The sequence below is a fragment of the Mauremys mutica genome, chromosome 4 (genome assembly GCF_020497125.1).
Source record: "Mauremys mutica isolate MM-2020 ecotype Southern chromosome 4, ASM2049712v1, whole genome shotgun sequence".
In the NCBI taxonomy this organism is placed as follows: Eukaryota; Metazoa; Chordata; order Testudines; family Geoemydidae; genus Mauremys; species Mauremys mutica.
The window spans coordinates 27,806,306-28,070,324 of NC_059075.1; the positions used below are offsets into that span (position 1 = coordinate 27,806,306).

Below are 264,019 nucleotides of genomic sequence, written 5' to 3' on the forward strand. Positions count from 1 at the left end.
ACCAACATCAGTGGCAGCTTTGTGGCGATTTGAAGGTTGTTGCTCTCTTGCTTGGTCTGCAGACTGGATACACAAAGTACTGCTGTTTTCTCTGCGAATGGGATAGTCGTGCAAGAGATTCCCACTACATCAAGAAAGATTGGCCACTCCGACAGTCATTGGAGCCTGGGAGGAAAAGTGTTCAGCATCCACCACTTGTTGAATCAAGGAAGATTTTGTTACCACCCTTACACATCAAGCTGGGTCTGATGAAGAACTTTGCCAAGGCCATTGACAAAACACAAGCAGCTTTCAAGTACCTCCATGGAAAATTTCCAAGGTTAAGTGAAGCTAAGATAAAGGAAGGTGTCTTTGTTGGTCCTCAGATTCGTGAACTTCTTCGAGATGATGCATTTGACCATGCATTGCATGGCAAGGAAAAGACGGCATGGAAAGCCTTCCAGTTAGTGGCAATAAATTTTCTCGGAAACAACAAGGCAGACAACTACAGGTTGTTGGTGGAAAACCTCCTCAAGGCATACAAAAGCCTTGGTTGCAACATGTCACTAAAGATACATTTTTTGCACTCTCATCTAGATTTTTTTCCACCGAACTGCGGAGCAGTGAGCGACGAGCACGGCGAGCGATTTCACCAGGACATTGCAACAATGGAGAAACGCTATCAGGGCAAATGGAACCCATCAATGCTTGCAGACTATTGCTGGACAGTGACAAGAGATGCTCCATTTAATGAATACAAGAGACAAGCCAAGAAGCGCTGAGTAGACACTGAATAGGACTAAACTATGTACATAATAGTTTTTTGCCTTTTGTTTCATAATACATTTTATTTATATAACCCTTTTGCTGATTTTTAAAGTGTTACATAAACAGGACAGGTGAAATATTATCATGTAAAGCAACCATAAACACATGAAAAGACCTAGGTTTACAATTTATGATTAAAACTCTACTATCTACACAATATACATAGACATAAAATGTAAAAACTTAAATATCTTAGAAACAGTAGCCAATCAGTTGTTTTAATTGTCGTATTTGAATTCAGCACATCAAAATACATAATAAATAGCACATTTTATCTCTGATGCAGACGACTTCTCAAAAATTGTAGACCAGTGTAATTGGTACCTATATAAGACAAAGCCCCAAATATCGGGACTGGCCCTATAAAATCAGGACATCTGGATCTGGTCACCCTAGCTGGGGAGCACGTCTCTCCCCCAGGCTGGCAGTGATCCATCTCATCCAGGGGGAGTTGCACAGGGCAGGATGAGCTGCTGTGGCTCCATGGGTGCCCCGTCCCTGAGATCAGATGCTGTGCTAACTTCACCATGGTCTGTTGGGCTGGCGGTGGTGCCCATTGGTGTGTGATCAAACCTGAGGGTTTGCTGCTGCTGTTGCCACTCTGCACCCCAAGAGGTGGATTTTGGGGTCCTGCAGTTTTCCACCTATCTCCTCCTGTACTGCAGCTGTTGGACCAGCAGGCTGGGGGGTGAGCCAAGCATGAAAGCAGTACTGTGTTGCCATTTAGATTGTCATTTAACAAATTTGTTTGCCAAAAATGCTTGCTAACAATCCTGAATTCAATTTCAATATTTTTTTTTTAAAATCAATCTCTTAGCCAAAAACAGAAAATTAAGTTGTTGACAATTATTTGTGACAAGTTTGATATGGGGAAGGGAGTGAGCCAGTTTTCATCAGAGAAACAAAAAATGTTGACTGACTTTCCTATAGCCCTGTTACTGCTAAATAGAGCCCTCCAACAACTGATGCCCCATTTCCACCCGGGTCCCAGCCGCCAGCCCCACTCAGCACCCACTGCTGGCCTGGAGATCCCCAAGGAACCCCAGGCTGGCAGCGGGCTGAGCAGGCTGGCGGCTGATACCCTGGCTGAGCCACTCAACCCGCTGTTGGCCTGGGGTTCCATTCACTCAGCTGGAAGTGGGCTGATCAGGACTAGATTCAACAAAATAGGAAAACAAGAGCAACTAATGAAAAAGTGCAAGAACCTAGAGCAGTGGTCCCCAACCTTTTAAATCTGGCGGGTGCCAGAGGAAGGACCATGGCGGTGGACGAGCATCCGCCTAAATGCCGCTGAAATTCGGCGGCATTTCAACGGCGACACCTCTGGATGATGCCGCTTGTTGGCGGCAAGTGGCATCATCCAGAGGTGTCGCCACCGAAATGCCGCCGAATTTTGGTGGCATTTCCACGGATGCTCGTCCGCTGGCCAGTACGCAGGTGCACTGAGAGGCCCCTGCGGGCGCCATAGCACCCACGGGCACCATGTTGGGGACCCCTGACCTAGAGAGCCTCCTGAAGCATGGCGATCATTTTGATTTAAATGGACTTGAACTGTATGAAGAATTGAGTACACTGTCATTAATGTTGCCACATGCAAAACTGATGATGAACATTGCACAGTTTATTCATACCAGCAAACTTGTTGACATACATCCTAATGTGTACATTGCCACTCGTATTCTACTGATAATTCCTATAACAGTAGCATCAAGAGAACAGAGTTTCTCAAAACTAAAGCTCATTAAAAACTATCTCCGCTCTACAAGGAGTCAGGAACACTTGACTGGTCTTGCTAGACTTGCAATCAAACAAGACATCACTTTGTCTTTGTCATACGATGACATTATTACTGATTTTGCAGCCAAAAAACCCCAGAAAGATTGCTTTTAAATAAAAACAAATCCTTGTTTCAATACCTCTTCATATAAATTTCCAATAAAATGTTGACAAATTAAAAAATTATATTATTTGTATCATTCTGTCAAATCAGAATTTTTTCTATAGTGCTACTTCTTTAGTGCTAGTCCATCAGCATTACAGTGTGCTTAATTAAGTTAAACTGGTTTTAATAATATGCATGTGGCAAGTTTTCCAATAGTGTAAGCTTATCTTTGTGTGGCTAAGAACAAGACAGGCACAGGGGCACCAGTTTAATAATCCCGCCGAGGGCACCATAAATCCTAAGCACGGCCCTGATGGCAGAAGTGCAGGGGAGTGGGGGAGCCTTTTGCAGTGTGCTGGAACTTTACTGCCAAGGGCCAGCAAACCAGTCCAGAGGTTTGTGGGCCCAGAATCTCAAAGGTATTTAGGTGCCTATTTCCCATTGAAATCCCTGAGGATTAGTTGTCTAAATACCTTCCAGGGACTGTGATGTGAAGTTGAGTAATTCTGATTCTGTGCAGCAGCAACCAGTGATACACATCCCTGCTAGCCAATATGTTTTATTTAGTTATAGATGTAGATAATAGTGTATAAGCTACATGCAATATATACTTTTTTATTAAATCCAGCACACCTAAAAGCAAGTTCAGGGCTCAATGCAGTCACTTTGGCTATACCTTTTTAATGGATTGCAGAAATGTTGTAGTGGATGTGTCCAAGCAATGGAAAGTTTAGATCTAACATTAAAACAAAACAAACAAACAAACCAAAAAACCCTCATCTGTTTAGATTTGCCCCAATGTTTCTTTTAGGAAATGCACCCTCACTTAAACCTTACTAATGATTGTAATACAGAGTTCTATGTATTCATTTGATTTTTGTTCAATTATGTTATGAGGATACAGAAAAGCTTTAACCTGAGACAGAATGGGAATTGCTTGATACAATGTGTTTTTTAATGATTCTAGCTAAATACTCTGATGCTACAGGTCAAATTGTAGGATGTTTCTTGTTGCCTGTGCTCCTTTATTTGGTTATGTAAACAAAGACTACCTTAGTGCTGGAAAATCAAAACATCTTGGTCTTTCTGTTTTTATATAAATACATATATGCAGTAGGGGCAGAAGCATAATAGATTTGTTTGCAGGGTAAATAATTTATCTTGATCAAATGCATATGGCAACTTGATTGAGAATGGAAGTGAACATCACAACAGTTTGTGTTTTTCAGTTTCTTAGTTCTTACTTTGAATGAGCTTTGGTTGTTTTGATATTGTTTTTGTGACAAACTAGAATTGTTTTTCCTATTGGTTTATATGATGAAGTGTGAAACTATTGGCCTATCTTATGGGCAGTAATTCAAGAGGAGAGATAGCCTTGTGGTTAAGGAACTGGTCTGGGACTGAAAGCCTGAGTCCAATTTCCAGGTCTGCTGCAGATTGCTTGTGTAGTCTTAATGGAGCTATTTCCAAGTATAAAGCAACATTGCCAACTTTCATGATTTTATCACGAGTCTCATACTTGGTGACTTTCATAAAGCCCGTGTTCCTGAAGTCATGTGATTACATCAGACTCCTGCCTTTTTATAAAGTAAGTTTCTAGCCCTCATGATTGCAGAGAAAAACACGAAAATGTGGAGCCTCAAGATTAAAAAAACAGAAGGGAATTAGAACATTTATTAAGCCAGTCTTGTGACTTTATGGAGACCAGAGTAATGCTTTTTGAATTTTCGAGCTTGACCATACTGGTTTAGCATATAACTCTTTATAAGACTGGAGATTTAGCTCTGCCTCAATTTTCCATTTGCATAATGAGGATGCTGTCTCCTTTTGGCTGTCTTGTCTGTTTAGATTATAAACTCTGTGGGGCAAGGACCATCTGCTACTGTGTTTGTACAGCACCTAGCACAATCACGTCCAATTCTCAGTTTGAGCCAGGAGGTGCTACTATAATATAAACAATACTCATGGATATTAAAATAGAAGCTGCTGTTCTTATTTCTGAGATGGAATTGATTACCCTTGTGACAGCAGTGTGTGTAGTCCTAGATGAATCTGTAATTGTTTTGTAAGGTCACCATTTGCTTCTCAAAAGCGGTGTATGAAAAAGGTATTAAGAGAAAACAGCCTGCTCTGTTAAGTGCATCCTTCCAACACTTATGCTGCTTTTAAAGTAATACACAGCTCTTGGATGTGCACAGTGCAGGATTAAAATAACCGAGTTTAAAAGGCAAGACCCTTCAGAGTCAAACAACCTACCTGCTGTGCGTAGGGCCTTATGATGGTTGGAACTAGGTTACCACAAACCTCATTTACCTCTCCCTGTAATGCCCTGCCCATTGCAGAGGCGACTCGAGCTTTAATCAAATCTTTCTCCCTCTTAACTCAGCTTCTCCTTCTGCTTGATCCCAGGATGAAGTCATAATCCTGCGTGTGTATGACATAGCAAGCTGTTGCGTTGGAAAGGAGCTGGGGGGATCATCGCACACACGCCGCGGGATTGAGGAGGAGGAGATGGGCAGCGACGAGGCAGAGAAGCCATGCTTACTAGGCAAACGGATTTTGCGGCTCGTCGCCCAAAAGTGCCAAGGCAGTTGTGAAAGCGGGAGCTGGCTTTCTGATGTGAGTGGGACGCCGCTCAAAGCTGCTCCCTGGCTCTGGAGGCCGGCGCCCCGCACAGAGCCCGTCCGTTGCATAAGCCCCCTGATGAGGTTACATAACGGGCTGCCGCGGGCTGCGCGGCTCCGTGCCCCCCGGTTACAAGCCTGGCAAGGGGCGGCGGGTGCTTGATGGGCTGAGCTGCAGCCTCCCCTGGAGCGGGCGGGGGGGGACGGGACAGGCGGGCCGGAAGGATTGTTTGCAACCCAACTGGAGACGATCCAGAGCAGCCGCCTGCGGAGTGCAGCCACCCAGCCGGGCATCCGTGGGCAGGGCACGGCTCGCCATTGCGCTCGCCTCCCCCGCTTGCATGTGGCGGGGACGGGCTGTGTCAGGCCGATCGGGGACGGGACAGAGAGGGAGGGGCCTCAGCAAACGCCATTCAAACTCCGCAGGCGCCACTGCCGCAGCCGCCTGCTCCCGGGTTCCTCCTGCTGAGGCTCGTCCCGAGCAGCCCCCCCGCCACCCATGCCCCTGCTGGGTAAGTGACCCCTTTCGGGCGCTCCGGGTCAGGGCCGGGGACGGGGGGCGCAAGCCCTGCGGGGTGCCCTGGGGGAGGGCAGAGCGCTGCGCTTCGGCAGGGCACTTTCACATTCGCTGCTGAACGCCCAGAAGGGGCCGCCGAGCCCTCCGGGTCCCAGCCTGGCCCAGGCCGTGGCAGGCGGGATCCGCGCGCTGACAAGCGGAGAGGAGAGTTGGCACGTTGTGCCCCCCCTTCTGCTGGAAACAAACTTTTTCTAGGCAGCGTAGGGAGTGCGGGGGGGGGAAGGGTGCTGCACCCCCAGGCTTGAAGTAGTAATAACAGCCCAAGTACATGGTGTCCGCCTTCAGCGCCCCCACTATAAAAATTGTTCCAGCACCACTGCAGGGCTTGGGGAAATGAGTGAGTGGCGCTCAGCCTGAGAGGGGAAGCCACCAAGTTGGGTGGCAGCAGAGCTTAACGCTTTCCTGCCCCTGGCGTGTCCCTGGCACCAGCTGGTGCAGTGGTTCTCAGCCAGGGGTACGGGTATGCCTGGGAGTACTGAGAGGTCCTCCAGGGGGTACATCAACTCAGCTGGAGATTTGCCTAGCTTTACAACAGGCGACTTAAAAAGCACTTAGCAAAGTCAGTGCAAAAACTACCATTTCATACGGACAATGACTTGCTTTTACTGCTCTGTACACTTTACACTGCAGTGTGAATTCAATATTTATATTCCAATTGAATTATTTTACAATTATATGGTAAAAATAAGACAGCAAGCAGTTTTTCAGTACGCTGTAACACTTTTGTGATTTTATGTCTGATTTTGTAAGCAAGTAGTTTTTAAGTGAGTTGAAACTTGGGGGTGCACAACACAAATCAGACTCTGAAAGGGGCACAGTCGTCTGGAAAGGCTGAGAACCACTTAACTGGTGGGTTTGCCCTGCGCTTGAATCCTGTGGGTGCTAATATTATTCCTGAGGCTCCATTCAGTGTTTTATCCCGCACCTGCACTCTGTTGTGTTCAGCAGGTCTCTCTGTCAGTCAGCAGGAACGGGGGAGGGAGAGGAGCAGTGCACTGGCATTCTGGTATTCCACACGGACATGTAGTATAATGTATTTATAGTTAACCCAAGCAGCCCTGCGGGTGGTGTGAGAGCTACTATGGTACAGCCCTTAATGGTAGTATTCATTTTAACATCCGCTCCCCCCTCCTGCCCAAACACGTGGTAGGGTCAGTGTATAGTGAAACTGAGAACTATACTAGGCTAGTAGGGAGTTCCCTTGAAAAATTCCAATCTGTTTGGAGTTGCAACATGAGCACAAAATGAAAACATCTTTAATTGGTATTGCATAAACTACAAAGAGCTGGAGATGTTCAGGGGCCCGATCCTGCAAACAGTTCCATGTGTACAGGCCCCTTGTGGCCAAGTAGAGCAGCAGTGTCATTTCAGAAAAATTCTGTGGGGCTCCAAGTTGTATCCGCGTATAGAACATTATATCTGATTATATAGCCTGCAGGGGTCGGGGGAGAAGAAGTGGTGCATATAGACCAGTGGCAGGCAACCTGTGGCCCATGGGCTGCATGCAGTAATCCATTTGCAGGCCGCGAGACAGTGTTTACATTGATGATCCGCAGGCATGGCCGCCTGCAGCTCCCAGTGGCTGCGGTTTGCCGTTTCCGGCCAGTGAGAGCTGCGGGAAGAGGCACAGGCCACAGGGATGTGCTGGCCGATGCTTCCTGCAGCTCCCATTGGCTGGGAACGGCGAACCGCAGCCACTGGGAGCTGCAGGCGGTCGTGCCTGCCGATGGGCATGTAAACACTGTCTCGTGGCCCGCCAGCGGATTACCCTGACGGGCTGCATGTGGGCCGCAGGCTGCCCACCACTGCTAAAGACCTATGAAAAAGAGGGGGGGGAGTGGCAAACAAAGCGCGTGGGGTGGGGGCAGCTGTCTTCTTTCCCCATAGCAAACGGTGCCTTTGAAGTGGAGCACTAAGGATTCTGCACCAGGGAAAGGGTTTGTGTGGCTCTCTTTGCAGGCTCAGGCTCTGTGTTTGTGATACCTAGAACCACAAGTCCAGATTCCATCACCCTTAATTCTTCTTCACTAGATAAATTGAGCACCAGGCAGTTTTCCATGTCTGGCTCTGTTGGATGAAAATGTAAAAACAAAGTCCTGTCTGGTAGACACTGTGGATGTTAACACTATGGGAGGCGGTGTGGCCTAGTGGATAGAGCTGGGAGACCTAGGTTCTAGTCTCAGCTCTGCCACTGGTTTACTGGGAAACCTTGGGCAAATCACCTCACCTCTCTGTGCCTCATCTGTAAAATGAGGATAATGATTGTGACCTTTGTAAAGCACTGTGAGACCTACCAATGAAGAGTGCTACCCAAGAGAGAGGTATTATTACTCAGTGTTCAGACAGTCACGAAGGTGAGTACAATATAAATAACTACATAGACATCAGCGACCCCGTGGCACTTTTGTAGGTGCCTGGGTGAACTGTCCCCTGCCTCCACTGTTGTATAAAGTTATAATCCTGGGAGAGCTCTTTACGCCCTTAAAACCAGCTATCACCTTTTGCTATTGCTTTTGTATTAAAGACACAGTGTAAATAAATGTAAAGTAACAATGGAATGAAAATGGGAGTTTGCCCTGGAAACTCTGGTGCAGTTTAATGATAGTGTCCCATTTTGTGCTCTGATAGAATGAAATCTCATTTAAAATGAAAGACGTGGCTGGGGGTGGGAGGAAAAAGGGGAGGCAGACATCTGCAGTTTGGTCCTTTACAACTTGGAATCAACAGCCTAAATCTCTGACATCAATGTGTAATTTGCTCTTTATTATCCCATTACATTGTGAACAAGTCTTGACTCATAGCCCTCAAGGGTTAATGTAAAAGGCACATTTCCCTGTGTGTAATTACTTGGCCATCACGGCTCATCCAAGGCCACATAGCAAGGCTGTGTAATTACAGCTTGGCACACAGTACTCCAGTGTTGTAGATGTGTTGCTGGCATACTCTGTTCAGGGAATCCTGCCCACGCTGTTTGACTGGCAGTTGCAAGGGCCCGTAAAAATGAAGAATAAACAATCATCGTTCCAGAAGGGGAGTTGCTTCCACCAAAGGGGCAGGGAAGGGAAACTCTTTGAGATTGTCAGTTGGGTGAGTGACTGGGGCAAAGGAACCACAGAGACAATTAAAATGTGTTTCCTGTTGTTTGGCTTCAGCTCCATAAAGCCCACCCTTAAATCACCATGCTCTCCCTTGCTATATATTGTACTCCAACAACGAACGTTGTTTTCAGGGGTTGTAATTGTACTAAGCTATGGAACAACAGTCCACGAAATCAATGTGTCAGAAATGGAACCTCCCATCTTCGCTGCTGTGCTCACTCCTGTTCCTTCCCCTCTTATCTCTGTCCCATTTGGCAACTGCACTATCCACCTTGTGGCGCAGGCTCACAGGCTTGTGTGAGCCTCTTCCTCTCTTCTCTCCTGGTGTCCAAACTCTTGTTAAATCCAGCGGCTTAGCATGTGTGTGTGAGGAAAGCTAAAACTTGAGCCCTACCACCCAGGGCAGGGGGGCGCGGAGGGGGCGCAAAGCTGAAACCCAATGGCTTCAGCTCCAGGCAGGGAGCCTGTAACCTGAGCCCTGCCAGCAAGGGCTGAAGCTTTGGCGCCAGGCAGTGGAGCTTGGGCTTGGGCTTTGGCCCTGGGTAGTGGGGTTCAGGCTTTAGCTTCTGCCACAGGTGGTGAGGCTCAGACTTTGGCTCTGGCTCTGGCTCCTAGCCCCAGCAAGTCTATCACCAGCCCTGGTGACCCCATTAAAACAGGGTCACAAGCCACGTTGGGCTACTGACCCACAGTTTGATCATCATCATCATCATGTTCCTATTATGCCTCTGGTGTTTAGGGTAGTAATGAAGCTCCTCCACTCCTGTCTGTTTCTGGCAAGTCTTTCAATGGTCCCCAGCTGTGCCCCAGGTTTTTCAGCTCAGCTTCCACAGCTCTTCGCTATGTTTTTTTCGGGTGGCCTCGTTTTTGCTTCCTTCAGGTGTCCATCTTATTGCTACTCTGGTGATGGAATCAGTTTCCATCCGAAGCACATGACGGATCCATCTCCAGCGCCCCCTGGCAATGCTGGTGCTCAGGTCCTCTTGGCTGCACTGTGTCAATAGATCTTGGTTTGAGATTGTTCTGGGCCAAAATATACGGAGGATTTTTCCAAGGCAGGTTGTATGGAATGAAGACAGTTTGGACATGTCATACTTTCTCATGCCCCAGCATTCTGCACTATAAAGTAGTGTTGAAAGTATGCAGCTCTGATAAATCTTGAGTTTGGTTTTGGTGTTGTATTTTGATGATTTCCAGACTGTATTTAAGCTCCTGAAGGTGTTTCTGGCTTTCTTGATTTTGTTTCGGATGTCCTGGCTTGTTCCACCGTCCTGACTGATGGTGCTGTCCAAATATGTGAATGTATCTACTGGTGATGGTGAGGCAATATTAAAGGTCATGATATCTGTCTTACTGTGGTTGATTTTCAGTCCAATTTGCTGTCTGAATACGTTGAGTCTAGTTGTTTTTTCTTGTATATGGTGTTGGGTATGTGATAGGAGAGCGACATCATCTGCAAAGTCCAGGTCTTCAAGGGATGAGAAGAGTGTCCATTTAATGCCTTGTGGCATGTTTTCTGTTGCACGCTGCATTACCCAGTCAATGGCAATATTGAAGATGATTGCAGACATGACACACCCCTGATGTACTCCTGTTTTGACTTCAAAACTGAGCTCACTGTGATCAACACTGCATGTAAAGTTGAAATAGAAGCTTTTGATTACGTTGATTGTACGAAAAGGAATTCCATATGCCCGCAGAATGCGCCATAGGCTGGTTCTGTGAATGCTATCAAACGCCTTCTCAAAGTCTATGAAATTTATGCAGAGTTGCCATTGCCATTCTAAGCACTGTTCTGTTACGTTTTGTAGAGTGAAGACAGGGCTCTCATTAGGCATATGCAGAACATGCAGCTGCGTAGGGCACCACATAATTTGGGGCACCAAATTTCGTGGTGCCCAAGGCAGCTGCATGCTGCGTATGCGGTGCTGGCTCCAGCGGCCATCCCCATCCCCCAGCCAGCGCCCTGCTCCACCCCCGTCCTGCCCCCATTTGACCCCTTCTCCCAAGCACTCCCCACCTCTGCTCTGCCCCCACCACGCCCCCATTCCACCCCTTCCTTCAAGCCCCCTCCCCCGCAGTGACGTGGCCCGCAGGATTAGTGGGGTACTGAAGCCGGCAGAAGGGATCGGGCCCACCCCCGCACTCACCAGTGGCAGCAGAAAGCAGAGCAACCTGGCCCCAGCCCGCTCCGCTCCATCAGCTCCCAGCCGCGTTGCTCCACTTCCCCCCACCGCCACTGGGGGTGGGCCTGACCCCTTCCTCCAAGCCCCCTCCCCCAAGCGACAGGGCTGGGAGCTGGGAGAGTGGAGCGGTCTGGGGCCGGGTTGCTCTGCTTCCCACTGCCGCCGATGAGGGCGGGGGGGATGGGGCAGGCCCGACTCCTGCTGCTGGCGCCAGACCACCTGCTAATCCCCAGTGCTGTCCTGGGTCTCCCTGCCCCGCTGCTGCCCCCCACATCTCCTGCCCCTGCGGCCCTGCAGCCCTTGAGTGCAGTCCCTTCCGCCCCCCTCGGAGGGGCCAGCCAGCCAGCGGAGCGCACCTTCCTCCCCCCTCCGCAGACGGGGGTGCAAGTGCTTGGGCTGCGTAGGGCACCACCATAGGTAGGGACGGCCCTAAGTGAAGATCTGGTCTGTGCATCCACACCATTTCCGAAAACCAGCTTGCTCTTTTCTCAGAACGCTATCAACTGCCTCTGATATATGGTGGACTATGATCTTACACAATACTTTCCTTGGGACAGATAAAAGTGTGATAAAAGAGAACCCCGGAAAAACCTGTCTTCTGCTCCTGCAGCTGTGAGCGTATCTCCCCCAACGTCTTCCTTAAGATTCTTCCCTGGCTCCTTGTTTTCTCTCAGTTGAGAGTCCATGCTCTCACTTCCAAGACTCTGCACATCCATGCTGTAAAGGGGGAATACACAAAGCTGCAGCATTGCGTCAGTTTCCCCTAGCCCCTTGTTTTCTGTTGACTCCCCTGTTCCCAAATGCCTGTTTTCTGTTTATGGTTTCTGTCTCCATTAGGACTTCTTTCAGCAAAATTTTACTCATGCAAGTAGCCCTTAGTCACATGAGTAGTCCCACTGAAGTCTGTTGGAATTATTCACATATGTAAGGGTTACTCAAATGAGTAAGGGTTGCAGGATTGTCTTTAAAGCAAGGCTGTCTTCTCATTTGCCTCTAAATCATCATGTCCTCCATATGGTGCTAAATAAATAATGAAAAAATAATACAAATAGCACCACATTCCATTGAGATCCATTTGCTGTTACTCCTTGGGACATTACTTCTAGCTCCGTGTATGTTGCAAGCTGTTCGAAAATCTTTGTACATGGTAATTCCTTGCTGGTTACGGAATGTAAAAAAGAAATAATAAAAGGCATCAATTGTTTTTCAGTGTTTTTTGAAAGGGTCTCAAATCTGTGGGCAGTGGACGTGCACAAATGCAGAATCTCTTGTTGCCAAGGATGTGAGCCAAGTGGGTTTTGAGGGAAAATGTAACCAGTTACGGCCCCTAGCAACTTGATCTCTACAGAAGGCATAACTCTGAGTGAGTCACATGAACATTATTGTTTACAAATGAGTTATGATGAAGCAGACTCTGTCAAAGCTGATAGTCCTTCTATGAAAATACATAACAATATTCTCCTCTTTAGATCATTGCTCTCCTCTAATCCTGTGCTCCCACTTTCTTCGTGGACCCAATCCTGAGAAGTGCTGAGTGCTCTCAGCTCCTGTTAGCATTTGGCACCTCGCGAGGTCAGGCAGTGTGCTCCTCTGCTCCCATCTTCTCCTCCTCCACCTTTTCCTTCGGGCTCTGTGCCCCTGCTGCTCTCCCCTTGGAGCAGTCTCCCACAACCCACATGCTGAGCTCTCTCCCTCTCCTTTAGAGCCTTCCTGAAAGGCTTCTCCTTTTGAATAGCCTTCCTTTGCATGACCTTCATCTCCTGATCTCACTGACAACATCTCTGACCCTTATGTGCAAACCATTGTCTGGTGCATCACATAGGTCTTTTACAGTGTTAGCTCCCCAAGGCAAGTGTTAGCTCCCCAAGGTCTTCTGTGTCCTTCAAGTGCTTGATTTGTATGGCACAATGGGGCCCTGAGCTCTGTTGGGGTCTTTAGTTAAGACAGTTGGTCTCTTTGTTAAGGCTGTTGTGTTGGATATATTTATGGCCAGTTCTTTGTTTATGTGTATGTTGTAAATTTAAATTTATGGGATGGGAGCACTGGATAGATGCCCGTAAATATGTTTAAAAATTTTAAGAAAATAAATAGTACAAAAAATTAGTAATAAAAAAATATGGGGCTGTTAGCTTTGACAATGTTCCCTTTAACTGAGAGACGGAGCGAACTGCGGTTTGTTGCAAAAATATTTAGAACAGTTACTGTTGTGGTGCAAACCAGCAGCAGGTTGGGAATAGTAATGGTATTCAAAAGCTGTTACCATTTGATGGCTGTTTGGTGGTTTATGTGAAACAAATATCATGGTCTCATCCAGTTCCCATTAGGGAGATTACAAAAACCACGGTCCTTATTGGCATCCGCATTGGCAGCCCAGACATTGAGACCAAAAATGTAATTGGCTACAGATATTGAGTTACCTTCTCATATCTAGAGGTAGCTCCTCCAGCATTGAGACACTTTGGGGAGTAGCTTGCTTGGGTAGTGCCCATGCTGTACCTGGAACACTCCATTTTCCAAGTGTGCCAGTCCAGTACCAAATAGAGCATCAAATGAGTTCAGAACACTGCAAGAGGTTAGCTTTCAGGTATATAAAGCCAGTGCAAACAGTAAATATACTAGATTTGTTAATCATTGTGCTTGGCTGTGGTTGACTCATGGATTTAGCAAGGTGGGGCGAGCCATTGCTTTTTATGTTTTGTGCCTGCGCTATTCACTGACAACCAAGACTCTTGAAACAATGACGGATTAAATCGAGTTACTCCCAGGATGACATTAGCCTTATTACAATGAAATGATTCATTGTGATGTCAGCTGCGGAACTTTCAACTTCTGCTGAATTAAGGAGCCCTGCCTTACTAAATGACAGGAGCCTCTTGTCCAGTCCAGTCTGTATAATGCAAACGTAGAAGCTGGGACTGTTTGTAAGCCTTAGGAGGGTCATGCCAGGCTGTGATTTGTGTGTGTGTGCATGCACGTGCCTTCAGTTAATAAACAATCTTCGATGGCCTGTGCTTTCTGTGTAGAAATAAATTTGGGCAGACATCTTAATTGCACTGCAAGAAAAAAAGGCGGTGATTTCTCAAGAAGGCACGGCCCTATCTGGTGCTCTTTAGGTTGTTTGGTATTAGACTACTTAATTCCTTGTGGTTTTGATGTTTTATTTATATATCACCATTGGTGTCCATCCTACTTTACTGCCAAAAGGAGACCAGGGGCTTGACACAAAATGCACTGAACTCCACAGCACTCTTTCCTTTGACTTCACTGGGGTTGGGATCAGGTGTCAGGCCCTAACCCCGGGCCACATCCAAATTGCACAGATAACATACTGGGGAAAGTGGAAAGGAAGGGAGACGGGAAACAAGGAAACCAGGTAGGCCAACATTCATTCCGAATTCAGATAAGTGGGGGGTGGTTCTGTGTTTTCCTGGTTTGTTTGTATGTATGTATTTATTACAAGTTGACGTAACAGTTAGAACTGCAATATGCAGTAAGGCACTTACGACTCAAAATGTTCTGAAATGTGGTCATGCTATCAGTGGCACTGACCTGTAAGTGGTTATTCATACCTTTTAAAGTTGCATGGGCACTATTTATTTTTTTGTGCATAATGCCTGTCAACGGAGAATCCCAGAAACAATTGAGATATTGGGCCATAATCTGCTCCCATGAAAATCAGTGGTAAAAAATGCACTGGCTTTAATGGGAGAAGAATCAGATCCATGAATGTTTCAAACATCCTTGGGAGGTAGATAAATATAATTATATCTCTATTACAGTTCAGGAAACAAAGGCATATGGGGACCAAGTGATTTACCCAAGGGTACGTCTTCACTACCCGCCGGATCGGCGGGTAGCAATCGAATTCTCGGAGTTTGATGTATCGCGTCTCATCAAGACACGATATATCGAACTCCGAACGCGCTCCCGTCGACTCCGGAACTCCACCACCGCAAACGGCGGTGGCGGAGTCGACGGGGGAGCCGCGGACGTCGATCCCGACCCCCCCCCCAGTGTAGACCAGGCCCAAGTGCCACAGTGGTTGAGTGACAGTCAGGAATAGAACTGCTGATCCAGAGTCCAAGCATCCACTGAACACATTCTCTCCTATTTATTACTTTGGTGCAATAGTGTCTTGTGGTTTTCGTGAATGTCATGCTTCATGGTTCTAAATGGCAGAAGACTCAGGACAACGCTAACTCTGAGAGAACTAGAGCCTTCTTGAAAATCCTTTTATTTATCTAATAAATATTGACCTGATTCTACACTTGTTTATTTAAGTAAAATTCCCATTGAAGTTTTGTGAGTTTTGCCTGAGTAGGCAGTATATTGTTTGCAGTGTTGTAGCTTTGTTGGTCCAAGGATATGAGAGAGACAAGGTGGGGGATGTAATAACTTTTATTGGTCCAATATCCTCACCTACCTTGTTTCTAAGGAGTACATTGTCAACTCCTTTTGTGAAGTGAAACAACCTTGAAACAATTTATAGGTGGGCGATTGTTAAGGGAGGAAGGATGGCCATGTGGTTAAGGCACTGGACTGGGATCAAAGAGAGCTGGGTCCATATTTCAAGCTCTGCTACAGACTAATACCTGATGTGTTTCGAGTTTGGCACCCTAAATCACAGGTCACTGTTGGAAACCACGGCCTTAATTTCCTTTGTGCCTCTCTCCAAAATGAGTATGCTCATCCTTTCCTAATGGACAAGGGTGTTGTGAGGCAAGAGACATTCATGAATGTGGGGCACTGAGATAATCTGATGAGCACTGTAGAGAAGCCTGTAAGTAGGTAAATAAGCTAGCACATGGGCTGGAATGACAGCAGCAAGAAGAAAATTAAATTGTGACTCAAGAGCTAGGATAATTTTTAAATTGTAATGTAGCCTCTGTTTGTTATGTGGATCAGTGGTGTCTGATTTAAGGAATCAGACACCAGGTTTTTTTACTGTTATAATAATGAAGAAATTGTAGGAGACTAGAGGGTATTGTGTTTTAGACTAAAAAACAATTTTACAGAACTAATCAGCATTTTATAATGCTAACACATGCACCGAATCTTTGGATGTCTGCAGCAAAGATATCTGTATTAGGCAGCCATTGGGGACTGGATGGCTTGGCAATAATGGGGTATAGAGCCTTTTACCTCTGGGTAATTGGCTTGAATCCATACTGGGTCAGCAGTGACAGAAAGCCATTACCATCTGATGACTGTATGGTGACTTATGTGAAATGAGTTGGTCTCAGTCCAGTTCCCAATGGACTCCTATATAGACTGTAACCAAAATCCTGACTGATTTAGAACAATGCTTCCTCAGCTCTCGTCTCTTAGTGCCCCTACTCTAATTGCACTACACTGATGACATCTTCATCAACTGGACCCATGGGAAGGAGGCCCTTGAGGAATTCCACCAGGATTTCAACGATTTCCACCCTGCCATCAACCGCAGCCTGGACCAGTCCATACAAGAGATCCACTTCCTGGACACTACAGTGCAAATAAGCAATGGTCACATAAAAACCACCCTATACTGGAAACCTACTGACCGCTCCACTTACCTACATGCCTCCAGCTTTCACCCAGATCACATCACATGATCCATTGTCTACAGCCAAGCCCCAAGATACAACTGCATTTGCTCCAATCCCTCAGACAGAGACAAACACCTACAGGATCTCTATCAAGCATTCTTAAAACTACAATATCCTCCTGCAGAAGTGAAGAAACAGATTGACAGAGGGATACCCAGAAGTCACCTACTACAGGACAGGCCCAACAAAGAAAGTAACAGAACACCACTAACCATCATCTACAGCCCCCAACTAAAATCTCTCCAGCGCATCATCAAGGATCTACAACCTATCCTGAAGGATGATCCCTCACTCTCACAGAGCTTGGGAGACAGGCCAGTCCTCACTTACAGACAGCCCCCCAATCTGAAGCAAATATTCACCAGCAATTATACACCACAAAACAAAAATACTAACCCAGGAACCAATCCCTGCAACAAACCCTGTTGCCAACTCTGTCCACATATTTATTCAAGGGACACCATCACAGGACCTAACCACATCAGCCACACCATCAGGGGCTCGTTCACCTGCATATCTACCAATGTGATATATGCCATCATGTGCCAGCAATGCCCCTCTGCCATGTACATTGGCCAAACCGGACAGTCTCTATGCAAAAGAATAAATGGACACAAATCAGACATCAAGAATTGTAACATTCAAAAACCAGTAGGAGAGCACTTCAGTCTCCCTGGACACGCAATAACCGACTTAAAAGTGGCCGTACTTCAACAAAAAAAAACCCTCAAAAACAGACTTCAATGAGAAACTGCAGAACTGGAATTAATTTGCAAACTTGACACCATCAAATTAGGCCTGAATAAAGACTGGGAGTGGCTGGGTCACTACAAAAAGTAATTTTCCTTCTGTTGATATTCACCCCTTCTTGTCAATTGTTGGGAATAGGCTACATCCACCCTGTTTGAATTAGCCTCGTTAGCACTGACCCCCGTCCCCCACTTGGTAAGGCAACTCCCATCTTTTCATGTGCTGTAATATATATACCTGCCTACTGTATTTTTCACTCCATGCATCTGTTGAAGTGGGTTTTAGCCCACGAAAGCTTATGCCCAAATAAATGTGTTAGTCTCTAAGGTGCCACAAAGAGGCCTCATTGTTTTTGCAAAATCGTATTGGCAGTCTCAGCAGAGAGGCAAAGGGCAGAATCTGTTTGGAGACTGACTTATCCTGTTGTCCTTTCAAGACACGTTAATGGCAGGGCAGTGTGAGGAAATTTGCCCATGCTATACATATTCTGTGGATGAACAGAAGAAACCAACCTCTGGAGCTGTCAGTTCAGTGTCTTCCCTGAGCAATAAATTATCTGTAATTGTACTGACTGACTTTCCTTAATGCAAACATTCTCATCTCATGGCTGCACTTCAGTCTCTGCGGGAATGTGGTAGGTGGCTACATTTCTGGTAGACAGCAATGCTTGACAAATGTAGATGATGTTTCTTATGTAAGTCAGCAAGAATGTTCTATAGTTCAGGTAGTAAACACAAGGGTTTTGGCATTTGGTTTGTAGGTAGAATATGTAGCACATCAGGCTGGCTCAGTAAATGTATCAGAGGCTTCATTCTTAGTTTCAATCTCCTGCTCAGAAGGAAAGAACCCAAGGGGAACTATAATTGTTGACTTGTAAGACAGTAGAAATCATGGGTGATATCCTGGCCCTATGGAAGTCAGTGGCCAAACCCCTGTTGATTTCAGTGGAGCCAGGATTTCACCCCATACTTTCAGATTAAAGGTCAAAAGAGCTCTATTAATTTTTGTGCCGAGGGTATAAAAAGTGCTTCACATACAGGTGACGTAGAACGCTGTTGGGTAGATAAGATCTTCAGCCTTACATGCTCCAGAATGAAAGAAATAGATGTGGATTTAGCATCAAAGCTTTAAATCCCATTGTGCTTTAGACCCACTTTGTCCACTAGAGAGACATTTTTAACAGCACTTTCAGTGCAGAATTAACTCCTTTTCCCATCTTTCCAGGTTGCCAAATGGGCTTGTGAATCTGGCTAGCAAAACATGGGAAACTTGCTTCTCCAAAAGCCTTGAAGATTGAAGGCAAAGTGCCCAAGATCAGTCTGTTCCTTGAAAATTATTATTTGTTACACCAGCAGGGTGGGAGCCCCATTGTGATGATAGGCAATGCACAAAGCATAAAAAATGATGTGGACCCTGTCTTGGGATGCATATAATCTAATTTAAGACTAAAATCAACAAGTTCATGGTTAGTGAGATAAAGCACAGGAGGGGAAAGAGAATGAGTGTAATTGTAATGAGAGTGCCTGTTAACATAGGTTAATTATGTGCTCAATGCAGAGCTCTCAAATTACTTATGCCTGGCAGCCCCCTTGTCTGCTTTTCCTAGAAATACCTTGGCACTTCCTCACATGCCACTCCTTATGCTTATGGAAGATACTTCTCATCCCAATTTGCAAAGCCACCATCTTCTCTTTGAAATCCCTCCTTAAAATCTTCCTTTCCATCGGGCATTGATTATGTTGGTGGCCACCTGGGACAAATGAGATGCCATGGTCACAAAGACACAAACACCCTTCCCTTTAGTGTTGCCTGGTCTTCCTACCTCAATTGTCTGTTTATTCACCTGTTGTGTGCTGTGAGAATCCTAGATTTTGTGAGTTCTCTGGGCCAGGGACTGTCTGTGAGTTCTTCGTTTGTACAGAGCCTGGTATAATGGCACCCTGATGCCTAACTGGGAATCTTACTGTAGTAGTAGTATAAATAATAGCTGGATGATTAAATATAAATATGTAAATTACTAAATATCAGCAGACCCACTGTTTTAAACAGGGATAGGTTGACTTTAAAGCTGCCTGCGGTTGTTGGGTAGTTGACTTGTTGCTTGTCAGAGCTTGAGTGACGCCCTTTCCCCACGCAGTAATACGGATAGTGGATTCCTTCAGCACTCTAGAAGAAATTCCTTTGACATCGATCCGTTGATCGGCATTTACACCATACTCATCACTGTGGTGTCTAGTGGCCCTACGCTGAATGGTCGCTTAGCCACTTTTTTGCCCCGTGAAACAACCATTTCTACAGAGTCAAAAGGCTTCTGCATTCCCTCCCCAACGGGGGGTTTCTAGTTCTTTATCAGAGCTCTGAAGAAATTTTATCACGCTTTGAACCCTACAATTCTTGTGGCTCTGATGCGTCTCAGCCACCTTGTGGCCCAGGAGAACTAAACTGTTTTAGGAACGCATCAACCTTGTCCCCTAAGTACTGGAGGTCAAGCAACATGAGATCTCTTGTCCCCCCGGTAGCCCATAGACTGGGAATCAAACCCATGCAGCAGTGTGTAGTTGCAGATTATTACCTTGCAACTAAGCCAGTCTGCCCAGGGCATCATTTAAGTACGGTAGATTAAACAGTGAGCCAAAATAATCCTTTAAGTAACTCCATTGGCTTCAGTGTTTAATGACCTGTGTTTCCTTTGCAGCATGTGGACTGTGGGCTTATTTGAAAACATCTAACCAGTTTTATTTATAGGAATACTTGAATTCATGTTTGAACACAGAATGTGTAGATTCAAAAGTTACCATTTACACTGCTGCCTTTCACCCAGCTGCAACACTGATGGGTTTGAAAGTGCTAACAAGAAAAAAAAATGCTGCTCAAACCTTCGTTTAACCTAAGCCTGAAAACAGCTTCCTTCAAACTGAAGGGATGGGAACTTTATTAATGGAGAAGTCAGGCTTTGGGGGCACATGCAGAAAGTGAAGCATTGTTATGAAACATCATTATCAGTTTACGATCAGCTTTGGGACTGAGGGGAATTGTGCTCATAAATGGTAATTTGGGATTTATTAAAATATAAATACACCTCTACCCCGATATAATGCTGTCCTCGGGAGCCAAAAAATCTTACCACATTATAGGTGAAACTGCATTATATCAAACTTGCTTTGATCCGCTGGAGTGTGCAGCCCCGCCCCCCCGGAGCACTGCTTTACCACGTTATATTTTAATTCATGTTATATCGTGTCGTGTTATATCGGGTTAGAAGTATATTACATTTCAGTGCTCACTCACTGAAAGTTTTCTGGGGAATTGGCAGATTTCTGCCTGTTAGTTTGATTCTTATGTTATCAATAATGGACTCGGTCCATCCTAAATTGCCTTAGTGGCTGTTGAGCTCCATGAGTCTTCTAGGATAGTCATCAACAGAGGCTGCTTCTCATTGTGAGGGAGTATCTCCCCTGTAGAAGAAGCTGCACAATGTTGCTGTTATTTATTTTCATCACCATAGTGCTTCATAGCCCTAGCCATAGACAGTGTGCTAGGTGCTGTGCAAACAGCACAAAGACAGTCCATGCCCCAAAGCACTTACAATCTAAGTAAATGTGGATTTCAGTCTTATGTGGCTGCCCAAGCTTGCTTCCTTCCTAGGGAGTACGTTCTTAGCCCAAATGCTATAGGGCTGTAGCAAATTTCCCAGCTGCGGAGAGCAGACAGGACAGAGAGGAGGCTCACCTGTGAACATTCTAACCTCTGCCCCTGAGGCAGCTTGGCAGTCCCAAGGTATGAAGCTGGTTTCTTTTTGGATAGATGGGCCTGCACCTCAGCACAGCAAGAAAGTTTCATTACATTTCCATCTGCATAGAGCCCTGTACTAAGAGAGCTTCTGTCATAGTAGGGATTGTGTAATCATAGTCTTGAAAGTAAGAGGGATCTTGATCTATCTGCTATTCTGAAAGTGAATTATTTTCCTTTTTGGAACATAGAAGCAGTAAACTCCTATGATGCTTCTCTCTGATGTTCACACCTTCCTGTCCCTGGTTTGCTTTTTCAAGCTGTGGCCAAATTCTGCCCTGAGCTATACTCTCAGTTGCTGACACTGGGGTTGCACACTTGTAGCTGAGAGGAGAATTTGGTCCTTAGCTTCTAGCTTATCTTTATCTGTTTCTTTTGCTAACAGTCTCCGAGGGGGTGTAGCAGGGCACTGCAGGGCCCTCTTGGCTCCTGCTCCTGCCATGCTGAGGGTATGGCTACACTTACAAATCTGCAGCGCTGGTCGTCCAGCTGTGCAGGGCCAGCGCTGGTGTGTGGCCACACTCACAACTACCAGCGCTGGTGTGTGGCTACATTTGCAGCATTTGCAGCGCTGTTGGGAGTGATGCATTATGGGCAGCTATCCCAGCATTCAAGTGGCAGCAACGGTGCTTTTCAAAAGAGGGGGGTGGGGTGGGGCGTAGTGTGACAGGGAGCGGGGGTTGAGAGAGAGAGTGGATTTTTGGAGCCAACACTGTGTGTTAGCTTCCTGACTTGAAAAATCAGAACATGTTCCCGATCCCTTACCCTTAACTCTTAACTGCAAACAGCCTGCAGCCAACACGACTCCCTTTCTCCCCTCTGCCCCCGCTGTTTCTGTCAAGCAAACACTCACTCCCTGCCTGCCTCATTATCTCATTTGATTGTTTACAGATTGATCACAGCAAACAGGAGCTGTGTTTGTAGATAAACAGCTCCGGGATCAACGGATCAACCGAGCTACGGAGCTCGGAGTTCACAACAAAACAAAGAGAGGCTGCATAACAAAACAAAGAGAGTAATTTATAAAAGCATTCTGGGATACATCCTTATACCCTGGAGGCCAATCACAGCGCTTGTGTGTGGCCACACTTGATGACCAGCGCTGCAGCACCAGCGCTGGAATCCTTATTCCCCATGCCGAGTGAGGTGTACGGCCAGCGCTGCAGCCAGGGAGTTGCAGCGCTGGAAGTGCCCTGCAGGTGTGGCCACTTACTAATTGCAGCACTGGTGGAGGCTTTCCAGCGCTGCAAATCGCCAGTGTAGCCAGACCCTGGAGTTTAGTAACCACTGGTGCCATTTATTTATGGGTTGTGCTCCCACCACCTTTTCACTATACACAGCTTGGGTGCTAGTGTCTGCCCCCAGGAGGGCTGAGGAAGAGCTATCACTCTGCTCCCTTTGGCTTCCTTCCTCCCAGCCTTTTCGATAACCCCAGGCTAATTGGGCTGGCAGCTGTCTCCCATTCCCCAATTATGCGCAGGTTTTCTCTAGCCAGCTCCAATTTACTTCCCTTAATGGGAGTTGGTGTGACATGGGGCTGAGTCAGCAGTTCTTGCCCAGCACTCTGTTACAGGGGGTCTTCTAGGGGCTAAGTTAGTACACAATTTCTCTTTACAGTGTTCCTCTTTTCTCCCTCCTTTGCTTTTACATTTCCTGGACCTAATTCTCCACTCACTTAAATGGGTGCAAAACTGATGTGAGAGGAGGATCAGACCTGACTTTTTCCTCTTCTCCATCCCCATGTTTTCTCTACCTTTCCAGTCATCATTTCCTCTTTCATTCATCTTAACCCTAGAAATCTGGCCAAGTATAGTGCAAATTAAGACGACGTGAGTCAGGTTCTGCTTTCATTTACACTAGTCCAAATCCACAAAGATTCCATTGACTTCTGTGGAGTTACTCTGCATTTACACTGGTGTGAGTGAGAGTGCAATCTGGCTATGCCTTGGAGCAGATAAACTGGATTCAGCATGCACTGATGGTGGAAGTGTAAACTACACCCAGTGTAGCAGTGGTGCAATCCTGCAGGTTTGACTTGCTAGCAAGCCTAACAGTAACAATGGCTCAAGACATCAGAACTGAGTTGGGAAAACACTGCATTTTATTTTCCAACGGTTCCAGGAAGTCAGGAGACAGACAACACCTAATGAGTTTGAGCATCAGAAAAGTGTGATGCATGAAACACAGATTCCGTTTGGGAGATCCCTGGCCAAACAGCAATAGCACTGGTGTTGATTGAAGAAGTTGGCTAAATTCTGCCCTATTTTCCTGGGATTGTAGAGCTGTAACTGATTCACAGTCAGCTAATATGTCAATCAGATTCTTCTCGGCAGTACAAGGAAGAAAAATCTACTGCCAGGAAAGTGCAGAAGAAACAGAAAAATACTTAAGACAGGCAAACAAAAGTTACGTCTGTGTCCAAGATTATATCAATGATTTCTGAAGGCTCGGCTCTAATTTGTACCCATGCTGCACTTTTGCTTCTTACTGTTTTTAGTAATTCCTGTTCTACAAACATCTGTCAGACATAATAATTTCAAACATTAATCCCTACAGGAGTTAACCAGCTAGTTAGTTGGTGACCTGAACTCTAGAGAGTTTCCTGGGGATTATCTCTATTTAAATAAATCTTATTCACCTTTTAAACAGTGGCATCATGCTGTGTGCTGTCCTTTCTTTGGTCAGATTGATCTCTAGTCTGGCTTCTCATCTCCCATCCATGCCCATTTAGTAAGAGGAAATCCTATTCTCTCACTATCATGACTAAAAAGAAACCCATCTCTTTTTCTTCGTACTCAGATGTCCTAATTTATTTCACCATGCTGCACTGATATCACAACTCCTAACAAAGTAAATCCTTAGGCTGGGTTGTGATTGGAGCCCTGGAAACCAATGGGGAATGGTGGTGAAATCAGAACAGAATTTTGTCTGTAATTTTTCCAGAATCCCTAAGATTCAATCAGATTTTTGTGGGATTTTCTTTGTTATCCACATGATCCTTCTACATTTACCACTTGATACTAACATAAGACACAAAGAGAGTCTTTAAAAGTATTAATGAGTTGGTGCTAGCCTCCAGTAGCGAGGCTGAGAGTTGCAGAGTAGAAGCAGCCAGCAGGAGTCAATAGGGAGTGCTGCTGAACAGCCAGAAGAGGTAATGATTCAGGAAGACACGACATAGCAACACTACAGACTTAAAACAGTAGCTGTGACTGAAATTACTGGGGATTGAGTTTTAAAACCTAGGACAGTCCTGGCCAACTCAGGACTCCTGAAAGCTGTGGATAATTTTCCTTAGGTTTGTTATGTAGTCTGACCTTAAAGTCACAAGATCTTTATAATTCCAGGTGGACAGAACTAAGGGATGGGTTTGTGTCTGCAAAATGAAAACCAGAAGTTCAGATCCAGGCCCCGTTTGATCTGAGATCTAAAGATGAGGAAGTTTGTATAAATAGTTCTGGCTTTGACACGCCTCTTCTACTGACCTTCATGCAGGTGATATGCAGGCAAACCTTACCGCTTTCTTTCTAGATTAGATTTCTAGATTTGCTGGGACGTTGTTAGTGTATTTCACAAGGAAAATGTCAATGAACTAGTGTAACTCTATAGTAAACACTAGCTTTTTCCAATTTAACAGACAATACACAACACCTCCTATGGATAGTGCCACTAGTTCAGTATTATCAGACCATTGTGCAAGATATGGCCCTATGTGTATAGAGCAAGTTAGAAGGTTAAGGAAACTTAATAACACTTGCAAATATAGAACATAATTTGACTATAGCTTCACCATTTGCATTTAGTGAGCCCTGTGCAGGAAGTGTCTGTCACAGGCTCTGTTCCACTTCAGTTTAGCAGCAGTACTGCCCCACAGACACGATATTCAAATTTTCCTTCTTAAAGGTGATGTTTACCTATTTTCTAGGTCAGTGTTTCTCAGTTTGTGGTGTGCATATCTTGGATGGGTTGCCAGGGCACAACTGCTGGATCACACTCTGTGGGTTGGCAGTGGTGGGGAATAGTTGATACAACACAAAACTCTTTTGAAAAAAAACCACACAAGTTACCTATGTTCACATTAATGACACATGGTGTTCTAACAGGCTTTGTGTTTGTGCTTTGAGATTACTGGTGAAAGACTATTACTTCTTTAGGGTGAGAGTTCAGATTGTTGTGTTGTGGTGGGAATATACATTACTGTAATAAAGAAAAAAATATTTTGGTGGGATATACAAGATCTGTGATATTCTTAACTATCCATGTCCTTACTTTTAAGTGCTTGAGATTTGTGAATGATGTGACTTTATCATCACTCAGCAACTGTAATTGTTTTTTGAATATACAAACGTGTGTATAGATATATCTATATCTAGATGGACCCTCAGCTGGTGTCAATTGTTACAGCTCCATTGACTTCAATGGACCTGACAATTAACTGCTGAGGATCTGCCTCATAATATTTAGCACAGGGTTTTCGAAGGAGCCTAAGGAAATTAGGCACGAAGGCCGAGATCTTCAGAGGTATTTAGTACTCCTAATTCCCATTAATTTCAGCTTTGATTTCAATGGGAGTTAAGGCATCTAAATGTGAGGATTTGGGCTCTAACACTCATTGAAATTCAATGGGATTTGAGCATCTAACAGTTAGATTCTAACTCCTTTAGGTGCCATGACTGAAAATCCCAGGTATAGTTATTAACATGTAAGTTATTACATTTCCGAAAGGTTAGCAAAGTTGAATTCCACTGCAGTAGGAAGTGTTAAATGTTTGCTTTACTTTCATTGCTCAGCAGCAGCAATCTGTGATCACAGTTCCAGTTTAAAATAGCTCCAAGAACATGGAAAGGGACTGCTGACACAAAACTTCAGGGTCAGTCCTGCTGCTACTGAAATCAATGGCAAACCAACAGTGACTTCAATGGGATCAGGATTGGATCCTTTGTTAGGTTTACAACCCTAGTTAATGCTCTACTGAAAAAGATAGTGCTGCTTCTCATATAGAAGGTGTTCACTGGTTGTAAATGTATCAGATTACACAGTAAGAGAACTTTGTGTTGGGGTTACAGCCTCTTAGCGGACCTGAGCACAACAGCAAACTCCAACGGCTAATAGGAATAGTCTTTGGGATTGAAAGCATATGCTTGCTTTGTTACTGACCCACAGTGCCTGGCATATAGGCACGGTGGGAGGGTGACTAAGCTATGGAAACCGCTAGAGTTCAGGCAAAAATGAGTCACAGGAAGGCAGCCTATTTTACTCAATTCCAGAAATGTTCTCAACCGTTCAAAATTAATTTAGATGCTATTTACGGTTTGCAGTGGACTATTCAGTTCCCGAAGAAAGAGCTTGGGGGTAAGGTTGCTGTCGGCTTCGATGATTTACTGCACCTGGGATGTAGGCAAGGCTTAGCTTACTCTAGAGTTCGGGTTTGTTTGAACACAGAGCGATGTCATTTTTGCAACAGAAAGCCCTGGCATCAGTTCAATGCAGATATTGTTATGAATAATGTCTAAATTATTGGATTATCTACACGCAACTTTACTTACCCTGGATTATGTGCTCTTGAGAGGGTTCCAATGTTTTAGGCCCTGGAGCAGTTATATGCTATTCTTAAAAAAACGTCAGTGGGTGGTGTAAATAAAATCGTGTTCATGTATTTATGATCATGAGCTTTGATCCTCTAGAGATCACACAATTATTTTAAGCATTGAATGCTGTGTTTAGAATAGGGCTGTGTTTGCAAACTCCCTCTTCCATAGGACAGTCATTCTCACAGACTTAAATTTTAATTTTAGCTTAAAAATAATTAAAAACCTAACAATGGCAAACTTTGCCAGTTTCATGTCCATGAAGATGAAGGGTTTTTTAAGATTTGCAAAAATTAGGACTTCCATTTTTTTCTCAAGTTTTTGTTTTTTAAAGGGGGAAAGGGCATTGGTACCCTATTAAGGATCAGGTCTGACATATTAGGTCTGAACACTCGTTTAGTAGTTGTAAATGTTCATATTTCTAATATATACTTGAAGGTTACCTACAAGGGCCACTGCTTTCAGAGTTGTGTGCTGAGTGCTCCCCGTCACCTGTCGGAGATAGGCAGTTAGCATATCAGGTTCAAAGTCAGTTCTTTTAAAAAGATGGGTCTGAAGCAAAAAGTCCCAGTTCCAAACACTCAGACATTGAGAACATTTGGATCGGATAAGGTGGCTTCAGGCGTATTTCTAGATTCTGAAATGTCTAGCCCCTCCTATGGATGGAGTGGTTCTGGCTCCAAGTGAGGGCTGGCTCCAGACCCCAGCACACCAAGCGCGCGCTTGGGGCGGCGTCCCGCGGGAGGGCGGCAGGCGGCTCCGGTGGATCTCCTGCAGATGTGCCTGCAGAGGGTCCGCTGGTCCCGCGGCTTCGGTGGAGCATCCGCAGGCACGCCTGCGGGAGGTCCACTGGAGCCACGGGACCAGCAGACCCTACGCAGGCACGTCTGCTGGAGGTCCACCGGAGCCGCGGGACCGGCGACCGCCAGAGCGCCCCCCGCGGCATGCCGCCCTGCTTGGGGCGGCGCAAATCCTAGAGCCGCCCCTGCTCCAAGTGAGGAGGATGAGCTGTGAGACGCGTATTAGAATCGTCAGGGCATGTTCACAGCAATATATGTGTCTGTGTAAGCCTTGTTGCCCCTTCCTCTGTCCATCATTTCTTATCCCCATACTTACAGGCACTTTATTTTGCTGCTTTCACTTGTTCAGTCTGGTCTGGTAGTTGGACTATAAGCTGCTCAGGGCAGGGGGTTTATCATATTTGTTCCCTAAAGCGTCCAGGCTCATTGTAGGGTGCTGTGTAAGTTATTCTCTTTGTACAGGGTCTAGCACAATGGAGGCCTGGGATACTAGGCGTTACTGCAGTACGAATAATAAATACTAATACATTAATCATAAGAGTTACTCTCATCCAGTCAGAGGACAGAAACCGTGATTACCATATTACCTTTGGGTCTAATTAAAACTAATCAGCACAACTGGAGTATTGGGTGTTCCCAATGAACTGTTAGAACAATCTGCTGAGCAAGAATAATTTGCAGAATTTATTTGGAAAATCATTTTGAATAGCACACATATGCAAGAAAATCATAGATTGTTCACATGCAAGGTGTGACCAGCAAAAGGAGTGAAATTGATCAGATACGTTATCACTAAAAATTGTTCACACGGCAGCAGTTCCAGTCCCAGCCAAGACCGAGACGCTGTAGAACTTTATTGGTCAGTATTATCAGAACCCTTGCATGGCACCCAGATGTGAACTGGGGGGACCTGCAATCTTTAGCAGACAGGTGGGATTTAATTAATTACATAAATCCCAGCCCCTGGGGCTATGATTCTAATGTGCTTGGCTTGCAGTGCTTTTCCCTTGGCTGACTGATGTTGTATCTCTTATTTTAGGGAGCTGAGCAGAAATTGGAAATCTAGTCCGGACAGTTTCACCAGGAGGGGTTCCAAGTTCACAATCTGAAGGTTGCAGGTAGGCTACTAGTTACCTTTTACTAGTTACTAGTAGGCTACTAGTTACCTTTTACTGGCAATTGCAGAAGGAGAAGATGCACTTCATTCTGAGGATTTCCTACTAGCATATTAGAGGAATGATGGTCCAGGGATGAGAGCACTAGTCTAGGACTTGGGAGATCTGGCTGCAACTCCCAGTTCTGCTACAGACTTGCTGTGTGATTTGGGCCAGTCACCTAGCCTTTCTGTGCCTCCGTTCTGTTGCGTTGTAAGCTGTAGGCACTCCAGCTTCTTTGAGTATTGACTGTCTGTTTATTCAGGCAACAAGTATATAACTTTGCAATAGCTCCACAGACCCCCAGTTCCAGCAGTTTCCAGCAACGCACCTACCACAACCTGAAACAGCCACACATTTCGTTATCTGACTATCTGCCTGCTCCCCCTGGCGGCTGTTTGTTATACATATTATAACAAGTTCCCCATCTGCTGAATGGAGATGATAGCACTGCCTTACCTCACTGGGATGTTGTGAGAATATCTGCCTTAAAGATTGTGAGGGACTCAGATCCTATGATGATGGGGGCCATATAAATACCTAAGATAGATATTGTACAGTGTTTCACTGGTCATAAAAATAAATTAGAAGTGCTCTTACTTACCCCGGCATTTTACTAATCTGGCTGAATTACAGCAGGATAATGTCTACTAGAGCGAGGTGGCAGAATACAGAGGAGTGGGAGATTTTGCAATTAAAAGGAAAATCATTTTCTTTTTTTCCCCCTCAAAATGTCAAAATTTTAAAAACTTCCATCCAGTTCTGCTGGCTGCCACCCCTGAAGTGAAAAAGGGAGTAACCCTGGAGCTCAGCTCCTGATTTATTTACAAGTCCAGCTTCCTTTTAGAGGAGAATTATTGGTCCACACTTCTGCAAATAGCTTCTTAGAACTGGAAGTTATGGAAGTGTAAAAGTAGGTTTATAAAGTGAGGGGATATTATATAAGAACGGCCATACTGGGTCAGACTAAAGGTTCACCTAACTCAGTATCCTGTCTTCCAATAGTGGCCAATGCCAAGTACCCCAGAGGGAATGAACAGAACAGGTAATCATCAAATGATCTATTCCTTGTCACCCATTTCCAGCTTCTGGTAAAACCGAGGCTAGGAATACCATCCCTGCCCATCCTGGCTAATAGCCATTGATGGACCAATCCTCCATGAATTTATCTAGTTCTTTTTTGAACCCTATTATAGTCTTGGCCTTCACAACATCCTCTGGCAAAGAGTTCCACAGATTGACTGTGCGTTGTGTGAAGAAATACTTCCTTTTGTTTGTTTTAAACTTTCTGCCTATTCATTTCATTTGGTGACCCCTAGTTCTTGTGTTATGAGAAGGAGTAAGTAACACTTCCTTATCTACTTTCTCCACACCAGTCATGATTTTATAGGCCTTTATCAGATCCCCCCTTAGTTGTCTCTTTTCCAAACTGAAAAGTCCCAATCTTATTAATTACATTTATATTTTATTCCCACTGGAGTTTAAAGGCTTGTCTACACTTAAAACACAACAGTGGCACAGCTGCAGCACTTGAGTGTAGCTGCTACCTATGACAACAAGAGGGGGTCAGTTAGATAATCCACCTTCCTGAGATGCAGTAGCTAGGTTGATGGAAAAATTCCTCCATTGTGACCTCGTACTGTCTACACGGGGACTTTGGTCACCTTAACTATGCCACTCAGGGGTGTGGCTTTTTCACACCCTTGACGGATGTAGTTAAACTGACCTTATTTTCTAGTGTAGACCAAGCCTAAAACAGATCTGTGTGCTGGAAAGAATTAGCTTCACTACGAGCTGGTGAACAGATCCAACAAACTGTGTTATCATTCTGATGTTCAATGACACGTGGTAGGTGTCAGTTAAGCCGAAAAGTAGCTGTTGTGATCACGTGGTGGCAGTTGGGTTTGTCAAGTAGCTATGGGTTTCCCTTGAGAATGGGTATTGTTTGGAAATGAGAGGAAAGGAAATGGCAGCGCTGCAAGTAAATGCTCTACACCCTGCCACCCGTGTGACAACCACTTGGCTATAGCCATTAACTTTAAGCAGGAAATGGAAGTGATTGTTCCAAGAACACCCAGCATGTGTTTATTCTTCAGTACATTAGTTTGGACAAACAATTCCTGATGGTCATAAACGTTCCCCACAAATAGTACAGGAAAAATTGCCTTGGAAGATGTTCAAGGTGCTAGGGTTAATGTCCTGAACCCCCAAAAATGGTTAAGCTGCAGATTCCTGGGGATACAGCTAATGCTTACTAGAATTTCAAGAGTTTCTCCACTTACTCAAATTGGACCAAATTTAGCTCTGCTGTGAGTATGATTCCCACTGAAGTAATCTAGACCCTTATCTAGGGATGTATGTGCTAATCGTAGCATGACTGAGAGCTGTAGAATTATTAGTATGCCAAGAACTCTCAGCTTTGGAATCGTGGAGATTGATGTGTTGCTTCTACAGTAGTATATGCTAATTCCATCTCCACTTTGAAAGACTTGTGCTCCTATACAACTGTCTCTCTTTCTCAGAACTCTCCTTACACTATCCAGGGCAGCTGAGCAGTTATTAAATTACCCCAGGACCCAAGTACCAAACAGTTCCCAGAACCACAATAGCTTCCACACTTGTGCGTTTGTATAAAATTTGACACACTGCAGTGTTTTAAAAACACTTCTCATGTGCAAACCCAGAACCCTAATCTCTTCCAAATGGAAAGAGTTATGAAAAGCCTGAAGTATTTCAATAATTGGAAAATACTGTCCCCAATGGCGAGTGATTTAACTTTCCTGGAGCACTTTTCTTTCCCCCTCTCTTTATTTCTCAGAGAGCTTGGTTCTGGAAGTGAGTCAAGTAGTACATGAGCACAGGAATTCAAGACATACTGAAACCATTTAAAAGCCAGTGCACTATAAATGTTTGGTTTAAAAGTATGTTTAAGAAAGGGATCGATTGTGAAAAATGTGTTACATTAGGAAAAGCAGAATGGCTTTGCAGGGAGAAAAAATGTGTATTGAGAAACTTGGAAAAATAATGATAATATTGCCAAAAATACATTGCACTTAAAGAGTGACTTTGAAGGATCTCAGTAGTGCTTTACAAACACTAACTAATGAAACCTCACAATACCCGATGAGGGCTGTTAAACCTATTTGAAAGGTAGTTAAACTGGATGCATAAATTTAACCAAAAAAAAGTACTTTAGGAAATTCAGAGAACGCGATGCAGATAGAGGGCCAGATCCTCTGGTACATGGAAGCTGGTTACATAGAAATGTAGGGCTGGAAGGGGTTTGAGAGGTCATCTTGTCCACTCCCCTGTTCTGAGACAGAACCAGGTATGCCCACGCCAATCTTGGTGGGTGCTGCTCTGACCCTAAACCCAGCTGAGCCTGCCACTGAATCCCTGAGACAAGGGATTATTCAGGTGATGTACAACAGCTTCTACACCAGCACCATTCTGGTGGTTGTGCAGGGGTATGGCCAGGGAAATACGAGCACAGCCAGGCATCCCTATGCCCCATGATCTTCTGTGGTCAGAATGGTGCCTCTGGCTGCTCTAACTTATACAAGGGACTAGACTGACAGCCCGGTAGGTCCATGGTCATGTGGGTGCACGTGTGTGATTAAGCTCCCTTTGCATCCTTTGTCCTGAGCTGTGCTGAGCAGAACTTAGCCACAGCTCAGTATCTGGGTCAGTATTTTATTGGTAAAATCAGGGTTGTTTCTGACCTGATCCCTGTTTATTTAAGTGGCTTTTTGGAGGGGAAGAAAAGAGGTCAGAGCTGTGGGGAGGGGCGAGGTAGGAATGGGAAAAGTGGATCAGCTAAATGGGTCTGGTTTTGGCCCATCTCTAATATTTTCCACTTACCAAATTACTCAAACTCAGCCCTCAAATACTTTTTATAACCCCTGGATATATTTGAGGAGCTGGCCCGCGTTAGACTACCTCTCTCTCAGTATCTTGGAATGTTCTCTCTTTTGCCTGTACTGTCCCACAGGGGGTGACTGCTTTGTTCAGTGCTTTGTTTGTTTACACCTTTATTTCTTATGATTAATTATTACTCACATATGGTGTCACAGATTTCTTCATTATCAATGTGCATTATAAATTAATACATAAATAAAGTAGAATCTTTATACAAAAACAGTTCCAAGAGTCACCTCTATAGATCTCAGGTGGGAGGCTGTTCCAGCCACACCAGACCCAAGTGTCTGTAGGACTGTGCCTCTGGCTCATCCCTCAAACTAAACTACACAGAGTAGGATGAGCAGTGCCTCAGTCCTCAGTGAAGCCCACAAGTCCTCCTTCATGTGTGGCTGGATGATTTGGACAACTCATAGAAGACATATAAGATGGGACCATTTGTTGTCCAGCCTTGCTGCCAAATATTTCTTAAACTGTTTCTGCGAGAGCTAGGTTTGATTTTCCAAGCCAGAGTTCTCAGTTGGCCTGCACCTTGAGAATGAGTTCACTCCTGGTTCTGTCATAGGAGGGTTTGTGCAACCTTGGACTACCCATTTCCTTTCCTAGAGGCTTCCTAGGCAGGCCAAATCCTTCCCACACGCAATCCTTCCATCGCCCCCGCTGAACCTTGTCTGCTAGGTATGTCAGCTTGTCAAACCGGGCCCAGTAGAAGTGAGAGCGTAGCAGCCCAACCCGCCCACGTCTCCTGCTTCATTGTGGGGCGTGGATCCAGCTGCCACAACTACCCAGGGTATACGTGGCTCAGGCTGGCTGGGAAATGGAGGGAGTCAGTGTCTCCCCTGGGCAGCCTTTGCCTTTGTGGGCTCTTATGAAACCCTGGCCTGTGCCCTCCACCAGGAGAACCCGCAGTGGAGTGTGTAGCAGTATTACTCCCTTGCCTAGGGAGAATCCCCTCTCCAGCACAGTTACCCCCATGGGCACAGAGGAAAGCACATTTGGCCCCTGATTCAGGGTGATGCTGCAGCTGTGACAAGCGTGTGAGAATGCGCATGCCCTGCCACCACAGTGAGAGGAACAGCAACAGGCTAGGGAAAAGCTAGGGTTGGGGTGGGGGTGTGTAGTGGAAGTGGGGGAGGGGGCATAAACAGATCACTCTCCTTTCTCCCCCCCCGCCCAGTGGTTATGATCAGGGTGTCTTCTAATTTCAAGATGTAATCAGAAATCCTGGGCTGGATTCACCAAGGGCCATACTCTGCCTCCCCTTGCTCACGTTGCGCAGTACTGGACTGTGTGGGAGCAGTCCCATGGAAATCAGTGGGAACGCTTCCAGAGCAAAGTCCTACTTGATCAGAATAACAGTGGCAAAAATGGGACCTCAGGAATTATCTCTAGACCTTTAAAGAAAGACAGTCAGTTGTGGAGAACAAATAGGTGTAACGTTTTTATTAAGGAGAAACTGACTGCCAGGCATTGGCTTGATCCAAAACCCATTGAACACCAGGAGACTCTTTATATTGACTTTGGATCTGGTCCACAAAACCTTTTATCTATAAGTCCCCAGTTCAAATCCACCCAAAGTGCATAGGCACTGAAAGATGGTCCCATCTGATGACTGACAGTGATCTGTGTTAGCTGTCTCAGCCCGGTTCCTGCAGGAATGGGGTCCGTATCTCAAAACCATCACCACAACTTGCTCTGATTATCAGCCTCCTTAGAAGTTTCAGCAGAGTGGATTAACTGCAAGGTGCTGAGTATTTTGGTTTGCTCTGGCCAACTTCATTGAGACAATTCATGTTTAAGGTTATGCACACACTCAAGTGCTTGGCTAGGCCAGGGCCAGGTGCTCACTACCTTGCAGGGCTGAGCCCTAAATGGGCTTAAAGAGAGTCATGTTGAGAATGGACGTATTTAGATTCCCGCTGCCTGTGCTGTGCATGTTCTGGGAAAATACGAAGGACGTTAGTGTCCAGTCTGGTACATTTCACATGCATCAAATTAACCTAATTTGGTTTTCAAATAAATGCAGTGACTCTTAGCCCTTTGAATGTCAGCCCAAATCAAAGAGCTTAAAGGAGTGTCCCAACTTCATCTCGTTCCCTTGTATCCTTTCATTTTAGAAGCTCGGAGTTTGAGCTTTTACTCCATACTCACCTCTGTTGAGTCTCATGGAGATTTAGGACTACTGTGGGTTGTGGATTTTGATGCCATTAATCAAAAAGAGATCAGTAACGTTATCTTCCTCTTTTCCCTGCTCCTTAAGACTGTGAGAGACGTTCCTGAGGAGAGAAATTGTTTTTAATTCCTCATTTCTTTATCTTTTTAGTTTCCTCTAATGCAATGACTCAGCAGCCCCAGGATGAATTTGACACAAGTGTGGAGAATGCAGAAGCCTGGATGAAAGCCATCCAGGAGAGACTGCGGATCAATGACAACACCGAGGGACCTCGGTCTGCCCTGGAAGCCAGGCTAAGAGAGACTGAGGTAGGGGCAGACTGATATTCCTTTCTGAGAGACATATTCACAAGTGGCATTGGCACTGCAGGGACTGCCAGGGGTCATGGAGAAGTTGCCATTAGGAGACGATCAAGGTGGGATAGGGCATGAAAATAGCCCCACTAGCTGTAAGGTTGCTCCCATTTGGGCAGGATCACTTCAGCATTCTCTCCAGTTTCTTCTTTTGCAAGCTGCGTATTGCTGCCATAGAAAAAGGGAATAGAATGGGGGTGTGCGGGGAGGTTTGCATCCTGCTGTTAGATTAGATGCTCCCAGACTTTTCATGTGTATTTGGAAGACTAAGAGCAATCCTGATTTACCAAACTATCTCCGCTGCTGTACCCAGCACTCATTCATTTGTGCATGCTAAAGTGGAAGTTTAATTGCTTTTCGCAATCACAAGACTGGGGTTTGCAACCACCCAATGCAGTTCAGGAAATGATGCTACCAGATGAGACCAGTAGCCCATCACATCCCACGTCTCTGACAGGGGACAATACCCCAGAATTTGATAATGCCACAGTCAACCATTTTGTATGTTCAGCCACTGCCAGCTGAAAACCAAACATCACATAGCTAGGCAAATCTCTGGCCTTTATGAGGCAAGGTCAGACAGCTGCATACTTGCAATTTTTTAATCAGAATAGGAGGATGGGGCAGAAAGTTAACAAGTGTTGAAGAGAGTGAGTGAGGTTTTAAGTGCCCCAGACACATTGTTATGACTAGAAATGTTTTGATGATAAGAGATAATGAGTAGTTTTGCTCAAATTAGGAGAATTGGTGACCCACTAGGAGTCACTATAGGTTGTGTGCTTTGTTTGAAGTTTAGCTATAGAAAGATTAGGTGAAGCTTTCTTTTGGACATGGATCTGACAGCTAAGTTCCCCTGCGGCTAGCTGGAAGGCGGGGCCCCCTGGGAGGCTGATCACTGATTCCTCAAAACCATTTCTTAACTGTAGGTAAATATACCGTATATACTCGTACATAAGCTGAATTTTTTAGTAAAAAAGGGAAGCACCCGAGAAGGGGGTTGGCTTATGAACGGGTATAGAGAGGGAGAGGTGGGACACAGCCCCTCCCCCCAACAAAGGGGGCAAGGAGAGGCAGCGCAGCCAGCAGAGACAGAAGGGAAGAGGTGGGGCCAGAGTCTCTCCACTTCTGGCCAGGCTGCTCTCCCCCCAGTCTCCTAAGCAGCTCCAGCTCCAGGGCTGGCAGGCTGCAGCGGTGCCGCTTGGCCCCACCCCCCAGAGCAGGCTGTGTCTGTGCCGCCTGGCCCGCCGGAGCACACTGCAGCTGTGCCGCCCAGTCTGGCCCGCCAGAGCGGGCTGTGGCCGTGCTGCCCAGCCTGCCTGGCCCTCCCCAGATAAGGTGGGAAGGGATGGGATGGGGAGAGTGTGGGGGTCCCAGGCTAGGGACAGGGTCACGTGGGGGGTGGTCACAGGGGTTACTCCCCTGACTCCCAGCTTCTCCCCCACAAAAAATTTCCCCACCAGTTGCTGTCCCGGCCCATCAGGGTAAGCAGGTGGCGCGCCGGGACACTTTGTTTACTTAGGTTTACCTCCGTGCCTGCGGACGCTGGAGGTAAACAAACCATCTCGGCCCACCAGCAGCTTATCCTGATGGCCCGGGAGCCAAAGTTTGCTGACCCCTGAATTATAGGGTCCGCTTATGAACGGGTTATAAAATTTTTCCATTTTTACTTATCTATCTTGGGGGGAAGGGGTCGGCTTATAAACGAACCGTCTTATGATCGAGTATATACGGCACTTGTTTTGAAATGCTCTAGCCTGACTGCGACTCTGTGTGTGTGTGCGCGTGTGCGCGCACACGTGCCGACAAATGGATGCGCTGTGCCACCCATTGATTTATTCCTCACCCTGCCTGTAGAGAGACAGTAAGTTACCACTGCTTTGGGTTCTGAGAATCGCTGGATATCACCAGATGCTATCGAGAAAGGTACTGGAATCCCAGGGATGGACAGTTAGGGAATAATCTGTCTGTAGGACAAGTTTCTTCCTAAACCCTGTCAGTTAGTGGGTTTATAGCTCTCATCCTTTTAATGGAACTGTGAATCTGTGCATTATCTACAAAGATAATATTTTGTATGATCCTGTTAATCTCTTGGCAAATGATCTGGTGGCAAATGAATTATGCCTTGTGTGTTTAAAAAATAGTGTTTACTTTTATCCATTTTATTTGTGTTTCCTTTCAATTTCATTCGATGTCCCTTGTTTTTGTACACTGAGAAAACTGGTTGCTCCTATCTACCCCAGCTGTACCATTCATTATTCTAGTGGGGCAGTAGGTTGAGACTAGTATCACTGCATCCTTCCCCAGGGCACCCTCAGGCTGGGCCTTTACACTCGCTTGGGCCTCTGCTCTGAGACGCCTGACTGTTCCGCTGTGCCAGTCCAGTCATAAGAGGTACTCAGTGTACAAAAACGTGTTTTCTCTGGCTGAGCCCTGAGCAGGCTGGTCCTTTCAGGGTTGCAATGAACCCTGCTCCTTTCAGCGTTGCAAAAAGAATGAACACAAATGGATTGTCCCACTGGTGTGGTAAGGCTCTTTCTTCTGAAGGCTTCTGTAAATCTCCTGTGGCCCCAGCGAGGCTCACAGGCTAACATGGAAGAACAGTCCCAGCAAATGTGGGTCAGCATCGAGTCGTCCCTTCCATCAGGGAGTGGCTGTTAGGCTGCACTGATCTGAGGAGTTCCCACCAGGTCTGCTCTGCCACTAGCTGTGCTGTGTTTTACCTTTTTACAATCCTCCCTTCAAGTCTGACATCTCTCACAATAGCTCATTAACCCTGTGTTCCCCAGTGTGGGGTTTGTATACCCCATCGCACTAGCTTATTTTCTATACATCTCTCATATTTCCCTGTGATAGGCCTGTTCTCTAAATGAAACCGCCTTCTCAGTTTCTCTTCAGATGAACATCTTTCTGTGCATCTAGTCATGTTTGCCCCCACCTTTGAACCCCCTCTGTTTTTGAGATGGGATGACTAGCGCTGAAAAATGGCACTCCTGGTGGGGTGGTTTATATAATGACATTACAGTATTTTCAGGACCGTTTTCTCAAATGGGGTTCATTGTGGGTTGGAGCATGTACCAGGCCTAGCATAGAGACTCATCCGCGAGCTGGTGGTGATGGGCCGACTTGCATAGCAGTCACAAAGGCTGGAAGTTCCTATTTCATTTTGGATTGTGGATTTGTTTCTGCTTTCGGATGATCACAGCCCTTACCTTTTGCATAAGGAATGTTGATACACACAACATTGTAATGCATTCAGAGAATTCAGGAAAGTCAGTGCTGTGGGAGGCAGTTTATCAAGGGGTTCTGTCAACATTACAGATCACAAGAATGAAGATTATGTGGTTTGTGATGATCTTACCTGGGCTGATATAAAGCTGATGCCTTTGTTGGACTTTGGAACAGGGTCATAATGCATAGAAAATCCTTGTTATAGTAGCTTTTTGAATCTGGATATTGGAAATCCATCATTATTATTAAACAAAAAGCAGTGGCTCTTCATTAGTTCTACCTTTCTTTCCCCTCTTCCTCCTCTGCCACCCAGCTGATGTCTCCTTCTGGCCTGCTCATTCTTTCACTCATTACCTTTTTTTAAATAAAAACATCCGTTCCAAGTGCCTCTTTCCCAATTGGCTTGCATTTATTCAGGCTTCCTCACTATGATTTATTTTCGGTTCATTTGCTAATGAAAATGCCAGCCAAAGAAAACAATCGTTAAAAATAATGCCAGCTCCAACCACGGCTTTCTCAGTCGTGGGCTCATTTGCTTTCATGTCACTTCGAGCAGGAATAAGACTGAAGCCTGGACTAAGTTTTGGTTTTGAATCTTTCTATTGGTTGCTGGGTGTGGTTTATATTTTCCCCTGTGCTCTGTTTTTGTTTTTTTTTGGTGTTTTTACAAGTAAATAATCAAATGATGTATTTATGGGTAATAAGGCAAATCACTCTTGACAAATCACTTAGGCCTAAATTTTTAAAAGTGACCTCAGATTTTGAGTGTCTCAACATTTTCCTTTTGGCACCCCTTCCCCCAGCTTGAATGAGCGTGGTTTCCCAGAACTGTGCAGAGGAACAGCAGGGAAAGGAAGTCTAGTGGTCTGCGTGATAGTGGGAAGGTGATGCTGGAAGGCTGACAACACTATTAGGGCAGAATTAAGGTGGTGTGTGTGGTGTGGGGTGTTTGTACTAGGGGTTAGGTTTGCCTCTGGGTGGAAGAGTAGAAGATACACAGTGTTAGATGGCTTAATTTTCATTTCCTTGCTTGTAGGTTTTGTGTTAGGTATGCATGTATGTGCCAGAGCCTTAACTGATACACAACATGTTTTTGGGTAGAAATAGAATTTAATAGCAGAGATATAATTCTCTAATCTTTTTATAGGGTGGCTCAAAGTGTGTCTTCTGTGATTTGCAACAAACTGCTTTTTTTGTGCAGCTCCCATGGCATGTTCTGGTACAACTTACAATACTGGCTTTGCTCAGTGTTTCCCATGAATAGTGTCTCCTCTGCACTTATTCCAGGAAAGTGAATTAGACGTCATGTGCTTATGTAGTGCAATAGATCTGTAGCAGTAGTGGAGACACGCTAGTACAGGCAAGTCCTATAGAACTTAATAGGCACAAACCCAACAGGGCTGTGTAGAAATTACCGTGAAAACCTACAAAAGTTACCCGAAAATGATCTACCCTTCTGTTGGTGGTGGTAACTATTTTACAACAGGGATATATTTCTCTATTAATTAAATCCTGTAAGAATACTGAAAAAAACAGTAGGAAAGTTCTTATTTCTATCAAATTTTGTAGGAGTTTTCCAGCAGGGGTGTAGTGATTTCCATATAAAAACAAAGTTCTAATTCAATAACTACACTGGCAGGCTCTCTCTCTCTCTCTCTTTTTTTTTTTTTAATGTTTTCAGTTATGTGTTTTCTAATAGAAAATTTGTGCGTTGGAGCCAGAAGGTCGATTGAAAATGGATTTGGTCCTGATGAAAGCAGATGCCCTTCTTCGCTGCATCAGCGAGGAGGAAAAGCATGAGATACTATCCAAACTGAAAGACATTAAAGCCATGTGGGAAGAAACAGCCATCTACATTACTCATTGCCACAGGTAGGACACATGCTGTTTCCACAAAGACTGTATTTGACATATTGGGTCAGACTGTGGCTTGTCTAATGCTCTCAGACAATGCTGCCTTAGTCCTTGCTCTGGCTATCTGTATTGTGGTGGGGAGAGAGGAGCCTTCACTGGGTTCCCATCCATATGTTGGAAAGGAGCAAAGAGTAGGTGGAACCTTGGCTCTGCATCTACCCACAATATGCCAGTCCAGTGACCTGAGAAATAATCTTTGCCAGACACAGGGCTAGCACAGGGTACTTCTTCCCACAGCCAGGGGGAGCTGGGCAGTGGATTGTGACACTCAGGTCAATGAAGCTAGGCTGATTTATCCTGTCTGAGAATCTGATTCTTCATTGCCAACATTTTTTAAAGCATCTTAAACTCCCCACCCTCTTCACTGGTCCTGGGAGAACCTCATGTATCTTGTTTCTCACTTTCCCCAACAGCCGTATCGAATGGGTGTGGCTGCACTGGAGTGAATACTTGAAAGCCCAGGATGAGTTTTACGCCTGGATTCATAACATGAAGGTTACCTTGGAGCCTGACATAGAGCTGCAGCTCGGTTTAAAGGAGAAGCAATGGCAGCTGAGCCACTCCCAGGTTCTGCTGAACGATGTCCTAAATCAGTCAGTCCTGCTGGAAAGGCTGCTGGAGGAAGCTGCTTCCTTGTTTAACAGGATAGGTGACCCGAGTGTCGATGAGGATGTCCAGAAGAAGATGAAGGTGGAATATGAGGAAATAAAGGCAGAAGCTCAGGTAAAACGCAACTATAAAAGAGAGGAGGGTTTAGGATGCTCACCGGTTACTAGCCTGTATTATTTACTGTTAGTGTTTCTGATATGAGAGCTAGGAGTTCCCAATATGGTTCATGGGGAAAGAATGTATCGATAGTGCAAAGAAGATTTGAGTGTTCTTAACAGGGCAAGATTAATACGAACAATCCCAAAGCAAATGCTTCCCTGCCCTTTGGTAAATCAAAGATCTCAGTGTGATCTTGATGCAAAATAATCCATCCAAGGAGATGAGGAAGCATCCCAATTCCACACCCTCATTAGAGGCTATAACACAAATCCCTAGATCAAGAATCACACACCATAATCCCAGAGTTGGCAAGCAGTTAATGCTTTTCCAACACAAAGAATAGGCAGCCAAAAGTAATAGCTAAAAAATGTTCAATAGATGCTAATTCATTTTCCAGTCTGCACCTGCCCTCAATCCCAGAGGTACAGTGGTCATTAGACAAGAGGGTGGCCAACATTATAATTCACCTTTTCATGTCCATGACTCACTTTGATAGTTGGTCTGGGTGAAGGTTTGAGATGAGACAATACCCTTCACTTCCACAGCCAGTGGGAAGGATCTGGCTACGAGACAAGGATTTGCCTTTGGTGGGTAGGAGAGGCTTACACGTAGGGATGCTCAAGACACTAAAGCAATGAGAGTAGATCAAGGACATATCTAGGGTATATCCAGCCACCTGTACAGTAGCTTTTGTACATCAGTGGCTTTGGATTTGCCTTGGGGAAGAACAGGCATTCCAGTGTCTGGTAACTGACTAATCCAAACTAGTGTTAATAAAACTGAACTCCGTTACATGGGCTCTGTCATCTGCCTGTACAACCATGACACCTGCTCTTCTTCCCCACTTCTCCACCCAGACCCAGGATTGGGTGGGCCTGGTGATTGGTGGACACTCTCATCCCAAGAAATCATCGTCCAAGGGGAGCACAGAGTCTCATGGGGGGGGCAATGTGGGGAAGTTGTGGTTCTGTGGGAAACAGAAGCCTCGAGTCTCCAGGGCTAGAATCTTGAGTTACTTTTTCATTTAAAATATTTTAAAAAATATAAACCCCTATTCTGTGCCTGCAGCTGCTGAAGTCACACTTCCTAGCCATAAATACATCTAAAGAAACATTTAATCCAAGTCAGGTTGCAGAGTAAATCCATTCATTAAAAACACCCCTTTTTGCTCCTGGCAATTCAACTCTTGGGATTGTAAATTTCACCAGATTCCCAATTTAAATGTTTCATGACTTCTCTCTAAACAAGGGTTTGTCCTTTATCCATGAACAGCTAATATTTGTGTTGTGCAGTTTGATATTTGGACTAGCTAGTTCCCTCAAAGAAATTATCTGAATACAGAGAGCCTGAGTCAGATCTCTTAGGCTAGTTTTACACCAGCATAGATTTACACTGATTGTTGCTGCTGTGAGCTCAGAATCAGGCCCAGTGTATTTAGGTAAAATACATGCTGATGTCTCCAGATAACTGAGGCTCTAGAAAAGGCAGTTGAAACAGCTACAAATGCCACCTTGCGCCGGAAGAGAAAGTGAAACAATCCAGTTGAAAAATCTCTGGAGGCTGCGGGTGGAAGGGGTGGTGGAAAACATTCGTTTTCATGACTGAAATAAATGGGGGACTCATTGGCTGATTCTAAGATTAGAGGCAGCTTGGGAGTCTTGCCAGGTAGTGAATAATGTTAGCTGAAGGAACCTTGCTACCTCTCACAATGGGAGGGAGGACTGAATGAAAGAGATCCCGTAATCTGAGTTGTCTCAGCCCCTCTCGTGATCGGGGGCCAGACTATGAGTAAATTGCAAATGACAGCTGAATTCCAAAGTTGGCTACAGGAGACAGCTTGCTGGTACTTGTAAATTTCACTAGTACTCAAGAAGCTCTTTTAGATCTCGTGCAGTTGTCCATTTCTGTCACAGGCTGAGCAAGTGAATTCCATTTCTCAAATGGTTTATCTGTGATATTGCTTCTCTGGTGAGTTAACATATTTTCTTGCTGCCACTGAGTATCCTTCTCACTCCCAAACTGAAAATTATATTCACCGGAATGTCTTTTAATTACAGTTGTTGTAACATTTTTACACACAGCAGCCAAGTCCCTCCCCCGCTCCACATGTCTCTTCCACCCCCTCTGCCCTCCTCCCCCCCCCCAAAGTTATTGGTACTAACCAAGAATGTAATCTAAATATAAATAATCACTGAGAGATCCTGTCTTTCTTGTTTAACCAGAACAGTAGTGAAGTAAAGTTTCAACACTTATTCAATCTAGGCTGGTGCAAAACACAAATATTTTGATTCCCGTTGGTTCTCTTAAATTAAACCTACAGGTTCTTGGCTCCGTCTTTCATTCTACTCTCAGACAATCCCATGTGAGTTAAGGGGAGAGAGTGGCAGAGGGTGGCTTGAAGTCATTTTTGGCGCCTTCCCAATTCTGGGCTGCTCCAGGGGCTGAAACAACCTCTAGCGAAATTTAGGCACCCCTAAGTTATGGCATCCTCTGCAGAGCTCAGATTGGCCATGGTAGCATGTTGTACAGCTCTGCCCCAATACATTCTCTTCTGTCTCCAACCCCACAACTGCCCTCACACACCTCCTGTACCAATGCTTGCAGGGAGCCAGCAGAGGCCCCACACAGTGCCTGCACCAGGAATTCTCCCTCAGTTGTTTGCTGGCTACTTATAGCCTCTGTTTGCTGCTCTGACTCAGGTTTGAGCCCAAGCCCCACTTCTGTCCACACACACATCAGTCTGACTTGGGTCAGCAAGCACTCAGGACCCGGGTCCTAGGATCCCGCTAAGGGAGTGGGTCAAAGCCTGATTCCCACTGTGATTCAGGTCCAAGCCCTGTCATTTTTCAGTGCGGACCCAGGTCAAGCTGCAGACCTAGGTCAAGCTGCAGACCTAGTCAGAAGGTCTGCATAATGCTGTATGGACGTGTTAGCACAGCTCTGAGACATGAGTCCCGCAATTGTAAAGCAAGGTTTACAATGCAGTGTGAACATTCAAACTCTGATTTGGAAACACCAAGTCTATAAGCCTGGGTCCCGCAGACCTGGGCTAAGTGTGCAGTGTAGACATACCCATAGAGGCCAGAGAATGGGGTAGACCTTCATGCTTTATCTCTTGGGTAACGATGCACCAAAAGCATGTCCTGAACCTGAAACCAAAAACCTGCATATATTCTTCACAATGTCATCTCTTAGTATTCCCCATCTCAGCCTGCTTGGGATCTGTTATTTTCTTGTCAGTACAAACGTTCCTCCTCATGCCACATCTTGGCTGGTAGATGTTCTCTGATTATTCAAGTGCTTCTGCAGAAGGCAAGAGTTAATGCTCCTTTTGTGTTGCTTCTCAGTGAAAAGAATAATTAGTTGACTGACAGAGCAAATGGCAGCGTCTTTCTCTTCATTAAAAGTTGCACTCAGAGGCAGCTCCTTCTAGCAGTCTGGCAGGTTTTCAGCCTGCCCTTGGTTAGCTTTTCATATGATAGCTTAGCACAATGTTGCGTCTGTTCAAATGTGTGTAATTTATCACATGACCTGATTGATCGCAACATTTTCAGTAGTAATCTCCAAGCCTTGGACTGCTTCATTTTGGTTGAACAGCTTGTCCCAGGCAGAAGTTAAGCTACTTCTCAGTTTAAGCTGTGCATCTCCTCCTTAATCAGCCTTTGTAATTTTACTGTAAGATGCTGGAGCACATTTTCACCATAATTCTGTTTATCAATCAGATTTGAATCCTGCCACTTGGGAGTTTTTACAGTTTGCACTTCCTGCCCTAGTGTATTTATGTCTTCAGTTCACTTTCTCTGCCAAGGGATCTGGCCCACTATGTGCAAGGCTTGATTTGAGGTCTATGATCCCTCACACTAGGCTAGGCCAGGCCCAGATCACACGCTTTGCTACAGAGCTCCCTAGCCTGCAAGTAGGATCAGGAACGTGCCCTGAAATTTAAAGGACAGATTCCCATTTCAACAGAGTTTTCAATACTCCACGTAATTGAGATCAGAATTTTGCCTTCTGACTGCAAAGACTGTCACCGTGGGGCAGATTCTCCAGTGCAGTGTAGCTGCTTTGCATTGCACCACTGTCACGGTCTGGCCCTAAAGCAAGAGGGACTGGCTCTGGAGGATCATCCTAGCACAAGGGTGATCCTCTGGTGTCTGGAGCTGACATATGGCCTCATGCATTTCTCTGCCTCTGCGCTGCTGGCATGGCTGGAGGAGAGGTGACATGGCCAGAATGCTCCTATACCATGGTGTCTTCAGACTGCTGGAGTTGTTTGCAGAGGACACAAGATAGAGGTACCCTCAGACTATTCCAACTTGATGCAGGGTCTGCACAGAGCAGCTCCAGGGTCAGGGGAGAGCAGATGGGAGCTTTGAGTCACTTTTCCCCCTAGACCAGTGACCTGACCTCTGTGTAGATCAGCCAGATCCCAGGATCCAGTCCTGTCTCTGGCCCCTGCATAGGGGCATAAGATGTGTGTGGAGAGACGTCTCCTTGCAGCCTGCCCCTAGTTTGTGCCAGGCCCTATATATTGTGCCAATGAAAGCAAAGTCTTTGGAGGTTACCATAGATGCTAAAAATATTGCAGAGTTTCTAATGTGCAATTATAGCAGTTTCTTTACATCTTGTTTAAATGGCAAGTGCTGTGAAATAATTGACATGCCTCAGGCATGATCAGACAGAGTAATCCTATACTTTTTGCCAGCATGGAGGCTGTCGCTGTAGCTTGTAGGCTGACCCCATATATTGTCTCTGTTTCAAAGCAAAGTTGGGAAAGGATAATACTGCTTTTTAATGAAAAATACGAAGCTTTGGAAAAGGGAGGCTTGGCACTGACCTCACAGGACCTTGCTATCTTTTGTTCTCTGAATAAATGTTGAGATGCTACAGCACAGCCGAGACCCGGAGAAAGCTTTACATATTTTTGTCTTCATACTGGAGATGAGGTGTGAATTCCTGAAAAGGTTGAATGACATGAGGGTGAAAGGAAGTGGGCTCTGTTTTCCTAGTTAAAAATGCAACCTGTGAAGAGACAGGTAAGCTCTTGCCCTCACCATTTTGGACGTTTCTTGTTACAGTGCAGAGTGAAATTGCTTGAAAAGATAACAAAGGAACATGAGCAATACAAGACCAACGTCGACCAATTTCAATCGTGGCTGAATGGTGTGACTGAAAGATTGAACTGCTGCGTCGGAGAAACAACAAAGTCTCCAGCAGACAATGGGCTAAAGACATTGCAGGTTCTTTATGATACAGTTCTAGTAGAGGGAGGGAGAGCACTGTTAAGAAATGCATTCTCCTCAGCTGAATCCCTTCTCGTGTATATTCCCCAAATCATACAAGTATTCAACAGAAGAGTGTATTCCTAAGATCTGTGTGGCTCTAAGAGTATGCTGTGGGCCTAGAATTCAAGCACTGCAAGTTCAAATCTGGCTCTGGGGAGAAATCTGAAGGGGGGAGGCATATTATCAGAGGGGGATATTTAAAACAAATTCTGGTGTAGTGGCTAAAGAAGGGGTCCTGAATCAGGAGTTGTCCAGGTCTGCCACTTTCTCTCTGTGATGTCATTAACAGCCCATTGCCAGCTCTCCCAATTTTATCATGAGTCTCATGCTATTTGACATTTTTCTTAAAGCTCCAGTTCCTAGAGTCATGTGATTACATGAGAATCTGAGCTTTCATTTAAAAAAAAAAAAAGAAATGTAAGTTTCTAGCCTTCCTGGTTACAGAGAGAAGCATATAAACATGATCTGAATGTAGCACAGAGGCTCAAAGGCCAGAAGGCAAATAAAAACAGCCCTGACCTTTATTATTTTTTAAAATCTAATGATTTAAGCCAATCTCATGATTTCGAGTGGGCCTGACTCATGATTTTTGAACGCTTGGGGTTGGTGACGCTGTTAACAGCACCATTTTTCACAAGTGGTCTCCAATTTTGAGTGCCTTTAGTTTGGGCTACTAAACTTTAGACACCTCTGTGGCCTGAGTATCCGTGCTGCCAGATACATGTGGCTCCTGTTGACTTCCACTGGCACTGTGGATGCTGAGCACTTTTGAAAATCAGGCCCAACAGTTTTAAAAGATTCCTCTAGTTCTTGGGAAGCCATGCTCCTGCTGTTATATTATCTAAATCATAAGGCTACACATTTAAAATAAGTATATCAAATCTGGCAGTTGGCCACTTCATAAGTGACATGTCTTGAAACAACAATTGGAGAAGAAAATAAATACACAGATAAAAGTAAATATTATCAGGTGTCATTTCCCCACCACCTCCACCCCACCCCGCCCCGCCCCACCGTTCTTTCCACTTAACCCTTTCTGATTCCCTTCTTTCTTCAGAACATTGCCAAAGATGTTAAGCGTGGTGAAAAGAAATTGAAATGCCTGGAAGTTGAGTCTACAGGGGTGATCCAGAACACCTCACCCCTGGGAGCTGGGAAGATGAAGGATGAATTGGAGGAGCTGAGGAAAGCCCTGGAGAAGTTGAAACTAATATGTGGTGAGGAAGAGGAGAGAATGCATAAGATCCTTAAGTCAGAAAGTGCCTATCAGTCCCAAGCCAGACAGTTGGAAGCAGAGGTCCGGGAATTCAGAAAGATGCTACAGAGACTAGAAGATGACCTGGAGTCGGGGGAGAAGCCGAAGAGTGAAGAGGACTTAGTAGCTCTGTGGAGAAAATACATCGTAAGTTGTTGTATTTTGTATGCCTAAAAACAACAAGTGAGAAGTGTGGTAAACACATTGACAAAACTGAAGGTACATGACAACCCTTGATCATACAGATACTAGTCCTGTCACAATGTCCTGTCACTACAGGAAAGTGCTCAGATACTATGGGGCTGAGGACGGTATAAGAATGTATGTGGAATCGAATAAGGAAAAATGTGAATAGGGAGAAAAGAACCAACAATTTTATAGTCTCTGCCTCACACTATCTGTTCTCAGCTTCTCCTTAGGTACAGCAAATAATGTTGTTTGTTCCTGCTTATATGGGGTTGTGTCTTTCTCTGCAAGTAGTCCCATTAAAATAAAGTGCGTACTGGTGGGCGTGTGCACGCACACTTATAATTTCAGGTTTCAGGTTGTAGAACTCCCATGTTAAAAAAATCAAACTTCTCTAAACATGAGATGGCATAAGAAGAGGGTCTTTTGTAGATAGAGTATTTAAAATCACACATCATTAACTTCCTGTTAACACAGGGTTTCTCAAACAGGGGTTGCCACTTGTGTAGGGAAAGCCCCTGGCGGGCCGGGCCAGTGTGTTTACCTGCCCCGTCCGCAGGTCCAGCCGATTGTGGCTCCCACTGGCCGTGGATCGCTGCTCCAGGCCAATGGGAGCTGCAGCGCGGGGTGGGAGTGGGCGCGAGGTGGGAGCGGGGGGAGCTTTCCTGGCCGGCTCAGCCAGCCAGGCGATCAGGCTGGCCACTGGAGCAGCATACAGCTGCGTAGGGCACCAAGAAATTTGGTGCCCCAAATTTCCTGGTGCCCTATGCAGCTGCGTAGTTTGTGTATGGCTAAGGATGGCTGTGGTTTACAGTTTGATTCACTGGCTCTCAGCACCCCCACTGTAAAAATTGTTCCAGCACCCCTGCCCATATTACTTTGTTGACCAGTCATACCGTTCAAATACAGATTTTACAGATCCAGACTAACACGGCTACCCCTCTGATACTTGACAGTTCAAATAGTGAATTCTGCATATAAAATACTCACAGAGCACTTGCTGTGAACAGTTTACAAAACTCCCATAGGCACAAAGGTGTTTTTAAAAATTAGTCATTTAACTATAACAAACAACATGGACATTTATGAAAATCCTGATCGGTTCATGGACAGTTTGAGGACAGAAAAAAGGGCCCAATTTGACACACACATGTCTTATGGCAAATAGTTTGACCATCTCTAGATTCAGCATCGTCTATACATTTCATGTTCCAGGTTTTGTGCTCATAATGCAAACTGATCATTATTTTTATGATTAAGGCAACAAGAGCTGCGCTTGCAGCAGAAGAGTCAAAGGTTGACAGACTGAAGGCTCAGCTTAAGGAATTGTTCCGGTTTTCACAGAATGTACAACCACTCTCTGACGGCGTTGTAACCGCAATACGGGAATATCAAAGGTATTGATCAGTGGGGAATGGGGGTGGGGTGGGCTAGCAGTTTGCCATAAAACTTCACTGGGGACCGAATGGCTCCAAGGATCAACAGGGGCCCATGCAAAAAGTGCAAGTTAGACTGACCTTAGGTGGCAGAGTCACAAAGGATTTTGGGGGTTTTCTTTTGTTTTTCTTTTTTACTGGTGATAGCCACATCCCACAGTTCAGTTAACCTTGCTGCCTTGGGACAAGTTCCTGGAACCTTGCTGAGAAGCATTGACTCAAGAGAAGTCCCAGAAGAACTGAACTCCCATTTAGGCACCAAAATAAATGGCCAGATTTTCAGAGGAGCTCAGTCCATTGTGCGTTGGCCTCATTTGGCATTCTGGCTAGAAGTGTTGCAACAGGAGCTGCTGCATGGCTGAATACTTCCATAAATCTGGCCCTAGTACTGAGTGCTAGAAAATCTCTTTCTTAGGGCCCAAGCCTGCTTCCATTGAGGTGAGTAGGAGTTTTGCCTCTGACCTCAATGGGAGCGAGATCATGCATTTACGTGTTAAAAAATAGCAAAGGAAACTGATCTTTGTGGCTTCTCTGATGTAGTGGGAAGGTTTGACTGTGTGTACAGTGTATTCTCAGCCTCCATAATGGTTTAGAACACAAATTCCTTATCTCCTGCTCTGGGATCCCTCTCTTGCTGCACTATGTATAGTCTGGATGAAATACTTGGTTTGACGGCTTGTTTTAGCATTGTAGAATCAATATTTTTATTTTTTGATTGCTTTTCATATTCAACTAAAAATTAGACTGGGAACTGTTGTTGTAAACAGTTTGGCTGAATAACTGCAGAGTGCACATGGCCTTTTTCTGGGAGGTTTGTTTTGATGAATCATTCCCCTCCCAGTTATCTGGCAGGGATTACTCCAGCTTCTCCTGACTACCTACCTCCTGTTTCCTGCTTCCATTTTCGGGCTGGAAACATTACAAATCTAGCCTCTCCCTGTGCTTTAGCACTTCCGCTTCCAGGCTGTCTGGAATCAGGAAGTTCAGAGGCTGCAGTTAGCAAACTTCAAGAAAGGATCAGTCTGGGAAGGGAAAAAGAAGGTCAGTTTATTTTTATTGTATCTAAACTGGTTTTCCTATCCCTAGAGCAGCCTGTGCTGGCAAATGGAAAAAGATTGGAGGAATAAAATTGATGCAGAAAAGCAAGCAATTCAAATTTAAAAAATGAAACAAACTGGGGTTTATTTTCCACTGAAGAACAACTATGGGAGACTTAAACTTACCTCTGATCAGAGATCAGTGGCTGTTCAATGAGTTGCCAGCTTTTCCCATAACTCCTGCTTCTTTGAAAGGTGTGGCAAAGTCACAGGCTGCTGCTGGCAGAGGCTGTAGAGTGAATGGCAAGGGAAGTAAGAACAGAGATTTCCGTCTGAGGATTTCAGGGCCTCAAGGCAGGGCCGCCCGGGGGCGGGGCAAGAGGGGCAATTTGCCCTGGGCCCCGCAGGGGCCCCCATGAGAATATAGTATTCTCTAGTATTGCAACTTTTTTTTATGGAACGGGCCCCCGAAATTGCTTTGCCCCAGGCCCCCTGAATCCTCTGGGCAGCCCTGCCTCAAAGCTAAGCTCATTGCAAACACCCCTGTGACATGTAGGTAGCTAGTATTATCTCCATTTCACAAAGGGGGAAGTAGATGCAGAAAAGTGCAATTAGCCAAGATTGCATTGGAAGTCTGTGGCATAACTAGGAGTTGAATTCTAGTCTCTTGATTCTCATTCCTGTGTCTTAACAAGACAATGTTTCCTTTTATGCGTAAACTTTATACTGCAGGCTGCTCCTGACTTCAGGATCCAAGGTCAGGAAAGCTTAGGGAAGTAGGAGGTAGCGGTAGGGGATCTGCCACTGGGAAGGGAACTGAATAAGTTACTCTCACAGTCCCACAGCATTTAGGACCAGCTTTCATACTGGGAACCTGGATATTTAAACCATATATTAGTTTAATGAGTGTTTTAATTTATCCACTGATTTTACTTGACACACTCAAGTTTAAGAAATTTAGAATGAAAGACCAGGAAAATTTATTTGTGTCCCTTTTATTCTGGGCAATTTTGGGTTATCAAACATTTATTTTGTGTGTGTAAAGATTAAAAAAATTTTTAAAAATGGACCAAAACTCTCTCTTCACCTTTTTATGTATAAATGCTAAAGGGGGGTGCAGCTAAACGCTAGGCCTCTTAGATGTACGTACATGGCTTGTTTCTCCCATCCACCAGCCACGTTGTTCCTTTGATCTTACTTGGTGGATAATACTGAAGGTAACAAACAGAACACAATGAGATTGTTTGGCATTGGAACTGCCAGGCCAGATTTCATCCCTGGTACATCTCCACAGATTTCAGTGGAGTTGGAGCAGAGATGAATGTGTCCCTCCAGATCTAAGCAGGGTTTGTTGGATATCTGACTGGCAGAAGCAGCTGCCTAGTAAAGAGTGGACAAAGCCAAGAGTACACAAGGAGAAAACCGAGGTTCTTTGTGTTGGGTGGAGCAGGCACACGAGGATTGTGCTATTTTGTCCCTCAGTGAATTGCACATTTAGCTAAAGATTTCACTTTAATCATTCTCTCCATGGTCTGCTTATTCTTGCAGGGTCAAGGGAAAGACGTTTAAAATGAGCACTGGGACTGAAACTGAGCTCAGGCAGAGTTTTCAGAATCCACTGCGAGAGTTCCAGCTGTGGAAGCCATCAGCTCAGAGACTTCTGGACTCCACTGCTAACGTTGCTGAGCCCTCCCTGACACATGCTTTTTTACTTCAGATTGAGGTAGAGAGTTGCAGCTAAGTTAGGAAGCCAGTATCTTGTTCGCACGGCACAAGCTGTAGTGACACGTGCACAAATGCAGCTGTCTGATGGCAACAACTGAGAATGTTTTCCAGTTCCTGTAGGAAATAACACACTGCTGAAACTCAGGCCTACATCTTCACTCATTGTAACAAAATCACATCATTTGGAGCATTCTATTTAATGAGCTAGAGTTGCCAGTTGAGTAAGGAATGTTATATAAGAGCCTTATTATTGCCTTTGTCAGTAACCCCAAATCCATCTGGGTTGGAAATCTGAGGACTCCATTAATACTTTTCTAATAATATAGTTTAGAGATGAAGGTGCATAATTGCTGCATGCACCCATGAAATGAGTAGTGATGGCGAAACCCTCACTCCTTGGATCTCTGGAATAAATGCTTTTATAAACAGGGATCAAACCGAACCGTAACTCTGATAAGACAGTTTCATCTCAGGCACCATGTAGCTGAGTAGGCTTCCTTCATGCAGGCCAGCAAACCAGAGAAAAGAAGCAGTCCGGTTTATATAAAAGAAATATTGTGAGCAGAGTTGACTCGTTCCTGATGCAGTTTGTGGTATAGCAGCCTGAGTCATACGTTATACCAGGACTGGAGTAGGCCCACAGAGCCCTGCAGTGTTGCCCACAGCTTCCTCCTTTTAAGAGTGTAGACGACAGATCCTGGCAAGCAATGCTTCACCTTGATGTGAGCAGCCAGGCTTCATGCTGAGTCGTTGGGCCTCATCTCCAAATTAGGGATGAAGGTGACTGCAATTGGCTCCCTTTATTTTAAAAAATGAGTGCTGCCCTGAGGGTTCTGGCAAGTTGGCTCTCGGCTGGGCACACTGTGGGTGCTTTGTGGTATAGCAGGTATGCTCAAGATACTGTTGTCCTACAGTCATGGCCTTGCTGTTTTTCTGTGCATTTGCCACCTGATCCGCTCATGTAGCCCTTGGTGTTACGATTTCACTAGAAGAATTGTTCTCCTGTAGGCATGCCTGGCTCAGAGCTCCCAATTCAAGGAGCAGTTGATGATGTTACAGCTGAAGAAGGATTTGCTAAGCAGTATCTTTGGTGAGGAGAGAGCGAAGTCTCTCCTAGTGGAAGTAACCGATACAGCAAAGGAGAGAGAAATTCTACACAAAAGTCTGCTGCAAAGGAAAAGCAGACTGCAGGTGAGCAGTTAATATTAAATTCACTCCAAGGCCTGCTTACTATTTAATATCCATGCCAAAGATTGTGATTAATCTTTTATTAATCCAGATTTGTATAAATAATTCACTAATACTAATCAACTGTGTCTGATGCATTTTGTAGATTAATAGAAACATGGATTATTGTGCAGGGAAGCTGCTTATTTGCTCAGAGTGTCAAGTAGACTCTCACAAAATAATATAATTGTAGTGGCCTGCTAAACCCAGGGTTGTGAGTTCAATCCTTGAGAGGGCCATTTAGGGAACTGGGGTAAAAATCTGTTTGGGGATTGGTCCTGCTTTGAGCAGGGGGTTGGACTAGATGATCTTCTGAGATCCTTTCCAACCCTAATCTTCTATGATTCTATATCAAGTGTTCTTTTTGCTCTTTCTGCCTAGAATTTGGTAACTCAACATAAAGACTTTGATGCAGGCTTTGTGCCTCTGCAGAAGAAGTTATCTGCTATCAGAGCCAAAGTAGATCTAGAGAATGAACCACAACCTGACCTTTTAGGTAAAGAAACACGACTCCAGAGACTACAGGTATGTTACAATGATGGTTATCTATGCTACCTGCATGTTAATCACGTTCACGTTGGCAGATGGCCTGACTGATTTATTTTCCTTCTAGGCAAAATGTGTAATTTATTAATGTCAGAAGTACCGGGGGGCGGTGAGGAGAAGCCCTTCTTTGCTCGACTTGTCACACAAGTCTGAATCTAGATTATCTGATTCTAGAAAAATGTTTTTTCTATGATAAATTTATACAGCCTGGTTCTGATCTCACAGTGGTGAGAATCGGGGTTGGGAATTGGGATATTTCCTGTAGTGCAAAGAGAAACGAGCAACACAGCTGGGTCAACCTAACTTTTTAGTGTAGACCTGGCCTTGGTGACAGCAAAATCAGGTCCTTAAATTGCTGCTATTTTGATGCTATTGCACCATTTGTGGTGCTTTAATTAGCCTAGTAGCAGCAAGCATGCTATCACTTGGCTTCTTTGTAATCAGCTGCTAATGTATCAGAATGCCTGCTGGCTTCTTTTGTAAATTTTCAGTTCTAGGCATCAAAAACTAAAATGCTTAAAATGAGTTATTTTTCTTTAATACATCTCATGCTGTCAAATAGAACCAACTGCAGAATCAACGTTCTGACCTGTCTTGTAGGGCCAAATCATGTTCAGTATGGAAGTAGCCAATGTACAGTATTCCTTTTTCTCTACAGATGATCCAAGAAGAGTTGGCAGAGTTTATAGTTCAAATGGAAGAGCTGGAGAATCTAGTTCAATCTAATCCCACCCACAGGCATAAAATGAACCAGCTTTCATCTGACTATCAGACACTGAAGAGATCTCTGGAGGTAACTCATCATTTAGTGAAGAATTTAAAGTGACAACTGCGAAAATTATCCTTTCACATTATCATAATGTCTGCTTTCAACCGCTGACATTTTCCGCTAGTGGAAGGCAGGGGCTGAGTTCTTATGGCCTTGATAAATCTTTAAACATTCCCCAGTTTTCTCTGTTTTAATCTTCCTCACCCTACATTGTGGCCATCATCCTACCAACTGAGGCTACACTTAGATGTTGAACTGGTATAAATATTTTGGGTGTGGGAGCAGGGAATTTTTACCTATATAGTTAAAAAAGTTCCAACCCCTACAGTGGATGCAAAGCACCTTTATACCAGTATATTTCCCTTTCTGTATGGGAATAAGCACCTTTATACCAATATAACTGTGTCCACACTAGTGAGGGTTGTATGACTTTAACTACACCAATATAGTTAAACAATACAACTTTTGTGTTCAGACAAGTCGTGAGGAGTGGATAGACTCCCTTTTAGAGCCTATAAACACTACTACGTGTTGGTTTGGAAAGTGTGAGGCTCCCTACTCTGTGGGGCTGAATCCATTGCTGAGTGTCCAGATCTTTTTGGCTTGGGCTCGTGCAATGTTCTTGGGATTTGCTGCATAGGCCATTTAGTACTGGGTCATCTGGAAGGTTTATCGCAGGCTTTGTAAGACCTAAAAGTTAATGGACCAAATCCACAGCAGTTACCTCAAGGGCTGATTTGACCTAGGTCAGGGGTTCTCATCCTTTTTCTTGCTGAGGCCCCTCTCAGCATGCTATAAAAACGCCAGGGCCCAGCGGGGGAGGAGAGGGGAGCGCTGGGCTCCAGGCCAGGGAGGGGACCCCTTGGGCATAGGGATACTGTTACTTCTATTTTGTGGGGGGGCTGGTGGGGCTTGAGCCAGCTCTGCACAGCAGGGTCCAGGGAGGGAGCGCCACCTCCACCCACTGACTCACTCAGGAAGCCACCAGCCTGTCTGGGCTGTGGAGGGATGTAACTAAAAAATATAACTCAAAGGGGGACTCAGTTCAAAACATTGGAAAACCACTCAGGGTGCAGGGAAGGAGTAGCAAGGGGCTGTGTGCAGGCAGGGGGGTAGCTCACAGTGCAGGGAGGGGGGTAGCTGGGGCTGTATGCGGGCAAAGGGGTAGCTCAGGGTGCCGGCAGGGGGTAGCTAGGGGCTGTGTGCAGGGAGGTGGGTAGCTCAGGGTGCAGGGCAGGGGGTAGTTAAGGGCTGTGTACGGGCAGGGGGGCTCTCAGTGCAGCTCCCAGCTTCAGGGCGGGGCATTGGGGCTCCCGGCTTCAGCCCCCTGCTTCTCCTGGCTTGGTGAGGGGTGGAGAGGTTTGCTGGCTTCAGCCCCGCGCCGCTCCTGGTAGAGGGGTGGAGCACCAGTTTTAGTCCCACGCCACTCCCGTCTTAAGCACTGGGGCTTGGGGCACCAGGTTTCAGCCGTGGGGCTCCGCGGCCCCCCTGAAAGGGCTCATGGTCCCCAGGGGGTTGCGGATCCCCAGCTGAGAACTGCTGACCTAAAGTACTTTGTTGCTTGTAAAGACAGCTATAAAAATCTTCCCTCCCAAAACAAACTGAGATCATGTAAACTTCTCTTGGTTTGCTGTCACTAAATAATTATCCGTAATAAAATTTGACTCTAATATGCTAGAGAATTCTAGTTTTTAATCACAAATAGTAAACAAATATATCACACAAATAGTATTTTTCCAGGTAAAAGTACCACATGGCAGATCTCTTTTTATTATATCTTGTGTGATTTTGCATGCAAAGAGGAGAGGAGGAAGTACTTAGTTCAGATACTAAAATACAAGATTTTTCACTTTGAGTCATCTGTAAAGAAGGAAACTATTCTAATACATAATGCCCCACCATGTGGCTAAGCTCAGATCTGCAGGAGCTTGTAGATATCCAGTTAGGAGGTGCATTCCATGTCATGGTACTAAACAGCTAGGAGTTCCTGCCTTTCATCCTTATTTTTATTTCATCTCTTTGTGTTTCTATAGCACCCGTCGCCATAATCTCTCTTGTGAAGCCTGCTGTCTCTTTGTGTTCTATCACTGATGTGTTTTGGTCATTCCTGGTATTTTTAGATCATCCTGGCGCGGACTGAGAAGCACGTTCGGGAGCATTGGGCGTTCAATAACAAACTATCAGACCTTCAGCGATGGATCACAATGACTGAACAGAAGTTGGAATCCTATCAGGATGCCAGTGGGGAAAGGAACACGGAGAGCAGAGTCGCAGACCTGGAGGTGAGGATCACATCTTGGCGTATGATGTCATCATCCGTTTGCTTTTTGTGATCGATGCGGCAGGTAGATGTTCAGGAGAAGTGGTGTGTTTCCCTGGGCTCCATTTCCATTTGCCGTGTAAACGGGTGGACAGAGGATTCCTACTGCCTAACTGGACTGCTCTATGATGAGTGCATGATGATCTGGGGGTGGTCAGGGCGAAAGAAGCACCAAGCTTCTGTTGAAATGTCTGCAGCATCATTAAAGGAAAATCCAGTCTTGAAAGTGAATTCCTCCTGGCAGGATGGTTTCTCCAGACACACAGAAGTGTAGCATTAAATGGTGCATTATTCTATTGGTTTATCCTACGTTGCATTTATTTGTGTCAAAGGGAAAATGTCTCCGTTCCCACAGTTGCTCAGTTTTCCCTCCATGGAAGTACTTTGGGGTCAGATTCACTCATAGTGGTGATTTACTCTTCCTGTGCCAGCCTGGGCTGATTGGCCCTGGAGCGGGAAGCAGCAGTTTTAATTTCCATTGGGAGCTCCTGAGAAGCCCCACAGTGTTACCCTGCAGCAGGGACGTACTAGCTACACCCCTTCCCTAATCCCATGCTACCCACTTCTTGGGCTTTGCTGGATTCCTCCAGGAACCCCTAGCAGATCTTGCAGCTGGGGGCCCGTAACTAGTGTAGTGCCAAGAGAAACGAGCATGATCCTGAGCTGAACGTAGCCCTTCATTTGACACAGGTACCATGCATTGTGGTAAAGCTTCAGCAATAGCAGCGACACCTGAAAGTGACTGTGAGTGCTGTGAATTTCAGGGGCTGCTAGCTGAATTCCCAGGTAAAGAGATCCAGTTGCATCTTGTTGGGGCTCATGGCCAGCTGGTGATTGAGAGTTCTTCCCCAGAGGGAGCAGCACATGTCCATACTGAAATGAACCAGCTGACGGAATCTTTGAGATCACTCAAAAAAATGACAATCAGGTAAGCGTTCATATGTGTCTTTCCCATGTCCCTTTGAGGGGGATTCTCTCTGCTGCTCTATAACCAGCCCTGCAAATGCTAAGCCTAAAGGAGTATTGAAAGTTAGGGGCTGTGATTGATTCTCTTTTGACTGCAGTGGAATTATTCCTGATTTACGCTGGTGTAAGAAGATGGAGACTCAGGCCAGCTGTGTCTATGCCCTGCACAGTACCTCTTCTGAGACTTCAGCCAGGATATTGCGGTCTGTGAGCAGACACTGTACCTGGCAAATCTCCCTTAGGCCTGAGCCAATGGGAGCTTTGCAGTACTTGAGTCAGGAAATAAGGCTTTGGATGAGAATGTTGCAGATGTGAACAGAGAGAAAAGTCTGGATCTTGGAGAGGTTATGGAGGAGGAAGGGGAGGCAAGACTTGGATATTGCCTGCATGTTGGGGGCTAGGGAGAGAGCAGAGTCGGAGGTGCCTCTGGGCTTAGCGACCTGAGGGGCTGAGAGGGTGACATTGTTAGTGATGGCAGAGAAGAGGCCTTAGGCGGGGGGAGTTGAGATGCTCACCCAAGCACGGTGATAACGTGTCTAGGTTAGTTATCATGATCCGCCACCCCAAACTGACACAGTCTCCACCTCCTATGTATCCTGCAAGCATTAGTAGGAGATAATGAGACTCTGAGCTGTGCCTCTTGCAGCCACAGCAAACCAGCTGTAATGTGGGTGACAGTTTCACACAGTTTTGTGTTAAAACCTCATTAGATTTCAGAGCATGGCTCCCAAGAATAAACAATTCAAATTAAAGCCATTCAGAAACAAGCCAAGCCAAACACACACACACAGAGCTCACTCTTTAATTAGGTCTTGCCGGCAGCTACGTGTCACTTTGGAAGACATTCTTACCCCTGCCATTACCAGATGCCTTGGCTGTTACCTGTCAAGGAATGCTTCTTAATTAGAACCACACATTTCCTCTCCATCTCTGCTGTGAGCTCCTGGATTCTTTTACAAGTGGTTTGTCTGGATTACCACGTGCTTGGGAGGAGTTCTCCGGCTCTCGTGATTTCTGTGGGTGTCCTGGATTTTGTTGAGAAATACACGAAGAAATAACAGGTTGGTCACCTGCTTCTGATGATTATTTTTTTTAAGAGCACTCTCAATTATTTTCATTTTGGAATTTGCTCCCTCAAATGAGACAAAAGTGCTTCTATCCATTAATGCCAATTTCTAGTTTATTTTCCATTCTGCATAAAAAGCTCTTTCACATGGTACTTAACCTCACATTAGATTTGTGATGGGTTGGACCCCCCCTTCTGGGATGCCATCTGATGTAATGGGATTTCACTGAGCCTGCCTGCTCCGCTAGCCTGGGCTCCCTCTCCCTGTTTTGCTGAATTAGGCTCTCTAGCAGCACACGCAGACGCATAGGTAGGGACGCACCAGCTATAAAGTCACACAGAGGCTGCAAACAGCTCTCTATGAGAAGACTCAGCTAGGAAATCGCCCAGCACTCAAGTACAGCTCCTCTCTGGAAAGTCTCCCCAAAATAATATTGTCTTGCGCTGTAGAGTAATCTATACAACGTAAGCTCATAAATTCGCCCCCTCCCTCAATGTGGAGGAAGATATGCACAACTTCTCCCCTCCTCCCCCGCCACCCAGTTAGAAATTGTGCAAACTGGGTTTAATAATAAACAAAAATAAGATAATTAACTATAAAAGGAAGATGTTAAGTGATTATAAGGGCTAGCAAACAGAACAAGGCAGATAACTAAGCAAATAAAACAAAACATACTAAGCTTAAGATCTTAGAGAGACTGGTTTCAAGAAATAATTTCTCACCCTAAATGTTGTTTTAGGCAAGTTGCAGAGTTTCTGTAGCTTAGAGTTCCAGTTATTTCTCTTTACAGACTAGACTCCTGACTTAGTCTGGACTCAGCTCTTGCCTTTCCCACTGTTCAGTTCCTTTGTCTCTTCAGGTACTTTCAGCTGCCTTTCTTCTTGGGCAGAAGGCAGTGGAGAAGAGTCTTGTTTGCCCTTACTGCCCAGCCTTAAATGAAATTTACATACAGCGGGAATCTTTTGTTTCCCACTCTTGACTTCCTCCTCCTTTTAGTGGAAAATTACTAGAAATCCAAGAGGTACCAGCTGACAGGGCAACTGACCTAGCAGTGTCAGCCTCTCAGGAAGGAGAGAGATTAGTTTTCAAAGTCTTATTGTTTCTTCTTAATGACCCATCAAGGCTGATGGCCTGTTGTCTGGTGGGTGTGCCCTAAATACACACACAGTTGTAATTGTTACATAATCAATATTCCTAACTTTAGATACAGAAATGATACATGCATACAAATTGGATAATCACATTCAGTAAATCATAACCTTTCTGATGATACCTTACAAGACCCATCTTGCATAAAATATATCTGTTATGCCATAAGCATATTTCCATAAAGAATATGGGGTGTAATGTCACAAGCTCCCTCTGGCTTTCACTCAGCCCTGACCTAGAACTCCAAGCTTGTCTCTCCCTTCCCACCAAACACTCTTGGCTCTGCCAGTGCTACTGTCTGACACCCCCTTTGTTTCCTTCTCCTTTTTCTACCTTCATGCCTTCTTTCACGCTTCTCCTTCCCTCCTCCCTGCAACCCTTTAACCTGGCTACCACCACTTCCTCATTCAGATCCCACGTCTGCTGTGGCACCTCTGAGAATTAAGCTAATACAAATTATATTAAGAAATCCACATTTAGCAAAACCACCGAGATGTATCTGTGACCCTTTCCCTACCGCTCCCCTTACTCCATTTTTGTTTACGACCATCACTGCTTGTGTTATGTCCACACTGAGAGTGGGCTCCCTTCAGGCCATGGGCTGTGAAGTTATCTGTTTGAGTGCAGTTAGTGCATTTGTCCGGCTGGCTGCTCAATGAATAAAATAACCCACCAATAACAATGACTAGCGTTCCTGCCACTATGCTCTCCTGTAACTGCCATGCCTCTTCTGCAGTGCAATCCCATCCCTCGGTCCATTGTATTCCCCTGTTTTAAAGCACATTTCTTCTCTCATAGGCTGGATCATCTTCCCAGACTCATCAACCCTTTTGGCTTACTCTGAAGCCTCTAATAATAAACTAATTATCTTCAAGTCCTGCCTGCTACTGCTCCAGAGTAAGGCTTGCTAAAATCTCTAACTACTGCTGACTCACTAGGGGGCTCAGTGCAACCCTCCCTTGATGTTCTGAGGCATTTCTTTCATTCATCATTTTTCAGGCTGTTGCATGTTCTTCTCTTGTCCAAACTTCTGTTAGCTGCTTTAGCCTCTCCCCCACCCCCCCTCACTTTTTTTAAAATGAGCTGTTCTGTTATTGGTATGTCTTCACTGCAGAGGTAACTAGTGGTTTGCACTTGAGTTATTTCTCTCATGTTCGCCTAGCTCAAGTGAGAGCAGCTGCATTGCAAAATAACACTTGAGTTTCTGTGTCTGCACTGGACTCACTTGTGTAGCACTGAGACTTCGTAGGACACGTCCCATGGTCACGCTGGGAATTGTTTCGCCGTGTATTGTGAGAGAGAGGGCCATAGCTATGCTGCTGTAGCAGCTGTAGTGTAGACATGGCCTTAGACCTTGTCTACACTTACATTTTATAGTGCTCGAACTTGCTGGCTCAGGGGGGTGAAAAATCACCCCCCTGAGCGCAGCAAGTTTGAGTGCCTTAAAGCACTAGTGTGGACAGGCTCCAAGTGCTGGGAGCTGTGCTCCCAGCGCTTGGCGCTAATCCCCTCATGAAGGTGGATTACCAGCAGCGCTGGGAGAGCTGTGTCCCAGCGCTCACGCATGACCACACTCACAGTTCAAAGCGCTGCCGCAGGAGCGCTCCCACTGTAGCGCTTTGAAGTTTCTAGTGTAGACGCAGCCTCAGCATTTCTGTGCCTCATTCCCGAACTGTAAAATGGGGATAATAATCCCTACCTCACAAGGATGCTGTGAGGCTAAATTCATCATAGCTGGTGAGTCAGTCAGGTATTCCCCTGATGGGAGTTGTATAAGCAGCTTAGTTAGAGCACTCTGCCTGCACCATGCTCCCAGTCCCTGAGGCCTGGGAATGAAGGATATGTTTGGGAGCCAAACGCTGACCCCCTGGTAGCATTTCATTATCCGCAGTTTGCTAACTGGAGACCTTGAAAATAAAATGACAGCATCAGTGGGCATAACTTACATATTCTAGCCATGTTAATTATGTGAGCTTTCTGGATGTACGTAAATACAGCACTATATTTAACATATAGGCAATACCAGCAGACTTTGATATTAACTGTTTAGAATATTTTAGATTGTCAAAACATAGTTGTGCACCAAGAAACACTCCTGATATGGATCCTTAGATTCAGGACAGGATACTTAAAGAGGCAGAGCCTAAAATTACAGATGGACCTGAACCAAACCCCAAGAGCCAAGAGCTCCCAAACTGAGAAAGTTTGGATCCAGCTCAGGCCCATCTCTGTGTGGTAGGGGCAAATGAGGAATGGAAGGGCTAAAGGGATGCCAGCAACTTTTTTAAAAAAATCACCCTCTTTTCCAAAAATATTGTACTGATAGTCATTTTAGGTGTTAACTGTAACTCAGACAATAGAGGGAAAGGTTTCTCATGTTGTTTACTATATATATTTTGACAGTACTTTGTTTGTGGTTAATTTCACTGGTTCCCATGTGTAGTATTTCCACACTATGGTAATGGAGAGAAAATATTTTTTAAATATGAAAATGTGATTGTAAAACCCACAAAATCTGGCAGAGAAACTCAAGCTCAGAACCTGAAACTACCTTTAACTTTCCTTTTTCAAAGAGCCTAGATTTCAAGTTGACAGTATCCCTTTCAGGGACTAGCCCATAGTCATGCAGGAACTCTGTGGTAGACAGGAATAGAACCCAGATCAGGTGACTCCTGCTGTTGTGCCTTAACCACAAGACCATCCTTCTCTTCTGAAAGTACATCAACTGTACTTTTCCAAGGAGCCACTTCTGGAGTTGGCTCTTAATGTTTTGCAACGTTCTAAGCAGAGCTAATATTCTTTCCTACCTATCTATACTCATTGTATTTATAGCAGCATTCACTATAGTACCTGGTGCTGTTCAGATTTGCTGGTCCCTGCTGTACTTCTAACAAAGTGCTGTGCATGCGCATGTACCCATATTCACACAAAAATAACCTGCACCAACTTGTACGCTGTGGAGCTACATTTATATGATTAGGGTTACTGGTGATGCTCCAGTGATTACTCGCTACCAGAAAAGCCTCTTGGTGCCCTAATCAGCCAGACATGACCCCAGTAGAGGGAGGAGTCACCAGAACTGCTACATGGGACAGTAGTGGGAGGCATCCAAGTTTGAGTCCCGTGCTTTTTCATTTGCTTTCCAGGGGCTTGAAGCAGTGTAGAGACAGGGGGATCACGATGGTGCAAGGAGGGAGCATGTCAAGGACATCAACAGACCGGCTGAAGTATTAAAGCCTATCAGTGGTGTTGCTTGTGCAGAGAAGAGTGTTGTTCTGATAACTTTCCTTAAAGAGCTACGAGTCAGCGCTAGCACTGAGTACTACTAATACTGTGTGACCCTGCTGATTTGTTACTTGTTCTTACTTTATTAATAGTAAGGAGATAGTAAGGAAATAATAATATTTTTAAGCATAGGTATGTTGGTTTGGTTCCCCACCCCTTCCCCCCATTCCATGAATGTATCAGTTGTCAGATGCATCACTGCATTGACTTCTCTGATTTTGTATTTTCAAGCCTCCTCAGCAGCATTCAGCCAAATACAACAGTGGTTGATACGGGGAAGAATATAACCGTCATGGGTAAGACACTGATGACTGGGTTGGCCTTCGGCTCTTCAGAGGTAACTCTCAAGCACTCCCAGGTGAGAGAAGTAATCTGTATCAGCGTTCCTTAATAACTTTACAAAGCCCATTTCCCCTTGGCTCTGTCTGATACCATATGTAAAACTCTCCAATTTGCAAAGTTCAGCAAACATCTGAAAGGTGGGGATCAAGGCTCTGAGCCTCACTGGGTCATTAGAAAGCACATCTGACATCTTCAATTTGCAAAGGCTGATGTAGGAGCATAGCTTCATGACTCCCATACAAATCAGTGGAAGTCACTCAGACAAACTCCCATGTACTGTTGGATATGAAACGGTATGTGTTATAGTAGAAACCCTTGTAAATAGTACCATTATGCCAGGCAGGGAGTTAGGGAAAAAACCACCTGGAATCTTCTGTGTTTTGCTAAATTCCTCATTCCACTGTCAAATTTTAGTAGAGCAAACCCAGTGCCAGATTCTCAGATGGTGTAAATCAGCATAGCTCCAGTGCAGATGGTTTACACCAGCTGAGGACCTGGCCCTCCATCTCCTTCCTGTGACCAGTTAATTATAACATGAATCACAGATGGATGGTGCCTCCTGCTCCATTTCCAATTATTTTGTCCTTCTACATACATAACTCCTATGAAAATCATAGGGGATTTTGTCTACATAGGAAATCCAGACCTAAAGTTCTTCCTTATATTGGGAGCCTGTGGGACTTGAGACTTCAGTGGAAGGTGAGGGTCCTCAGCACCTCTCATGAGGTACTCAGCACTTGGTAGAATTGGCTTCAGTTGAGATGAGACAGGAGAGACCAGACCTGGACCCTGGTGATGGCCCACTGGAGTCAATGGGAGTTCAGCAGGAACATGACTGGCTGTTGGTGACTGAAGGCAGTAATAATAATGTGTGTTTCCTTTTTTATAAATTCCTTTTTGGGTTTTGTTCTGTGACTCAGGTGAATGTGAGCATAGAGGAAGAAAACAGTCACCTCCTTAAACTCATGAAGGACTTTGAACAGTGGTTACATGTAGAAAATGACAAACTGAGCAAGATTCTTGTCATGAAACCCTCCAGTTTTGAAGAAGTTAAAGCAATACACAGCAAGCTGAAGGTTGGTTTTCAAACACTAATTTTCGGAGTGTAGGGAATTATGTTGGGAGATGAACATAAGAATGGCCATCCTGGGTCATACCAGTGATCTATCTAGCCCAGTATCCTGTCTTCTCACAGGGGCCAGTGCCAGATTGTTCAGAGGGAATGAACAGAACGGGGCAATTAACAAGCGATCCATCCCCTGTCGTCCAGTACCAACTTCTGGCAATCAGAGGTTTAGGGACACGTGCAGCATGGGATTGCATCCCTGCATATCTTAGCTAATGGGCATTAATGGACCTGTCCTCCATGAACTTACCTAATTCTTTTTTGAATCCAGTTATACATTTGACCTTCACAACATCCTCTGGCAGCAAGTTCCACAGGTTGACTGTGTGTTGTGTGAAGAACTACTTCCTTATGTTTGTTTTAAACCTGCTGTCTATTAATTTAATTGGGTGATCCCTAGTTCTTGTGTTATATGAAGGGGTAAATAACACTTCCCTATTCACTTTCACCACACATTCGTGATTTTACAGACCTCTATCATATCCTCCCTCACCTCAGTCATCTCTTTTCTAAGCTGAGCAGTCCCAGTCTTTTTAATCTCTCCTCATATGGAATTTGTTCCATACCCCTAATCACTTTTGTTGCCCTTCTCTGTATTTTGTTCCAATTCTAATACCTTTTCTGAGATGGGGCAACCAGAACTGCATGCAGTATTCAAGGGGTGGTCGTACCATGAATTTATACAGTGGCATTTATACATTGAGTGGATGTTTTCAGAGAACTATCTACAGTGACTCCAGGATCTCTCTCTTGAGTGGTAGCAACTAATTTAGACACCATCATTTTATATGTGTAGTTGGGATTATTTTTTCCAATGTTCATTACGTTGCACTTGTCAGCACTGAATTTCATCTTTCTATTTTGTTGCCCAGTCTAGTGAGATCCCTTTGTAACTCTTCACAGTCAGCTAACCTCTTACTGGTTTTTTTTATTTGGGGTTTACATGCAGTTTGAGCCTCTATTATGGTGTTTTAAAATAGTTTCCATGCATCTTGCAGGCATTTCACTCTTGTGAATGTTCCTTTTAATTTCCATTTAACTAGCTTCCTTTTTTTTGTGTAGTTCCTCTTTTTGAAGTTAAATGCTACTGTGATAGGTTTCTTTGGTATCTACATATACCACAACCACCACTCCTCCCCAGCACTGTGGGGGGGTCATGTGGGGGGTGGTCACAGGGGTTACTCCCCTGACTCCCAGCTTCTCCCCCTAAAAAAATTTCCCCACCAGTTGCTGTCCCAGCCCATCAAGGTAAGCAGCTGGCATGCCGGGACACATTGTTTACTTAGGTTTACCTCTGTGCCTGCGGATGTTGGAGGTAAACAAATCATCTCAGCCTGCCAGTGGCTTATCCTGATGGCCTGGGAGCCAAAGTTGGCTGACCCCTGAATTATAGGGTTGGCTTATGAATGGGTTATAAAAATTTTCCATTTTGACGTATCCATCTTGGGGGGAGGGGTCGGCTTATAAACAAATCGGCTTATGATTGAGTATATACGGCATGTATGTTTCTAATAGCTGAATCCCTGGTTACTATTATCTGTTTGTGCCTTATCATTGGGATTATAGGGGTATAATAGGGGTATCCTCAGTGCAAGAGGATACCGTGATATCATCTGGAGGGAGGGTCCCAACTACGGTATCTTTTCCCTCCATTCCAGCTTGATGTTCTTCTTTCCCAAGACTTTCATCCTCCTCCACAGTACAGAGGCTGAAATGTGGCCAGGAGCCTTTCCAAATTATTTAAAAGCTAAAATCAGCATCCAGGGCCATATCACATCTCCCTGCTATAGAACTCACAGGAGAGGTGGGTGTCCTGGGAAGCACTGGAGTTTTCCACAAATATTCCACTCCTTGAGGGGAGATCTGTAAGAGCCCCTATGCTGCCATGGAAAGTGGAGAGTCGTACTACAGCATTTGTGTATGTCACAAACAGCTTTGTTTGGCACAGATATTCTAACATTTCTGGCTAAAAATCTGTCTTTTATTTTTTTATCCTTAGCATTTTAATACTTATAACCAATACAATAAAATCCATCAATAGTTACAACTATTAAAGCAAACCTAACAATAAAAATCCTCAATTTAGAGAAATCCTGCAGCTGGAGACCACCCTAGATGCATATATGATAGCAAAATAAAACTAAATGCATAAACATAATAAATTTAGAGTTCCCACCAACTGGATACAACGCTAATATCCTTTAAAATAACTAAATCTCTTGTGTTGGCAAGGCAGTGATTCCTTTAAATGCCATGTTGCTAATGAGCTTGTCTTTCCCTGAAGGAGCTGCAGTCTCGTGTTCCTGAGGGGCAATGTCTTTTCGAAGATCTCCGTAGTCTTCAGACAGTTGACGGGACCTCTGAAGATGTGGAGGACCTGCGTTATCAATGGATGCTCTACAAATCTAAACTCAAAGACTCCAGCAGCTCGTTGGTAGGTGAACAGGCAGCAGAGTTGTTAGTATTAAAGACACTGTAGTACTTTTCCAAGATTCTTTTAAGTAACCACTGCTTTTTGACAAATATGGTCCCAATCCAGCAAGGACATAAACATATGCTTAACTTTAAGCATATAAGTAATCCCATTGAAGTCAATTGAATATATTTAAATTGTGACATGGTCAGGCCAGATGGCTACAAGAGAGTGGTCGAAGGTAGATACATTAGCTCCAGGTTAAACAGGTCCCTTTTCCCTGGGAAGATAACAGGGACTATTCCAGAACACTCAGGAACTTTCTAGAACTAATTAAGGCAGGCAGGCTAATTAGGACACATGTAGCCAATTGGGAAGTTACTACAATTAATTAAGGCTAATCAGGACACCTGGTATACAAAGTCTCTCACTCCAGCTGGTGTGTGCATAAGGAGCTGGGAGTGAGAGGATGTGCTGCTGGAGGACTGAGGAGTACAAACATTAACAGACATCAGGAGGAAGGTCCTGTGGTGAGGACAAAGAAGGTGTTGGGAGGAGGCCATGGGGAAGTAGCCCAGGGAATTGTAGCTGTCGTGTAGCTGTTCCAGAAGGCACTCTAGACAGCTGCAGTCCACAGGGACCTGGGCTGGAGCCCGGGGTAGAGGGCGGGCCCAGGTTCCCCCCAAAACCTCCCAACTCCTGATCCAACACAGGAAGATCTCTGAGGCTAGCAAAATCCGCCAATAAGTGCAGGACCCACCAAGGTAGAGGAGGAACTTTGTCACAATATATACACACACTTTCAATATTCAGTTAGAAATCCTGTGGCCTCTTTGTCTCCACACAAGCAATGCTCGTTACTTTTGCTTGAGTAAAGACTTCAGATTTGACCCAATAGTGATATCATCTAACATGATATCATGTAAGGGACTGGGGCATAGATGGTCTTACCTAGTGGTCTCAGCTGGGATGAGGTCTGCCCACCAGGGACAGGAGTTGCTGGGCTGGAGTTGGAGGAATCGCAAGGCTAGGTCTCATAAACAAGTGTCAGGATCAGTCAGGCCAGGGTCGGAGACTGGAGATCAGAGGCAGAACCAGGTTAGAACTGAGAAGCAAGAATCAAGGTTGAAGTCACTTGGAGTCAGAGATCAGATATTAGGAGTAGAGGCGAAGTCTGGCATTGCAGCAGACTGAAATCTGTGTAGTTGCCCAGACAACTTCCTGGGGCAATCACTGGGATTAAGTAGGGGCACTTGGCCAAACAGAGGGCTACAGGGTACTGTCAATCCGAGTCTCTTAGATTGTATTTCCCGTGGCACCTACTCTCCACAGTGCTCCCTGGCTATGTCTCCATATGGCCTCCTAGTGGGAATATCAACTCCTCTACATTCTACAGACCTGGGTTCTAGTCTCTGGTTCCTTACACCATGTATTATAGAATACCAGGGTTGGAAGGGACCTCAGGAGGTCATCTAGTCCAACCCCCTGCTCAAAGCAGGACCAATCCCCAACTAGTAATTGTGTGTGTGTGAGAGAGAGAACTTCCTCTAAGACAAGTACTGAGGAAATCCCAATCAGGGGCTTCCTTCTCTCCCCCACAGAATGTTCTTTTGCACAATTACTGTAACAAGGTTATATGTCCACAGAACTCTACTTGTAGAATTGTCTTCTGTTCTGTGGTGCTCTGTGAGCCATTGTGATCAGTATAGTCAAGAACAGAACAGATTGTTTCAGAAAGAAACTACAGAAGGAGACAGATTCTTTATAACATTCACTTCATGGGCTAAGCATTTGGAATGGTATAAAGAGCTGATGTCATAGACAATTGTAATGGATTTTAATGTGAGGACCAAAGTATAGGTCTGGGTAAACATAAAGCTTTATATCAGAGAGTTGTATATGAAAGCACTGTAAAGAAGGTGGAGTTTATCCAGTAAGAAATACACCTCTACCCCGATATAACGCTGTCCTCGGGAGCCAAAAAATCTTACCGCATTATAGGTGAAACCGCGTTATATCGAATTTGCTTGGATCCACTGGAACACACAGCCTCACCCCCCCCCGGAGCGCTGCTTTACCGCGTTATATCTGAATTTGTGTTATATCGGGTCGTGTTATATCAGGGTAGAGGTGTATTGCAAATAATGATAAAGATATTTGCAGTTAGTTTTAGCATAAATTTGCATAGTTAAGTCCTTATTTTCCGAAGTGACTAGTGATTCTGGGTGCCAAACTTTGAGACCTGGTTTTCAGATTGTGGGTACCTGGCACTTTCGGCAATAAATCCTCTTTAAAGTATTGTAACTTGGGCACCTGAAAAATGACCCACCTAAAATGACTCAATATTTAGATTTCAGAGTGGTAGCCGTGTTAGTTTGTATCAGCAAAAAGAACGAGGAGTACTTGTGGCACCTTAGAGACTAACACATTTGAGTATAGGCTTTTGTGGGCTAAAACCCACTTCATCGAATGCGCATCTTGGTTGTAAAGTGTGGGAGAAAATCTGTAATTTTTGTCCCTCTCCGCTAGTCTTCAAAGAAGCTGTCAATGAGTTTCAAATTGAAAGTATTTATTTAGAACACAAATTCTTTGATTTGCAGTGGAGATGAAGAGCAGTCTCTGTTAATCAGAAATAGTGTAAAATCAGAGTTATTGTGTGGTACATTTTTTGCCCAAGTACCTTGTGTAAGAATACATTTAGTCAATAGGTGTCAGTAAAATCAAAGCTATTTCTTAGGTAACACTGCATCTGACTTACATTGTTAGGAAACAAAATCCATTTGGGCTTTATTCCTGATGTGCATTTAAAAACTCATTAAACACCAGTCACCTGCTGTTTCAGCCTATCCAGATGACCAGAAATTTGAAAGAAATGTTCCCCCTGTGAAATGAATATTCCGTTATAGGTTCCACTGGGATCTCAGGTTCATGGTATTTTGTGTTTGTGTTTATTTTTTTTATTTATTTTTTTAACAGACTCCTAGATCTTTGGAAGAACCCGATGGATTCAGAAAGGTACAATATTTTCCAATCATTAAACTCAGAAGTGTTAGATTAGAAGTTTCACAGGTAATTACTTTTAAATGAGATTTTTTTAAGGGTCTTGAAAAGAGTTGGTTGCATTAGGATAAGTGTCTATGTAAAGTACCTTAATAAGGAAGCTGCTCTTCTACAAGGCCTGATGTACATTTAAAAATTAGATCAACCTAGCTACGTTGTTCAGGCCTATAAATTTTTTTATTTTTTTTTGCACCCTGAGCACCGTAACTAGGTTGACCTAACCCCCAGTCGAGATGAGGCTAGGTTGATGGAAGAATTCTTGCGTTGACCTACCTACCACCTCTTGGAGAGTTGGGTTAACTACTTCAACAGAAGAATCCATTCCATTGGTATAGGCTACACTTCGGTTGTAAGCGACACAGATGCAGTGCTGTAGCTGAGCTGCTGTAGCAGCTATAGTGTAGACCAGTGGTTTTTAACCCGTGGGCTGCTTGCAGCCCAGTTAGCACACAGCTGAGGCCCACATGACATCCTCAGGGCCATACAGGTAGTGTATATGTTGTGTGGATGCGTCCCACATAACACATAGAGGAGAAGTGCATATGCGGCCCACAGTGGTAAAGAGGTTGAGAAACACTGGTGTAGACATACCCCAAGTTTAAAAAGGAGAAGCAGTTTCCTTTTTAAGGGGATTAAATTCCTTCTGCTCTCAGAGTATTGCCCTTGGACTATACTACCATCACAGAAGCATAGGAACTGGATGTCTGTCCATCTCCTGTGTAGATGAGGGTGAACAGGTTTGAAACTACCTAATAATTTAGGAACTTACGTCCTCTCCTCAGCATTCCCTATTGGCTGTGTTAGGTAGCTCTCCCTCAGTGTGTGCTGGCTTTTATGAATCCTGTTCTTAGGTGCCTATCTGTCCCTGTGCATGGGGAATCTGGGCACCTAACTCGGTGCTGTGGATTCCACTAGGCAGCGGGATGCCTAAACGGTATGCACTGCAATCCTGAGCCTAAGCTCCTTGGTAGATCTAGCCCTTAGGAGCCTAAATCTCATTGGAAGTCAACACTAGCCTGGTGGTCTTTGCGGAGTCCCAGAATTGAGCAATCCCCCTAGTGTGGTCTTGTGTAACTGAATCACACTGTGTGGTGCTTGCACAACTCTCTTACAGAATTGTAAATCCCTTGTTTACAAGTTCCCTACTGATTAATGGTTGTTTAAGGCTGGCCTGGGTGTTGGTCAGCTCCTTTGTTGTTACTGGAGAACTATCAGCGGGCGACTCCCAAACTCACAACATATTTCAGTAACAACCATAGAACAGAATCTCATCATTTCATACACACTAACGATATACATATTTTGACAGAACAGTGGGTCGCAGCAGATATCTTACATGGCACACTTTGTATGAAACAACACACCCATATATGAATGATGGATAGGGGGGTTACTGGGTGCTACTGTGGGGTACAGTGTGTCACAGGTTCCTAATTCACATTTTGGAATTTTAATTTAGCTCATCCAATCCATGGGGTTGTGAGTTCAATCCTTGAGGGGGGCCACTTAGGAATCTGGGGCAAAAACTTGTCTGGGGATTGGTCCTGCTTTGAGTGGGGGGTTGGACTAGATGACCTCCTGAGGTCCCTTCCAATCCTGATAGTCTATGATTCTATGTCCCTTCAAGTGAAAAATTGTGGGTAAAGTAAGGTAATTTGCCTAATGTTAGACTAAGCCCTGATTCTGTGCAGCATTCTGTGAAGGAATTTCTCTTGGGACTCACATAAAAGGCTGAAACAACAAAGAGCAGAGACAGTAGAGGAGACAAAAAGGGTTAGGCTTGAAAGAAAAGAAGAAAACACCAGCTTTTGATTAAAGTTAAGGAGCAGTTCTTCTTTTGGGGCCTGATCTTGAGTCTTTCTATTGCCCTTAATGGGATTGAATCAAGCCCTTTATCGCTACCTCCATTTGCTTGGTTCATAAATAAAGATGGCTCCCACTTTACATCATCTCATCTGCCTTGTTATTAGATGGTACAGACTGAGACTTTATTTAGACAATGCAAAGTTAAATGAATGAATAATGAGTTTTGTGATTATATCACCACACAAATAACTCTTGATCAAATAACTCCCTCTGAGAAGCACATCCCATTCCTGTTAAGGGATGCTGAACACTCACACCTGGCATTAAGTCTCCTTGTTATGCACACATGGATCTTGTCATCCCTAAATCCTTCCCATGCCAAGGCTTCCCAGTGCAGCAAGGCTACTCCCCAGGTGTACAAAGGATGCAGTAAAGCCCTACCCAGCTCATATCCTGGTGAAGTGCTAGTATGTGCAGTGTGATACCCACACCTCTCGAGTAATTCTGGCCAATCTTGAACCCTTACGGTAACCCCCAGAGCCTTTTCCTTATTGTACTTGCAGCTCAGCACTACGGGCTGGGTGTAATGAGCCAAACAGAAAGATCACTGGATTTTTTTCAGCATGATAGCTCAAGTGGCAAGAATCTTCCCTTAAGTTCCTTATCAGCCTAGGAAAACAATGTGGCATCTTAATTCTTGCTGTAGAGGCTGTCAGACATCAAGTAAAACTACTTTTCCATGGTAATGACCCTAAAGGGAAAGTTCAACGAACCGATCAAGGACTTCTGTTTTAATATGGCTCTCTTGATCAGAGTCACATGTAGTGGAAAATGCTTGTGGCTTTTGTATCTCCACTGAGCAGTGAGATTCCATCCTTGACTTCAGCACAGCACCTTAATGTTGGCTGGTACTCAGTCTCTCTCATCCTCCTGAGCCATGTCCAGATACACTGGTAATTTCTGATGATACCTGCATGAAATATTGGCAGGTTAGTATCAGTTAGGCCCACAGTAGGCAAATCATCCCTGCCGAGAAGCACTGAAGCCCTTCCCTGCAGGGCCGTCCGGGGGGCGGGGGGGGAGTGAGGCAATTTGCCCCAATCTCCAGGCCCTGCAGGGGCCCCCATGAGAATATAGCATTCTATAGTATTGCAACTTTTTTTAATGGAAGGGACCCCCAAAATTGCTTTGCCCTGGGCCCCCTGAATCCTCTGGGCAGCCCTGCTTCCCTGACTTCTGAACGACTACCCAGTGCAAAGGGAGAGAGACAAAGAAATTCAGAAAAAGAACCAGAACACGCTGTGGGCGAGTTCCCTTTGCACCTAAAAGAACATTATCAGACGGCTCTAGGTGCCGGGTGATTTAGAAATGCTAATGATCCAGATGCTGCTGTCATTTACACCCACCTTACACCTGTGATGGTCCATGGACCTCAATGAAGTTATCCCAGATTCATATTGCTGCCACTGAAAGCAGAATTGGGTCCGTTATGACCTGCTGTACATCTATGAGTTAAACATCCCCCGACATAACAGCATGCGGTCTAGCTCACGAGAATTAGAGAGTGACATTGACCAGTCTGGTCTCAGTGCTATCCGAGCTGGGAGAAGGACAAAAAGTATAAATAGGGAGGTGCAAATGAGAGTTTTAAAATATTTGTAGTTGCTTTTTAAAATTGAGGTTAAATGATCTATGGTGGTGTCAGTAGCTGAGTAAAGGATTTTTTTAACTATACATTTTATGTTGGTTGTATCCCTTCAAAACTGCAGCAAATGAAAATTCTCTGGGTGAATGACTAATAATGTCCTGCGTTAATTAACTTGTACCTGAAATACTGCACCACTCGTGGGAAGGGGCTGCATCACCTCATAGCTTGTAAAATCCACTCCCCTCAGCATGTGTGCAGTAGGAGCAGACCCTCTGTTTGGGGGACTTGAATGGTGCGTAGGCCATGTGCTGATCCTTTGCTCAGGGGGTGAATTTCAGCTTGGATGATTTGTGACATCTCTCTTTATAGAAACCTTATAGAAGCAGCAGCAGGGGCAGGATGGCCGGTGCTGAATTGATTTTTTGCTTCTGTGATGTGTTGTTCCTGGTGATTCTCATTTCATCTTCCATGTTTTAATAGTTTGGGGTGGGGGTATAGAGGGGCACAGATGCTGCCAGTCTCATTCCATGTCGTTCTGCCTCCATTCCATTGCATGGCTGAATGTTGTCTATGTCAGAGCCTCTTCCGTTTATATTAATGTGCTGCTTTCTACTCACTCCCTTTCTCATTCTTCTTGTCTACTGAGGACATGCCCCTCGCTAGATGAACACAAAGAGATCATTATCTCATAAAGAATGATATCTTATAGACCAGGGGTCTCAAACACGCGGCCCGCGGGCCGCATGCGGCCCGCGGAGCTCTTCCCTGCGGCCCGAGGAGCTCCCCCACCAGGGCCGGCTCTAGAGTGGGGAGCCCAGAGCCTTTTAACTCCCAGCCGCGGCTGGGAATCAGAAGGCTCCGAGCTGCCCGCCGCGGCGGGGAGCCCAGAGCCTTTTAACTCCCAGCCGCGGCTGGGAATCAGAAGGCTCCGAGCTGCCCGCGGCGGCGGGGAGCCCAGAGCCTTTTAACTCCCAGCCGCGGCTGGGACTCAGAAGGCTCCGAGCTGCCCGCGGCGGCGGGGAGCCCAGAGCCTTTTAACTCCCAGCCGCGGCTGGGAATCAGAAGGCTCCGAGCTGCCCGCCGCGGCGGGGAGCCCAGAGCCCTTTAACTTCCAGCCCCGGCAGGCTCCGAGCTGCCCGCGGCGGCGGGGAGCCCAGAGCCTTTTAACTCCCAGCCGCGGCTGGGAATCAGAAGGCTCCGAGCTGCCCGCCGCGGCTGGGAGCCCAGAGCCTTTTAACTCCCAGCCGCGGCTGGGAATCAGAAGGCTCCGAGCTGCCCGCCGCGGCGGGGAGCCCAGAGCCTTTTAACTCCCAGCCGCGGCTGGGAATCAGAAGGCTCCGAGCTGCCCGCCGCGGCGGGGAGCCCAGAGCCTTTTAACTCCCAGCCGCGGCTGGGAATCAGAAGGCTCCGAGCTGCCCGCCGGCGGGGAGCCCAGAGCCTTTTAACTCCCAGCCGCGGCTGGGAATCAGAAGGCTCCGAGCTGCCCGCGGCGGCGGGGAGCCCAGAGCCTTTTAACTCCCAGCCGCGGCTGGGAATCAGAAGGCTCCGAGCTGCCCGCCGCGGCGGGGAGCCCAGATCCCTTTATCTACCAGCCCCGGCAGGCTCCGAGCTGCCCGCGGCGGCGGGGAGCCCAGAGCCTTTTAACTCCCAGCCGCGGCTATCAGAAGGCTCCGAGCTGGCCGCGGAGCCCAGAGCCTTTTAACTCCCAGCCGCGGCTGAATCAGAAGGCTCCGAGCTGCCCGCGGCGGCGGGGAGCCCAGAGCCTTTTAACTCCCAGCCGCGGCTGGGAATCAGAAGGCTCCGAGCTGCCCGCCGCGGCGGGGAGCCCAGAGCCTTTTAACTCCCAGCCGCGGCTGGGAATCAGAAGGCTCCGAGCTGCCCGCCGCGGAGCAGAGCCCTTTAACTTCCAGCCCCGGCCGGCTCCGAGCTGCCCGCGGCGGCGGGGAGCCCAGAGCCTTTTAACTCCCAGCCGCGGCTGGGAATCCGACGGCTCCGAGCTGCCCGCCGCGGCTGGGAGCCCAGAGCCTTTTAACTCCCAGCCGCGGCTGGGAATCAGAAGGCTCCGAGCTGCCCGCCGCGGCGGGGAGCCCAGAGCCTTTTAACTCCCAGATCAGAAGGCTCCGAATAGACCAACAAGAACAACAAAAAACATTTGCAGGAAATTGTATCAGCCGCTGTGAGTTTCTGATAGTTGCCCGTGATGGGGTAACATGTATGTATATTTGTTTGTAGTGCACCTAGCACATGCCAGGACATTATATTCCAAATACTAAACAATAATTATGATAAATGTTACCTTTGAAGGTTGGCTCCTAGCCAACTGAAAATATTCCATGAGCATTTTTAGAATAAATAGGAAATCCAAAGCTGGTTGTTTCTGAGGCTAGGTAGCACTGTCTGATTATTTTTTTTTCAAAGTAATTACAGTTCCTTGCTGTACAAATAATTTTGGCTTTATTGTTTGTACAAACAATATAATTAGGGTTTATTAAATTTGTAGTCACCTAATTGCTTCTTTTTGAGAAATTGCTGGACGTAATCTCCAGCAGCACATGGGCAAGAGGGAGTGTGTAATTTAATCTTCTTTAGAAGTCACCATAGATCTTGAGTCAATCAAATTAATGCAGCCATCCAGGAAACTGTGGACAAAGCTATAGCACTCACTCCTTGTCTGGGAGAAAACACTAATAACACAGACTGAACTTAAGATATGACAAGAAGTATACAGGAAACAAAATCTGTTTACAGTAACACAGCATATATATAGTGCCCTGTTAAAAATGCATCATAGGTTGTATGGTTTTGATGGTCAGACTCATGGCAGGTGTATGGTCATTTGAAGTCTGCTGTAAAATAACATGCTTGGTAAAATGGAAACTGCTTTTTAAAAAGTGCATTAAGGTGACACATTTTCCCCAGTTTAATGCATGTTTTATGAACACTGAGGAACTCTTTCCCCCTAAATAAGAGAAATCTTTCCCCTTGAACCAAAACTTCAAGGCCAAATACACCAGATCATTGGAGTAGTTCAGATCTGGATCTTAGGTTTGTGGCTGGAGCCCATCTTTGCTCCAACCATGAACATTTTCTTCCCAAGGAGAATTGGCCTATGTGGTTTTTGTTCATTTCATGTGCACCCAGGCCAGCCTGTAGGTTTAGGAATCAAACAACAATACATGCCCCAAGCGTGCATGATTCACGGCAAAATGGACTTCTCACCATTTAAAACAGTGACATAGATTCACCCCTCCAGGCACATGAGGGTAGTATCCCCGCTTTCTGGGCCAACGGTGTAAGCCAGGGCTGCATGGGGGAGGGCAGTGTTCAATTTCACTGAATCTTAATAGGAACCCCATCAGCAGAGACTTCCAGGAAAAAGGCTGAATCAACCTGGCTTTGCCTCCTCCCACAGTGGGAGGCTGGGCCAGGCAGCTTCACCCACTAGTGAACCGCCTTACTACTACATCTTAATTCTGCTGCCAAGGGATCTTCTGGGGAGTGAATCCATCCCAGTGTTTGTAGATCTAGCACTGGTACAGTACATGCCCAGAAAGTGGAGTCTCCTATTTATCCACAAGACAAACCAGCAGTGCAAGCTGCATACACTGCCCCATTCTGGGTATATAAGGTGAGACGCCACCCTAGGAGTAAGAAGGTATCTTAGTTTCCATGTCCATTGAGTCCTTGAGTCCCATCCTTCTGCTGAGGACGCCAGGAGGGTTCCAATTAGTTCTGAATGAAGGTGTGATGTTCATTTTCTTTGCAAGAAAGATCCTTCAAATGAACTGTTCCGGTAACGGCAAATCTTAGTGTTATTTTATGAAGGACTATTGTAATCGCCCCTTAACTGCAGGAAGCCGGAGGGAGTTGTGGTGGCTAGAAGCAGAGTAAAGTCAGTTTTTGGCACCTTTAAACACCTTTTTTATATTTGTATAAGAACTGCCATCCACCTTTGACTCTGGTTGGGTTCTCAAGGCACTTGTTTGAATAGGACCAGTTTAAATGCACATTATCTTGTTTAGAAACCTTAGCTATAATTCTGCTTGGAACTGTTCAGCAGAACAAGGATAAATCTTTGGCTGCTTATAACAGGACATGCTTTTGCTCCTGTCTTCTTGCCCACAAAAACTGCACAGACACCACAAGTTGTGCATTTGCAGTGCTTTTTATTTTGCGTTCCCTTCACCAATACCACCACAGTCCCCATGCAACTGCCTGGTTACAGTTTCTTCTGTGCTTTAGGCCCTCTCATCAAGACCTCTGGGGAACAGAGGTTGCCCGTTCCTCAAGTCTCTGTGGATATGTCTACACTGCAGTTAAAACCCTGTGACTGGCCTGTGACCGCTGACTCGGGCTGCAAGGTTGTTTAATTGTAGTGTAGACACCCGGGCTCAGGCTGGAACCCGGGCTCTAGGGCTCTGCAAGGTGGGAGGGTCCCAGATTATGGGCTGGAGCCAGAGTTGGAACGTCTACACTGCCATTAAACACCCCAGCAGCCTGAGCCCTGGGAGCCCAAGTCAGCTGGTACAGGCCAGCCACAGGTGTGTAATTGCCTGTACCCTGTGTGCCTGGGCTCTGCTAGCCCTGTTTCTCTTCCCTCCCTGCCCCCCTTCCTTTTTATCAGACTTGGATTGATAGGCTAATTGGTTCTTTGTCCCTGGTTATCTAATTATCTCAATCAACTTTCTCTGCAGAACTAATTGGTTTCTGAGTGATCAGAGTGTGGGCTCTCCTGTTCACTCCCTGGACTCTGTCAGACCCCCGAGCTATTCTAATGGGAGACCGGGCTTCAGTTTTGTAGCAGCACTGTAGGTTATCTCCTGGATGCACCACTATACCTGCTGCTCACTATCCTATACATCTGTTTATTAATCTTCCCCACTGCTTCCTAAGCTCTTATCAAGGATCAAATATCCCCAATTTAAAAAAATAAAAATAAAGGAGTGGGGGGGAGATAGAGAAAGGAAGCTGCTTCCATTGATCATGTCATGAGCTTGCTGAGTTCAAAACCAGAAACTTGTGTGTCCTTATGTATAAAGAATTGTCGAAGGCAATGTTTTCTTATCTGCAATGCTGCTCTAACAGATCCGGTGCCACCACTTTGCCTGTGGCATTATTATCCTAAGTGCACGTTGTGCCATATCTATCAGTAGAGCTGGCTGTCGTAAATCCATCCGTGTCACAGTAACATATGGCAGCGTACTTAGTTTTAAGCGACTTTGCAGCAGAAACATTGAAATGTCGTCCATATGTCTTCTGAGACTCAGAGTATAGACTGCTGGTTTGTTTCTTGCTGTGATTTTAAATTGACCCTTGTACAAAGACTCTGGCTGTTGGTTTAGTCAACTTTGTGTACTTCTGAGTGCACCGGAGGAATTAAAAACCCTGGGATTTGCCTGTCTGCTTATGAACAGGGCAGCTCTCAAAATTCCCCACCGATGTGGCATGGGCACGCACATCCCCACCCACCTATTTTAAAAACGTTAAGGTTACAAACCCAAGCATTCCATAGGTAAGAAATGAAGAATTAATATTGTTTGTGTAATCTAAGTTCAGATCCCTGTGCATGACGATACAGTCTTTAATTATATGATCACTTTTTTTTTCCCCCACGGGACCCCTGATATGTACAGCAGCTCTGGAGGGTGTGTGTGTGTGTGTGTGTGTGTGTGTGTGTGAGAGAGAGAGAGAGAGATGCCTGGCACACATAGGTAGCAGCAAAGTAATTAAACTCACCGATAAGTAGTGTACCATTAGCTGGACAGGCTGTGGTTTACGATGCTACTATCTCTTAGGTCCCTAGGACAAATCAACACAACATTCTCCTGTATTCTGGATTATGATCAAAACCAAGTCAGAGGGAGAGTAGTAGGAAAATATTCTTTGCAGTATTGTTGTAGCCATGTTGGTCCCAGGATATGAGAGACACAAGGTGGGTGAGGTAATATCTTTTATTGGTCCAGAGCTGTCACTCTGTTGGCAAAAGAGACAGAGACCAAGCTTTTGAGCTACAAGAGCAAGAAGAAACTGGTGTGTGAAATACAAGATTATGACCTTGCTATATGATCAGGCAAAATGGAGAAGCTGGGCTGTGTAGGAAAAAGTTATTCTTCAACCCCAGCAAGGAAATAGGTTAGAAACTGCAGGCAAAGTAAATTCATTTTCCTTGCCTCAAGTTTTTCCCCAGTGTGAAAGTTCATCTTTGCACAGTAGATGTAATGCCAGATTTGGCTACTGTTAGTCTCATTGAGTGGTATCTTACTCTACTAAAAGCCCTAGTGAAATAAAGTCTTAGCTTATAAATAAGGCAGCCTCAGAAAAATGGTATATGTAAGATACACAGAGCCATGAAAGGCAGTATTGTTTTGCAGCTTTTAGTTGTGGATCTTGCAGCACTTGACAAGCTCTATTTAAGCCTTGTGACACATCTGTGGGTAAGGCCATTCCTTGTTTTACAGAGGGAGAAACTGAGCCATAGTGTCTTATCCTTGCACTGAATTAATGACCAGTGCATCATTGGGAGTAGAATTCATGTGTTCCTTGTAGCGCTAAGGCACAACTCCTGCTGGCAGGCATTGTATGGAGCTCTGTCAGCTGGGCTTCCAGACAGTCAGGGCTAGAGCATGCCTCTTAGCCATAGCTCTGTCTTGAGCAGAGCGTGGAGTCACACCACGCCAGAGGGGCCATGGAGGAGTCTGCCTCAGAGACCATTTCTCCTGGAGTTTGTGGATGCGCTGGGGGAGTGCATCCACTACTCTACCCCTTTGTGGGGTGTGCCTCTCGCCATCCCTGAAGCTGGCGTGGAGTGGTAGGGACCTGACTCTGCCCCCTCCCGGCCCCCTTTGTGCACCTTTAGGATTTTTCAGGCAGTCGATGGAAGATGAGGGGAAGGCTCCATGCACCCTTCTCACCACCACTGAGCACCTACTGAAGGCCAAGCAGAGTTTGGCCCTCAGTGAGCAATCTCCTCCCCTCCACACCTCCCTAGGAGAGCTGGCACAGGCGAGAGAGAGTGAGAGAGGGACTACACTTACTGGCAACATGGGTGCCCTAGGAGTCTAAGGAAGTCCTGGATACTCTTAAGGCACCTGCTGGATGACAACAGAAGTGGAGCTGAGGCACAAATAGAAAAGCCTAGAGTCTCTGTACCCCCTCTCCAGCAGGAATAAATAACTAGGAGGGCAAATGCAGAGCAGCTGGCTTGGCAATTAGCTGCAAACATAAGGCAAATTTCAGAAGCAATACTGAATTCTGGAGAGTTATCTGATGGGATTTGCAAAAGCGCCAAAGGGAGTTAGGAGCATGATCAATTAACTCCCTCAGGTGCTTTTGAAAATCTCATCTGTAATGTCCATCCCTCACTGAGCTGTTCACTGTTATTGGGAACTCCTCCTTTAATAATGCTGATATTAAACCTTGTGCCACGCCCTGTTCCTGGTAGAAGTGCTCATTTTCTGACAGTGGGAGAAAGAATTACTCTTCATCTTCACAAGGCAAGGACAATTCTTCCCCAAATCTTCCATCAAACAAAACTACACCGCTACTTCGATATAACGCCACCCGATCTAACACGAATTTGGATATAACGCGGAAAAGCAGTGCTCCGGGGGGGCAGGACTGCGCACTCCGATGGATCAAAGCAAGTTCAATATAACACGGTTTCACCTATAACGCGGTAAGATTTTTTGGCTCCCAAGGACAGCGTTATATCGAGGTAGAGGTGTACCACTGTTGGCAAATAGCAATAACCATGGTCTGGTTTTGCATGGCTCTGGAGTCTGAGAGACAGGAATTTAGAACAAGTGTCTCTGCCACATTGCGGGACTAGGCTATTGTGGTGGCAATGGGGAATTAAACAGAAATAGAGAAGAACCAGGGAAAATAGAAATCCCTAGTGAAATGCCATTGAGTTACATGGCTCCAAGGAGAGTGTGGTGATGTTGAAGAAGAGCCTGTTGTGTAGAATCTAGAGCCGAACCCCGAATGCTTCACTCAGGACTTGATGCTGCCCCCTGTACTCCTGGTTATTAGTACCTTACTCTGTGACTAACCCCTTTGTAATCAGTGGGACTAGTCAACATAAGGGTGCAAATTCCCTCCCCCGGCTCAGATTTTATTCAGTCCTTACTTGGGCAAAACTCTAATTTAAGAGCATACTAAGGACTTTAGGGTTTGGCCTTTAGGACTAACAGAAGGGAAAAACCTATAAGGACACCCAGTTGTGTCTAGTGTGTTGGACACAATAGTCAAGAACAGCACATCCATATGTAGAAATGGCTCCTGCAATGCTACCGGGGTCACTACGTTTTGCTTTGCTTTGTGAAGGCCAGCTGTGCACAGTGACGTTCCCTCAGGGAACACCTTCATTTACACTCCCAGTTTTTTCTAGCACTTCACTGAAAGCAAAAGATGACCAGAAGCAGCCGAAGCACCCAACATATTCTCAAAGGGCTGGGAGTTTTCACTGACTTCAGTGGAATTTGGATCAGGCCTTAACCCAGTCGCAATGCAGCAAGTCAGAAAGGGTAGACCAAGCAGCTGTCACTCTATTGCAGGGGTCTCAAACATGCGGCTCACCCCACAGCCCAACCCTCTTCCCTAGCCCTGAGCCCTCCTGCATCATGTACTCACCCCTGCACTCCCTCCTATCCCCAAACTCCGTCCCAAAGCCTGCAGAGCCTGCATCGAGCACAGAGCCTGCATCCAGACCCCTCCCCCACCCAAACTCCCTCCCAGAGCCTTAGGCAGTAAATCTAAGTGCGTGTTTTGTCCTTTGAGTGAGGTGCATTACTGAGTGTATATATTTATCTCTATTGCCTCGACATCCGCCAGATCCAATAACTAGATCTCCATCAGTCATTTGATACAGCAGAAATCCATCAGCTGTAACAGAAGAATATTTTTACAGAATCATTATCTCATGCTCTGAAACTGTGTCTTGGTGGTGTGCCTTGGCAATTTCTATAAATGCCCCAGCATTTATTTATATATATATATAGAGAGAGAGAGAGCAGCAGGAGGTTGAGGAGTTTAGTTACAAGGGGGAGAAACATCTCAACAATTTCTAATACAGACCATTCGTCTGTGACAGTGTTCTAGTCTATTGACATTATCTTCTCTGCTGGTGTTTTCAAAGGACAGTGTCTGTTGGTAATGCAGTGGGAGGAAGGTATTGCCTAGTAATCTGAGTATAAATGAGAGCCAGGAGTTTGAATTTCTAATCCCAGCTCTGACACTGGTTTCCTTTGTGGCTTTGAGCAAGTCACTTAACTTCTCTTTTTCCTCATTTGTGAAATGAGGATACTACCCTTCACAGGTGTGTTATGTGAATTAATTAATTAAGATTCGTAAATTATGTAAATCATAGAATCATAGACTTTAAGGTCAGAAGGGACCATTATGATCATCTAGTCTGACCTCCTGCACAACACAGGCCACAGAATCTCACCCACCCACTCCTGTATCAAACCTATGTCTGAGCTATTGAAGTCCTCAAATCATGGTTTAAAGACTTCAAGGTGCAGAGAATCTTCCAGCAAGTGACCCGTGCCCCACGCTGCAGAGAAAGGTGAAAAACTCCCAGAGTCTCTGCCAATCTGCCCTGGAGGAAAATTCCTTCCCAACCCCAAATATGGTGATCAGCTAAACCCCGAGCATGTGGGCAAGACTCAGCAGCCAGACACCCAGGAAAGAATTCTCTGTAGTAACTCAGATCCCACCCCATCTAACATCCCATCACAAGCCATTGGGCATATTTACAGCTAATAGTCAAACACCAATTAATTGCCAAAATTAGGCTATCCCAATGACTAGTATTGGGTAGATGCTAAATATCATTACTGTGCTGCCAATATAAATCCATGCCTGCTGAAGAAACTGCCTCACCCGAGTATTTGGTTACTTTTAACCATTTTTTTTCCTGAGAGATCTTTAATAATCACCAGGAATCCTGCCACTGTGAACCCTCCACTTTAATGAGTATTTCCTGAAGTCCCAGGCCCAAATTCAACTCCTTGCGAGCAGTAGAATTATTCTCGATTTGCACCAGTGTAACTGAGCAGAATTTGGCTCTTCTCTTCCTTTCGTGGGGTACTTCATGTTAAAGGCAGCTTTCACCATCTCTTGTGCTTCTCCCTTTTCTTTGTCATTCTGTTGCATCTCGTGAAGTATAAAATCTGTTTGGCGAAGCATGAGAAACAGTGGATTGGCTGTAATAATGTGGGAGCCTTCTCCTGCTTTCCCTACCCATGGGGAAGGTCAGCAATAAAGAGAGGGCCCAAGGATCAGACTGCACTGGGAGACCAAACCAAATCAAATCTCTGAGTGATCTGGCCATAATGAATACAAACAGCATATGAAGCTCCTCTACTGAGACAAAACCTAAGGCTGTTTGGCTTCTCCCAGGAAGCAAAGCTTTCATTTTGCTGTGACATATTAGCTGCTAAAATGGACTTTTTCTCCTCGGCATTACCTGGGAGAAGACCAATTAGCAGTCGTGTGTGTGTGTGTGTAGTTATAATTGCTTAATAATCAGAAACCTGATCCTAAGGGTCGTTGTTTTCTTTCTCCAGTGAAGCCAAGCAATAATTCTCAAGAAAATAATTCCTAGCACTGAGGTCTGTTAGCCCATGGAATAACCTCAGAGAAGTGGTTCAAGCGCCATTACTTGAATCAGTCAAACTGAACGTGCAGGAATATATCACAGGCACCAGTTCTGCACTGGATGAAATGAGCTAAAAGGTCTTTTCCACCTCCGTTATCACTGATTCTAGGAAATATTTGAGGTGTCTTTACCCCCTGCCCATCACACCTCCCCCAATTATTGCCATTATTTTTCTTGTTAATATGCTCAATAAATCCGTCATCCCCGTTCGGTTTGTGTCTTTTAGAGACGCCATGGGGGGATGTGTCCTTTCCTGCACCGCGTGTGCTGGGCAGCGCTGCCACTGCAGATACTCCTGCTGTTCTTACTGCTCCTGGCGTTTCTGCTCCCCCTGGTGGAGGAGACCCACAGCTGCAAGCTTGCCAACAACTTCGCCCGCTCCTTCAACTTGATGCTGAGATACGAAGGCCCTCCTCCAACTTAACTCCTCTACAGGCACGTGGCAAGAAGTGACTGGCTTAGACATCCAGGCTGCTTTTTCCTGGGTGTCTTGACTATTGCTGGTCCTCTAAATCTAGGGCTTCTAATATGGCCACCAGATTAACTGGAAACATCATCAAATAAACGCAGCATAAGGTTAGTCCATATAAATCAGGTATTAACAGTTAGAGCTAAATTAATATTTTTACAATATTATATGAATATATTTATACTATGAGTTTGTGTGTGTGTATATATATATATATATATATGTGTGTGTGTGTGTATATAACTATAATGAAAAAAATCTAAACTCCACTGTTTTAGTCTAATCCTGCAATGTTTTTGCTTCTGCCTTTGTTCAGCAATGAATAGCAGATATTTAAAAAAACTGAGTTCCTGTTGTTTACAACTGAAATCAAAGTGAGTGTGAGAAAATAAGGGATGTTCTGTGGAATCATGTGCCAGGAAAAATTGTCTCTGAGTGTGAGATGCAATGAGAAATCATGTTTAAATATGTTGTTTAACATTCAGCCTTAGCAAAAGGGGAAGTTTCTATTTGGGATCAGTAGCTAGTTTTTCTATTGCTTATCCAGTCACCACTGATGCCAGTGCAAAAACTCCCATTGACGTCAGTGGGGGTGAGACCAGGCCCACAGTATATTCAAATGCTCTCTGTGACAGTCTACCAGCTTTTTCTAATGCTTTGTCCGCTGTCAGTCCTGAAGTCGGAGAGATAAACCCAGGCAAGGAAAGCTGAAAATAATGGGGCATTTTTCTAAACCTCACTCTAATGAAATGATTTTGGAACCAAATTGTAATTTTTATTTTATTTTGTGCAGCTACAGTGTACAAAGTTCTGTGTAGCAGTGAACTGTGCAAGAGAGAAAAATATGATCTTGTCCCCCCTTTTTAAACTATAAAGATCATCCACACGAATGTTTTTTGCACAGAAATTGCTCTGGGATGGACCACATGATCTGGACAGTGGGATGTAGCTTGTCTCAGTCTCAGCATACAAAATGGTCACAGCACAGAAATACATTAACAAATACAGTCAATAAACATGATTCCTTCCTAGCAGGCGTTATGTCATTGGTTTGCTAACAAAACCTGACATAGTGTAACTGCATCAAGCACAATTATACTACACGTTTTTAAAAAGTCTGAGGTCTGAGACACTGAGAATTGTCATCCTTTTACCTAGTCTTGTGCCTGTTTTCATCAGCTCTTCTTTTTTAACAGAAATGTATTGCATTCAGTGTGCTTTTTAAAGTAAATGCGGTTCACAGCATTATTATGATGAAACAACCATTTCATGGTGGTGTTTTACCTAATTGGAACCTGCATCTTGTCCAAAGGTGGGAAAGGGAATTGTTTCAAATACTTTGTGGCACTTCTTTGGTTCACCCCCTTTTTTTCTGTTCATTTTTATCCTCAGAGACATAGTCATACTGTCAGTCGAAAAATCTTACTTAGTGTCCCCTATTCTGGCTATTTCTTTGGATGAAACTTGAATTCTAGGTGGCAGCAACTAACTTTTTTGTCTCTCTCCAAACAAGTCCCAAAATAGTATCAATTCTATACTGGATACTCATTATTGTATACTTGTAGGTGGGACTCACTTTTTTGGTACCATAAAACATACAGGAGGTTAATTACATCCTGCCATATTCTACTCTGCATACAAAACGCCAATCCCTTATTGTAATACATGGGACTTCCATGCCACAATAAAAGGTAGAATATGGCACATAGTTACATGCGTTATATTATTTGATGTAAATTATATACTAACTACAGACCCAATTCCACTAAGTATAATGGTGATTACAAGAACAGCCAAAGGTCCATCTAGCCCAGTATCCTGTCTTCCGACCATGGCCAATGCCAGGTGCCCCAGAGGGAATGAACAGAATAGGTAATCATCAAGTGATCCATCCCCTGTCGCCCATTCCCAGCTTCTGGCAAACAGACGCTTAGGGACGCCATCCGCCCATCCTGGCTAATAGCCATTGATGGACCTATCCTCCATGAATTTATCTAGTTCTTTTTGAACCCTCTTATAGTCAATAATTATGAAGAGTTGAAACAACAAAGTTCAGATCTGAGATTCCCCCAAAGTCTTTTAAAAAAATTTTTTTGATAAAGAGAGGAAATGAGATAAGAGAGGACAAGTTGGCATAGGAGGGAGGAGATATTGAGGTGTTCCGAATAGAAGGGAATAGGCAGCGGTGGGGGGAGAGAGGTAAGAAGGTGGGTGCAGATAGAGAAGGTGGGATTAAAAAGAATAGGGTCTGAAAAAGGAAGGCATGAACGGTAAGAATATAGAATGCAAAGAACAATCTGTATTAGGGTCCATCTAGTCCAGTGGTTTTCAACCTTTTTTCATTTGCGTACCCCTGAAAAACTTTGAATGGAGGTGCAGACCCATTTGGAAATCTTAGACATAGTCTGTAGACCCCCAGGAGTCCATGGGCCACAGGTTGAAAGCTAATGTCCTATGGTAACAACAACCTTTTGCGGACCCCTTAGACATAGTCTGCGGGTCCCCAGCAATCTGCGGACCACATGTTGAAAATCATTTATCTAGTCCATCTCTATGCCTATGCAGGATTATTTCCCATTGTACATTGTCCAGTCTAATTTCAAATGTCCAAGTGGTGGGGCCTCTACCATTTCTCTGAGGAGACTATTCCCCTGCAGAGAGCTCTCACTGTCAGGGAGGTCTTGTCTACACATTTTTCTTCATGCTTCCTGCAGTTGCAGTGACACCAGTGGGAGTTCTAATACAGCGAGAATGCTGGTGTTCTAACAAACATGTTGTCTAACCCTGCTCAGAGCAGGTGGATAGGAGAAGGTGGTCAAATTGTTATCTGCTGCTCATGGCCCACCTACACTGGAACTAGATTGTTGCTAGAGCTGGTCAAAATGTTTCAAATTTAGGAATTCTGATGAAAAATGTCGTTGAAATTTTTAAATTCAGCTCCAAAAAAAAAAGGAAACACAGTTATTTTTGTACATTTTTCAGTCAACTAGGAAATTAGAAAGAAAAAACACAAGAGTAGGCAGAGCCAGAGGGCAGAAATGCAGCAGAAGGAAGAACAGAGGAGGATCTAAAAGCGACGCCGATTAAAAACTGGCAGTTAAGAGCTAGGCGAGGAGAGAGGAGACCGGTGACTTAAAGCAGAAAGGTGACAAGAAGAAGAAATTGTGAGAGACATATAAGGGGTTTAAATATAAACAGGAAGGAAAGGAAGGCATCAAGCTGTGTCCTCCTTCGCAAAGGAGACAGATGGAAAGGAACTATAATTCACAAGCGATGCAGCAAATGAATTCCTTCTTCGCAACTGTTATTTCCAGCAGAGAAGAGAGGCACATCCTCCTCTCCCCCAGTTAGCTGTTTCAAGAGCCATGCAAATTCTACTCTGTGCAGCAAGAATTTAATCTAAACTCTGAACCATGTGCTTCTCCCACCTCCATTTCAAACCGTTTCAATGTGTACAAAGAACCAGAAGGGGGATGGGGCAGGATAGAGATGTAGCAGTGTTTGTAGCATAGCCAGATTCTGCTTCTTTGAGGGGTGTTCTGGTCAGGAAATGAAATAAAACAGGATGAAAGGCAGGAGAGAAAAAGAACTATGACAAGTGGGAAAAGTTAGTTAAGGTGAAGATCAAGGAGGAAATGGTCAGGTTTTTTGCATGAAAATTATAGACTCTCCCAAGAGTTTCTGGGCGCTGGCTTTTCTTGTCTGAATTGTTTTTGAGTTCAGCAGTGGTTTTTACAAGAGTTGGCAATACAAATGTAGGGGACATTAAAGAAATTATTTCCATGCAGAGGGTCTTACGAAAATAACTTCCATGTCACCTTAAAGTTTCAATGTTGGGGCAGATTTAAAAAAAAATCTAAATTAGAACCACACTTTTGCTGCTGGGGTTTTGCCTTGCATTTATTCTTTAACGTCTCTGCTGTAAATCTTGGAGCTTTTCTGTAAACAAGCTAAGCAATACAAATATCACACAGCAGAGGTGAATCTTCCTTTGGTTTTAATGGAAATCAGCTCAAGCATTAGGCTCAGATTTCTCTCTTACACCAGTTTTATGCTGGTGTAACTTCATTGATCTCAGTGGAGTTATTCCCAGTTTACATTAGTGTAAGAAAAATGTAAATTGGGTCCTTTCTGGTGTGGGTGTCCATTGGGGGCAGGGGAGGTCAAAGAGAGAAATACCCAACCTTCCCTCAGTTCTTAATTTAATTCAGAAGATTTTGCCTTATTGAGTTTTGGGAGGGTAACTGCTATTAAGATCTGAAGCTCAAATAATGGTAAAGGAAAGTGGATTCAGTTCTCTCCCTCACAGGACTGTTTTCCTCACACTTAGTTTCCTGTGTCAAGAAAACAGGCCCCAATATCTATAATGCACCCTAAGGAACAAAGTTTCAAAAGCAGTCTCACAAACGTTAGGTACAAATTTCTGTCTATGTTTTTGCACACAGTTTTTCTTGTCCTAACTTTTATAAAATCTTAGATCATCTGTGACTAGAGCTGGGTAAAACTTTTTGGCTGATACATTTTCATGAATGTGTGTTGGATTCACTTAATTGTTTCAATAGAAAATAACAAACAAAAATTCTGAAAAAGTCAAAATATTCCATTTTGACATTTTGAAATGAAACATCTTGCCTTTTTGATTCAAAACAACTTTTCATTTTGACTTTTACTTCAGTTTTATTTTAAGAAATTGAAAGTTTTTTTTGTTTTGTTTTGTTTTGGTTTTGTTTAAAAACACCTCATGGTACCTGAATGTATTTTCTTCAATATGTTTCGTTTGCCGAAAAAGTAAAAAAAGATTGTGTTTTGGGTAAACCTGAACTTATTTTTTTGTTTGTTTGTTTGGCCACTGACCTGAAAAATCAGTTATACACAGCTCTATCTGTGACATCTGATAATAATCTGGATGCTTCACAACTGAGCTTCAGATTTGGACTCAGAATGCAATCAGTGCTGATGGTGTACTTAAAATGCCTGGCAATAGATAGAGGCCACACCTCCAGTGCTCATGCTACCTGACTGGTTTACAGCTAATCCAGAGTCAGAGCACCTTCAAGGAAAGCTGTAGCCCTTAAATTAAATGCATGTGAGCTTGGGAACTATTTGCACATGCAAATCAGACCAGCGCCTGACTGCTCAGGCTGCATGCAAGTTCACTTTGTGTGCACAGTTAACATTTTGGTGCTTGCAAAACTGCATGCACCAAAGTTCTTTAGCATCCACTATCTGATGGACCAGGATGATGCCAAAGGGCCAAATTCTACACTCCAGCTGCTCATGCATGGAAGTTAGTAGGATCTCCACGCACTCGAAGTTCAGGCTTCAGCCCCAGCCTTTGGAGAAAAGCCTCAGTCTAATTTATGAATTGTAATTGATTCTGCAGCCAGGCGCTTTCAACAATTTTTTCCATGACTGCAGTACAATAAGGTAGAAAATTGCTATTGTGCTTCATACCTATTTATAGCATATTCTCTGATTCCAACCAGCAATTTAGATTGTATTAAATTCTATTTATATAAGCCTCTCTCCAGTGCTCTTTCTGTGAGGAAAAGGTATGTTTTAAGAACACACAAAAAAGTAATATTCTCCTGATAACACCAAGATTGCAGAGCTATCCTGATCTCTAAGCCACATAATAGCTTATTTGCCTGGCTGTTATGTTTACTCTAGTCAAATATTTCTGGCTGAAAATAAAGCTGCTAACCTAATTAATAAAACTACTAATTAATCATTATACAGTGATCACTTTGCATAATTTGCAGGGATCTTAGAATTACTATTCATCTCAACTTAATCCTTAATCATTGTAGTTGATACGGTCCTCAGAAAAGAACCAGTCTCTCCAAAAAGTGACTGTTGCAGATATCTACATAGTGTTTCTTTAGACAAAATAATTACCAGCTCTGTTATATACTGGTGCTCTGGGATCTCAGGAATTTACTCAGCTTGAACATTAAATACTTTGTACTTGGTGTGTGCATGGAACTCCCATTAGCGTGAAGGAGACGTACAAGAACACTTCAAGAGGAGATAGGGCTTAAACACTCAGTTGTACAAATAAATAAAAGGGAGCAAATGGAATTCTGCAAACTAATGGGTTGCACTGAAAATCTTTCTGGCTGCTTGGGAATCATGGGAATTGTCGGATAATAGTTGACTAAATTTAAGTAGCAACAACATTCATTTTACATTCAATATTTATTTTGGCTCAGGTGGAGATGTATTTATTTCCGCCTATGAAAAATGTTTAGCTCGTTACTCAGATAAATACACCTTTGACTGAAATCATGCATGGATTTTGGTTATGTGTTGTTACATTGTATTGGCTTTTGGAGACTTTACTGCACATTGGTTTATTTAGTATTCTGCCGCTGAAACACATTTACCCAATGAAATATAAGGGCTCCTTTCAGGGTTGCTGGGGGGAGTCAGGCAAGTTCTTCATAGTTCTCAGATCATTGACCTACTCTGAGCTCTTACGGTTCACTGTGTTAATCCAGCTGTGGGTGCTTGACTATTCTCTGAAGTCTGTCTGCTAAAAAAATCTGTAGATAACTTTGCACAGACACTCTGATCCATTCAGTAACAAATTTTAACATCTCTACCATATTTAACTATGATTCAAAAAGTTTGATTATGTCTTGGACTAACCACACTTAATTTTTTTTTAATCACTGGACTTTTTGAGTTACACAGACATGCCATTTCTTTTTTCATTTTGCACTTGTACAATGTTAAAATAAAACAGATCCAAGAATCTAAACAATGTTTCCCCAAAATATCAAATATGATTTAATAATCTAGCATGCAGTCTGTTTTATATGTTTTTAAGTTCTTTGGTCTGTCTAATTGAAAACCAGACCATGTGTTTGTAGAAGAGTTATCAGCATCCCCTGAAGAACAGGGTTTATCAGGAATATGCCAACACAACTGGTAGCCTAAATGGCACCACTATAATTACAATACTATTCACAAGAAAACCATTGTTACCTAATCTACTTTAGCAATTGACAGGTACTGACCACTGCAGAGGCTGAGCTGTGTTGGAGGAGGTGCAACACCCCAATGGAGGTGGCAGGAGAGATTATGCCTTCAAAAGGCATAATGTTTCCTAGGTGCTGTAACACGGGGTCATAGGAATTACCACTCTGGATCAAATTCAAGGTTGATTTTATCCCATATCCTCTGTCTGGCAGAGGCCAGCACCATGTGCTCCAGAAGTCTCTGCCTAATCCCTAATAATTGTGTTAAATCTCGTGTTAAATCTTGAAGCATGTTTATCACTTTTTATATTTTTATATCACTTCCAAAATTGTTATTAGCATTAAGTATTATAAATCTTGATATTCTTGTTATCCATATAAATGCCCAGTCCCTCTTTGAATCATGCTGAATTTTTGGCCTCTATAGCATCAAGTGGCAATGAGTTCCGAAGTCTCACTACATGTTATGTGAAAAGGTATTTACTTTTATCAGTTTTGAATTTGACAAATTTCATTTTCGTTGACTGTCCCCTTGTCCTTGTGTTACATGCCCAGGAGAACAAAAGTGTTCGATCTCCATTCTCTCGGCTATTTGTTGTTTGTAATTCTTTTATCATGTCCCCTCTGATTTGTCTCCTTTCTAAGGTGAACTTTCCCAGTCTTTTCAGTGTATCTTGACATGTGAGTTTTTCTGTACTCTTCTCATCATCACCCTTCTCTGAACCCTCTCTAATGTTAATTTTTCACCCACTGGTATAGCTAAAATCCGACCTTTCCTTCCTGGCCTGATGACTTATCAGTGACCTGGCTATCTCTTGCTTGTTTACTGCAACCTTCTCTTCTCCGCCCTCCTCTTCTCCCATAACTGTCCCCTCCAGTCTGTCCACAGTGCAGCTGTTAAACTTGTCTTCCTCGCCTGCCAGTAGCTCCCACTCTTTGAATATCTCCTACCACGCATTGTTTCAATGGCTCCTCCTCACCTCTGCACCCTGCACAACTCTGCCCAAGCCTACATCTCTGATCTAGTATCAGAGGGGTAGCCGTGTTAGTCTGGTTCTGTAGAAGCAGCAAAGAATCCTGTGGCACCTTATAGACTAACAGACGTTTTGCAGCATGAGCTTTCGTGGGTGAATACATCTGCATCTGAAGAAGTGGGTATTCACCCACGAAAGCTCATGCTGCAAAACGTCTGTTAGTCTATAAGGTGCCACAGGATTCTTTGCTGCATCTCTGATCTAGTTTCTTAGCCCCTTCACAGCCTATCCCCGTGCCAACAATCCCTGCCTCACTGACCTCTTCGTTACTGACTCACTCCTTCTCCCTGCCTATTTTTATGCCACCCCACACTTGGAACAGCCTCCCAACCCCAGAGTACTCTGTCCCCGTCCCCCACCTTTTCCTCATTCAGCTCCTTCCTACAGACCCACTTCTGCTACAAGGCCCTCAAACACCACCCATGTTAGAATTTTATTCTGATACATTTTAAAGTTATTCTGATCTCAATGAACGGTCTTCTCTGGATCTCCTGGTACAGCTTGCCCTCTCTCTAATCTGCCTTTCACACTGGAGCATTTGTGTCTTACACAGATCAGAGTGTGTTGTCAGTGCCTAACAAATAATAATAGCCACCATGCCATTTGTATTACAAACAACCTGCCCAAGCCCCTTCATTCTGATCCCTTTAAGCAGGCATTCATGGATAATTCAGCTACTAGCTATAGAAAGTTGCCATTTAATCAGAAAAGGAAGGGCCACCATTTCAAATTTAGCTGTGTTATCCCAGCCTTGTCTCTGACTGTCTAAGCACTACCATGTGCTCTGCAGTCTGGGTCTGCATGCCCCTGAGCCCTTTGGGACATTTGAATGACACAATTCTACATCATAAATAGCTGGGGTATTTTTCAAACAGAAAAATGGGCACTTTTGACAGACTGTTATAACAAACCATTTATCAACCACTGTAGCAAACCATTTATTTTGGCCCTTTAGTTCATTGGAAAAACGAACTCAAACCATTTCTGAAAAAATAAGAGAGAATATTGAAGGAACGTTGCCAGAGGAAGACGCAAGCTGGCTCCAACCCTACCTGCCATTACCAGTTTTTTTTCTGGCCTGGAGCTGACATCTTCCTCCATTTAGAATTCTTGCTTGGAGGGGTTATTTTTCAGAACATAGGGCCCCCCAAAATCCTAATGTCTCCTTTGTCAGTTCCAATAAGAGTAAAACACCACAGACTTGGTTTTCGTTGCAAATATGTGTATCCCTGTACTCTGCAAGGACAGCCTAGCCATTGCTGCGACGTGGGTATAAGGGGAAGTGTAATAATTGTACCACTTGAAGAAAGATGACATTCCACATCAGTGTAATTTTCAAGTGCAGCTTGAAAAGGAAAAGTGTTTGTTTTAAAATGAAGCAAGGAAAGTTTAGAAATATATTTTAACAAGTTTTCAGTATTTTCTTCTGTTCTGGCCTGATCCCATGAGGTGCTGAGACCTTGAAATGCTATTGCCTTCACCTTCCCATTCAGCGCCATGCCAGATCAGGCCCTTTAAAGATATGTCTACACTGCAACTGGGAACAAGCTTCCCAGCCTGGGTAGACAGATTCATGCTAGCCTGGCTTCAGCTTGGCACATGCTCCAGTTCTCAAGCCCCCCTGATTCCTCGGGTCTGAGATCAGGTGGGTGGCATGATTCTCCGCCACCATTTTTAGCATGCTAGCTCAAGCCCTGCTAGCACATGTCTCTATTCAGGCTGGGAGGCTGCCATAGACATAGCCTAAGAGTTTTACCTGAGAGTCACGGGTTGAGCATTTTGTGTTTCTGAAGCTATTTAGATGCATCATGATTTATTCTTATGTTTGAATTCTGTGTCTCAAGTCATAGGCATGTATATTTGACTGGAAGTCCTTCTATTAGCTTGTGCTCTCATAGTTTCTTGGATAATTCCATGAGAGTGGTTTCCATCTGAAAAACACCACAGCTATATTCCCAGCAGTTTACTTTCTCCTCGTTTGTTTACTTGGGTGCACTGGACCTACATGAAACATTTGCAGGAACAATAATGTGCATGTGAAAATTCTCTGACATCACCTTTCATAAGACTCTCAATCTCATTGACATTAAAAAGTGCTACTAAGAATGGAAGTTGCATTATTGTTTTTCCAGGGTGCACAAAGCTTTTGCAGAAGACCTGTCCTCACTTCTAGAACCAGTTGGCTGTGTTGGGCCCAATTCAGTTCACAGAGCTAGGTCATAAGGAGGTTGTGGATATTTCCCATCTCACTTACACTCCATCTCTGTTACTTTCATCTCTCTCTCTCTCTCTCTCTCTCTCTCTCACACACACACACACACACACACACACACACACACACACACACACACACACACACACACACACACACACACACACACACACACACACACTTTGTTTAATTGTAGGAAGAAAGTGTAAGGTAATTTGCTAAGAGCCCCTGAAAGGTACCCAGTGTATGTTACCAAAAACAACAACAAAAAGGAAAGCACAGCTATGGGATTTACACTTGCAGTCAACGTATTGTCCCAAAACATTGAATAAGAACAACTTGGTTTTCTGAAATTTCCTTTAATTAGGCCCTAAATGTTGAGGGGTTTTTTAAAATTAAAAGATGTACAGATATGTAGATATATTTTCCACTTGCTATTAGAGATTAACTGGAAGCCAACATCTGAACATCCTTGAACTGTAGAGGATGGAATTGTGGACATCTGTACCTCAGTCTGGATCCAATTTCCATGATTAGGCCCTGACTTTATAAAAGGCCAGACAAGATCCCTAATCCTGAACACGACTGAACTTTAAGATAGTTCATAATCTGAGTCCCGATCCAGACCTTAATCACTGTAAGAGTCTGGTTCAGAACTCCAGATCTGAATGCCTTACCATGTGGGAGTGTTTGAAATCCAGACCTGAACCCAGGTCCCAGTTTTGCAGTTCAGGTCCACTTGTAAATGTTAATATTCAAGTAGAAAACAAGTGTAAGAGGCACTTAGAGCACAAACAGCTGTCATATATGATAGCTAATACTAATGTTGGTGTTAATAACTGTTTATGCATGTGCTGTTCAGTGTAACATTTAGGATAGTGTGTGTGTGTGCGAGCAAGAGAGAGAGAGAGAAGTAATTAACTGGATAGCTGTCACTTTTCTGTTGTGTGAACACAAGTACTCATATTGCAGGGACCATTTCCACTTTTGTCATGTTACTTATGATTTTTAAATACATTTGTGATAAATTAGGCTCTCTACTAAGGTAAACAATACTGGAGCCAAACAGCTGTCTCTGTACATGTGCAAGTTATCACAGTTGATATCACGTCCAAGACAGACTCCTTGTCTTGGACCTTTCCTTAACCTTTCTGGCTTGATTCAGGGAAATGTGGACCAGTCTATTTTTTTATTAAAACTGTGGTCTTTTGAAATGTCATGCTAATTTTTCAAATCCTTTACTCTTACTCACATTTGATGCAGAAAGACTGTAACAATAGTATTTTTGTAAACTGCTGCTTGCTTTGTGTTTGGAAATAATATATATTTATTCTACTGAATTTCATGTAATTTTGAAACTCTTGTCTTCAAAAATATCCTCTTACATTCCAGACAGATCAAAAGAAGCTGTTGGCTTCTCGGTGCTGCCTATGTATGATAGTGTATAAAATTATAATTTCAGTAACAAGAGCCTGGCTTTATTTACGTTAAAAAAAAAAGATTATTGGATTTAATTAATCCCTAGTGTAACTCCATCATATGGAGAGGGATGAACTTGGCCCATTCAGAACCCATGACTATGGTAAAGTAACATTTCCTAAGAAACCCTGCCTGGAAATTATGGGAGAATCCATAATGAGACCATAGCCTTTTGGGGCTGAATTCTGTGATCCTTATTCGCACTTTGCAGTGTTTTACTCCACAGGTAGTCCCATTAATTAAATTGGGCCTATTAAGAATAAGGTAACGTGCCAAGTGAATAAGAGAGACAGAATGTGTCCTTTCTTAATGAAAGCCTTTGGCCTTTTAAGTAGAGAAGTGGGTTACATTTTGAGCATTTCCGGGCAAAATTTTATGTTCTGGTTTGCACTGTGATTTCCCTTGTATAGCCTGGATTTGTTCTGTTGCTGGAATCCAGATGAAATCAATTGAAGTCCCATGCACAGATGAATGTGATAGAAATCTACAGGAAAATGTTTCAGAATATGCAAAAGTGGCCTACTTTTTCAAAAGCCCTGAGACACCCTGGCTCCCATTAAAGTAAGTGAGAACTCTGGGTGCTCAGCATCTCTGAAAGTGAGGCCTTAGGTTGTTAAATGATTCACAGTGTAGTGCATACAGGAGAATTTTGCTTATTGCGTAGAAAATACTTCCACAACTTGGTACTAAGCATACATCTCCCTACACAATGGGGGCTGATCCTGCAGAACTTCACTGGGGACTCAGCACCTGGCAAGATCAGGCTCCAGTGTTTTAAAACATTGGATGACCAATAAAATATGAGGTGGTTTTCCTGTCTGCAATAAAGATAAAGGGACTGGAAATTTATCACTTGCAATTCTTGCCATATGACTGTTTTTTGATGCTTGTCACTGTTATCAATGAAGTACTATGCTGTATGTTAAACTGCACTGTAAAATCGGAATATTTTACTGCATGTCTTTTTTTAAAGGGGAAAATAATTGTATGTGTTGCAGTTGTAATGCAGTAAATAAATATATTTTCTTTTTAAGGGCTTCTCAGTTATACTGGGACGATTCTCTGTTTTCTTTACTCTGCCTTGAATTCTTTCCATCCATATGTTTGTGCTCTCCTAGGAACACAGAACAAGAAGGTAGGAAGAACTAATGTCGGCGAGTGTTTGTTGCCTCCTTTCCCATCATCTTCACACACTGCAGGCAAATAAATGATTGTACTGAACACAGCTACTTGATCCTAAAATCATAACCCTTATTAGAAAATACCAACTTTTCTTTAAGACCATCCTAGCAAATGTACTAGAAAATTATATCACTGCAGGATCTACAGAAAGATGTAAAATCTATAGAACCTTGTTACGTTTCTACAGGACTCTGTGAGACTTTTCTCTAAGGATCCCAGATGATGATCCCTGCTCACTGTTCCAGAGGAGAGGGAAACCACACACACACAATATATATATATTTGGATATAGGGGAATTCCTGCTCTGTCCAAAGTTTAGTTCAGTCTAATCCTGTGTAAGTAAATAAGCATTATTATAGTTAGGTATGTACTATACACTTTACTCCTATTTCTCTTACCATTGTGGTTTGTGTGGACCCAGAAATATTTTTAGTAATCAAATAATTGCCAGTTTCTTCCTTGAATTCTAGCAAGACTGAGTCTGCCAGGAAAATCAAAGTTGAAGAACTCCAAAGAAGAATTATGTTCTGGCAGTAGGGAAAACCCCTCTGTGTATTTTGCCTATAAGTCATGTATTGGGATGAACTTTTGGTATGGTCTCTGTCTTTCCTGGTGTTGTTTAACTCCTGGTGAGCTGTACGTAGGGCACTGTCTCAGTTGTCTTATTTTCCTGTGTGTAGAGATCCCTGATTCAGGGCCGGCTCCAGGCACCAGCTGAGCAAGCTGGTGCTTGGGGCAGCAGGTTCTAGGGGGCGGCATTCCGCCCAATCCTAGGGCAGCACTGATGCTTTTTTTTTTTTTTTTTTGCTGCTCTGGCCGCCCTGTAGGGGGCAGAGGAGGGGAGCGCCCTGCAGTAAAGTTGGCAGAGCAGCCCGTGTCCTTCCCTCCCCACCGACCGGAGCAGCACGGAGCCCTCCCGGCAGGCGGCGCAGCGATCGGGGCCTCAGGGTGAGCTCCCCGCTGAAGCGCTGGCCGCCCCCCTTCTCTCTCTCCCCCCTCGCTCTCCCCCCTCCCCCCCATTAGACCGGGCGCGCACTCTGCAGCACAGGGAGTCCCCTGGCTCCGGCCGCCCTGTAGGGTTTTTTGTTTTGTTCTCCCCTGCTTTGCCGGCCGTGCCGTTCCCCCACCCCCGCTTTGCCGCTCCAGCCGCGCCGCAGGTTGTTTTTTTCCACCTGCTTTGCCGCTCCAGCCATGCAGGTTTTTTTGGTTTTCCCCCACCCTGCTTTACCGCTCCGGCTGTGCTGCAGGTTTGTTTTTTTCTTCCCTGCTTTGCCATTCCAGCTGCACCGTTTTTTTGTTCCCCCCCACACCCTGCTTTGCCGCTCCGGCTGCGCCGTGTTTTCTTTTTCTTTTTTTTTCTTCACCTGCTTTGCCGCTCCAGCGCCCTGTTCTCCCCCACCCCCTTTACCGCTCCAGCCGCACCGTGGTTTTATGTTGTTGTTTTGTTTTTGTTTTTCCCTGCTCTGCTGCTCCGGCTGTGCTGCAGTTTCTCCCCCTCCCCCTTTGCCATTCCAGCCGCGCCGTTTTTTTGTCCCCCCCACCCCGCTTTGCCGCTCTGGCCCCGCTGTGGTTTTTTGTTTATTCCCCTGCTTTGCCGCTCCGGCGGCCCCTCCCCCCCCCTTTTTTTTTTGCTTGGGGCGGCAAAAAAGCCAGAGCCGGCCCTGCCCTGATTCTCCTTCAGAGATTACAACACATCTCCCAACAGTTATTGACTCTTCCAGCAGGACTCCTGACAATCTTCTCTCTATTTGGATTACACGCCTACCTCTAGTAAAACAATGTGGGCTTATAAAAGTCATGATCATTCTTTGTGACAAGCACTCAAACATTAGCCAGCTGTTAACACATCTTTTCCAATGACCAGGATTTCCGATTCCCAAGCCTGAGATGATCCTTATGTATTTTGGAGAACACAAGGTTATTAGGGAGAAGGCATAAGATTGCACTTGTGCAAGTTTAAACTCTTCAGCCGAAGCTAGCAGTGCAATGGTCATGAAGAGGACTGTGATTGCTACCCTCAGAGGTGCCAGCAACAGTAGAGAGGAGACCATGCAAGCACAGAGGCAGCTCTGTGACCTTAGGAAAGTCAGACTATGGTGACCTATAGATTATCTCACCATGGTATATTGGCTGCTCACATCAACACACAAATGATGCTGCAACTCTTACTAACAGCTTTTCTCTCTGCAATATAATCCTCCTTGTGGATTATTAATTTATGGGGGGGCACCAACGGGGTTTGTGTGGCCAAGCCCCTAGGAGCCCCTTTCATGGTGATAGGCCTGTGTTAGGTCAGTTTTTCTGAAACAACCAAATAAAACTGGAGCCTTTTACTGTATTGCAGATATTATGTAGAATGCAGGGAAATTACTTCTAGAAGGGAGGAGAGAGTTGTGCATGAGATTTTCACAGGCTTGAAAAGAAAAACACTAATTTATGGGTGAGCGAGTAGTGGGCTGACCAAGTTCAGGCTGCAGTGGAGTCTGCAGTTGATCAGTGGGAGTTGATGCAGTCAATGAGAATTACTGTAAATGGTTTTAGAGGCCACAGGAGTATCTTAGGCAGTTATAAATATATAGGCTGGATATTATTGAAGAAACACCTGTTTTAGTTAGTTACCTTTGCTGCAGCAGGACAAAGGCTGTTGTTTAGGTCATAACACTGAAAGGTGGCAAGTTCAATAAATAAAAATAAGAGGGTCAGATCCTTAACTGGTGTAAGTGGGCATAGCCTCATTAAAGTTAATGAAGCTAGGCTGATTTATACCAGCTGAGGATGTGGCTCATAGTCAATAGGAATCTTACAGAATGGTCAAAAAAACAATTTTGTAGTAGTTCTTTGTCTAATGCCTGAGCACTAGATTGTAACTGTACAAAAGTCCTTGCCAGTATAATGATGTAATTTGGGATCTGAACACTCATGATATGGTTAGGTAATACTAAGGGAAAACAGAACCGTCATTATAAACCTATTAAATTAGAAAAAAATGGAGCAAGATTACAGAATGATAAATATTGAATGAAACAAAAACCAACAGTGCGGAGTTAAGAGGGAGTGATTTTTAAGGCGTATTCACTCTGTGGAAATCACCTTGCAGTAATACCAGTGCTATGTGTAGGAGGCGAGTATTACATCCAGCAGAGATTAAAGACAGAGGGTTTTTCCCCCTAAGTTAATATTTCAGGCTTTCTGAATTTCATTTCTTGACATTTCAGGAATGCAGCCTCAGCTTCCAACTATGGAAAAACACTCTGATAAACACACATTGCTGGAGCGAATGAAACTGAAGTCTCATCCGGTTTTACCGTAGCATTCATGGTATTACTAAGGATTGTAATATAATCCTCTTCAATGAATAACCCTAACAGATGTTATCAGGGTTGCACTGTATTAGCAGTGGACCTCTTGATAGAACTCCCTCAGCGGAAGTTCATAAATTGTTCTAATGGGCTGCTTGATTTGCCTGGCTGTTTGAGCAGTGTGGAAGAGAGGTGGTTAACAGTGACCTTAAAATCAGCATTATTCCCATCTGGTATTCATTACAGTGCTGTTAAATATTTCATGCTTTTCATGTTACAAACAAATAAAAGCAGAACTAATCTTTTTGTTTAATGTTCCTTGATTGGCACTGTGGATGAATAAGCTGTATATTTTAACTGCCAATCTTACTGTGGCTCCTCTAGGGGTTTGAGTGGAAGATAGAGCAGATCTCCATGAACTTTTGAGGTGGGATTTTTATTACACTATTGATATAGAAAATGATATAGAAAAATCCAGATGATGAATGTGCTGTTTAATCAGCTGGGATTTCTTCGCTTGCAAGAAGATAACTTGATGAAGTGCAAACAGAGACAGGGAGCAGACGGTGACTGCTTGTCAGCTATATACAAGACTGTCTCCTGCTGTGATGGCTGGGAAACTCAATAGCTATTACTGCCACTTTGCCCTTTTATAGCTGCTTCCATCAGAGGATCTCAAAGCACTTTACCATTATTGATTCTTTAAACTTCACAACTCCCCTGTGCGGTAAGTATATCATGTCACTCCTGTTTTACAGAACAGGAAACTGTACCATGGGGAAGTTAAATCCAGCATTTTCAAAGCTGGGATACCTAAATCCAGAATTAGGCACATAGATGAAAGTGTCCTCATTGGCTATGTGGGTGCTTGGTACCTCTAAAAATCAGGCTACTTTTTTTCAGTGCCAAAGGCCTTAATCCTGCAGTGATTTCTGCATAGGTAGAACCCTGCACAATGCCTTTGGATTACACAGAAGGCTCCGTAGAGGCATAGGGTCCACTTGCATTGACTTTGTCTGAGGGTCAGGGCCTAAGTTTGGATGCATGCGCCTAACCTTAGACACACAATTTGGAAAAAGTTGGCCTAAGCGATCTGCCCCCCCCCCCAGCATGTACTGTATCAGATATACAGTTTCCGACTGCTTATCAGACTGAATTCAGAGGCAAAGGTGGGTGTTAAACAAGAACAGAGAACCCTGATGATAGGCTGTAAACAGGCAAGTCTTTCAGTAGGAGCCTGGCCTATGCTGATCAGGACACACTCACAGCATCTTACTTATTTAATATAGACTCATAGAACCATTGGATTAGAAGGGACCACAAGGATCACCTAGTCTAACCCGCTGCCAGGATGCAGGATTTGTTGTCTAAACTATCCAAGACAGACGGCTATCCAGCCTCCTTTTGAAAACCTCCAGTGAAGGAGCTTCCACACCCTCCCTACACAGTCCGTTCCATTGTCCTAATATCAAATATATTTTCAGTTTCTGTAGCACCGTATATCTGAGAATCTCAAAGCACTTAGCAAACATTAACAAATTAAGTCTCAACATGCCCTTGTGCCGTGATTTTTTTATTAACCACTGAAGTGCAGCCACTTCTGGAGTGGAACACTGCAGCTATTTAGCAGCTCGCCACAACAGTACAGGACAGGAATGTAAAAATGGACTGTAACCCCTTACTACAGTTCATGGCAGTAAATCCTTTGCACTGTGGAACTAAACATACTACTTTTAGTTTGTTTAAATCCAAGAATGGTAAATGATGAGTCATAAAAATTTAGGAAATCAGTAGAGTACAGAGTGCAAGCAGCCTCATAGTGTCTGATCTGCTGTCACTGATAATACCCACGAAAGACAAGGGTTTTTCTTCATTCCTGGACAAATGAACTGCAGCATGTATGAAATCTCTACAGGCCATCTGTGACAGTAATTCATTTACCCGCAGTATTACAGAACAGATTTTCCAGTGAGCTCAAAAGGGCAGGCAGGAAAAAGTAGCATGATGAGAAGAATCTGTGACCCGTGTCTGAAAATAAAAGAATATTATGCAGTTGTCATGTCTGATGGATAAAGTGTGTGGTGCACAAGGCAAAGCCACAGCAACTAGATAAATGTTTAAAACATTTAACTTTGATACATTAAGAATGAGTTGCAATGCAGGCTTATTGAGGTTGAAATTAAGCAGACATTTCTGCATTCCTGAAATCAGTCTTCTGAAACTGTTTAGCTTGGAAGAAATTTCGTTGCAGATAATGTGGAAGTGTAAGGGGAAGTTGGTCTTCAGACACGATGGAGCAGTTCTGAAAGGTCATGATTACCATTTTTTTTCATCTGTTGCTTTCCAGTTGCCAGCAGCCCATAGCTGATTTTCATTAGACCAGAAGAGGGCCTCTACAGATACTTGGTTACTAACTTTAATTGAAATGAGCATGTTAATTTATAACCTTAGCAGCTACAATCTATAATATGTTCTCAGTATTTTCCTAACACTTAACATTTTGGAAATTATAATTAGTAACTCATTCTCATGAACAATCAATGAGTTATGTGGCCTTTGGTGTCAGATTCACCCCTGGTGTAATTCCAACGAGGTCAATGGAGTTACAGCAGGAATTAATTCAGCCCACACTAGCTAATGAGTTTACATAACATTTAACTTCGGGTACCCACTGAAGAGTTTTGGGCTTAGCACCAGGGACCTCAGTGTTTCTTCATAAAGTTGTCCTACAGAAGAACAGGGAAAAAATGCCATTGTCTAAAAACTGGTTTCTGCAGCAACATGTCTACAAAGAGGGGGCCTTTCACCCCCAAAACACTGACTGAGGAAAGGGAGCAGGAAGTAGGGGGATTTTGCCCAGCTGTGCCTCCTAAACCTTCATTTAAAGGGACTGTTCCAATCTTCACTATGCCATGCTACACTTTCTTTGAATTTTTTTTTAAATCTCCACAATTCATGGCAATTGTAAGTGCTCACTTCAGCCTTTGTGAACATAGGCATGCTCTGTAACACTGGTGCTAGGAGTCAGTGAAGCAAGACAGTGAAGCACCAGTCTCCTCCTTTTCCCCATCCCCATTGTTAACATGACAGTCTCTTGTTTCATATGGTGGTATGCCATGGGTGTATGAGAGATAAGACATTCCAGAGCCTAGTGCCCCCTCCACTAGCCCATGCAGTGAGCAGATAATGTTCTGGACTAACCAATATTACAGTTGTTTAAATCTTAGAGTTAAATTATCCCGTGTCATAGACTTCAAATAATAAATAGTCACAGTAACTCATTTATGTACAAGTCACTAAGGGGCAAATCAGGCCCCCCACTCTGTGGTTGTGGAGGACCTATTGGCAGCAGAGTCAGCGTATTTCTGCTGTGCAAAGGTGGGAAGGAGTGTTGGTTTTGGAGGGGCCATTCAGAGGATCCTGCAGCAGAGTCATGGGGGCCTGCAGTGGGATGAACTAATCTCTACAGACCAGCTCTGCACCCACACTGAAGAGTAAGGAGAATTTCTCCTCCCCTTCAGTCCCATCTTTGCAAAGATGCCCACTGTTTGGGCTTGGCGTTGAGTTCCTGGATCTGGCCTTACTGGAAGGACCAGTCTTCTTAAGTTAGAGTGTTTTCTGATGGGATATTTTACATCATCTCAGCATGGTCGTGCAATCGGCACAGGGTTATGGGAATCAGAATTTCTGGGTTCTGAGCCTGACTGTCAAAACAACTCATTGTATGATCCTGGCCAAACTGCTTAACCTCTCTATACCCCAATTTGCAAGATGGGAACAACAATACTTATCACACCCATTTCACTGGGGGGTTATGAGGTTTGGTGAAGTAGTTTGAGAACCTCAGATAAGAACTGTTAAGTATTGCTGCTGCAAATTCTAACCTCAAATATGAACTCATAACCCGTAATTCACTCAATGGGAACTGAGTGTGTTTAGTTGAGGGCAGAATTTTTCCTGATAATACTACACTTGCTTTTATCATGGACAACACCTCCATATAAAGAAGAGACAGCTTCAGGCTGACATTTTTTTGGCCATCCCTTGTATACACCGAATAAACTACTTTAAACAGCAGCTCACTGCTGAAGGCTATTATGGTTCTCCAGCCTGAACTATGCTTGGAAGGCTTTGTTGGTATAGCTATGCGTGCGCATATATGTATGTACACACACACACACTCACACAGTACATGATATTAGCACTGCACTCCTACCGTGGACACAGCTTGTACCAGCAAAACTCTGCTTTTGCTGGCGGGGCTTATTCCAGCTCCTCTGAGTGAGGAAGTGAAAGTTTTGCCAGTTTAACTATGTCTCTATTGGAGGCTTTTGCTGGCGCAGCTCTGTCGGTCACAAATCACACCTCATCACCCCTCTGACTGACATAGGTATGTCAGCAAACGTGTGTAGGGTAGACCTGGACTGAACATGGGCATCATTTGTGAGGCTGCCTCACAATTGGGACTTGGACAATAAGGCCTAGAACAGGGGGTTCTCAAACTGGGGGTTGTGACCCCTCAGGGGTTCGTGAGGTTATTACGTGAGGGGGTCACGAGCTGTCAGTCTCCACCCCAACCCGGCTTTGCCTCCAGCATTTATAATGGTGTTAAATATATAAAAAAGTGGTTTTAAGTTATAAGGTGAGGTCACACTCAGAGGCTTGCTGTGTGAAAGGGGTCACCAGTACACAAGTTTGAGAATCACAGGCCCAGTGGTCAGAGCAGCAGTGGCCAGAGTCAGGAACCTGGAGTGAGAGTCAAGGTCAGGGGTCCAAGAGGCAGGTGCATTATTCAGCTGGCAGAGGAGCTCAATTGTTGCTCAGACACTTCCTGGCACACCTCCTGGACCTAAATAGGGTGCCTGGGCCAACCGGGGATGACAAGGGAACCTGTTGGTCTGACCTTCTGAAGTGGGCTTTCCTGTGAAATTTATCCCCACAGAGTCTGACTGTGGTAATGCCCCCAGCCCTGCTAGAACTGCTGGTTAGTGTTGCAGAAGTGTTGGCCATTATGCACCTTGCAGACCTGCATTCCAGTCCTATCCCTGCAGAACATCACACGGGGAATATGCCCTTGAGTAAATAAAAACTGCTTAGCTCAGCTCTCCCATTTCTGGTTATTGCGCATTGCTTTTTTACAAAACTAGCGAAGGTGACCCTGGGTCTTTGGCGAGAGAGCCAACCAACAGCCTAAGACAACACTAAGAAACTTCAGAGAGGCCATTTACTATGTGAAAAGGCAGCAATTTTGCCCCAAGATATCTTAATTGAAATGCAAAGGAGAACAAAAATCATGCAGAGGTCCATAGAAGCACATGTCAGGAAAAGGAGGAATGGAAATAAATGGAAAGGACAAGTAGTTGGGGGGAGGGGGAAATAATAGCATTTACACATGGATAGTAAAAGAGAGTGTGTGAAAAATGAAGTGACAGCTTTCTAGAAGAAATCCGGGAAAAGCGGAGCAGCAGCAGATGGAAATCTTGCATCAGTGGGAAAGGGGGAGCACAGGGGCGGCAGCAAAGGGGTGGGAGTTGAACCAGAAGGAAAGGTTTTTAAAATGAGCTAAAGTGTAGGGCTGGCACAAAGGGAGAGTGACCCAGAGGTAACGTTTTCAGGGGCTGATGGTCTTATTGTTGGGGCAGTGGATTGGGAGTCAGAAGCTCTGGGTTCTATTCCTGGTTCTGCCAAAAACATCCTCTGTGACCAAGGATAAATCATTTAGGGTGCAATCTTGGTCCCACTGAACTTAATAACGAAACTCCCATTGACTTAACTGCGGCCAGGATGTCACCCTTAAACTCAGGTTTTCAAAAGCATCCACTCATTTTAGGTGCTTCTCTTTTGCAGGGCCTGGTTTGAGACACATTAGCATTAGAGTTGGCTGAAAAGAGGAATCTCCCACTTGTGAAAAAATGTCTCTCAAATCAGGCTCAAAGGTCACAAATTTGAAAAATTTTGTGGGAGGAAAAAGTGTGAAAAATTTCTTTCTGGAAGAACCAAAATGCAGTTTTTCAGCTTGCTCCCTGGGCGGCTGGCTTTCTGACTGCCTGGGCAGCTCCTTCTCCAGGTTGTCAACTCCCCCTAGTTTCCCAGCCAGCTTGCACCCCATGCGTCTTGTTTCACTGGGCAGCTGCCTTACTGGACTGCCCAGGTACCCTCACAACTTGCCTCTGGCTGGCAGGAATCCAGACAGCAAGGCTGGCCAGGCAGCTAGTCTGCTTGCTTGCCTGGTTTTCATCGAAAGTTTTGACAGAATGGACACATTCCTGCAGAATGTTTTGGTTACATTGAATCAGCATTTTCCGAGGGAACAAGCGTTCTGTCAGAAAATTTTTGATCAGCTCTAATTTGCATCTCTCTATACATTTATAGAACGCTCCTGTAACAAGAGGCATAATCTGCTTCTTATTGGGCAGCTGTCAGTTACTACTCTCACTGAATCTGGGCAGTTTTATGATCACACAGCCAGGCAATCAGAACTGACTGGAACATTTGGAGGGCAGTATTTATGCTCGGGGGATGGCCTGTGACCATCAGTAGTGGGCCTGGTTCACACACTACCTTGTTACCACTATGCTTAATGGTCAAAAGCTATAAAAACTAGGGGCGTTTCACCAACCTTTCAGTGAGAGGCTGAGACCCAGCCATGAGAATCCCGTAAGATGATTTCTTCAGAACAGCCTCATGACACGGTAAGTCATTTTTCATTGACATTGAGATGCAAACCAGTGCCCTAAAAGGACTGAGGCTTGGTATTCATCGTTGCCATGACAAAAATGGTGACTTGGTGGGATTTTAGGAATAAAAAGTCTCCGTCTTTATCTCCCTGGCCCACCCCCTAGTGAGCTAGACTCCTTCACGTTTTATTATTTTTTTAAAAAATGTTTCTTTCTTTATGTCCAGTATAGTGGAATTTGGGTTATTAAATGGCCACATCACAAAAATCACCGGTAAGTGCCTTTGCTTAGTGGAGAGGCCAAGGACTGAATGGGCCCTAGGCAATGAACCCAAAGAGCTGGTCCTTCTAGGTGAGCATCAGGGCACAGTGCTGGAGCAATAGGGGGAAGCCTACAGGGCCACCGTCTACGCTTTACCTGTTCTGTGGATAAACCATTGGCTTCAGCCTCCACAGCTGGTCAGTCTGGACCATCCGTAAGCACTAAATTTACACACCAAGTACTGTTTTAAAAAGAAGTGGCATGTCTATTATTCCCTCACAGCATGAGTTGGAAACTTTTGTTGGGCAATCAGATTGTGTCTCTTTTCTACCTATTTTGAGAAAAGCTTTATCTCAGCATCACATAACATGATATTTGATTACAGTCAACATCTTTGTATGAGGCCAGCAATGTCTGTGACAGCTAGAGTTCATAGGGCCTCATTGTTCTCTCACACCAAGTTTACACTGGTGTAATTCTATTGATTTAAGTGGAGTGACTCCTGATTTGTAGTGTGTAAGGGAGAGGAAGAATCGGTCCATGTGATTCTAAGGGCTTGTTTCCACAGTGAGGTAATGTGCTCTGCAGGGGTGTGATTTCTAAAGTGCATTAATGTGTTGTGCGTTAATTGATCTATGTAGACCCTGCTAGTGCACACAAAAGATTCCCTAGTGTGATTTAAAATCGGGAATTTTAACTAGTATTGTTTCAAACAACACTGCATTAAAGCGCACTAGGGAACCTTTAGTGCGCACCAGCAGGGTCTAGAGGGACCAGAGTCTAGTGGTAGAAAAAACATAATTGGCTTCAAGACTGAGCTTGATAAGTTTATGGCAGGGATGGTATGATGAGACTGCCTAGAGTGGCCCATCTACAACTGCTAGCAGCAAATATCTCCAATGGCCAGTGATGGGACACTAGCTGGGGAGGGCTCTGAGTTACTACAGAGAATTTTTTCCCAAGTGTCTGGTTGGTGGGTCTTGCCCACATGCTCAGGATCAAATTGATCACCATATTTGCAGTTGGGAAGGAATTTCCCCCCCCCCCCCCCCCGGATCAGATTGGCAGAGACCCTGGGAGGTTTTCACCTTCCTTTGCAGCATGGATCACGGGTCATTTGCAGGTTTAAACTAGTGTAAATGGTGGATTCTCTGCAACCTGAAGTCTTTAAATCATGATTTGAGGACTTCAGTAACTCAGCCAGAGGTTATGGGTCTATTACAGGAATGGGTGGGTGAGGTTCTGTGGCCTGCAATTTGCAGGAGATCAGGCTAGATGATCAGGATGGTCCCTTCCAACCTTAAAGTCTATGAATCTAAGAGACCAATTAATGCACAATATATTAGTGTGCTTTAGAAATCACACCCCCATACAAGCAGCAAAGAATCCTGTGGCACCTTATAGACTAACAGACGTTTTGCAGCATGAGCTTTCGTGGGTGAATACCCACTTCTTCGGATGCAAGTGGTGGAAATTTCCTGGGGCAGGTATATATAAGCAAGCAAGAAGCAAGCTAGAGATAACGAGGTTAGATCAATCAGGGTGGATGAGGCCCTGTTCTAGCAGTTGAGGTGTGAAAACCAAGGGAGGAGAAACTGGTTCTGTAATTGGCAAGCCATTCACAGTCTTTGTTTAGTCCTGAGCTGATGGTGTCAAATTTGCAGATGAACTGGAGCTCAGCAGTTTCTCTTTGAAGTCTGGTCCTAAAGTTTTTTTGCTGTAGGATGGCCACCTTAAGATCTGCTATTGTGTGGCCAGGGAGGTTGAAGTGTTCTCCTACAGGTTTTTGTATATTGCCATTCCTAATGTCTGATTTGTGTCCATTTATCCTTTTCCTTAGAGACTGTCCAGTTTGGCCGATGTACATAGCAGAGGGGCATTGCTGGCATATGATGGCATATATTACATTGGTGGAAGTGCAGGTGAATGAACCGGTGATGTTGTGGCTGATCTGGTTTGGTCCTGTGATGGTGTTGCTGGTGTAAATATGTGGACAGAGTTGGCATCGAGGTTTGTTGCATGGATTGGTTCCTGAGCTAGAGTTACTATGGTGCGGTGTGCAGTTGCTGGTGAGAATATGCTTCAGGTTGGCAGGTTGTCTGTGGGCGAGAACTGGCCACTTTCACAGGCCTTGGGTGGCAGACCAGTTCTCGCCCACAGACAACCTGCCCCACTGTGTGGACAAATCTGAAGAGTGTGCTCAGATAATAATTGAAAGCTCCACCCATAACACTTTTAAAAGAGGGGACCTTTCTGTTACCATGGAAGAGATTGTTGACTCTAACTAACAAAGTCTAATTATGGAGAAATAGAAGCTTTATGTTTACCTTTGGTTTCTTTTATTTTTCCTTTTTAATTTAGGACTAGGTAGCGCAAACCTTGTTCTCCTTGGTGAGCGTGTATTTAGATTAATAATCACATTGACATCTCTGGGACTGCTCGTGTCACTAAGTACTCACCAACATGAGGAAGAGTTGTGCAACCGAGCCATTGTTTATTCAGTAACATGGTTATGAACTGTTGATGGTCTGGGTGCCAGAAGTGGCCTCTGTATTTGACCACTGTGCCTTGAATTTCTCTGAAGAGTTCAACAGTAAACAAGAGCATGAGACACATGCCAGAAAAACAAAAGATTCATTTCTAAGCTTACAGTAGCAAAGGCATGTTTGGCATATTAACTTCAGAGTTTAACTGCCTTTCCATTTTTGGACAGTCGTACAGGCAGAAAGAAGACCTTTTTGAAAACTGGTGAGGCAGTAACATTTTTCTGTTGTCCTAGGAAGAGAAGAAGGAACTTTTAAAAAGCCTCCCCAAAACAACCAGCTCCTATGTCATGGGATGAGGGGTCCCCCACATTAGCTCTGGCAGGGATAAGTTACATCACAGCTCCAGATGCCAACCATCCCTGCATTCCGTTAGCTAGCAGGGATGGATTTGCATTCGATCCTCATTTGCAGCAGGCAGCTGATTTCCTAATCATTGGCTATCCACTGAAGGGGAAGGTGCAGTGATGAGCTGCCAAATTTTTAACAATGGGTTCCCTCCTCCCTCCAAAATTTTAACAACGGGTTCCCTCCTTCCCCCCCCTCCGTGGGGGGGGGTCGTGCCCCATCCAACCCCTCATGTTCCTTAACACACACACTCCGAGACCCCTGACCCATCCCCCCCTTCCCTGTCCCCTGACTGCCCCTTGCCGCCCCACCCAACCCCTCCTCTCATTCTCAATGGCCCCCCAGAACCCCTACCCCATACAACTACCCCTTCTCTCTGTCCCTGAGTGCCCCCACCACCTCATCCAACCCTGCTCTTTCCTGACTGCTCCCCGGGACCCTTGCCCCCATTCAATCCCCCTGTTCCCTGCCCTCTGACTGCCCTGACCCCTATCCACCCCCCCACAACCCACCCCCTCCCTGCCCCCTTACCACACTGCCTGGGGACCGGGTCCACTCTGCCAGGACCACGACCAGCGCCGCGGGGCCCGACTCCCCGGGCCAGGCCGGCACCGGGGCCCAGCCGCGGGGCCCGACTCCCCGGGCCGGGCCAGCACCGGGGCCCGACTCCCCGGGCCGGCCCGACTCCCCGGGCCGGGCCGGCACCGGGACCCGACTCCCCGGGCCGGCCTGACTCCCCGGGCCGGGCCGGCACCGGGGCCCGACTCCCCGGGCCGGCCCGACTCCCCGGGCCGGGTCGGCACCGGGGCCCGACTCGCCGAGCCGCTCGGCCCAACTCCCCGGGCCGGGCCGGCACCGGGGCCCGACTCGCCGAGCCGCTCGGCCCAACTCCCCGGGCCGGGCCGGCACCGGGGCCCGACTCGCCGAGTCACTCGGCCCGACTCCCCGGGCCGGGCCGGCACCGGGGCCGGGCCGAGCCGCTCGGCCCGACTCCCCGGGCCGGGCCGGCACCGGGGCCCGGCCGCTCGGCCCGACTCCCCGGGCCGGCACCGGGGCCCGGCCGCTCGGCGGCAGCCGCGGGGCCCGATTCCCCGGGCCGGCGCTGGGCTGGAGGGAGCCGCGGTCTGGGACTGGGAGCTGCTGAGCCAGCCGCACCTCCCCTCCCCCTCCGCGCCCCAGCTTACCTGCTGGCTGCCTCCATGCTGCTTGTTCAGGCTTCCCGCGAACATCTGATTCGCGGGAAGCAGGGGAGGGGGAGGAGAAGGGGGCGGAGCAGGAGAGGAGTGGGCGGGAACTTTTGTTAAATTTAGCAGCCCTTAACAACCGGTTCTAAAATGGCTGCTAAATTTAACAACAGGTTCGCGCGAACCCGTGCGAACCCGCTGCAGCTCACCCCTGGGAAGGTGTTACAGGAGACAGAGGGGCAGGGCTGCGTAGAGAACCAGCGGGAAGGGAAATTGGCGAATTCTTTTCTGGAACATGGCTGATGTGAGCCTCATTTTATCTTTGCTTTGGGTTTGAAGTCAAGTCCCAGTTAAAAACCTTTAATTTGGACTATGGCTGAGGGAAGCCATCCATACTATGTGTTTTTGGCCCTTATAGGGCCCAAGCAATCTTTATTTACTTTTCTATTCTACACTGAAAGCCCTACATTGCACATGTATATAAACTCCCTCATGTCATGCAGAACCCTTTCCATTCCAACTGGCCAGACACAGCTACTATTTTTTTCTTTTCTTTTAAATAGCAAAACAAAACAAAAAATAGTATTGGAATGTTTTCTTTATAAGAATAAAAGATGTTGCAAATGATCTGTAGGATGGAGTTCTCATTTGCCACTTTCTGTGACATAAAAGAGCAAATGCAACTGTGAGAACACCTCTGTAGTACCTGACATCTTTCCCTCGCTTCTCTTGGTACCACAACAAATGAAATTAAGTCGCTCAACTGAGACATACAATTTTAGGCATATTTTACCAAAATTGAGGAAGAAGAGGGAGGAAGGAAATTTCTATATAAAAGAAGTGTGAAGGATTCAGAGATTCACAAGGGAATGAATCTGGAAACTGCAAGCAAGGAGAGATTTGTTACCTTCCCAAAGCGTGGGGATCTAGTTACTGCTTTTTCTTCATTATAAAACAACTATTGCAGAACTTTGATGACCTTGTAGACTCACTAGATATTCCTGCCAAAAGGATATCCATTATCAAGCAATACATTTTCTGCTTGTGTAGCTACAATGTGCTCTTTGAACAAAAATGGATTCTCTTTTTCCTTCCCTATCACATTTCAGGATGCATTTAGGCCAGGGACTCTGCTTATTTAGTAATTTGTGCAAAATCTACTCTAGTAGGCAGACGCTGAAATCCTTTTAGAACTACTTTCCTGTTCCAGAGTCAGAGGCCTTGGGTCTAGTCCTGCACCCAGTGGAATCAATGGGAGGTTTGCTATTAATTTCAGAGGAACTATGTTCGCACCCTTACTACAATACACAAAATAAAACTTTCTGGGGGAGTTGCATTGTATGTAATAGAGGAGTATGACTGCTCAGAGCTCTGGTATGAAACTGCAGAAAAACCTGAGAGTCTCTGGATTAAGTTTAGAAGTGTGAGCAACAAGGGTGATGTTGTGGTGGGAGTCTGCTATAGACCACCAGACCAGGGGGATGAGGTGGGTGAGGCTTTCTTCTGGCAACTAGCAGAAGTTACTAGATCGCAGGCCCTGTTTCTCCTGGGAGACTTTAATCACCCTGATATCTGTTGGGAGAGAAATACAGCAGTGCACAGACAATCCAGGAAGTTTTTGGAAAGTGTAGGGGACAATTTCCTGGTGCAAGTGCTGGAGAAACCAACTAGGGGCAGAGTTCTTCTAGACCTGCTGCTCACAAACAGGGATGAATTAGTAGAGGAAGCAAAAGTGGATGGGAACCTGGGAGGCAGTGACCATGAGATTGTCGAGTTCAGGATCTTGACACAAGGAAGAAAGGAGAGCAGCAGAATACGGACCCTGGACTTCAGAAAAGCAGACTTTGGCTCGCTCAGGGAACTGATGGGCAGGATCCCCTGGGAGAATAACATGAGGGGGAAAGGAGTCCAGGAGAGCTGCCTGTATTTTAAAGAATCCTTATTGAGGTTGCAGGAAAAAAACATCCCGATGTGTAGGAAGAATAGTAAATATGGCAGGCAACCAGCTTGGCTTATCAGTGAAATCCTTGCTGATCTTAAATGCAAAAAAGAAGCTTACAAGAAGTGGAAGATTGGACAAATGACCAGGGAGGAGTATAAAAATATTGCTTAGGCATGCAGGAGCGAAATCAGGAAAGCCAAATCATACTTGGAGTTGCAGCTAGCAAGAGATGTTAAGAGTAACAAGAAGGGTTTCTTCAGGTATGTTAGCAACAAGAAGAAAGTCAAGGAAAGTGTGGGCCCCTTACTGAATGAGGGTGTCAACCTAGTGTTAGAGGATGTGGAAAAAGCTAATGTACTCAATGCTTTTTTTCCCTCTGTCTTCACAAACAAGGTCAGCCCCAAGATTGCTGCACTGGGCAGCACAGTATGGGGAGGAGATGACCAACCCTCTGTGGAGAAAGAAGTGGTTCGGGACTATTTAGAAAAACTGGACGAGCACAAGTCCATGGGGTCGGATGCACTGCGAATCCGAGGGTGCTAAAGGAGTTGGCGGATGTGTTTGCAGAGCCATTGGCCATTATGTTTGAAAATTCATGGCGATCGGGGGAGGTCCCAGATGACTGGAAAAAGGCTAATGTAGTGCCCATCTTTAAAAAAGGGAAGAAGGAGGCTCCGGGGAACTACAGGCCAGTCAGCATCACCTCAGTCCCTGGAAAAATCATGGAGCAGGTCCTCAAGGAATCAATTCTGAAGCACTTAGAGGCCAGGAAAGTGATCAGGAACAGTTAGCATGGATTCACCAAGGGCAAGTCATGCCTGACTAACCTAACTGCCTTCTATAAGGAGATAACTGGGTCTGTGGATGAGGGGAAAGCAATGGATGTGTTATTCCTTGACTTTAGCAAAGCTTTTGATACGGTCTCCCACAGTATTCTTGCCAGCAAGTTAAAGAAGTATGGCCTGGATGAATGGACTATAAGGTGGATAGAAAGCTGGCTAGATCGTCGGGCTCAACGGGTAGTGATCAATGGCTCCATGTCTAGTTGGCAGCCGGTTTCAAGTGGAGTGCCCCAAGGGTGAGTCCTGGGGCTGGTTTTGTTCAATATCTTCATTAATGATCTGGAGGATGGCGTGGATTGCACCCTCAGCAAGTTTGCAGATGACACTAAACTGGGAGGAGTTGTAGATATGCTGGAGGGTAGGGATAGGATACAGAGGGACCTAAACAAATTAGAGGATTGGGCCAAAAGAAACCTCATGAGGTTCAACAAGGACAAGTGCTGAGTCCTGCATTTAGGATGGAAGAATCCCATGCACTGTTACAGACTAGAGACCGAATGGCTAGGCAGCAATTCTGCAGAAAAGGACCTAGGGGTTACAGTGGACAAGAAGCTGGATATGAGTCAACAGTGTGCCCTTGTTGCCAAGAAGGCTAACAACATTTGGGGCTGTATAAGTAGGGGCATTGCCAGCAGATTGAGGGAAGTGATCATTCCCCTCTATTCGACATTGGTGAGCCCTCATCTGGAGTACTGTGTCCAGTTTTGGGCCCTACACTACAAGAAAGATGAGGACAAATTGGAAAGAGTCCAGCGGAGGGCAACAAAAATGATTAGAGGGCTGGAGCACATGACTTATGAGGAGAGGCTGAGGGAATTGGGATTATTTAGTCTGCAGAAGAGAAGAGTGAGGGGGGATTTGATAGCTGCTTTCAGCTACCTGAAAGGGGGTTCCAAAGAGGATGGATCTAGACTGTTCTCAGTAGTAGCAGATGACAGAACAAGGAATCAAGTATCAGAGGAATAGCCGTGTTAGTCTGGATCTGTAAAAGCAGCAAAGAATCCTGTGGCACCTTATAGACTAACAGACGTTTTGCAGCATGAGCTTTCGTGGGTGAATACCCACTTTTTCGGATGCAAGTGGTGGAAATTTCCAGGGGCAGGTTTATATATGCAAGCAAGAAGCAAGCTAGAGATAACAAGGTTAGTTCAATCAGGGAGGATGAGGCCCTGTTCTAGCAGTTGAGTGAAAACCAAGAGAGGAGAAACTGGTTCTGTAGTTGGCAAGCCATTCACAGTCTTTGTTTAAGGAATAATGGTCTCAAGTTGCAGTGGGGGAGGTTTAGGTTGGATATTAGGAAAAACTTTTTCACTAGGAGGGTGGTGAAGCACTGGAATGGGTTGCCTAGGGAGGTGGTGGAATCTCCTTCCTTAGAGGTTTTTAAGGTCAGGCTTGACAAAGCCCTGGCTGGGATGATTTAGTTGGGAATTTGTCCTGATTTGATCAGGCGGTTGGACTAGATAACCTCCTGAGGTCCCTTCCAACCCTGATAGTCTATGATTCTATGATTCCAAGCCTCAATGGAGCTATGCTGATTTACCCTAATTGAGGATCTAGCCCCTTTGTCCAAGAAATCAATAACAAAGTCGAGGAAACCAGAGTCAATCTTTGGGGAAGAGGGCTAGAAGAATTAGAAACAACAAAGTGGATTTGTAAAAAACTTTTAAAGAAATCAAAGAAATACAAAAATAATAATCATGACTAATTGTATAGCAATGCTGTTTTCTCCTCATGAAGTCCAACACTCTAATAAGGGATGATTCTAGCATGCTGAGATGGCTTGTTTTTAAACAAACTTTCTATGAAGTATTGATGCCCAATATTCAAATATAGGCAAATTTAGGCCCTTAGATAAATGGGCACTTACTGTAGGTGCTTAAATATCTGGTGTAAGCACATAAATTGTCCATTGAGACATCTAAATATGGATTTAGGTGCTTCACTTTGGATTAGTTGCATTTAAAATGTCACCTCTTTAGTGTTTTTACATGTCTGGAGAATTTCTTTGTCTACATTGTTATGGAATTATTGCCACTCCTGATATAGATTTATGGCTGCAACACTGGAATGATGGCCTAAAGGGAAAGCTCTGCCATCATATTCAGACATGTTTATCTCTTAAAAACCAGTTGCATAATTTGTTTCTGGCAAAAGACTTTCTCTGGGAGCTCTACCCATGAATCTCTTCATTTCTATTGGCACCTTTCAGCAGTTAGCAGACCTCACCCGGAGTCCTCCTCCTCTGCCTGCCCTTCAATTTGGGTCTTGCAGCTCTAGCTGTGACTGTGCTTTGGAGATCCCAACTCTCTGTGCACTTGAGCAGTTCTACCCACATAGCTAGTCCCATATCTGGGGTGCATCTGTGAGTTCCCCATTTCTGTCTTGTTGATAAACTCCCTGGTTCCCCATGTTGACACCTGAATATATGCAGATTACCATCCTACCAACACAACTGGACTCTGTGATGCAGTTAGATGTACTGTTAAATAGAAGGGTCAATTGGGATAGTCCAAGACATGGTACCATGATGGATCATTAAACAGAAGACCCACTGACCGTTTATCGCACAATAGACAGTTATACAGCCATGGAAGGCTGTCTATTAGGTCTGGATCACTGGAACCAATAGTTCGGTCTAATATTAAAAATACAACACACAATAAAGGAATACGTTTCTACTGAAATCACAGCAACAAGGCAAAATAACATATCAAGTGTTTCATAAGCTCAGTGACACTTTGTTTATACAATAATATTAAGCATTGCACCAGGAACAAACCACAGACTTAAACGCATATAATATTGCCTACCAGAAGGCATTTCACTGGCAGGCATACTCCATACCCTGAATGTAACAGGAAACCATCATAAAGTTAATGATATTTGAGAGGAAATTTGACAATGGCTCACCAGCCACTCTTCCACTGGGTACCTGTTGAGGTGTGACTATTTCAGTGATCATGCATAGTAATTTTCACCTGTATCCTTGTGTATGTTCAAGTTGAGAGGCAAATATTTTGGAGATGTTAATGTGCAGAACCTAGGTACCTTTTCCCATTATGTAACATGAGTTTCAGGGGAGACGGATGATACATTTCACAAATTGCCAAGAAACGCAGTGGAGAATAATATAAAGAAAGTGGAGTATTCTGTTGATAGCCTATTATAAAATGGATGCCAGAACCTCATGGATGTCAATGGAGCTCTGCCAGTTTGTCCTAGATGAAATGTGTCCAGAGTGTAGCACTTTTCTAACAATAGTCTGTTCAGGAAAAAAAAATAGTATTGACACCCAAATACAAAAGTAAATCCTACCCTAGAGAAACTTACAACTCTTCCCTCACCCTCAAAATAATAGTAATATTAACTGTGGTGAAGGCATGAGCAAAGTTACCGCTGCAGTAACTCATCCTGGCCCCAGGAGCCCTTGTGGGGCCAGCACTGTGGGAAGTGACACTTTCTCCTCTTCTCCATTCTCAATAGTCCCCTGGCTGCTGGGGAGGAGTGGAGGCAGCAGGTGAGAGGGATGAAATGGGGTGAGGTACTGGGGAATAGGGCTCAGCGGGAACAGGCTGTGGGACAGGAGTTCATGGGGGAACATTCCTGGGGGTAGAGGCTTGAGGTAGAATAGCCTGTGGAGACAGAATGAGAGGACAGGCTGTGGGGACAGAGGCCTGGGGGCTTTGAGAATGGTAGCTCTTCTTGAGTCCCTACTCCTCCATTATGTTGCCTCTTGAACCTCTGGTCCCCTGGCTGGGGAGATTTGCAGGTCACTCTCCAGTGTCAGCTTGGGTCATTCATTCTGCAGCTAGATGTGCTCTGTGCACCCAGCTCACTTAAATGTGGCTTGGTGAGGCTGTTATAATTCCAGATGCTTTAGTATCCTCAGGTTTCATTAATAGTTGCCAAGTGTCTGGTTTTCAACTGGAAAGGCTGGTTGAAAAGAGGACCTGGCTGCATCCGGTCAGCACCAGAGTAACCGCAATCAGGCTCCCTGCAGAGAGGGCAGGAAGAGCAGCAGCTGCTGCTGGAGCCTGGAGGAGCTGCTCTCCGCTCAGCTGCTGAGGGATAGAAGTGGCAGGCTGGCTCCTGGACACAGCTCTAGCCTGTCCGGCAGAGAGGTAGGTACCAGTGCTGCCACCTCCCCTGCCCACCCCCCGGCTGTGCTCCCACCCTAGTCCCTCGCTTCAGAGACCAACCCCCCCACCACCACCCTGCTGTTCCCCTGCCCCAGCTCCTTGCTCCAGTGACCAACCCCCCCTCCTGCTGTGCCTCCACCCTGGATCCTCACTCCGGGGACCGACCCCCTTCTGTGCCCCAATTGGGCAGGCAGGCAGGCTCCACATCAGCAGCTCCCAGCCCAGCTCTGCAGATGACAGGATATTGCACTCTAGGGCACTGGAAGGTGAGGCCTGACCTATTTTTTTTTCTGTAGATCAATTCAAACATTTCTTCCAAATTGTAGTCAAGTATTAGTTATTATTGGCAAAATGGGCACGTTAAATCTATTGGAATGTCTTCCGTTCTAGAAAGGCAACGTCTCAAAGAACATAAATCCAGATGGTGGCCAACCTAATGAATCTGTGTGGCCTTTGCTCAGAAATGGAGTCAAATAATTTCTGTCCACATGACACCAGTTAGCTTTGGACCAATTCGGCTGCTTCTGTGGTAGGAAAGCTCTAAGCCACTTGTAGAATAAATACATCATCTACGGTAGTATTAGGTAGTAGTTCAGCAACCCAAGGTTTCTCTCATGCTGAGTACAAAGTGTTTATTCTTCTTTGAATGCTTGCTCGTGCCGATTCCAATTAGGTGTGCGCGCGCTGCATGCAGAGTAGCCGATAGGTTTTTCCCCTAGCAGTACTCGTCAGGTCAGCTAAGGTGCCCCCTGGAGTCATGTCTCCATTGTGCTGTATATAGAATCCTTCTGTCCCAGTCTCGGTTTCAGTGAGTGCCCCCTGTCCAGCTTCTTCTTGTGGGGCACCGGGGACTGAGAATGATGCCGCATGCGGCCAAGCATGGAGCCTCAGCAGGGAGCTCTGCCATTGCATAGCATCTCTATCTGAGTCCTTTCTTGGCCCCAAAGTTTCCTGTGTCGACATTGGAGCATTGCACACTGATGCTGAGGTGCTAGGCATCGGTTCATCCAAACCCGGCTCCGAGTGGGGAAGGAGGGTGGCCTCCATCAGAAGGTTCTTCAACCATTGGTCGAAGACCTGTGGCGGAATCTCCTACAGATCTTGCAACAGTCCTTCTGGTTTGATTCCCCCAGACATTTCAAGCAGGACGCTCCTGGGCATAGGCTTGTTACAAGCTGCTCAGGGTTTAAACCCCAGGGACCAAGGCATGCCTTGGGGGTACCCCCAGAACAATTTCTTACCAGAATTCTAACTATATAATGACTAAACTAACTACAACTACTAACTATTGATCTAACTACAGAAAAAACAATCTGAAAACTACTAAGGAGAATGCTTGCCAAAGCAAGAGAGAACGAGCATTCCAGCTCACCGTCACAGGTGATAAGAAGGAACTGAAGTGGTGGCAGGTCGGCAGGGCCCTATATACGGCGCCATGGGCGTGCGACTCCAGGGGGCGCCTGAGCTGACTCAACGGGTACTGCTAGGGGAAAAAGCTAATTGGAATGTACATGACCAACAGATCTCAAAGAACAACAGTTACGAAAGGTAGATAACCATTTTTTTATTCATAGGTTCAGCACAATCATCTAGGGGCATATTTTTAAAAATATTTAGGTGCCTAAAGATGCCTCGGTTCAGATTTTTTAAAGGCATTTAGGAGCCTAACTCCCACTGATTTTAAAATCTGGCCCCTAGCTATCAGCAATGATTACATCAACCCTGGCAACATGCCTCATTCTGAAGGAAGGGTGGTCTTGTGGTTCAGGCAATAGATTAGCACTCAGAAGATATAGGTTATAGTCTGTGTCCTCCCACCGATTTCCTGTGTGACCTAGGACAAGTCACATAATCTCTAGCCCCATCTGTGAATCAGGGATATTAACACTTGCCTACCTCTGTGGGGTATTGTGAAGATAAATTAATTAATGTTTGTGAGACACACAGCTACTAAAATGATGAGCACCGTAGAAAAGCCTATAACTAACTGATAAATACATTTTTTAAAGCAAAATAATAATAAAAGTCACCTCTAGAGACTGCTTCTAAGGTTGAGACAAAGGTCAGTCTCTATTCTTATTTAGTATTTGGCCTGTCTGCTGAGGATAAACAAGGGTGCCAATTGATCCCTACTGTGGTGGTGTTTGTTTTTTTAAATAATGTGGATACCAATCCAGTAGAAACTGGATTGATACCCCCAACTGATTATATATCAGCCATCACATAGCCTTTAGAAAAGAAAAATTTTCAGTTACTACTCTGCTTGGCAAGATTAAAATGGTCAAATCAGAGCTGAAAGGCTGTCTGCCCAGAGTATTGCATTTGCCATCTACCCGCTAGGGATAGATAATAGATCAGAAAATACCATAATGCCACTATATAAATCCACGGTATGGCCACACCTTGAATACCTCATGCAGTTCTGGTCACCTCATCTCAAAAAGTTATATTAGAATTGGGAGAAGTGCAGAGAAGGGCAACAAAAATTATTAGGTGTATGGAACAGTTTCTGTGCAAGGAAAGATTAAGAAGACTGGGACTGTTCAGCTTAGAAAAGAGATGACTAAGGGGGGGATATGATAGACGTCTATAAAATCATGACTAGTGTGGAGACAGTAAATAGGGAAGTGTTTTTTGTCCCTTCACATAATACAAGAACTAGGGGCCACCTGATGAAATTAATAGGCAGCTGATTTAAAGCAAACATAAGGAAGTGCTTCATCACACAATGCAAAGTCAACCTGTGGAATTCATTGTCAGGGGATGTTGTGAAGGCCAAAAGTATAACTTGGTTCAAAAAATAATTATATAAGTTCATGGAGGATAGGGCCATCAATGGCTATTAGCTAAGGTGGGAGGGATAGCTCAGTGGTTTGAGCATTGGTTGGCTAAACCCAGGGTTGTGAATTCAGTCCTTGAGGGGGCCATTTAGGGAACTGGGGTTAAAAAAAAAAGTCTGGGGATTTGTCTAGCTTTAAGCAGGGGGTTGGACTAGATGGTCCCTTCCAACCCTGATATTCTATGAATAAGATGGTCAGGGATGCAGCCTCATACTCCAAGTGTCCCTAAACTGCCAGAATATCACATTTTATTTCTGATAGAGATGAGACCAAACTGAAATCCAGATCTGAATGCCTCTCAACTCTGTTGAATTTCAGATTTGGATCTATATCCAAATTTTGTGGCTCAAGCCTGCCTCTAAATGTTGAGAGTATGGGGTACTTCCAAGGAGAGTATTCTGCTAATGTGAATGCTAGGCTAACTTGAGGTTTCTCCATGCAAGATCTTCCTCAGGATATTAAATCTGTCAGTTTATCAGACGTTAAATCTGTCCTCTTTCTTTGCTACATGCACCCCCTATGGAGCATGATGTAATTCTAGTGAAAGCTGTCAGACTTACTTATCAAAAAGGTGAGTTTCCATGAGCATATTTATTATCTGCTTTCCTTGCCTCCCACAAATCTAGAACAAAAGCACCTAAGCTACCTCAACAACTAACAAAGGACCTGAACATGAGGGAAAAATCAAAGAAGCCAGGAGATGTAGCTCAGCCAACTCAAACATGTAAGAAATTGTGCAAGAGAAACCAGATTGCTGTCGAAATAGCTGCTTAACATTGTGTCTGGAAGCACAGCTTCAATAAAATAGGTAAGGAAACCAGCTAAGGACCCCCAATGGCAAACACATATTTATTGAGAATTCAATAAAAGCCTCAGAACAAACAGCCTGAAGGACCTGTAGACATAGCCTCTGTTGTAATAAAAATGCAATACAAGGCATCAGGGAAATGGTAAGGGGAAAGGACTGCTCCATGAGAAAACCAAACAAGAGTCCCAGAGCATAAAGCCTGGAGACACAGGCTGAGATGCAATAAAGTAACTGCCATTGGGGAGAGAGTAAGAAAAACAAAACATCTAACAAAAGCACAAAGAAGCCCCAGATACATAAGCTAGTCTAGAAATTCAGCTCAGGTTGCCATAAAAGCACATGGGAAAATAGAAAAAGAATAATGACTGCAAAGCCATCAACTCCTGCAGGTACATAAAGAAAGCACGTAGGAGAAAGTCCACAGGAAGCAATGTCAGCTGCAGTAAACTCCAAGGATACCTAGGAGACAAATCTGTAAAAGGTGACAAACTGAGGCCTCCCAGGGATCATGTGTGTGTGTTAGAGAGAGAGTTGTATTAAATATAAAACCCCACATTGCTGACCTCTGATCTGTGTCTATGATGGGGATTTGTTTTTAATTAGGCAACAAAGCAACTTTTCTAATAGGCGCAGAAAGAGATTAGAGAATTTCTGTTAAAAATGTGGCAGAAAAATTAATTAGGGATGCAATCTGTGTGCTTGTATTGCTGAATTTGTGCTTGGATAACGTGAATTTTAGCATATGGTAACAGCACCTCGGATGGCTTTTGATTATTGTTAAAAATTGGAACAAACAACAAATAATAATAACAAAGAAATAAAGATCCTCCTTGCGCTAAGGAGATGACACACAGGAATGCTGGTAAAAGGGTGAGCTTCATTTCTTGACCTCCATAATATGACCTGTGTCAGGGTTACAAGAGATTATATCCCTGGCACTTGGCAAAGATCAGTAATCACTGATGTGACTGGCTACTGTAACATTTTCCCTTTTTTTGAAAATAAAATGCAAATATAATAATAACAACCAAATCTAGCAATCACAGAGCACATCACTGCGTACACTAATAATGTCTAGGATGGAGGAAGGGTATTTGGACATCTGACAGCAACTCATGCACTTCAATGACTTTCTGATCACACAACCACTTTTTGTTTTCAAAACGGCTCCATCTGCAGTGACTTCTTGTGGCTGTGTTTTGTCACTTGGCATCTGTAATTCCTGCTTCTGTTGTTTTTCATTGTTCATGACTGGGTGGGCGTGTGCTAGTTCTGTCTCTGTGAGCGCTGTCAGTAGCATTATAGATAAGCAACAGGGTCCCTCTTGGTTTTGTTTCGATGTTTTCTGTTCCTCCTGAGAGCAGCCCCACAGAGGTGGTAATAATATGTACCATTGATAGAGATGGTATAGCTTTTCCTTTGGCAAATTGCCTGCCGCCTTCTGTTTGAAATGCAACATTCTCTCCCCTTGGCAATTGATCTGTTTGGCATTCTTGTCTACAGCTGTTTGAAAAATGAGGGTAATTGTGTGTGTGCGGGGGTGTCAAAATTTTTATTAAAAATTGACATACCTCTGCTCTTGTCATAGTAGTTCTTGTAGTAAAAGTCTCTTGAAACTATGCCAGGGTGAATTTTATTTGGCTCGGAAAATTTTTAGAAGTTGGCAGTAAAGTTTTTATCCTTTTGCCTACAGCAGTGGTTCCCAAACTTGTTCCGCCGCTGGTGCAGGGAAAGCCCCTGGCAGGCCGGGCCAGTTTGTGTACCTGCCACATCCACAGGTTCTGCCGATCACGGCTCCCAGTGGCCGCGGTTCGCTGCTCGAGGCCAATGGGAGCTGCTGGAAGATAAAAGCTTTACACAAACCAGCCCGAACCACCAGGGGCTTTCCCTACACAAGCGGTGGAACAAATTTGGGAACCACTGGACTACAAGTCTCTGAACTGGTGATTCTGTAAAGCTGTTGTGGTGGGGTATCTGCCCTACACTGGCAGAAGAGGGGTTAAAGCAGCCCAGGGAGGCTGCACAGGAGGCAGCCAATTAGGAAAGGGCTTGTAGAGACAGCCAATAGGGAGAAGGTTTAGAGAGACAGCCAATCAGGGCCAGCTTGGGCCATATAAGAAGGGCTGCTGATCAAAGCCACTTGAGTCACTTCCTGGGGTTTGAGGAGGGAGGATTGGCTGCCCTGAAGGAGGGAGAAGAGATAGCACCATGGTCCAAGCAGTGCTGGGTGGGGTCAGGGGCGCATGAGTAAGCTCCTGGCTGACCGCTGTCAGACTGAGGCCATGATACAAGGGTAGAGAAGGTGCTAGGGCTGCAGGGAAGTGGCCCAGGGAAACAGATGGTGGGGGCTGGAGATGATGCACCATGTGACTGATGATCCCACCTCCCCTTTAGCCCCAGTCACCCTTGATGCAGGTGGCTAGACCCTGGACTGTAGCCTGCCACTGAGGCAAGTGGCTGGACAGAGGACTGCTGCCTCCAGAAAGGGTGGGAGGGAACTGAGTAGGGCACAGCTGGAGGGCAGTGTCCAGAAGAGGACACCCTGGTCCTGAGGGTGACACAGGTCCTGATGGCAGAAGCAATGGCAGCGAGACACCACTAGGTGAAGGCACACTGGTGAACCACAGCTAATTCCCAGGATGGCCAGCAGGAGGCACTGCAGTGGTGAGTTGAACCCCATCACAGCTGTGACTAGCCTATTGCAATGTTCTAATAATGCTAAGTAAGATCCCTTGAATCTACTTTTTTTTCAAGTTATTTGCCAGGTCAGATCTGTTTCTTGCAATAACCTTACTTTGACCCAGTGGTTAGTTACACTACACTAATTAGTCCATCTGTAACTGTTTAAAATCACATGGCTTCACTTTAAGTTTGTTTGTAGCATAATGGTCAGTGGTGTCACCTTGCAAATGATTTCTTGACAAGGAAATGTGACATTCTTGGTGGCTCACAGTATTTTTGAATTTGTTCATATTTCCTCTGAAATAGTCTGTAGATTTTCAATGCCTCTGTGTCTGCCACATACAACAATGTGGAGGATTTTACCCTCTGCAGTGTTTCTGCAATACCACTTAGGTATTGTCTATGTGGGGAATTATTCCAGTATAGCTATTCCTGATTAACTCCCTGTGCGGACATTCTTATTCTGGGATAAGAACACCTTTAGAAGTGGATTAAACTAATTTGGAATAAGGCAGTCTGATTCTAGAAAGAACATCCACACAGGGAGTTAATCAGGAATAGCTTTTCTGCTTTAAATTCACTCCCTACCTTAAACTGAATTCATTTCTCAGGGTAGTCAAAACTTTACTGTCTGGAAAACTGGAAGTGCTTCAACCTCCTCCTTCAGTTTTCTGCCACATTTCCTCCTAGATTCAGGAGATTCTGGAGACTTATCTACATTTTGGCCATATATCTAGTTTATATCTGACACCACATAGTAGCACCCAGAGGACATGCACATACAGTGGCATGTGGGGCAATGCATCCAGGGATACAAGAATGACTGGAAAACATGATTTAGGGGTCCTGTCTGCACTCCAAAAAAAAGCAGTGAATTGAACTGATTCCAGAAAGAGGATTGCTGGTCTGGGTCTCCAGCAGGTGTGAAGTATTATGAGCTGTAAGAGTTACTAACCAAGTTTTAACCATGTAGCATGTGCACGAAAGCCAAGTTTAAAGCTAGCCATGCCATGTAGGACTAACAAGTTCAGGTAAAGATTTCAACATGTGCAACATGCTTTTATCAAGTTAAGTTTTATTTATATATATATATATAGGGAGATATACCTATTTCATAGAGCTGGAAGAGACCTTGAAAGGTCATCAAGTCCAGCCCCCTGCCTTCACTAGCAGGACCAAGTACTAATTTTTGCCCCAGATCCCTAAGTGGCCCCCTCAAGGATTGAACTCACAACCCTGGATTTAGCATGGATGTTCTGTTTTCAGTTGGAATTCTTATATAATGTGTAATGGCCATGCCACCAAACTGACAGCTCAGGCAAATTGATTTTTTTTTTAATGTCAGCAAAAGGTTTCATTTAATCATAGGTGCTGAAACTAGGGGTGCTGGTAGATTCCATCATATACAGGGTTCACAGTTTGATTCAATGGCTCTCCCCTGCCCTCCCCTAAAAACTGTTACAGCATCCCTGCATTTAATCATGTGGTACTCCAGGAACACTAAACATGGAACATCCTCCAACTGTGTCTCAGAGCCCTGAGTATTACCAGCTTTTTTTCAAATTATTATCACTACCCCAAATCTGATGTTAACCTAACTCTCTGATAGGATATAGATATGTCCTCTGCATTGCTCTGAGCCCCTGTTGGCTTAAGAGTGAAAGTGAAGAATTAATTTTGAGTAGCCACCTCCAATCTCCCCTTGCAGAAGTGGCCAGATTTTCAAAGGTGGTAAACACCTGCAGCTCCTGTTGACTTCATTGGGAGCTATATGGTATAGTCAGCTCCTTTGAAAACAAGGCTGGCTTCTATTTAGGTCCTTAAATATGGATTTGAGAGCCCAACCTGAGGCACCTAGGTTGAACAATTTGGGCCAATAATAGCAATACCGTATAGCAAAAGAACCCTTGCCAGAAAAAGATTCACAAGTTCCGTTAGTGGAGTTAACTGAAAACGTTTAGAATTCCAAAGGTACATTCAGGCTGAAAAGCTGTTACCATCAGTACAAAGAAAGGTGAATAAATCTGTTCGCAACTAACAAGACAAATAACTTCATGGTAGGAAGTTTAATTTATACAAACCCACCTCTCTCAGAAAATCAGTTTTAAGTTTTTATGAAGCTGCAGCTCATCTGTATACAACTGACTCTGGTATTTATTATTTGTGCAATAATTAATATGGAGAAGAGTAATCACTGTCTGCAGAATTATTAGTCTTCCAGTCAATTAAAGTATTGATCAAGAAGGCACTTTTTCTACAGACTTCATCCTGCTTATAAAAAAAAAACAAGTACAGTCCATTAAGATGACAATATTGATTTACCTTCAGATGTGTTTAGGAGAAAACTTTCTGACCATAAACCTTCTGACCATAAACCTGCTGGATGACCTTGGGTAAGTCATTTCACCACTCTATGCCTCCATTTCCCCATCTGTAAAATGGGGATTATGATACCCACCTCTGTAAAGTGCTTTGAGCTCTACTGTTGAAAAGTGTTCTATAAGAACTAGGTATTAATTATTATTACTAATTATTTATTATGCTGCAAGATTCCAAGCTATCAGAAATAAACTTTTGTCTACAGTATGAATCAGAGGTACCTTAAGGGACCAAGACAGGCTTCTTCAGCATTCATTGCTGCAAAAAAGGTTTCACTGTAGCGAAGAGGCACTGAGAATACAACAAGCTCATTTGTTTGTTGGTAACATGAGTTCTGAATGGACAGGCTGTTTTGAACTCTCTTGTTTTCAACGTCTGGTAATTAATAGATTTTACTGTTCCTGTCACTTTCATTTTATTAAAGGAAGACAAGGCAATACATTTTTTTAATTCTGACCCTTTGTGACCAACCAGAATAAAGAGAGCTTCATAAGGTACAGTGCAGTCTCCTTTGGTCAAAGGTGACATCCAAAACTGGTCAGTACAGTCTATAGTTTGAGTGCTCTTGGATTCCCTGTGGACACTAAGCTCCCACAGAGCAGGATACATGAGTAACACTTTCTACCACCTCAGGTAGGCAAGGAGACTCTGTCCCGTCCTGGCACACTGTGACCTGGCCTCAGTTTTATACATACCTTCATCACCTCCTGTCCGGCACAGATGCCGGCTTTTTCCTTTGCCCAGGGGTGCTCAACCCCTAGCTCAGCCCTACTCCACCCCTTCCCCCAAGGCCCTAGCCCTGCCCCACCTCTTCTCACCCAGTTTCACCCCTTCCCCGGAGCATGCCCCGTCCCCGCTTGTCCCCCCTTCCTCCCAACGCCTCCTGCACACCACGGAACAGCTGATCCGCAGTGGGCAGGAGGCACTGGTAGGGAGGGGGAGAAGTTGATTGGCGGGGCTGCCGGCGGACAGGAGGCACTGGGGGGCAGAGGGGAGCTGGCTGCCAATGGGTGCTAAGCATCTGCTAATTTTTTCCATGGGTGCTCCAGCCCTGGAGCACCAACGGAGTCTGCACCTATGCTGTTCGTACTACAGCAGTATGATATATCTGGGCATGAAGCCATCAGCCCTTAGGAAACTCCAGTTAGCACAGAACACCACCGTGCATCTCCTCAGCAACAGTCTATGGAAAGAACATCAGGCGTGTCCTCCACTCTTTACACTGGCTTCCCATGGACTACTGAGTGAAGTTCAAGGTCTTGGTCCTTACCTTCAAGGCACTCAATACCTTTCCCCCAAGATACCTGAAAGATCACCTAAAGCTCCAGGATGAAGACCGTGGTCAACAATTTTACTCCTCAGGCACAATGGAACTTTCTACCATTTAGATAAAGTTTGTGTGCATGAGACACAACCTTTCTTGGGAGACCAGGAGAGAATCCGCAATAAACTCCCAAAAGATCTAAGGATCATCTCAAGCCTCACCACCTTCTGCTCCAAGTGCAAGGTGCACTTCTTTGACCTTGCCATCCCTAACATAAACAGTGCAGCATGTACATTAATGCACTGGATACACAAATCTTTCCTGGGGAGAGGATGAGACAGAGAACGGATCACACGTGACAGATATTGGTCATGTCACTGAATGCACTACTGGAAAGTGCTCAGATACTAGGGTGATGACACAGTAACAGAATCTAGAACAGAATAGAATACATAAGTAGGTTTATCTTACTCCTGAAGCTGACTGTGAAAACAGAGAATTACTATAGGTTAGGAACCCGATTCTGAGAGACGCCGAACATCACAATGAAGTCGGACTATTTATTATTTGTGTTATAGTCCTTGGAGGCGCCAGTCAAGACCACGCCACAGTTGCACTAGGAACTATACAAACAGAGTAAAAACCAGTCCCTGCCTCCTTGCAAGAAGTCGACAATCTAAATAGGCAAGACAAACCAAATCAACAGACATATAGGTGCTCAGAAACTCTCAGGGCCTTTCCAATGACAAGAAAATGAGGAAACAAATCTGTAAATAATTTGGGGGCCTTGTCAGGAACGGGCTTAAATGGATTGCGTAGTGGCTCACAAGATTCCTGTATAATTTGGGAACCATCATGCACCTTGTTACCTTTCATTACGGTACACTGAATGCTCTTTTTTTTTAACAATTACTTTTCCATCTTTAATGACATGTTTTTTAATTTAAAAAAAGAGAGCTAGTTTATTTCTTTAAGAATAACTTCAGTGCAAATTTCATTTAAAATGGCAACACCTGGAGAAAATCAACATCACATGACTTGTAAGCACTTCTAAACAGGAAATACTCCATTTATTTTTTTAGCTGTGTTTGTGTAATAAAGTTTAGCATCCAAGTGTGAGCAACACATTTTCTTGTTTTATTAAACAGCATGAAAGGATTTATTACTCCTCCACTGAATGTACTTCTGGCACTAAATGGAGCTGGATAATAATTGTCAGGCTCTGAGTTTAACATTATGAGAACACCTTTGGTGGAGTTCAGAGTTTAGTGGGTAATGAAAAATGCACCTAGATGGGGAGGCTTCCTTTGAGACTTTGCTCGGTGAGTATAATCTCAGGTATTGCTGCTTAATAAATTGGATTCTTTTTTAAACAAAGGGGGGATGAATGTGGTGTAATTTCGAAGATGGTTCTTTTTCTTGTCGTCCTCCATCTATGTTAAGTTGCTTAAAAAGGAGTTGTACATTTAGTGAATACTGACTTTTCTTCCTTTAGCAATAGGTGGGGCTGTCAAGATTCCCTGAAACAGGAGTGTCCCATATTTGGGGCATTTCTCCCACTCACCCACCTGTAATCTCTCTCAACTGCACTAGCTCTCCCTGCTCTTGCACTAACTGCTACTACCTATTCCTCTCTTCTCCCCCACCTTCTGAAACCCAGGGCCGGAGTGCCAATTAAGGGAGTGTTCCTTTCTCTCAACCAGCACATGACCCCCGTGTGGATCAGGGCAGAGCAGGGAGCACTCATGACTAACCTGACTGAGGAAAAGGGGTGGCATGTCACTTTGCAGGTGTACAGCAATCCAGACCACCAGCAGAACTGGAGAGAGGTTTGGAATAGGGAGAGAGTCCAAAAAAAATGATGTAAAGGGGGTGAAACAGAAGGTACAAACGTGGAGGGCTCAGTTCTCTATTTCCCTGGACCTTGGGTAGTCAACTGCACCAGTGCAAAGTGAGCGTACAATGAGAATGGCAGTTTTACATTCATTTTGCAGTGGCACACATGACTACACCAGGTGCAGGGCAAGGGAGAATCAGGCCCCATATATCCCTGCAGTTTGGTACTGGGAAATTCTCCCTGATGTCTCTCTGGAATTTGGCAGTTCTGAATATAGGATTAGTTTTCCCTAGAGAGGGGGCTGGCAGCGTATGAGCTAGGGGTTTCGAGTTAACTGCAGGAGTGGGGAAATGCTTCACACCTTCACGAAATTAAGGTTTCTAAGTTGTGAAAAAGCCCTTCATTAAATGTGTTCAGATGTGAAAGATTCTAGGGTTTGAATGTATTCAGCTTGTCTTCTGCACTCCTCAGTTTGTAGGATCCCCAGCTAGACTCCCCCCCAAAATATTTGATTGCCTGGAGCAGTGCTGATTCATGCTCCTCTCTAATTTACAGAGACGCTGGAAAGATGCATTGATCAGAAAGTTCCCTTACCCTTTTTTCTTACCTTACAGTTATTTGTAAATGACTAACCCATTTCATAAGCTGGCAACCATGTCTCTTAAAGCAATTAGTACATCCCTATGGGACTGTATTAATATAATGAATAATGTACTGCACTTAAATGTTGGCAAAGATCATTCAAAGCAACTTGAGAGCAGGTCCACTGATATATATTCCAACCAACAGAGGGCAGTGGTGCTCATAACTAAGGCAATTCATTTTTAAGGGATGTTCTGAGCATCCTCAGATTATCCTTGCGATCACTTCATTAGGGTCTGGCTGGACTTGGATGGCATGGTGTTAGGAAGCAGGACTGACAAATTTGGCATTCTGCAATGGGAATGTTATCTGCATAACCCATGAGGCCTGCATCTGTACTGGTGAATTTTTGCTGGATTAGGCTGTTTTTTTGATGTGCACTCTGAATATTAATCATTAACAATTTAGAAAGTATTAATAAAGGTGGGACTTCTGTGCTATAAGCTGATCTGTAAAGATCCATAGATTTTTTATTTAGTTTTATTTTTTTAAGGCTAGAAGGGGACAGCATGATCTAATTTGATCTCCTGCCTAACATTAACATAAACCACAGATTGTCCTCACCATTCTTGGGGCTCTGTAGAAGCAGAGAGGTCTATCCATTCAGAGCAGCGTACAGGATCAGAGCCTAAAAAGGGGGCCTGACAATGAATGTTATTGGGAAGATTGGCCAGGACTTCTGTTCTTCCTGCCTCAATCGCAAGAGCAAAAGGGACATTCAATGAAATTGAAAGGTGGCAAATTCAAATTGTCGGACTAACCTGTAGCAAGCATTATGTGCAGGATAAGAGTATGCAGGGTTGTGCCCATGATGACTATATAATGCTGCTTTACCTTTATTAGAAAGCCCCTTATGTCAATCAACCCATTATGTCCAGCCATTGAGTGGCCACTGAGGATAAGTTTCAATGTACTTGTCTTTACAAGGGAAAAAATGGTAATGAAAACACAGGCAAATGTCTGGCTTTGGGCCCTTACCCGTTCAGTTTACTTATTTATTTTAATTTTATATTTTAAGAATCGGCTCTGCCAAAGATATTCCCTAGAGCAAGAGAGCTGGAATTCTGCTGTTATTTATAATGCTTAAAGAGGCAGTGCCAGGTAGATTAGGCCCAAAAAACTTAGGTGTTGTGTGGTTTTTTTTGTTTTTGTTTGTTTACACTTTTCATTAAAAAAAAAACTAGTGTTAATAGAAATGTTTTCAGAACCATTTATTTCAGGGACATTGGTTCTTTGACATGGATTTAAATATTCCCCTATGTTTGCAACCCTAGCATTGTGTTAATGCATGAGAATGCAAAGGTGAAACAGACTAGAAATTGGTTTAGTCTATCCACATTGTCTAAGGACTTGTCTACACTGGCAATTTACAGCGCTGCAACTTTCTCGCTCAGGGGTATGACACCCCTCCCCCGCCCCCAAGCACAGCAAGTTTCAGCGCTGTAAAGCTCCAGTATAGACAGTGCACCAGCGCTGGGAGAGCTCTCTCCCAGCACTCTGCCATGACTACACAAGCCACGTTAAAGCACTGCCACGGCAGCACTCTAGCATTGCCAGTGTAGACAAGCCCTTAGCTGAAGGAAATGCAAAAAAAAGCCAACAAAATATAATGTCAAGTAAGATAACTCTATAAATCTGTTTCAGTTCTAACAATCTAAGGCCCTGATCCTGCAAACTCTGACTCACACAGTTAACTTTATTACCCTGAGTAATCCTGCTGGAATCGATGAAACACTCACTGTAGTAAAGTTAAGCATGTGCATAAGTGTTTGCAAGACTGGAGCCCAAGATGATATTAGCAATACACAGCATTACCTCAATTCTACCAATAGTGGAGAAAGAGGGTATTGAATAAGCCTGGATAAATGAGACTTGAGAGAATGTCCAACGTAATAAACAGATGTTGGGGCACATAACCATGCTCTGGGTAACAAAGTTCTAGCTCATGTCTACGCTGTGGAAATTTTCTAATTTTAAAATGGTTTCAGCAAAAATAGATCAGGTCACCTTAAACTACAAACCTGGATTTATGCTATGCCTCTAACTAGTTTTAAAATCAGTTTAGTAAATTTTTGAACCAGTTTTAAAACTAATGTAGACAGGCCCTTAAATCAATAAGGTTGTACAGTATATGATTTTAACCTTAACGAGTCCCTTTGAACTGTGATATCCAAGATTAAAATGAGAACCCATCAAATCAAATGTAGGAAAGAAGAAAGGCAATCTACTGAGTGCTTGTCATTAGAACTTGGCGATTGATCATTTATTTGATGTGTGTATATAAGAACTGGACATTAAAATGTTCTTGAGATCATTGTTTATTAGGTGGCTTTGGTTAATGTTTTGTGGTATCAATCTGAATGTAGCACAGCTGCTTTGTGACATCATCAGGCTTTTTTAAAGCTGCTTTGCAATTGGTTAATCACCCCCTCATAACACAGGCCTCTGCTGAGCAGGAAATAGGATTGCTGCAGCTGTTGGCCATGGAGGCTTTGCAAATTTTTGTGTCACAGCACTTAGAGGGCTTAATAATCCTGACCCAAGACAGATCATAAATGTGTCCTTAGATCGCAGATGCTGGGTTCATTGGTCCAGGGCATCGTGCTTTCATTTGGCTAAGAGACGATTCTCTTTGAGTACTATAATTGCACTGTATGAGGTGCTTGTCCTTTGGAAACGTTGTATCTGGAAGTAGAGCTGATGTTTTATATTTAGAGTCACTCTGCCTTTGGTAATAGGCTTATATTGTATGATGCCAATGCTTACTTAGGGTGACCAGACAGCCCAGAATACCAAGGTTGTCCCAATCTGGAGGGACAATCCTGGTGCCCTAGCTGGTACTGGTGAAACTGAAGGTGTGCTATAAGAGTAAAAAACTCACTGTTTTCACCAAGCCTCCACACCAAAAATCCAAAGATTTGGCATTTTCACCTCATTTTAATACATTGGACATTGTCTCATGTCTGAGGCCCCAAGTCAGCAAAGCACTTCCGCGTGATCTCTATCCTGCAAGCTTAAGTGCTCTGTTGAATCAGGGCTGGGTTGGGGAGAGGGATCGTGAGGTACAACATGATCTAGAGCAGTGGCTTTTAGTCCAGGGATCATGACCCCCCTCCTTCGGGGGGGTTCACAAAAGGCAATGGGGGGGGGTTGTGAAGCATTGAAAATGTTATCAGAATCTAAAGCAAAGAAACTTTTGCTCTCCCTACTCCCCTCACAGCCTTACTCTTCAAGGTCAAGTATTCTGTCAACCTCTGGAAATACGCACGTATATTCTGTAGGCTTCTCATTGGTACATTTACTCTTAGGTAGGGGGGTTGTGATTTTTTTTTTAAAGCTCAAATAAGGGACCACCAACCTGAAATGGTTGGGCGTTAGCAATGTCCAACTTCTAATCCTGCCTCAGGTAATGACTGGGTAAGTGGTTTCACCTCTCTGAAAGCTGAGGTGCAAAGGGCCAACAGCTGCTATTCCAGCCCAGAGGTTGCAATAGCAGCTCCAGAAGGCTTAGACTGCAGCCCTGTGCCTTGTCTGCAAATTGAAGGGATTAATTACATCCCACTCCTACTTGCTGCTCTCAGAAAAGCCAGTTACTTGGGTTCTGTGCAGGGTAAATTTCTCTCTTTATCCTGACTGCACAAAGGAAAAGAGCCTGTTATTTTTGTTTTGTTTTTTTTAAATTGTGCTGGTCAAAGAGGCAGGCTTTAAATATTTGTGTAGGCTGCTTGGCAACAAATTGCATGTGATCTTTGTAAAAACAATGAGTTCTCATGGAATTTACATTTCATTTTAACAGGCTGCTAATGGCCACTGATCAATGCTCAATGGCTGTTTTGTCAGAAGAAATGTGCAGTGAGAGACATGTCATATTGTGCTTTGTTAGTGGCTTCTTCAATCTCTGGACAAAACTGAAATGTCAGAAGTTGAAGACCAGGATTGAATAAAGCTTGCGCATTTTAAAATACAATATTCTCTTCTGTGAAAGACTTGACACTGTGTGCTTACAAATTTAGGGTCATTATGAGGAGTGTTTTCTCCCATAATCCAGTGTATGTTTCAGGTATTTTGTATGCATTGTTTCTTTTACATTCATAAGAACATAATAGCCATACCGGGTCAGACCAAAGGTCCATCTAGCCCAGTATCCTGTCTACCGACAGTGGCCAATGCCAGGTGCCCCAGAGTGAATGAACCTAACAGGCAATGAGCAAGTGATCTCTCTCCTGCCATCCATCTCCATCCTCTGACAAACAGATGCCAGGGATACCATTCCTTACCCATCCTGGCTAATAGCCATTTATGGACTTAACCACCATGAATTTATCCAGTTCTCTTTTAAACGCTGTTATAATCCTAGCCTTCACAACCTCCTCAGGTAAGGAGTTCCACAAGTTGACTGTGCGCTGTGTGAAGAAGAACTTCCTTTTATTTGTTTTAAACCTGCTGCCTATTAATTTCATTTGGTGACCCCTAGTTCTTGTATTATGAGAATAAGTAAATAACTTTTCCTTATCCACTTTCTCCACACCACTCCAGAGAAATGAGTTGCTCTTAATGTTTTTCATTCAAATAAGATCTAGTTATTTGTTGTTAAAGCCACTGTTTTTTCTCAAATGCTGTGGTTCTTATCCTTTTTCCACACTGGGATCCTCTTCTCATTCAGCTGGGATCTAGCAGGCAGCTCCCCTCTGATTCAGCAATATGGGAAGGGCAGGGGAGAGGGTGGGGGAGGTCACAGTTCCAAGTGTTCAAAAATCATGAGTGAAGACCCTAAAAAAAAGATAATGATTTAAAAAAATATTTGGCTTATTTTCCCCACCTTCTGGTTTTGTAGCCTCTAGGGTGCACCAAGTCTTGTTTTCTATCTATCCTTCCTCTGCGCACCCCCCACCCCCCGAGGGCTAGAAATATACATTTTTAAAAATTGAAAACAGACATTATCATGACTCCTGTAGCTGGGGCTTTGAGAAAACATCAAATATAGCAACCCTCATGATGGAATTCTGAGAAGTGACTACACCAGGAATAGGCAACCTATGTCACACAGGCACGCGATCTGATTTTCAGTGGCACTCACACTGCCCGGGTCCTGGCCACCGGTCCGGGAGGGGGGCTCTGCATTTTAATTTAATTTTAAATTAAGCTTCTTAAACATTTTAAAAACCTTATTTACTTTACTTACAGCAATAGTTTAGTTATATATTATAGACTTACAGAAAGAGACCTTCTAAACATTAAAATGTATTACTGGCACACGGAACCTTAAATTAGAGTGAATAAATGAAGACTCGGCACACCACTTCTGAAAGGTTGCCAACCCTGGACTACACTGTCGTTGTGACCTCCTGACCTGGAGGTCATGACCCCCATCAACCAATGCTAATTGAATATAGTAGGATTAAGTAAATACTGTACACAGTGGATTCTAAAGGGAGTATGGAGAAGAGTTACACGAAGGTGCAGCTGGTATGTTTTAAATTTGCTTAAATAAAGAATCCATTTAGTGACTACTACTTTAGTCAAAATCCAACAGTAACTTTGAATTTGCAGAGGTAATAATAATTGGCTCTTATGTAGCACATTCCATCCTGAGGACACGTTAGTTTATTAAGCTTCACAATACCTCAGTCAAGTAGCTATCATAGACTCGTAGGATTGGAAAGGACCTTGAGAGGTCTTCTAGTCCAATCCCTGCACTTAAGGCAGTATGGTAAGCAGTAATACCTTATTGTGTAATGGGGGAAACTTGAGTTCAGAGAAGATAAGTGACTTACCTGTGATCAAATACTTTTTTTTTTTTAAAGCTAGGACTAGAATTCAGACCTTCTGAATCCCAGTCCAGTGCTCTATGGTAGATCAGTGTCTCCTTCCCATAGGCTACTATATATTGCAAAATATTTTCTTCAAAACATACCTGAAGATGCAGAGGGAGGCACATATGGCAGTTAGGTGCCTAATTCCCATTGGAAGTTAAACTGCCATATGTGCCTTTGAAAATCTCCCCACGCTGTATAGATACAGTTATAATATACTGATAAAAGACACACTCTAGTAATTTTGAGGAAATTCTACGGCTTGTGTTATACCTCAGACTAGATGATCACAGTGGTGCTGAATCTATGAATATGTATGACTTCACTGAAGTTATATCAAAGTTGAATCTGGACCAATAACCAGGACCAGCTGAAACAATGTTTACCATGACTTCTACACTGCCACCTACATTAGCTGCAAAGTCATGGTTAACATCATGTTAATACGACCCCTCAAGATCATGCGCTAAAATGACTTGGCTTTCTAGTGAAAAGCCGTTTAAAAGCAAAATTCTCCATTAACTAGTTAGTTCTGTCTGAGGAGCAACTGCAAGATTTGTTTCCAGTTCTTTCTCCTTTAAAAAAAAATTATTTGACACTGGTTTCCGGAAGAAAAGCTAAATTAAATACTGACTGAAATATAAGTATGGCTTGAAAATGCCTAACTCTGAAGGATATGGCGTCATTTCACAGTATATCTTATGCTACAGAATCCCAATTTAGCAATATAGGTGTCAGAGTCCATCAGCTTTCACCTCTAACGTTCCTCACAAGACAGCACTGTCATCCGATAACGGGCACCTCCCACAGCCATATCCGCATATATCATTGTTACAGGAACAGTTAATATTATGGTAATGGAAGAAGGAAGGAATTTTTCCTTACTCTTTTGCTCTTAAATGAGTTGTTTTGACATTGGATGCAGAGTTGATCCCATATCTTGAAACAGAAATAACAAACAGAGAGGTTTAGTTACCTCTGAAGTGAGATGAATGACAGGCAGTTTGGAGAATATTTTACATTTCCAGTGTTACAGAGGTCAGGCAGTTTAACAGGAACCTTCTTGTTTATTTGCATACAATGCTGTAGCACGCCAGTGCATGTTGCTGTATTACAATGAAGTGCCAAGCATAAATTACACACAACCTCCTTTCCTGCAGTCTATTACTAAAATATACTGTGTTTTCCATGACACAATATTGTTTCAGGGCTCATAGATTTTGTTTCAAACTGAATAAATGAAGAAATAGCACAAAACTGCAAGAAAAAAAAAGATTAGATTCGTAAAGCCCTTTGAGATCTACTGATGAAAAGCGCTATATGTGCTATATATGAACTAGAGATTATTATTATTATTATTATTAGAATAGCATGTGTGGTTACACTAAACAGGTTATAAATTGTAATCCCTATCCACCCTCATGGATGAGGTTGTAAGCTGTTCATGGAAGTCAGTAAGAAATACCCCATAAATGCATTGTGGGGCTTTTTCAGCTTCCATGGAAGCATCCAGTTTTGGTCAGTGTTGGAGATTGGACTGTTCCAGCAGAACAAGTCCTCTGATTTTATGAATGACAATGAAGTTAAATATCTGGCTTTGTTTAAAAGATGACTAGAAACAGTATTTTCCAATGATACAAGTATTTCAGAGGCCTACGTTACTGCTCTTCTCAGAAATATGAACCATAGCGAATCAAAAATATCTTTTTAAAATCCCTACTATACGTTCTCTTTCCCACACCCCCACTTGTTTTCTATGTGTTGGTCACCCATTAGGCAGTCAAGGTTCTTTCACCTTCACACAGAGACAACATATAGCTGCTGCCAGTGGAGGGGCACTGTTTAAAGGTTCTGATGGTATGTAGCGAGGTGCAGGGCATATAAATTCTGGCAGAAATCTGGGGGGTGGGCACAGTCATGTGCACCCTTCCCCACCATGCATTGCCTCTGTTTCCTCAATTATTATGTCAGCCCTCTGTTTTCTGCTGAGCGTGGCTGTGCCCCTTCAAGTTAAGATCAAGCAGGATAGATTAAGACATTGAAAATTACATGGTGGGAGCCAGTGGATGGGGAATTTAAATATCTCCTAGGAGACACCCAGCAACTCTCAAAATTGAGGCCTTATTTCCTATGCCTTTGTCATTTCTTGTGGCTTTTAGGGTAGCGGATAAGATATTATTCCTAAAAAAATATATTTTAAAATGGTCTCTCTTCCTTAAGCTTTGCAACCTTTGTCCTATTCCTAATGCCTATGCCATTCTAGAACATAAAGAAATAGACTTGCGGGTCATCAGGTCAGCCAGTCACACACGAGTGACAACAAAAATCAGGCCAAAGTTTAAATAGGTAAGTAAAGCCATTGTGTGGATCTGGCCAACTGCAGCTACCGCTAACAGATCCACAGGAAAAAAGGGTAATGGGCAAAATCCTGAACTCTTTAGACAGTTTTTACTCAGTCCAACTCTTGAAGTCGGTGAGAGATTTTACCTAGGTAAAGGGTGCAGACTTCAGGATCTGGGCCAGTGAAAACAACTCCAGGTATATAGTGTTCAAATAAGTTTATACAACTAGCACTTATTGCCTTCCCCCTGCCCTCAAGTAGCCTGAAAACTTCTGAGTATCAAAATAAACTGCATCCATGCTAGAGCAGAACCTCTTCCTCCCCATCACCCAGTGCTCTAAATAACACACACCTTAATGTAAATCACACCCAAAAGAAGATGAACCCCAGAGAAAGAGCCAGCAGGAGAATGAATAATAGCTGTAAAAAACACAGCCCTTACTCTAAACTCCAAGTTTGTCACCCCAGTCACATTTATGCATAATATCTGCAGAAATACCACCTTGCCCACATACAAACCTGTTCAATAGGTCCTGTTCTCCAGGTACAGAATATTTCCATCCGAAAATACTCAGTCCTGCAGCTGTTGCTGCCCACATGGGAGTTTAGCATTTGCTGTTAAATTGCTTCAAACTGGCTGTGTCTTTGCAGCAGTCTAGGAAGACAGGCACAGTTTTATATATTCAGGGTGGCAGCAACTCCTGACACTTTTCTAGCAGTCCTGTAAAGAAACTGCCACATACCCATGACAAGCAGAGATCCATGGCAAACTCCATAAATGCTATCCAATTGTTAACAAACTAACAATTTGCATAAATGTTACCACAGTGTGGTTCATCCACATTGCCCGAATGTTGAATTTCTGACCATAGGAGAAGGATGGTGGGATGGTGGAGCGGAATGGGGTGGAGACTAGATTGCACAAAGGGTTTGTGCCTTTCTGCAGTATCATGTGGAGATGTGGGACAAAATATCATCCCGGGTGTAACTCCATTAACTTCTAAACTAAGGCACAGATCAGGAGAGGCCTTCGCTGCATTCAAGACCTGATGGGTATCTGTACTCACACAGAAGTTCCCCTTCAAGGATGTCATCATTGCATGTTGGGCTTTGGCAATAGGAGTATAACAGCCATCTCTCCTCACTTGGAAAGAAAGTCTTAAAACATTTTTATTTCATGGCTCGTGTCAGGAATGAGGACTCCTGTGTCTGCCCTGTCTCCGGACAGTCTATGAGCACAGCTGAGCCACAGCAGGGACATCTGATTGACCACCACTCCTGAATTGGCCACGGAAATCAGCAAGTGTTCTCTAAAGCCCAACAACAACTGATCTTTTACTCCTCCACACACATGCCCATAGCTGTGATTTCTCTGTGCCTTGTCCACTCCTAGGCTTGCTCCAGCCCTGCTCGGTTCCTTACTCTGGGTCTGACCCTTTGCTCTGGCTCCTGGTCCCTGACTCCAGCTCTGAACCCACTAGGCATGATTGCCTGTCTGTGACGTTGCACTCCATATGTTTTATGGAAATATGCTTATGAGTGTAAATATGATATAACTGGAATATGCTTTATGCAAAAGGTCTCTTGTAAGGTACCATAACAAAGGTTATAACCTACTGAATATATTCCTCCTATTTGTATGCATGTATCATTCTTGTATCTGAAACTAGAAATATGAAGTATAACGCTGAGGTCCTATTGTAATTATGCAAAGTGTGGGATATTAACGGTGGTTTAGAATCTTGATGGCTCCCATTGACTAGGACAATTGGTTGTAAATCGTTTATTTACCTGCAAGCCTTCCTGTGTATGTGTGGGCCAACCCAGGAAGAATGGAGACTAGGGGTCTTACAGTGACATGTACCCATGTCATCTGATAATGAAATCATTCTTAAATCTGGTACTTTTCCATTTAGAAGGAGGGATGGGGACCCAGCGAGACAAAAGATTCCCGCCTTGTGCCAAACCTATAAAAGGAGGTGAGCAGGACAAAGTGGGGCCAGTCATGAGAGAACCCCTGCTTACTACCTGAGAAGGCTGCTTGAACTAACAAGGAGTGTATGAGGGGAAAGGATTGGGCCCAGACTAAGAAGGAGTCTAGTCTGTGAAAGAAGCTTATTGAAACATCTCTGAGGGTGCAATATTACCTGTAATCAGTTTCTTAATGTATTGAGCTTAGACGTGTGTGCTTTTGCTTTATTTTGCTTAGTGACTGACTTTGTTCTGTCTGTTACTACTTGAAACCACTTAAATCCTACTTTTTATACTTAATAAAATCACTTTTCTTTATTAATAAACCCAGAATAAGTGATTAATACCTGGGGGAACAAATAGCTGTGCATATCTATCAGTGATATAGAGAGTGAACAATTTATGAATTTATCCTGTATAAGCTTTATACAGAGTAAAATAGATTTATTTGGGGTTTGGATCCCATTGGGAACTGGGTGTCTGGGTGCTCAAGATAGGTAACCTATTGAGCTGTTTTCAGTTAAGTCTGCAGCTTTGGCGGCGTGGACCAGACCTTGGGTCTGTGTTGCAGCAGGCTATTGTGTCTGGCTCAACAAGATAGGATTCTGGAAGTCCCAAACTGGCAGGGAAAATGGGCTCAGAGGTAACTTCAGCACATTTTCAGCACAATTTCCAACCCCTAGGTCTGATTACCCAGATCCTAGTTCATGACAGTTTGAGCAGCCCAAAGAGACAGAAACAGGCTGTGCTGCTGGGATGGATCCATGAAGGCCAATGTCCCCATGACAGAGCTAGTGGAGGTTCTTCAGAGTCTACAGACTCATATTAGTCCCTGTAGGCACAGACTGCAGCCTTGCATGTAAACACCATACCACCAGCAGTACACACCCTTATGAACCAAAGCTCCTTATGCCTGACAAGTTTGATGGCAACTGCAGACATTTCTGTGGGCTTATGAACCAATGCCAGCTCCTGTTCCTGCTGCATCCACAGACGTTCCCCACTGACTGTGCCAGGATGGCACTTATCTGTAGTCTACAGTCTGGAGAAGCATTGCCATGTGCATCTCCTTTGCTTGAGAAGTCTAGTCCTCTCCTGGGACAGCTTGAGTTCATCCAAGCCATGTCAGTAGTTTTCGATGACCCAGACCATATGAAAACAGCCAGGCCATAATCCTGACCTTGTAATGGGGAATCCAGCTGGTGGCCAGCTATGCTGTGTTCTTTCAGCATTTTGTGGCAGATACCAAATGGAACAAGGCAACTCAGCACTACCACTTCCAGCTTGGCCTGCATAAATACACCAACACAAGCTGGTGTGGGTAAAAACCCCACCAGCCTGGATGTGTTTATCGACCTATGTATTAAGATTGATGACTGGCTATCAGAACAGTGGCAGGAAAGGAAGAGAAATACCCATTCCACACCTCCTCCCATGGCCTTGACCAGCTGACTGCCAGTATCCCCCACCTCCATAGCCTGAACCCATGCAGGTCGACACAGCCTGGCCTCATCTCTCCAACACTGAGAAGGCTCAGCACCGGGCATCAGGCCTCTGTCTTTACTGTGGGGAGGCCTTCTGTCTGGCAAAAGGCCAGGTCTGCATCTTGGTCAGGAAACACCAGCTCCCAGCCCGAATAGATGGGTCCAGCCGGGGCTGGTTATCTTCCCCACAAGACCACATATGGTCGCCATATCTGTCCACTTGTACTCTAGCAGCAGCCCATCAACATCCAACACAGCTTCTACTCCCACTTTGTCTGTGATGTTCTGCCATGTCGGAAGTCCCTGACCTGGGCAAATCCATTGATGGGTCACACTCCTCTTCTTGGGTCCTGTCATGCATGAGACAGCAAGAAACCCTGCAGTTTGGTCTGGTGCATCCCCACATTCTCTGGTCATCCTTGGGATCACCTGGCTTACCTCTCATGACTCATATATCCTCTGTAAGGCTTGTGAGTTTGGTTCTGCTGATTGTTCTGCCAACAGTCCTGCCTCCCTGAACCCAGGTTCAAATTGGAAGCTATTCACGGTTTGACCCTGAGGATGCACTGCCCTTCTGGGGCTCTAGAATAATGGGAATAGACTCTGTGAAAACCCAAATATTGGCTACCCAAACAGTACCAGGAAATACCAGGACCTTGCAGACATTTTTGACAAGGGGAGTATGGACGTTTCCCCACTAACCCCTGTCGCTACGATTGCCTCATAGACCTCCAGCCAGGGCCCAAGATTCTATCTGGCCATATTCACTCCCTATTTGGGCCCAAGTTGGAGGCACTCTGAGACTGAACTCTGAGGCATTCATCCGCACATCCCCACCCCACTCAGGTGCCCCAACTTTCTTCTCTGTGCCCTTGAGTGGACTGTCAGGCTCTGAATAAGGTTATCATTTGGAACTGACACTCTTTGCCACTCACTAATGAACTTTTCACGAGACTTCATTCTGCAAGGATTTTCACCAAGCTGGTCTTCTGTGGGGCCTACAACCTGCTCCGTACCCCAGTAGGGGATGAATGGAAGATGGCATTCCACAGCCTCTGTGGGCATTTTTAATACCTGGTGATACCCTTTGGTCTATGTAACAGTCCAGCAAGCTTTCAGCACTTTATCCACAATGTGTTTAGGGACATATCAGACTAATTTGTAGTGATCTATCTAGATGACATTGGTATCTTTTCTGAGAGCCAGGTCCTTCATGACCAACATGCATGCGGGATTCTGGAGAGGCTTTGCCAAAATCACCTCTATTGTAAATTAGAGAAATGTGATTTTGATCGTAACATGATTGAATTCCTTGGGTATGTAATATCTCATGGGTAAACTATGGATCCATGGAAAGTGTCTGCCATTGCTGTTGCCTCAAAGCCAGGCCCACAGGTCCCCAGGCAGCACACAGGCCATGACTGCCTGCCATCCAGCAGCTCACCTGAATAATTAGGGAAGGGTCCAGGGAGGGCTAGCGCACAGAGCACTCTTCCCCGCCCCCAAGTTCCCGATTGGGAGGAAACATCCAGCCCCTTGATTGGCTAAGGAGTACTATGTAAACCATGAAGTAACAACAGGAAGTTGTCTGAGCAACTAGAGAAATCCTTGTTTGGCTGCTATGGACCCCTCCTGCTTACCTGACTCTTGAGCCCTCCTTGCTCCTGGATCATGCTTCCCCGCCTACTCCTGGTTCCTGTCCTCCCAGCCCAGACCCCAGTCTGCTCCCAGTTCCTGCTGTCCTACCCTACTCCAGGCCCCTTCTCCTCTAATTACCCCTGATGCTGTCTCCATCACTGAACTTTGATTTGGTACCTGATGTTGTCTCCATCTTTGACCCCTTGCTTGGCACCTGACTTAATCTCAACTCTGACTTTCAGCTTGGTACCTGATGCTGTCTTTGGTTTTGATCCTCTGCTCTGCCCATTAGGCCTGACTCCTGCTCCAACCACTAGGCATGACATACCCCCCACCCATGCCCTGGTCATTGCTGGTAGCTCCCATTACAGCACTCCCCTGGAAGGGGAGCCAGACCTGATGTGATTTTATTGTGACATACTGCCCAAGTGCAAGAAATAGCATGGCAGATGGCCTGTCACACAAGGATAAACTTGCTGACTCCTGAATGACACCATGTTCAGCCATCTTTAAGCCATCTAACTTGAACAGTGGACATGGACCTAACTCATTCAATCCGTGCTGCCTTGCGACCCTCACCACTCAAACCTGCCAGACCTTGGATGATGCAGACACTCAGCCTGCTTCGGAGTTTCAAATGTGGGATGGAATTTTCCACCATGAGAGTGCGTTTATGTTCCAGATGGCCAGCCCAGACTCACAGTTCTCGAGTAATGGCATGATTCCCAGCTCACTGGCCATTTGGGCTAAACTAAAGCCAGGTCTCCTTCAGCTCCTATGCACCCCTTCTTACCCCTGGTCTACTATAACCCTGGATTTCATAGTAAAACTACCTCACTCCTATGGATGTACAGTTGTTTTGGTCGCCGTTATTCTCTGACCAAGATGGCACACTTTATCCCCTCTTGCATCGTTCCCACTGCCCTGGAAACTGCCTGTTTGTTGAACACATCTTGCAGCTCCACGGACTGCTGACCGGCATAGTGTTGGATTGAAGCCTAATGCTTGTCTCCCCTTTCTGGCGAGCTCTTCAAACTTCTGGAGGTAGAACTCCTCACCTCCTCTCCATATCATCCACAGACCAATAAGCAGGTGGATTCTCAAACAGTACATCCCCCGCTTCCTGAATTGCCATCAGGAGGACTGTGTCTCCCTGCTTCCATGTGCCAAATGCACTTACAACAAGGTGGTCCACGGCCACGCCTCCATTTGGCAGAGCCCATTCTGCCCAATTATGGCTTCCACCTTCTGCTGCCCACAAGCTCCTGGGTTCCTGCATCAGTGGAGCTGGTCACCCATATGTATCACATACAAGAGCTCATAGAACATGCAGAAGCCACTAAAAAGCTCTATCAGGAGTCTGCAGACAAGCCACCCCCAAACTAGCTATCAGAGATACAGTCTGCGTGTCAGCGAGGGAAGTTGTACCAATATAAATATAGTGGTTTAACTATGCCAATATCATTCTATTGAAATAACTTTCCAAGTAAACAAGTGCTTAGATACCTCTGCCCAGGGATGACTATATTACAGCAGGAGCTATAGAGCAGCCCAGAACTGGGAAGGCACAAAAGGGGTTTAAACCACCTTAGACCTCTCCCCACCTTCTATACTCTGGGCTGTGAGTTCTCTGCTTCTTTTTCCTTATCAGGCCACCTTTAAATATTGACAATTATATTTAACTCAGAATATAATCCACCAATTCATCCACAGGTAACTGATATTAAGCAAATAAACTTTACAGCTATCTGAATTATGCATAGACACAGACTGCAGAATAAATTGAAAAGAGGTTCAGTAACATCATTTCACCTAGAACACCCTGTTGTTGTTGTTAATATTAATCATAGTTCCTAGGAGCCCCAGTCAGGGATCAGGACCCCACTGTGCAAGGTGCGGTACAAACTGATAGACTCCCCACCTTCCAGTGTGCCATCTTTTTTTAAAATAAACCTGACATTATCCTTCAGATTCTTCCCCGGGTGTTTACAGCGTTGCCCTGGCCAAACAGCAAAAGCCAAGGGATTTAAACAGTAAACTGTTACCTTTAAAAGTCAAAAGGCAATCAAGCTTATTAATTAAAAACTTCATCAGTTATTTGCCCAAAAGAAATATTCCAGTCCTCATTGCATGTTATCACTTGTTTAGTAAGCATGTAGCACATTCATAGACTTTCTCTCCCACAAGTTCTCAGTGATTTTGAGTGTGAGTCTCACAATATTTGGAGTGGTAATTATGGAAGACACACTGCTTTTATATTTTTTAAAAAATAAGTACAACGCTGACCCACTCAGGGTAATCGGCAGTGGGGATCAGACCTGGGATCTCTGGAGCTTAATGCACAAGTCTCTGCATGAGCTAAAAGATGCATGAGTTAAAAAATGTGTCTCTTAGCTAAAGCTGTAGCAGGCTCATAAATCTCTAGAGCAGGGGTTCTCAAACTGGGGGTCGTGACCCCTCAGTGGGTCGCAAGGTCATTACATGGGGGGTTGCGAGCGGTTAGCCTCCACCCCAAACCCCACTTAACCTCCAGCATTTATAATAGTGTTAAATATATAAAAAATGTGTTTTTAATTTATAAGAGGGGTCCCACTGTGTGAAAGGGGTCACCAACACAAAAGTTTGAGAAACACTGCTCTAGAAAGCCTAGCCACCACTAGAGGGGGACAGAGTGCCACTCTGAGCAAGCAGGGGTTACATAAGTTTCTAGCCCTCATGGTTGTGGGGGAAAATATGACCCTTAAAGGATTAAAAGCAAAAGGCAAATAAGAAGCCAACTTTTTTTTTAAAAATCTCATTATTTTTTAAGCCCCTCTCACAATTTTTTGGGACCTGACTCATGATTTTTCAATACTTGGGGTTGGCAATACTCTTTTTTGTCTCCCATCTGAATGGAACATACTTTCTGGTGTTAAATATCAGGATCTTTAGTGACCATGTTGCTCTGAATCCTGCTTCCCTGAGCTGCCATATCAGGAATAAATATCTTATCCTTGAAGACCCCACTTAGCTGTGCCTCTCCCAATTTATCTGACCATGTCCCTTAATGTGTCACTCTCTATCCTCGCCCCGAACAATCTATCGCTCTCACAACCATCTCTGCTCTATTTTCAGTTGCATCCCTAACAGGGCCACCCAGAGGATTCAGGGAGCCTGGGGCAAAGTAATTTTGGGGGCCCCTTCCATAAAAAAAAGTTGCAAAACTATAGAATATTATATTCTCATGAAGGCCCCTTTGGGGCCTGGGGCAAATTGCCCCATTTGCCCCCCCCGGGCAGCCCTGATCCCTAAACACTGTGTATTTTGCCAGAGCTATGCCAGGCCACTACCATGATCCTTCCCGAAGAGCCCCTTCTGCCTGATGCCGACAAGAAATGAGTCAGATGTTTAATTAATTAAAAATGGAACTAACATAAGGTCTGTATCCCTTTCCCTATTACACTACTTCTGTTCTTTGTCCTTTTCATTTGTAAACTCCTCAGGGTAGGCTGTGTCTTTACCTACTCTAATCTAAATAATAATTATGCTAGTAGTCAGAGCTGATTCTAGGCCCAAGTGTGGAGTGATTTCTTGGTATTTTCTTGTGATAAATAGCTTGCTTACTGGTTGCTGTGCTCATAATTTAGCTTCCCCGCTTTCCCCGTCTGATTTTTATTTAGGATAGGAAAAGTTCTTAGACTGGCTCTGGGAACAGTATGAGTCCATTCCAGAACTGGGTGAAACAGCCTGAGAGCATGGCATCAATTTCTATCTGGCATCTCACAAGCACTTTAAAGTATTAAGTGATACAACCTGCAGATCCCAGTTCAGTTATATTTAAATTTGCAAGTTCCAATACACTGATATTAAAATGTACAGATCCCAAGTCATTTATTAGTCCAACTAATCATACTCTACTAGTAGTACTCAGTTGTATTAATAATTTCTTTTTTTTTAATTATTTAATGTTGTGGATTTGCAAGGAAAGCATAATAATAAAAACAATGCAATGTACAGATTAAATAACTATATATAAAGAAAATGTACATGCTTTTACTATCTATTTAGGTTTTTATACAACAGCCATCACTGTAGTAATTAAACACCTCAATAATCCTAATGTCTCCTTGTCCAATAATTCAAATATGGGGCCACATGGCATGACAGGAAAAGACCATAAATGTCACAACAGACCACAAATAAAGCTCACCAGACTAGATGATAAAACACAAAAAGTAAATTGTAATATTAATTATTTATTTTATTTACTAGTAGTGATTGTTTATTTAATACTGATCGGGAAAAAATTATTTTGCCTGACACTCCCTCTCTCTTCCTTTTGTGCTGCAGATCTCTCCTGATTTGTGCAATTTACTTTAGAGGACTAGCCTCCCCACCATCTGGAACAGAAAAGAGCTTTACATTTCATCCAGGTCCCCTGCTGCCAGTGCAAGCAAACTGACTTTTGTAAAATGTCCAGTGCTGAGCGGGACCACAAATGATCGTACAAGGTCTTTTCCTTTTGGGGAGAGGGGTGTGTGTGTGTGTGTGTGTGTGTGTGGACTCGAGCGTAGTTCTTAAAGTAAATGGCACAGATCAAGAGAATTTTTAGGAGAGAGGAGACAGCATGTGACCAGTGCACAGAGATTGTCCTGATGGCGATTCTCAGCGATGTCAGAAGAAGCCCTTTTGGCAGCACAGACCAGCTGGGGTAACTACTGCTTCCCAGTGGCCGCTGTGTCCGATTCAGCCCTGGATGCGCAGTATCTACAGGTTGGAGGGTTACACGCGTTCGCTCCTCCCCGATCCTTCCCGTCGGTGCTGTTTTTCCGGCACTGGTCGGCGATGCCCCGCAGGGGTTTATTTATCGTGGGTGTGTGACCGAGCCTGGGCTTTCACTTCCTTTTTCGTTAGCAGCGCCCATTCCTCAGTAGCGCCTGGCCGCCCGCCCGCCCGGGGAGGCGGGGGGAGCCCCTGGGGGCTGGAAGGTGTTTGTGTACCACGCCTGCTTTGCTTGCCAGCAAATACTAACCAGGTGCCTCTCCCCGGGCGGGCGTCTGCTTCCCACCGCTGCCGCTGCCCAACCTGCGGCTGCGTCAACTCAGCGACACAAGGCGGCATCACAATATGCAACTTAGAGACCTCCGACTTCGGCGCGAGCCATAAAAACTTGGATCCGGCCCCGGGGCTGCTCCGAGCGGACCGCCGGCCCCTTGCGGAGAGGGGCAGGGAGCGGCGTGGGCGCCTCGGCTGGGCTCCCTTCCAGCCCCGGCTCCTGCTCCCCCCTCGCTGTGGGCTTGCGCCGGGCTCCCCTTTCCCTGCCCCTGTTCCGCGGGGGGGTGCGGCTCTGCTGGGCTCCCCGGCCCCCTCCCCTGCGCGCAGGGGGCTCGGCTGCCCCCCGCGGCGCTGCTGTGTGCGCGCAGCGCCGTGTTGATCCCCTTGCCGCTCTCCCCCGCCCCCAGCCTCTCCTCCGGCTCGCTCCTCTCTCCCGGCTCCAGACCCCGGCTGCGCGTGTGTCTGGGGGGGATCCCCGTTTCCCAAGCAGCGCTGTGTCCGCCCCCACCCCGCCTGCTGCTCCATGGCAGGGCACGAGTGGGACTGGTTTCAGCGGGAGGAGCTGATCGGGCAGATTAGCGACATCCGAGTGCAAAACCTCCAAGGTAAATATCCCCATATTGCGCCCCCCCTCCCCAACTGAGCGTTGTGCTCCCAGCTGGATTCGATCTGGCGCTGTGAAAACTCCGGTTCCGTCCCCCTCTCGCCCCTGCCTGCTCCGTTCCGGCCGTGCGCTGACCTCACCGTTTCCTTTGACCTGCCTTGGGAGACAAACGTGTGTGTGGCACTTGTGCATTGGATCGGGGCGCGCACGGGGCTCCCTCGGGGGCTGGGCAGGGAGGGGAGGGGTGATTGCTCGTGGGAGAGGGGGTCAGATTTGTATTTAATTTTCTTTCCTGCTTTGCTTGGGACCTGCAGAAGTAATCTCTGTATCGGAGGGGAGAAGGGGGGGACAGCTATGTATTAGTGCTGGACTTTCACGTTCAGACAGGTTAGATCAATAGCACGGTACAAAAGGGGGCAGTGTTATGGCACCCATGGCAGTGGTGAGATCTCAAGGATGGAGAAGTTTCTGCAGCAGGGTGCAGGGGACACCTAGCCTGGGATCTCCCTAAACGAAAGACAGCCTGGACAAAAATCCCAGCAAGAAATGATCAGGCTTTTCACTAGCGGAAGGAAACAAGCGAGAAAAGGAGGGCAGTGTGTGTCAGAGGTGGAAAGGGGGCTGGGAAAGTTGCTGAGGTGTTACAGTAGGTTGTTACTTTCAGGCAGTGCTTCCTTCACTACCCAGTCACGTTCCTGAAGGAGTCACAGCTGGCTAATGTCCTCTTCCTTTGGGGAGGACCTACATTTCGGGAGGGCTAGAAGTCTCAGCCTGCCAAGGTTTCAAACCGGGGGTAAAGACCCAAAAGGAGAGGCCCACATTCTGAACTGCAGAAGGATAACCTAGGGAATCACCCTGACAGAATGCTGGGGCTCTTTTGTTTGAACTCTGGATGAAGATAGCCGGAACCTTAATGTAAAGTCATTCATTTAGATAATAATTAATAAACAGTGAGCTAACACTGTGTTTTGGGAGGCCAGAGATCGGAACACAAAACCTGATTCTGCATTGTTGGGGTATGTGGGAACTTTGCCTTTGACTTCAGCTGGAGTGTGTTCAAAGTGCTTTGCACACTTTGGGGCAAATTCTGCTCAGTTGACCTGGTGTAAAATTTGGAGTAACTCAGCTGAAGTCAATACTGTCGCTTCAGATTTACACTAGTGTAACAGTGTAGAATTTAGCCCACCATCTGATAAAAAAAGGTGACATACCCCCTTGTGAGTGACTGTTGAATAAGCATAAGCAGAGCTGATACACTGACTATAAGATACTTTTTCTGTCTTTCTGTGGGACATACTAGCTACACTGAGATATAACTATTACCGTTAAATAGTACAGCCCACATAAACTGTTTTCTACAAAGTTATGTTTGCCCCTCTCTAATTACCCATGGTTGGCAGAGATAATGTGAACTGATGTAACAATAAAGAGCAGCTCTGGTGTGCAGGGATAGGAAAATACTTTGTTTAATGTAACCTACCAATCATCTTAATCAACAGTGTGCATTAAACTGAGATATAAACTCTATCTCCTATTAAAATAAAAGGCTTCATTTGTAGGCCATTATTTCTTGCTGTTGATACCTAATGATATGAAAGTAATACATGTTGGAAGAGACATTGCATTTGCTGGAAGGTGGTTTTATTACATAATATACTGTATTTAATCTACCTGTGAGGAGACCAAAATCAGCCGTTCTGTTAGCTGTCCATTTGTGGAAGTGCAGGTGAATTTTAATTAGAGATGGACTCATTTCGCAAAATGGTGAGCTGCATCTTGAACACTCCAATATTCAGATTTAGAATTTATTCAAACTTTGGGGGGTTGTGGTTGAATCAGTCTCTAGTTTTAGCAATCCTTCATTACAACATAATTGCAGTATTTCACCCACTCTTGGTCATCTCTCTTCCACTGACGATTAACATGGACTGTCTGAACCCATTCCCCCAAAATCCCCCGAATGACCCAACTTTATAACTATCTGCTGATTATATACAACAAGATTTTACCCTAAAATTCACTGGTGTATTTTTGAGGAAAAGATTCCATAAAAGAAAATTAATTAAAAATGTATCACCCCTTCTTTTCTTTACCTCCTAATCATTTGTTCAAGAATGAATTAAATTTCATTACACTCTGTGAAACTTAAAGATACAGAGACACACTGTTCTAGAGAGCCTCTCTCTTAAAATTCCTACAGTCCTGCAGAGGAATAGCCTATCCCGCAGGGCAAATTCCGTTGGATAACACTGAGTTCACGAAAAACCACATTCCCTTCTTACAATATAAGAGGAATTCTGAATATTAGTTATCATCTCACTGCATGTACCACTATAAGATATTTGAAGATATCTTACCTTAGCTATTAAAGGGGGAAAAGGCATCAGATGAGGATATGTACAGTGGCATAGTTCTAGAATAAATAATAATACCTAGCACTTATATATTACTTTTAAATCATAGATCTCGTATAACTTTATAAAAGTGAATAAGAATTATTCTGTACATTTTACAGATGGGGGGGAACCTGGCACTCAGAGAATATAAGAGACTTGCTCAGCATCACCCAGGAACTCAGTGGCAGATCCAGGAATAAAACCCAAGGCCTGGACTCTCAAAGATACCTAGGTGCCTACATTACATTGATTTCAATGGGAATTAGGTGCCTAAATAATTTTGAGGATCAGAACCTGAATCTCCTGCCTTTCAGTCTAGTGCAGGGGTCGACAACGTTTCAGAAGTGGTGTGCCGAGTCTTCATTTATTCACTCTAATTTAAGGTTTCGCGGGCCAGTAATACATTTTAATGTTTTTAGAAGATCTCTTTCTACAAGTCTATAATATATAACTAAACTATTGTTGTATGTAAAGTAAATAAGGTTTTTTAAATGTTTAAGAAGCTTCATTTAAAATTAAATTAAAATGCAGAGCCCCCCCAGACTGGTGGCCAGGATCCGGGCAGTGTGAGTGCCACTGAAAATCAGCTCACGTGCTGCCTTTGGCATGGGTGCCATAGGTTGCCTACCCTTGGTCTAGTGCAGGGGTCGGCAACCGGTGGCTCGCGGCTCGCCAGGGTAAGCACCCTGGCGGACCGGCCCGGTTTGTTTATCTGCCGCGTCGGCAAGTTCGGCCGATCGCGGCTCCCACTGGCTGCGGTTCGCGGTCCCAAGCCAATGCGGGAGGCAGGAAGCCGTGGCCAGAACATCCCTCGGCTCGCGCCGCTTCCTGCCTCCCGCATTGGCCTGGGACCACGAACCGCAGCCAGTGGGAGCCGCGATCGGCCGAACTTGCCGACGCGGCAGATAAACAAACCGGGCCGGCCCGCCAGGGTGCTTACCCTGGCGAGCTGCGAGCCACCGGTTGCCGACCCCTGGTCTAGTGCAATATCCACTGTAACATGCTGCCCAGCTGAGAATAAATTTTTTTTAAAAAATTGGCAAGATGCTGATTTCAGTTTCAGGGGTCTGAGAACAGAATTTGGCCCTCCGTTTATAAATCTCAGTTCTGTCCCAATCTAAAATTTTTATAAAGCACCAGTACTATATTAGTTGCAAAATCTATAAAGACTCCTATCAGTATTCTAAAGAGTTTATGAATATTTATAAATATTTGTGGAGTAGATACACTGTTTCAATCTGTATTGATACACCTATTGTTTATTTAAGTAGGCCCTATCTTTTTTTTCACATTGGGATGCATGCTTTTATTGTAGCAAGGCTTAAAAATGATTTGAAATATTTTGTGCCCAATCTTGGCTTCACTGAAGTGAGTGGGAGTTTAGCCCATAACTTCAAATGCCCTCGTATGCTGTTTCACTGCTGAAGAGTTATTTTCTTTTTTTAAATAGCTAATGTAATTCTTGCAATTCAGCTTTATTTTGAACCTTTGTAGTTCTGTTGTAACTAAACTGTGAGATCTTGATCTCACAAACTATCTGAACTCTGCACTTATAGTTCATGATTTCATCAGAATCTCTCTCTCTCTCTCTCTCTCTCTCTCTGGTTTTATAATTCACTGTAATGTAATTTACATGTTAAAAATCCCTGTGTAAATTAAAATTGCTAGTAGGCCAAGCAATGCTTAATCTGTAATGAAAAGGGTGCTGGGATTGAAGCAATTTTTTTACTTTCATAGATGCAGCAAGGCCAGAGGTACTGGGGCTATGAACTGCCAAGCCCAGAGGTACCAGGGCTATGAACTGCCAAGGCTAGAGATGCCGGGGCTTAGCCCTGGCATAAATTAAGCACTGAGGTCTTGCCAGTTACTGGAATTGATCTGCTCTCCTTTTACAAAACTTTCTACAGTGTTGTGGTTCCAATAATTACTCTCGATTAATACATTGGTATGAGAGCAGAATTAGTCCTGATAACTTTACACTTCTATTAAAAATTGATTGGGGTAGATTATAGTGTGCTAACATTCTCGCTTTTTTACTAAAAGATTAAAACTGACACAGCCATTGGTGAAAGCTGCTAACCACTGCGACTACTGAAACATGGTATATAAGAAAATAAATGCCAGTTTTAAAAATGGAACTGCCAGCTGGATGTTTAGACATGGCCATATGCTGATGGGTTTTTACTTTCCCTTTTTATTAAAAACTCCTATTTTCAATGTTTTAAAATAAGAAGTGATAGTAAAAGGCCATCTCAGGTAAATGCTGCTAAAAGCTACAAGAACATTTTCCATTTTAGATAAGAGAACCAGGAGTGGTTTCAGGGCATAGACTCAAAAAAGTGACAATCTGTGGGGGAAAAAAAAATGTGGAATAAGTACCAGGCTTGTTGACATACAAATCACTGAAGCGTCTCTCTCCTATTTTTTTTTTTTTTTATGATGCAGCTAGGTGCCTTTGATATATTTATATCCTTGTGCTATTTGCTCGGTTCATAAATTCTCTGTACCATATTCCTCTAAACACCAAAAAGAAAAGAAAAAATGCACTGAATGTCTGAGGACATCATAAAGCGGTGGAATGCTCAACAATTAATTTTCAGCCAAGAGGAGAAGATTATTTTTATCACAATAACAGCAAGAACATTTTGTTACAACGTATGAATATTTTAACATCTTCCCAACAGGAAGGTTAGTTTAGGCATATTCAAAAATGGCCATATGAGTGAGTGTGCTCATTTGCCTAGCTTTATTCACTAGAATGAAGCAACATCTGTTAAAGAAAACAATTCCTGAAAGAATATTTTTGACTGTGATCCAGTGCTCTGTAATAGTCTGAGTAATATATATTATACTGTACACTTCTTTCCCTACATCAGCTAGAATGATATATATAGAGAAGGACACTTTTGTAGTCAGAGGTTTTATGCACCTTTAGGAAGTCAGTACTATAGCAGTTATTGAAAACTGTGCTCTTCATTTCTTATGATTTTAACACTCTGTACGACTCCTGGGTAGTAGAGTTCTACGGTTGTTAAGATGTGAGCTGAGTGTACCAGAATCAGAATGCGTGGGTCCTTTTCCTTACTGTGCCACTGATTCAGGTTCTGATTCAATTGAAATCCATGGGAATCTTTCTTTTGATTTCAGTAGGCTTTGGGTCAGGCCCTCGATGTCTAATTTTGGGCAAGTCATTTAGAGCCATGTTTTCAAGGGTCCACTAATTTTGGATGCCTCATGTTTTGGGTACTCAACTTAAGACCTAGGACCTGCTTTTCAGAAGTGTTGCACACCCACAATCCCAGTTGTAGCCAATAGGAGCTTCAAATGCCCAGCACTTCTAAATAATGAGGCCATCTGTGTGTCTCAAGTCAGACACCTAAAAACAGAGATTTTCAGAATTAGTGGATTGGTTTTTTTAAATGTTGACCTCTCTGTCTCTTTGTTTACCAATATGTATATTGGGTATAATAATACCTACAATGGTCACCCTTAAAAAATAGTTGCCTTTTTGTAGTTATTACTATTATAGCAGTGTGCATTTCAGATATAGGGAATATATCTCAAACAGATTGAAATCAGGTTACGCAATTTGGAAAAGTTCTAAGTAACTGCTTGCAGAGTAAAGTACTCAGTGGGAGTGAGAAATCTGGGACTTAATGTTTGTAAAGTGCATTGGAAACTGTGGATGAAAAGTGCTGTAGAACTGCGAATTAATTTGGTTTTTGTATGGACTAACAATGTTAAGATGCACCTCTTAACCTGTGAAGGCCTAAATGTGGAACATAGTGTATGACAAAGACCCAAATTGAGAGATTAAAAAAAAAAAAGTTAATGCAGGAAACATAAAGTTTAACGGATTAATTCCTATATTGAAAATATCTCTGTATCCTCAATTTCTTAGTTTCAGCTGTAAACATGAAGGAAGAGCACATCTGTATGGAATGTAGGAAACTATGGCATTAAAAAGAGTGAAGTCTCTCAAAATGAGAGACAAGCAGTGGGAGTTAAGGGAAAGGTACAATTGCATGTTTAATTACTCATTAGCCAGGAATTGACAAAATCAAGAACTCTTTGTTCCAAGTAATCCAAAAGACAGAGGGCCTGATTCTCCATTCAGTTACATGTAAAACTGGTGTCCTGTCTTCTGTACTGGGCCATGGATTCAATATTTATTCACAAAGAGGAATGTGACCTGCTTAGGCACCAGTTCCACAAGGTACATAAGGATGTGGCTAACTTTAAGCATGAGGATATTCAGCTGATGATAGTCCCCAACACCATGTCCTATTTCTTTCCATGTAGACTTTTCATACAAATTTTGACATGGCCCAACCCCACTCACTTGTCTAATGAGACCTGGTGAGGTCTCACACCTAGGTAGTTTGGCTGTAGTTAAAAGGACAGTTTGAAAGTCACATATTTTTAAACAACAAATGTTGTTACAAAACTCAAAGCACCATATTAAAACTGAAAGATTTAGAAAGCTAATTTACTTGTCACTCTTTCTGCTAGTTTTTTATTTATTTTTTGCATTTCTAGTTAGCTTGGACAAAAATGCAGACCAGTGAATTTCAATTACATTTAAAGACAACTGCGAGGCTACTTTACTTTCTTGTTCTCAAAAATAACTTTACAGTATTTGTATTTGCAAACACTAAAAAGGAACTTTTAAAAAATCCTGTCAGTTGGAATTAAGGGAAAGCCCCTAAATTTGGTGCTTTATTTGACCTAACATTGTCCTTTCAAATACCAGTGTGATTATGTGCAATGATGCTCAAAGTTACAACTATTATAGGGCAGATGTTAAGGGCAGATCAGCAGAAGGAATGGGAGGGGAAAAAAGAGCCACAGAATATTATCTTTCACTTCATTTATAAGTCAAATGGATTTTCAAAATTCACATATTATGGAGGAAAAAATACCAGATAAGGAGGGTGTGGTAAATGATGTCACTGGAATATTTAGATAAGTAACAGACATATGATATACGGTTGCTTATCTGTTATTCTATTTTTATCTATCTCCAGGTAAATACTGTGAATGCAGGTTACTATAATGATCACTGGAATTGTAGAATGGATTTGACTTCATCATAATTGTTGCATATTTCTGTACAAACAGCTGAGCTACATTGTAGAGCTCAGTTTGAGGATTTAAAGTAACAGGCACAACTTTAATCATCCTCTTCCAATGCAGCTCATAACAGCAAAAGCCAGGATTTCTGCAGAATGAGAGCTTATGAGGGTCTGGAAGCAGACGGGATTTCTAATTCCACAGTCAGAAATCCTATCAGAGATCCTGCTGAACCTGAAAAGATGTGATCAATAATACTTAATGGGGATTGCGATCTCTGCACACAATACTCTGATGGTAGGACTCAAGATGTAATCATTAAAATAGTATAGTGCTTAGGGAATGCTCCTAGCTGGGCTGAACTAATATTGACATACACAAAAAATATTAAGAGCCTGATTCTGGCTTCACAGGGCTTTTACACTGGCATAACTCTGGAGTTCCTCCTGATTTACATTAGTATAGTTCAGAGCATAATAAGACCCAGTGACTCTATAAGATCTGAAAAATGTTGAATTCATTTCTATACCCTTCATATTGCAGTCTTGCAGATTTATTTATAAAATGCCTGCATAACCTCTCCCCCACAAGATTATGATCAAATTGAAATATTTGTATTTCAAGATGGGTATTTTTCTTTTTAAGGTGGCTTGTTTGTGGATAACCTGGATCTCAGATCTGGTCAGCTGCTAAAAAAAAATACTGTATATACTCGATCATAAGCCAGTTTGTTTATAAGCCGGCCCCCATCCCACCAAGATGGATAAGTAAAAATGGCAAATTTTTATGACTCATTCATAAGCCGACCCTATAATTCAGAGGTCAGCAAACTTTGGCTCCCGGGCCATCAGGATAAGCCACTGGCAGGCCGAGATGGTTTGTTTACCTCGAGCGTCCGCAGGCATGGAGGTAAACCTAAGTAAACAAAATGTCCCAGCCTGCCAGAGGCTTACCCTGATGGGCCGGGACAACAACTGAAGGGGAAATTTTGAGGGGGAGAAGCTGGGGGTCAGAGGAATAACCCCTGTGACCGCTCCCCACATGACTCCACCCCTAACCTGGGACCTCCCCACATGGCTCCTGCCCATGTAACCCCTTCCCGCCCCACCCCTAGCCTAGGACCCCCCCACTTTCTCCATCCCATCCCTTCCCACCTTACTTTGGGTGGGCCGGGATGGATGTCTCTGGCCCGGCCAGAGCGGCGTGGCCACAGCCTGCCGGCCCCGGAGCTGCAGCTGCTTTGGCGGCTGCGGGGAGAGCAGCATGGCCAGAAGAGGAGAGACTCTGGCCCTGCCTCTTCCTTTCTGGCTCTGCTGGCTGTGCTGCCTCTCCTTACCCCCTCCGTTGGGGGCAGGGAGGCTGTGTCCCAACTCTCCCCCCCTCTCTATACCCGTTCATAAGCCCACTCCCTTCTCTGATGCTTCCCTTTTTTACTAAAAAAATTTGGCTTATGAACGAGTATATACGGTATATTGTTGTCCCAATTTTTTATCTTGACATAATCAACCGTGTGAGTGGAGGAGGAACTTTGCAAACTAGCAGGTTGGGTAGGCAAATCCTTCGCTTCTGCTCTTCAGTATCATTTACAAAGAAAGTAAGGTGGAACACCTGTTTTACATGGAGCCTCTGGTGAATTTCCTGGTTAGTCAGGCCCCAGTCCTGCAGTTTGATCCAGGTGTGTGGACTCTGGTACATGTGGCAAGCCTCACTGATTTCAATGGGACTCCACACATATCAGCCCTTTCTGAGTTCTGTTAAAGTCAGTGGAGTTCTTCACAGTCATAGGGCCCTGCTGAGGTAGATTGTAGCATTGAGGCCTCAATCTGCACAGTGATTTTAAATACAAGATCAATACATTGTCTGGTGGGCAGTTAGGAGTCTATCTCTGCTGCAGCATTCAGCCCCAGGTTATTATATTTCCCTTGTCCGTACCAGGCCTGTGGTTGTGCCAGGCAGTAAAATTCTTCAGCTTTTGACACTTTGGATACTGTGGGCCTGGTTCAATGTCCTTGTTGCAGTTGCAGGCTAGCTGCACTTCTTTCTCTTCCTGGTCTGTCTGAGTGCACCCCCTCTGGGGTCAGGCCTTGTGCCTTTACTATCCTGTGGTAGAATTCCATAGTTCTCTCACTCTTAGACCAGGCTCTGGGTCACGGTACCCTTTGTATTGACAATGCTTACTGAGTTCTAGCACCTGTGGTTCTTCCTTGCAGGAGTCTGTAACTAGCGGTGAATATAGTGATCAGACAGCCTTCTTAAACCAAAGTATTGTTTATCTTGTAGTTGGAACAAAGTATCTGAAAACAACCAACGGTTGACATGGGTGTCTGTCTTACCCAAAGGCTTACCCATCCTCTCCTGCTGGTAACCTAGCTTCTTCAGACACCACCAGCAGGGTGTTGAGTGTCTCCAGCTGGTTCTCCTGAATAACTCCCCCACCCTCTTGAGAAAATGTTATTTTTTCAAAAAAATCTGTCACAGTTATTTTGTTATTCAGTCTGCATGGGCCTTTTCCTATCCTGGTGCTGTCTCTTAACAACCCTCTACTGTTGCTGAGTGATGGCTTAGTTTGAACCATTCCTTTTCCTTCATGCCTGTTTTTCCCCCTATGGTCCTGTATTAGGAAAAACCATATATTCATTCAGTAAACATCCCAATGGCCAGGTCAACATACAGGATTCATCAATTACTACGGAGCAGCTCCAATTCAGTCACAGCAGCTACTTCCATTGATTTCAAGGGGCTTTTGATTAAGCTTTGTGTGTGCAACCAAAGTGTAGCTACTGCTCTTATGCATGGATTCTATTCATTTTGTGCACTGAAGGGTACATATAACCCTATGCCATTTCCATCTTGGTCATTGTAAAGAAACTCCTTGTTGATATCAGTGGGTGTTCTGCAGATGAAGTGAAGGTAGAATATGTTTAGGGCCCAATTCTTCTCTCACACTGGTGTAAAGATGGAGTAATTCCACTATCAGTTGGGTTACACCAGTGGAAAATCAGTGTGAGTGAGAGGAGAGGTCCCCAATGTTCAGAGTCCTTTAAAAATTAAAGTATCCATTGGTGCGTGGTTAATTCTGTTAAAAAACTGATTCCCTGTTAGAATGGTCCTTAATACACAGCGCTTTCTAGCTTTTATTGGCATTCGTTATAAATTCTTTCTTATTGACATGAACTGTGGTTATAATATTTTATTTATAAACGTTATATATTTATTAATTTATAAAGTCCCCACTTCAGAAATAGTATCTGGGACTCTGCATATAAGGAACAAAAATTAAATCTATTTGGGCTGAGTGCCCAGAGACAGTAGCAAGACAAACAAAGTGGGCAAACAGGAAAAAATGTTCTTAAAGGGAAGAACCACTACAAAGAGGAGGGACACCAAAATGCCCTAACCTATACGGACTCCAACAGAGAGGCCTCCTCAGTCACAGGCTTGAAGACAGTTCAACACCTTCACTTCCATAGATGGGGGTCTCTGAACCGAAAAGACCCTGCCCACTTCAGCTAGAACTCTGGGACAGTGAGGATGGATAACCCACTGACCTGTGGTGGTTTTTAGGGAGAAAAGGAGATTTTGGAAGTTAATACTTAAGTACCTCTGGCTTAGGCTATTAAAATAATATCCAAAATATCTCTGGTTTTCTGAGATGGTGCAGAGTGTAGTGGATTAAGCACAAGCCAGGGAGTCAGGAGAGCTTCTTGGGGCCTTGTCCAGGTTCTGCTGTGACTTGCTTTGTGGCCTTGGGTACCTGTCTGGCTCAGTTTCCCCATCTGCGATATGATTATTATAATTTCCTGCCTCATAGAGGTTTTGTAAGGATTAGTTAGTTAATATTTGTAAACGTGTTGAAGATGTAGGGCACTGCACTAAGTGTTATTCCTAGGAGAATTTGGTGAGTGGTGCAAAGTGTAAACTCTGATTTTCTAGTAGAACATTATCTGCTAACTGAAGTATAACTCCTGGAGACTTAAAATTCCACCTGTCCAGCAGGGCATTTCCTGCCCTTAAGGTTCCACCTGTTTGGCCAGGGATTTACCGGGCTTGCTTCTACTGTAAATCCTGAGACGCTTCAGTGGAGTAAGTTGGAGTTGACACCAGTGTAACTAGGAGCAGAATCTGGCCTCTGCCCTTAAAATGCCATCTGTCAGAAGGGGATTTCCTGTCCTTGATGGTGAATTACATTGAATAATATTCAGTTCTTGTTTTTTTCTTTTATAAAAGACCCTTCCTTATGGCAGGACAAGGCATCATTTTGAAACACTGGGACTCTTGCATGAGCTCTTCCTTTTTCCTAAGTTTTTGAAACACATTTGTTTAGAAGGACGTAAAGTTGGAAGGTTAAAAAGAGAGTTTTTGTTCTGTTCCCTTCTAGGAGTTGATACAGTTTTTGACCTTGGCTGAGACAGGATTGAGTATGAATTTTTGCTGGGTAGGCTGAATTTCTTCTTCCTATGACAGTGCTTTGAAGTGTTTAATTCTGGCCTTTCAAAACTTGCAAATACTATGGATTTATCAGAAGGATCAAAAGGAAGGGGAGATCTAATTGTCTTCAAAAAATGTGTATCAAAAGGAGGCGCTGTGTTTTGGTTGCTAATACAACTAGGCAGCAGTGTTAAATGTCTACTGTGTAATGCTTCACTTGATGGTAGAAATGTCACTTATCATAAATATATTGTACTTTCAGAATCTCAAGGTTGCATCAGTTCCATTACTGCAAGTCAGGAAATAAACATGCCCCAGGGATGATATCCAGTATCTAAAAAGAAAGGATAGCAGTGCATACATCCTCTATACTCCACAACATGACCAGGAGGGACCAGCTCTTGAGACCTGCAAAGTCAGTGTCCGTGTGTCTCCTGACTTTTGAGCTGGGCCGCCCAGAGGATTCAGGGGGCTTGGGGCAAAGCAATTTCAGGGGCCCCTTCTATAACAAAAAGTTGCAATACTACAGAATGCAATATTCTCGTGGGGGCCCCTGCGGGGCCTGGGGCAAATTGCCCCACTTGCCCCCCCCCCCTCTGGGTGGTGATGCTTTTGAGTCCCTTGCATATGTGGTGGCATTAGGGTGGTGTCCTTTGGGAAAACCACATGGAAAAACAAGGGACAATGATTTATTTTAAGGGATATTTTAGGGAAATATCATTTTCCCTTAACATACCATGTATTTTTCTCTCAAGTGTACATTTCTACTGCACTCAGGTATACAATGCAATTATGATAAACTTCAGTTTAATGTTTAAAATGATACTTATTAGTTTTAATACATTTCATTCCATCTTTGTTTTTTAAAATCAATTAATAAAATTCTTTACATGTGCAATTGAAATTGACTTTAATTTGAAGCTAAGCCTTAACAGAATCAATAATTAGCTGGGTTCTGCAATCAAGGTCTGTTTACACAAGGAAAATAAATTTTGTGACCATAACTCCTACAGTGGCCAACCCTCACTTATTTTGGGGGGTGTCTTGACTCACTTATTGCATTGATTTGTTGCATAAGTGAGGGAAGGTTGAATCTAACCTGTGCAGAGCAGTACTAAGCAATGTAAATGTTGATGAAAACTTATTTTCAGTGTAGAATTCAGCCTAAAGAAACCTAGTGTTTTGACAAAAACTAACCACAAAACTAAAAAAGTTAAGAGTTCTCCTGTGCACTGAATTGCGCACCTGAAATAAAAATAATGGATGTGATTGCTTGTTTGAGACTTTGCTTGTTAAAACATCATGTTAAATATTCAGAAGTTTCTCCACCCCAGGCCTCTGTTTTTGCAGTTGTAACACAGGTAAGGAAATGTGACGAGGAATTTAGAAAACTTCTGGAAAGGGAAAGGTTCACTAATGGCTAAGTAAACAGCAAATGTTTGCCACATATGGGCACTAATATATTGTATTGCAAAGAAGGGTCAGTGAGTTCCGTATACAGGGGATGGAGTTTCAGAGTAGCAGCCGTGTTAGTCTGTATCCGCAAAAAGAACAGGAGTACTTACGGCACCTTAGAGACTAACAAATTTATTTGAGCATTACGTTTTCATGGGCTACAGCCCACTTCATCAGAAGGAGTGGGGCTTTGAAACATGGTAGCCAACTTCTCACAATTTCTTAAAACTTGTGGAATTTATTATGTTCATTCCTCCCTCAAATGCAGAAATGGAAGTAATATTATCATCCTGGTTCATTCAAAGACTTTGCTTCAGCAGCTCAGGCCGCATCAGCTGCTATGCTTTGGGACCTGTGAAGTCCTTGACTGTCCTCTGATTTTTTTTGGTGAGCCCAAAGAATCATCTTGCTGGCTGTCCTACAGCTGGCTGTTGAGTGGGTTGTTTTCCATGCATATTCAATCCTTGGTCTTTATGCTGAAAATGCCAATTAGTGCCTATTGCAGAGGTCATTATTGTGGTGTAGGCACCTGTTTACAAGGAACTGGGCTGGGACCATTACGTCTTATCAGTCTGGCCACCAGGCAGCCTGGAGAGATGGGTGCTCAGTCTGATCCCGGAACACCCTCCTGCACCCCCAACCCCACTCCAGAGCCCGCACCCCCAGCAAGAGCCCTCACCCTCTCCCACACCCCTCTCATGAGCATTCATGGCCCGCCATACAATTTCCATACCCGGATGTGGCCCTCGGGCCAAAAAGTTTGCCCACCCCTGGTTTAAAGGTTAGAAGATGTTAACTGAGTGTCACAGAGCCACAAAGTCTGGTCTATGCCCCAGCCTATAACCAGTCCATTGGGACTGACCCTTTTCTTGTGCTGGGCCCCAAGGACCCACACAGTTCTACAGGGGCAGGCCCGTGGCCTCCAAGTGTTTGTCTACACAGCAATTAAACACCCATGGCTGGCCCAGGTCAGCTGACTCAGGTTTGCGGGGCTTGGGCTGCAGGGCTGTAAATTGCTGTGTAGACATTCAGGCTAGTTCTGGAGCCCGGGCTATGGGACCCTGTGAGGCAGGAGGGTCCCAGAGCCCAGGCTCCTGCCTGAGCCTGAATGTCTCCACAGCAGTTTTTAGCCCCACAGCCCAAGCCTCATGAGCCTGCGTCAGCTGACCTGGGCCAGCCATGTGTTGTTTATTCTGCTGTAGATGTACCCCAAGACTCCGAGACCAGCAATCCCTGTCTCTCTTTGTGGCTGTCTGCAGCAAACCCAGCCAAGCGAGACTCCCGTGGGAGGCTTGTACTGTACTCCTTCAGGGCACAATGCTCCCAGTGAGTATTTGCAGTGACACAGGCAGCCCTTTTCCAAGCGAGTTAACAATTTATTAGTCACTTGGGATTCAGAACCTGAAAATGCTTCAGTTAGCAGTGAGAGGCAAAGGTTATGCCATAGTCCATCCTGGCCAAGCCAGAGCAATCAGCCAGCCAAGCTGGTATGGACCCCATTCCTGTCTCTTTCTCCCTGTCTGTCTGTCTGTCCTTAGTCCCAGTGAGAGCCCTCAGTCCCTCCAAGGACAGCTCTTATTCTTATACCTGCCACTGGACTCCTTTCCCACCCCCACTTTGTTCTCCAGCTCAGTTCACATATTCTGCCAGATGAGGTTTCCTGCTGTTAGGTGTTGATTGTTCAGTGGGGAAAGAGGAGTTGTCATTGTTGTTCTGGATTTTGGTGGGTTTCAACCAGTTCTTTAACAACCCAGTCATTCCACCCAGACAGTCAGGTGACAGGTAGACCTCATGTCTCCTGGGCAGTTGCAGGGGCAGTGTTAACCCTTTTGCATACACTGGGTAGCAATGCAAAATACAGAAGGAAACTTAGGCACACATAGGGTTCATAAAAATATTACAGAAAATTGTCACATTGACAATTCTAACAGTGCTTTTAATATGTACTAGTTAGCTGAGTTCTGGAGATCTAAGGCACTTATCAGGGTGTATTGAGAAATCACCAGTTTTAATAATGATTTAAATCAGCAAGCAGGAAATCTTGATTTAAATAATCAATGTTAAATTTGTTTTGCATTTGTACTTCTTAATTATTTTCCTGAAGAAAGGTTGATTCTTATTGATCAGTAACTATTAAAACAAATAAATTTGTTAGTCTCTAAGGTGCCACAGGTACTCCTGTTCTTTTTGTGGATACAGACTAACACGGGTGCTACTCTGAAACCTATTAAAACATGGTGATTTGCAACCAAATATAGCCTTTACACTAAATTTGGTACTTCTTTTTGTTACCTAGGATGATACACTGTATCCATACACATTTATTAAAGCAATTATATATATTCATTCATATTCTTAATTTTTTACATTTTTGTAGTATATCAGAAAATGGTGAATAATGCATTTCTTATTTACTAGATGATTAATTTTTTTTACTTGTGATATATGTCAAGCTCTATTGGATACAAATTGGAATTCAGTTAAAATGCATGAAAACAGCATTTTAAAATTGTTTTTTATTAGTTAAATAAAACTACCTTAAATGTGCTGGATATATAAGAAAAGGAAATGTTTATCAAAATCTGTTTTGCATTTAAAACTGATTTATTAAACAAAGGAAGTATTATCTGTAATTAGTGAAATGAACGGTTTCTGATCACCATGATCTTCAAGACTTTAGAACTAGTAGATCTTATCCCCTCACACATCATTTTTATTCATATAGTGGAAGAGGAAATCAAACTTTCCTGCTTTTTCAACTCTCCATCAGTTTCTTAACTTTGAATGAACTAGTCATTGAGCTGAACTATTTGAATAAACAAATTAAGAAAATATTCTCTCTGTATCTGCAGAAGAGGCTACCACTGTTAAGAGCAGTTTTAGCATTTAGCCAGTCACTTCTACCAGGTCAGTGGTTTTTACTTTCTTCAGAACTTCAGCAGCAAACATTTACTTTAATATTTTGTAAAATTGTAATTGATTTTAATAGATTATACTAAGTTTAGGCCTTAACATAGTTTAAAATTTAATTTTAAATAGGATTATTATTATTATTATTATTTTATTTTAAAATAAGACCCTGATTTAAATAAAAATATGATTTTTGTTTTCTTTGTGTTTCAAGTAATTGATTTTTATCTGCCCTGATACTTTTGTGGCTCCCATTACCATAGCATCTGAACATCTCACGATGTTTAATGTATTTATTATCACAACATTCCTGTGAGGTTGTGAAGTTATCCCCATTTTACAGAAGGGTAACAGAGGCACAGAGAGTGGATATCCACAAAGGGACTTAGGCATTGCAATTCTGAGCATCATGGCTCCTAACTTTTAGGTACATAGAAAAATCACAGGAACACCATTGCAATTAGGGTGACCAGATAGCAAGTGTAAAAAATCGGGACAAGGGGTGGTTATAGGCACCTCTATAAGACAAAGCCATTAATATAAGGACTGTCCCTATAAAATTGGGACATCTGGTCACCCTGATTGCAATCCACAAGGCCAAGTTAGGCGCCTAGGTTCCCTATGCAATGAATGGGGAGAAACAGGTACCTGAGAATGCAATACACAAAAGCCAGAACGCTAGGTTAGGAGCCTCCTAAGCTAGCCAATGGGAGATGCTGATGAGAGAGGTGTGTGCTAAGCCTTGGACCTTTCTCAGAGCTTGGCACCGAAGTTTGGGCTGTAGGGCAGTGCCTGTCTCTGCTTAGTGATACTCAAATGGGAACCAGGTGGCTAAGGTGTCTCTTGTGGGACCGAGTTAGGTGGTTGCTACGTTCTACACACTTTGAGTGTGGAATGTTATATGGTGCTGGAAAGGTGACTGCACATAAGTATCCTGCCGGACCACTTCCTCACTCTGCATGGCTCACCTGTGGCTTTTCCAATAGATTTACTTCCATGCAGTAGTGTGGACATACTGTCCAAATATAGAGCGAAGCTCAGTAGGCAGAGATAAGAATTAGGCCGTTAGTGGGGAAACAAATATGTTAAATTCTTCTAACTCAAGCCATTTCTCATTATTAATAAGAAAAAGCTCAGATTTTTATGTGTAGAAAGTTTGGGGTATTTTTTTTGGTACCATCTGGACACATACATTTGTGCAACAAATCACCACTAATGTAATGACTACAGTATATAATACTGTCTTCCCCTAGTCCATTTCTTATTAACATAGATTTTGCGCACAGAGGCTTGATTTGCCATCTGGATATGTATTATTTGTACAACAAGATCATGCCTAATGTTATAACTGCATTTTGTGCTGCAGTTGCAGTGGACCAGCAAACTATACTTTATGAAATGACTCATCTGCCCCGATCAATTCAGTGAAACATAAGATGGGAATCTAGAATTGCTAGCTAGTGCATTTTCTTCTTGGAATTTGCCGTTGCACCCCGACTGCTTGGCTAATGCTTTATTTATGTGTCCCAGTTGTACTTACTGTAGCCATAGGTAGTTTGTAGATTAGTCCCCTGTCTACAAAGAAATTCCATCCGTTAAAAGAATAAATGGTGGAACTAACAAGATATATGCCAAACATAATTTCTTAATTTGATGTTGCTCTCATCCCTTCCATTCATTGTCTGTAACTTGCCTACTTTGATTGAACACCCCTCCTGGCAGTGAACTGTTATCTTGAACATCTATAAAGTGAAAAACATAATTTTGGTCCTATGCAAAGAAGTGCTTTGCCAATTTAATTAAAGTGGGAGATATTCAGATACTATGATGAGGTAACAAAATTCTGAGAGCTGAATAAATAGATAACTTATTTTAGGCCTTGTTGCTCCAGTATTAGACATTAGCTCAAAAACCCTTATAACATCTGTTTTCAAAGCATAAAAACCAGTCTCCTCCTCTCCAGGAAGTAGATTACTTTGATTCTAATCTTACTGAATAACTAAGCAAAAAGAACGAGGAGTACTTGTGGCACCTTAGAGACTAACAAATTTATCTGAGAATAAGCTTTCTTGAGCTAAAACCCACTTCATCGGATGCATGCAGTGGAAAATACAGTAGGAAGATATATATACACAGAGGACATGAGAAAATGGGTGTTGCCATACTAACCATAACAAGAGTAATCAGTTAAGGTGGGCTATTATCATCAGGAGAAAAAAAACTTTTGTAGTGATAATCAGGATGGCCCATTTTTTCATGTCCTCTGTGTATATATATCTTCCTACTGTATTTCCCACTGCATGCATCTGATGAAGTGGATTTTAGCCCACGAAAGCTTATGCTCAAATAAATGTGTTAGTCTCTAAGGTGCCACAAGTACTCCTCGTTCTTTTTGCTGATACAGACTAACACGGCTACCACTCTGAAACCTGAATAATTAAGGTCTCTCAGCTTCTCTTCCTCCTCCTACTGCTGTCTCACTGTGTGACCTTGGGCTAGTCACTGAATCCTCTACCTCAATTTATCAAATATAGGTAAAACAAAGGGGTGTTGGTGAGACTTAGCTAATTGTTTGTAAAATGCATGAAGATATTTTGGATAGACACAATAGTGCAAAGCATTATTAGTTTATTTTCTGTCTCTTTCCCGTAGTGTCACCAGAACTCCACAAGGCTTTTAGGGTGTGGCTCTAATTGTCTTTCTGTCCTGGAATAATTTCTCCCCTCACATTTGATAGCTCTAGTTATGCCTCCCAGAATTATGTGCTATTTGTATTCCACCTGAGCTGGTTGTCTTTAATTCTCGGAAGTTCTGTTGTTCACCTGTCCTGTAGTGTCCTGTGTCTTTCAGTTTTTCTTCTTTTTGACCCTGGGAAATGAACAGTCTGCCTGCATTTGGTATTTGTCTCCTGTCTGCTTTGTAAATAGTATGGTCAAAATGTAACCTAATTGTATAAGCCAGGGGTCAGCAACCTTTCAGCAATGGTGTGCCAAGTCTTCATGTATACACTCTAATTTAAGGTTTTGCGTGCCAGTAATACATTTTAACATTTTTTAGGTGGTCTCTCTATAAGTCTCTAATATATAACCAAACTACTGTTATATGTAAAGGAAACAAGGTTTTCAAAATATTTCAGAAGCTTTATTTAAAATTAAATTAAAATGCCGATCTTATTAGTTTAGTGTGATCCTTGCCCTTGCTTTTCCTTGCTGAGTTTTCCAATGTCTGGTGGCATGTATTTGGATCCTTTAAGCTGCACACAGGCATCTGAGTGATCAGATGATAACCAACTGGCAGGAGGTCAGCGGCTGGAACCCCAGATCAGCAGCTGAGGTGAGTGGAACTGTCGGCTGGTAGGGCTGAGCAGGGCTGGAAGCCTGGACTCTGTCTGGCAGGAGGCCTGCACTGGAACTCCAACTGGAAGCAAGGTGAGTGGGGCTGCGGCAGGGACCCTGGCTGACAAAGGGCCAGCAGCGGGAACCCCAGAGCGGCAGCGGGCTGAGCGGGTCAGCCCGCCCAGCTCTGGGGTTTCAGCCACCGGCTCCTGCCAGCTGGGGTCCCAGCCCACTGCCAGCCTGGGGTTCCTTCCCCCAGGCCAGCAGCGGGCACTGAGTGGGACCGGCGGCAGGACCCCGGCTGGCATGGGGCTAGCAGCAGGAACCCCAGAGCGGTGCTCAGCCCACCCTGCTCTTGGGTTTCGGCCGCTGGCTCCTGCCAGCCGGGGTCCTGCCGCTGCTCCCACTCAGCACCCGCTGCCAGCCTGGGGGAAGGAACCCCAGACTGGCGGCGGGCTGTGACCCCAGCTGGCAGGAGCCGGCTGCCGAAACCCCAGAGTGGTGGTGGGCTGAGCGGCTCAGCCTGCCCCGCGTGCCATCAAAAATCGGCTCGCATGCTGTAGGTTGCCGACCCTGGTATAAGCAATGTAATCATTCTGTCTCGCCTGCTTCACTAACATCTTGCTCCTTGTATGAGGTAACATGACATAAAATAGTGGTCCCCAGACTTTTCAGGGTCACGCCCCCTTACCTCTGTCTGCCCCCCCAGGGGAAGGAGTGAGGCCACAGCTCTGGGCGGGGGGACACAGACAGGAGTAAGGGGGCTAAGGCTGGGGACACATCTGGGGACGGGGCCCCAGGAGCAGGGCCCCGGACATGGGTTGGCAGCTGGGGCCAGGAGTGGAGCTGGATGGTGCTCCCTACCTGCCCCACATGGGGGCTGGCCCAGGCCGCAGCCATGTCCCCCTGAACATTCCTCCACACCCTTGGTGGGTGCATCCCACAGTTTGGGGACCTCTGACATGGAGGCTGAGTTCTGCCCTCATTTTGCCCCTCTGCACAATAGCCTTATCTAAGGGAAATTCTGAAAATTTCCCATCATTGTTAACAGTGTTGTTAACAGTGCTGGCAACCCTAATGTTGCTTACGCACTCACAGCATCAGTCCTTTATCACTGAACTGCACCAGTGTTAGAAATGGTGGAAATTTTTTAGAAAGTCCCCAGATGTAGACAGGGCCAAATTCCCAAGTGTAGATGGGCCTAAGGCATTGGTTCTGACACTGCAGTGATGAATGTGGGATAAGAACTGGAATAAAATAGCGTGGGGAATTTTTTAGACAATCACCACATTGTCTGAAGGAGAGAAGGTTTGTTTTGTTCTGTATTTTTCCAAATTTGCTAGGTTAAAATAGCTCCCTTTTGGACAGGATTGTGCTACTTCAACACTGCTCTGCACTGGGAGTGGTGTGGGAGATCCAAGAAGTGCATTGTGTCTTAGCACCTCAGCCCATGTGGGAGCGTACCAACTGTTACACCTCCTTAAGAGATTCGTAGATTCCAAGGCCAGAAAGGCCGATTGTGATTGTCTAGTCTGACCTCCTGTAAAACACAGGCCAGAGACCTCCCCCAAAATAATTCCTAGAGCAGATATTTTAGAATTACATCCAATCTTGATTTAAAAATTTCCAATTGCCCTCTTACAAAGCTGTTCTTTGGTGGGGAGGGATATTTCAGTGGTTTGAGCATTGGCCTGCTAAACCTAGGGTTGCAAGTTCAATCCTTGAGGGGGCCACTTAGGGGTCTGGGGCAAAAATCTATCTGGGGATTGGTCCTGTTTGGAGCAGGGGTTTGGACTAGATGACCTCCTGAGGTCCCTTCCAACCCTTGTATTCTATGTTCCAGTGATGGAGAATCCACTGGGACCCTTAGTAAATTGTTCCAGTGGTTAATTACTCTCACGGTTGACAATTTACACCTTATTTCCAGTCTGAATTTGTCTAGCTTTAACTTCCAGCCATTGGATCATATTATATATTTCTCTGCTATATTGAAGAGCCCTTTATTAAATATTTGTTCTGTATGAACTGTAATTAAGTCACCCCTCTACCTTCTCTTTGTTACACTCAATAGAGTGAACTCCTTGAGTCTCTCACTATGAGGCAGGTTTTCTAATCCTCATCATTCTCATGGCTCTTCTTTGAACCCTCTTAAATGTATTAACATTCTTCTTGGATTGCAGACACCAGAACTGGACACAATATTCCAGCAGTTGTCATACCAGTGCCAAATAGAGAGGTAAAGTAACCTCTCTGCTACTACTCGAGATTCCCCTATTTATGCATCCCAGGATCGTGTTCACTCTTTTGGCCACAGCATCACATTGGGAGCTCATGTTTAGCCGATGATCTATGACTCCCAAATCTTTTTCAGAGTCGCTGAGGCGGACGTATGTGCTCCCCCGTATGGCCGTCTCTCAGGTTCTGTTGGCAGGTGTGGAGAGGGAAGGTTGTTCCTCTTTGCCACTTTTGAGGTGGTTGTGATGTTAGTTCTGCACAGTCCTTGTACTCACTTAGGTGCAATATCTACAGTTTGTTCTTGGGCCCTGAATGGAAAAGCAAAGTAGGGTGAGACTTTCCCTCCACCATCCTCTTCCAGTTTGCACACCCGTATAAAGGGTGTGTATAATCTGGCTCTTTATTAGCAAGACAGCCCCAGACAGATTAGCACTAACTACGTGTGTGTGTGTGTGTGTGTGTGTGTGTGTGTGTGTGTGTGTGTGTGTGTGTGTAGAGGGGTGGAGAAGAGGCTGTAGGAGACAAGGGTAGTGATTTTGAAGTGACAAGCCAAACATGTTCTTATAACAGGATTAAATATGTTTGGAGGAGGGTTAAGGAAGACACAGGCACTACAACTGAAACTGCTGGGGAAAGCAACAGAGAGAGAAACACCTTGGCTGGGGATGCTGAGCACAGAGCTGTGTCTTGCTGGAGCTCTGGAAGGACTATGTATAAGCTTTTACTGCTGCTTATGCTCAAGGCAACAGCAGAACAATGTGTATACTGTAAATAAAAATAGACTAGGAAAGAAAATCCAGTGTGTTTCCTCTCATTTCTGTCATAACAAGGAATTAACTCAATCTGGAAGTCTGAGCCCTTCTTAACCCTCGGCAGCTGCAAGAGCTATTGAATAGGCTTCATTTCTGTGTATATAAATTTGCCTGGATGACCTGATAATAGGTACAATTATGCCTCCAACTTCGAAAAATGCCTCTGGTGTCTGACTCCAAGACACTAAAATTGAGGGGGAAGCCTCCCCAAAACTACAGTTGCAGCCACAGAAGGGATCTGCAGAACTAATTAAGCCTGAGAGGCCTAGTCTACACTTAAAATGTAGCTCAACATAGCTGCCTCACTGTGGAGTGTGAAAAATCCAGACCTGGGAGTACCATAGCTTTGCTGACCCTAACCCCCAGTGTAGATGCAGTGAGGGTGGCAGAAGAAAGTTTCTTGACGACCTAGCTACCACCATTTGCGGGTGGAGTTCCACAGCACTGGGAAAAACTCCTTCTGTCACTGTAGGTTGCATTTCCACTATAGAGTTACAGCAGCATAGCTGTGGTGCTGCATTCGCAGTAGTATTGACATGGCCTTAGTTTCTCAGTCCCATTTCTAGTCACAGTAGAGAGACAGGTGATTTAATGGGTCGTGCAGATGGAGCTCATCCTGTAGAGACTCTCCATAGATGACAGTGCTAAGGCATATCGCTGGTACTGTAGTGTGTGGGGGAGTTAGCTGAATTATTGCTTACGCTGCACCATAGAGCTTCAATGCCATTAGTCGAGCACTGGGGGTGTTCTTTTCTTTTCTTTCTTTTTTTTTTTTTTTGGTCTATCCTTTCTAAAAATCACTAGACTGTTTTACAGTAACAGTCCAACACAATGTAGCTAGCCCATGGTTACTAGAGGGTTTGGAAACACTGTAGGATTTTCTTCTTTTTATAATGGTTGTGATTTAATAGGCTTTGTTACTTTAAATATACTTCTGGAGATTTCTGGAGAGAAGAGATGGTAAACACGTCGTCTATAGTATGCCCTTCTCTGAACAAATCCAGAAGCTATAAACTCTGAAGCTAACAAATTTCAGGGTCATTTTTAAAGATCAAGATTATGTACTCCCTTAAATTAGTAGCACAGTATTGAACCTTATTGCTTTTGTTTTCTGGTCAACTATCCCAATATAGTTGGAGCATGTTCAGCTTTATATATTTACCAGAGAAGATTTTGTGTGTTTAATCTCTTAATGAAGCTTCAGCCTCATGATATCAAATATACTATATCACTGAAGATAACATGTAAAGAAACTACATATGCCATTTTTAACCAGACAGTTGGGTCTTAATAGTGGTTAGAACAGGGGTGAAAGTAACTTAAAGGACTTACCGGTACTCCAGAGTCCTTGGGAGGGGAAGGGGCCTCTACCGGAAGAGGTGGGGCTTTTAAATCCCCAGGCACTTTAAATCAGGACTTAAAGGGCCTGGGGTTGGGGCTGTGGTAGCAGCAACTGGGAGCCCCGGGCCCTTTAAATCACCCCTGGAGCTACCAGCTGCAGAGGCGTCTGGGAGCCCTGGGGGTGATTTAAAGGGCCCAGGGCTCCAGCTGCTGCTACCGCAGTGGAGCTCTGGGCCCTTTAAATCACCATCAGAAGGGGCTCCGGCTTCTGACAGAGCTTTAAAGGGCCCGGGGCTCCACTGCAGTAGCAGCAGCCGGGAGCCCCTGGCCCTTTAAATCACCACCAGAGCCCCGTGGCTGCTACCCCAGGGCTCCAGCAGCGGGGCTCGGGTGGTGATTTAAAGGGCCCTGGAGGGTCGCAGCAGTGGGAGACCCAAGCCCTTTAAATTGCCACCCAAGCCGTGCTACTGGAGCCCCGGGGTAGCAGCGGCAGCCAGGGACTTGGGTGGTGATTTAAAGGGCCCAGGGCTCCAGCTGCCGCTACCACCCCGGGCCCTTTAAATCGTCTCTGGAGCCCTGGGGTAGCGGCAGTGGGGCTCCGGCTATTTTAAGGGCCGGGGTGGTAGCGGTGGCTGAGCCCCTGGCCCTTTAAATAGCTGCCGGAGCCCTGCTGCCACTACCCCAGGGCTCTGGCAAGCTCTGGGGATGATTTAAAGGGCCCGGGGCGGTAGCGGCTACCGGAGCCCCAGACCCTTTAAATCGTCCCCAGAGCCCTGCTGCTGGAGCCCTGGGGAGGCGGGGGCAGGGCTCCAGCAGCTATTTTAAGAGCTGGGGTGGTAGCGGCTGTCGCAGCCCCGGATCCTTTAAATAGCCGCTGGAGCCCTGCCGCTGCTTCCCCAGGTCTCCAGCAGCAGGGCTCTGGCAGCAGTTTAAAGGGCCTGGGGCTCTTGCCGGTACGCCGTACTGAGGCGTACTGGCTTACTTTCACCTCTGGGTTAGAATGATAAAACTGAATAGATTTGTCTAAGAGGTCAGAGGCAGGACATTCTTAGCTAGAAATGCCGCTGTATTCCGGATCTTCGGCAGTCTGTCTGATTTCTGGGTAAAGAAGTTACAGAGATAATTTACATTAAGCAAAGCAGTTTATTCTCAATGAGGCTGCAGAATTTATATGCACAATTTATACAAATATGTGTAATATGCCAAAATCAGTGTCATTGCTTTAGTGTAAACTAAACAGACTATCCAAATATCTCGTCTGGCTTATCTGACTACGTAGGGTGTTTGTTATTTGAAGTCCTTTGTAGCTTAATTTATTTATGCATGATAATCTTAGAAAGGCATTCCAAATAGCAGTGAAGACTGAGAGACACTTTTGAGACTTCTACTTCCCTATCACTAGTCGCGGTGTTAACTTTATCATAGTGGGATTGTATAGCCTCAGAAGCAGTTGCATTGTGCAGTGTTGCATTTACTTTTTGTGTGTACTTACGAAGAATAATGGAATGGGAACTTGGATCTTCCATTTCTAAATTCACAAGCCAGCTCCACTTGGGAGACCTTAATTGTGAATGGTGGGAAATTGTTTGGGCTGCTAACTAGAGATGTGTTCCTGCAATTCTTTCCTCAAAGTAGTCCTTACATTATGCAGGTAGTCACTGGGACTGCTCACATGGGTAGGGGCTTACAAGATCCAGCATTAGCTTAGTTCTCATTAAAGCTATGTGTTTGCCATGGCCATCACTTTAATGACAGACCTTTGACTTTTAGGGCATTTTCATAACATGTAACCTCAGCCACTCTGCTATCTCTCAGGACTCCCCTGAACTTTTACAGTTTGGTTCTATAAAGGACCAATGTTGTGGATTTGGGAGAGTCTTCCAGTTTTTAAGTGATTTAAATCTGTTAGTTAATTAAGCAGTGTAAAATGGCTTGTTGGAAAATAAAGGATATTTTGCTTACAATAATATGACCCTACACTTTTAAAAAAAATTTTGCAGTGACAAATGAACAGCCTTAGCCATGATATGTCAGTTACTTTGGAGAGTAAGAGGTAGCGTTAAGATACTGGTTAGAGCAGAGAATTTGGTGTCAGGACTGCTGAGTTCTTTTCCCAGATCTGCCACTGTCTCTCTGCAATATTTTAGACAAGTATCTAAGACCAACATTTTGCAACTTGAGGATTTAGGTACCTGCTTTTAGCCACACAAGATGGAAAATTTTGCTCTAAATATGTGTGTCTTCCATATCCATAACATTTTACAGTATTTGTAAAGTATAAATTTATTCTGCACAGAACTTGTGTGAGAATTAATTTGATGTTTGTGAAATGGTCTGAGGTCTTAGACTAAAAGATGTTTAGAAGTGCAGAGTATTACTGCATATAAATATTACACATAAAAACTACATTAAAAGGATGCTATTAAGAATGCAAAGTCAAGCACTCAAAAGTTAGGAATTGCCAGAATTAGCATTGTCTGTCTTTAATTACATGCTATTTTTTCCACATGACTCCTTATAAGACTTACAATTTGGGCAGATTTTCACAGGCATGTCAAAAGGGACATCCCCTGACACAAAAGGAATCCTGTGCTAAATTTCAAGTCCCTGCTCCAAAGGATGCGGGAACTAGAGCTTTTCAACACAGGCAATACATATTTTTCTCTAGCCTCATTCTCAGAAATGACTGACCCATTTTGTCTGAAATGAAAATGAAACAAAATATCTAGGGCTGTCAAGTGATTAAAAAAATTAATCGTGATTAATCACCCTGTTAAACAACAATAGAATACCATTTATTTTAAATATTTTTGTATGTTTACTACATTTTCAAATGTATTAATTTCAATACAACACAGAATACAAAGTGTACAGTGCTCACTTTATATTTATTTTTGGTTACAAATATTTGCACTGTAAAAAAAAAAAGGAATTTTTCAATTCACCTCATACAAATACTGTAGTGCAATCTCTTTATAATGAAAATTGAACTTCCAAATGTAGACTTATGTACCAAAAAACTGCACTCAAAAATAAAACAATGTAAAACTTTAGAGCCTACAAGTCCACTCAGTCCTACTCCTTGGTCAGCCAATCACTCAGACAAACAAGGTTGGTTACAATTTGCAGGAGATAATGTTGCCTGCTTCTTGTTTACAGTGTCACCTGAAAGTGAGAACAGGCATTTGCATGGCACTGTTGTAGCCGGCGTTGCAAGATATTTACGTGCAAGATGCACTGAAGATTAATATGTCCCTTCCTGCTTTATCCACCATTCCAGAGGATATGCTTCCATTCTGATGATGGGTTCTGCTTGATAAAGATCCAAAGCAGTGCGGACAGACACATGTTCATTTTCATTATCTCAGTCAGATGCCACCAGTAGAAGGTTCGTTTTCTTTTTTGGTGGTTTGGGTTCTGTAGTTTTTGCATCAGAGTGTTGATCTTTAAGACTTCTAAAAGCATTCTCCACACCTCATCCCTCTCAGATTTTGGATGGCACTTCAGATTCTTAAACCTTGGGTCAAGTGCTGTATCTATTTTTAGAAATCTCACATCGGTACCTTCTTTGCATTTTGTCAAATCTGCTGTGAATGTGTTCTTAAAATGAACATGTGCTGGGTCATCATCCGAGACTGCTATAACATGAAATATAAGCAGAATGTGGTTAAAACAGAGCAGGAGACATACAATTCTCTCCTCAAGGAGTACTGTCACTAATTTAATTGACACATTATTTTTTTAATGAGCATCATCAGCATGGATGAATGTCCTCTGGAATGGTGTCCAAAGCTTGGAAGGGGCAAACGAATGTTTAGCATATCTGGCATGTAAATACCTTGCAACACTGGCTACAAAAGTGCCATGCGAACACCTGTTCTCACATTCAGGTGACATTGTAAATAAGAAGCAGGCAGCAGTATCTCCTGTCAATGTAAACAAACTTGTTTGTCTTAGTGATTGGCAGAATAAGAAGTAGGACTGAGTGGATTTGTATGTTCTAAAGTTTTACACTGTTTTGTTTTTGAGTGCAGTTATGTAACCAAAAATAAAAATAAAAATCAGCATTTGTAAGTTACACTTTCAAGATACAGAGATTGCATTTCAGTACTTGTATGAGGTGAATTGAAAAAAACTTTCTTTTGTTTATCATTTTTACAGTGAATATATTTATAATAAAAATAATAATATCAATTGAGCATGGTGCACTTTGTATTCTGTGTTGTAATCAAAATCAATATTTTGCATTGTTGAATAAATGGTGATACAAGTGCATGCATATGTTTCAAATTCTGGTATATAGTCAAAGTAACTGGGAAAGAACAGAATAAAGTGTATACATTTTCTGTTCCAGCAGGCTAACGATGGGGTCAAATGCTGATTTCAGTTACGCCAATATAAATTTGGTGTAACTTGGGGGAAAACAATGGAGTTAGCTTGGATTCACACTAGTGTAAGTGAGCTAAGAATCCAGCCCAAATCCTTGAAGTAGCTGTTGGTGGAAGGGGCAACGTATAAGGAAGCACTCTTTAAATTTTAATCAGCTTATCTGAGGGAGATAAAATTTAGAAATGGAAAAATGCATTTTTGTGAAACTAATTCTCAGTCTGATCTTCCTCCAGTTGAAACTGATGGAAGTTTTTTGCTATTAACTTCATGGGAGCACAGGAGCAGGCCTTTGGTTTCTTGAGTGAGTGAGGAAAGCAAAAGACCAAGAAAGACAAATGGAAAGGAGTGAAGGGTGAGAAGACTGATTTTAGAAATGGGACCTAATTCTCTCATTTACAGCAGTGTAACTCCACTGACTTGAGTGGGAGTTCTCCAGATTTACACCAGTATAACAGAGAGGAAAATCGGACCCATTGACTTAAACACTTATAGCTAAGGCTTAAGCCCTGCTGCTTCTGGGGGTGGGAAGGCAAAGGTCACTTTGCTTTTCTTTTGCTGGTGACAAAGTTGGCAGATGCTAATCCCTTTCTGTCAAACGAAAGCTGCTCTTCTTCTGTGGGGAGCACTTAGTCAGCCTGTGTTTATGTACAGTATGCAGTGTGCAAACAAATAAAGAGCAGAATGTTCTAGGCTGGACCTAACCCCACTATATACAAATGCAGCCTTGTTTAGGCAGTTTTGCTATTTATTTGTGTTTCATTTTAGCTGCTTAAATTCCTGACTCTTCTGTGGCATTTATAAAAGATGATATGGTCCATGTATTAATCATATGGGGTTCAAGCTCACTATGTCTGCACTGGAAGCTTCCTGTGTGCATGGTTTTGGGAGGCTTGTGACATGTACACGTGACTGAAACAGAGAACTTCCCTTTTTTCATACGTTCCAACATTTTTTCTGAAGTTCTGTGATCTCCGTTTGTTTTCATTGCATTTTAGTTCCTTAACTTCTTGCCAAATCTTTGTTTCAGTACCAAATGTCTATAAACTTTTAAAGCTGTGCTTATTAGAGTCAGGTCAGCTGGCTTTGTGTGTCAGCCTTGTTTACTTTTGGGGCTGATTCCTTTGCAAGCTGCCTAAATGGACTTTAAAACTATATTTTCATTTGCAGGGAGTGGCTTCCAATCTATGACACCCGTCCTTACTAGGGGTTAAATGTGTTTGCCAACCAGTATCCTGTGTATTCTCCATCCAGTAGAGGGGAAACCAGTTGGAAGTATTAGCTGTATAATGATTATCAGCTACATTTATTCAGATGGGTTAACTTTCTTACTGCTTTTTTCACTTGTAGACCTCAAAACACGCTATAAGGGTGAGTGCACATTATTATCCCAATTTTACAGTTTACCTAAGTCCAGAGATTTGAGTTGTTTTGCATGAGGGACAGTGTCGTCTACTGACAAGAAGTGGCTCTGCCTTCTCAGACATCAACATTCTCTTCCCACCTCTGCTACAGACCTCTTAGGGAACAGTTACAAAGTGACTTAAACTCTGTTTCTCGTTTACTCCATTTGGTAAACTACCTATGCACATTCCTCCTGGTAGGCCAATGAGCATTCTGCTGTAGGGAATGGAGGAGGAGGAGTTTCCAAATGTTTGAGTTTCCTCTCATTTGTGACAAGTAGCCAGTTTGAATGTCGTCTGAAGCTATTCTCTGATGCTGGTTTTCCTTCCAATTTGAGAGCATAAATTTGTATTTTTTTTTAAAAAGTACAAAAGCTATCAAAATCAGCCTTACTACGGGACTATGTTTGCAACCTTAACCTTGGAGAAGATAACTCTACTACATAGTAAAACATACAGAGGAGAGCTGGGATGCACTAACTGACACAAGCTTCTAGCATCTCAGATAAAGAAAATTATCTTTAGGCCAGGTCTACTCTATAAACTTACACTGATATAACTATGTTCATAGAATCATAGAAGATTAGGGTTGGAAGGGACCTCAGGAGGTCATCTAGTCCAACCCCCTGTTCAAAGCAGGACCAATCCCCAATGTTGCTCAGGGGTATGGAAAATCCACACTCCTGAGTGACGCAGTTACACCGATCTATCCCCAGGTGTAAACAGTGCTATGTCAACAGGAAAGCTTCTCCCGTCAACATAGCTACTGCCTCTCGTGGAGGTGGATTAACTACGCCAACAGCAGAAGCTCTCCCATTGGCATGGTAGCATGTTCACTGAAGTGCTACAGGAGCACTAGGACAGCTGTGCCGCTGCAGCATGTTAAGTGTAGACCTGCCCTTAGACAAAACATAGGTAATTCCCAAAACAAACACTGTGTTACAAAATTAGTTAAGATTGTAAGCTGCCTGGAGCAGAGGCTTTGTACACTTACTTGTAAATGTTAAACTCAGTATTGGCCCTAAACGTCAATTATTATTAACCCTTAGATCAGGGCTCGGCAACCTTCGGCACGCAGCCCATCAGGTATCTGCTGGCAGACCGCGAGACATTTTGTTTATGTTGACTGTCCGCAGGCACATCTCCTGCAGCTCCCAGTGGCCATAGTTCACTGTTCCAATGGGAGCTGCGGGAAGCAGTGTGGGCCACAGGTAGGTGCTGGCCGCTGCTTCCTGCAGCTCCCATTGGCTGGGAACGGCAAACCACGGCCACTGGGAGCTGTAGGGGTCATGCCTGCGGATGGTCAACGTAAACAAAATGTTTCGTGGCCTGCCAGTGGATTACCCTGGTGGGCCACATGCCGAAGGTTGCCGACCTGTGCCTTAGATTGTAGCACCCTTCGAGCACAACAGAGTTCATGGTGCACCCCAGGATTTCCACTATTTCAGTTGCGAGGGATTAGGCATATAAATAAGTAGGGCTTCTGATTTTACATTGGAACCAGTAAAAACAGATAAAACATCCTCGGTTTAATAAATAAAAAAAGGAAAAAAGAAATAGGTGTTTATCCAGTAAACAGTATAAATAGTTACTTGTGTCTAAGGGCTTGTCTACATAGAGCAGTAATTGTGATTTCTAAAGTGCACTAATGTGGTACATATTAATTGATCCATGTAGACCCTGCTGGTGCACACTAAGATGCTCTTTAGTGTAGTGCTGTTTGGAACAGTAATATGTTAAGGGCACTGGGGAACATTTATAAAGAGATTCCTCATTACAGTATATTAGACATTCATTGCAATATATACAAGGAGAAGTCCAAAAATTGGGTTTTTTCAGGCTATCTAGGTAAAACTCAAATTGCTAAAAATAGCTCTAAACATATGTCAGGACCAGAAGTGTGGAGCACTCAGGAGTTTGTTGATGGCTATTAAAATATTTATGTGATAAAAGTAGATCACTTCACCGTATTCTGTCTCTAACAATACAGTTTTCCAAAATGAATGCTTAAGTCTTCTGTCTTATGATCTGTTACATGAAGCTATATAAGCAGAGCAGTTGTTAGGATCTCTAAGTTTCTAACCATTATTACGTTTCAAACTCAGATCAGATTTATAACATTTTTAGCAACAGGCACACAGTTATTTCTACTAACACTTTGGCAGCATACACAGAAAATATGACTAATGAGCACATGATAGAAATTAATGTAATTTTGCTTTAAATCATCATCTGTTCTTATATTTCTTATTGAATGGTTATTTCCTTTCCCTAATTATATTCCCTCACTGAATTGGCAGAGTTTTGTCTGCAATGACACACATTGGGAGCAGCAGGCAGCAATGCCACTGCTTACTTTTCACCGGTGACTGTGTGATTGAGCTATCCAATTAGTGTCTCTATCTGGTGGACAAAACACACTGGTTTTCTCTACAAGATAATGTTTATATTCAGAAATTAAAGCAAGCCAGCGTAAGGGGGAAAAAAGTAGTAAGAGAAAACTCCCCCACCTTGGAATTTGACCTAGTGCTATAACCCTAGGTCTTTCTTCACAGATACTCTCTCCTCTCTGTCTTCCAAGCAGCAAGACCTTCCCCTGAGTGCAGAGGGAGGGGGAAATTGAGCTGCCGTTAGTCTCTTGTTTCCAGGCAACCAGGTAGTTCTCTGCACCCCATCCCTAGAGGGAAATTCCTTTCTGTTTCTTGCACCTTGGTGTCAGTTACTCTGAAGGATGTGTTCTTCCATTCTGGCTTTTCCAACTCCCAATGCAGTGGAATCTGGTTATAATGAATTCTGAGATAATACTTATACTGTAAAATGTTTATTATTCCAAGTGCTGTGTGGGAGAGGTGGGGAATAACAAAAACACTACTGTGAAACAAGTAAGTAGGTATTAGCTTCCATATCTGTACAATGGGGGGGTTAAATGATTTGCCCAAGGCTATATTGTAAATCTGTGGCAGAGCTGGTATTAGCACTCGAGTGCTTGGATTCCAAAAGTGTAAATGCCCTGAATTGTTTCTTTGCACTGCAAAGTACGAATTCGAGTTACAGCGATTCTCCCTGTTTAGAGTGAATTTGTTTAATCAGGGATGGCAAAGGACTTCATCACTACAGGTATCTGCAGGGCTTTATGGTTCAAGGTGATTCTTAGAATTAATTCTTTCAGGAAGGAGCTGGGTCTTGGAACTTCATTCACTGGGGTGTCAAACTTCAGGTGAGGGAGAGCAGAAAAGAGACAACAAAAGATTTCCAAGTAGATCACAGAGCTTCTGTCCTTTGTCATAAGAACCAGGGTGCATGGTTGGAAGCCCAGGGCAACTAGTTTGGAACTGGAACTATGAAGGTCCCATTTTAAGAAATCCAGGTGATCCTGTCATGTAGATCACTTACCGTGTTAGGGCTCATGCCTGCTCACATTGACTAATAAAGGCAACGTGTGTAGAACCTAGAAGCAGGTCTCTTTGTCTTCCATAAACATTAACTAAAGTTCCCATCAAAATACTGTTTTTTATTACTTGAGTTTATTATGGTAGTGACTGGAGCCTAACCAAAAATGGGGCCCCATTGTGCTAGGCCCTGTACGGACACAGAGTAGTAGCCAGGCCCTGCCCTGAAGAGTTTACAGTCTTAATATAATCTACAACGCTGAATGAGATTTTCACAACTTGGTTGGCTAACCAAATGTGTCCCCCATTTGTTTCTATGATATTGTTGGCCACAGATATTTTCACAGAGTACATCTGGCCACAGTACGGAGCATAGCCAGGAAGTGGTGCACTTGGGCCTGTGACAAGAGCAATGTCTTTTCATGAAGAATTAGAATTGATAAGCTTTTGATAACATCACTTCCCAGAAAACAAAGAGCTAAGATATATATATATATATATATATATAAAACCCTTGCTTTCCTCTGATTGGATTACATTTGGATAAAATCCATAGTCAAAACCTTGCTGCCCAAACTTGGGGCCTGATCCTGCAAAATGGAAGGCTGACTCACAGGATCAGGCCCTTGCATAACAAACAGACAAATGGTCTCTGTTACAGACTCATCCTGGAATTGCACTAGGCTGAAACTTTCCTAAGGGAAGTAATTGTATTCTCATAAGCTTGATTTCTGTTCGGTCACTCGTATTTCAAGAGAGTACAAGACTCAGCTAGGCGAGCTGCACCATGCTTTTCCATTCTGTTTGTCACAGAGAGCTCTACTCAAAAGGGCATTTGGTTTGCTGTGGCCAGTGACAATAAGCTTGCCTTGGAATTTCCATAAGTATGTAAGAGGGAACAGAAATCAGGACTAGATTGAACTGGGCAATTCTAATTTTAAGTCAGGAAACACTGTCAGGGTAGATTAATCGAAATCAACAGGAAGTTTTCCAGAGAAAGGTCTGGGTCTGGATATGTTTAGTTTATCTGTTCATATCATTGTGAAATGCATAGTATATTTCACATACTTCTAACTTAAACTTGATTGGGAATTTAATGTGCATTGGTTGCTGTGCAATTACACAGGGCTACATGCAAATAGCCAGGGCTAGCTTCTGGCTAGTTCCTGAGGGCCGGATTTCCAATTAGGCACAGTAGACCTTTTAAGCGCCGATGTTCTAGGGGTGCCTAAAAGTTAAAAGTGGGTTAAAAGTTAAAAAGTTAATACAGCTCCCCTGCGGGCAGGTGGTCTCCTGGCATGGGTTGGTGGCCATCCAGAGTCTGGGGCTGGAGCAGGGTGAGCGTCCGAGTCAGCCCATCTGGGGGTGCTGTGAGCCACGGCCAGGCAGGGCAGCTGCTGACAGTGCTGGGAGCGTCCCAGCCCCTTCCTAGTCTTGGCCACCCTGCTGCTTCTGCCCCGTGTTGGAGAGGGAGGAGCATGGCTGGCCCCCCATTTACTTGCACAGGCAGAGCCGGAGCATGGCTGCCACACCGGGCTGCAGGAGGGACAGAAGACACCCGGGAACCGCTTGCCATGGAGAGTGATGTAGTTTCCCCCCCCCCCCTTGTGCCTCACCTGGGGCGGGTGGGCTGCGTCCCATCTCAGGCTGGAAGTCCTGTGTGTGACGGAGGGTCTTGAGCTTTCCCGGGGAGGCTGTGTTTATATTTCTTTTCATTTAATTTTTTACGGAAAACATGAAGGTCATCTGTAGGCAGAGGGGGCGCTGAAGATGCTGTGTTTAGGGGCACGTAAGGTGTAAATCTGGCCCTGGTGAAGGATGGTAGAAAGCACAAGAGACTCGCTTCTCTCTTGCACCCTTGTTCAAGATCTGGCCATTGGGGGTGCATGGGGCGTAGTCTCTACTATCCCCTAGTGGGATACTAAAGTCCTGTAAGGCGATAAGGAGGTGCTTGCAAAGGCAAGGATGATGTAGCTGCTGCAGTTCTGTCTGGGAGTCTCTTGGAGGAATTCTGATGGTCTCAGTCTGCTGTATGGTTCTGCTGCGCCCTCTCTAAAGCATATGTTGGTGTCTAGAGACAGTCCGGGTGGATGACAACACACCATATGTTTACATGACCTGGGGAATGACAACTCCCCCCACCTGCTTGGCAAGTTCTTATTATTCTCTAATAGTTCTGTTTTAATTCTGCCTGTTTACGCTTCCAAAGGGGGCGTGAATGAATATTAATATTCCAAGACAGGAAAAACTTAATGAGTAGTTATTGATAGTTCAAACAATGGCTTTTCTTTCTATATAACAGCACAGTGAGCTCAGTGTTGGTAGATAGCCATCTTAACCCTTCAAAAGAACTAGAGGAGTAAATAGAAGTGACCTTCTGGCCACCTGCCTTCATTGTCTCAATATTGCTTCATGACTAACCTGATGTTCAGTAGATGAGTAACTCTGCAGGTGATTTTCGCCTCCTGAAAGGAAGCCGTGAGCAGTCACAGAAACAACTTAAGAAACAGAATGATAACGTTACAAACAGAACTGGGTAAATAAATTTTTAAAAAATTGGAGGCTTGAATGGAAACCAAAAATTCCAACAAAATTTGATGAAGCAGAGAAGTCAACACAAATTTGTTTCAGGTCAAACAAAATGTTCAGTTTGCCCTGAAACAAATCATTTAAAAAATATAAACAAAGGAAATGGGCTACATTCACACAATAGCCAGAGGAGAAGCAGATCAGGACCTGTTATTAACAGCAACCTTTGCAACTTTATTGAGATGGGCTTCTGATTGATACACCAATCCTGGAAATATCAGCAGTCAAAAAAAGTTTTGTAGACATTAAGAATCTTAGTTCTGCTTCCATTGTAGAGTGAACAGCAAGACTATCCAGTCATTTGAAAGATGGGTTTATTGTTAGTTTCAACATTGGTGGTGTCTGTTGTGATAACTCGACCTACAGATGTACCTAACTTTGAGCTCAACTGTAAAAAGTATGTGAAAGTTCATAAGATATCACAATAGCCAACGATAAATGTTGCAGAGAAAAGGTACAAAAGGGAAACAGGATGAATTAGTACAAACAAAAGGCCTCCTAATATAAATCCAGGACTGTGTTAAGATCATGCTTGGTAAACAAGAAGAGTGTAGAACCAGAAATCAGTGAACCAAAACTGGTGTGTTGGAAACTAGGCCTAACTGGTGGACAAAATAATGAGGGAATGGGCTATTCCACCCATTACTCCCTTTTGGGATTCTTAAAGAAAGAAACTTTGGGAGAAAAATTTGCTAATGGAACAAGCTTCATAATCATAGCTAGCACCCCACCATCTCTTGGGACCTGGGCCCTTTGTCATCCTGATCCTGAGAGATGTCCTGACCAGACCAAGCCACAGAGAAGGACCACGATGACATTGCTATTTCTGCCAGCTCCAGGTGAATCCCAAAAACCACCTGGGATGAAACAGGATTGAACTTTAACAACCACCACAGCTTCAGCCCATCTCAACTGACTTCTCTTTTCCCCATAAGGATACTTATTACCATCTTTGATACCATCTAAGAGACTATCAAACAATGGTTTTTTTTTGTTTGTTTTTTTTTCCAAAAACTGTCTCCAGCTAAAGGAAGAGGGAACAAGGGGTGTTGTTGAAATGAAAGCCTGACTTAATACTTTACATTTCAAATGCTTTAATTGTTTTTCTGTCTTTTCTTTATCTTTAATAAAAGATTTAAAGGATTTTTAATGGTGTTTACACCATGGTACTAAGCAGGCTGAAGTCTCTGTATACCCAATCCCAAACCTTGTTCAACATAGTTTAATATTGGACAGTGACTGGGTTATGTTAACATCTTTGGCCCATTTATTCCATCTCAGTTAGTAGAACACATCTTACAGCTGAGACAATAATTTTTAAAAAATAGAACTTTGAGCTGCCTCTAACTTGATGTAGTGTATTTGATTCTGGAGAATTTTGGAACTCTTCCTAATGTTCAACTGCAATAGAATCTTCAACCACCAATGAAACACAACCACCTTAGATGAAACACAGCTGCTGTTTCATAGCAACGCTGTATAGTGGATGAAGAGCATCTCATCTAATTCATATTCCCTGAGCAGTAGTAATTCAGGACTATCCAACATGTGGTTGGGACATGGGACCTCATACCACCAGATTAGGAGTATCCTGAGAGAAGAACTACTAGACAGTGTTTTGTGTATAGGTCTGAATATTTTTTTTCCTCTAAAGTATGTTTAGTTTATAATTGTGTTAGAAGTCAAGGGCCAGACAAACTTGTATACAGAAGCCTTGTTCTGTTACACTCAATTCTGCTCCTATTTGAAGGTCTGATTGAAGTAGAAGTCTTATCTGTTCATCATGGGCCTAATCTTGAACTCCTTATTCTGCCTTTTATTAATCCTTACAAAGGCAAGGCTCTCACTGAAATCCATAGCCGCTTTGACTATAGACCTCAGGCTTTGTCCCTGGTTTGCAGAGCACTAAAAACTCTGTTTCAGCTTCTAATAGTCTGAAGGATTTTAAGCTTGGAAAAAGAATTCTCAATTGCCATATCTAATGGATTTCAATTTATTTTTTGTATTTGTATGTTCTACCTGGTTCATTAAATTATTCATCCTTTCATCCCTTCCAATAATCAATGTACAGGATCCTTTGATGCTTGAGCAATTCACAGGATACTTTATATTCAAAGACCTCAGTCCCTTGTGATGCTGCTTTTTAATGAGTGTGCAGGGACCAAATCCTGTTACCAAGCAGCCTGAGACACTGCATCAGCTGCTTCTGGGTGACATAATGGTTAGGTGCCTGAGGGACAGTCTTTGTCTTGATTGAAGTGTCACAGCTGAAGTGATTTGAAATAGACAACCCCCCTTCTACTGCATCTGGGTCTCAGAGCAGCATTAGAACTATGAATAATTATCGGTTTCCAGTGGATTGTCTGCTAGGGTCTTGTGAGGACTACTTAGCGTGACACCAAACTCTGCAGCTTCTGGGCAAAGGGATCTAAGCAATGGGGAGAAAAATGGGTATAGAGACAGAAATTGAAACAAACAAGGCTATGGGGGGGCAGGGGGGAGAAGAGATCAAAGACTGAGGCAGAAATTAATTAGCAGCGATACACAGAAAAATGGACATAGTATATGGAAAGAGAGAGAATAACAATGAAAGATCTTGATCTTTTTCCAGGTAAAGTCATTAGAAAAAGTGCCATTGATTCTGGGGAAGTAGGATTGGGCCCACAATCTAAGGAAATAAAACTATCATTAATTTTAAAAAAAAGAAAGACACAACATCCTTGTTTCAGTCATTGTTCCTTTTCTGTATTGTATTTTAACACAATGTTAATAAAATGAAAGGAAAAAAAATCAGGGAAAGGAATAAGTTGAAACAGAAAAGAATGAGTAATGTAAAATCGAATAGAGGTCATTTATCCCTTTGTACTTATGCATAGTCCCAATTAGCAGCTAAATGCGTACAGCCAGGGGCAATTCTATCCTTAAGCCACTATGCTTTGCTAATTTTTGTGTGTGTTACAATTGCATTTTATATTTTAGATATTTTATTTAAAAGCCAACTACTCAAAAAGTATCAGATGGTTTTCTCCTTGGACTTTTGAGACTGAATAGAGTAAATCAAGGATTCCAGATCTTTCCGTTCCTGGAGGCTTGGCCCACTTTAGTCCTTTCACTGCTCTTGAATGTTAAGCAAATCTCTGCACAAAGGATATCTGCATGCCCTCTGATGGTATGTAAATTGCAGCGATATAGTGGTAGAACTAGAAAAGAACATATGGCATTGTAGATCCAGGCTAGTCATATGGTGCTGAAAGGCTTAATACAAAGCATGTGTCTAAGTTCTCATTCTAGCAGTCCATCGTGAAGCATTTTTTCACTCTCCCCATAAGGTGTTGATTGATATTCTGGTTAGCCTTTTGCAGTTGTGAAATGAACACATTATGTTGATGGTGAAGCATGTTACAGGTGGTTAATATCTGTTTATAGCATGTGCCTGCTTCAGGGCTTACCTCAGGAGTGAAGATTTTGAAGTCCATCTACATTAACAAAGGAGCCTATAACAAGGGATTTAGTGTGCTGACTAGTAGTAACTAAGAGGCCACTGCATCAAAGTCCGGATCAGCATAAGAGAAAATGAGGCATAAAACTGTTAAAAGGACACTGCCTGGTTAAAAATAAGATTCCTGATTCTCTGTTGCTAAAAATGTCTTTACACTGCTCTGGCAACACAAAGAGGGTGGAATTCCTGGAATTGGACCCCTAAGAATATTCCCTGCTCAGGGACCCACCCCAGCCAGCATACAACTCATGTATGGACTGTAGCCTTCTTCCAGCGCCTGGCACAGGGGGTGGTGCATCAGGGGCAAGAGTTGAAGGTAGAAGGCAAGCCAGGATTATGGCCGGAGCCGGCTGTACTAAGACTATTCTTTGCTTCCAGTCCCCCGCAGGCACCACGGGGAACATTGTAAGAGAAGCTCTAACTTACCCTGGGGGCTGGGCAAGCCTCACTCTCCCAGAACACAGGAAGTGCAAAGGTGACTTACGCTAACTTTGTTCCTCCTTTTGGGCCCTGAACTGATGCAGTAATGGGGTAACTGACAATAATGGCTGCCATATTTAAAAGAATCTTGATGTCCTGGGTAACCACACTAATATCTTAGTTTGTTGAAATTGAAAGAATTTTAAAACCTTGAATTTACTTTTTGCTTAATTACTTTTTGCGTTTTTTCCCCACTTGGATAATGAAAATGGACTAGTGTGGGGTTCTCAAACTTCATTGCACCGTGACCCCCTTCTGACAACAAAGTCACCACATAACAGTGAGAGTGGGGGGCGGAGACTGAACCCTGCTGTCTCGGGTCGGGGGAGTGGGGGTTGAAGCCTGAGCCCCACCACCCCAGCTGGGGATGGAGTTCAGGCTTCTGCCCTTGGTCCCAGCAAGTCTAGCGCTGGCCCTGGTGACCCCATTAAAATGGGGTCGCAACCCATTTTGGGGTCCCAACCCACAGTTTGAGAACTGCTGGACTAGTCAGTTTCACCCTTAATTAATTTCACTTTGTAAACTCTTCAGGAGATTGATTTCAGCTGAGGCAGTTTTTCTAACCAATGAACAAACATTCATGAGAATATTTGTAATTGTTTTAGTGTATGAAAAGTCTTATTTTACAAAATCTACATTTTTGGACCAAAATTAACTAGATATTTTCTCTCCAATCACATAGGTACATTTTTTTTGCAAGGACTCAGTTTTATGCTGTTTCTGTTTGTCTTTTCTTGTGCTGTAGAGCAAGGAAAGGTCTGGGAGATAAGCAGTGTAAATGATGTGTGTGTGGTAAGGGCAGGGATATATTTTAAAGAAAGTTCTGCAAATACTCTGGCTGTTGTTGAAACCTGGCATAGGGAGTAATGTGAAGTTAAGGGTAAAAGTTCGTCATACAAATCCTACCATCTTCCTCCTGCCCCCCTGGAAATGCCAGCAGATTGCTGGGAAAGAGTTTCCAGTAAGTCATTTCAGCAGGGGGTTGGACTAGATGACCTCCTGAGGTCTTTTCCAACCCTGATATTCTATGATTCCATCAGTTTGGGATTTACTGCTCACAACACAGGCAAATGGCATAGCCTCCTGACCTGAAATCCATGGGTAATTCCCGTGGACATCCACAGATGGAAGTACAGTACATTCACACAAAGACCAGTCCTTGAGCACCTACAAACCTTGTGACATTATGGCTCCCATATTCCTATTGCTTTCCTATCTGTGCCAGATCACCCCATTGAGATGGATGGGGCAATTCCCAACTTTCTCACCGCTATTGTTTCAAGCTGTCTGCAGACTCAGGCAGATATCACTGGATTGGTTTACACTCCATTCACATTTTTAGTATTACCTTCACAAGCAGGAGGATTAGAGACTTAATTTTTTTTTTTGGTAATGAAAGCTTAGATTGTGGAGCACAAGATACATTGGCATTTGCTTACACTGTGACTCATGTTAAGGCTGTTACAGTGCCTGAAGAGTTTACACTTCATAATTGGCAGGGCATTTTCAGTATGGAAGGCCTTGCCTTTGGGATTGGTTCTCCTTGGCCATCTGTGTGTGTGTGTGTGTGTGTGTGTGAGCGTGAGCGTGAGCCTTCAGGGCAGGATACAATATCTATTTATTTGCTTTAGCTTTTATGTTCATTATTTTTGTTGTTGTTTTTGTTTCTTGCTACGTTTCCACAGCTTGGTTGTCAGCATAGCTCAGCAATGACAATTTCACTTAAAGACAACCCTTTGTAAATATTGCCTGGTTCGTCAGAGTATTTATTAGTTATTACCATAGCACCCACGAGCCCTAGTTGTGGACTAGGACCCCATTGTGCTAGATGCTGTACAAACAGAACAGAAAGACTCAATCTCTCCCCCAAAAGCTTACAATGTAAGTATAAGACAAGACAACAGATGGATACAGACAGAGGGGGCAGTACAGGAAACACTGAGATTATGTTGGTCAGCGTGCTGGTGTGATCGCTGCTGGAATACCGTGTCCAGTTTCGGTGCCCACAATTCAAGAAGGATGTTGATAAATTGGAGAGGGTTCAGAGAGGAGACACGAGAATGATTGAATGGTTAGAAAATATGTCTCACAGTGACAGTGTATGACTACACAGGAAAAAAAAACAACCCTGCAGCAGCCAGTCTCAGAACCCAGGTCAATTGACTCAGGCTTGTGGGGCTCGAGCTGCGGGGCTAAAATAGCAGTGTAGACTTCCTGGCCTGGGCTCCGAAACCCAGAGAGGGGGATAGGTCTCAGAGCCTGGGCTCTTGCCCAGGTTCAAACATCTACCCTGCTCTTTTTAGCCCCCACAACGTGAGCCCGAGTCAGCTGACCTGGGGCTCTGACTCGCTGCCGTGGATTTTTTTGGTGTGTAGAGCTACAGACTCAAAGAGCTCAGTCTATTTATCTTAATAAAAAGAAGGTTAAGGGGTGACTTGATTGCAGTCTAAAAGTATCTACATAGGGAACAAATATTTAATAATGGGCTATTCAGTCTAGCAGACAAAGGCGTAACACAATCTAATGGCTGGAAGTTGAAGCTAGACAAATTCAGCCTGGAAATGAGGTGTACATTTTTAACAGTGAGGGTTATTAACCATTGGAATAACTTACCAAGGGTTGTGGTGGATTCTCCATCACTGACAATTTTTAAATCCAGATTAGATCTTTTTCTAAAAGAGATGCTCCGGGAATCATTTTGGGGAAGGTCTATGGCCTGTGTTATACAGGAGGTCAGGCTAGATGATCATAATAGTCCCTTCTGGCCTTGCAATCTATGAAACCTAACCTACATCACCTCTGCTGTTTCCATCCTGTACCCCCACACAGCTCTTGTAATGCATTTCAATCCTGATTGGCAGTACCCCAGCTATTTCTGTCCTAGACTCCCACACAGCTTTGCCAGTGCATCTCAGTTCTGGCAGGCAGCACCTTTGGGCCTGTTCTGAGAAGAATGCCAGTTGAATTACATACCATCATAATGTAGAGTGGTTTTATCACATGAAAAAAATATACGTTCCGGATGAGAATTCTGAAACCTACTAAGATGAAAACAAATTCAGTTCACTTGTGGCCTAAGCTAGGTCAAACTTTAGAAGTGTGTTCAGATGTGGCTTAGGTCATACTTCTTTACTTTCTGTTTTTTTTACATCTAGCAATTAAAATAAACAGACCCAGACTATTCTGTGTTCTGAAGGACAGTGGGATTTGGTTGCAGAAGGCAAATCTGGGGATTTGAGCTCAGTCTTTGCATTTTCTGAACAAATTGTTAGTACAAGATATGAATAAAGCAACTCGATTTAGAAACATGTTTCCAGGGAAACATTAGTTGCTTTGGAAGTTAACCATGGGACATGGTTTTTATGTGGCTCTTGGGACAAATGTAAGTCTGAAGCTTTTCTTTCCTTTTTATAGAAAGAACATTCTTCTGGGGTTTTGGTTTGGGTTGTTTTTTACTGTAAATTTTGAAGCAAATAAACAAATATGGGGCGCCACTAAGAAAAGGGCTTAAAGTATTTGGAATTCAGAGTCCTTGTCCCTTTATATAGGTTTGGAAGACACTTGTTTGATTCATTTGTTATCTTCCTCCATACTGTAAATAAGATACAGACAGTGTGATTTATGGACTCCTAATTCTATTCCTAGCTTTGTCCTCAGTTTGTTGTGTGACCTTAGGCAAGTCTGTTAACCTCTCTGTACCTCATGTTACTCCTCTGTAAAATGAATACAGTGATATTTACCTACCTCCCTGAGCTGAGGAGTAATTCATTAATATATGTAAAGTGAGTTGAGATTCTAAGATAAAAGATCTTATGAGAAAGCAGTATAAAAGTTTTCTCTTTGATTTAATTTCTGACTGAAATCTGAAATCTAAGGCAAAATGTGCTTGTTAGACACTTGGTATCAGTCCCTCACAATAAGAACTTACCCACAGAATGTTTGTTTATATTTAGGGCCTTACCAAATTCACGGTCCATTTTGGTCCATTTCACAGTCATAGGATTTTAAAAATAATAAATTTCATGATTTCAGCTATTTAAATCTGAAATTCCACGGTGTTGTAATTGTAGGTTGTTCTAGGAGGGATTGCAGTATTGCTACCCTTACTTCTGCGCTGGGGGCAGTGCTGCCTTCAGAGCTGGGCAGCTGGAGAGCGGTGGCTGCTGGCCGGGATCCCAGCTCTGAAGGCAGAGCCACCGCCAGCAGCCATGCAGAAGTAAGGATGGCATGGTACAGTATTGCCATGCTTACCTCTGTGCTGCTACCTGCAGAGCTGGGCCCTCAATCAGCAGTCACCACTCCCCGGACACCTAGCTCTAAAGGCAGCAGTGCAGAAGTAAGGGTGGCATGATATGGTATTGCCACCCTTACTTCTGCGCTGCTTCTGGTGGGGCGCTGCCTTCAGAGCTGGGCGCCTGGCCAACAGCTGCTGCTCTTCGGCCACCCAGCTCTGAAGGCAGTGCAGACCCAGCTCTGAAGGCAGTGCAGAAGTAAGGGTGGCAATACCTCAATACCCCTAAAATAACCTTGCGACCCCTCTGCAACTCCCTTTTGGGTCAGAACCCCCAATTTGAGAAATGCTGGTCTCCTCCGTGAAATCTGTACAGCAGTGGTTCTTGAACTAGGGCCGTCGCTTGTGCAGGGAAAGCCCCTGGTGGGCTGGGCCAGTTTGTTTACCTGCCGCTCCAGGCCAATGGGGCTGCAGGAAGGGTGGCCAGCACGTCCCTCGGTCCGCGCCACTTCCTGCAGCCCCCATTGGCCTGGAGCGGCACACCGCAGCCAGTGGGTGCCGCGATCTGCCAAACCTGTGGACACAGCAGGTAAACAAACTGTCCCAGTCCGCCAGGGGCTTTCCCTGAACAAGTGGCAGCCCTAGTTTGAGAACCAGTGCTGTACGGTATAGGGTAAAGGCACCCAAAAGAATTTCACAGGGGGAGACCATATTTCACTGTCCGTGATGTGTTTTTCATGGCCATGAATTTGGTAGGGCCCTATTTATATTTCAGTGAGCAGAGATGATGGTCTTCAGCAATAAATATTTGTTAAAATTGCTAATGTGCATATGTAAGGAATACTGTAATTATCTAGTCAGTTGTAATTTTCTTATTCACAAATTCCAGGTTCTTCTTTTCAGTCATGGACAAGAAAAAGATGTGTCAATCCTATTAAAAACACTTATATAAGGGCGTGGGATTGTATTTTTTTGATGGTTTTTGAAGTGTGTTAAATGTCACGATTTACTAGACTTTATACTATGCAGTGTGTTGACAGTTGCCAAAAGCAGCAGAAATCAACGGAGCAGTGGCTTTTTCACACAAACAAGTGTGCTAGGTAGACCTTGTATCTGTTAAAGTCTGTACCTAGGCTTTCCATTTTTAGGACATCAGTTCAAGTAGGAGGAGGTAGGGAGGGTCTATATTTGGTTTGTTTGAATTAAACTACATTTTTAAAGGAGAGCGGAAAACCGTTTAATGTTATTGGTTTAATGTGACAATCTGTGTTCACAGGTGTGTTTTTTTTTAATGATACTCTTTGGACTTGACCAAAAAAATATCCCACAAGCATCCAAAAACATCTTTTAAACCTTGTAGTTAGATGTCAAACAAATTGATTAGGCACTGTGCTCCTGTCTGCAAGAACAATGAATATGGGACGTATCTGTTTGCTTTAACCACTCAAGTGAGTAAGGTGAACAGAATTTGGCCCGACCTCTACTTGTGGGACTTATCAAAGGAAAAGGCCTGCCCTTGAGCACATGTATGCTCTCTCTCTCTCTCACTCTCTGGGCCAAACTCTCCAAGCAGCTGAGTGCAGTCTGGGATATCAGTAGAAGCTGAGGGCACTCAGCACCGCACAGAGGGTGCTCAGCACCTTGTAGTATCAAAGCATCAAATCCTGCTCCTTGGGATTTTCTGGGACGCTTTTGCCATATTATAAAGCCTGGATAAAAATGATCTGGCATCTGTGTATCGTTTGGTAAATGATTGCATTATTTTTTATTGGTCCAGAATTTCCTAAGCCCTAGTCACTGACCCACAGTATACCAAGGCTAGCAAGAATCCCTCTCTGAAGGCTTGGTCTCCAGTTTGATAGTTCCTACTTACCTTGAACTGAACACTCTGCTCAGCACTGGATTGCATGTGTGCGTGAGGATATTGCTGGTATTGCTATTACTGACCATTTAAAAACAAGCAAATGAGTGAAACCAATGGGTCTTGTGGCCAAGCACAGCTGTAGGCAATGGTGTGATTTGAATGGCAGTAAAGCAACATGGGATGAAGTTATTTTTCAATCAAATTAGGCTTTACTTTACTAATCCAGTGAAACTGGAAAGGCAGTTTTCAGTAAACTCATCACTTTATTAAATGGGAGGCAAAGACAAGACAAATCCACTTAAAAAAAATTAAAATAATGTGACTATGCAGCTGTGGAAATAAATTGAAGCAAACTGGGTATATTTTCAAAGTCATGATTGCAGCTAAATTGCAGACATTCTTATTAATGGCGAAATTAACTAATAAGAAAAACACCACCAAAATGTACAAATGTGGGAAGTTTCGCATCTTTCCAAAGTTGCACAATCCTATATGGGAACAAAAATTCCCACCCAGTTTCTGTGATGATCTATTTGCAGATATTTACTTATGTGAAGGGAATAATGGTCTGTTTTTAGAGTTCATTTTAAGAATTTTTTGTCTGTCTAATATTTAAGCTTGATCTATTTCTTGCAGTATATACAGGGGGAAAGGGTATTGCAGCCATTTACTGCTAAGGCACAGTGCAGTGGTAGGGCAGTCAAAACTGTATGTAATTATTTTTTAAAAAGATAGTTGGGGAATGCAGAATGCATTCCCCAAGTCTTACTAGGTCAAGGTATTGAGAGACGTTGCAATAATGTGGAGAAGTAGTGATGATTATCACAGAAGCAACACCAGAAATATCACAGAAACAACCATCAGATGGATTATAGCCTGGCTTCTATCAATTTTGCTGGCATCAGGATCAGGCCAGAGTTGTCACTGCAAGGTCTGATTGAGTGCCTTCCAAGTCTTTGTGGATTTAATCTCACGACATGCATGACCAACATGAATTATCCTCCCATTAAAGATAGGGAAACAGAAGCACAGAGAGACCATGTGACTTGCCTGAGGTCACCCAGGGAATCTGTAGCACAGCTATGAATCAAAACTAGATATTCTGAGCCCCAGTCCGGTGCTTTAACCCAAGACCATTACCTTTAACTAAAAGAGAAGAGGATATTCCACTGCAAACTTTAGAGACAAAAAACTCTCAACAGTTAGGCTCCTGGTGTGCTGAGGCCATTGCCTATCTGCTGATCAACATTGTCTCAGTATTTCCTGTATTCCCCCCTTCTGTCTTTGTCTATCTGTTGTCTTGTGTTATACTTAGGCCAGACTGTAAACACTTTGGGACAGAGACAGACTTTTAGTTCTGTTTGTACAGCACCTAGCACAATGGAGCCTGGGACTAAGGCTCCTAGGCCAATGATAATACAACTAATAATAATTCCAGAATAAGAGCATCCACACATGTAGTTAATCAGGAATAGTTAGTCCGCTTTAAATTTGCATCCTGCTCTATTCTGGATTAACTCTCAAAACAAACCCTACACTTTTATTTAAAAACAAACAAAAAAAAGCCTACATTATTGTGAAGATAACCTTGAAAACATCAGCCCAGGGTAAACTGATGCTGTATTGAGTCAGCTGTAGACCATGAGCTTCCGATGCTGTGCTTGTCTGCTGCAGATATGGTCTGAAACACTATCTGTAAAAGAGGTGTAAACACCACCCCCACACTCAGATTCATCTATTTGGGTCACTAACTGAGAAAGATGGAAGATTATTTACTTGTTAATACTTTGCTGGTGAGCTGTTTAACAAAAACATCTAGAAAATGAGCTGTCTCACAATCCCTGTCAAAAGCCCCTCCCGGCTGCACTATTTTCAACACGAAGCATTTAAAAATCATGAGATGGGACCCCAAAATCATGAGATTGGATTAAACATCATGTGATTTTTTTTTAAACCCTCATAATTCATTTTTAAAGTGGCTTTCTGGTTTTTGAATATTTTATGGTACATTTTCATCACAGTTCCAAGCTTTTCTCTGCACTCATGGGGTATGAACATAGGCCTGGTCTCCACTGGGGGGGTGGGTGAGAGGATCGATCTAAGATACGCAACTTCAGCTACAAGAATGGGTGAGGTCAATTTGAGTGACACATGCTGGAGAGCTCATGCTGCCAGCACTAAAACATCCTTGGAATTTCTAAACATTATAGATGACAATTTCTTAACACAAAAAGAGTTGCAGCCAATATGAGGGAATTCTGTATAAGACCTTGTCCTAACAGATAGAGGAACTGATCACAGAAATAAAAGTTAATGGTAGCTCAAGAACAAGTGATCATAACTTGATCACACTTATAATGTGCAAGCAGAATAAAGTCCAAACAAACAATAAAATAAAATCTTGGTGCTTTAAAAGGGCCAGTTTCACAAAGATGAAAATAATTATGACCCAAATCAGCTTGGAAGAAGAATTTAATCAGAAAAATATGAATGATAATTGGGAATCACTTAAGAATACTTTACTAGTTGCCCAAAAAGCCACAATCCCACAACTGAGGAAGAAGACTGATTGATATATATATTTTATTAAACCAGCACAGCCTGGTTTAGAGAGGAAGTGAAGGCAGGTGTCAAAAATAAATAAACAAATGGAAGAAAGGTGCAGTTGAGACTAATGAATATAAATCAGAAGTTAGGAATTGTAGAAAATTGATAAGAGAAACCAAGGGACACAAGGCAAAATCCGTGGCCAGTAGTATTAAGGACAAGAAGAAGGAGTTTTCTGAGTATATTAGAAACAAAAATAATCCATTACTATATGGAAATGGTAGAATTATCAATAATAATGCAGAAAAGGCAGCAGTAGTCAATAAATATTTCTGTCCAATATTTGGGGGGAAAACAGAGATGAAGTCTCATTATCTGATGATGATAGCACTCTTTCCATTCCATTAGTATCTCAGGGGGATATTAAACAGAAGCTGCTAATGCTAGACATTTTTTAAATCAGCAGGTCCACATAACTTGCATCCAAAAGTTTTGAAAGAGCTGGCTGAGGAGGTCACTAGCCGTTAATGTTGATTTTTCAGTAAGTCTTGGAGCACTGGGGCATTTCCTGAGGACTGGAAGAAAGCTAATGCTTTTCCAATTTTTAAAAAGGGAAATGGGATGACACAGGTAATTATAGGAGCCTGACATTAATCCTAGGCAAGATAGTGGAGCAGATGATACAGGACTCAATTAATAAAGAACAAAAGGGGGTAATGTAACTAATGCAAATCAATATGGGTTTATTGAAAATAGATCCTGTCAAATTAACTTTGATTTTTTTATAAGATTACAAGTTTAGTTGATAAAGATAATAGTGTTGATAAAATATACTTAGATTTCTGTAAGGTATTTGATTTATACAGCATGACATTCTGAGTAAAAAAAAAACTTCAGTGATGTAAAATCAACATGGCACACATAAAACTGGTTAACTAATAGGTCTCCAAATGTAACTGTAAATGGGGAATTGTCAAGTGGGGTCCCGCAAGGATGGGTTCTTGGCCCTATGCTGTTTAATATTTTTATCAATGATCTGGAAGAAACCATAAAATCATCACTGATAAAGTTTGCAGATGACACAAAATTTCTGGGATTTGTAAATAATTAAGAGGACAGATCACTGACTGAGGGATCTAGATCGCTTTGTAAAGTAGACATAAGCAAACAATATATGTTTTAATATGGCTAAACGTACATGTATACATCTGGGAACAAAGAATGTAGGCCATAATTACAGGATTAAGGACTCTGAAAAAGATTTGGGAGTTGTGGTGGATAATCAGATGAAATGAGCTCCCAATGTGACTCTGGCCAAAGAGCTAATACCATTCTGGAATGCATACACAGGGGAATCTTGAATAGGAGTAGAGAAGTTTTTTTTACAACTGTATTTGGCATTGGTGCCACTGCTGCTGGCGTACTGTGTCCAGTTGGTGTGCACAATTCAAGAAGGATGCTGATAAATATGAAATTGGAGAGGGTTCAGAGAGGAGCCACGAGAATGATTAAAGGATTAGAAAACAGGCCTTATAGTGATAGACTCAAAGAGCTCAATATATTGAGCTTAACAAAGAGAAGGTTAATGGGTGACTTGATTACAGTCAGTAAGTAACTATATGGGACAACAAATATTTAATAATGGGCTTGTTAGTCTGGCAGAGAAAGGTATAACACGATCTAGTGGCTGGAAGTTGAAACTAGACAAATTCAGACTGCAAATAAGGCATACATTTTTAACAGTGAGAGTAATTAACCATTAGAGCAAGTTATCATGGTGGATTCTCCATCACTGACAATTTTTAAATCAAGATCTGCTCTAGGAATTATTTTGGGTAAGGTCTATGGATACTAGTTATACAGAAGGTCAGACTAGATGATCACAATGATCCCTTCTGACCTTAGAGTCTATGACATCATGATCCAAATGCAGTGTAACATCAACACAATATCAGTAATATCTGGATTATTCATTTTCATATTTAATTCATTAAAAAACCTCTGTTTTAACTTAAATAAGATGCTTCTGAATTTCCAGGGACTGTGCCTCAGGTTTTTAGGTACAGCTTGCTGCTGAGTCTATGAAGCCATAACGGTTTTTGTCCAAAATCTGAATGAGGGTGCTTTTGCTTTGGCTTTTGGCAAAGATCAGCTACCTCTTCTGTAGGTCGACTATAACTTGCATTTTCAAAGAGAGAGACTTAATTAGTTCTCTTTTTTGTCTTTAGCACTGCACTAAAATGTAACTATGATATTTTTATGAACTACATTCTGTTCACATTTTTACCCATGCAACTTCTTTGCGTTCTGTTGGGTTTACAGTTTAACTGGTAGCATGGCCCCTTATATCCTAATGCTCTCTGATTATTATTATTATTATTATAATACTCAAAGCCCCCCTGTTAAATTGTAGATAAACTGACTTTTCACACAGGATTCTCTCATGATTTAACACTGAGCGTGGGCCCCTCTTTGTAAAATCCATGAGCCACACTGGGTTGGGAGGCTACTGGTAAAAAAAAACTTTGGCATTATACTCCAAAAACACTGCTAGGTGACTCAGTGGTGGATTAACAAATTTGCTGCCCCTAGGCCCTCAAAAAATTGCCACCCCCCGGTCACCTCTGCTCCCCCGCAGCAAGCCTGCGAGGGAGGAGGGAGAAGGGGAGTTGCAGTGTGCTCGGGGGATGGCAGTGGTGGAGCGAAGGTGAGATGTGGCAAGGAGCGGTTCCCGGCTCCCCCCCCGGGTTACTCCCCGTGCCGGTGGGCCCCAGCTCACCTCTGCTCCGCCTCCTCTGAGTGCGCCGCTACTCGCTTCTCCCTCCCTCCCTCCCAGCGCTTTTGCGCAGCAAGCCTGGGAGGGAGGTGGAAGGAGGGAAGCACGGCACGCCTGGGGGAGGAGGCGGGCCGGGGATTTGGGGAAGGGGCGGAGTTGGGGAGGGGTCGTGAGCAAATTTGCCACCCCTGCAAATTTGCCGCCCTAGGCCTAGATCTTGTTGGCCTAGGCGATAATACGCCTCTGGGTACTGTGCTGCTTTCTCTTCAGACAACTCATTCACATAGAGCAACAGCTCAAAGTCTGTCAAGTACACCCAGATTTCAGGTTCAATAGCATGACCAGTAAACTTCTTCTCGGGAAAAAGGGCTTTTGCCATCTTGAAGCTGCTGCCACCAGTTGTAATACTTCCTTATAGAACAACAGAGATTTATGGAACACTGCAAGAAACAACTCCAGCACCCAAAGGCAGGACTGAACTTCTTCCTAGCCTTCTACCCCTGAACCAAGTCTACAACATATCAAAACGAGACAACAACTTAACACACAGACAAAGACATAGCACTACCTATTGGTAGAGGTGCTGTTGCACTGATCATGATACTAGTATGTATTTTGCATAGGGGAAGGCTCATGGGGCCTGATAATATTTTAGCTGGTAGATCCACAAGTTCTTACAGTCACTCACTCTGCCATCAGTAGCATAGATTCATTCTACATCTACTCCTAAATCACATTTGTTTTTTTTCCCCTAAATATTTTCATGCTTTCCCTTGCTGCCCACCTGGGGACTGATTATATACCTTTCTTTCAGCAGACAGACATGCTTTTGGAGTTCTGCTGTATTCTGAGATCTGAACTCTTGCCCTTCTATAACAATTTCTGTTTCGAGACTGTTGCACAATAATGTCTGTGAATTCACTGCTGTTCCTATTTCTGCATAAACTCTTTTCTCACTGTGGTAGTTATTTTCTTTAACGTCTCTTCATTCATTAGCACGTCAGCCAAAGAACTGAAGTCGCCTGTGGACTGTGAAACACACTTCTCTCTAAATTAAACCTAACTCTAAACCAGGGGTCGGCAACCTTTCAGAAGTGGTGTGCCGAGTCTTCATTTATTCACTCTGATTTAAGGTTTTGCATGCCAGTAATACATATTAATGTTTTTAGAAAGTCTCTTTCCATAAGGTCTATAATATATAACTAAACTATTGTTGTATGTAAAGTAAATAAGGTTTTTAAAATGTTTAAGAAGCTTCATTTATAATTAAATTAAAATGCAGAGCCCCCCGGACTGGTGGCCAGTACCCGGGCAGTGTGAGTGCCACTGAAAATCAGCTCATGTGCCGCCTTTGGCATTTGTGCCATAGGTTGCCTACCTCTGCCCTAAACAATTATGATTTGTTCCCAACAGTTACCCCTGTTCTTCTTTGCTTATGCAGTACTTTGTGCCTAAGTCTGCACATAGAATAAATATTGTTTTACTCTGATTTTTTTTTCAGAAATACCTTTTCCTGTGGGAATGGTCATTGAAATTGACACATTTTTCAGAGTGTTTTGATTTAAACAAAAATGGCATTTTCCATATATAAAGTTTGGACAAACGGTTTCTGACCAGCATTGGTGAGGGCATCTAGAACCTCACATTAGAAATCTTTTTTTTTATTATTTAATTCTATGTATATAAATATATAAAAACAGCAAGTGGTCTATTCTAGCAGTAGTACAGCATGGTACCACATAAGGATCCAGGTTTGAGACTCAAACTTATGACCCAATTTTGCCCACTTGACCCATGTGAGGGAAGAATTTAGCTCTTATCTGTTTTGATGAGTTGGTCACATCTAGGAGCTCTGCAGAGGCAGTGCTCCCAACACCTATGGAAGGCTTCCCCTGCTGCATGAATGATCTCTCTACTCATGCTGGCATGCACCATAGTGAACCTAGGGTTCTCCTGGTCTGTATAAGCAAATCAGTAATCTGTCAGAAGGGTTTGCCTCTGTATGGACAAAAATAATAATAGTTTGTATTTGCATAGTGCTTTTCATCTGGGTATCTCCCTTTCAATTTAAAACATTACCTCACCTAGCTCCTGAGAGTTATGGGAACAGTATTATCCCCATTTTGCAGAAAAATAAGCTGAGGTCCAGAGAAAGTAAATGACTCGCTGTGTTGCCTCTGACAAATCTGTCGCTCAGCTGAGAATAATAGTCAGCATTACTGACTCCCAGTTCCATGCTCTGTCCACTAAGTAACGCTTCCTTTTTCTAATGTATGCAGCTTTTTCTACAGTGTCCACTTACCTTAGTATTTACAGTATTCCCTGAATTTATGCTGGGGAATACTGCAAAAAATCAGATCATGTCATTTAAGGCAGATTCCACTGGGTTCCATTAGATTTTTGCCTGTACATTAATACATCTGATGATGGGCCATTGCTATAATTCAGCTTGTGGTGGTGATTCAGCTATATCACTCCAGTGTACAGTAGAGTTTCATAAGTTTTAAAATAGTACTTGCAATTGTTATTGATTCTGTTGGCCTGCCCTTTCTCCCATTGCAGATCAGACTATAGCTCAAATCTTAGAGCACTTGATTTTTCTCTTTCTGTCATGACCTGCAGCCCGTTATCTCATATCACATGTTTAACCCATGATGCACAAAACATTTGCTTATTCTCTAAAGCTGCAGGATTTTGTTCTAATCTCAGTAAATCTCTCAAGCTTTTATTTTAGAATTGCATGTACTTTTACATGCTTTTAATGTTCATTTGTCTTCATGCTTTTTCTCCTCCCTCGGAATTATGTAGTAGTTTTGGGAAAGGCCATTAAAGTCAGTTCAAGAGGCAGGAGAAAACATGGAAACCATGGTGATTGTGTGATTCAGCCATTGTGGAGTGCAGTCGTAGCTTTGAAGCCTCTTCCTTAAGTTTGTTGACCGAGCACATTAGCAGTGGCAGCTCCAGGTCGGGGCCCTAGGCATTTAATGAATTTAGACAGCCAGCTTTTAATACTGGACCTACAGTAGTGTACATATACAGGGCCGACTCTGGCTTTTTTGCCGCCCCAAGCCAAAAAACAACAACAAACAAACCTGCGGGGCAGCCGGAGCAGCAGAGCAAAAAGAACCGTGCAGGGCGGCCGGAGTGCGGGTGCAGGGGGACTCCCGGCCCTGCAGACGTGCCCTGGGCAGTGGCGGGGGAGGGAACGGACGGGAGAGAGAAGGGGGGCGGCCAGGGCTTCCGCCTGCCGGGAGGGCTCCGTGCTGCTCCAGTTGGTGGGGAGGGAAGGACGCGGGCTGCCCTGCCGGGCTTGCTACAGACCTGGCACCAACTGGGGCAGACGGAGGGCGCAGCCCGCTCCCAGCAGGGGGCTCCCCTCCTCCACGCCGCCGCCCCCTACAGGGCAGCCGGAGCAGCGAACCAAAAAGAAAAAAGAAAAAAACCTGCGGGGTGGCCGAAGTGGAAAAAAAAAAAAGGATTGGATGGAATGCCGCCCCTTAGAATCTGCCGCCCCAAGCACGAGCTTGCTCGGCTGGTGCCTGGAGCCGGCCCTGTACATACATAACTTGGCTTGGCTTTGCATACGCCTTTCATTTCTGTAAATTTCCCCTGGTGTTCAAAGTTGTACCATAAACATTTTATCTGCCTTATACATCAGCTGGGTGATGCTTTTTGTTTCTGCTGTCTTTCATAGTGAAAAATAATTTTGGCTGGGAAACCCTAGCTTTTTTGACAGGCACAGAAAAGTAACTCCCTGTCACTCCCGTCCTGTGGATACTTTTCTTTACCTGACTTACTGTATGGTCAGAAAACAGAACTGCAGTTTCTTGAGCACAGGATTCCTGTACACAAAAGGCAAAGACCGAGCTATATTTTATGCCTCTTTGGCAATCATCCCATAGACCTGGCATTGTATCTTGAAGCTACTGCTCTAGGCAAAAGAGGCCAAACAAATTCTGCTTTTAAATCCGGGCTTCCTACTAACATCAGAAATTCACCTCAGAAAGCTGTCATGTAGTTTTATTTATTTAATCATATCAGATACATGCTGGGCACACAAACGCTCTCGCTCATATTATTGAACTGTATCATTTATAGTGTGTATTTATATATAAAAATGCATCTAGTCACAATGATAATTTCATCAGCTTTGCTAAGATAAGAGCTGTAGCAAACATAAGCGCGCGGAGTAATTCTCAACTGTCTTTTAATGTCAAGAGAAATGTCCCTGATTTTTTTTCATCAGCAGTTTTTTTCCTTCTTAAATTTGTGGCTTGCTTTTATTAAGGACTGGGATTTAAAAGCCCATCAGTGTCATGCTTGATTGAGAGAGCAGAGTTTTTTTTAAAATGCTTTATTTAACCCAAGCGACTTCAATATTCAGCTTTTTGTCTCTTTGTTATCGTTGTGTTCAGATAGCCTCTCTGATTTTGCTGCTTTGTTTCCAATTGTTCGATTTTTAACATGGCTGTCACTGTGTTCCTTCTCAGAGAGCTGATGCATAGTATTCAGGAGAGTATCTTATTACATTGCAGGTTTTAGTGTGTCTATAACCTTGGTCAGCTAAAAGATAGGTCGTGTCCCGTCCTCCCCGCCCCACCATGGGATAGTATTATTATACACCTCTACCCCGATATAATGCTGTCCTTGTTAGGTGAGCTTTGAATGAAGAGCAGGTGGCGATTTGGTATACAGGTGTTGGGATGTATGTCCATGCAAGGAGGCATAGAGCTGTGAACAGGAGGGAAAGTGAAATGAAGCTGTTGCCTCATGGGATAGTAGAATAGAAGTGTTTAGTCTGAGGGGGGTCCAATGCCATTGTTTTAATTATCGGAAGGGGGAGGTAATAAGTTTCTCCCTGGTGAATGCACATCATGGGCGTGATTGTACATTCATATAGACTGACATAATTCCATTGCCTTCAGTTGAATTACTCCTGATCTACCCTGGAATAAGTGAGAGGAGAATCAGGCCCCATACCTTTGAATAGGTAGAAAAGTTTATGGAGGGGGTGGTATGATGGGATAGCCTAATTTTGGCAATTAATTTTGCAATGGATCTTTGATTATCAGCAGGTAAGTATGCCCAGTGGTCTGTGATGGGATGTTAGATGGGATGGGATCTGAGTTACTACAGAGAATTCTTTCCTGGGTGCTGGCTGGTGAGTCTTGCCCACATGCTCAGGGTTTAACTGATCACCATATTTGGGGTCGGGAAGGAATTTTCCTCCAGGGCAGATTGGCAGCGGCCCTGGAGGTTTTTCGCCATCCTCTGCAGCATGGGGCACGGGTCACTTGCTGGAGGATTCTCTGCAGCTTGAGGTCTTCAAACCACAATTTGAGGATTTCAATAACTCAGACATAGGTTAGGGGTTTGTTCCAGGAGTGGGTGGGTGAGATTCTGTGGCCTGCATTGTGCAGGAGGTCAGACTAGATGATCATAATGGTCCCTTCTGACCTTAAAGTCTATGAGTCTATGAGAAAAGGTTCAGGGGGATCCTGGAGTATAAGAGTTCAGCTTTGTCCTCCAAAGGAGTGTGCAGCGCTATTTCATGGGAGCTGCTGAGAAGATCATGAACCTCAGATATACTGAGGACTAAAAAAATATTGAGTAAAATTGTCTGGGAATCTCAGATTCATCCTTCAACATCTGAAAGAAATATCTGATTACTGATTTGCAGATTTGGCCCTAACCAAAAACTGCACTCTGTCTAAAAAATGTACTTTCATGTAATGAAAATCCAGTTCTGTGAGAGACCTCTGGGTGTCTGTACTCTGTACAACAGTAATACCAGCCTGAGCATTAAGAATTTCTGCAATAAGGTTTTTAACTCTGCAACTTTCCTTGAAACAAAAGAACCTCAAATGTTCAACACCTGCCATAGAAGTTTAATAAGTAGCCCAGTAAGTGGGTCATTTTCAACAAACAATTAATTTAACGACTTCATCTGGAAGTTCAGTGGCACTATTTCAGGGTAGGTAACTTGAGATTGGTTTCTACATGTATATGCTGAAGTTCATGTTTCCTTTATAAACCCATAGTTTTAAGGATTTAATATTTCATGTGCTCTAAATCTCATCAAGCTGAAAAAGTTTCAAGCCGAGATGTATTTCAAAAAGAAAATTGATATTAATGCTTTAAGCAGTTGTGAGTTCTCAAGCACACACACAAAAAATACAATTCTCAGGAATTCTGAAGCCTATAAAAATGAATTTTGTGGGCAGTTTGAATAAAACTCTCACCTGGGGTTTTGGCTCCACTGCTCAAATCTGCATACCTACATACTGTACATGGAGCTGCTGTTCATGTCAGTGGGAGAGCTACACATTGAAGGAGGACAGAATATTAGGGTTGGACTCCACCAAGCAGATTGGAGAGGAGAATTTTACCTATATATTGTCACATGAGTTAGTTGTTTACAGCAATTTTAAAGACGATGTATAACAGAGCTGCAATCCAGGGGTGGAGAGTGCCAATGTGTTAGTACAACAATCTGTAGCTCAAGAGCACTGTGTTCAGATGTGATTGGATCACAAGGGAAAATAAATGCAATATCCTAGGCCTAGTCACTACTTTACCCTCCCGTCATCCAATCATTCTTCATCACTCCCTTCATCAACTCCTCCCACGCTTGCCTTTGTAACTTCTTTCATGCGGCCTTCTACAGCTTTTATCTGTCTTCCACTCTCCATGTCCCCTCCTTCTCTTTTCCTTTAAATCCTTCCTGAAAAAGATACTTTTTTCACGGATCCTTCTCACACCAATCTTCTAGTTCTTGCACATGCGTTTTGGTTCTGTAAAGCGTCATGTAAGACACCACTACCTAAAAAAACAATAATCCTAGTCAACACTTAGTGTGCGGATGTGTGTGCATGTACAGAAGAGGTTGCAGACTTGACACAATTTTTTTTTAAATCACACCATGTCTTTGAGATTTTAAGCACTGCCTTACCTAGGCTGCTGCTCCCAGATCAAGATAAATTCCCCCCATACATACAATATACTCTTTTCAGTCCACTTTTCGTGTTGCTCCTAGTCCTCATTTGCCCAGATGACAAAAAATGGAAAGAAGCCCTAGAGTAGAACTGCATGGGGTGTAGCAAGTTAGGAGTCAGGTGTGCTGACTGCTCTGCACAGGGGAAGTTTACTGAAGGCAGTTCTTAGTCAGAAGTTCACTCACAGACATTACAAAACACAGGAAAGAAAAGAGTTTCAAAGAAACAGAAATAGCTACTGAGGGTGTGTGGGATTCAGTGTTGTTGCTTTGTGTTTAATGCTTGTATAACCATCAACCCATTCCTGACTACTTCACCTGAATCGAGAGTTCATATTATATTAAAATATGCCATTAAGGTGGAAATAATCAAGGCCAGGTTATGAAATGATGTCAATCCATGGTCATCATGCTGCCATTTCAAAAAAAAAAAAAGAAAAAAAGAAAGAAAAAAAATCCCAAAGGAAATTAAATAAATGCAGCTAGAGCATATTAAAACCATGTTACAACTCTATCTTAAATCCATTAAAGGGTGGAAGTTGAGGTGAAGCTCCCACAGTCCCCTTAACCAGACCTTATTGGGTAGGGTATTCTCTGTTTATACAAACAAACACAAAGCCTTTTTTATTAGCACTGCCATTTCCATTTTGTAATTTTATTTCCCAAGTGAAACAGTATAAAATCCACAAAATGAAATTATACCTGAGCAGAGCTTGGCGGAGTGGGTGGGTTCAGAACACTGATAATGGGATCCTTTCACCTCTAGTTTGCTGATTCAGCTACAGCTCAGATCGGTAGTTATTAAAAGTTGTTGTGACCCAATGGCTGCTTAGTGCCTTCAGTCCTGTTCTTAGTGACTTTCTCACTTGGCCCTATGGGCTTCCTAATTTACAATTGGACATGTAATTAGTCTTATAGAAGAATATGATTTCTAATTACATCTAAAAGCTTTTAGCTCTCAAATCAGAGGGTACGGTATTTCTCCATGTTTCACAACTCATCAATGTGCCCAACCCATTGATACCATATATCAAAGGGCTGTTTACAGCTGGCTTTACCACAAAGAAGAAAGAGGACTTTAAAACAAATTAAAAAAAACGCTATCTCCAATTGCCACTCAATGTCACCACTATTAGTGTGTGAATTTCTTGTAGGCATCACAGCAGAGGTAGGTCCTGAAGAGGGATTTGAAGGAGGAGAAAGTAATGGCCTCAAAGATTAGTACAGGAATAGATTCAAGGCTGGAATCCTTGATGGAGATGATGGGGATGGGGACGGTGCCATTAACAGAAAAGGGGAACCAGAAAAATTGTATTGATTGAATCCAGTAGGACTCAAGATTTAAACCCCAGAATGCAGTTTAGTTAGCAAAAGGAAGATGTCAATCTGTTTGACAGATATCACCATAGTAGCATGTGTTTTCTGGCTCTGAGTAGCAGGAGATGCAACCTTTTTCTAATAATTAACATACACTTAATATCTCTGATCCAATTCCTGCCATCCTCTAGGATGTAGCTGTAGGCCAGGGAGGAATTCCCAAGGTTGCAATAACGCCACTGTTTCTCTGTAGCCTCTAGGGACTTTCCTTCCCTTTCAGTTATTACACATAATATTTGCACCAAGTCTGTGTACTGGGGTGTGGTATTAGAGTACAGCATTTGTCTCTGAGTACTCACTTGGGCACATCTCCCATTAAGTTCAATAGAAGTCTTGCCTGAGAAAGGACTCAAGATTTGGCTCTCTGAAAACAGCAGTCACTGCCTTGTGAGGGTCAAAGTTTCACATCTTGAATTTTTGTTTGTCTTTTATGATAAGGTCAAAGCTGAGCTTGACCCCTGAAACTCAAATGTTAAACCAAAACCAGAATGCTGTAGCTTTACCACCATCTAACATTATGTCCCTAAGTTCAGCGCTCACAGCAGGCATTCTTCCTTTCCAGCATTTGCTGGATTGCTCAATTTGTGTGCAGGCTGGCCATATGGTGTGTGTAATTTTTCTTTTATAATGTTCTTATTGCTCTCTAGTTGCCCAGTAAACCCAGCACAGTTTCAGTAAACTGTATACATCAGGGCAGAAATCTTAGACTTGACTGATTTTCTGCACCTTTATGCAATGGTAGGTGCAAAGAAAAAAGGTTCCATTTGATTTATGGAAACTGTATAAAGTTTATAGAGTCTCTACAACCCTCACAAATGAAGAAGGCTTGTAGAGAGGGGAGGCTGCATCAAAACTGGGAGGTCCACAAAACTAGAGGAGAAAAATACTTGAGGCACATGTCAGTAAATACCTTTGTGGAACTTTCTCCCATTAATTCTCCAGATCAACATATGGACTGCACAAGCTGTTATATTCTTTTCCCAGTCCAATTACTGCTACGCTGTAGCACTGGAATATCACATAGGCGATTAGTGTGTCTCTGTCAGGGTCACTGTTCTTCCTCGTAGCAGTTTTGCACCCAGTGATTATTCTCTGTAGAAATTATGTGCGTAATTTTCATATGGTTGTGGGCAAAAGCATGAGCATGCCTAAGTGTGTAAATCATCTGATGTACAAGTTGGATTTGTGTGCACACATCTGCATGTATATATGCAACCCAGACTTGCGTGCATCGCAGGATTTATGTAGCTAAATTAGGTGTATGCCATACTGTATGCTGACTTTTGCAGGTACCCATTTGTAACATGCAGCCTGCAGAATATCTGTTATTTACCCTAGAAATAGTGATGCACAAACTGATTGGGATAAAGTAGAAACTGACCTAAATTAAACCTCTTCTGAGTTAGAAAATGTTAACTTCCCTTCTTCCATCTCTGACTTTTGTATGCTTCTGGACTACCTGGTTTCACCTGGGGCAGAAATTCCAGAATACTGTTCTGACAGTATTTTCTTCCTAACTAGAATTGAAAAACACTAATCTAGTCTCCTGATATCTCCAGTCCTTTTCTAAACCAAAAAAGATATATCCCCCTCGCTATGTAGGACAGCCAGCACATACCCTGGGTACACTCAGTTTCCTGACCAGATATAATGCCATTTCTGGTGCTTGACTGGCTGTCAAAAGGGAGGGAGGCGCTGGAAGCATGTGCCATTGTCCATACTTTATATTGAGACCTGCAGGTAATATATGATACTTTTTTATTGATATTCTAACGCCATAAATGTGACCTTTCAGTTTCACATGTAAGGAGCTTTTTAAAATCTGTGCACATACTTTCTGAATATTTTGGAGAAAAAAAGCCAATAGCAATAATTAGCTTGGCATTTTTTGTGATTTCAAAAGCACTTAAAGGGTAATGAATTTCTTTTTATTTAGTCCTACATAAAATCAGATTTTACAGAAATAAGCTGATTTAAAAGGCTTGAATGGCTGGCAGTGACAGATACAATTCACACTGAAAGCTCAATTCCTATACATCAAAATAAAAAAAAAATGGTGTGTGTCATTAGAGGTTGCTGACCCTTGAATTAAAATGATCAAAAGCACAATATTAAAATGTGATTTACGGAAGCTACTGCTTAACCCATCATTAGGCTGACCAATAAAAGCAATTCAGACTTCTCCAGGACATGATTACCCAGGAGGTAGGTTAGCTATTATTTTCTTATTGCTAAAGAAACAAAATAATTTAAATATATTTGTGATATGCTTTTCAAGTAAGTTGAAACACAGCATGACTAGTTTAATATGGTATTTTTGTTAGCAAGTTGTCAAATTTCCTTCATTTAAGTGAAAGCTGAGAACCACTTAAGAATAACTGTATATGCCCGAAATGAAAATATTTTCTCTTTAATCTCTTTCAGTTAAAAGAAATGTGGGTGTTACTTTTTATAATAGTAGGTAAATAGAAACCAGGCAAAAGTATGACTTTTTTTTAAGCTGTTCCTTTTGTTCAATAGGGAAATGTACCATTTGCTAAGTCCTTTTACATTAGGTTGTAAACTCTTTTTGTGGCGAGGACTGTGTCTTCCTAAGTACTTGTATAACACCTAGCATAATGGGGCAGTAGTCCTAACTGGAGCCTGTCGGTGCTATCACAATAGAAATAATAAATTCTTTGAGGGAAGTTGGCATTTTGATGCAAAATACAATAGCTCAGAGGGTAGGAAGATGAGTGTCTGATCTAATGGCTTAAATCAAGATGGGAACATTTCCCTAAAAGGTGTGTAAATCAAACTTTTTATAATGAGACTCATGCCTAGCATGACTCATACTATCATGGTGACCAGTATTGTTGCTTTATACTCCCCCGTCAGTTGTCCCTTGTTTTATACTTAAATTATAAGCTCCTGGGGGCAAGGACCATCATTTTGTCTGTTTCTACATTGCTTAGCGCAATGGAGTCCTGGTCCATGGCTCGGATTCCAAGGTACGATTACTACTACTACTATTAGTTTTTGGCCAAACCCACGACTGATGTCAATTAGTATAGCTCAGTTGAAGCCAGTGGTGCTATACTGATTCACACCAGCTGGCTCTTTATCTGTATTCCTGCTAAATTTAGCCACTAAAATTTGCTTTTATCTTAATGGAAATAGATTTAGTTCATGTTGTTAATTTAGGTTTTAAATATATAAAGTTAATAAAATCCAGACTACTTAGTCTTCTAGTATTTAGAAATGGAAAACACTTGTTAGGTAATCAAGAACATCTCTCAGTGAATGCAGGATTTAGTATCCCAATATCAGATAATAAACTCATACTACGATAGATCTTAGCCTGAGCCTGTCTCTAAAGCATCTTTAAAGGGGTAAAGGCTTCATTCTAATTCTTTCATTACCAAAACCAAAAATTCACTGTTCATAGCAACTACATGTATTAGCTCATAACTGAAGTAGCAATGGCTAGTCTTTCACTTAATCCCATGCATGAAAACTTAAAATGGAGAGAAACTAATATTCTCCATCTTGGAACCTTTTCCACAACTCCCATTTGCCACTCATATAAAGTGTCTAGACAGCCTATATTCACTGCACCCATTTTAGGCTGATGTACTCCCAGCAGCAGGCAACATCTCATCATGGCAATAGTAGAAAAATACATCATCATAATAGGCTGTAATGTTTTTCATCCATAGATCTAAATATTATCCTTACACTTTTTATTGATGGGGAGACAGAGAGAGGTTTAGCACTTATTAGTTTCAAAATGCGCATGCAAACACCTTGGAGCATCATGCCACCCTGAGTGTGTCTGGGTCCTGATTATCCCACAAGTTGATCTGTATGAGTGGAACTGTGCTTGTGCAGAGCCCTATTAACTGGAATAGAGCTCTGTGCACACAGAATGGGGTTACCTTTATGAATCAGCTGCTAGAATCTGGGTCTCTGTGATTTTACATCCATATGCTTCAAAATGTAGCCGTAAGTGGTTTGCCCAGGGTCACACGCCGAGTCCATGGTATTCATGCTGAGTGGCAGCTTTCCCAGGTATGTGCCTACCGTCTCAAATGGCTATGTATTCACAGCGGCTGGCCCCTCATGCCACTGCAGGGACACTCTGTTTTTAGCATGCTAGTGGGATCAGAGCTAGCACAGATATGCCTCCTTGAGCTGGGAATTACACCCCCAACTCAAAGTGTAGACATACCCCATGCCAGAGCCAGGAATCAAACCAAGGTCTCCTGACTCACAGTACTGTGTGTGATCTACTGGCCACACAACTTCTTTATTGTATGGGGTTTGATTATTTTTTAATGCATTAGAAACTGCTGTGAATTTTTCCTCTTCTGAAAAATAAATCACCTACTTTTTTATTTGTAGTGGAGAGGGAAAATGTGCAGAAGAGAACCTTTACCAGGTGGATAAATCTACATTTGGAGAAGGTAAGGCCAACAAATACTTTTGTCCATTTGTAAAAATAAAAACTGTTCATACATCTTCCATAAATACCTCCATACTAAGATATATATACACATACCTGTCTGCTGAAAACATAACTTCTGCCTTACCCAGGCATATTTCTTGATTTCATGTACCTTCTGGTCTTATTTATATATACTGTTACTGTAAAGAGTTTTAGAATACAGTGTGCCTATATAAAATATAGGTCTGATCCCACTACCTTCCTTTTGCTGGACTGGTTCCTTAGGTTATACTGTACTGGAGCCCTGAAAAGAATGATCCTCCAGAAAAGAAAATGGTTGTCAACAAAAGAAGAGTTAAAGCTAAAATTACACATCTGTGGTGTGAAGGAAAAGTGGAAACTGGCTATATACTGATATGTAAGAACAACAACACAATGCGAAAAGAGTTTAAAAAGTGTCAGAATAAAGACTGGAAATTCAGGATTATTCTTATTTTAAAAGAAAATAAATAGCGAAGTTGAAATGTTACTTTATTTTGTGGGGAAGGTTGAGGGCATGTTCCTGTGTCGGCAAAAGGCGCTTTTCTGTTGCTTTGATTCATTGGCTGACTGAGTTTATTTGTTACATGTGTATGATTATTTAATGCTGCGGGGTGGTCATTATGTGATTAAATGTAAGTAATTGTTAGCGTTAGGGCACATGAAAATTTCTGTGTAGGAGATTTTTATTGTCTTTTTAAATCTAAAGAAATAACGGAGAAATAAATGTGTGTGGTTTGGTTGATCTGGGCATCACGTTGGGAAATACATATTAGAAATTTGACAATGTCCTTTTCAAATTGGATTAGCAAGTCAGAGTTCTAAATGTCAGGTTTAAGATACATGCGTTCCTTGGAACATGGCTCAACCCTTCATCTCAGGTTGATAATTTACGTTTCTTGTGTTTTATTATTTGTGGGTTGGTAAGATGAGGTCTTTTCTGCGCTCTGTAGATATTAAAGACCTCATGGTGTTTATCATAATGAGTCATTTGTCTCAATCTCCTCTGTGTCTCCCCCCGTCCACCTCCCCACACACACAAACACACTGTGCTTTGGATCTGATTCTGCAACTCCTACTCACATTGAATAGTAGTTTCTTGCTTGAGTAGTCCCACCGAGAGTCAGACTACTCTCAGGAGTAAGCGCTACTCAATGTGGGAAGGTTGCAGAAAAGGAAATTATTATTACTAATGGGGCAACAGTGTGCTCAGTGCAGCACAAGACACACAACTAAGTCCCTGCCCTGAAGAGTCTTCTGTCTGAGGGGGCTAATCCTACTCCCATTGGAGTCAATGGCCAAGCTTCAGGAAGTGCGGGATTGTGCTGTATGTGCTGTATTTGTGTGCAGTTTTTGGTCTAGTTGCCACAATTCCTGACAGAGGTGGCTGCATTTCAGTGGTGGTGTAGGTATGTGATTTGTAAAGAGCTTTCAGATAAAAGTCACTAAATATATTATTTCTTAAGAGTTTTGCAGTGTATGTTACTGAAGAGGTGAAAGGATCTTGTTAAATCTCATTGGAAATACAGAATAAGATTAGCAGTGATGTTTTGACCGAAAGACCTTTGGGAACAATCCACATTATAAATAGAAAATGTGTAATTCCTTTGTGCATTAGACTTTAGGATTTTAAACTAACTGCAATTTGAAGGCTGTCAGAAATGCTTGCTGAGCATCTGGCTTCTGAAAAAGTTCTTTAATTTACAAAAGGAATTAGATCATGAAAAGGCTGCGGGGTGCTGTTAATTCTGCCATACCAAGCACATGAAGTCTTAGGAACGTTATGGACACGTGGAGTCTTTTCTCTGGATTATTTATAATTTTTTTTCTCCCCTGCTGCAACAAAGCAAAACGCTCTTTGACAACAGCCAATGTCTGCTGTTGATGACGCTAGGTTTGCTGAAACTGTCAAAGTAAACATATTGAACTGAACGAGAGCATTGCCAGAACACTTCATGATGATGGTGAGATTTCCTGAAACTGGGGATATGACTAAAGGATGGGTATTTTGTTGCTTTGCTTTTACAGATACAAAAAACTTCTTTCAAGTGTCTTCTGTGACTTGGTGTGTCCTTATTTTCCACAGTGCAGATTCATAGACTTTAAGATCAGAAGGGACCATCATGATCATCTTGTCTGACCTCCTGCACATTGCAGGCCAAAGAACCTCACCCTACCACTTCAGACCCCTAACCTCTGGCTCAGTTACTGAAGTCCTCAAATCATGGTTTAAAGACTTCAAGTTACAGAGAATCTACCATTTATGCTAGTTTAAACCTGCAAGTGACCCAGGCCCAATGTTGCAGAGGAAGGCAAAAATACCCCAAGGGCTCCTCTGTCAATCTGACTCAGGGAAAAATTCCTTCCCAACCCCAACTATGGCGATCAGTTAGACCCTGAGCATGTGGGCAAGACCCACCAGCTAGTCACCTGGGAAAGAATTCTCTGTAGTAACTCAGAGCCCTCCCCATCTAGTGTCCCATCACTGGCTGTTGGAGATATTCACTGCTGTCAGTTGCAGATCGGCTCTATGCCACAGTGAGCAGTCTCATCGTACCATCCCTCCATAAACTTAGCAAGATCAGTCTTGAAGTGACTTAAACGTTTTGCCCCCCCACTGCTCCCCTTGGTATGTGCCCAGTTTTGGGAGCAGCTGGTTAATCACAAGCCCCGTAATGAAGGAGTTGTGGATGCTCCGCACATTGCAGGTTTCGGTCCTTCTTGTGTTGGAAGTTATAAAAGAAGTATTTGGTTCAAAGTGGGTTATTGCTTTAGAAACTAATATCTTTCTCAGACCCATGGGTAGCGTTGAATAATAGTTTTTGGCTGCATGGGAGGAAGACTATTCACAAAAAGGCCCAGTTCCAAATTGCCAGAAGTTGTGCTTAATCAAACAGTAGTATGCAGTCCAACCAAAGAAGTAAAGAAGTGTCTCCTTAGGGATGAATGAGCAAGTGACGCCCAAACGGAAGGTAATTTCTGCAGCTGGGATTGACTCTGGAGGAGTGAGCAGATTTGGCCGTGTGCCTCACAGTGCACACATCATGAGACACCTCTGTGAGTGGAGGAGATGGTTCCCTTCGGAGGGCTTTGCAGGAAAAGGAAAGCTGCTATATATGAAGTTGCCATGTCATTTTAAATATATTCAGTATACTTGGAAGTATAATGGCACCAAGGGAAACTTTACAGCATAAGCAACCGAATACTGACATTGACCTGGACTGTAATCTTCCTTATCCCAAGGTAAAGCAGGAGTAACAGCACTGATGTCTATTAGAATGACACTGGCGTAAGAGATCAGAATCTGGCCCTTGGCCTATCCACATAGGGCCGAGCCCAGAAGTCTATATGGCTAGAGTCTGGTTTTTGTTACATTGATGTAAATGTGAAATAACTCTGTTTAGACTCCAACATACTGGTGTAATGAGATCAGAATCTGGCCCTCAGTTTTCGCTCAGTCCTTACTTGGGCAAAACTTCCACAGATGCTAATAAGAGTTTTGACTGAGAAGCGGAGGAAGAACTTCAGAATAGAGCCCACAGTGGATAGAAATATATCATATTTATAAGTTTGCGGACAATACCAAGCTGGGAGTGGTTGCAAGTGCTTTGGAGGACAGGATTAAAATTCAAAATGATCTGGACAAACTGGAGAAATGGTCTGAAGTAAATAGGATGAAGTTCAATAAGGACAAATGCAAAGTACTCCATTTAGGAAGGAACAAGCAGTTGCACACATACAAAATGGGAAATGACTGCCTAGGAAGGAGTGATGCGGAAAGGGATCTGGGGGGTCATAGTGGATCACAAGCTAAATATGAGTCAGCATTGTAACACTGTTGCAGAAAAAGCAGACATCATTCTGGGATGTATTAGCAGGGGTGTTGTAAGTAAGACACAAGTAGTAATTCTTCCGCTCTACTCTGCGCTGATTAGGACTCAGCTGGAGTATTGTGTTCAGTTCTGGGTGCCACATTTCAGGAAAGATGTGGACAAATTGGAGAAAGTCCAGAGAAGAGCAACAAAATGATTAAAGGTCTAGAAAACATGACCTATGAGGGAAGATTGAAAAAATTGGGGTTGTTTATTCTGGAGAAGAGAAGACTGAGACATGGTAACAGTTTTCAAGTACATAAAAGGCTCTTGCAATGAGGAGGGAGAAAAATTGTTCTTCTTAATCTCTGAGGATAGGACAAGAAGCAATGGGCTTAAATTGCAGCGAGGGCTGTTTAGATTGGGCATTAGGAAAAACTTCCTAACTGTCAAGGTAGTTAAGCACTGGAATAAATTGCCTAGGGAGGTCAGTGGAGATTTTTAAGGGAAGGTTAGACAAACACTTCTCTTGGATGATCTAGATAATACTTAGTCCTGCCTTGAGTGCAGGGTCCCTTCCAGTCCTACGATTCTGTGATTCTATAAGAAGCCTCCTCATGCTACAGTAATACAAATAGTAAAGAAGAAGAAGCATCCCTGTTTTGTAAAGTTCCACATATTTCCTTCAAAAATAATGATGATTTACCAAGTCCTGCTTTTAAAAGATTATCCAGCACTGTCCAGATAACACTACTTCCTTTCCCCACAGTGCAATCCTCCTCTGGAAGTGAAAGATTTGTTTCTTGATATTCAAGATGGGAAAATCTTGATGGCTTTGCTGGAGGTGCTGTCGGGGCAAAATCTGGTATGTATACAAGGATGAAAAACCTGCACATAGTATAGAATTATCCTTGTGTGGGTACATGTGTGAACGTGTAATAGGCCAGATTCTCCCTCGCACAGCAGAGTAAGGGAGAGGGTCACATCAGTGAGCCCAGTACAGTTCCCTTATCTGTGGGTTGGCCTCCTGTGGTCTAACTTACCCACACTGTCATGTGGTCCTTACGGGACCTTACACTGGTGAGGGACCAGCGTAAACTCCTTTACCTCACAGGAGTTTTGTGAAGCTTTTATTAATGTTTGTAAAGTGCCTTGAGATCTTCTTCAAATGGAGGGTACTGTGGAAGGGGCAAAGTATTTTTGGTAGAGCTGTATTTTTTATTTATAAATTATAGTTTTATTTTTTGGTAGATTTCACTAAGCCAAAAGATCTGTGGCTTAATTCATGTGATTTATTTTCTGAAGTAGCCCTTGGTTTCCGTCCTGATACCTTGGTTCAGATTAGTTCAATCCTTCTGGTATGTGGAGCTATGTGTTTCCAGATTTTGACCTTGCTGGCATTTATTACCTTGAAAAACTGTGTACAAAGTTCCCAGTGCCTGGAAAATAGAAACATCTGCTATAGACACAAGCAATCAATTGCAGATGGTAATCCTCTGCCCATTTTAACTGCTTGGTAGGTCTTTTTGTTCATACTTGCTAAGTACCAGATTTGCTCCTCTTATGTGGATGTAACCCTGCTTTGTAAGTAAGAGTAGAAATTGGCCCCATGATCCGCTCCACATTACAGGTGTAATTGTGTTCTCATAATCAGCTGGTGAAACTTCCATCTGAATTGTGTACAGAAAGCTTGAGAGTTGTCTGCACACTGCTGTTTTTGTGTGTCACCAATTTTGTGTGTCCACACCTATCATCCTGTCTAACTGGGTGTGTATTAGTGCAGCCTGGGGAAATCTGTGCTGCTCTCTCACACTGACTCAGCAGGGGATAGAGGTTCTCAGGGCATGCACACAGAATGGCGTGAGCAACCTGTGTAGCAATGCATCCTGGGATGTCCTACTGCACAGGTAGCCTGGAGGAAAGAGAATTGGCCAAACAGGTTACACAGGCAGAAGTCTAGCCACGTAACAAAAAACAGTACACCAAACTGGAGTTACAAGGCCATGGGGGAGCTAGCAGCTTGTCTTCACACTTCACTGCTAAGAAAGGTGCGTTTTTTACCTTGTGGTAACTGATGTGCATGAGCTATCCTGAGGTAAAAATACAATGAAGACAAGGCATTTAGTTTTATCATGAGATAAATGTGCCAAGGTCAACCCCAGGCTGTCATGGTAAAAGTACAATGCTGATCTTCATGTGTTTTACCTAGGGCTAGCTCATGCTCATTAGTTACCTTGAGGTAAAAAGTAGGGTTTTTTTAGCAGTGAAAACAAACCCTAGATCTCGGGCAAGGGTGAAATGCTGTTAGTTGCAATGATTATTAACTAAGTCTTGACCATATCATGTGCGGACAAAACCTGTTTAGAACCGGTCATGCCACTAACATTATAAACTTGGTTAAAAGATAAAGTGTAGACCAGTTTTTCTCAACATTTTTTGATACCAGGGACTGGCTTACTATCTTCCTAAACTGTGTCAGGGAGATAGCAGGGACTGGCGCTAGTCCATTAACAGGTCACGGAGAAACACTGGTGCAGACAAAGCCTAAATCAGGGGTCCCCAATGCGGTGCCCGTGGGTGCCATGGCGCCCGACAAGGCATCTAAGTGCTCCCGCGTACTGGCCGGCGGACAAGTATCTGCCGAAATGCGGCCGACAAGCTGCATCATCCAGAGGCATCGCTGCCGAAATGCCGCCGATTTTCGGTGGCATTTCGGCAGTGACGCCTCTGGATGGCGCTACTTGTTGGTGGCATTTTGGCGGCAACGCCTATTGACGTTGCCGCTTGTTGGCAGAATTTCGGTGGATGCTCGTCCGCCGCCACAGTCCTCCACCAGACGAAAAAAGTTGGGCACTACTGGCCTAAATGATTAACTCACTAAGCTATGCACTGGCCCTTTTTCATGACTTATTCTATCACTTTGCTAGCCACTGAAGTGAAGACAGTAGGGATGTGGGGGAAGGGTGAGGGTGGTGGTTATGTTTTTTACACTTGCACAATGTCTTAGAGATTCTTAGATTCTGAGACCAGAAGGAACCATTGTGATCTGCTCTGTGCTTTTTTTCTTCATGTTAAACAAATCACTTAAATAATCCAAAGTGTTCATCACTAGTCTGCATTTTAAAACAATATGTATTTCTGTTTTCTAGCTGCATGAATATAAGTCCTCAACCCATCGTATTTTTCGGTTGAACAACATAGCTAAAGCACTGAAGTTTTTGGAGGATAGTAATGTAAGTATTTCCAAAGCTCAGTCTCAATTTCGTACTTTCCTCAGTATCTGTTGCAAAGATAATTGCACCTAATTTTCTACACAGCATGCTCATGAGGAGTGCACTGACTGAAAAAAGTTGTGCCGTGTTTAACAGCAAGGCTAAAATACCACACAAAAATGTAGAAGAACACCTACAGAGTCTAAAAAACAAGGATTATGTTTTCATTTTATAATGTAAAAAGTTCAACAGGATTAAAGGATCAGGAGACCAATATTAAAAGAAAATAACTAGAAATTCAAGTAATCTTTACTGAATTGATTCTAAGTGCCTTGATTTCAGTTACTTTGAAGGCAATAATTGACTTCTTTCTTTTTTCCTTTGATTAAAAGTATTTTTAGTATCACAAGTTCTGCATTTCTCTACTTAATTGCAGCTGCCGCTGATCATGAGTCCAAGGCAGGAGAAAATTAAATCTGGAAAAATTAGATAATAAATATATAACTTTTGCAGTCAAAACAGTTTAAGAGTGGACTTTCTTCTCGTGCCACTTTTACACTAGTGCAGTATCACTGATTTAAGTGGAGCTACTAATTTACACTATTGGCCCAGTATTTTAAAATGAAATAATCCACACTGATTTTTTTCCTCCAGATTTTTTTTACGTTCAAGTGTTATGGATGTTTTATGAAAATATTCTCCACTGCTTATAAGATACAACATGGCAGAGAGATATTGGAAGTGATGGTGGAAACATCCAAGTCCCATGCTACACTTTCTCTGTCATGATTCCTGTATATCACATACCCCAACTCTTTTTAATAGGTAAATTAACCCTATAATAGTGAGACTCCCTTTAAAGTGTCTCCTGGTGAGATGGAAGGGTGGCAGCATTCTCATCATACTGCAGACCTTTCTTTCTTTCTTCAACTCAGCTAAATCTGCAGCTCCTCAAATGCTGCACCTATTGGCCATTGATTACACAGATACAGCCGCTAACTTTATGCTGGAAGCCAGTCGCTACTTGTCTACAGTCCGACCACCAACCTAACTCTCCTTGCTGTTCTGTGTCTCTGCCCTCCCAGATACTGTGTCTCTTCTGTTCCACTCCACTGCTGCCCAGGAGCCATTTCCCTAGACCACCCACTACTGAATATTGGGCCAAATTTTGCTGTCATCTATGCTGGTGTAACCCCATTGATTTAAAAATATATTCTACTCCAGATTTAGAGCAGTATAATCAGGCTCTGTATATTTTAAAACAACACATTAGTAGCATGTGCAATAGGTTTCATTTAAAAAAAAAACATTAAACAGAAATTGCCTTGTCACACTGTCTCTCGTGTTACTCTCTTCCAGTGGCTATATGCACAGAGTAGTAGGCATGAGATGAGACAAATTAATACGGAGTTATGTGGCCTCCTATTAAGTGATGGAACACAGAGGATTACCCCATAGTGTTAAAGAGCTCTTGACAATCAGTGTGTATACAAGAAGAGTGAAATAATAGAAGCCTGTACAACAGGTTTCTTAAAACAAATACCGTTTTTAAACAGTAAATTCAGTGCCCTAATTCTTCTGTGTTTAATGTATGTTATGCACACCACAGAATGTGACTAGGTTAAGAAAGGGAAAGGCCAAATCATGCAGTCCTTAGTCCTTATTAAGGCAAAATCCTATTTCTTTAGTGGGATTTGTTGCCCGTGAGTATTTTGCCTCAGTAAGGACTGCTGGATCTGCAGACCATCTGCTCCACTTCCATGAATGGAGAGGATCTTGGCTGTGGGAGAAAACACTACTTCTGCAGTATACTCCTTTGTCACTGACCCCATGGCAGCTCCTCGGTGGCTTCTCTGCAGGGTTAAGCTTTGTGGATACAGAGAGGGCTGACTGGGGAGATGACCCATCTTTGTGAAGTCGTCCCCCTCCAGTTTTGCAATAAATATACAAGTAAGCCCATCCTGGCTGACAATTCAGTCACAAAGCCAGTCAACACCCAGGGGCAGACTGAAAACACCTCTCTTCCCATGTTGCTCCACCCACTTATAGCACTAAATTCTACATATGCTGCTGTCATCACAGTCTACACTACCCTGTTGCTAAGGGCTGTTCTATGTCATAGTCTGTAACCCACTTACAGAATCTAAAGGCAGAAGAGAGTGGGTAGAGCTTTCCTGAGGCACAATCAGCCTTTTAACTGCCAATTTGACAGTCAAATCTATGTTGATTGTTTCCATAAGCGCGTAGGTGGCTAAAACTTTACAACTGAATGTCAGCTGTACAGGGATGGGTTGACAAAGGTAAGCAGCAATGACAGACAACAGCTGATACTGGAAGCAGGCCAACAATAACCTCCAGCTGAGAGCTCCCACCTTAGGCAAACTGGCATTTAAAAAATGCAATAGGCCAAAAAAATTGTCCCATACCATCTATTTTGTTAGAAAATTTGAATCTTGAAGTATGACAGCTAGAGGAGTCTTCTTACTGGGATAGCAAACTATTCTGTAAAACACAGGTTACAATGCTATTTTAATCTTATTTCAGTTCAAACCAAACTGGGAGTGAAGGGTGGTGAGGAAAATGTTGGCAAAATGCCTTGGCTACATGGAGCTAGAAGTTTATTTAGTAAACCACAAATGGGGTGGAACCTGTCTCAGTCTGCAGTTCTGTAGGGTAGTGGGATAAAGTGATTCACATGAATGATATTTCTGAGTGATAAATACAGACTATATACCTGGCTTTAAATCAATCAGAAGGTCATTTGCAATATTGACAACTTCCTTGCTTCCTGCTCTGCTACTTTGCCAACAACAAGGCAGCATTGTCTAAATGAATAATATCCTGGTGTTGTTATGTGAAAGAAACCACAATGTGGGAACTTTGGGGTCTGCTAAGATTAGGCAAACCCAGCAATTATTCTAATTGATCTTGTCAGAGATCAGCGATAAACTCTTTAAGAAGCCATAAGGTAAAGTGTGGGGAAGGGAGATGCATGTTAAAAAGAAAAGTGAAGTCTTGGGAAGCTTTATTTTCCTTTGCACAGAAAGTGATTTCAGATCACATTACCCTTCCCTCGAGTTTATACTGTTTTTAATCCAAACTGTCTGAATTTTGAAGTGGCCTCATTCCTCACTATAAGTGTAGAAAGTGCAATGAGATATGCAGACCCTTTGAGGCTTACAAGTGGAATCCTTCTGAGCCAGAACAAGCCCGTTCCAAGTTTGTATGGAAGAAATACCAGTTTGAGAGGGAAGGAGATGCTGACACTGATGGGGAGGAAGTAAAGTCTCAGGGAAGTGGTACTGGGTTTACACTTGCTCTGCTGACCCTGGCTATAGGGACTGAGGCTGGAAATGATCAGTGTGGGCTAGGACTTACTCACTTCCTTCATGGTGAGAGACAAGGTTGACTCTTGATAGTTACAAGCTCTCCTCTCTCTCTGAGATCCATGAAAACAGGGTGGGGCTGGGACATGTAGTGCCTCCGAGCAGCCATATGTATAACCCTAATTCCTAGTAAAGCTTGCTGGGAAATAGGGAGTGTATAAAAACAGCATCTTCCCTGCAGATGAGAGAAATCTGGTAGCCCAAGTGGTCTTTAAAGAAAGGAGTAGGCCAGTAAATATATATATATATATATTCCTTATGATGTCTAACTTTTGCAGTCATTTTCCTTGTAATGACATTAAGACAGATGCCTCTGAAGAGTGTCCAGAACAGCTCTGGAGACTGTGTGCAATTTTTGATGCCTTTATGGACTGGTTTAAAAAAAATGTTACCCAGTCACGGACAATTTTTTGTTAGCTCATTCCAAGAACTGACTCTTTCTTGGGATTTAGAAGGGTTCTGTGATTGTCCTATGTCTGGGTTTGAGCTGATGCATTTTCTACATTTAAACTGTGTTTCTTATGTAATCTATGTATACAGATCCTCTTAAGCTTATAACCTACTTTTCTATAGGTAAAACTGGTTAGCATTGATGCAGCAGAAATAGTGGATGGAAACTCTTCTCTGGTACTTGGACTAATATGGAATATAATCCTGTTTTTTCAGGTAAAACCATTTATATGCTGTAATCACAAGAGAACTACGTCTATAAAATCATTCAGTTCCAGCAGAATACTGACCTATATCCATAAAGACAGAAATAAAGCACAGGGGGATTGATCGTCCTCTAACTTACATCAGTTTTATACCTAGTATCTCAACTCTGATCTAGAGGTGTCACCTGTAGTAGTGATCTACGAGTCTAGGAGCCTGACTTCATCTTCCAAGCTGCACCATGGTCTCTCCCTGTGGCTGAGCATTGTGGGATGCATTGCAGAAGCTCAGCTACAGAGAGGAATTGGTGCATCACAGAAGATGTAGCCTAACCAGGGGGCAGGGCCCAGAGGGGAGAATAGGGGTTGAGGGACCTAGAACTACAAGTACAGTGAAGCAACACAGTTGCTAAGGACTTGTCTACACTACGGGGGCTACATTGGCATACACCTCTCTGAGTGACAGTAACTAGGTCAACGTCAACATTCTTCCATAGACCTAGCTGTGTCTATACCAGGGGTTAGATCAACACAGTTGCAGTACTTAGCATTGTGATTCACACCCCAGTGACGTAGCTTTGTTGATCTACATTTTTAGTGTAGACCAGGCCTAAGGCAGATGGTAAAGTTAATGTTGACCCGAAATGAAACACTTTGTTCTGCTTGAGTGATTTTTTTCTCTGTGTAGTGCATTTCAGGTTGTGCATGTGCTCCAAGCACCCAGAACTGGACATTTTTCCCTAGCAGTATTCATCTGGTCTACACAGGCACCCCCACTCTCCTCCTGCTCTACAATGTAGGGACAAAGGGGGCTGCTGGAGTACTGCCATCTTAGTTCCTTCTCGCCTCTTGTGATCTGAATGGAGCTTCAGTGTCCATGCTGACTTCTTCAGGTTCTCTCTGTAAATAGTTTCTTTAAAAAAAAGTCTATGTTTAGTTTGTTCTTTAATATAGTTACTTAGGATAGATTTAGGGGTTTGGTTCCCTAGTTTGGAACCCCCCACACCAGGATGTATCTCTTCCCCCACATCCCCAATCCAAGGAGAACCAGATTGCAGGACAGTGTGCCAAAGATCCCCGGCTTTAAAACTACGATATGTGCCACAAGCCCTTCCGAGTCACAGACCATCATAACACCTGTCTCTACTGCCTGGAGGAAGCGCATATCCCATCCAGGTACAGTACCTCCAGGTTGTTCCCAAGTAGGACTAAACTCTGAAGATTCCTCCTGGAGGTGAGAACAGCCTCTGACCGTACAGATTGCCTGTATATTGGCCTGAAGAAGGTAGGAGAGGCCACACTTCTTCCGTCCTGGGTGGTTCCAAGACTTCCACCCCTCTTTTGGCTCAGAGAGACTCTAGAGAGCATAGCCAGGACAAACACAGGTAGTGGTAGGGGAAAACACAGGGGCTTCCCCAACAGCAAGAGGAAAGATTCCCCCCCTCCAAGCCCTCTGAGAAGAGGCAGAAGTCCACATTCCAAACCAAGTCATTGGAGCTTCATGCTCCAGAGCGGGATGGTCTGGTACTGGGAAGGGCCGTACTGGGATTTCTTTGAAGGGCAAGACTTCAGCTCCTTCCAGTACCAGGGTTGGAACTTGGGCACCAAAATCTACAAATCAGTGCTGCTGGTGCCATCTCCCTCAATGACTTGGGTTACAGAAATGACTTCATTGACTTTGGCTTGTTTCTTGGCTCGAGATAATCTCTTGGTATTCCTGGAACCAGAATCTCCTCAGCTTTCCAGAGCCCTGCACCAAGTACTGGGACTTCAGCTGGTACTGAGCTCCCTATGGTATCTCTCTTCACCCCCAACCTTGAGTAGCAGTTAAGCCAGACTTGCACCAGTACCATCAACTAGCCAAGGCAGGTTGTGGCCGCCTCCTCCAGTACCCAGAGCTCCTCCACTGGATCTGCAGTCCTAATCCTCGAGTTAGAAAGGACTATGATTGATGCCCATCTCCAGAATATGCCCTGAAGGGTTCCTAGAGATTGTCAGACAATATGTCAGGAATCTTCAGCATATTTCACCTTTTAACTGAGAATTAGGGAAGGATTTACCGCACCAACCCAGTCATGCTTCATCTGAGGGCATGGTGTTTGGATGGAAGTTGGAGTTAGAAAAGCCTATTTGGCTGATGCCCGGGCAATCCAGAGCAGTAGTAGGAAGGACTCTACCAGGAAATGTTATGAAGCAAAGTGGAAAAGATTTGTTTTGGTATGACCAATGAGGAGTTTCCCCTTATAGGCTAAGAGTCTGAATTTATTGGATTACCTGCTGTCCTTAAAATCCACGGTGCTGTCTGTTAATTCCCCCAGAATACACCTGCCAGCCATCAGCACCTTTCATCCACCGGTAGTTACCTATTCTGCTTTTTCTCATCCCGTCATTTTCTACTTCTTGAAGAGTATGATTAGGCCTTCCCTCTAGTGGCTAAACCTGTACCAGCCTGGAACTTTAACTTTGTTTTATCATCCCTGACTAAATTGCCATTCAAGCCTCTAGATTCCTGTCTGCTACATCTCTCTATGAAGGTAGCATTTTCAGTTGCTATCACATTGGCCAGAAGAGCTAGGGAATATGGGGCGCTCCTGGCAGACCCCCCTCCCAATACAATTTTTCTCAAGGATGAGGTATCCATAAGACTGCATCCAAAGTTCTTTCTGAAGGTGGTGTTGGACTTTCATCTTAACCAAAGTATCCACCTACTGGTGTTTTACCCTAAACCTCACTTTAGCGGGGAAGAAGTGGTGTGGCTCTCAACAGACAAGCCTAGAACTCTTGCCTTTTACCTCCAAAGGACAAAATCGTTTCAAAAGTCTCCTAGGCTCTCTGTATCATTGGTGGAACAAATGAAAAGAGAGGCCGTTTTCTCCCTGAGGCTGTCATAATGGATCTCAGGATGCATCCTACTCTGCTATGAGATGAACAATATCCCCCTCAAAAGCAATGTGAGAGCACATTCGACAAGAGCTCAGGCAGCATGGGTAGTTTACCTTAGAGATGTCCCTACTGACATCTACAGAGCAGCAGCTTGGAGTTCTGTTCACAGCTTTAGTAGACAATATGCACTGGTGGAAGCAGCAGTTTCTGATATTACTTTGGACAGGGCAGTTCAGTCTGCAGTCTGAGATTTCAGTGCCTGAAATCTTATGACACAACAGATTGCAGACTGAACTGCCTTGAAAGAGACACTCTTTGTGCACTGCACATAGGAACAATCACTTGAAGGTGACTCAACTTGCAGCAGCTTGAGTTCTTTGACATTTGCAGTGAACTACCTACCCTCTTTCTCCACTACCCACCCTCTTTCTCCTGGTCACCCTCTACCTGGAACTGGTGGTAGAGAGGGAATTAAGATGGCAGTGGTATGTCAGGCCCCTTTATCTCCTTGGTGTGGAGTGTGGGGAGACCCTGCATGGCCCAGATGAACACTGCTAGAGAAAAATTTCTGGCTCTGGATGCATGGAGCACATGCACAACCTGAAGTGCACTATTATGCATATGGACAGCACATCTCAAAGAACTCGTTATTAAAAGGCGAAGTCCCCATCCCCTCTGGTTGGCATTTCATTTAGATTTTCCCAACAGGAAATTCTACCAAAATCTATCTTTTCCAACAGAAATCTTTCATTTCAATTAAAACCCCTTTTCCCACGGGACAATTTTTTTGTTCTAAAATTTTCAACCAGGCCTGTAAACTAATATCTATATCCTTGCCAGATCTGAGCTTTGTATAATCTTGAAAGCTTGTCTCTTGGGCCAACAGAAATTGCTCAAATAAAAGATATTACCTCACCCACTTTGTCTTTCTAATACCAACATGGCTATAGCAACACTGCATGTATCCTTGCCCATCAGTCTTGACATCTCTGTTGAGACTGCCAACAAGGGTGCTGCTAGTTAGGTCTATTCTGGTCGGTGTAGTTGTTGCTGAATTCTTTAATGCTATTCTTTAAACCTATAATTAGACTCTTAACTGAATTTCAGAGGAAACAGAAGAGTTACTTTTCTTGAAAGCAGGATTTAGGGATGATTGAATGTCTGTAACAAATTGAAATACCTTGTGTTTTACCTTTTTCAACACAGATTAAAGAATTGACAGGCAATCTCAATAGGAACTCCTCCTCTTCCAGCCTGTCATCTGGGCCCAGTGGGGCTGACTCAGACACATCTCATCCGAGCACTCCTAATATAGAGAGAAGCATGTCTCTTTCAGTGAAGGATCAGCGAAAAGCAATCAGAGCCCTTTTAACTTGGGTTCAAAGGAAAACCAGAAAGTAAGCCAACCTCCTTTTGGTAGCTTAGAAGAGTCTCCATTTTACCAGCTGCGAATGAGTTTCTTTCTGAGGTTTAAACTAATTTCCCTCTGGAGTCCATGGGTGGAATCTATGTTCATGTTTTAGAGTGAGCAGTTTATATTTTTGCATATTTTGGATGAGATCCTCAGGTGGTTTAAATTGACTGACTGATTTAACTGGCAAATATCAGGCCCCGTATCTTCCTTATTTCACTCAGGGGCGGATTAGGATGTTACGGGGCCCTGGGCCAGAGCAAGTGGGGGCCCCTCCCCACCCTTTCTACCTGCAGTCCCCCGGCATCCTCCCACGCTCCAGCCAGGAAGCAGAGTTGGGGTGCGGGGACTTGCTCCACTCTGCCTGCCTGACGCTCCTGCCACTCCCTGGCAGGAGCACCAGGTGAGCGGAGCAGGGCAAGCCTTGTGTCCGACCCCGCATCCCCTCGGGAGTGAGGCAAGCCCCCGTGTTCTGACCCCGCTCCCTACCTGGAGTGGCGGGAAGGGGCAGAGCTGGGCAAGCTCCCAAGTCCTGACCCTGAAACGCTGGAGGGGACGGAGCGCAGGGGTGCCCATTTTTCAGGAATTGGCCCAGTGGCTAATCTGCCACTTATTTCACAATATTGTGCATTCTATGTTAACTGCAATCAGTATGCTTGGCAGTATGCAAGACACAGATGCAGACTCATCCCCTGTCCTGAGGTGTTTGCAATCTATTGAGTGTTTTGTGTAAATCACAAAAGATTAGATATAAATGAAGGATTTGAATCTGCAAATAATTAATATCAAAATATTTTGATTGCATTTAAGATAATTGTTATTGTTGTTTTCCTCTTTGGGATTGCTCTGTTCATTCTAAAGAATCAGACCTGTCCCTGCATAAGAACTGCCATTTCATGTGTTATGCAACAAGAGGTGGGCTTCAATGGGAACACTGGATTAAAAACTCCCTTAAACTTTGGTGAAATTTGCATCTTAATCTGACCTTTGCATCTCAAGATACTCTGTAATAAAACCAAGTTATGATTTAAAATGAAACATTACTGAAAGGGACACTGTTAAGTAGTTTAGGCCAAAAATATTAGTTAGTGTAAAATTGTTGTAGTGCAGAGATCTCTTTTGGATTTTTCATATAGTCCCATGGAATCATAAAGAAATGATAAAGAAAAAGCCAGAGTTTATATGAGGCATATGAGTCAAAATTCACTTACCCAAATTAACGTATTAGGGATTGACAACAAATCTTTGCTGTACACAAGAGAACACTTGGGCCCACATTGCAAATGCAAAATTAAATGGTCATTTCTAAAAATCTTCTCCATTGGACCACATCCATCCCTGGTGAAACTCTGGTGAAGTCAGTGAAATTGAAAAACCAGGAATGAATTTGGCCTGTTGTTTCATGATCAGCTGCTGCAAATCCAGACAGCAGAGAAAGAACAAGTTAATGAATAAATCCTATTTCTAGAACTATGATGCTGACCAATACGATTGATAACTGTGGAATACCAATAAGGAAACGATAAACAAGGCAATCAAAGGCCATCATGTTTTCAGTGCCACTCAGAAATATAGTTTGGAAGGGAATCAATGGTTGGGAAATGAATCATTTTATAGCTTCCATTGAAAGAAAAAACAAAGTACCGGGATAGTGAAAACGTGGTTGTAGCGTTTTAAACCATGAAACTTTCAGAACTCTCTGTCTTTCATTTTTGTTCTTGTAAAAATGCAAAAGTTGTCAAATGTGGATTTTTTTTTGTATCCTGCATGGCATAAATGTCTATATTTAATGCCAAGTGTACACAAAATATGACTCATTTATGATAGGTTTTAACATGCTTATGTGTTGGCCCCTTTCCCATACTATGGCATTAAAACACTATAGCAAAGTAAAATCAGTAATTACTCAGACATTCGGCTTTGTAAATGTTAAATACGGTTGCTAAGTACTTGTGGGTTTTGTTTTCGTTAATGACTTCCTATAAGCAGGGTTGATCTCAGTTGGTAGCCAAACTGTTGGCTCAACTTGCAGTGAATCTTTATATTGTATAAAAGCGTTTCCTACTGTCCTAGAGCCAAGAAACTCTCCTGTAATGACTAAAGCCAGACAACTTTACTTATAGTTTAGGAGTTTTAGATGGTGGCGCTGCTTTTGTTGAGGGATGGTGGTTATTATTTTTAATGTATATTTCTACAGTATATATTTGCTTTTTTAATTTAGATATGGTGTTGCAGTTCAAGATTTTGCCAGCAGTTGGCGGAGTGGCCTTGCTTTCTTAGCTATAATAAAAGCAATAGATTCCAACTTGGTAGACATGAAGCAAGCTTTGGAGAAATCAGCTCGGGAAAATTTAGAGGATGCTTTCAGCATAGCACAAGATAATCTTGGTGTTCCTAGACTTCTGGAGCCAGAAGGTAACACATTCACAGCACCCTTCCTTGGTGCATCTGTCAAATAATTAAAAATTTCTGACTTTTTATTTTTATTGCAATAGTTCCCATTAGCTTCAGTCAGTATCGGGTCCCCATTGTGCTGGGTACTGTACAAAATCAATCCTTGTCCCAAAGTACTTATAAAGACAAAATGAGCAAAGGGTGGGATAAAGGGATCCAGTACATGAGCAAAATGATCAGGTGGATGGTAGGCATATGTCTTACTAGCTCCAGTTATTTTCTCTCTGTTCCTTTTTTAAAATTGTCCTTGCTTATTCTAAAATTCCTTTTTTTCCTTTTTGCCTATTTTGAATGGTCTTAAATTTAGTTTTAAATTTTCCTTGCCTCTTACATTTTTTTTTCCTACTTGAGTAAATGAAATTTCTGCTGTAATACCTGTCCCTACTCTGTTTGATTCAAGCCTAAATTGAAGCTGGGCCTCGATCCTACAATTGATGGCAAGTGGGCAGATGGCTGCATGCAACTGGTACCCATTTACAGGCATAGGATATCCCTGGCTTTCCCACTGGAAACAAATCACTGCCTGTCACTCAATGAAACCACTGGCTGGTGAAAGAGCAGCACTGTCAGGCTATGATGGGAATATCCTAAGGAGAGTGACCCTGACCTAGGACTTGTTTGAGTTTGGGGAGTGGGGGAAAGGTATTAAGGTGGAGGAGACTGAGGGATCCTCTGGGTTCCATCAATGATTAAGAGGATTCTGCCTTCTCTCTTCAAAAATAAAATAAAATAAGAAGTCTGGGTTTTCATAAGAATGTTTCTACCTTGAATCATAAAAGTAGGATATGCCTCTGAAGGCCCATTTCTGTGCAAGTCCTCTTTCAGTATTTAAGAGCCCAGTGCTTTGTGTTTTTTCTCCATAGATGTAATGGTTGAGTCACCTGATGAACAATCAATTATGACGTATGTGGCACAATTTCTGGAGCATTTCCAAGAGACAGAAGGGGTACGCTTTTCTTTCATAAAGTAGTATTTTCATAATTTGTCATGGCATCCTTGAGGAAGTCAGATATGTGTTCTCATTTTTACCTTCAGAATTATTACAAACAATTTATTCCAAGTGGTTTAAAAGCCATATCATATTTCAGTGATTCATGTTGTGTTTGTCTGATCCAATACCTTAGGTTTTAAGTTGGGGCCATTAAACTGCTTTGGAGAAAATAAGACTCAATCCAAACATTAAACCCAAAGCTGGTTTACAAAAGTTAGGATCAATTCAAATAAGTACTACTCCACTCCTCTTTCATCCCTGAACCTTAATAGGCTTTCTCCTTGTGCTAAAATCTACCCCCAGATTTCAGACAGTTTGGCAGACTTTGTTGGACTGGTTTCTGTCTTCACATCTCACGAGATTTGAGCTCAGATTGGTGATGTTGTTCAAAAGACATAGTACCAGATTCAAGACCGCAGAGGTGAAATCATGGTCTCACTGAAGTCAGTGGAAAAAACTTCAATTGACTTAAATGGGGCCAGGATTTCACTACAGACCTTACCTTTGATAAGGGGCCAGTTTGGGATTTATGGGAAAGAGCTGGTAGATAAGAAAACTTCATGTCGGGGATGGAGAGGGCCTTCTGGGGCTCTAGTAGAGGAGTTTGTTGTAGAACAGAGGAAGGGAAAATAAAGGAAAGGAGACATTCAAAGAGCTGAAGAGAATGAGAGTGAAGTAGGAACTGGAGAGATCACATTTAAATCTGCATAAGCAGCCAGACATTTCAGGGCTTATCTGAACCTCAGACCTCTTGAGGTTGGTCATCACTAATTTAAATTACACCTTTTTGGTATGAAAAGGAGATTCCAAGGATGTTTGTTCCCCAGCAGAAGCAGGATGATAGTTTTCTTGTTCTTCCTCAAGTAGCAGATAAAAACACAGCTCTTACACATTCAAGTTACTTTGATACTAGTTTTCTTCAGATTTATGTTTAATAAAGTCTCCAGTTGCATTATTCATGCTACCTGTGTGTTACAGCATCAATTTATAAGGTTCGTTAATTGTATTTTATGAGTGAGAAAAAACTCAAATTTCTTCCTACTTTTCAGATAAGCTGCCCAGCTCAGATTGTAAATAAAAAAAATCAGACTAGCAGAGCAATACGATCTACAGTAGATTTAGTGGACTCTTGGGTTTATTTTACTCCAGTTTCTGTATTTAATATATATTTAAAGCAGATATCCCCATAAAGGCCATATGGAGAGGTGAATTGAATTAATGATTGAGAACTGGGATTCGGGTGACCAGATAGCAAATGTGAAAAATCGGGTCGGGGGGAGGGGAGTAATAGGAGTCTATATAAGACCCAAAAATTGGGACTGTCCCTTTAAAATCAGGACATCTGGTCACCCTAACTGGGATCTCCAAATTCTAATCTGGCTGTGGCAGGGACTTGCTGTGTGGCCTTGTACAGTTTAACCTCGTTAATTCAGTTTTCTGACTTACAGAATGGGACAATCATTACTTGACTAGTTCAAAGGATGATGTAAGGGTAGATTAATGACTCTTTCCATAGCAATTTGAAAATGTAAAGTGATATGTAAATTACTGTTTAATGCTATATCATCCTTTACAGGAAGATTTTTCAGATCCTAATAAGAAAATCCCAATTGAAGCCACACATGTCCATATTAAAGACACACCTTCAGAACAAGAGGGCAAGATCTTGATATTGAATGAAAATGGAGAACGTATGTACACTGTTAGCCATGAAAGGAGCCACTCTCCTCCTACAAAGGTTCGTGTCCGTGATTTGCCCGAGGAATTCCAGTCAGAAACTGCAGATGAAGAACTTAATGACAAATTGAATCAACCGTTATCAGATAATTCACAGAGAGTCTCAGAAGAGTCATTGGTTTTGTTGTCTGCAGAAGAACCTCAGAGGCCTACCTCTTTGCAGATTACAGGATCTGTCAGTTTTGAATCCAGTTCCTCTTGGGAAGTTCTTAGTGATAAACTGATTCAGAATGAAGGGAGCATATCTGATGATCAACTGAAACAGAATGATGACCTTTCAGCAACTATTTTGCCTGATCAGAAAAATACTGTTGACACAGTTGATTCAGAATCATCTTCTAAAGAAGAATTTACTATAAAGATGTCTCCTGAATGCAACAATGAAATTAAGGATTCACTAGTCAACAAAACATGGGATAGTTGTTCTTTGAGCCCATTATCTCAGACTTCAGATGCACATACAAATGAACCTACAAATCTAGTAGAAAACACTGAATCCATAACTTCAACTTTTCTACAGGAAAATGCTTCCAAAGAAGAGGATATACGTAAATATGTTTTGTGTCTACTAGATGAAGAAATATCTAAAAAACTTCCAGACAGGTATGAACATCCAAAACAATCACCTGTTTTTCAGACAGTACAAGATACCAATTGTTCATCCAAGGATTCTGATCTGAAAGGTGAAATGGAAATATCTTTGTCTTGCAAATCTGAAAATTCAACCCCTCCAGTTACAAAAATTCCTGAGAATTTTGATAGTCATAGTGAAGATGGATCTTCAGCTAAAATGTCACCAAATTCTTTGAAAGTTTCTGTAATTCCCCACGATCTTTTCTACTACCCACATTACAATGTTCCCATATCAGCAGTTTTGGAAGCTTTTGCTAAGCCTAGTCCTGCCTCTTATGTTTCTGAAAACAGCAAAATCTGTGGTGAGCTATCAATGAATTATTTGCATGAAGGGGAGCCATTGGTACTAAACAATGAAAGAGGCATTCTGGACCCAGGTCTGCAAACCAACCTGAGTGTCTCTCCAGCAGAATTGGTTGCTGAGGACATAGAAGAGGAGAAAGTGGGTCCTGACAGTCCCACTAAGTCCTCCTCTGAAAAAGTACAGGCTGCCCGAATAGGAAAGAATGTGGAACTCAAGAAAGACAGCAGCATATCCACAAACTCTCAAGATTCTACAAATCCAGAAAATCTTGAGGTACTCATCTTGATTTTTAAATTTCAGCCACCTACTTGCTTGTATAAGTTGGCCCCAACACCTTAATTTCACTACAAGACTTTCGAATAATTGTATTAAATATGCTATATCTATTCTTCCAAAACATTGTTTACCACTGCCCTCTGCAGGATGGAATGTCAGATTGTGTGATAATGTTGTTCTCAGAACAGCTGCAGGCAATATAATATGAGCCCTGATACTACTACCCAACTGAGACTTTTTCATGGGATATCACTAGCATTTAAAATAACTGTCTAATGTCTGTGTAGCTGACATTGTGATCATATTGGCTTATAAACCTTCTGTCATGGGGAAGGCTCCTACGTATTACAGCTGTTGCCGTTAAGGGCCAACGGCATGCTTGCTATACAAAACATACAAGCGAAGACAATTCCTGCCCTAAAGAGTATAAATCTAAGGACCTGCACCTGCAAACACTCACAAACTTGAGTAACTTTACTCACACAAGTAGTCATATTAACTTGAATGGGACTAATCGCACAAGTAAAGTTAAGGCTTGTACCAGCTATACTGTTATAATTACACTGGTATAGTTAAAGTTATATGCCAGTCTAATTCACTATGTGGGCACACTTATTCTGGAATAAGAGTGTCTTTTCAGTTTAGCTTAAACCTCTTAAAAAATGACATAAGATAAACTGGAAAGGGGCATTTTTATTCTGTAATAATTGTGTTCACCTGGGGAGTTACACTGGTATAACTACGTCAGTTTAAATTCACACTTTACCGTATTCTGCTAGAACGTTCATGTGTAGACAGACTCTTATATAGATTATCTGAACTAAAACTACTACAGAGTACAGGCTGTTTGCTTTTATCAGAGATGTGTTAGAAAATTCTGAAGTGATCCTTTCCACGGGCCATGTTGTGCCATTAATTCTTATACAAAATTCCACTTTGAAAGAAACAAGGAGTTTTATTTAAGAACTGGTGGCATGATGTAGCCCTGTGTGCCCAATTCAACTTGTAAGCAACAACTTGCTTACTAAGAAGCACTATTATTTTTTATCCTGTTCAGTGAGATCTTTATGCATTAAATGCAATTCACTGCTATGGAGCGCAGACTAGACATTAGACATCTGAAAGCTGTCATGGCAAAGCTGTATTATTTTTGTCATTGTCTAATGGAAAATCTCTCTTTTTAAACAGGTCATGGTAGACCAGTTCGAGGATATAGCATCAGCAATGTTGAGATCAGAAATAAGCAGTAAAAGGAAGGAAAAAAAGAAAAATGTGATCCAAGCAGAAAACTTTCAGACTTCAGAAACTGGGACTACACAGTTACCTGATAAACAAAAAGAAGAAATCATTGATTATCAGGAGTTTTCCAGGTAATTAATTAACTTTTATAGAGTTTTCAATATGCCTTGATGTGAAACTGTTTTTCAGTAGTATGTTTCTGAACAAATCTCATTTAGCTAGTACATGTTATCCCCACTGGGCTTCTCTATGTTATAGTCACAAACATATTGGGGGAACCAGTAACAATGTGACATTGTCATAACACAACTGGATTTGTCTACACGTGCAAAGCCAAACAGATTCCTAAACATGTTTAACACACAACAATGCTGTACGTATAGTGGAGAGAAAACCACTGACACAGTGTCCACTGTATTACTTTAATGGTTGATGTCCCATATTATATGTATACATATATGATTGAAACATTCAGTTAACTTTCACTCCTGTTACTTTTGAATATTAGTTCAGTTGCAGGGGAATATATTTGAACAAAAATGGATTTGTGCTCATTTTGGTGAAGAGTTTAATCAGAGCTGCAACAAACTCAATAGAAATTCATTTCCAGAATCCCATTAACTCAGTTTCTCCAAGCTTCCTATACATTAACCACCATTCTAATACCTTTCATGATAAAATAAGTTCAAAAAAGAAAACAGAGCACAAATGGTAACAGTTTGGGGATATAGTCTCACTTCAGTCTAATTGGGTGTGTGCACCTTCAACACCTATCAAGATATTGCTTTTCAGAAATTATTCAAAGTGGAATGTTGCTAGTTTTTCATATCATGGCCAGATTTTCCAAAACAGCTTCTGAAATTGCACCTGAACATTTTGTATGCATAAAAACATGGATTTGAATGTGTATTTGAGGTTTTGCATATCTTGAAGATGATGTACATAAAACTGCAGGGGCATTTGTTGAGGTTAAAGCCCCAATGAAAATTGGGCTCTGTGAACTTAAAGTTTATTTTTATTTACTTTTCAGGGTTAGCTACAGCGACTCTAGTGTTTACCTCCGAAAAAGGATTCCTAATCCCAGTGAAAAGGTTAGTATGTGGAAAAATTTAGTGTCTCCCATTCATTATCTCTAATTATCTCCTAAAATCACAGGCCTCATAAGTGGTAGATTACTAATTATAAAAAGTAATTATATGTATTCCTAAAACACAACCAAATATAAACCTGTTGATTAAATGAAAGTCATAGAATTTCTGGTTTCAGAGTAGCAGCCGCGTTAGTCTGTATCCGCAAAAAGAACAGGAGTACTTGTGGCACCTTAGAGACTAACAAATTTATTTCAGCATAAGCTTTTGTGGGCTACAGCTCACTTCTTCGGATGCATAGAAGTGACACCATCATAGGACCTAATCACATCAGCCACGCCATCAGGGGCTCGTTCACCTGCACATCTACCAACGTGATATATGCCATCATGTGCCAGCAATGCCCCTCTGCCATGTACATTGGCCAAACTGGACAGTCTCTACACAAAAGAATAAATGGACACAAATCTGACATCAGGAATCATAACATTCAAAAACCAGTGGGAGAACACTTCAACCTCTCTAACCACTCAGTGACAGTCTTGAAGGTGGCAATATTGTAACAAAAAAACTTCAAAAACAGACTCCAAAGAGAGACTGCTGAACTCGAATTAATATGCAAATTAGATACAATTAACTTAAGTTTAAACAGAGTCTGGGAATGGTTGGGTCATTACACTAATTGAATCTATTTCCTTATGTTAAGTTCTCCTCACACCTTCTATGGGTCATCTCGATTATCACTTCAAAGGTTTTTTTTCTCTTGCTGATGATAGCTCATCTCAATTGATTGGACTCTTCCAGTTGGTATGGGTACTTCCACCTTTTCATGTTCTCTGTATGTATAAATATCTTCTGTCTGTGTGTTCCATTCTATGCATCCGAAGAAGTGGGCTGTAGCCCACGAAAGTTTATGCTGAAATAAATTTGTTAGTCTCTAAGGTGCCACAAGTACTTCTGTTCTTTTTATAGAATTTCTGGTTTAAGCATTAAGACATTAGGAATAAATAAAAGCTTTAAAGGAAAATACAAACAATTTTAAATCAAACCTTTTGTCGTTAAGTATATCCACAAAGGAATGTCTAATCATGCAATTATACAAACTATAATTTGGAGACTACATTGTAATTTCAATATTTCTGTAGCAGTCAGTGACTTGACACTTCACTGAGGCTGCCATTCTTTGCATAGTGAGTTTTCTTTAATTCTACAATGACAATTTCTGCTTTCAGTAAATAGCAAGGAACATGATATATGCTCTGTATTTTATGTGCAGTAGCCTCCCAGCAATGACCCATCCTGCAAATTGCTGAGCATTTCACAAGTACCTCACAGGATTGGGGTTTATTGCCTCAAACCTGCACTGGTTGTAGCATCATGCCACTTGACTAATGACTGAGTCCTATGCCACTGAAATTAATAGCACAATAGAACACAATGGTAGACGTGGTTTGTCTTGTTCTCTCAAGAGGTGTTCATTACCTTACTGGGCCCTAGCTTGATGTATGTGGCACAGAGAGGCAATAGGTGATGATGAGGCTGCATTCCACCTCTTTGGGCTGGGACTGTGGCTCTCCCAAACACAAGGTGAAATCCAGACCTCCCTGAAGTCAGTAGGAATTTTGCATTGATTTCAGTGGAGCCAGGATTTAATGCACACACACTTCATCCATAAAGCTCAGCTACTCAAAGTGTATGCAAGGAACGAGAATGTCACCCACTGTGAATAAAAAATATTGGAAGCGGCAATGTCTGTGGCTGCTTGTGTTTCACTATTGTTGATATCAGACTGAGGTGTTGGATGCAAGGGGAATGTATTAGAAGCCAGATTTTATTTTGTTGGAGTAAAATTTAGGAAGATTTTTGTACATAACTGAAAATCAGGTGCTATCTTTGTCGCTGTCTTTGATGCTTGTTTAAAGGCCATTTGACTCTTTTCCATTGTATTTTTTGTTTATAAATATGTAATTTTAGGAACATGTTAGTGAAAATAAACAGAAGAACACAGACATGGATGAAAGCACAAATCTGTTAATTATCAGGTGGGTAGTGTCTTTTTCATGGCATCCAAGACTTCTAGAATCTTGTACAAGTGTTCTAAAGTGAGATTCAGAATTATTCTGCAGTGGTTGAGACTGATGTATACTTTAGAAAATTATAGGCACTGCCATGGAATAGGATTCAGCCCAACTCCTCACAGGTCTGGAGTACAAAATTTGGTAGGTATAGATATATAGTGGCAGATTGTCAGCTTGGCTAGATCTTCTTTGCACATAGCAAGGGAGACTTAGAGCTGTGTTAACTGGGCTGCTGAGGATTCCCCCATGAGCCAACAGCATACCACACTTGGTGCAGGGGACATTCCAGGGCAAGGAAAGAATGGGAGAGGGTGGAGTTAAAATGTGATGTTCTCCAATGATCCTGGGCCAGTGGCCCCTAGGAGACTGTTGCAGCCAGTGCATGGCCTTGTCTATCCTGGGACTTTTTTTGCAGGAGTGCAGCTACAGTGTAGATAAGGCCTCTACTTGAGGCCAAAGGGGGTTTTGCATTGACTTGAGTGGAGCCAGAATTTGGCTCTTAATTAGTGGTCCCAGGAGTTAATTACGGAAAACATGCAAAAATGCTATTGGAAACAGGAGTGTCCAGTTCTCACTTACATGATTGATTGTGCCAGACTTTCCGAAAACTGTATAAACAACGTATCACATTATGACTGTTTGCGAAACTCTAGCATGAAACTCACTACCTTTGATATCCAGTCAGCTTTTCAGTAAGAAGAATGAAAGCAAATCTGCAGAGTTACTCTGAAACCAAAAGAGAACATAGGGATATATTTCATTGAAAAACTGGCAAATTTATTCAAAGTTAAAATTTAAAAAGAACCACACTGAAGAAGATGCTGTGTTCACATTAGTAAAATGTGGCTGGTTTGCTGTCCTGGGTCATTTAAAATGTGCTCCTGAGGTCTCTCCTGATTTAATTATGGCACTCTGAAGAAGGAAAGCTCTATCTAAGTGCCAAGTGGTGGTGGTGTTTTTGCATTACAGGACCCAATGAAATTTAGTCCTTAAATTTCATGGTCAAAGACTTTTGAGAACTTTGACCAAATAGCATCAGAGAATCCACCCGCCCTCAAGAAAAGATTTCCAATGTATGTTATCGATGTATAATTAAATTATTCAAAACCCATCTGGCTTCATTACTCAAGTATTTGAGACCCTTTTCAGAGAGCATTTTCAGAAGTGACTAGTGATTTGTGAGTGCCCATCTTGAGAAATCTGAATAGGATCTGATTTTCAAAAAGTGCTGCAGGTCCACCCTGTGAAAATGAAGTCCCTTTAAGATATCTCAAGTTGGACACCCAATATCACTAACAATTTTTGATAATCTTAGCTTTGTTTCAATTAAAAATCCATATTTGAACATTGCCCAATATTCCTAGGTGTTTACAGTTAGGGGTGGAACCTCAACTGATATAAATTGGCATAACTCCATTGACTTCAGTGGGAGTTGCACTGATTGACGCTACCTGAGAATCAGCCCGAAGTTGTCAGAGGCTTAAAACAGCTGTGTGCATTGGCTCCTATGAAGTGATACTTCACAACCCCCTTGTGTGCCTCACAGTTCTGACTCGCTGTCTAGTTGGCTGGACTGTAAGATTAATTGAACTACTGCCTCATAGTTCTGCCCATCTTTCCATCAACAACTTCAGTCAATCCACTGCACATTTACAGTTGTTTTCCTTCCCCAAGCCAACCTCTCTCTCATCCATTTTTGCAGGAAGAAAAAAGACTTAGAGGCTCCGGAGAATGCTATTTCACCTCTTGAGCCTCCATGTGTAGAGCAACCCGAGTTATTTTACTTCATTGTTTTCCTCTGGGTGCTGGTCTACTGCCTGTTGCTCCTTCCGCATCTTGTTAGCAACAAATTTTGATCTCTGTGAGTGTGGGAATAATAAAAGACAGTGGCTTGATTTTTTTTCATGTGTATGCATATAAATCGGTTCCTTCAGGTGAAGCACAGATAAATATAGGGTCTGATTTTAAAGCTGATACGAAGATTAGTCTTAACTTACTGTTGTGCTATTTATAATGTTGTAGCACATTTTATATTGTGACGTGTAGATATATATATAGATATATATATGAAAATGGGATGATTTAATATACACAATTTTTGTACATTTGTGCCTTGCTTTATAAAATGCTAAATAAAATTGATAATTATTAGTAGAGATACAGATGATTTAGAGCTCCACTCTTCAAAAATGGTTCTTCAAAAATTGTTCCTCTGGCTACACTTATTTACCTAGGGCCATGTAGCTGTGAAAGGAGGGTAATGTGTGACTTCATATCAAAGCTTGGTCATCCACATTGGCAGGGCTTGAAATAAGCTCTTTTCTGTATTTCCAGTGGAAATACTTTGGTAGAAGAAGCTTAACCTTCCTCCATCAATTATTCTTCCATCGTGTGTTTTCTTTTCAGTTGAAAGGACTTTTCAAACACATGGGAGCAGATTCTGAACTCAGTTGCACTTATAACTTGGTTGACTTTAGTGGAATTGTATCAGAATTACACCAGTGTAACTGAGATCAAAATTTGGCCCTATTGTTACTGTGTCTTGGCAGAGGAACTGCAAATATAAATCTTGCCGTATTTAATAAAAAACCTAAAATGCTACCAAAACAAGATACTCTATTGCACACACTTCTCCTGGGAATAATATGAGAGAACAAATAGTACATGACAGATGTATAGTCATGCATTACTGGAAGGCACTCAGAATCTGTGGTGATGGGCAAGTTTTTCTGTTGTATATAGATTCTTACTCCTTGCTCAAGTCTGGAGTGAAGGAGAAGCTTATACATTTCCATTAGTGAAATACAAGGAAACATTATGCTGAGCCTTGGTACAGGTGAAGTGATGATTATGAAGTTTGTCTTTTCTGCAAGTTTTCCTTTGAATTCAGATTTATTGCTGTCCTCTCTTCTTTGAATATTGTACCCTCTATATTAGCAAATTGGCTGTGAAAAAAGAAAGATCAGGGTAGCTGCTTACCGGAAGAGATTTAAAGGAAGGAAAGGAGAGCCTGGTATAGAGACCTTAATAGAGGATACCTCAGGAAACATTGACATTTCTTCTTTTTATACACCACTGACAAAGAGGCCACCATCTAAAATATCTTTCAAGGCACATCTCTCTAAAATAAATGATTAATCATTCACTCCAAAGCAGATTTTTACAGAAGGAAAACATCAATTTGGATCTCTTGCCTCTTCTGCTGTGTTATCTACTTCTTGTCCTTTACCATTCAGCCTCTGGATCAGGTGCATCAGTGAATTGCACTTATCAGATCATATGAAGACTCTGCCTTTGAAGACACCAAAAATCATAAAAAACCCAGCTTATCACCTTCTGAGGTGGAGGTGCAACACAAGAGGATTATAAGCACTGAGATCAATAGGGGAAGAAATGACTACTGGAGAAATAGATCCAGAAAAATGTCAGCAGCCTATATTTCTTCTCTCTGAAAATCTCGAGTACATATGAAGGGACTTCTATCGCCAGACAAATAGCAAAGGTCCTGGCTTGCATTTGGTCTGATTCTTTTGATCAAAACCAGCATAGAAATGGAACAGTAAAAGTGTGAAGATGTTAGTGATTTCTTTATAGCTTGTACTGAGCTTTTAGCCAGAATGGGAATCAGGTATAAGCTTGGAGTCGCCTACTTGGCAATAGCAATAACTTCTACTCATGGTGTTTCTGGTATAGTCATCTGCCACCACAGGCACATTTTGACTTCACAATGCCCTCATGAGGACATGTAATGTTGCTGGTTCGATTTAAACATCCATACATCAGACCACAAAGCGCCTTATTAAAAAAAGAGGTGTTTCGTGGGCTTGCACTCAACTTTGTTAGAATAAAAGGTATTTATAAGAGGCTGTATGTTTAAGATTCCCTTTCAGTACACTATTTTTAGTGCTCATCTTAAATAAAAGCTCTTTGAAGACAGGACATATATATGTACACCTCTACCCCGATATAATGCGACTCGATATAACATGAATTCAGATATAACGCGGTTTCACCTATAACACGGTAACATTGTTTGGCTCCTGAGGACAGCGTTATATTGGGGTAGAGGTGTACTTGAATGTTAAGCACTTCATTTGCACATGCTTCAAAGTTGTTAAAGGCTTGCTGTCTGCTGAGTATTTCCTTCCTTGCACACTGCACTAAATTATTGTATAAATTCTTGATATTAGCTTGTTATTACCTTTCAGTAACACCTCATCTTGGAGGTGCAATTAGGATTAGAGGAGAATGCTGCGTAGGATGATAGTTTAAACATTTGGGGTGAAATACTGGCCCATTTTAAGTCAATAAGAATATTGCCACTGATATCAATGAAGCCAGGATTTCACCCTTAGGCTCTTTACATCTGTCCATTATAAGGATCTTCTAGTCCTTTGCCAACATCAGACGAGAGTAGAGATGGGTCCAAGCCATAGATTTGAGAAGCAGATTCAAATCTGTTCTTCACCCAAAGTTCGAGGGGAAGTAGGCCCCAGGTTTTGGTTCAGGCCTATCTCTAGAAGAGAGATGACAGAATTGAGAAAAGTCTCCGCATAACTGGCACTTCTCTGGAGGAACTCTGGGTGATCCTGGATAAAGTCTCACTGCCTTTGTTAAAAAGGAAAAAAAGTACCACAAACCAGACACTGAGCTGAGTGCACTTTTTGTTGATCAGACAATTGGACGATAAGTGATTTTTGTATTGTGGCATTTACTTCATGCAGCTATCACTGAAGTCTGATGGGTTATTTAATAACTAGTGGCCAAAAGCCTGTGCTGTTGCATGGTTATGGCAAGTGGGCTAACTAATCCATCATCTGTGCAGTCTCCCTATACAACCAATCAAATAGTTGGATGCAACTTAGCTGTAGTGTAAGGGCAGTGATTGGTTGAGTTACCTCTGATATCACAATGGACTAGGACTCTTGGCATGGCACAGATACAGTAACACCTCACTTAATGTTGTCCCAGTTAATGTTGTTTCATTGTTATGTTGCAGATCAATTAGAGAACATGCTAATTTAATGTTGCGCAATTCTCCCTTATTCCGTCGTTTGGCAGCCACCTGCTTTGTCCATTGCTTGCAGAAAGAGCAGCCCGTTGGAGCTGGTGGGGGGGGCTTGGAACCAGGTTGGACCGGCAGCCCCCCATCAGCTCCCCGCTCCCCTAAGTTCCCAGTGCGTCAGCTGCCAAGCAGGCTATCAATTGCCGGTAGTTCAGCTGTCCCTCCCCCCACTGCCTTGTGCTGCTCCTGCCCTCTGCCTTGGAGCTGCTCCTGGGAGCCTCCTGCTTACTGTGCGGGGAGGTGGGGCGGAGAGGGAGGCTAGTGTCAGGGTGTCCCTCTCCCCCTGCTCCTGCCCCCCACTTACCCCATCTCCATAGAGTGGAGGGGGGGCACGACAGCGCTCAGGACGGAGGGAGCTTGCTGGCAGTAGCTGCTGTCTCAACGTGCTGATCTACTTAAAAAGGAAATGTCCGTAGAGTGGGATCAGCATATTTAAAGGGACAATGCACAAAGGGTGTGTGTCTCTGTCTGCCATGCTGTCTCCCCTCCCCTCCATTTGTGCTGCCTTGTAGAGTGTGAGGCTACATTAACAACGTGTTAACCTTTGAGGGCTCAGCCGAGTGCTAGTTCATCATTTAGCAGTAAGGCATTCCCTGGGAAATATTCCACCCTCTTCCACCCTCTGACTTCACCACCTCAACCAAGCTTCACAGTCATCATTGCTGTGTACTGTATTAACTTGTACTGAAATAAAAATTTCCCTGAAACCTAACCCCCCTATTTACATTAATTCTTATGGGGAAATTGGATTCGCTTAACATCGTTTTGCTTAAAGTCGCATTTTTCAGGAACATAACTACAATGTTAAGCGATGAGTTACTGTACATGCCTTACAGTAGCTGTACACTGCACGAATGTAATTTGTGAAGTCAAAATGGCTGAAAACTCAAAAAAATAGACAATAAGAGGCCACGAATTCCAGTGATGGTTGAACCTGGTGATAGTCTGAACAAGAAAAACTCATAGCCATGCTTGCAGCTGTTTCCATCACTTCACACTGACCCAAACATTTTAGGTTTCAGTGACACACACAATGACAATTCTGGAATCTTCATATTTAGATAAATATCTTGTGCTGAAATAGTGCCTTTTCTCCCAGAGGATCCCTTTGCAAAATATAATACGAGAATCACTGCATCCACTTCTGAAGTGCAGCCAACCCTGAGGTAGAGCATGGCAGCTGTTTAACACACATAGTAACACTATACAGTAATTTAGGGCAAAAGACTTCACTTCTCTGTAACATTTGGTTAACGCTACAGGGAGACTCCTTCTGTTCATGACAAATTCTTGAATAGATTATTTTATCATGCTCCTTCTGGTTCTTGCAAGACTCTTGAGCTTCAAGAGAAATCATTTGGAACTTGGATATAATCTCCTGTTTCCCAAATATTCAGAAAGCTGGCATTGTTATAACAAAGAAAGCAAACATCTCTCCTCAAAAAACTGATTTCACCTAAAGGAGCTCATTGGATTTCTCAAGGAAATAAACAAAGTCAACCATAAAGATCATCATGATAACTCAGAAACTATATAACACAGCTTGATGCCAATAGTGTCTGTGAGAGCCTTCCAAAAAGATCTCCTTGCCAGGAAATACATGGCCACAAGGACAGCTATATTATTTTCCATTCCACCCCGCTGATTTAATATCTACTCAAGCAACAGATCATGCAGATTAAACGTCATATAGTCTGCAGCTGTTGTCTTAAACATCATGCAGTTAATAACAGATCATTCAGATTAAACATAATGCTATCAAATCTATCTCATGAACAGAGGCGGGGGTGGGGTTATGTCCAGGGGCGGCTCCTGGCCCCAGCACGCCAAGTGCGTGCTTGGGGCGGCATGCCGTGGGGGGCGCTCTGCCGGTCGCCGAGAGGGCGGCAGGCGACTCCGGTGGACCTCCCGCAGGCACGCTGGTCCCGCGGCTTCGGTGGAGCATCCACAGGCATGTCTGCGGGAGGTCCACCGGAGCCGCGGGACCGGCAACCGGCAGAGCGCCCCCCGCGGCGTGCCGCCGTGCTTGGGGCGGCGAAATGGCTAGAACCGCCCCTGGTTATGTCCCTTTGTGTTAAAAGGATGAGTACAGTTCTAGATGGACCCATGATGTATTGAGCTGTTTTCACTGCTACAAAATTGATCTTGCCTCTGTTATTCAGCTGCTAAATAAGGGGACTGAAGGTAAAGAACAAAGGGTGATTCTTACTGGTGTGATTAACTTCTGATAAACTCCTTAAGGAACTGCTTATCTGACCGATCAGTCCTCATCCTCAAAGGAAATCTGCACAACACTTTCGAAAGATGAGCCTGGGAGCTTAAACTCATAACTTTGCTAGACAATAAAAATCATGGTCTTAATAGGGACACTGGATTTATGGCTTATTATATATAACAATCTGTAACCCACTAACCCCCCTTTTTGTTCTAAAACTACAGAGGTGTTAACAGGACAATTCAGCTTGAATATGTGCTAACTAATTATGCTAAACTATCTGTTCAATCTTGTATTTAGCTGTGACACACTTAGTACCTTTCCCCGACCTGAAGAAGAGCTCTGTGTAGCTCGAAATCTTGTCTATCTCACCAACAGAAGTTGGTCCAATAAAAGATATGACCTCACCCACCTTAATGAACACTCGGTCTATTGGAATACTTAGCACTGGACACAAATGGCACCCATTTAAGCACTCAAGTCCCATTAACTACAATGATATGCATTTAGGGCTCAATCCTGCTCCTATTCAAGTCCATGAAAAAACTCCCATTCCTTTCAATAATGCAGGATCAAGCCCTTAATTCCATATGCAGCGTACTTAAAATGTGCCACGGCATTTAACCTGTAATCAGACTTTGTGTACACTATTGGTATGTTGCAGCCTGGGAGCCTGATCCTGAAGTCTTTACTTCGGAAAAACTCCCATTTAAGTTCATGAGAGTTTTGCCTAAAGAATGCAGGACTAGCCAGGGGTATGTGATGTTTTAAGAGCTGATGGGCAATGTCAGCAGCAATAAGAATGTAGCTTGATAGAAATGAGGAGAAATTAAAAGTGGGTGATTAGAGCAGAGGACTGGGATTCTTCAATTCTGTTCCTAGCTGTGTAACATTGCTCTAGTCACTGAGGCCAACGTTGTTAATCTGAGTGTCTAAAGTTAAACACACAAATCCATATTTAGGCACTTAATTAAGCCCTGATTCAGGGAAGCACTTAAGCATACACTTAAACCTAGGCATGTACCTACTTAGGTGCCCTTCCTGAATAGGGATGTGTTCCTGAATTGGGGCCTCAGGTTTTGACTCATAGGTGCCTAAAACCCTTTTGCAAATGATATGTAGGCTCCTAAATCAATTAGGTATTGTGACGCTGAGTGCAGCAATGCCTAATTACCTTTAATAATCTGGGCCTATGCCAAAAAGGGTCTGATGTTTAAGGAGGAAATTTCATATAAATGATCTCGCAGATTCTTACTCCGTTTTCAGCTGCAAAATTAGGCAAGGATATAATCAAACTGAAAATTAATGCAGCCCTTGCCAAATAGATGATAATGGGTCAGCACAGCGGGTGTGACCCATACAAGTTTCATTTGTGTAGCCTTAAAAAATACAGTCCCATTTTAAATACCATCAATATTTTTGATGGATTGAGCTCTAAAACTTATTTTAGTGGAATTTCTACAGTGTAATTGAAGTGTCTATAGAATCGTATTGAAAGCTTAAAATTCAGAAAAGCTAAAAAAAAACTGTTTTAAAGATGAAATACTATTTTGTATCACAATGATTTATCTATATTTGAAAGCTGTAAAAACATTTTAAGAATATGTATAATTGTATGAATGTTATACTTATTAATCATTGTTAATCATGAGAAAACTAATATCAAATAAGTAATGCAATTTCATGCATAATTTGCAGACATGACAAAATAACTGCAAATATGAGTCAGGTGAGTCAATGAATCATAGTATTGAAAAATATGGTGAATGATCATACAAAATTGTATGCAATACAACCTTTAAAATAGATGCTTTACAGCTTTTGTTTTGTGGTGAAACTTGTAGTTAAGTTTGCAAAATAGGTTAAGTGATGACCCATTTTTCCTCACTGCATCCTTAGCTTTTTAAAAAACTCTTTTTAGGGGCTGAAATTTTCCATGCATTGCTCAAAACACTGCTCTCATCTAAAGAAATGTATGTCCAGAATAACTCTGTTGATGTCAATGAATTTATTCTGTTTTTATACAGATGTAACAAGTGTACAGTGCCCCATTGATTTCAGTGGGACTTCACGCAGGCACAGGAGTTCACCTGCACTGATCCAATTGTAGGACCAGGACCTTAAAGAAATGGGGTCTTTCATAAGTGAGCACTTATAGCAATGTAATCTAATAGTCAGTTAATCTGTGCCAGCTTTAAGGATTTAGGGCTAAATCCTGCCAAGGCACTGAGTGTGTCGTATGAGATCTAAGTGTCCTCAACTTCCATTGAAGTCAATAGGACGTATTGGCACTCAGTAACTTGCAAGATCAGATCCTTATGGTGGCTTTAAATCAACTTAAGCACGTACACCATAAGGCAGACTAAGAGCACCTGCCACTTTAAGAGCCAGCTCACCTAGGTCCTTATTCACTTAATTGTCCCATTCACTTCATTGAGTCTCCCGATGTGAACAAGATGGTTTATTTGCATGAATAAGAGTTACAGGATCAGAACCTTAGTCTTTCAAGCAAGTTAATGGAGACTTTTTAACCCCTCTTCCCCCCGCCCACAAGAGAAGAAAAACAGGGAAATTAAATGCAAAAATGTACAAATGCAATATTAAGATTGCACAGTTAATATGGGGTTTCTAAAAGCCCACAAAATGCAGGAGTGACGGTTCCTACAGTACTGATGTTATGTTGCTCACTTTCTGTTCCTCATTTTCTTAAGGGCTAGATTATGAGATAGGTATTTGGACAGAGGCTATATCTATACTACAAACACTACCATGGCACAGTCGCAGGGCTGCAGCTACACCTTTGAGGCCCAGTAATGTAGTTGCTTCCTACGTCATCAGAAGGGGTTTTTCCATCCATGTAGTTAGTCCACCTCTCTGAGAGGTGATAGAAAAATTCCGTTGACCTAACTGTGTCTGCCCTGGGGATTAGGTCAACCTAATTATGGTGCTCAGGGCATGAAATTTTTCACAGCTCTGAGTGACATAGCGACTAGGTTGTTCTAATATTTAAGTGTAGACCAGACCTGAGTGAGGGGCAGCACATGGGCACGTGACCTCTGGAGCAGCTCTGGGGGGAGATTGTGATTTAGAGAGTGTCACTCTCCCTCCTGGTTTCCCCTTCTCCAAGGAGGGAGTTAACTGTACTGGATCCACACCTGGCATAGCTGTGCCACCTGGTGCATTGGGGAGCAGAGCTGTAGTTCCACCTGCCCCATTCCACTTCCTCATTATTCTTTATTTGTTTTATCATAGTGCCTAGAAGCCCTAGGCTGGGACCAAGACACAATTGAGATATGCACTATACAAACACAGAACTAAAAGACAGTCCTTGCCCATAAGATCTGACAATCTAAGTCTCCATCTGTGCAGGGTGGAGGAAGTATCCTGATCTACAATATCTTGCACGGTACCCCCATTATGTCCCTGCACTGCCATGCAAGCTGGGCCACAATCTGCCCATGTGTAGTATTTTATTGCATACATGGGGACAGGTCAGCATTGCTGTAGGAGCTGTAGGAACCTTACATTTTCAGTTTCCTAGTGTTGTTATTTATTTACTTTGCAACCTTAACACTGCAGTAAAAAAGTTTTTTTTTTTTTTTCAAGAAGCAATACTGGGTGTCAGTGATAATGCTACTTCAATGACATCTAATTTGTAATTGTTATAATCCTCTCTTCAATAAGTATACAAGTTGCACTATTTTTTTTTTTGGAACAGCGCAAAACTGCCAAAGCTGTACAGTGAAGGGGTGGATCTTTAGGTATTAATTTATGTGGGAAAGTATAATCAGAATGCTTAATCCATTTATATCATTTATTTAAACAGAATACGACAATTAGGCATGGGAGGGAAATGGAATCATGCTTCTTATTTTTAGGAACCTTGGATGAGCCCTTTATTCTCAAGGGCTAAAGCCATGTTCATTTCTTGAGTGACCATCAAAGCATTGCTCTTTCACTCTGAAGTCTTTCTCAGAAAAAGTGTCCTTCCTCTTCAGTAGAATTTCTGCTGCCCCCTTTCCAGGCAATGGTTATTGCTGGTAAAAAAACATGCCCATTCAACAAGTACCAGATTCCAATAACCTTGCTCATGTTCTGTGGTACCTTACTCCACAAGTAGCCTCATTAGTTTCAGTGGGACTTCTTGTAAATTCTTCTTGTAAATTGTTTTCTGTTTGTACAGGGCCTAGCACAATGAGGTCTTGGTCCATGACTGGGGCTCCTTGGTGCTATGGTAACAAATAAATATTAATAATGTCTGGTTAAGTACCCTCAAAAGATTAAGGATGGGGAATCTCATCTCGATGACTAAATGCTGCCCATTCTTAGAAATCAGCGACCCAGTCTCTTCACTTTTTTTTTTTGAAACATGGAATAATGTATTACTTTTGTTTAGTCAAACTTTTCTGTTTTTAATTATAAGGATCATACCATCTTCTTTCATTTGTGATCTCATTATAATTGACTTAACAGGCCAGAACTTAACTGATGCTTCAGGTATGCTAACACTTTCAGCTATGTTACTCTTACCTGTAAAATGCAGATGAACTTACTTAACTTACTGTACTTTTGTTACTGTTTTCCAGTTTAAATTTTAATATGTAAAGTGCTGGGTTACTGAAGGAGTTAGAGGGACTTTTGTGCCAGGAGTAAACATCTATCAGGAAACTTAAATTAATGTACATTTGTTTTTAATTATCATTCCCTCTCTTTGACTAATTGTCAAGGATGCTGGTTATTTAAATGAGTGTTTGCTGCCTCAACATCAAACCAACTCTGTGCAAGTTGTTCAAATATATGGCCCTGATCATACTTTGCTGGAGATTCTCATAAATAAATTATCCAGTTTGTACTTGTGGAGAAGTCTTAACTATATCCCCTAATAACAAAGCTTATTCGCTGCTCTATGGAGCAGCATCAGTGTGCCAAATTATTTAATTTGGTTACATTAATGCAACCCCACTGATCTGATTGTTAGACCCTCATTGACTTGTTCCAAGGAGATAACTGAGGGCAGAACTTGGCCCTATTTGTTCTATAGACACACACACACTTGCATTTTATTGAATAGCGAGGAGAATTTGAAACTCTAACTGGTATTAAGAAGGAAGTATGTATTTAAAAGACAGTGAAGTTTATCTGTAAATACTTCTGAATATTTTCTTGGTCAGTGGTTAGGGTGACCAGATGTCCCAATTTTATAGGGACAGTCTCGATTTTTGGGGTCTTTTTCTTATATAGGCTCCTATTACTCCCCACCCCCTGTCCTGATTTTTCACACTTGCTCTCTGGTCACCCTGTCAGTGGTCCACCCTGAATATTTGCAATTATTGTTCAATGCTGATTTTTGTGAAGGAAAAATTAAGAGAAATAAAATGTTTTGTGAATAGTTGATACAAATAGCAAAAAGAGGTTACTTTTGGAAACTGTTGCTCTGTAATCACACTAGGATGCAAGAGTGAATAGCTTAAAAATTTATTTTATAAAACCTCCAATTTTGAAATAAACTGACAGAATTTCTGTATGTATCTGTTGTCTGCATATTTTCCCATGCTGAGAAAGTCCTTTGCTACACTTACTTTTTCAAGAGAAACCATTCTGTTTCCAATAATGTTATTTTCATATATTTGCTTGTTATAAAGAAATCTTAAGAAACAGTTTGACAAGTAGAAAACTTGCAGACAGTGATTGTTAGAAAACAGGAGCCTAATTTTCTCTCCCAGTCACTTTTTAAAAGGAGTAGATGTTGAGTTTAGGAAGGTGAAGGTTTACCAGCATGTAGAATCAGGTAGGGGGTCAAGCCTTATGTAAGCTTCCAAAAATAATTTTGCTGAATCATGCATTTCCAGAGGCGGATAAATGTCAGCTTTAGAATAAGACTTACTGAGCTCCTTTTCATTTATGATTTTAAGCATTTGAACTGGTGGTTCAATAGGTGAATAGCTGATGCCTGGATCCATTTTACAGTGTTCCCCAGTCACTTCTCTCGTAGAACATCAGCGATGGGGAAGTAGCAGAAGCACAATGAGACACAGAGAACCAGGGCCTGGATCTCTGTCCCCAAGAGCTTACGATCTAAAATGGACAAACTTAGACATGCACATAAACAAAGGAAGGTCGTAGGGAAAACAGAACTGTGGGTTATCTTTCAATAAATGTGTGATAGCCTGAGTCAGAGCAGAAAGTTTAATGGGCTATCTATCTTGGGTACTTTCGATGCCCCCCCTTACTGTAGAATCCACACACCTCACACTGTTTAATGTAGTTATCCTCCATAATACCCCACTGAGGTAGGGAAGTACTTAACCATTGGACCATCCTTTCCCACATAAATCCTGCAGGTAGTAAGTACCTCTAAAGATCTGTCACTAATACTGGCCCAATCCTGCTTCCAGTGGTGTAAATGCAAAACTTCCACTGGCTTCAGCAGTGCAGGATCCTGGTCCTTAGATATAATAAATGCTTAGAACAATGGAACTCAGCTTGTGGTTTTTAATGGTACAGTGCATGAGGATAGAGTTAGGAACAAAACAAAAACATTTGCAACATTTGTTGCAATATGTGGCCCTGATCCTGCAATTGGGACTGTTCAGGTATAATGCCTGGTGGCCAAGGTGGACTAGGGGCAGTCCAAAGCAGCAGTCAAGTGGGCATGGGTGGTCAGGTTGCCAGGAGGTCAATCAGTATCAGAGGCAGTCTGGGGCAATGGTTGGCATTCTCACAGTCTGTAGCTGGAAGATCCAACCCAAGGGGCTAGATCAGTTGATTGGGGAGGTGAGGTTGGGCAAGGCAGGGTCAGGCAAGGCGATCTAGACAGCAACCAACAGGCAATGGTCTATTACTCAGATAGCTTCCATCCTCTTCCTGTTGGGGTCTTTAAATAGCCCTGGTATCTAATGAGAGTGCTGCCGGTCCATCCAATGAGGAGCCTGGGGTGTGGCTGCTGTGGGTCTGTAGGCCTTTAGCACTAAAGCTGTTGGTTGGGGTAGCATTTCAGTGCACTGTTGTGGTGCAGTGGCTAAGGATACTGCCTAAGTACTTAGCAGGCTTGGTGAGATCCTGACATCAGGTGAATCTAACTGCAGAATTGAGGCCCAAACGTGTAGGGCCAAAGTTCTACAGGCCGTAGGAGTCGTGTGTGTATGGAATGCAGGATTTGAACTCTGGGAATGTATGAGTGGATGGAGTTGGACTACTAGGAGCTGAAATTAATGCCACATGTAATTGCTTGTACTATAGGCGCCAACTTTCCCTCTTTCCCCTGGGTGCTTGACCCCACCTCTGCCTCCACCCTGCCCCCACTCCACCCCTTCCATGAGGCCCCACCCCCATTCCAACCCCTTCCCCAAAGTCCTCACCCCAACTCAGCCCCTTCCCTGCCCCTATTCCAACTCCTTCCCCAAATCCCCGCCCCGGCCCCACCTCTTCCTGAGTGCACCATGTTCCTGCTCTACTCCACCACCCTCCTGGGACAAGCTAAAGCTGCCAAACAGCTGTTTGGCAGTGGCTGCTTGGGGGCGGGGAGGAGATTGGCTGCCAGTGGGTGCAGAGCACCCACTAATTTTTCCCCATGGGTGCTCCAGCCCCAGAGCACCCACGGAGATGGCGCCTATGGCTTATACATTTGCAACAGTCTCAGACTTGACCAACACCTCCGTCCTTAGATATTAATAACATGTATGTAGGTAATTTTTTACTTGCAAAGATAATCTTCAGGAGAGCGTCTTACAATCATTTCTAAAATGCTTTCCTAGTGACTTTATGCAATCTTTGAGTGGGTAGTGCTGTTAGCTACCGATTATTTTCCCCTGTCTCGATATACATGCTACCTTTGAACACAATGTGAGAGTTGATCAAAGTGAAATATATAGCTCCATCTGTTGTAAATACTTTGAATTCAATATCTTTGCATTAATGTTTTATGGCTGGTCTGTACCCTTGTGGAATTTACTTTGCCATGTGTATGTTTAATAAGAAAATGATAATCTAGCTACATTATTTGTCTGTCAGCCATCACTATATACTGCAGATAAATCTTTCACTTTGCAGAGTAATAATTTTTGTATACCCTTCATGGTCTAAGAATCTCAAGTGTATTACAATTGCTAGTTAATAAAATTCCCCTAATACCTCCAGGAGATATATTTTTATACTTGTGTTACAGAAGGCTAAAATGAGGCAAGAGAGGTTAAATGACTTGCCCAAGGGTTTTACCAAGAATCAGTGACTGAGCTGGAAGTAGAATCCCAGGGCCCAATCCGCAGGTGGCATAAAATACCAGAGCTCCATTGACTGACAGGTTATACCAGTTGAGGATCTGGCCCCCAAAGGTCTGGCTACTTGTTTTCTGGTTTAATCACTGGAGAATAAAACCTTTCCCTTATATTTAATACCGTACCAAAGTTAACTGCATTTCCCTTGAAACTTTCATATTTTTGTAAGTTTTCTTGTGTAAATCAGATCTCTTCATTAATAAATGTTATAGACTTGGAAAGAGAGGAATGGGCATAGTGATGATTTGTGTTATTAGTTGTGATCCAAGTCACTTCCCAAAGCTGTCAGCATAAACTTTTTGCTCTAGTTTCTTTATCTCAAGAGATGTGTTTTCATTTCAGGTTAAAACCATTGTTCTGATTAATCATCAAAAACTATACAGCTCATATGAAAAAATTGCTTCCTAGGAATAATTGTATACTTAGATTTCCCTTTACCAATATTGTACTGTGTGACAGTTTCTGACACAAATAAATATTATATTTGATATGCAAAAGCAGCAGTGTCTAGATTGCTATTGGTTGTGTTTTCTTTCCTGACAAAATGAACAAGCAAGTTTCAGACCAACAAATACAGAAAAGTCTTTGTTTACCAGAGAAACGGATTAATTAATTCAATATTAAGATTTTTTTTAGTGTTTAAGTCATTGGTCTAAGTGTCATTAAACAGATACCATTTTATAGCACATACACAATTTTGATAAAAATGGCAACATGGGGTTCCAGATTTGTTTCTTGCTCTGTTGAGTCAAAATGATGAGTTTTATAACTGCCAGCCTGTGAGCATAACTTGTAATGTCAAGCTAGGCTCTTTCCTTTTGAAATCATCACAAGTAAAGATGCTGCATGTCAAATTATAACCTATATTTCTCTTGGGCAAACCTATTGCTTAACAGGAATAAAAAGCAGCAAAAGTGTATTTAAGTCACCCAAAACATACACACAGAGAACCACATTCCTCCCCCACACTCCAGGCTCAGTCCTCAGCAGAATCTTCAGCCCTCCAGGGCTCTGCAGCAAACCAAGAACAAATGCCTCTGCCCTGCTTCACCTCATGCAAGCCTAAGTTGGTCATTGGTGGCTAAACAAGGCAATCGTCCTGGGCCAGGCCTAACTTCCCTCAGGGACATTCTTATAGGCAGCATTTTCCTCAATTTCTGGCCCCTGGGAGCTTTCTCTCCTGCCCCCTCCTTGCTAGCTGCCAACAGAGCTGGGCTCTCACCTTTATAACTTCTCCCTTGAAGTCTGGCACCTACTTCAGGTGTCAGGGGGGTGATTGGGGTCCTAGCAGCCCATTAAACTGTTCCTGACTCATGTGGGGTTTGAACACCATGTCATTGAAACATTAGTCCTCATTTACAGATGGGGTAGCACGAGGCACAGACCACAAAAGCCCAGGTCTAATAAGATCTGCAAAGGAGCCTTAAGGAGTTAGATGCCCAAATCTAACTGAAACTCCCTTGGGCTCCTTTGAAAGTCCCAGTCTAGGTTTTTAGAATGGACTCTGGGTATTGTTTTGCCCTGTATCTGTATTTTTGTATCAATGGTAAGTCATAAGCACTTGTGCTTGTCATTTATTGCAGCTGCAGACATGTTAGTGCAAAATTATGAATTAGAAAAATGACAGCCGGGTTGCAATCCAGATGAAAATTAGATCTTAGTGACTTGACCAAAGAGTCACAGCAAGTCCAGTGGCAGAACTGAGAATAGAAATGGTCTGTTACTTCCCAGCAATTTGCTTCAACCATGGGGCCATACTCCCTCCCAGATAATTGTTAGCTTATTTCAAAACGTGTCAGTGAAACTGTATGTAGTGTGTGTAGTAAAGTAACAAGACAACATTATAGCTGGTCTCAACAGCAGAGAACAATAGAGGTCACCATTGACTTACAGTAAGAAATCACTTCAGGATCCATTTTAGAACACTGAGCAGATGCACAGAGCCAAAAAGCACGACCTATTTTCTCCTGGGATGATTTCAAAACTCAGTAGCATGAACAAAGCCAAGTACTGGAACAGAATGGGTAAAATAATTTTAACGGTTGCAATTTTGAGTATTATAGCACAAATAGGGGAAAAAATCTCTCATGACAGAATAAAAACAAAACACAACTAAACAGTATGAATTTTGAAATGGAAAAAAAGAAATTTCTCTTTGTCTTACAACCTTTGTCACATGGAATAAGACTTTTTTAAAAAAAAATATGGAGATATACCTCTCTCACAGAGCTGGAAGGGACTGTGAAAGGTCATTGAGTCCAGTCCAGTCCCTTGCCTTCACAGCATAACCAAGTACTGTCCCTGACAGATTTTTGCCCCAGATCCCTAAATGGCTCCCTCAAGGATTGAGCTCACAATGCTGGGTTTAAGCAGGCCAATGCTCAAACCACTGAGCTATCCCTCCCTTTTTTGTTAGAGATTTTAATTAGTTGGCAATGCCTGTTTCTCTTGCTCAATCCAATCAACCTGTTTTAATAATAATAATAATTAATAATAGTGATAATAAATAACAATAATATATAATAAAAACACATTACAAGATGTCCAGGAAGTTGAAATGCCCTGCATGCTGTACTTGTTTAGTGTTCTGTATTGCACAGGCTACATTACATAGCCTAGTGTTAAAATCTTTGTAAGGAATTTGTGAAGACATTATCTGAATGTACAGTCTGGGGATAAACATTTAAAATCAATTTTACTTACAAGGCAGGTGTCCTAAAATAATCAGTGTTTTCAAAACAGAAAAACAATCAGAATAAGGTGACCAGACAGCAAATGTGAAAAATCAGGACAGGGGATGGAGGGTAATAGGAGCCTATATAAGAAAAAGACCCAAAAATCGGGACTGTGCCTATAAAATCGGGACATCTGGGCACCCTAAATCAGAATGATAAAAGAGGATAAAATTCAGCACAAGTGTGATCCTTACTATATCATTACATCAAATGTTCCTGTGACTGATTGAGGGAGCAGAGGTGTGGAAATGAAGGTAATTGCCCACAATTCTTTCTCTGAGTGCTTGGCTCAGATCTTCAAAGGTATTTGGGTGCCTAACACCCACTGAAATCAGTGAGTGTTAGGTGCCTAAATACCCTTGAGAATCTGGGCCCCTTTGCTTATTTTCCATGAATAAACTTTCAGTTTAGAACTCTAATTCCCCCAACCTGCCCTTTAGTTGAACTTCCCCTAATCAGAAACAAATTGTTTCTTTAATGGTGGCCTGCAAAGAATTTTTAAGGATTGTTTTTTCTGCTAAATTTTACTTCAGAAATTATGTAGACTGCCAATTTCTGCCAGTGCTCCAGACATAAATGGAGAAATAGACCCATGTGTTGTGACAACTCCCACTCCATAGGACTGAACAGCTGTTCTTTCCTAGGTTCTGTCAGAGGATATAATTATTCTTCTAAGAAGAAGCAGAAAGATGCCCTTTGTATGCACTAGAAATACCTAGTCATTTTGTTGTGTTTAATAATGGGGACAGTGTGCTCAATGTCAGTCAGAGGTTCACCCATGTGACGCAGGTGATGAAATATTTTGCACCTCTATAGCACCTTTCATTTCAGGTTCTCAAAACCCTTTACATATATTAAATAAGCCTCACAATGCCCCAGTCAGGCAATAGAAAGCCCTCCACCAGGGCCACCTACTTGGCCAAATGGAAGCGATTTACCTGCTGGATGGCAAATAAGGGTTTTTTTCCTGAGCGAGCCCTGTTGCAGATCATTCTAGACTACCTCCTGCACCTCACACATCAGGGTTTGTCGCTCTCATCTATCAAGGTCCATCTAATGGCCATCTCAGCCTTCCACCCACTGCTTAAAGGCAGGTCAGTTTTCTCTCAGGATATCACAGCCAGTTTCCTCAAGGGCCTGGAGCACCTCTACTCACATGTCAGGGATCCTGGTCCTCCGTGGGACGAGAATCTGGTGCTGTCACAGCTCACGGTCCCTCCTTTGAACCTTTGACTCCCTCCTGTCTCCTTCTCCTCTCCTGGAAGGTCACGTTCCTGGTCACGGTCACATCGGCCTGCTGATTATCTGAGATTCGGGCGCTCACCTCGGTGCCGCCTTACATGATCTCCTACAAGGACAGGGTCCAGCTCAGACTGTATCTGGCCTTCCTTCCTAAGGTGGTCTCTCAGTTTCATTCAAGCCAAGACATTTACTTACCGGTCTTCTTTCCAAAGCTGCGTAAGTTGGAGGAGGAACACAGGCTACATGCCCTGGATGTCAGGAGGGCTCTGGCCTTCTACATTGAAAGGATCAAGCCATTCCACAAGTCAATGCAATTATTCATCACTGTGGTCGACAGGATGAAAGGTCAACCTGTTTCCACTCAGAGGATTTCCTCCTGGATAACTGCCTGCATTCACCTGTGCTATGATCAAGCAAAGGTGCTGCCCCCCAGTGATCGTCACCGCACTCTAGCAGGATGCAGGCCTCTTCGGCAGCCTTTTTGGCCCAAGTGCCTATCCAGGACATCTGTAGGGTGGCCACCTGGTCGTCGGTCCATACCTTCACGTCCCACTATGCATAGGCGCCAACTTTCCGACTCCACCCCATCCCGCCCCTGGCCCCGCCCCATCCCCAAAGTCCCCACCCTAACTCTGCCCCCTCCCTGCCCCTATTGGATCTCTTCCCCAAATCCCTGCCCTGGCCCCGCCTCTTCCCCTAGCCCGGAGCACCCACGGAGTCAGCGCCTATACCACTGTGCGCTTACCCAGCAGGCCCGGGGTGATGTTGGTTTTGATAGAGCAGTACTGCAAGCCACCAAGCAGTGAACTCTGAGCCCATCTCCATAGATACTGTTTGTGAGTCACCAAAAATGGAATCGACATGAGCAAGCACTCAAAGAAGGAAAAAACAGTTACCTACCTTCTGTAACTGTTGTTCTTCGAGATGTATTGCTCATGTCCATTCCGTTACCTGCCCTCCTGCCCCTTTGTCGGAGTTGTTTGCAAGAAGGAACTGAGAGGCCGTAGGGCCGGTGGCACCTGATATAACTTGGCATGAACATGGCACTCTAGAGGGTGCCCCAGCTGGCCCAATGGATACTTCTAAGGCAAAACTCTCCGACAACTCTGCATGTGAGTGTGCACACACCTAGAATGGAATTGATATGAGAACACATGTCAAAGAACAACAGTTACGAAAGGTAGGAAACCGTTTTTTCCTATTTGTTTGCATAGTGTCTAGCACAATGAAGCCTCTATCCTGATTGTGGCCTATAGGTGCTACTGTAGTATGTTAATAATTTGAACCCATCAAGTTATACATATGGTTAATTCATGAATACCTGTGTTATTACAATTACAGTGGAGCACCCATAGGGACACACATCTCAAAGAACCTCAGTTATTGTACAGGGTGAGTAACCTTCTCTTTCTTTCCCCCTGCAACTTTCCTCCTATTGTTTGTCACATTCACTTACTGTGTCTGGTCTTAAATCAAACTGTAAGCACTTTGAAGCAAGACATATCATCTAATGTGTTTGCACAGTGCCTAGCACCATGGGCCTGATCCTAATTGTGGTCTTGATCTTAAGTGGGACCTTTGAATGTGAAAACAATACAAATGATTATAATTATTCTGAATCCTTCCCATGTTCTTCCCGCTCTTTGCATGTCCTTTGTGTTGTAAAGTCCCATATGCTTTCCCTCTCTATGTTGAAAGGAGGGATTATTTTGGTGAGAGCCTTCTGCATGATCCTCCAGCTGCCCAAAGGCATGCCAGCTGTGGCAGTTGCTTTACATATCTCAAATATTTTCATTTTCTTTTCCGGATAACTTTAGAGATAAGGGGTTGTTGAACTCTTTGAAGAATCTCAGCATTTGTCATAAATTAATTCCATGTAATAGTTTTCTAAGGCATTTGCTTTCAAAGGCATTTAGACATTTGTCTGTACCTTTGGTGGATTTCCAGCATTCATATCCATATGAGTTGGAAATAACATTTGAGATGAAGATTTGTAGTTTGGTCTTTAAGTTGTAGATTTTTGATGACCAAAACTTATGTAAACCTTGCCAGTTTGTGACATGATATCCTTCTGGACATCCCCATTGGCTTTCATGTTACTGGCAAGATATGCAAATTAATAATATTAATAATTAATATGATTGATATTGCCCCATTCCTGCAGAGAGAAAAATAATATTTTGTTGGCTATAGCTTACTGAGCCTCCTGAATTTTACAGTGCAAAGATAAATGCAGAGGACACAATATACAGCAGCATGCACATTATGCCATTGAAAGTGAATTGCAGTAGATGAGAAGTGAATTAAGGAATGAATAATTACTTCAGTGGACCCAGGGTTAAGGTAAGAATGAACTCCACCAATGCTCAGGATGTGGGGAGGGGCAAACTTACAGATCAGCTGGCAGAAGTAGAATGATTGAGGTCAGTGATACCTGTTAGATTTCTGACTTCAGTGGAGTTCCTGAGATGCAAAATTTAGTACGTGCAAGTGCTGGCAAGTCTGTAAAATACCTCACACTGGGCTTATAGGAAAATTTTGCTGCTGGCATCTAGGATGGAAAATGGACTAGAAAGAAGCACTTGTAATGGGGTGAGATCTATCAGCTGTTCCCAACTGACACAGTACATCCTGGTTCCAACAATCCACCCTGTCTTCTGCCTATCCGTCCCAGGGTGTGTATGGGAGGGAAGGGGGTAATGGCATGGAACCTCAGGTTATCAAAATTCTTTCTATCTCTAGTTCCATTTACTGCGCCACCAACTGCCATGGAGTCTTTGGGTTCCAATGTTCCACCCTGTCTGTTGAAGGATGATGCTTGCTATTTGAATGGCAGTACAAGAGAAAAGCACATGACCCCATGCATGCACTGCATTACACACAGAGTTTGTCTGCACCCACCACACCCAGCAGTGAGAGTACAGCTGTGGTGAAGGCCAATTCTTCAGGCTCCAACTGTGTTGCACATAAAATGGACCATCCCAAGGCTGCAATTCTTCAATTGGACACTGCTGCACAGCAGCAACTCATGCAGCTCACCTAGGCTACAGGAGGCTGTAGGAAGGGGCTGCTGTTATCCAAATGCTGATCAGGCCCAGGTAAATATTTTCTGGGACTATCACTGGGACAGAGATAGTAAACAGGGGGCCTATGGCCCAGCAGATGCTTTTGAACAGAACCCAATATCATTTTACTTACTTATTTATTATTATTTTCTCTGGCGTCTGGACCTTGACCAAGAAATATAAACCTTGACAAAAAATTGACTACCCCTCCACTAGGACACCATTGTGTCAGTGTGATGACCTCCCCCACCAGAAGCGCTGGAACTAAGAGTGGAGGATGCTGCCGCACCCCCTGGTTTGATGTGGTTTCCATCATATACAGGATTTACAGTTTGGTTCAATGGCTCTCTGCAGCCCGCATTATACAAATTGTACCCCATCCCTGCCTAGGATGATAGGAAGGGCATCTCTGTGATGAGATACCCCCATCCCACTGACTGCCCAGGGAAGTGGGAGGAGGCATCTATGTGGGGTAACCTCCGCCCCTCCCGCATAGGGAGATAAGGCTGACAATTTTGCATGGACCTATTACTGGAGGTTTCAGCACATGAGCTAATCTTTCATTAAAAATTAATCTTTCAGTTCTTGATGACTCCAGACAAGCCTGGAGGGTTGGGAACCCTAGTGGGAGGGGGCAGCTATGCGGGGAGGTGAGAGGCGGCATCTGCGTCTGCTACCCCCCACCTGTGCCGGGAGAGGGCAGCTGCGTGTGATGCCATCTCGCGCCACGCAAAGCTCAGCAGGGAATTGAGGGAGAGAAGGAACACACGTGAGTCCGCGGAATGCTCCGGCCGTCCCAAGCGTTTGCTGTCTCCTGTCACCTAATTGGCCTTCCTCTAAAC

The 264,019-nt window shown here is 43.3% G+C and overlaps 2 protein-coding genes and 1 long non-coding RNA gene across 11 annotated transcripts; 2 read left to right on the forward strand and 1 right to left on the reverse strand.

Moving 5' to 3' along the window:
- Positions 1 to 5,172: 5,172 nt before the first annotated feature.
- Positions 5,173 to 97,907, forward strand: SYNE3 (spectrin repeat containing nuclear envelope family member 3). Of its 5 annotated transcripts, none has more exons than XR_006578858.1 (20): positions 5,173 to 5,308; positions 28,729 to 28,807; positions 35,085 to 35,242; positions 40,215 to 40,387; positions 40,843 to 41,152; positions 46,276 to 46,437; positions 47,540 to 47,884; positions 49,184 to 49,320; positions 51,945 to 52,119; positions 53,130 to 53,312; positions 53,730 to 53,873; positions 54,553 to 54,687; positions 56,784 to 56,945; positions 57,748 to 57,911; positions 63,682 to 63,808; positions 64,713 to 64,868; positions 67,203 to 67,352; positions 70,308 to 70,346; positions 84,735 to 85,084; positions 97,804 to 97,907. XR_006578858.1 is itself a non-coding variant. In XM_045013655.1 (18 exons), the coding sequence occupies exons 1-18, from the start codon at positions 30,682 to 30,684 to the stop codon at positions 84,930 to 84,932; spliced, it is 2,928 nt and encodes a 975-aa protein (XP_044869590.1). In that variant the 5' UTR covers positions 30,553 to 30,681; the 3' UTR covers positions 84,933 to 85,099. The 5 variants fall into 5 exon arrangements, 1 of the variants encoding a protein (XP_044869590.1); XR_006578860.1 differs by having other exon boundaries at positions 28,729 to 28,800; XR_006578859.1 differs by lacking the exon at positions 28,729 to 28,807.
- Positions 97,908 to 124,930: 27,023 nt separating this feature from the next.
- CLMN (calmin) lies at positions 124,931 to 242,721 on the forward strand. Of its 5 annotated transcripts, none has more exons than XM_045013607.1 (13): positions 124,931 to 125,415; positions 214,344 to 214,405; positions 219,007 to 219,102; positions 221,387 to 221,470; positions 225,409 to 225,501; positions 229,578 to 229,768; positions 232,004 to 232,197; positions 233,100 to 233,182; positions 234,804 to 236,174; positions 237,366 to 237,547; positions 238,447 to 238,507; positions 240,479 to 240,546; positions 242,285 to 242,721. In XM_045013607.1, the coding sequence occupies exons 1-13, from the start codon at positions 125,391 to 125,393 to the stop codon at positions 242,436 to 242,438; spliced, it is 2,664 nt and encodes an 887-aa protein (XP_044869542.1). In that variant the 5' UTR covers positions 124,931 to 125,390; the 3' UTR covers positions 242,439 to 242,721. The 5 variants fall into 5 exon arrangements, with proteins under 5 accessions (XP_044869542.1, XP_044869540.1, XP_044869541.1 ...); XM_045013605.1 differs by lacking the exon at positions 124,931 to 125,415 and adding an exon at positions 149,686 to 150,441; XM_045013606.1 differs by lacking the exon at positions 124,931 to 125,415 and adding an exon at positions 187,680 to 187,820.
- An 8,614-nt stretch (positions 242,722 to 251,335) lies between these two features.
- Positions 251,336 to 261,200, reverse strand: LOC123368652. Its single transcript, XR_006578853.1, has 4 exons — positions 260,858 to 261,200; positions 260,308 to 260,386; positions 260,027 to 260,218; positions 251,336 to 252,091 (listed from the first exon to the last, which is right to left on the reverse strand). It is a non-coding gene; the product is annotated as an uncharacterized LOC123368652 (long non-coding RNA).
- Between the last annotated feature and the right edge of the window lie 2,819 nt (positions 261,201 to 264,019).

What these genes read in the sequence shown, in the direction of transcription:
- SYNE3 (XM_045013655.1), top strand. An exon ending in AAATAAAGGCAGAAGCTCAG is followed by an intron (nt 41,153 to 46,275) that starts GTAAAACGCAAC and finishes TTCTTGTTACAG; the next exon opens with TGCAGAGTGAAATTGCTTGA. An exon ending in TAACTCTCAAGCACTCCCAG is followed by an intron (nt 63,809 to 64,712) that starts GTGAGAGAAGTA and finishes TCTGTGACTCAG; the next exon opens with GTGAATGTGAGCATAGAGGA.
- CLMN (XM_045013605.1), top strand. Translation starts at nt 150,360, where the DNA reads ATGGCAGGGCACGAGTGGGACTGGTTTCAGCGGGAGGAGCTGATCGGG. An exon ending in CCGAGTGCAAAACCTCCAAG is followed by an intron (nt 150,442 to 214,343) that starts GTAAATATCCCC and finishes TTTTATTTGTAG; the next exon opens with TGGAGAGGGAAAATGTGCAG. An exon ending in TAAATCTACATTTGGAGAAG is followed by an intron (nt 214,406 to 219,006) that starts GTAAGGCCAACA and finishes CTTTCCCCACAG; the next exon opens with TGCAATCCTCCTCTGGAAGT.